The sequence below is a fragment of the Notechis scutatus genome, chromosome 2, assembly GCF_049901735.1.
Source record: "Notechis scutatus isolate UNSWTSFEM ecotype Mainland chromosome 2, rNotScu1.2, whole genome shotgun sequence".
NCBI lineage: Eukaryota > Metazoa > Chordata > Lepidosauria > Squamata > Elapidae > Notechis > Notechis scutatus.
In genome coordinates this window covers 23559723-23805045 of record NC_142010.1, presented here as the reverse complement: position 1 = coordinate 23805045, position 245323 = coordinate 23559723, and the positions used below count along the sequence as shown (strand labels likewise).

At 43.5% G+C, this 245323-nt stretch overlaps 5 protein-coding genes across 24 annotated transcripts; all 5 read left to right on the top strand.

The window, feature by feature from the left end:
* The first annotated feature begins 4673 nt into the window (after positions 1 to 4673).
* MTMR14 (myotubularin related protein 14) lies at positions 4674 to 116072 on the top strand. 4 transcript variants are annotated; one of them, XM_087954489.1, is made up of 19 exons: positions 4692 to 5033; positions 6892 to 7040; positions 17559 to 17667; positions 21029 to 21104; positions 22291 to 22351; positions 24949 to 25071; positions 26788 to 26861; positions 32657 to 32727; positions 34695 to 34769; positions 45832 to 45898; positions 48030 to 48115; positions 48905 to 48981; positions 49854 to 49890; positions 52908 to 52978; positions 55075 to 55124; positions 58559 to 58691; positions 64157 to 64333; positions 98297 to 98440; positions 115589 to 116072. In XM_087954489.1, the coding sequence occupies exons 1-19, from the start codon at positions 4773 to 4775 to the stop codon at positions 115764 to 115766; spliced, it is 2019 nt and encodes a 672-aa protein (XP_087810615.1). In that variant the 5' UTR covers positions 4692 to 4772; the 3' UTR covers positions 115767 to 116072. The 4 variants fall into 4 exon arrangements, with proteins under 4 accessions (XP_087810616.1, XP_087810618.1, XP_087810615.1 ...); XM_087954490.1 differs by lacking the exon at positions 98297 to 98440 and having other exon boundaries at positions 4674 to 5033; XM_087954491.1 differs by lacking the exons at positions 55075 to 55124; positions 58559 to 58691 and having other exon boundaries at positions 4758 to 5033.
* Positions 116073 to 118203: 2131 nt separating this feature from the next.
* On the top strand, positions 118204 to 152771 carry LOC148131923 (copine-9-like). The gene is made up of 10 exons (XM_087954488.1): positions 118204 to 118587; positions 125052 to 125092; positions 135450 to 135496; positions 136581 to 136684; positions 136881 to 136920; positions 140215 to 140291; positions 145147 to 145210; positions 148507 to 148606; positions 150642 to 150746; positions 152730 to 152771. The coding sequence occupies exons 1-9, from the start codon at positions 118511 to 118513 to the stop codon at positions 150671 to 150673; spliced, it is 582 nt and encodes a 193-aa protein (XP_087810614.1). The 5' UTR covers positions 118204 to 118510; the 3' UTR covers positions 150674 to 150746; positions 152730 to 152771.
* A 4287-nt stretch (positions 152772 to 157058) lies between these two features.
* CPNE9 (copine family member 9) lies at positions 157059 to 180330 on the top strand. 3 transcript variants are annotated; one of them, XM_087954485.1, is made up of 9 exons: positions 157059 to 157134; positions 169384 to 169437; positions 170244 to 170290; positions 171376 to 171557; positions 174903 to 175030; positions 175827 to 175929; positions 176951 to 177008; positions 178314 to 178387; positions 179757 to 180330. In XM_087954485.1, exons 1-9 carry the CDS (start codon positions 157061 to 157063, stop codon positions 179907 to 179909), a joined length of 873 nt encoding a protein of 290 aa, XP_087810611.1. In that variant the 5' UTR covers positions 157059 to 157060; the 3' UTR covers positions 179910 to 180330. The 3 variants fall into 3 exon arrangements, with proteins under 3 accessions (XP_087810611.1, XP_087810613.1, XP_087810612.1); XM_087954487.1 differs by lacking the exons at positions 157059 to 157134; positions 169384 to 169437 and adding an exon at positions 169879 to 169923; XM_087954486.1 differs by lacking the exons at positions 157059 to 157134; positions 169384 to 169437 and adding an exon at positions 169941 to 170040.
* Positions 180331 to 193547: 13217 nt separating this feature from the next.
* BRPF1 (bromodomain and PHD finger containing 1) lies at positions 193548 to 226127 on the top strand. 14 transcript variants are annotated; one of them, XM_087954471.1, is made up of 15 exons: positions 193671 to 193807; positions 197234 to 197852; positions 197995 to 198035; positions 199238 to 200197; positions 204267 to 204465; positions 205338 to 205472; positions 206924 to 207070; positions 212493 to 212799; positions 214839 to 215144; positions 218225 to 218479; positions 220481 to 220628; positions 221568 to 221704; positions 221814 to 221932; positions 224855 to 225009; positions 225247 to 226127. In XM_087954471.1, exons 4-15 carry the CDS (start codon positions 199287 to 199289, stop codon positions 225428 to 225430), a joined length of 3003 nt encoding a protein of 1000 aa, XP_087810597.1. In that variant the 5' UTR covers positions 193671 to 193807; positions 197234 to 197852; positions 197995 to 198035; positions 199238 to 199286; the 3' UTR covers positions 225431 to 226127. The 14 variants fall into 14 exon arrangements, with proteins under 14 accessions (XP_087810589.1, XP_087810588.1, XP_087810596.1 ...); XM_087954463.1 differs by lacking the exon at positions 197995 to 198035 and having other exon boundaries at positions 193548 to 193807; positions 206924 to 207052; positions 218195 to 218479; XM_087954462.1 differs by lacking the exon at positions 197995 to 198035 and having other exon boundaries at positions 193626 to 193807; positions 218195 to 218479; positions 221568 to 221689.
* A 3439-nt stretch (positions 226128 to 229566) lies between these two features.
* OGG1 (8-oxoguanine DNA glycosylase) lies at positions 229567 to 244698 on the top strand. Of its 2 annotated transcripts, XM_026682658.2 has the most exons (7): positions 229567 to 229962; positions 234078 to 234451; positions 235147 to 235326; positions 238246 to 238427; positions 239605 to 239752; positions 241000 to 241049; positions 241570 to 244698. In XM_026682658.2, exons 1-7 carry the CDS (start codon positions 229742 to 229744, stop codon positions 241672 to 241674), a joined length of 1260 nt encoding a protein of 419 aa, XP_026538443.1. In that variant the 5' UTR covers positions 229567 to 229741; the 3' UTR covers positions 241675 to 244698. The 2 variants fall into 2 exon arrangements, with proteins under 2 accessions (XP_026538443.1, XP_087810598.1); XM_087954472.1 differs by lacking the exon at positions 235147 to 235326 and having other exon boundaries at positions 229667 to 229962.
* Positions 244699 to 245323: the final 625 nt, after the last annotated feature.

The window sequence follows — 245323 nt, the reverse complement described above, 5'->3', positions numbered from 1 at the left end:
GGCTTTATTTTACTATGTACAACTTATTTACAAGTAGGAGCTTCTATGTACAAAGACGTCACTTTCTCCGAGCCTCTTTTTCAGGGCTATTCACAAATAACCACCCCTCTGTTGCTAAACTACCATCTCCCCCCAACCTCCTTTCCGCTTTTCGCCAAGAGAGATAGAAAGGGAATTGGCTGTGTTACTGCAGAGCATGCTGAGCATGTCTTGTCTTCCTGGATCTCGTCAGTCAACCCTCTGCATCGTGACTGCATGACGCACCTTCCTCTGGGTTTTCTGCCCAGCCATTCCTGGTCTGGGGCTTCCCCAAAGATTCCAAGCCTCAGCCTGCAACCAGCTGTCTCCCCCCTCCGGATTCAGGTGTAGTTCATCCTTCTGCCTGAGATTTTATTTCTCTTTTGCCAAGGAGAAGCCTCAGTCTCGTCCCATTTCTTCATCCTCGTTACCCTTCCAGGGCCAGGAAATTGCAACTACGCGCACACACACTGACTAGGATGTTTCTCTCTAGCCAAAACATCTAAGAGAGTCACTAGAGCTATGTTCTACATTTGGTAAAATGTGGTGTTGGAAATTAAAGCCCACCCCTTACCTAGGAAAATTAAACATTTTAGGATATACTAAAAAAAAAAAAAAAAAAAAAGACAGAATATTTCCCCTAAAAGAGAAGTCGAAACTCAGAGAGGCGGAAAATCAGCCCCCCCCCCCCAACCTTTGTTAATAGGCCTGGGCCAGTCTATTCTACATAACAAAGATCTGCCTCCTTCAGGAAGAACCATTGAATTGCCCTTCATTGCACCACCCACCAAGTTTCAACCAAACTTAGCACACAACTTACAAAGCAAGCTATGACCTCTGATAGCAACCAATCAGATAACAGATCATCAGAGTTGGAAGGGACCTTGTAGGTCATCTACTCCAACCCCCTGCCCAAGTGGGAGACCCTACACCATTTCTGACAAATAGCAGTCCAATCTCTTCTTGAAAGTCTCAAGTGATGGCGCTCCCACAACTTCCAAGGGCAAGCTGTTCCATTGGTTAATTGTTCTCACTGTCAGAAAGTTTCTCCTTATTTCCAGGTTAAATCTCTCCTTGTTCAGTTTCCATCCATTATTCTTTGTCTGGCCTACAGGCGCTTTAGAAAATAGCTTAACCACCCCTCCTCTCTGTGGCAGCCCCTCAAATATTGGAAGACCGCTATCATGTCTCCCCTGGTCCCTCTCTTCATTAGACTAGTCATGCCCAGTTCCTGCAACTGTTCTTCATATGTTTTAGCCTCCAGTCCCCTAATCATCCTGGTTGCTCTTCTCTGTACTTTTTCTAGAGTCTCAACATCTTTTTTATAATGTGGTGACCAAAACTGGATGCAGTACTCTAGGTGTGATCTTACTAAGGCTTTATAGAGTGGTATTAGTACCTCCCTTGATCTCGATTGTGTCCCTCTGTTAATGCAATTTAGGATTGCATTAGCTTTTTTGGCTTCTGCTGCTGCACACTGCTGGCTCCTATTTAGCTGGCTGTCCACTAAGACTCCAAGATCCCTCTCACAGTTACTGCTATTGAGCCTGGTTTCACCCAGTCTACATGTGTACTTTTGGTCAGGATACTCTTCCTGTGCCCGAGGAAGTTCAAAGCCAGAGAGAGTATAAAACTCAGGGACTCTCAACATCTCTTCTCTTTTTCTGCCCAAGAACCTATCCTGTTCATCAGTAAACCTTCTTTCCAAGCAACTTCAATGATTCCAGTGTCTTTTTCCCCACTCGAAACTGAACCCAGAAGGATATTTCTTCCAACAATGGCAACAGCTCTTTCTCCTTCACAGGCCAACCCATGACCATCTCCCATAGCAACTAAGACACAGACAGTTCCCACCTCCCAAACACCTATATACAAGGCCTGACCAATAGAAATGCTGCCTTCCTACCATATACTATATTATTTTTCTTTCGATCAGATTCCACAGATAAAAGTGATTATATTATTATTAGAATTGTACAATTTGTTAAATGAAAATAGGATGGAAATTATGATGTGTGTGCATTATAATGAGATTAGAAAGGGACTTTGTTTTTAAAACATAAAGGTGGCACAACTAAAAACTAAAAAGGGGGGTAAATAATGGATAATATAAACCAATATGAATGTATGAATGATTATTTGAATTATATTGTAATTTGTTAAACACTGCAAATATGACTATTAATGTAATATCTATAATAAAAGACATAATGTTAAGAATATAGAAATTGATATAAAATAACATATGGAAATGTTATTGACAATATGCATTAATACCAAACTAGATAAGAAAGTTAATAGTACCAATATGCAACTATTGTCATGTTTGTTTTAAAATGTAACAATCTGGAACCACACTGTTCACATAATGATGTGTTTATAGAAATAAAAAATAAAAAATGTATTTAAAAAAAGGGAAGAAATGCTGCCTGCCTCTGCCCCATAATTGACCGGGTTAGCACTCCTCCAAGACTACACCTGAGCTTCTGGTCTCTTTTTCTTTCCTACTGACTTATGGCGGCACCACAGCAGCCAAGCCAGGCCACTAAAACTCATATGACACACTATCATTTTCTTGGCAATTGTATTTTTACATGTTCATTTTCAGCTGCAGAGTATCACGGCGTTATTCAGGTCACTGAGTATGATCTATGATATGGGCATGCTGAGAGTGCCTCTTTCATATCTCGCAGCGTGCAGATAATGAGAGGACGTAACATTTTTCAATTTGCAATGCAGTTTTAGATCATTACCATTTTAGCATTTAGATCACAAGCGCTCAGGTCACTTGAAGTAGGTCATTCCATGAGTCCTTGCAAATGATGCTTTCTGGATGGTAAACCAAGAATCTAGACAATTAACAGCAGTACCCTGGCATTACTGGTTATATAGGATTTTCCAGCTTACAAGGTAAGCTGTATCAGCTCTCCTGTGGACGGGTAGCAGAGACTAGAGGGCTGTTCAAGATTCAAGGAATGGAAAGACCACATCACCTAGCTGGCACCTAGCAGTGCTTGGCCGCCATCTAGTGGTTGCAATGCAAGCAGGCCAAATAGAATGTTCATCAAGGTTTTTTCTAGCTGGTTTGCAGGTAGAGCCAGTTTGGTCTAGTAGTAGTTAAAGCACCAGGCTAAAAACTCAGGAGATAGCGAGTTCTAAATCTCACCTTACGTGCAATGCCAGCTAGGTGATGTGGGTCAGTACCTCTCTCTCAGCTCAAGGAAGGAGACAATGGCAAATGTTGCCAGGAAAACTACAGGGCAGGCAGTTGATAAGGAGTTAAAAGTGACTTGAAGGCACACCCACAAAGTTAGCAATAGCAAAGCAAGCCAAGCTAATCTTCCAATCATTCCTCTCCATTAATATAACACCGTTATTCTGCTGTAATCTACTACATATGCATTATCAAACAGCCTTGGAATCGGGTACCTCTGCTATCGTAGTCAGCAACTGAAGTAACAGAATGAAGTAACAGTAACAGATGAAGAAATGGCTCTGAAGAATGCAGAGCCATCTATGACCTTCCACACATTGCTGAATTTCACCTCTCCGTATTTTGCATCATTGGTCACACTGACTGTGAACCTATTAAGAGAGATGTTTGGACAGTGACATCTCAAGAGTTATAGCTTTCCCCTCCCTGCATTAAAATAACCTGCATCCAATTTCCTTGCATCTCTCTTTTTAAAAAGTCCTCTATTTGACTTCTCTCTGGCTGGGAGGATAAACAAACCATGTTAGATTAAGCTACAATGGGGCAACTAAGATTAGGCATCAAGTCATGATAGAAACTCTTCCAGAGACTTTTTGTTTGGGCTTAATTTTTTTGGAAAAAAATATGGAACTTTGATTTTATATATGTTGACCGCAGCAAGACTTATTGTATGAACAAAAATGGAAGGACATTTCAAGTCCCACCATGGACGAATGGCCACAGAAGCTGATGGAGCTGGCTAAATTGACTATTTTGGTCAAAGGAAATAACAGAATTGGAAGGGACCTTGTAAGTTGTCTAGTCCAACCCCACCCCACCCAAGTAGGGGACCCTACACCATTTCTGACAGATGACACTCCAGTCTCTTTCTTGAAAGCTTCCAGTGATGAAGCTCCCATAACTGCTAAATGCAAGCTGTTCCATTGGATAGAAGTACTTTTGTTTCTACATGGAGACTGTTTCTGGACTTTGTGCTTGTGGTGGGGGAAAAAAACCAAAACTTTGACTTTGAGTTTCACTGATTAGATTGGTTTTTTTTTTTTTAATAGAAATGGCTTGTTTTTTACTACTACGGAAAAGTAAAAGAAATGAGGTTCGATGGTAATGCTTTATTCTACTGCAACAGAGATAGTTGGAAATCAATGCTTTTGCTTTTTCCCCTCCGTGCCCTACTATTTGCTTTTGTATTCTCTAAAAACATAATTTTTTTTAAAAAATCAGTTTTCAGGATAAAATGATGTATAAGCTAGCTGGACCATGGCATCAGTGCTCCTCAACTTTGGAGGCTTTAAAATGTGTGGATATCCCAGAATTCCCCGGCCCAGCAAGAGAGTCTTAGGTTCTGCTACAACACAGTCCCAGGCTCACCCACCACCCTCACGTTTCGGGAGGATTCCAAACATCCACCTACGCCCACCAGAGATCAAGCCACGCCCTCCCCCCCCCCTCAATCATCTGAAAGACGCCGGCAGGCCTCTTTCGAGTCCCCCTCCTGGCGGGCTCGCGGGGAAGGGGGGGGGGGAGATTCCGTCGCCTTTCAATGACGTCACCATCGCCTTTCCGGAAGCGGAAGGAGCTTGGGGATGGCGAAGGCGCTGGGGAAGAGAGCCCGGGGCTTGAGCCCGTGAGTGGGGGGGTGCGGATGGCAAGTGCCCGGAGCGGCTCCGCCTGTCTGCAGGCCGCTGGCTCCGGAGAGCGAGCCTTGGGCGAGCTGCTGCTGGAGTTTTCGAGGGCGCAATACCGGGCCCGGGAAAGCGGGGGAGCAGCTGGAGGCAGCGCTGGGAGCAGCGGCAATAATAAGGTGAGGGCTTTCATGGGACTTTGCTGCATGGCACCCGCCTTCCCAGCATGGCCATGCATTGGCCTCTTTTAAGATGGAGGAGGCTCCGGGTGACCCCACGCCTGCAGGCAGACCCACCTGGGAAGCCTCTTGCGCGGGACTTTTAACGGCTCTACTGGAGACGGGTGTGCTGCTTTCCTGCAGCAGGAAACCTGGAGCTGTGAAACAGTCTTCAGGACGAAGAAATATATATCCACCGTTTTAAGATTGAACATTTAAGCATGGTTTGCACACTGTGATGCCTACCCTGGACGGGGTCTGCACGTTGCATACCTATTAAAGAAGTGGTGCTTTGTTTGTTGCCATTTTTTTTATCACTTGCATGTTTCTGATACAGGTAGTCCTGGAATTACAACCATAACTGAGCCCAACATTTATGGTGCTAAGTGAAACATTAAGTGAATTTTGCCCCATTAAAGATTTTTCTTGTGACAATTGTTTAAATGAATCCTTGCAGTTGTCAAGTTAGTAACACAGTTGCATTAATCTTCTCATCACTCCTTATCACCCACTCATCCCCTCCCACTTGTAACTTTGTTGCTTGTATCCTAACATTTTTATTGATTGTTTCCTAGTATGAGTTGATTGCTTATTGTACCCTATGACTATTATTAAGTGTTGTACCTTATGATTCTTGATGAGTGTATCTTTTATGTACACTGAGAACATTTGTACCAAGACAAATTCCTTGTGTGTCCAATCACACCTGGCCAATAAAGAATTCTATATCTACCCTGTTTCTCCAAACAATATGGCCTCCCCCAATAGGAAGTCCCAGCATGTTTTACAGGCATGAAATGAAAACCCCTCCCCCAAATGGCCTAAAAAACACAAGGGGAATGGGGGGGCCCATAGAAGTACTTTTGTTCACACCGGAAGGTGCTGCCTGTGTTGCTGAAGTGCCCGCCACCCGAGGTCAACATCAGTCACACCGCCCCCCGAGCAAATGTCCCCAGATGGCCCTTTGGGGCTCAAAACCGCCTTAAAAAGTGAATCTGGCTTCCCTGTTGGCTTTGCGTGACAGAAGATTGCAAAAGGTGATTACATGACCCTGGGACACTGCAACTGTCATATATGCATGCCAATTGACAAGCATCTGAATTTTGATTATGTGACGTGGGGATGCTTGCAATGGTCTTAAGTGTGAAAAATGGTCAGAAGTCAGCTTTTTCAGTGCCACTGTAACTTTGAAAAGTCACTAAACGAACTGTTGTAAGTTGAGGACCAACTGCAGAAAGTTGCTCTCTTGTTTTGATGTTCCTTTTTTTAAAGGAGTTTTTGCATGAAATTTATGTTTCTTTTTTGATGCTTCCTGAAAAAAATTAGAGAACTAAAAAGCAGCTGGGTGGGAAATTTTGTGTTGTATGAAGTAACACGGACATTGTTCCCTAATTTGGTAGAAACTGTTCAGTGCAGACATCCTAACTCTGTACAGATTCCAGCTTCATCTCATGAACCCTGATATTTCTAGGAAAATTATTCTAGTTTTTGCACAATGACCATTTCTATTTAAAAGTTTCCTTGCCAAACCTACCAATAAAGATTAGTCTTTTGAATGATAAGCATTTCAAATGAATGCTACTCCATGAACAAATATGGCTACTACCTTGCAAATCCATGCGATAAATACTAACTGCTTAGAATATTTCTTGCTTGAATTTTTTGTATTTTAAATTATATTAAGTATCAGTGTTACTTCTTTTTTTTTTGGGGGGGGGGGTATTAAGCTTCTAAAATTAAGGCTATTGTCCTTGAATGTATAATACTTTTGTGAGGTGTGCGACATTACATTTGTAATAACTGCTTCTTACCCATACAGGTAGAGCACATTGAAAAATGCTGCCTTGAATTGTTCAGTAAGGATTATTGCTACAGCCTGATCCACAATGTGAATGGTGAAATCTGCAGTCATTACCCACGTCTGATGGTCATTTTGGAATATGAAAGCAGTGACCGAGAAAGACACACGTAAGTTGGGAAGACTCAACTTCCTGGGAAGACTCTGTATATCGTTGTGGAAAATGTATTTGCCAATCACCAAGTAGAAATAAATTCGTGGACATAAATCCGAACAGTGTTAAGAGTTGTATTGATTGACTGTGGTCAAGATTATTTTGTGCTGTTAGTATATTATGAGGGTGCTTTCCTTGACTCAGCTTCACCAACTTAGAATTAGAATTCTTTAATTGGCCAAGTGTGATTGGACACACAAGGAATTTGTCTTGGTGCAAATGCTCTCTGTATACATAAAAGAAAAGATACATTGGTCAAGAGTCAAGAATCATAAGGTATAACACTTAATAATAGTCATAGGATACCATAATCAATCAAATCATACTAGGAAACAGTCCATATAAATCGTAAGGAACTTCTGAGGAAATTTTCTGCATAGCTATTGTACTTCTTCCTGTGATTAGAATCCCTTTGATTTGGTGACTAAATAGTTCACTTGGATAGCAGAATAAACTGAGAATGTTCAGACAGCACTGATAAAGAGGCTGGTGTACCAGAACCAATCCTGATCTTAGTAGGACTAATTTTTATTAATCAGCTAAACAGAGTTAATATTGTGGCTCTCTTGAAGAGTCACTTTGCACATACCTAAAATCCTACATAGTAATGCTGCTTTCCTGTTGGCAACTGCAAATCTTGAATCATACGAAATAAAAATGCTTTGTATTGTATCTTGTCAGAAATACCAGGGAATGTGTGTCAGAAAGAATTGGATAATCCCATACAAATAGACCATAAATCTTACTAGCAAACTGTTCATGCAAACTTTTACACACTAAAAAAGAATGCATTTTATTTAATCAAAAAGTTTTTGTGTGGCTGATTACATTCAAGTTGTGTATGATGTTATTTTGAAAATCTCTTGAAACTCAATAGCGGGTACTGAAGTGTCATGGTGAGTATGGGACTTCTGTTTTATTGCTGTTCCATGCATAGGTCACAAGTCATAAAGTGCATGACATTTCATATGACAGCGACAGCTATGTAGAAAATCTGTTAGATGATTTATGTCCAGAGTTGAGGGCTAGAAAGAGTAGGCCTGATTCTATTCCACCCAGCTCTCCTTTCTGATAACTTCACTCTACTCTGAAACTCATCAGCTTTATGCATACTTGCTTTTCTTTGTGTAATTAATTTCTGTACTTATGAACATTCCTAACCCTGGCTACTAGAGAATGGAGGTTCCGTGCTGGAATTGTTAATATAATTGTGCATTCTGTGATGATGTAAGTGGACAGGGGTCAGGGGAGATTTGTGTAGTGCCAGTTCTCAACAACTGGGGTTGAGAAATGCTGCACACACGAGGCTGCGGACAGCATCGAACCTGGAGGTTTAAGTAGTCAACAGACCTCCAAAGGACAAAACAAGATTGAATCTGATTAAAGGAAATTCCGAACACTTTTTTTTTTGAGATCGAACAATTTTAGGCATAACCTTATGTGTAACCTTAAAACTGTTATTTAGGTTGCTGTCCGTGTGAGATGGGTGGTTTCAACATTTGATATAGAAAATAAAAATAAGTAAGATGGCTTTGTTTGGGCGAAACATTCCTGCATTTGATGTTGGTTTGTTTTCTATATACCATGACTTTTGTCCTTCCAGATTTCAATGATTTTTTTTAATTGGCAACCTACTCAGCCTTCCAGTCATTAAAATTTGAGAACGTTTAAATGAGGGTAGGTTAATGATGTTCAGAGATCACTGGATCTCCTGCTTTGATTCTGGTTTATGCCTAGCAAGATCAATCTTTTTCTTGCCATGAATTCCCAGGGCACAATGCACCTTTGGGACAAAATCTGAGGATATTGCTCAGCAATATGGGAAGATTTGGATTATTTATTGTAAACCATGTTGGGTTATAGAATAAATAGGAAAGGGATGTAGACATTCAATACATGAATAGGTTTCTTGTAAAAAAAAAAAAAGCTTCACAGCCTTTCTGCCCATTGTTATCATAAGAATGAACCCATTTTCTTCTTGCAAGATGTTCCTCGTGTGGTTGAGAAGAACAAAAACAGAATATTGAGTCAGATTAGAGATGGGGGAGAACTGTAATGGGTTCCGTCTATGCACCATCTTCATAATCAGTACGAGGATTAGGAGACGACAAAGCTACTTTAGGACTGACTCCTCAGTGTGCTTTGCTTTCTTTGCAATGTCTCTGGCAGTTTCCATGAAGGGAAAGCAGGTTTTTCAGAAGCAAATTTTATGTGTTTAATAGTGCATAGTGATGGGATATGCTGCAGAGTTTGACCTTTTGCTGGGAATGGGGTACAGATAGTCCTTGACTTACAACAGACCACCCAAAAAGGTTGGTTGACCCAGTTCTGAAGTTCTGACAGCCACTTCCCTTCCTCCCATGGTCACATGACCACCATTAGTGTGCTCGATAACCAGTCCGCGCTTAACGGGCATTTGTAGCATCCTGCGGTCATGTGGTTGCAATTTATTACTGTTTTTGTTGAAAACCGGCATTTACTTTTGAGTTTTTGGCAAAAAAAAAAAAACCCATAGTGAGCAGTGGTTTCGCTTAACGACCATGATGACTGCTTAACAACTGAAGCCAAAAAGGTTATAAAAACGGGCCCAGTTATATGGTGACCTGCTTCATGAATGTCACGACTTATGCTTGTGATGGGCAGGCTCCATTATGGTCATAAGTTGAGGACTGCCTGTTTAGATTAGCTCTGCTTTGCAGATAGAAGTGTGGGTACCATAGAAGCTTATTGCTTTTGCCAAAGTGACAAAATCAGCACTTTGTCATAAGCTCCTTCCTTTTCGCACACACGCAAATGCAATTTAATGATATATTAAAAGGGGGCGGGGCTTGTTTTACAACAGTGCAATGTTGCTTTCCTCATTCTGCCTTCCTTGAAACCATCTCCCTCCCTCTCTCCCTCCCCCCCCCCTCTCTCTCTCATATACTGTACATACATACATATACACACTGCAGATATTTCTGGCTAAAGGCAAGAATGAGAGAAGGATTTCATATTCAGACGTTACCTAAATTAATATTTTAAAAAACCTTCCATAGTGGACCAGTTGATAATGTGGTCTCCCATGTCTTTACCACTTGGAAACAACAGCTATATTTTCCTTAAAGTGAGAACTCAACAACCACATCACTTACTAACGTAACTTGCAGTCCCAATTGTGCCCTACCTGTTGCTGCAACCCAATGCTGTGCCAATTAAAGTCCATGATTATCCTTCCTTGTATGTTGACTTCTGCGCCAACCTACATTTATTGGTTTGTTTATTTGAACAATTGGAAATGAGGAATTTCCTGACAGAGAGAACAATCGAACAGCTTGCTTCCTTGAGTTGTAGGGGCTACATCACTGAAGGTCTTCAAGAAAAGATTGGGCAACTATTTTTCTGGGAAAGTATAAAGAACTCCTGCCTTGGGTGGGAGGTTGGACTAGAAGATCTTCAAGGTCCTTTCCAGCCCTAGGATTCTGTGAAATATAGTATTGTCTCACACTATGCTGCATCCCATTCTATTTGCATGTATCTGAATAAGAGAATTGGATTGTCCCAGCTGAGATGACATCTGGCTGATAAACGCCTGAACAGGACATAGGAGATCGTATAAGACATCAGAATATTGCTGTTTTCTGAAGCACCATCCATCATGCTTGGTCACTCAACAGTGAGACACTAATGAAGTGGACACAGCAGCACCTGCATTTTCTGCGTCACATAAGAAAAGTACATCTCCCTTCTCCTGTCCTGACCACTTTCTATCGAGGGATGATTGAGAGCATCCTGTCCTATTGCATTACTGTCTGGTTTGAAAGCGTTACTGCTTCAGACAGGAAGGCGGTGCAGAGAGTGGTGCGGACGGCAGGAAAGATCATTGGCAGTCCTATATAGCATCAACCTTGTGATCTTCCAAGTTATCTTTTTCCACTTCATATTCAAAATGGACAATGATTAATTGTGTGTGTGTGTGTGTGTGCACTGGCACGAAGCTGAAAGCACCAGCCTGAGGATGGCGAGTGGGACCTCGCCGAAACGTGGCCAAGATACTCTTAATCTTACACGGGAAAAGACCCAAACACACCTAGACCTACACATATAAGTTATCTTAAGTTTTTGGTACTTACATGTATGGTATTCAGCTTTGTTCGGGTATTTTCTCCGTCATTAGTTGTGCTTTTAAAGTTGTAGCACGTTTCAGCAGAATCTCATCTGCCATCATCAGGCTTCTGTATTGCGTTCGACAAACACAATACAGAAGCCTGATGATGGCAGATGAGATTCTGCTGAAACGTTGCTACAACTTTAAAAGCACAACTACAATGACGTGGGAAAATACCCGAACAAAGCTGAATACCATACATATATACATACATAAAATGTGTATATGTGTGTTATGTATTGTATGTGTACACTTTTGAGAGCAGGCAACAGAATTTAATTTTTAATGTGTTCCAGTGTGCCCATAGTAAAAAATACAATAAAGGTTATCCATCAGTAATGGCTGGGCTCCTGGAAATGATAGAAGTTGTAATCCAGCATACCTGGACTTCATCAGGTTGGAGGAGGTTGTTCTCTGCCTTGATTTTTAGTGTGTTGGCTTCAGAATTCTGGTAACTCTTTCACGACAGCTGAGCTAGGACTATTAACCATCTTGATATATTAATTGAACACAGGGTTATAGGTTGAGAGAGCAAGCTTAATCATTTTCTTCTGTGTTTTTAAATTGTCATCCTTCCCCCTCCCCAACCCTTTGCAGAGGCTGGCAACGGAGCAGTTGTGTGTCCATATGACATGACTTTTATCACACAACTTTACTGCTGGTTGGATGGATATATGAACTGTACAGAGTCATAGAATATTCTCAGGGATATTCAAACTTAGCTGGCAATGCTTGCTCTACGCTCATGCTTTTTAATATTGTAATACTATAATTTATGTGTCTTTCGTTATCAAAGGCTTGGATCATCATAGCAATGTCATGGCTTATAGAGGCTTTTAAAATTGACTGAGAAGCTTAATGAAGTTGCCATTAAATCATAAAACCCTAAGAATAACTTTGGATCACCTCAAAGTTCAGTGTAGTTTAGAATTCTCTTCTGTAGCCAACCAGAAACTTACAAGCAAGTCAGAAGTCACTTCAGTTCATGTTCCCAAGCAACTAGGATCAGGAGGCATATTACCTCCAACACTAGAAAAACTGTAGAACTATCGTAACAAAAGGTCTTGAGAGATAAATAAATGTAAAACCTTCATTCTCTTTGAAAACCATCCAAAACAATAACCATATCTTGTGGCAGTAAATTCCAGAGTGGGATGGTGCACCTGGTCAGAAACACCTTTCTATGGAATTCTTAATGCTTCCTGAGCTTGGTGGTTTTCTTGCAGATGTTTCATTACCAACATTAGTGCACTGATGTCACAAGTGCTAATGTTATCTAATTTGGTAACAAAATGTCTTCAAGAACACCACCAAGCTCAGAGGGCACCAAGGACCCCAAAGTTCAACCCTGAGCTACAGATACCGTCTTCCGTCAGTAAACCACTTCCTTTCTGTCCCAAACCTCTACCTAATCTCATCAGATGAATCCTACATCTCAGTATTTTGAGGAAAGAGGGAAAATTTATTCTTGTCTTTAACACCTCTATCATATTCTACCTTACTTTAACAAAAAACTAAGCTGTCAATGTGATTTTTCTCAGAAAGGCCTTAATATAATATTTGCCGTACAGTGACTAGAAAAACGCACAGCACTCTAAATGCTATGAGGTTCATTTTTCACTTCTTTCCTAATAATTTGCGGTGCAAAAATGCATCCTTTTTCAGAGTTGACTCTTACAAGTAAAAACAAACTGTGTTAGAGGACCGGTCCATGAGAGGCCAGTATTTCTCAATTTTAGCAACTTGAAGATGTATGGACTTCAAATCCCAGAAGTCACCAGTCAGAATGCTGGCGGAGGAATTCTGGGAGTTGATCCACTTAACTTCAAATGGCCAAGGCTGAGAAACGCCACTCTAGGCTGAAAAATGGTGGACTTCTTTGTGTCTTTAGAAACAGCAAATTCAAAAGGATTGGTATTCCCAGCATCTCTAGGCCTTCGCAGGTGCCTTGTCTGCCTCTTTTACCACAGCAGGGTGAAAAATTGCAGCTGTACTCTGTGAAACTCTCCAGGACTAATATTTTTTTCAAATGTTTGTTAGTTTTTGCAGGAAAACACTAGATCTGCACACATATTTCAGGGTTGAAGGTTGAACGTCACCTAACAAGATGTTGATTTATACATACATATACTGCTTTTCAGTGAAGGCACCCAAGACAATATATAGTTTAAAAAAAAATTTTTTTTTTAAATATCCATGTTGCTCAATGAAGAGGGGAGAAAAACCATATGGTAATAGCTAATCCTTTTTCTTAGGGCCTATCCAATATTTCACAAAAGAGGAGGCAAGTTTTTGAAATTTTAAATCATGCAGAAATAGCTGAAACATTATGTAAAAAAAAAAACCCCAACAACTTACCAAATTTTCTCACTTCCTCAATTGCTGTTTGTTCTTTTCCGTGAAGCTAAACTTGTATTTGGCCCCAAGAGAAGTGAAAGAGGAACTGGCCAAATATTTCTCTGAAGTCACAGTATTGTCCCTCCAGGAATGGCTGGTGCATTTCCAAGGGTAATTTAGAGTGCTAAGTTGCAACTTTTTGTAAACCTAATGGCTTGGCACTGGAATGAATTGCGAGGCTGCCTCCAGGGACTAGAACAGTGTTTCCTATACTTTTTAAAGAGTGTGGATTTTAACTCCCAGGTTCCCACCCTGGGAGTTGAAATCCACACATTTCAAAGTTGCTGAGGTTAAGAAACCACTGTTCTAGAATGTACTTCAATTTTTTTTAACAATTCCAGAGACCAAACTACCTCCGTCGTGGGCTAAAGAAGAGGGTTTTTCCTTAAAGGAACAAAATATTTTCCTCTGCCAGGATTAGCAGTGCAGATACTTAGTCTTTTTTAAGTTGGACTTTTCTTCCTCTGCCATTTATATACTCAACTGTTGTAGGTGTATTTTATAGCAGAGGAAGAAGATTGTGACTAACCACTTCAATAAAAACTGGCAACGAAATTGCATTGGATGCAATCAGTGGGAGCCAAGCTGGACTCAAGGGCACCTTTATTTTTTATTTGTTTTTACATTCTGAGGGAATGTGTAATTATTTTAAATTTTAAGGATGTCAACTGCATAGAATAGAACCAGAATTTTTCCAGACAGTATCTCAAAGATGATTTGTACCTAGCAGTTTGGATAGCAAACCAATGGAGTAAGAGGACTGGATAGAATGAAAGATAAGAAAGAAGACAAGAGATGGATGGCCGGTTGACCATGATCTAATATGAATCATCGGTGCTAGACACACTGTTGTTGACAGTGTACACATTGAAGATTCTTTTCAAACTTTCTGGGAAAACCATACAAGGCAGTACCCTATATTGGCCCATGTATTCAACGCTACACAAGTGCACAAGAAACCAAGTAGCAATAACAATAGCATTTTAGGCTTATATACCGCCCCATAGTGCTTTATAGCACTTTCTGGGTGGTTTACAAGGTAAGTATTATTTGCATATTGCCTCCAACAATCTGGGTCCTCATTTTACTGACCATGAAAGACTGAATCAATCTTGAGCTTGTCAGAATTGAACTCCAGGCTGTGGGCAGAGTTTGCCTGCCATACTGCATTTTAACTACTGCACCATCAGGTCTCCTGGGTTTCCAAATGGGAGACAGGCCAGCTGTTCCGAATGGGAGAAAGTTTTCCCTTTTTTCACCTATGTCCCTTGGCTCAGCATTTCACAGAAAGGGGGAATTGCTTCTTTTCTAGCCTCAATGCCTGAATGGGGCAGTGGGCAGATTTAGGTGGGTTTTTTTTGATCCAGCTACGTGAAATATGTTTGAAGTGAGCAGGTGTTGACTGGCACCAGTTTAGGAATATCTTGCCATTCTTTCTGGTCCTCTCTCTCTGGCCCTTCTGATACGCCTTTCCATCCAGCCACCTGCTTCATGGTTCTTCCTGATGCAATGGATTGTAATCCAGAGAAGATTGGGTTGGTGTGTCTCTTTAAGTTTTATGATGCCAGGAAAACCATTTTTCCTGGGACAGAACAGCCTTTTCCTCCTTCTGTTCATTTTGTTTCTTTGTAGTTTCGAAGTTAAGTATACTCTTATGTCCAAATCATTATTTAAGATAAGGGCTTGCTTCAAACTTGACATGTAAAAACATGGGAGATAGCTACCTCACTAGTATATTTCTCTTTGCAGTCTGCTGTTCTGTTTGCTTGCTTGATTTTAAATTTACATTCCAATTTTCTTCTGCAGCTTCAGGGCAGGGGCCTAGTGCTCCATTTTCTTACTTTCCTCCCCCACAACAACAAGCCTGTGAGGTAGGCTGGACTAAGGCAAAATTACTGACCTAAATCATAGCAACATGTGGCATATAAACACTAATCACCCAGCAAGCTGAGATAGTCAATCTGAACTTTGCTTCAGTATCTTATCTAAAACAGAAAAAGGGTGAATGTGAGTTTAATGCATTGCTGACTGCCCAGAGTCACATCCATAAAATGGGTGGCCCTGTAAATTGATTCCATAAATTGAATAAAATATAAAAATATTTATTTCCCTTGAATAAGAATAAATGATTGAGTACATTCTTATTATAACCCCTGGGCAGCACTCAATCAATTCATTGGTCTTTTCTAACAGTTGCACAAATGTCTGCTTCTGTGTGGTCAGTAGAAGGAAACTTTCATTTCAGCCAGTTGTTTTAAGCCAATTTCAAGACAAAAGGTTGGATTCAAAATTCTGATGATGGTAAATTGTCTGTTGGTGGATCAAGTTCCCTCATCCAGGTATGTGTTTAGGAGAATTGAAGGTACTTTAGGAGCAGATCTTGGAGACAGCAAAAAAAGGTGACAGAGGAAAAGGGAAATTTTCATTTCTGAGTTGAATTTAGTCCAGAATCAGATTGGGGTCTCCAAACTTGGCAACGTTAAGATTTGTGGACTTCAACTCCCAGAATTCCTCAGGTAGTCATGCTGGCTGGGCAATTCTGGGAGTTGAAGTCCACAAATTGCCAAGTTTGGAGACTCCTGGATTAGAATATAGCATACAGTTATTGCACAGTCTTAAATCTGATTTCACTGAGAGTTTGTCAGGTGTCCAGGTTTCCCTCTGTGTTGTCCAGAGTAAATAACATCCTTATTTATTCTAAGGTTTTGGCTGTTTCGGAGCTATTTGTGAGATTAACCGTATTGTGTGGCTTTCCTCTGGTTTCATTTCTGTGTCAGGCTTTCACTTTGAAGAATCACTGATAATTTTGAAGAGAAATGCCAGTTTTCCTAGTTAGATATGCACCCTTTTGAACATGCAAAGAGAAATCCTTTAAAAGCCGATCCATTAGGAAACGTGAATGTCTATGTATACTGTGCCACTGTGTGGCAGTGATAGACTCAGATATGGTCTTGTGCTTTTTTATTTTAATGTAGAAGAGAAGAACAGCTGCTAATTTCCTAACCAGCAGCTGGAAAGAGTTGAGTTGTGTCCCTTTTACTGCATGGGCAGAATTCTGTAAATCAGTACCTTTGTTACACCAATTTCTTTTCAAGAATAGTTCTGAAACCACACCTGACCTCTCAGAGGTCAAAACAGCAAGAACGTATTTCACAAGAACCTCTGTCTATATATTATTTTGTCTTGGCATTTGAAGCACCATCTTTTATTTCTGAAACATGGAAGGGAAACTGACACCAGGTCACTCATTCCTGCATCACGTTTCCTTAATTAAACTTCCATGCTGAAGGTACAAATGTTTTCTTCAGTGACAGCCTTTGCGGGCTCCCAATTCTTTGTGTAGGGAAAAGAACGTGATTTCAAAAGCCATCATGGTATGGTTTAAAAGTGGTTAAAAGGGATTTGGGAGCCCTGATGCCTTGTCCTGCTCAGCCGTGAACGCTGAACATTCGGCCTGCTCTGTTGAACCCGCTGAGCAGAATTATTTATGTCGTTTTCCATTTTCATCCTGCCCTCTCAGAAGACCCGGAGAAGTGTAAAAGCAACACACTTGTATCGCCAAATCTACTTTCCTCCGATTTTTGTAATGTGGTTTGCAGTTCCAAAAATAGCCTGTGTAAAAAGGGCATCTTTTCAGATGCACACGTTTTCATTTTTTTTTTTAAAAAAGAGCTAATTTTGAATGGATTTAAACTGGGGGGGGGGAAATAAAGATAAAACTAGGGGTGCCATATCTCTTATAGCCACAAAGTTTGCCAAAGCAGGAGGTTGTTTCGCAAAGCGAGTCCTCTCCTCCTCCCTTCTCTCAAACTATTGGCCTCAGAAGGGACAAACCGAAGCAGCTAAGCTATTGAAGGCTGATGCCAGATGCCCAGGTAGGAATTTGCGTGCCTCTGCATGACAGCTAATGAACGGCTTTGCTCCCCACAGGTTTGAAAGCACCGTCCAGATTGGCAAGCTGCAAGACCTGATCCACCGCAGTAAAATGGCCCGATGTAGAGGCCGGTTTGTCTGCCCTGTCATCCTCTACAAAGGAAAGGTAAAGCTGTGCGTATCCTGTACACCAGGGGTCCCCAAGCACCGGGCCGCAGACCGGTACCGGTCCATGGAACATTTCCTACCGGGCCGCCGGTTTGCTGGGCGCCGCCATCTTGTTTGACGAGAAAGTGCTTCCGGTGAGCTTTTCCGGTTGGAAAGCAGCGTTTGGGTCCTGAAGGAATCCTCGCGCCTTAGTTTCATCGAAGGGGGGGTGGCTTTGAACGAAACTAAGGCGCGAGGATTCTTTCAGCACCCAAGGCAAGGCGAGCCGAGCGACCGTCCCGAAGCCGTCCCGAAGCGAAGCCCATCGACAAAGGTACAAAGGAGGAGTTGAAGGTGGCGGGGACGGCTGGCTGGCTGGCCGGTCGCTCGGCTCGCCTTGCCTTGTCATGCGTGCTGATGCCGGTACCGGGCTGCAGATCATTTTGTGATGCCGGTACTGGGCCGCGGCACAAAAAAGGTTGGGGGCCACTGCTGTACACCTTTCGTAGATCGCTTCCAGGGTTTTTAAAAAAAATCATTAAAAAAAAATCAAAATCAAAAAATGGATTTTTAAAAATGTAAATCTTATTTTTTTTTAATTTTTATCCAATTTATTTTAATAAAATGCTTTTGGAGTAAAAAATCTTATCTAGTTTTCTATTGAAGATACATTAATAATTTAGTTTATTCAGCGTGAAACGGAGCTTAGTTATGTAGCGTGAGGCTGCATATTCTGCAATATTGGGACTGTCGGGGAGCCAACAGAAGGTCAGAGGAGGAACTGCTTGCAGGACGCAGATGGCAGTTGCTCTTTAAAAATTATGATTTAAATCGAGTTGATTTAAATCAATCCTTTTGACTAGCGATTTAAATCGTGATTTCAATAGACTTGATTTGAATCCAATCCACCCTGATCGCTTCTGTCTGTGGGGAGATGGGTCGTAGTAGCCTTTGCTGGACTGAATCCTAGAAGGCCCGAAAATAAGCCAGGACCTTCTGCTTGTGAGCCTCCTCCTGCTTCTCACCATCTGAAGCTGCCCTCAGAGAGGCAGAAGAGGAAACAGGCCCATCAAGAGCCTCGGTGGCGCAATGATTAGAGTGCTGTCCTGCAGGCCACTTCTGCTGGCTGCCTGCAGTTTGGCAGTTCGAATCCCACCAGGCTCAGGGTTGACTCAGCCTTCCATCCTTCCGAGGTGGGTAAAATGAGGACCCAGATTGTTGGGGGCCTCTGTAAAACCGCTTAGAGAGGGCTGTAAAGCACTATAAAAGCGGTATATAAGTCTAAGTGCTATTGCTATTGCTTCTCTCACTTCCAGCCTTCAGCTTGTCACAATTTTGTGGTGGGACACGTGGAGGGGTTTTATTGGGGATGGATGGGTCAGGGTGTGGTGTTTTTTTTTTTTTAGATCTACATCAGGTGTCTCAAATTTTTTCCTTACCCGTTAACATTTGCTGCCTTTACTGAATAGCTGGTTCTCTCTCTCTTTTTTTTTCTTTGGATGTTTGTCAAGAAGCCTTTTAATATTTATTCATAATTTCCTTAATTAACCTCAGCTCATTCTGAGCTTGGGCCTTTCCCTGGCACTCTCCCTGCAGTTCTGGGCTTCCGCTATATACTCTCCAGAGGTGGGATTCAAATTTTTAACAACCGGTTCTGTGGGTGTGGCTTAGGTAGTAGGTGTGGCTTGGTGGTCATGTGACTGGGTGGACATGGCTTGGTGGTCATGTTATTGGCTGGGTGTGGCCAACTCACAATATCACTCACATCGAGGCACGCATCTCCTTGTCTGGCCTCTCCTGACTGTGGGGATGCTGTAACAGTCGTAAGTGTGAAAAACGGTCATACGTCACTTTTTTCAGTGCCATTGTAACTTTGAATGGTCACTCCACACAAGCAAAGTACCAGCAAAGGAGGGGGAAAAATACTCCAGAGAAGTTCCTGAGACAGGAAGTCTAGTCCTGCCAAGAATGTAATAAGGGTTAACAGAGAGGCAGTTTCTGTAAGCAACACCAGAATGTTTCCTTCCTGCCTTCCTTACAGGATTAGGCCAGTAATTTCTTCTAACAACCGGTTCTCCGAACTGCTTAGAATGTTAACAACCGGTTCTAGCGAATAGGTGCAAACTGGTAGAATCCCACCCCTGATACTCTCCCCTTGCGGCCTGGCCTGTTTCCCATTTCTCCTGCATGCATCTTCTTTTCTGCTCTCAAATTTTAAATATAAGCTTTTTGTGTAGCCACATTGGGGCTCCCACCCCCACCCCTGTAGTGTTCCATTTTGTTCCTTGCTACAATTGTTTGCGTGTATACTTACAGTGAAGGTAGTCCTTAGGATCAGAAACATGGTTATAACTTATTATGGTTGAGGCACCCACATGTGGTCATGTGACCAAGAGGGAACAGTGCAATGTGACCATTTAAAATAGCCAGGGGGTGCTTTATAGGCTGCAAAGCACCAGTTCTGTGGCCGTTGTAAATGTGAACAATCCTTAAGCAACTGACCATAAGCTGAGGATCACCTGTTAGAAACTTCCACTCAGCTTGCACTCCTTTTCCCATTAGCAATAGCACTTAGACTTATATACCACTTTATAGTGCTTTACAGCCCTCTCTAAGCGGTTTTACAGAGTCAGCCTATTGCCCCAAACAATCTGGCTCCTCATTTTACCCACCTCGGAAGGATGGAAGGCTGAGTCAACCCTGAGCCTGGTGGGATTTGAACTGCCCAATTGCAGGCAGCCGGTAGTCAACAGAAGTGGCCTGCAGTACTGCACTCTAACCACTGCACCACATTAGCTATGGATACCTTGATATCTTATCCTACAGGTGCTTTTTTCAAGAGGCAACTGGACTGTCTGGTTTTTCTTTGAAGTTTTCTTCAAAGAAAAACCAGAAAGTCCAGTTGCCTTATGGAAAAAGCACCTTTGGGACAACCATGGCCTGGATGAATCTCCACAGACTTGAAATCTTATCATTGCTTTAGAGTTGGTTAAAATCCTTCTAAAGTGCAAGAGACTTGTTTGAGTATAGTTAGTTATTAGGGTAGCTTCTTCTTATAAAATTAAGAACTTTAGTATTACTTTTTCTCAAATGTTCCTGCTGTTTCTTAAATGAGATCATCTTCATTAAAGATAATGAGTTGATAAACATTAAAAGAGCACCGCTAAGCGCGATTGCGTGAGTGAATGGGAAAGGAAGTGCAGGAACTTGGCACTGGGATTACTGTGGTAAGGAATGAAATTTGTGTTGCAAGCTGTGCAACCATCTTGCTAGAATGCTTCAGAGCAAAACCATTTTGATTTGGGGTAGTGCAATAAGCCTGAAAGAGAATAGAATCCATTGCTGTATCTTTGTACTGTTATTGGTCTTTGTCTCCTCAGCATATATGCCGATCAGCCACACTGGCAGGGTGGGGAGAACTTTATGGGCGAACAGGATACAATTACATTTTCTCAGGTAAGGGAAAGGAGGTTTGTGGGAGGCGTAGTTTTACTGTTCATAATGCTATTGAAGAGAAATGGAGCATCTGTGGAAATTAGTAGGTGGTTGCTCTTTTAAGCTAGAAGAAACAAGTAATAATAATATGGGTTGCTAGGTTTGAGTTAGTGCTGTGTATAAATCCAGGCCCTGTGGCTTGTAAAATGCAGTTTACTGTTGTGTATGCATTACGTTAAAACAAATCACAAGTTAATGCACGCAATGTTTATATGTAAATAGCTGTTAGTTATTTCAAGATGAAGTTCCTGTGATGTACAAAGAAACTTTTGTGGCTAGATTTAGCCACCAGGGGCAAACTTGTTGATCTTTTGCATCAAAAACAAAACCTAACCCAGTTTATTTCGTTGGCTTCATGGGATGGCTCAGTAAGAATCCTCTGAGGAATTCTGGGAGTTGAAGTCCACAAGTCTTAAAGTTGCCAAGTTTGGAGACCACGACTCTACGGCAATGTTTTTCAGCCTTGACCAACTTTAAGAGGTCTGGACTTCAACTCCTAGAATTCCCTTGCTAGCAATGTTGGCTACAGAATTTGGGAGTTGAAGTCCAGACATTTTAAAGTCGCTAAGGTTGACAAAAGCCCTGATGATCTCACTTGACTCATTCACAATAGCAAGTCCACTTGGATTGTTTAATATGCTGAACTGATGGGAAGTCTGAAATTACCTGGGAGGCAGGGGTGGGATTCCACCGGTTCTGTCCGGCTCTACAGAACTGGTAGCTCTGAAAAGCAGCAGACACAGAACCGGTTCTGTATCAGCTGCTGTTTTGGCCCACCTGCCCGCCTGGGCTCTTACCTGTCCTTTATTTCCTGCTTTTTCAACCGCAGCTGCTTTGCGCGGCACAGCTGCGGTTGAAAAAGCAGGGAAAAAGGGGCTTTTCCAACCTCTGCGCACCTGCACGCAGCGCTGCTCAGCTGTCCGGGCAGCTCAGCAGGTCGTAAATTGCACTCACGCGACTCGCGCATGCGCACACGACACAGAGCAACAAAACTGGTAGTTATACCGGTCGGATCCCATCCCTGCCTGGGAGAATTATTGGACCATAAAAAGAGCTTTCTTAGTCCCAAACCACAGTTGCTATAATTCATCGCAATATGTGACTGCTAACTTGCTTTTCTGTTCCCTTTTTAAATGACTATTTATAGGTGGTTCAGATGATGCCTGGGCAGATACGGAAGACTTGTCAGAAGAGGACTCTGCTTTAAGGTCTGTTTGTTTTCTGTGCTGATGTGTTGTATATCAGATTCTGACTTCTTTCCTCAGCTTGCCTGGCCTCCCTCCCCCTCTCCCTTTCTCTCCCTCTCCCTCTTCCTCCCTCTCTCTCTCCCCCCCTCTTTCTCCCTCTCTCCTCCCTCCCTCTTTCTCTCTCTCTCTCCCTCTTTCTCCCTCCTCCCTTTCTCTCCCTCTCCAACCCTCCCTTCCCCTCCCCCCTCTCCTCTCTTTCTCCTCCTTCTTCTCCCTCCCCCTCTTTCTCCCTCCCTCCCTCCCTCCTCTCTCTCTCCTCCTCTCCCTCCCTCCCTCCCTTCCCTTTCTTCCTCTCTCCTCCCCTCCCTTTCTCTCCTCTTCCTCCCTCTCTCTCCCCTCTTTCTCCCTCACTCCTCACTCTTTCTCTCTCTCTCCTCCCTCTCCCACTCTCCCTCTCTCCCTCCCTCCTCTTTCTCTCCCTCTCCATCCCTCCCTCTCTCTCCCTCTCCTTTCTCTCCCTCTTCTTCTTCTCCTCCCTCTCCCCTCTTCTCCCTCACTCCTCACTCTTTCTCTCTCTCTCATCCCTCTCTCTCCACTCTCCTCTTTCTCCCTCCCTCCTTTCTCTCCCTCTTTCTCTCCTCTCCAACCCTCCCTCTCCCCCTCTCCTTCTCTCCCTCTTCTTCCCTCCCTCCCTCTCTCCCCTCTTTCTCCCTCCCTCCCTCTTTCTCTCTCTCTCCCTCCCCCTCCCTCTTTCTCCCTCCCTTCCTCTTTCTCTTCCTCTCTCCCTCCCCTCCCTTTCTCTCCCTCTTTCCTCCCTCTCTCTCTCCCTCTTTCTCCCTCCTCCCTCACTCTTTCTCTCTCTCTCCATCCCTCTCTCTCCCACTCTCCCTCTTTCTCCCTCCCTCCCTTTCTCTCCTCTCTTCTCTCTCCCTCTCCAACCCTCCCTCTCTCCCCCCTCCCCTTTCTCTCCCTCTTCTTCTTCCTCCCTCCCTCTCTCCCTCTTTCTCCCTCCCTTCCTCTTTCTCTTCCTCTCTCCCCCTCCCTCCCTCCCTCCCTCTTTCTCTCCCTCTCCAACCCTCCCTCTCTTTCCCCCTCCCCCTCTCTCCCCCCTCCCCCCCCTCTCTCTCTCTCTCTCTCTCTCTCTCTCTCTGTCACCAACACAAACCTCATCAAAAAGTTTCTTTCACTAACCTGAAATTACAGGGGCAATAATTAATGGTTATGTTTCCTGAATCTCTGTTGTGCCAGTGCAAAACAATTATAAACATCCCTGGAACTTCAGAAGTTGGTAGCTGAAGCAATAGCCATTGTCCTGCTATAAAAGTTATATAACTGGTTACATAAGTATTTTATTGGGCCTCCCTCTGTGAGGGGGATGAGCAGTTCAAAAAATGTGATAAATAAATAAAATTAAGGGCTATCAGGAGAGATAGGTAGAGCCAAGACTTGTGTAGGCCATAGGATGAAAGTCTTACAGCATTGCTGTGAATTTTATTTAATATCTATTTTAACTTCGAGAAATATGCTTGAAGTTGCTCAAAGTAGTTTATGGCAGATTTTTTTATTCTATTTTATTTTAACTTCAAAAGAAGTTCTTCTTCTTTTGAAGTTAAAATAAAATAGAATTTTAAAAAAATTCTTGTAGATAGTCAAGGTAGTTTATAGCAGATTTTTTTTAAAAAAATGATAAATTTGAAATTGCACTGAAATCTCACAAAAGCTAAAATTTCTCAGGCAAGAATAATGTGTTTTGCACACTCCATAAAGTATCACAATGTTAGATCATAAATGCAGATTAAGCACTTAAAATTCTTCTCTATAGAGCAGGGGCATCCAACCTTGGCAACTTCAAGACTTGTGGACTTCAACTCACAAAATTAACAACACTTAACAGTTTATCTAGTTTGACTTTGCTTCCAATCGAGAGAGATTCTGGAGAATGTGATTTGGGGGAGGTGAGAGGTGAGAGATGAATTGGGAGCTGTTGTATCCAAACCAATCAAATTGTCAGAGTTATTGTGTTTATTAGCAATGTCTTTCTCCCTAGTTCTTCACCCCTTATTTTGACCCATTTACATAGAGGACTTCAAACGCTTGAGTCCTGAGCTGGATGCTATCTCTTGGAGGCACCTCCCTTGCAAAAAACAAATATATATATATATATATATATATATATATATATATATATATATATATATATATATATATATATATATATATATGTTTTCTTAAGTTTTCGCGGTAGATAGATACGATTTAGTTGTCTTTAAGTAGATAGCAGAATCTCATCTGCCAATACAGAAGCCTGATGATGGCAGATGAGATTCTGCTAAAGAAAGAACAACTAATGACGGAAAACAACCATATCATATATAGATAGATAGATAGATAGATAGATAGATAGATAGATATAGATATAGATATAGATATAGATATAGATATAGATATAGATATAGATATAGATAGATAGATAGATAGATAGATATATCTTGAAATGAATGGGTCTTTCAGGATCTTTGCCCCCACAAAGCATTCTGGCTGTTCTGGCACGCACGGCTTCCTAAACCCTTTTGATTTCCCCTAATGGATTGCTAAGCCTTGTTTTTCCTTCATTTCAGAAATGCAGACTCGCAACTCTTTGACAAAGTCCGAGGTCACGACATCAAGCTCTTGCGATATCTGTCAGTTGCATACATCTGTGACCTGATGGTGGAGAACAAGAAAGTGAAGTTTGGATTGAAGTAAGCACCTGTTCTGACCCAAGCCTCGTTCAAATCAAACAAACGCAAAACATAAGATAAAAGCAAAACCTTTTTAATGCGTTTCTGTGAATTCTATTCATTCACAGCAAAGCGCTATTAAAACTAATTTTCCCAGATAAGAGCAAGCCCTGTCAAGGTTGTGCAAGGCTGCCAAGAACCACAAGATTAAGTGCAAGGAAATATTCAAAGCCAAAAGTCTCCGAAAACAAACCAGGATAGACCGAATGTCCACGAGGACTTGAAGTGCAAGAACTTCTTTGCTTCCTGCAAAGAATCCCACCTCTGAGGGCTGGCTTTTATCCCTTAAGGGAGGGGCTATCACTTTGCATCACCTCCAGAGTCACCCGTGCTGCTGCAGCTGCTCTTTCCTTCGAGCAGCCCTGCACGCACGCCCACTGGGCACAGGCTCCTCAGGAACCTCTTCATCACTGCTGCCAGCCTCCACAATCTCCAAAGGCAGCCTCCCACTCTCTGATAGTCCTGGCCCCATCCCTGCATCACACGCAAGCCCTCATCTCAGTCCTCACTCTCCGAGGCCTCAGCCGTCCGCACCTGCTACCGGCAAACCACAACAGCACCTGTGCGTGATGTAGTCCAGATGCAGCAGGGGGATTTTGAGCCACATTCCAGCTGAGGAATGCTAAGAGAGAGTTGGAAGGGACCTTGGAGGTCTTCTAGTTCAACCCCATGCTCAAGCAGGAAACCTTTCTACCATTTCGGACAGATGGTTGTCCAATCTCTTCACCCACAACTTAGAGCTGGGCTTCAGCCTCAGGGATAACTAGATTCAAAGAGGTTGGACAGCCATTTGTCTGAAACGGTACCGTACAGGGTTTCCTGGGGTTGGACTAGGAAGATCTCCAGGGTCGCCTCCAATTCTATTATTCTGTGAAATTCTTATTCTACCACAAATGTATTCAAGAGTTTTGCAGCATTCATTCAGCACCAGAAAAAATAAATGGCTGGTGCTTCATTTAACATCTTTATAAACATAATAAGTAGATTTTACAAACCAGTTGTAGATTTCTCCAACATGGAGCCAACTCAGACAGAAACATGTTGCGCGTAACTTCAGTAGCACACAGAAACAGAGATCAGTTTCGCTTTAGTTCAGCAGGCAAGCAGAGGAGAGAAGCAGTTTCATCTTCAACAGTCTCAGAGCTTAATGGAGCTGCAGAGCTTAACATAGCTGCCACACCTAAGGTACTTTTAGTTTCAGTTTCCTCACTGGCTGACTTAGTTGCTACGCCTATTCATTGGCTGACCTTGTTTTCCAGTTCATGAATATACTCTGACAAAATTGTCCTCATTTGATGACTGCGGGCAAAGTGCTGTTGCCCATCTCATTTGTGAGGATAAAAAGCAGGAAGTCATCCTGATTGCTATAGAGGGGGGGTGGGGAATCTAAAATTCCTGGATGATGACATCTTCTTCTTGTTGTTGTGGTTATCCACATCTCCCAGAAATAAAAGCTCCATTTGTTCAAAGGTTTTAAGAGTGAGAACTGACCACAGCACTGTCTTACAGCCTTAATTGTTGAGAGCCAGAAAATGTAGTTACGTTTCTTTCGCAAATGTGAAAGAAAATAGACCCAGACTTTCTAGGTGTAGTGAAGTGGCTTCATAATATTGGATAGTTGCTAAATATTGCCAAAGAATTTCACCCCCACGCGGTGCATTTGCTTGTCTCTTTCAGTGTGACGTCTTCTGAGAAAGTGGATAAAGCACAGCGCTATGCTGACTTCACTCTCCTTTCCATCCCTTACCCAGGTAGGTTGGAGCAATGGATTAAAACTTGGGCAGTAGCAAAATACTTGATACTATTATAGATGAATTGGGAATAGAAGATATTTCAGAGACTCGAGGTGAAAGACTACAGGATGCCAAGTACTGTACAGGTAGTCCTTGACTTACGACCACAGTTGAGCCCAAAATGTCTGTTGTTAAGTGAGACCTCTGTTAAGTGAGTTTTGCCCCCATTTTACGACCTTTCTTGCCACAGTTGTGAAGTGGATCACTGCAGTTGATGAGTTAGTCATCCGGTAGTTAAGTAAATCTGGCTTCCCCATTGGCTTTGCTTGTCAGAAAGCCATAACCGCATGACCTTGGGACACAGCCACGGTTGTAAGTATGAACCAGTTGCCAAGCCTCTGAATTTTGATCACATGATTGGGATACTGCAAATCTCGTAATTCTGAAAAACTATCATAAGTCACTTTTTTCAGTGCTGCTGTAACTTTGAGTGGTCACTAAGTGAACTGTTGTAAGTCGAGGACTACCTGTATAGTTTTTAATCTTCACGAGAAACTATATTTCAGGCTCTTTTTTAAAGTTTTTTTTAGTCCCACCTTTATTATATAACCCCTGGTCCGTGGACTGCCACAGTCCGTAGCATGCCAGAAACTGGGGCATGCAAACAATTGAAGCCCCATCTGTGGGATGCAGGCAGCACACACACAAAACTACACCCCCTCAGGTCTGCAGAAACACCTTTTCCCACAGATCCTGGTGCCCAAAAGTTTGGGGGCTACTGCCTTCTATTTTGGAACACTGCTGTTAGGAATAACATGGTTACCTAACTTAGTTTGAGTAAAATAATATATATATAGACTATGATTGTGTGTATCACTTTAAATGCAGACCATGTATTTTGGGTGCGGTTGTAAAATCACCCTAAGAGGGAGCAAGAGAGCTCACTGTTTGCTGGCTTTTACTGGATTGCTGACAATGATGGATTGATGGTGATAACTGCTTGTTTTCCCTGCTATTGCTGAACGAAGAAAAGAGGTTTGATTTTCTTCATATCTCTACTGCAAAAAGAGATATATTACTGGACTGATTATTTGTAAGTTTACTGACCTCTTTTTCGACACTGGACTTTGCTAATGGATAATCCCCGGACGGACTGAACTTAGTGTATGATATATGGACTGTTTGACTATGCTAACAATCTTACTGGAATAAACTATTTAACTAGCACATTGTATCTGTTTTACTGAGTGTAAACTACAACAACGTTTATCTCACATATCTGCCTGCCTGCCTGACTACCGTTGCACGTTCTGCTAGGGTGTACATCCCTAACACTGGTTATGGGCCCAGGTGCACAGTCAGACTAACCAGGATATAACAGGCTTGAAAGTGAGAGTTTGTGTAGTTACACAATACTGCAAACAGACATCTGTGTTTTATTAATTATAGTTTAATATCCAGAAAAAGATGGCACAAGTCAATTTACAAAGTTTGTCTCTAATATCCAAACTGGATGGAACAAACTATGTTTCATGGTCTATGAAATGCAGCCTACTTCTACGAAGAGAAGGTTTGTGGAGTATAATTCAAAACCCACCAGAGGTAGATGCATGGGATCCGGAGGATGAGGATGATGCCCAGAAAATACAAGAATATAAACTGAAGAATGAGCAAGCTCTCTGTATAATAGGACTGACACTCTCTGACCAGCAGCTTGTCCATATTCGTGGAGAAGAAACAGCTGCGAAATGTTGGGAGAATTTAAAGAAGATTTATGTTCGAGACAGTGTAGGAGCACGTATAAATCTTACACGAAAGCTGTTTAGAACACATCTTCAAAAGAATGGAGACATGCTGAGTCATATAAACACTATGAAGAGAATTTTTCAGGAACTGCATGAAAAAGAACTTATCTTCACAGAACTACATCAAGTTTATATAATTTTGTCTTCGTTAGATGAGAGCTACGACGACTATGTAACTTCACTTGAAGTTCTGCCAAAAGATAATCTTACATTAACTGATATTACTGGCAGATTAATTGAAGAAGCCAGGAGAAGGCTTGAAAGGGATCAACTCAGAAGGGAAAAACAACCCACAATGTGAAGAAGAGAAAATATCTTCGTCAGCCTATACAATTAAAAAATGTTTTAATTGTGGAGGAAAAGGACATTTGGCTAGATTCTGCAAGAAAGCAAAAAGCCAAAATGCCAGCCAGAATGCTAAAAGGCATCAAAAGGATAAAAAAATGCATAGAGTTAGCCATGTATAGCAACGAAACTGTGAATAATAATTTATGGGTTGTAGATAGTGGAGCATCGCACTGCATAACGAATGATAAGAAAAGATTTGTTAAGATGTCCACAAGTTCACAGCAGATATCGTTAGCTAATGGCTGGAAACTGAAAGCTAAAGGTGAAGGTATAGCATATTGTTCTTGCATAAAAGAAAATGTAAAAATGTTATATGTACCACAACTTAAGTTTAATTTGCTTTCAGTTAGAGTTTTGGTTAAACTAGGTTATGTAGTTACCTTTAGGGGAGAAAGTTGCATAATAGAAAAGGAAGGTAAAAAAGTGACTGCAACTTTAAAAGGTGAATTGTATGTGTTAAATGATAATTCATTAGAGGTAGCTAACACAGTGTATAATAACGTTAAACCTCATGATGAATGCATACATTTGTTACACAGACGTTTAGGGCATATAAATTTTAAAATGCTTAAACAAACGGTAGAACTATCTAAAGGTATAAAACTAAAGCCTTGCAGTAAGTATTTGCACTGCAATGCTTGTAATCAAGAAAAAAGCAGAGTAATACCAGCAAATAGATTAAATGGATTTAAGACAAAGGAGCCTCTAGAGGTCGTATTTGCTGATATTATAGGTCCTAAAAAACCAAGTGTGGGAGTTGCTCGTTATATACTAAGTATAATGGACCATTATTCCAGATATGGTTTCTGTTATCTAATGAAGAGCAAAACGGAAACATATCAAAATTTCTTTAATTGGCTTAAATTTGCAGAAAGAAAAACTAAAAGGAAATTAGTAACTCTTATAACTGATAATGGTACGGAATTTATAAACAATAAATTCCAAAACAGACTGAAGATGGCAGGTGTTGAACATAAAAAGTCTGCACCATATAGGCCACAACATAATGCCTTTATAGAAAGACGAGGCCAAACAATACAAGCAGTGGCTCATACTATGCTGTCAGATTCAGGATTATCTGAAACTTTGTGGGGAGGAGCAATAATGTGTGGTAATCATATATTGAATAATGTTGTTAATTCAACAACAGGTGAATTACCATTCACACGGTGGCATGGCAGAAAACCTGACCTAAGCTACATGCACACATTTGGAGCACCAGCATGGGTGCATATCCCTACACAACTGAGACAAAAGGGGCAGCATAGGGCTATCCCTCTGTTAATGCAGCCTAGGGTTGTATTGGCTTTTTGGGCTGCTGCCGTACACTGCTGGTTCATATTTAAGTGATCGTCCACTAGGACACCCAAGATCCTTCTTGCAGTTATTACAGTTGAGCAAGATGCCACCTAGACCAGGGTGCCAGAAACTGGTCACACAAACAAGAGAGCCCCCTCTCATGTATGCAGGCAGCACGCGAAACCATGCTTCCTCCAGTCCACGGAAAAACGTCTCTTCGTGGAACCCTTCCCTAGTGCCCAAGAAGTTGAAGGCCACTGGTTTAACACAAGGCAGCAAGCATGCTCTTTCTTTCTCCTATTTTCTCCGCAACAACCCTGAGAAGTTAGATGGACTGTGATAGAGTGACCAGCCAAAAGGCTCCCAGCCAACCGCAGCTTATCCACTGTTCATTGGGAACGTTAGCTGCAACTTTTCACCTGGTCAAAGAACTCTTTTTTTTAATCATTTCTGAAAGCGGCTCTCCCCCAAATGAAAGATTCCCCCATCAAAAGATCAGGTGGTTCATTGTGTCTGAACAATATTTATTTAAGATGTGGGGTGTGGTTTGCCTTTTCCGCCCCCTTGGTTTTGGAAGCCTGTTCAACATCTCATTAGAATTAATGAGGTTGAAAATCGGTGCAGCAGGCAAGGATAATATACAACCAGAGGATTTAGATTGGCTTCTCAACACGATGCTGAAAATGGGTTTCCCCCTTTCCTCTTGGCTCTTCCTGAATCTGATCTCTCTTCCGTGAATCACAGACCAAGGAGCTAAGCACTGCCAGGAAATTCTGGCTAAGAAATACTGACCTGGAAAGTCCTTGTGCATTATGAGGTGTTCCTTGGGAGTGTGTCACATGGGAAACATGAGCACATAAACACTCGTTGTCTTTTAATGGATGAGAGCCCGCAGAGGGAATATTCCAATTAAAGTTACATCAAGCCATGGATGAAGTTTCCTTCTAGAGCGTGGTTTTGAAAATTACCAAGAAACTAGGTTGGAGGTTTTTTTTTTTTTTAAAAAAACATACTTTTTCCCCCGTCTCTGAATCCATTTAGGCACTACCTGAGTCTTTGCATGTATGAGAGAGAATCAGAATGGGACAGTTCTGTAAACTTTTGCATTTTATATCATCCAAACCTGTTCCTTCCTAGGTCCACCTATCCGTTGTCATGGCTGACTTCATATCTCTCTTCTGTATTGCAATGTAACATAACACTTGCTCAGCATTGGGGCAGAAAACCAAGACACACACACACACACACACACACACACACAGCTTATGCTTCTCAGTTCAGAAGCATTACAGATAGTCCTCAGCTTATATTCATAACGGGGTCTAGAATTTCCATTGTAAGTCATGATGGTTGTAAGTTGAGGCACCCATGTGACTAGACCTGATTTTATGACATTCATTAAGCAAATACCATGGTTGTTAAACAAATCCATATATTAATTTTACTGGAAACTTGTCGAAAAAGTGGAAACTCTGGAAAAGAAGGTCATAGCCTATGGGTCATGTGACTGGAATGGTGCAGCCAGCTACAACAAGTGCCCGAAATGCGGTCACATGATCATAGGGGTGTGTGCAAATGTTGAAACTTTGGAACCAGATTTGAGGGGGGGAGGGGTCATAAGTTGAGGACTACCTATATTGTACCTTGGATCCTATCTGGCAGTTTAATAAAACAGTCCGGGAGCATATGGTTTAGAGCAGGGGTACCGAATCTGCCATATCCCCAGAACTTCTGTACCTTCCTAGCCAAGTGGTCGTCTTCTGCTATTGGCTGTAGCCACAATCCTTAGCTTGTTGAGTGTCGAGGATTCCCCCAGAATGTCTCTCTGGGCAATCAACTCTATGTCAGATTTCCAAGGTACCAACTTCAGGGGGGATTAATAGCTGGAGAACTGCTAGTTGATCTCTGACATAAGCTATGGAGGCAGAGCTGAAAATAAGCTCCTGAAGCTTTTAGCTAGCTCAGGCTTTTGCTTACCAGCTATGTTGGATTCCAGCTGAGAATTGTTCATCCTGGTTTGCTTGCCTGTCTTGCTGCAAGAGGTTGGGCTGATTGTTGTTCTAACACAGTGCCTTTCAAAAACTTGGCAGCTTTAATTTATGTGGATTCCAACTCCCAGAATCCCACAGTCAGCATGCTTGCAGAGAAATTCTGGGAGTTGCAGTCCACACATCTTAAAGTTGCCAAGTTTGAAAAGCACTGCTCTAAACACCTAATGAGGGTCAAGCTGTGGCTCTAACACTGCTTACTCTGGGATCTGTGATTCCTTAGGAGGAGCTCCTTTACCTCCGCTTACAAGGAGTGCTTACATTCCTTCCATTTTTTCTTTCTCCCCATCCCCTTTTTTTTCTTCTTGCACAGGCTGCGAATTTTTCAAGGAGTACAAGGAACGAGATTACGCAGCAGAAGGACTGGTTTTCAACTGGAAGCAGGTATGGGCCAGGCAGCAAAACAGACTCGCCCAAATGCTGTTTGAATGGGAGGTATCTTAACTAGGTCTCTGTAAGAACACTTTGGCTTGTCTCAGCTTGTAATCAACATCCCTGACTTGTTGGAAGAAAACAACCAGCCCAGAAACCGTGATCAGGCCAGTGACATGTAGATGTTAGCTTAGGTGGATAGGAAAACTTTGCATTTGTCACCTGAATTGAGCCAGTTGCTCTGTCTAATGTAAAGTTAGCCCCAAGTGAACCCAAGAGGCCTCTAGAAGGCTTTTACCTGTACCTATGGGCCACGTCTGGACCTCTCTTCTAAGATGTTGCTGGACCTCTCTACTGAGATGTTGGCTGTTTTTGATACAACTGCTGAAAATAACATCCGTTCCCACAGTTTTGAAATATACTGTATAGTAAGAACTGAAGGGAATCTTTAGAACAGACTTGAGGGGTTTAAACCCAATCTCTCCCAAGCAGGAAATAGCCCTGAAATCTCACCCTTAATCACCATAGAGCTGGAAGGGACCTTGGAGGTCTTCTAATCCATCCCCCCTGCGCAAGCAGGAGACCCTATACCATTTCGGACAAGTGACTGTCCAGTCTGTCATGCGGCACCACTAGTTTTGCATCATCACCCCTCCCATACAATCCTCAGCCTCTCAAAAAAATACACAAAATGCAACTCGGTTTAGCCTCATTGCTAAAAAAGTGCCTATCAGGCTGCTCCCCACCCCACTCCTGTGTTTGCTGCCAGTAGAAGACTAGATGCTTTCAGCCTTTTCCTGCTGCTTCGTTCTCCTCCTCCTCCATCATCATCATCATCATGCCTTCCCCATTGAGAAACACTTTTGAAACCATAATCACCAATAGGATTTCTCCTCCTTGCCTGTGAAGGAGACAAGTGGGCAATACCATTGCTTGCAAGTAAGAATCGTAGCACAGGCAAAGCATTATTTCTGTGATGACCCAGGGCGTGGCACAAAGCCAACACAGTCACATAAGTAAGAAAAGTCCCTTTAATACCTCCAACTTTGCTCCCAATGTCCAGTTACCTTCGGCTGGAGAAAAAACTCTCACCAGAACAGTCTTTAAGTGGAGGAGATTCAGTCTGAAAACAATGTACTTATAAACTGTAAATAAAAATCCACACAAACCACGCTGCAGCAGTTAACTGGACAGGGCAGGATAAGGAATTGCAGACTTGAAAGGCCAACAAACACACACAGTTGGGAAGACGCCAGGAATCCAGATAAGCCTCGACAATAAAAGATAACTCACAATTTGCTTCCAACAACTTGCTGTGTGCAACCTCCCTTTTTAAACACTGTGTTCCCAGCTGCAGCTAATGAAGGGAATCAGGGCCCTTTCCTCCTCCGTAAGCCGCACTACTCAAGTTGCTCCCTTCTCCGTTCTTCCCTCGTGCCCTAGGATGAAGAGTAGGTGGACCTGGATCTTCCTCTGAATTCCCTCTGCCTTGCACTACCTCTCTCCTGCTCTGCCTAGAGGGACTTTGCCCTTCCCCAGTTTCTTCCACAGCCAACGGAGACACACTCCCACTCCCTGTCAGCTGCTCGGCCTCCCCCTCAGAATCAGATTCTGACAGGGGCATGACAATTTCTGTCAAATTCAGGCATGTAAGACGTTGGATGGCCATCCAATCAGTGCCCTGGGAAGAATGGAAGCCACTGAGGAACATGGGCATACCAAGACAATCATCGTTCTGCTGTGCTAAGGCAGAATTAAGATTCCAAGGACTTGGGAGGGAGTTTTCGTAGCAATATGTTTGCCGTAAAATATGCATAGATCTTGACTGAAAGAGTTGGATTTCCCTGACTGGTATATAATTTGGTATTGCAAGAATAATACAAAAGCAAATGATACTTTCCTGTTTCTGATATTTTTTAAACCTAGTTTTGTCACACCACCTGATTATTGAAAGAATGAATATTCCCATTTATTTGCAGGATTATGTAGACGCTCCCTTAAGTATCCCAATCTCCCTTACCAAGCCTTTGAACATCGATTGGAGTGAATATCAGGTAAGGAGGACAAGGGAGCGTCTTTGTGAAACTCGCTTTCTTGCAGTGACAAACTGTAGAACTGTTTCTTGGGTTGGGGTTTGCCGTGGCTTCTGCCTTGCACTCATTTGATCCAGGATTCGTCGTACATGAAAGTATTGGAAGGGACTGCCTGGATTAATGCTCAAGTCACATTGTCCGAAATTTGAGTCGCTCTAGATAGCAACATGGGTGGCATATAAGTGTAATAAACATATAAAATGCATGAGTTCATCTTTTATCCTCTGCTTCTTAGCGTTTCCAGACAGCTTTGTAAAGCCTTATCCATTAGTTTTGTTATAACTTTCTTGTTTTTTCTGAACCTGAGAACAATTTATTTTTGCAGGTTGTCCAGGAGTTTCTTAGTTGAGAATACGTTCGCTCTTTCCAGTTATTTGCTCTGCCAGCCAGCATATTGGGCAAAAAGAGTGATTTGTTAAATTTCCAAGTGACTCCACATAAGGTTCTTGGTGGATCTCAGCAACCAGTTCGGCAGTGGTCGGCTGAATGCTTATATCTGAAGATTTTCCTCCATCTCACTGTTCCAGACAAGTCGAGTCCATAATCTTGAGGGGCCTCCTGATCTTACAACTCATGTATGAGGAACAGCAGGCGGCAGTTATAGCCAGGAGGGCTTTTGCATAGCTTCATCTTACGTGCCCTTCCCTAGATTGGGGAGGCCTTGCTCTGTTGCAATGTGGGCTACATGGAGCTGCCCTTGAAGACTGCATGGAGTCTGCAGTTGGTCCAGAATGTGATGGCATGGGTAGTTTATGAGAAAACCTTAGTACATGCATGCTACATCGCGGCTCCATGAGCCGCATTGGCTGCTTGCGGGCTTCCAGGTGTAATTCTGGGTGCTGATTGATTGATTGAGAAAATATGTATGGTTGCCCACTTAACTCTCAGTTACTCTGGACAGCTTACAAAAGCCCTTAATGACATGGGGCTATGTTATTTGCAAGACTGTCCTTGACTCATTGTTTCAGCCTGACCCATTAGATCCAGCAGGGTAGGCATGTTTCAGGTCCGATCTGTGAACCGGTGTGATCTGCTGGGACCTAGGAAATGAACCTTCTGTTTTGTGACACCTGTCATTTGGAACAATATACAACTCCCCGCTTTCCTGGGATTCTTTTCGCCCCAGCTCTGCTGGCATTTCATGAGTCCTTGAAAACCTAGATGTTTCCTTAGGGGTGGGGCCTGTAGATTGGATGAAGCCATCGTTGCATAAGTCAAGGACAGGTAGACCTTGACTTACGACTACAGTCAGTCTTTATGGTCATAAGTTGAGATGCCACATGATCGGAAGTTATTTTATGACAAATTTTGTGGTAAGTGAATAGTGCGGCCATTAGGTGAATTCCCAGTTGTTAAGTGAATGTGAGAGTCATAAGTACAACTTCATTCAAGTGGGTCTTTTTTGCCAGAGACCAGCAAAAAAAATCATTTCAGAATCATAGTCATGTGACCACAGAATGCCATGACTGGTCATAAAGATGACCGGTTGCTAAGCACCTGAGGTTTGGTCATGTGATTGAGGGGCCACCATAATTTTAGGATGACCAGGGGTTCTTTACAGGCTGTTGTAAATCTGAACAGTCATTAAGTGACCAGCTGTAGGCCGAGGACTACCTGTATAACGAGGGTTGCAGAGATGTATAGTTAATCCATATTTGGAAGAAGAGCAGTTCTCCATCCTTTATCTTCTCCCTAGAAATGGGACACAAAACTTTGGACCAGGTCATACTTTTGACTTTTCTGGACTATATTCAGAAAGCCTTGCTCAGTGTTGAAGCTACAATGGTAAAGTCATGGCTTAAAAAGAAGAATCTATCCTTCTGTTCTGACCAAGGCTTCCTGAGACATTAGGAAGGCATTGGGAGGTTAGTCCCAAAAGCCTTTTATTTTATTTCAACGGCTGTGAATTATAGTCATTCACAACCCATAATGAGTCTCAAACAGTTTGTAAATAGTCCCACAGAAGTCTGCCAAAGTCCTTCAGGATAAGTCTTGATAAGCACGCACCTTTTATCTTTCTTGAAATGCTGCCAACAACTAAATTGCCAATTAGCTGTACAAGGCCAAATGGAGCACAAATTCAACACGGTGCTTCAGGTTTCAAACTGACCAGTGTGAACAAAGTTGCTTCCTGCAAAGGTTCATGTCCCTTTGCTCCTCCTTTATGTCTTATGGGAGGGCCAATCACCTCCAAGCCTTACTGCCAAGTTGGCCCTTTTGTCTTAACTGTTCTTGCCTTCTGGCAGCTCTGCCCAACCATGCACTGGTAACAGGCTCCCCCTGTTCCTCTGCCTCACTGCTGTCAGATTCTGGAGGCTCCGGAGTCAGCACATAACTCCCAGATGGCCCTGGCCCCATCTCTGTATCGGACGCAGATCCCTCGTCCAAGTCCTCCCCAGGCTCCCAGACTGGCCCATGTTCCTCCCCACTGTCCAACTCAGGCTGCCGACAGACTACAACACCTTCCTTGCAAATTCGTATGATTTTTTTTTCCCCTAGCCATCTGAGGAATTAGAATTCCTCTTTGAGTTCTAATCTCTCTTTCTGTGCATTTCAACTAAAATAACAATTCTTTTCATTCTCTCTTAATTCCCTCTCATCTTCGGTAGAACTTCTCATTCTACATTTTCTCTTACAATTTTCCATGCCTCCGTCCAAAAATGAGGGTGGTTTTTTTTTTAACCATCCTTCCCCCTGCCATCTCCCTAAACGCATAAAGCTTCACAGCTAGAGCTCTCCAAGCGACGCAAAGCTTTATTTATATCCTAGTTTCTTCCTATTGTCACCATGTCAAAAAAAAAATGCTAACTTGGCTTGAAAAGTGAGATAATCGTGCTTATAGATAACTTCCAGACTTTGTGGGCAGTGCGTAGCGATGGGGGAAAAAAAAAAAGCCAACCTTAGAGGGAAAGCCCTTCCCCTTAAAGTTATATAACTTGTCACATGAGTCATCAGGGCCTGTTGGGTCCAATTCTAGAGACAGCAGCAGTTGGGCTGTAGCAGCAGATGCTGCATTATTGATTTGTAGACCGAAGGATCCCATATCAGTGTATCTTTCTCATGTCCTGAAAATTACAATAGGAATCTACTTTCAGCTCCAACTGGGTACTGGAGTATCTCGCTAATAAATCACTCTACTCACAATTGGTATGGCGAAGTTTATTACAGCAGCTCCAGCCCCGATAAGCAAAAATGGTATTTCCCAAATAAAGTCAGCATTGAGAGCGTCTGCTCTCAGTGCCTTTTATGCTCTGCTGTAGTCCCTCCCAGCTGACATCCGCTGCTGCATTATCTACTCCCGTGCCTCCTCCCCGTGCCTATTTGTCACCCCTCATCTTTATTTACATTCCTTTCTCTCCCTATGCTATCTATTCCTTCTGTATCCCTACCTACCTCCCACCCCCCCAATCTATCTGAATCGGGATCATAACCCCCCACCCACCTGATATCCCCAGATCCCCACATGGTGGTTTACATCAACGCACGACCCAGAAATGAGCCTGATGACTGATCAGTGTCCATGTGCCTCTCAGCTGCCTAGCGAGGCTAGCGTCCATGGCATTACAACGAACACGGTTCCGGTCGGCTCCCGTGCCTCTCCTCTCCCGTCTCAACAATTCCACACGACCATCAATCCCGCAGCCCCAGCGATGCGTCCGACATGAGTAAATTCCCAGAGTCCGACATCTACTACATCGCGGGTCCCCACCCGTGACATGCCAGAAACCGGTCTGCACAAACAAGCGAAGCCCCATCTACGGGATGCAGGCATGACATGAAACCATGCTCCCTCTGGTCCATGGAAAAAAACCTCTCTCCATGGAACTGGTCTCTGGTGTCCAAAACGTTGGGGGGGCCCTGTACTACAGTGTCAGTGCAGGAAAGTCAGAGGGGGAAGTGGTGACTAGCTAAGTTTTTTAACACTTAGGTGTTGCCTTTCGGATGGAGTAGCAACCTTGTGCTATGCAAAACTGGTGGGTTTGCCGTACTTCTGCTATTAAGGAGGCAGTTGTTAGGTTCATGGGCTTTTCTGAAAATTATTTTACCAGTTTCCAACCAGGCTCTACTGACTTTATATCGCCTAAAAAGAGCAAGAGCTCTACATGGGGCTGCCCCTGATGAGTAGAACAGGGGTGTCAAACAGGCGGCATCATGGTGGCGTCATGTGACATATTGCAACCTTTTTTCCCCTTCACTAAATTGGGTGTGACCAGGGCGTGATGCATCCGGCCCACGAATTTGACAGGCCTGAAAATTTATGTTCCCTAGTGAAACATTGGTTAAGTGAGTCTGCCCCATTTTACGACTTTTCTTGCCCCAGAAAGTGAATAATTTATTTTGTTCAGTTACATGGTCGTTAAGTGAATCCGGCCCCCCGTTGGCTTTGCTTGACGGAAGGTCGCAAAAGCTGAAACACGTGACCCCAGGACACTGCGACTGTGATAAATATGAGGCAAAAGCCGAGCATCTGGGTTTTGATCAGGTGCTCCTGGGGATGCTGTAAGTGTGGAAAAACGGCCTTAAGTCACTTTTTTCCACTGCTGTTGTCACTAAATGAACTGTTGTAAGTCGAGGACTACCTGTATTTTAAAAATTACTTAAGCTATAACGCCCAACGTCTGTAGGTTGCTCTCTGTTGTAGCACTGAGAATGCTGAGAGGACAAAGCCCATAGTCTTTAACATTATGCTGATGCCCTGCAGTTTCATCTCCATTTTGCTAAGCATATAGCTTGCCATTGTGTGTGTGTGTCTGTGTCTGTGTCTGTGTTTTAATTCATCCTTGCCAGTGAGAATGTTGTGGTAGCATGTCAGTCATTTTCTTTCAATTCCCTCAGCAGCCAGGTGGTGCTAACACAGTTGTAGGAAGAGGAGTGGGGAGGGAGAGAGTTAATCTGCCTGGGATAGATTTGTTCTGAAAACCAACTAATAGCTGCGGTTGGGGCAAAATTGGGATGAAATATTCTTTACTTAAACGTACAGCTATTTCACTTGAATTGTGGAAGTGGGGGTAGGATAGAATTGATGGGAAATTAAAGGCCCAGAAGCAAACTTGGGTTTAGTCCAGAGCATTCTTGCAGAGAGGTTTGCATCCCAACTCTGATCATGCCCCTAAAAAAACAAAATAAAACTGCTAGTATTCTAGTCAGTGGCGAGCAGTTGCCAGACCTCATATTTTCCAACCCTGTAGGGCCCTTTGAGGGCAGTTTGGTGAATTTTAAATAACTATCGTAACAGTAGAAGCTTTGCCTAATGCTGGCCAGAGTACTACTAACTGACAGGATTATGAGGGGAGGACAGCAAGGTACAAAGACCCCAACAAAAATTGAAGCTAGCCCTGAAAAAGAGCATTGATGCCCAAGGAAAATATGTAGCCAAATTATTTCAGGACTGGGGATTACATTGGAATAAAGGTTCTCTCCAGTCCAAACAAGAGCGGCTTTTGCAATCTGTTCTGGGAAAGGATACTGGAAACCATCCAATGTTGCTGAACTACAATTCCCAGCACTCTTGGTCACTATGATTAATGGTACTGGAAAGATACAGATAGTCCTCACCTTACGATCACAATTGAGCCCAGAGCTTATGTAGCTAAGTGAATTTGGCCCCATTTTATGACCTTTCCACAGTTGTTAAGTGAATCGGGGGAGGGGGGGGAAGGAAAATTGGTTTTCCTTAGTCATTTCTTTATTTAAATCTGTTAGAGCCACCCAATTCCATTGGACTCTAGGAGGTGTATAAAACCGAACAATCCATTAAAGCATGTAAAACGGTCACTGTGTGAGATCGGGCGGCTCTACAAATGCAAATAAATAAAACCATATTTACATCCTAGATCGGGGTCTCCAAACATGGCCACTTTAAGACTTGTCGACTTCAACTCCCAGAATTCCCCAGCCAGCCAAGCTGACTGGAGAATTCTGGGAATTGAAGTCCACAAGTCTTAAAGTGGCCATGTTTGGAGACCCCTGGCCTAGATGAAGACAACTTTAAAAGCAACACAGAACAAGGTGCCCCCCCTTCCCAATATTGGAGGTCCTCAATTTATGGCCACAACGGAGACCAGAATTTCCATTGCTGAGCAAGATGGTTGTTAAGTGAGCCACACCCAATTTTTACGACCTCCTCTCCATGCTTTTTAAATGAATGACTGTTGTTGTTAAGTGAATCCAGCTTCCCCCAATGCCTTTCTTTTTCGGTCCCAAATGGCGATCACATAACCTGGGACTCTGCAACTGTCATTAACCCATGCCAGTTGCCAACTACCTGAATTTTGGTCATGTGTCGATCGTAAGCGCAAGAACCAGTCACAAGTCACATTGCCGTTCTAACTTTGAATGGCTACTAAATTAATGGTTGTAAGTTAAGGACTGCCTGTGCAATACAGCCAGTCCTCGATTTACAACAGTACACTTGTAAATGTACTATTCGAAGTTACAAAGGCACTGAAAACAATGGCTAATTGCCATTTTTCACACTTAATGACCATTGCAGCATTCCCAAGGTCACAACGATTTATACTCAGATGCTTGACAACTGGTTCATATTTATGATGGTTCCAGTGTCCCGAGGTCATACAATCCCTTTTTGCAACCTTCTGACAAGCAAAGCCAAGGGGGAAGCTATATATAGTTATAGATATATATATATCTTTTCCTGTGTAAGATTGAGAGTATCTTGGCAACATTTCGACGAGGTCCCACTCGCCAGCATTGGCTGGTGCTTTCGGCTTCGTGCTTGTGCAAGCAAAGCATGATTGAAGCTGCCGTCTCCCTATATATACTGGTGGGGAGATTGGCTGTGTTGTCATTTCTTGATTGGTTGATGGAGTTGATGTTTGCAGATTGGCTGGCTTTTTTGTAAGAACATGTGTGGCTGAGGTATTGGCTGTGTGTCTATCAGCCTCCTGTGTTGTAACGACCTGGGTAATGGGCTGTGTGATGACCTTCTGAGTTCTATTGTTTTGACATTCTGGGTCTTCTGCTGTAATCTCCTGGGTCGTTGGCTGTGTTGTGACATCCTGAGGTTTTGTGGTGTAACCTCCTGAGTTCCGTGATGTGATATCCTGAGTGGGTGGCTGTGATGTGATGTTCCGGGTTTTGGTTTGGCTCTGAGTTTGAGGCCTGGCTATGTGTTCATGGCATGTGTCAGCTTGCTTGGTTTGGGGGTCGGGGTGTATGGCAGCTGGTGATGCATCCGTGGTCTGGTTTCTGGATAGTGGTTGCCTTTCGTCTATGGGGTGGGTTTGGGTTTGGGTCTGGTGAGGGAGATTGGTGGTGGCATCATGTGTTGTTTTGGGTCCGGTGTTGGTTTTCGTGGCTGGGACTCGTTTGTTGATAAGGGCTAGTTTCCAGATGTCTGGTAGGCGGGAGGTATTGTCCCGTTTATTCATGTTATATGTTTCTCTATTTCGATGGCTTCCCTGATTATTCTCTTGTTGAAGTGTTCAGTATTGGAGATTAATTTGGTTCCCTCAAAATTAATTTCATGTCCTGTGGCTTTAAGGTGCTGGAAAAGGGAGGAAATATTTTCTTCTTTTCTGATTGCGTTCTTGTGTTCTGCGATGTGTGCATTTATTCTCCTGTTGGTTTGTCCAATGTATGTGGCTGGGCAATTGTTGCATGGTATTTCATAAACTCCTTGGTTTTCTAGCTGGATCTTGTCTTTGGGGTTTCTTAGGATGTTGGCTATTTTTTGGTCAGTGCCAAAGGCTGTCCTGATATTGTGCCTATGGAGAATTTTGCTGATTTTATCTGTGGTGCCTCTGATGTAGGGGAGGAGGGCGATACCATTGTCCTGTTCTGTGTCTCGGTTTCTGGGGGGTGTCTCCTTTAGGATTAGATTGGTAATTGTGTTTCTTTGGAATCCGTTGGAAATTAATACGTCAGTGAGGGTGTGTAATTCTGTTCTCAGGTGGTCTTTGTCAGCTAGGCGTTTGGTTCTGGAGATGATGGTCTTGGCTGTGGAGTTGATCTGTACAGGGTGGTAATGGGATTGTGTGTTTAAGTAGCGGTTGGTGTGTGTTTTCTTCCGGTTGATGGTGTGTCCTAGGAAGCTATTGGTTTTTTTGTAAAGTAGAGCGTCCAGGAAGGCAAGTTGGTTGTTGGCTTCTGTTTCCATGGTAAATTGAATTTTGGGGTGTAGGCTGTTGAGGTGTTTGAGGAAGTTATCCAGTTTTTCTTTCCCGTGTGGCCAAATTACGAAAGTGTCATGTACATATCTAAGCCAGAGTTTGGGTTTGTGTTCGGATTTGTCTAGAGCATTGGTTTCAAAGTGTTCCATGTATAGGTTAGCGATAACGAGTAAGACGGGTGCTCCTTCTATCTGTTTGTATCTTTGTCCATTGTGGATGAAGTATGTGTTGGTTAGGCAGTGGTTGGTCAGATCTAGGATGTGCTTGGGGAGGTGGGTGTTGTATTTGTTTTGGATGGCTGTCAAGGCTTCTTTAATAGGTACTTGGGTGAAGAGGGAGCACCTATGGGATCACCACATATATATGATGCCTGTAGACCTGATGATCTTTTCTTGCTATCTCCAACTTTGTGGCGCTAGAATTGTGAGTGGGTAGTAGCAGGGAAAGGGCGAGGACTTGGGGTCATTCCAAAATAAAACCTTTGTGTAATAAAAAACTTGTCTTCCTTTACCGAGCCCCCTCTTTACTAACATACATGTCCTATTTTTGTCATGCAGCTTCCCCATTTTGGGGGTTTTGCTGAAGTGGGTCAGGACCCAGTAGGGATATTCACAGACTCTAATCAATCTTTCAGAAAGTGCTTTGTTATTGAGCCATGGAGTGATTTTTCTCAGCTTTAGGAGTCTTGCATGTGCTCTATAATTCTCTGGGACCTAATTCTCCTGAACAATTGAGTAATGACTCAGATATGGGAACTCTGCTCCCTTTCTCCTCTTCTCCATTTTTTTCTGCAGTTTTTTTGCTTCATTTTTGGAAGATTCTGTGCTCGCCCCAAATAACCCAGACCCAATAAATTGCAGTTCAGATATTCTCTTTAGAATAAAGAGCTATAGCACAGAATGAAATTGGAGTGAAGAGATTTGAATTTGGGTCCTGCTGAGATATAAAAGAAATTGCTTGGTATTTTGACAACTGTTAATATAACAAGTGTCTATTATATATTTCAACCTATCCTCCATTATCTCAACAGTAATTTTAGGAATTATATTTATTTGTCGTATTTATATAACTGTCCATCTCACAGATGTGACTCCGGGTGGCATACAACAAAAAATAACCATAAAGAAACAGCCATGAAAACATTCCACAGCAAAAATACCCATATTGTTAAGCATGACTAAAAGAGAGTGTTGCATATCCCACTGGAACAATTTTCCATATCCTTGAAATCCCCAAGTCTGTTGACACAGCCATGTTTTGAGGTACTTCAGTACTCATTGTTAATTGGTTCCGAGAGTGATGAATACCAAAAACAATGAGTTACCAAACCCATTTTTCTCATAAGGACTAATATAGTGAACCACAGGACAGCTGATACTGACAAATTCTAGTTTGTGCATTGAGTAGCAAACAAATGATGTGTACTGGGACAAAAATTTTGTGTCAAAATGCAATGGGTACCACATTTGATGAGTTTCAAAGCATTTGAGTACCAAGGGACCAAGGATGGGGCCAATCTTACCTCAGAAGGAATGATGTTTCCACAACAGAAAAAGCCCAAATCTTGGGTCCCTCTAACTGACACACAACACCCTCTTCTGATGGACCTGCAATACATTCACCTTTGCTTTTTTCCTTTTGTTTGTTTGTTTATTACCCCACCTTCATTATTTTTACAAATGTCTTGTGGCATTGAACTTATCTAACACACCTTCCTCCTCCTGTTTTCCTCACAACAACAATGACCCCGTGAGTCTGCAAGGGAGGGACTGGCTCAAAATCACCCAGTTGGCTATATTGGGAAGTGAGTGATAGGAGAAGGACCATGCACAAGTGACAGGTATTTAAGTTGCAAACATGACAGACATATTCAAGGTCAGCGTCTAGATCAAGGCTGCCAAACTTGTGGCCCACGGGCCAGATGTGTCACGCGCTGGCCACATCCATGCCCTGTTTAACAAAGGGGGAAAAAGTTGTGATACGTCACGTGACGACGCGAGTTTGACATCCCTGGTCTAGATTATCTTAAAATAAGGAAAAGACTAGGCCAAAAACTCCTAAAGAGAGGGGGATTGATGAAAAAAGGGTATTGGAAAGACTAGGAAGACATGAAGATCATTTATGGCCAGCAGATCCTCCCCAAATCTATTTCAGTTTCTAAGAATTCAGTAAAAGTGGGCTTTCTTTATGCTACAGAGTATTGTTTGAGATGTTTTCAAGAAGCAGAACTGATGCCTTTTCAACTTTAACTCTTGTGGATAATTAAATCCACACAGATCCTGCTATACTTCATCAGGAAGCAGCTTTTCTCTCATAATTTGCATTAGGACCTAATGAGTGGGCAGTCCTTGTTGATTATGGACGTGGTTTTTGGCAAATCTGTTCTGGATTTTCACAAAGAGAAAGGATGCCCTTAAATCTAGAACACGGGAGCAAGGAAGCCAGCGTGGTTTTGTGGTAAAGGGGTTGGACTAGAAGTCCTTCCTTGAAGACTTCGAGCTACTCACTCTCTGTCAAAGGGCTAATCACTCTCTCTCATATCAATCTACCTTTCAGAGATGCCGTTGAGAAAAACAGGTCTTGCACTTAGATAGGAACGCATGCCAAGCGAAAAGATTAAATGTCACTAAAGACTAGAACCTCTGAAAAGGAAAAGATAGAATCGGTGAAAGTTGCTCTTGGGAATTTGGTTTTGTGGAAGTTGAGATGTTGCTACCGAAGCCAAGATGTTCAAAGAAACAAATCGGGTTAGCAGGTGATAGGTTTAGATTAAATGTTTTTTTGAAACCAAATCTTGAACAGGGTTGGATGCATCTCCCAATGGACTCCTATTGCTTCATGTTTTCTGTTTTCTTTCTCTCTCCCTCTCCCATTCTCCCCTCCCCGCCCAGAACTGGGACCTTGTACAGCAGACACAGAACTACCTGAAGCTTCTGATCTCCATTATCAATAGTGATGGTGAGGTTTTCTTTTTTCTTTTTTTTTCCCCCTTCTGGTGAATTTGTGATTTGGGGGATTTTCGTAACTAACTTGTAATTTTTAGCGATCGTTAAAAAATAATAATAATTAAGGAGATATAATTAGGCAAAAATTGGGAAACCAACTGTGAAACCAATAGATTTGATTTAATAGAGGATATCTTTGCCATATTTGACCAGTGTATTGGTACCTGGGGGAGATGGCCCCTTCTCTTTGTTTCTGTCAAAAAACTCTTTATTACCTTGATCGCTTTTCTACAGTCCTAGGATTCTTCATGGCTAACTGAACCGCCAGGAAAACTCTGATTTTGTTTTTGTTTGAGTTCTCTATCCTTTACTTACAATCTACGCCACACAGATCAGGGCAGTATTTATTCTATTTTTTAAAAAAAAAAACCAGTAACAACAGCAACAACAATAACAACATTTGGCTTATAGGAAGTCCTTGGGACCAGAATTCGCATTGCTAAGCAATGTGGTCATTAAGTGAGTCGTGCCTGATTTTATGCCCTTTTTTGGCCACCATCATTAAGTGAATCACCATGGCCATTAAGGGAATCCAGCCTCTCCCACTGACTTTGCTTATTGGAAGGTGGGTGGGAAGATCGCAAATGGAGATCATGCGACTTCAGGATGCTGCCACCGTTGTAAGTACATGACAGGTGTCAAAAGCCTGAATCTTGATTACGTGACACTACCATGGTCATGAGTGTGAAGATCAGATGTAAGTAACTTTTTTTCAGCGCCCTTACAACTTTGGTCACTAAATGAGTGGTTGTAAGTAGAGAACTGTGTGTGCAAGTAAGAGATATTTGGCTGACTGAGGAATTCTGGGAGTTGAAGTCCACAAGTCTTAAGCTTGCCAAGGATGGAGACCCCTACATCGGCCACTTCATTCTGTGATTGATTCAGTCAGTCCTTGGGTCTCAAGAATTGATTGACTGATAAGCTCATTTCCAAAAACAAAACAGGAAGGAAGGAAGGAATATGGCACTTGGGCATAGTATCTTAAAATCTTTAAAACAATATCTTAAAATGCTTGCGTAGTGTATTGAAATGCAGAAAAGTTTAATTCTTTGGGAGAATCTGATAGATTTGGGTTTTGATAGAAGAGAAGGGTAGAAAGGAATTCCGAAAAACTATAGGAGTGTTACAGCTGAACCTAAGGGGAAGGACATGCGGCAGTGGGTTTGGATGTGACAAAATGGAAGATCCATTGTAGGCCTTTGCTATTCCTTATTCACTTCCATATGGGAAGAAGACATGAAAACACCCCTTATAATGCCTTGAGTAAGACCACACTTGGAATACTGCATCCAGTTTTGGTCGCCACGATGTAAAGAAGATGTCAGTGCAGAGAAGAGCAACAAAGATGTTTTAGGGGACTGGAGGCTAAAACATGTAAAGAACGGTTGCTGGAATTGGGTATGTCTAGTTTAATGAAAAGAAGGAGCAGTGTTCCAATATCTCAGGGGCTGCCACAAAGAAGAGGGAGTCAAGCTATTCTCCAAAGCACCTGAAGGCAGGACAAGAAGGAATGGATGGAAACTAATGGATGGAGAGAAGCAACCTAGAACTAAGGAGAAATTTCCTGACAGAACAATTAATCAGTGGAGCAGCTTGCCTCCAGAAGTTGTGAATGCTCCAACACTGGAAGTTTTTAAGAAGAGATTGGGCAGCCATTTGTCTGAAGTGGTATAGGGTTTCCTGCCTAAGCAGGGGGTTGGGCTAGAAGACCCCCAAGGTCCCTTCCAACTCTGTTATTCTATTCTATGCTATGCTATGCTATGCCACGCCACGCCATTTTATGCTATTCTGCTTAAATGAACCCCTCTTTGCAATTGATACCGCAGCTAGCCTTCCCCCTGGGTGATTTCTAATATCCCCCTTATCTGTTGTCCTCCGGCCTGCTGTTGCTCTTACCTCCCCTGTCTGGCAGGGTGTGGAGAAGGCTCTGTCTTCTGCAGCTGGCCTAGCATATGCCACGTTATCCCCCGGAGACCGCTGGAGGCCCAGGGACAGTGGGAGGCTTTTCATCCAGAATGCCATACAAGTAACTCAGTTTTTTCCCCCCTCCGCTGTTGCTTTCCCTTCCTGCCGGCTTTGCACAGATGACGGTGGGCTCCTGGTTCATTGTATATCCGGATGGGACAGGACGCCGCTTTTCATCTCTCTCCTGCGTCTCTCCCTGTGGGCTGTGAGTACCAATAAGCACATTCCTGTATCTGTAGCCGGCATGAATGGTGTAGCCAAGATTTGGCAGAGTAGTGATGCTGGTGAAAGTGAACATTTATATGGTTGGTGAGCGCAAGGCCCCTACGGTTTTGTGGTCTGCCTTTTAAAAGTGCCCGACTCTGCTGGAAGGAAACACAAGGTTGTTATATAAAAGATAGGGGTTTTATGGTCACTTGGGGGTTAATTTGGGAACTCAGACCGTTCAAATTTTATCCCTGTCCATCACAATTTCTCCGAGGAGAAGTTGCTATTTTATTTGCATTCTGCAATACCAGCGAACCAATTGGGCTCACGTAAATGAAATTTTCACGGATCTTTTCCATTTGTATAATTTAACTTTTGTGTGGTGGTGGTGGGGAAACAACCCAAAGAAGACTGAAATGTTGAGTCAAGAGGCCATCCTGAGGAAGGAAAAGGCAGAAAAGATGTAGGGAAAGGGCTTCTTAATGCTACCACTCTGAATCTATAACAAACTTCGAGCTTCTTTTTGAAATAAAACATTAAGCTCGGGAAATCCCAGGGTTGAGACTGTGTGCTGCTGTGCAGGTTCTTGCAGAAGGCACAGCACTAGAGAGAATCTTGAAGGAGGGATGGCTTCTTAAATGGGGTTTCTTGGTCTGTTTGTGTAAGAAACTTTCCTAGTACACAAAGATCCTAAGTCATTTTGGTGTTTTGATGTATACAAAGGAGGGAAGCACAGAGCAGGGAATCGTTATAATGTTTACTGTATTCTCAGTCTTTCTTTTCTTAGGATGGGCTGATCCACACATCCCTGGAACCTGCAGAGATTCTTTACCTGACCGTGGCTTATGATTGGTTCCTCTTCGGGTAGGCATGGCTGGGCTTAGGCAGTCATGGTGATGGGGAATAGCATAGGCTTTGATAAGCCTGATTTATGTAGCATTTTTAGTTGGTTTAAACTGGATGCTCCCCTGTTGCTTTCTCCATTCCTCTTGATTAATCCCTGGGGTGGGATTCTATCAGTTCACACCTATTTGCTAGAACTGGTTGTTAACATTCTAAGCAGTTCGGAGAACCGGTTGATAGAAGAAATTACTGGCCTAATCCTGTAAGGAAGGCAGGAAGGAAACATTCTGGTGTTGCTTACAGAAACTGCCTCTCCGTTAACTCTTATTACATTCTTGGCAGGACTAGACTTCCCGTCTCTGGAACGTCTCTGGAGTTTTTTTTCCCCTCCTTTGCTGGTACTTTGCTTGTGTGGAGTGACCATTCAAAGTTACAATGGCACTGAAAAAGGTGACTTATGACCATTTTTTGCACACTTACGACTATTGCAGCATCCCCACAGTCATGAGAGGCCAGGCGAGGAGATGCGTGCCTCGATGTGAGTGATATTGAGTTGGCCACGCCCAGCCAATAACATGACCACCAAGCCATGTCCACCCAGTCACATGACCACCAAGCCACGCCCACCACCTAAGCCACTCCCACAGAACTGGTTGTTAAAAAATTTGAATCCCACCCCTGATTAATTCTTTTCAAAATCTCTGTCCCCCAGGGGTTTTCTGCACCTGTCCTGCAGTCCTTTGGGGTGGGAGCTTGACTCACAGTCCTTGGGGTTGATCTAGATTTCTACCTGAATTCCAGACATCCTGGTTAGTTTGCATAGATGTGGATTTGTCTTCACAACCGTTTGGAACATGCTTAGTCAATACCAAACTCTCTTCTTCCTCCTACAGGCACATGTTAGTGGATCGGCTCAGCAAAGGAGAGGAAGTAAGTGTCTCTAGAAATTGTGCCATGTAACGGCAGTGTCCATGTCACACTGAAGATGCTTTTTTAAAGCATTTCCTACTCAGCTAAACAGGGAGAAGCTCAAATATATAAGCTTCACCGGAACTGGAACTGGAACTGGGTCTGTCTAGTCTAATGAAAAGAAAGACTAGGGGTGACATGATAGCATGTTCCAATATCTAAGGAGTTGCCACGGAGAAGGGGGGGGGTCAACCTATTCTCCAAAACAGCCAAAGGCTGGACAAGAAGTAACAGATGGAAACTTATCAAGGAGAGATCCTGCCTAGAACTAAAGAGAAATTTCCTGCCAGTGAGAACAATTAATCAGTGGAACAGCTTGCCTTCAAAAGGTATGGGTGCTCCATCATTGAAGGTTTTTTAAGAGATTGGACAGCCATTTTGTCTGAAGTGGTGTAGGATCTCCTGCTTGAGCGGACGGCTGGATTTGAAGACCTCCAAGGTCCCTTCCAACTCTGTTATTCTGAATCTGAAATCTGCACCTGAAGTTAACAGGAGTACACAATATTTAAATTCTGGACTGAGAAAGTTGAATCTAAGAACCTCATTAGATCTTAACCAAAAATCTACCAATCGTGCCCAACCTTTAGGAAGTTCCCAAGCAGATCTCAGCAGCAGTAGCTCTCCTCCCATTCAGGAAGGATTTAGACAGCCATGTGTTTAAAATGTTTTGCTTTGGATTCCTGAAGTTGAGCAAACCATTGGTCTTGAGGGCCTAAAGCAGGGGACTTCAAACTTGACAGCTTTTAAGACTTGTGGACTTCAACTCCCAGAATTCCTCCTCCAGTCATGTTAGCTGGGGAATTCTGGGAGTTGAAGTCCACAAGTCTTAAACTTGCCATGTTTGAAGACCCTTGGCCTAAAGGGCCACTCTGAACCTCTGGGCTTTGATGCACCCATAATGTTAACGATCTCCAGCAAGCAATATCTCATGTTATATCATGCTTATGTACATCCCAAACCAGATTATCCGCCTCCACACACCCCTGCCCTTCTCCTTGCGTGTGAGCATATCTCAGCTTACTAAACAGGGCGCACACCGAGTGTCTGTGTGATTTCATGCCACAGCCAGGCTTGTGGTCCCTTCTGTTCCAGTCTTGCAAGTAGGATTAGGGGGCAGAGAGAAAAAAAAACAAACTGCCTCTGGCACAAGTGTCACAGTAGGCTTGGCTTGTCCATCTGTGCCCTCTCTAATTTTGCCTTCTGCTACAGTCACGCTGGGTTTTTTTATTTTTATGAGACAATTTAACACTTCCCTCCCTGCTCACTCCTTTGCTGCGATTATACTGAGATACACAAGATTGAGCAAGTGAATGTTCCAAAGCAGCCTCCTCTGACCTCGTGACCTCCGGGTACATTTACAATATGGCCCTCATAAGTACCAGCTAGGGTGCCCCAGGCCGTTCATAGCTTAATTTAGAAGGGCACCAAGTTCAGGAAAGTGGCTTAATCTTGCTCCCTAGAAATTGTAAATTGTGAAATCCTGGAAGAATTCTATTTCTATAAATCTATATTTTTCATAGGTCAGAACTTGGCCACCTACTATCAGCAAGGAATTCAGTGGATACCCTGAGCCAATGTAACGTTCAGCCATATAGGGATTTGGGGATGATTTAATCATGAGTTTTCGTAACACACCTTGCCTCATCCTCATAACTTTTAGCCAATGATTTGGGCACTCATAAAATTAGAGAGCCGGAAAGAGCAATTTCCGCACGTCCATCAAATGGCAGTCTGCCATCTTCTTAAATAATCAGTTCCTCTGTTGATCCATCTTTTGTGCAGTACCAAGGGCAGGGCAGTAGAAGACTAAGATCTTTAAAAGGGATGAATAGCGAGCCACTTGCATTGGGATTGGTGGGAGTGGCTGCCAGATCCCCAGATCACTGCTCTGCCAAAATTCAGGAAGCCCTCGTTTGACTACAGGTTGTCCTTGACTTACAGCGGTTCGTGTTAGTGTTTGGGGATAAACCCCTAGCAGAGTATGCAGCAGCAGTCAAGCCAGGCAGCCAAATGAGAGAGGAAGGGTTTTAGAGTATACACACACTGAACACAAACACTGTTTGTAGTTTAAATAGTTTTTAATCCAGTTAGAGTTTAAGCATTGTCAATCAGTCCGTATGTCATTCACAATATATCCATTCAGTAAGACTCACTAACTCAGTCCAGATAATAGTCCTTACTATATCTTTATCAGCCGATAAAGATATCTTCTCCTCCTCCGATGCCTTTCTCCAGAGGATAATGCTGGATATTCAGTAGAACGATCAAACAGTAGACAGTCGCAGTAAAACAGTAGTAAACAGTTGTATCCAGCAGTAAACAGCAGTAAACAGTAAATAGCAAACGGTAAACAGTAAAACAGTAGGCAGTAGGCAATAGGCAGTAAGCAGTAAGCTTTCTCCTGCTTCCTCTTATTGCAGTTTCTAACCGCACCCTTAATTGGCTAATTACATGCAGTGTGGTGCTTAAAGTTACAAACACTTAAACTATGATACCTTAGTTTATATATTTATCCACCCAAACCTTGTTGGGTATCAATGTTATACCTAACAGTTCGTTTAGTGACCGTTCGCTAAAGTTAGAAAGGATACTGAAAAAAAAGTGACTTGCGATAGTTTTTTCACACTTATGACCATTGCAGCATCCCCATGGTCACCTGATCAAACTCCAGATGCGTGGCCACTGGCATGTATCTATGACGGTTGCAGTGTCCCGGGGTCCTGTCACCCCCTTTTGTGCCCTTCTGACAAGCCAAAGCAATGGGGAAGCCAAATTCACTTCACAACAATATTATTAACATAACAACTGCAATGATTCACTTACTAACTGTGGCAGGAAAGGTTGTAAAATGGAAGAAAACACATTTAACATCTGTGTCGCTTAGCAACGGAAATTTTGGGCTCAGTTGTGGTCATAAGTCGAGGACCACCTGCTTATGGAAATTGACCTCTCTTTTGTTCCTCTTGTTTTGCCTCTAGATTTTCTTTTTCTGCTTCGATTTTCTGAAGCACATAACCTCTGAGGAGTTTTCTGCCGCGAAGCAGCTGAGGTAAGAACTTGTGTTTGCAAACTGCCACCCTCGGAGGTAGGAAAGAAGAACAGAGAATGTTATCATTGCGCACGTTTCCTTTCTGCTGGAAAAATAGAAACCCTGGTGTCCTGGCCCAGTTAATTTTAATTGATTTTGCATTCAGAAACCCACAAAAATGGGGCCATACCGTTTGCTCTAGAACTATTCCTGGAAGTCCTACATTGGGGGGGGGGGAGGATGGGGAGCATGACTTGAGTTCAGTTAATCTATCGGCTGAGTTTAGTATAGCAATCCCTGTTCAGTGACCCTGCCTGCAGTTAGGCAGTCTGGTCTCAAAGCTTTAGAATTACTCAGACGGATCACACCAAGGGCCTATTTAATTCAGGATTTCATCCTTCAGATAGCTCATAAGCAAGATACCCTCTCGTGTCCAGAACCTAGTCGTGGCCCTTGACCCCTGAGGTTCCATTTTGGGCTGATATGGGTTTTATGCTATTGGCCTACAATGCAAGAGGAGGCACACATTTTAGACTATGCATGGCATAATCCCCAGCTAGCACATCATTGCTTGGAAACTGGGGGAGTTATAGTTGAAAGTGTTTCAAAATAGTAGGTTGCGTGGCCTAGTTTGGTCTAATGGTTAAGCACTAGGCTAGAAACCAGAAGACTGTGAGTTCTAATCCCCACCTTAGACGTAAAAGGCAGCTGGGTGACTTTGGGCCACTCATTGTCTGTTAGCCCAACTCGCCTCACAGGGTTGTTGCGGGGGGAGGGGGGGGAGGGAATAGGAGGAGAAAGAGTTATTAATATGTTCACTGCTCTAAGTTATTTATAAAAATACTAAAGGCAGAATTTTTAAAAAAATCTAAAAATAATGTTAGCCATTTCAAAAGATGAATTGGACTTAGTTTGGGATAAAAGTTACCTCATTTTTGTCAGGGTATGTGAGAATGGCCTTGGGAGATGAGAAAGTGCTACAGCCCGCAAGGTATAAAAGGCAGCTTGGCCTGGATTGTGGGGATGGCAAAAGTCTCAGAAATGACCTGCTTAGTTTCTTAGGCTCTAAAGGCGATGGGGGAGAGGTGTTCTTTCAGACTTGTAAGATCCTGTTAATGTAACCTGACAGTAAAGTAAGAATTAGTTCATCTGGGTGTGTTTCCAGTGTAAATTACCTCTCAAAGTATGTTTCTCCCCCATCACCTTTAATGCCCAAGAAACTAGGGTGAGTCCTTCATCTTTTGCCACCCCCCTCATTCCTCTGTGGACCAAGCTGCTTTTTATACCTCAGTTCCCCTGGCTGTGGCACACAGCCCCGCACTCCCTTCCAAGGTCATCCCTCCATACACATTACACATTGACTGTTGTCTCTTTAAAATTTGAAGAACCGAAAAAGAACCCATCATTCATATGCGCTCTCTCTCTCTCTTCACTTCTTTCTGTGCTAATTGGCTTAGCCAAATCATTTTTTCATCACCTTGTGCTTAATCAAAATAGGAAGTAAAGCATTGCTTCTATCTGCAATAGACTAAGTTAAAGTGGGGTTAGGTAGTTTGTGGTTCTTGTGTGTCTTGTGGAAATCCGGTTTTGTTTTAATGCACTGGGTAAACTGGCTCATCCTATTAAACCATAACATGGTTGCTTGCTCGTTTGTTAGGATAGAACACAGAAATCCAAATTTGGCATGTGGTGTAAACCCATCCATGAAATTATTTGTGTGACGGAGAGAAAGTTGGTTCCTCATCCTCTGAGCCATAGTTCAGAAGATCATGTGACTGCAACTGTTCTGAGCTGGATTTGTTCTGTTATTTCAGGATATGGATCTGGTGGGTTCTTGGTGCTTTCTGAGCTTGGTTGTTTTTTAATTGCAAATGCTTCGTTACTCAACTAACTAACAACATCAGTGCAACCTTCATAACCCAGCAAAGCCCCCATCTTCCTTACACTGATGCTACTTAGCTGAGTAATAAAAAAAATATCTGTAAGATATAAAGCAAGCTCTGAGAGCCCCGGGAAGCCAACGGTTCAACCCTGCACAGCATATGTTATCTGCTGTAGTATGTGGAACTGTTTGAGTATGCCCTTCCCATTTCCTAACATTTTTCTTTCTGTCCCAGAAGGAAGAGTCTGCCCCCTGGATTCACTCTGGAAGAAATCTGTATGCTAAGTGAGTCTCTCTTTCTATCTTTACACAAGGCTTTTAATCTGAGCTAGGGCTCTCGTTTTCTCAGCTTTTGAGATGGTAACTCTTGACCCTTCTGAAGGATTTAGGAAAGCCATGAAGGACACATGGAATTGGTAAAGTCAGCTGGGCACATTTTGGTCCATCAAAATCTAGAGAAGGTGGCTGCTAGCAGATAGTACAGAATAGAAAGATAAAAAGCAGAACCTACCACACAATATCCCAGTAGGGAAAGGCACCTCTTTGGTTTCCCCACAGACCTCCCCTCCTGTATCCTCCCAGATATTTGTGTCCTTCCAGATGATCCTCTCAACAGCCAGTTTCCTGTGGCCTCTGAGCATACTCAGCCTGAAGTGTGCTCTATGGGGTATAGTTTTGTGGAGACTTCTATTGTTGATTTTTCTGTACATGGGTGTGAGATTTTGGCTAGATAACACTGATACGTTTCTGTGAACTTCCAAAAAATTTAAGAAAGATAACATAGTCACATTTTCAATAGGGATCTCAATGATAGTCTGTTTCAGCGTAGCGTCATCTTTACACCTTGAAGGATTAACATGTTTGTTGATTCTCTGAGGAATAGTGAGCTTTTAAATCCCCAGTCTCTTATTATTTTGTCTGGAATGTGTTGTGCTGCTACAAAATGTGACAACCACCTAGTCTGAGTTCCCAAAGACTACCATAGTCTGTAGAGATTCTCCGTCATCCCAGGTCATGGTTGTCCCAAAGGTGCTTTTTCAGGAGGCAACTGGGCCTCCTTTCTTTTTCTTTTGAAGGCTATTCGCTTCTCATCCAAGAAGCTTCTTCAGCTCCGACAGGATAGATATTTCTTGCAGACAGCTGGTAATTTGCATCCATTTTTTAGAGGGTCATTGAGGCACTTGGAGGTTTATCTGTGTCCTCAGGGTCACCTGAGTAGTGCTCCTGGTTCCTCTGGTCTGCAATTTTTCCTCTGGAAATCCATTCCTACTGCCACACCATTCAAAGGGTGCTCATCCCAAATTGTATAGCTAAAAGTCTGTGGAGATTCTTAGTCATCCAGGTCATGGTTGTCCCAAAGGTGCTTTTTCAGGAGGCAACTGGGCTTTCTGGTTTTTTTTCTTTTGAAGACTACCATAGTTCCCCACACACACCATTGTCCCATATCTGTCCCTTTGAAGACACGTGAAGATAATGACTCTGGAAAACTGCAGAAGCCAGACCGGTGACTTCCAATGAGAGGGGAATGGGATAATAAGTCAGGGTGCCTTCCAGTATCTCAGAAACATTGATACAAAATAAGAGCAATAATGTCAATGTGCCTCTTCTGTCCAGAATGTATTTCTTGAACAGTTTTTGTTGTGCAGGATGGAGAGTTGTGACTGCCTTCTGGCCGCTAGCTTTTTCAACTCATGCTTCTATTTCTAGCTGTCTCTGGAAGGGGAAGAAGAAGGATAAAGAGGCAGAAGGCTGCTGGTCTTAGCATAGACTCTTCCCAACCAGCCACCTTGGTCTTGCCATCTCCAGCCAGCACCAGTTGGCAAATCCTGTCCCGCTGAACATGACACGATCTCTTCTCTGGAGAAGCTCAGTTCCGCAGATGGCACTGCTCAATTTTGAAACACATCACTTAGCTATCATCTTGACTATCTCCCAACCAGCAATTAAAATAAATAGCGTAGGAGTCCTTTTAATTCTGCTTTCTTTCTCTAAAAAAGAGTCTATTTCTGGACAATCCAAATTTAGGATATTGTATACTCTGACAAGAAAAGCCAATTGCTATACACACAAAATAGCCATAACTTGGTCATGAATATTCTAATAGATACAGGGACATGAATTATGCAAAACACATTAAGTTTCCATTTATGCTGTTGAAATCTTACATTTACCTTCCCCCCCCTTGCCAAAAACCCCTACAACTGATATTTTTTTTTAGGATAATTGCCCACCTACCCTTCAAGCTTCTGAAGTTTAAATCCAGGTTTGTTTTTTTGTTTTTTTAAATATACAGTGGAGGATTAAGGTGTTTTTTTAAAAAAAAAACACCTTAATCTCCATTGTACATTTTTGTACTCACTTATGTACTTTCATGTGAAATACAGTGAAATAACTGTTGTATAGAGGGGATAGAACAGGCTCGGTTACAGCCAATCATAGATGTACTGTGTGTAAAAAAAAAATGCACTTAACACTTGGTATCTGGTGAAATACAGGTAGTCCTTGCTTAACAACCACTTGTTCAGGCACCATTCAAAGTGATGATGGTATTAAATGAGTGGGATTTAATAACTGCTTGGGTTTTTTTTTTTTATTTAGCAGGTTGTATGACTCCAGCAAGTTTCGTTTTATTCCAGTAAACTTCCTTAAACAAGACATGATTTACTGTGATCTGTGATCTTGTAAAAGCATTTTGTTGCTGCTGTTGGTGTTGAGCCAGAATACAGTCCTCGACTTACAACAGTTCATTTAGTGACCATTCAAAGTTACAATGTCACTGAAGAAAAAGTGACTTATGACCAGCTTTCACACTTACGACCCTTGCAGCATTCTCATGGTCATGTGATTTAATTTCGGACGCTTGGCAGCTGGTTCACATGTCAGCATTCCAGAAAACCTCCAAATTCCGAGACAGACATCCTCTCCAAGGCTCCTTTTATTAGAGTAGTAAACCGGCACATGTGGGAAACCCCGAATCTGAAAGTTCCGGGTTTCCTTGCAATAAGTAAAAAATTACAAATCCACCCCCTGCGCCCCTCATGGCATCACATGTCATCACCCTCATGGCATCACATGCCCACTATCCATCTCAACTTGAGAGTCCCCTCAACCAGGTGCAGAAATAACATGACCTTGACTTGGAAAAAGAATGCTATTATGTCTAACCACATACTCACAAAGAAATTCCCCCCTCCCATTTTCTCAGGCTCAAGAACGTGTCAGTTTGGAAGCATCTGGTGCTAATATGGCTTCCAAAGCTGATACCACATTTATGTCATTTGCAGTGTCCCAAGGTCATGTGATCTTCCGTGACCCTTCTGAAAGACGAAAGACCATGGGGAAGCCAGATTCACTTAACAACCGGGTTACTAATTTAACGACTGCAGTGATTCGCTTAACAAATGTGGCAAGCAAAGTCGTAAAATGGGGCAAAACTCAATTAACAAATTTCTCATCTGGCAACATACATTTTGGGCTCATTTGTGATCGTAAGTCGAGGACTACCTGTATTTTGGCGATCTATTTCCAGATATCCACCTGCAGAACTTGAACCATCTCTAGTCTGCAGTATGAACAGTTTCTGTGTGTGGTCTGTGAATCCGTGCCTGGCTTTTCTCTTTGGAAATGTGTTTAATGAGGGCCTTAGGGCACCACCATTCTCCAGGAGGGTGTGGAAAGGATCAGTTCATTCCTACTCCGGATGCTTTTGTGTGTTACAGAGCAGAGGGACCGGGGCAGCACCACCAGTCTGAGCAGTGACTTTTCTCTTATGATGGAGAATTCACCTGGAGCTGCAGGGAGTTTCACTTACGACGCTGTGGAGTTGATGCTAACAGGACCTCAAGCTTCTTGGTCAGCACCTATATACAAACTTTCTACTGGGGGAAATCTGTATGTTCTGAAGACGAACGGCTCTATACTTTGACCAGGAAAGCAGAATGACTAACATCTGGGAAGCTTTTCAGCAACCTAATTTAGGAAAAGGAAGTGGAAAGAGAGAACACTTTCAGTTGCTTCCCCCGTGTGGGTGTTGCTGCTAAAAAAACAACATTGTACAAATCTCTACATTATTACATATCTTTATAATGAGCACTTTTCATTATGTGTAGGTGAATTATTAATTTAGTGGCATAATCCCTGGTGGCGCAGTGGTTAGGATGCAGTATTGCAGGTTAACTCTGCCCATAGTTTGGAGTTCGATCCTGACGGGCTCGTGGTTGACTCCGCCTTCCATCCTTCTGAGGTCAGTAAAATAGGACCCAGATTGTTGGGGGCAACAACGTGTTGACACTGTGAAGCGTTCAAAGAGTGATGTAAATACTAAGGGGTAGTGTATAAGTCTAAGTGCTATGGTTAAGTTGCTTCCACACAGTGAAGGGCAGGCCAGATATGGCTCTGAAGCATCTCTTCCTACAGTCTGATCCAGGCATAATAGATGAAAATTGCTAGCATGGGTTTGTGCTATTTTGTGAGAGCAAATCATTGAAAGTGTTGCGTTAAGTTGGTGAAATAATCTTTCCATATGAGGAAAGAGATTCCGAATCTCTTTCCAAAACCATCTTCAGGCTTGGCTCATTTTGCATCATTGCTTGGTTTATTGGGCTCTTCCAAAATGTTAAGAATGGCTGCCGGCCACCCAAAAAGAAGTCCATTCACAATCTAATCAATCCTTCGATGCTCGGAGGCACCCTTCTGTTTTCACCAAGAAGGCTCCTGTTTACATGATCCCAATCCTTCCTTCAAGGCAGGGGAGACCTTTGGGGCTGAAAATGGTTTTCCCCTCACCCCCCTCCAAAGTTCATTTGATAGTCTTGCAGTCAAGTCTGTGGCATGGCCAGGCGCAGAGGCTCCCCGCTGTCCTTGGCGAATGGATGCCAGGGAAGGTAATCGGTGCTGAGCTTGAAGTTCTCACAGCCACAGTGAAGCAGCTTCCCAATGTTTCTGGGCCAGAAGTACTTCTTCCATCTGCCAATATTTGCCTAGGCCTAATGTCCAGGACAACTGCACAATGTTGCGTCGTATACCTGGCTGAAATACATGTCTTTTGCCGGTTCCATTGGAGGGTTCTGTTCTCTCCCCTTCCTTTGGCTTGACTTTGGAAACCTTAGAGAAGATCCGAGGAGCCTGCTAGTCCTCTCCCACGTGACAGGCAGGAGCAGAGAGGCTGGGGATTCCAGAACCTTGCTGCAGGCTTTCCCTGTTCCCTGTTTTAATTTTTCTTTCTTCTCCCCAAGCATGTGTGCTAATGATATTTTACCGTGCAATTATTCTGAGCTAAATCTGGGCTTCACTGAGAAGCCAGTGGAAGTCCTCCGGGTAGCCGTAAATTCTCAGCTTGCTGTGGTCACGCTTTGCCTCTTGAAGCGCATAAAGTATGTGTCTGTGGGGGAGAAATCTAAATCTGTTCCTGGCAGGGGCGTTCTAGAAAGGGCTGCCCTTGCTACCAGCCTGTCCCTGTACCCTATAGATGCTATAGGCAGATAGAAGTAAGAGCTGATGGTGAAAACCGAACCAACAGGAAGGCAGGCAGGCAGGCAAACCATTCAAAGCTGAACATGGCTGTTCTGTGGTGGGCTGCAGGACTGAGCAAAAGAATGGATATTCCATAACCAGAACAACAAATTATTTTACCAAAGTACATAATGAGATGAGCTTGTCTAAAGTGGCTGCTTTAAGCCTTTGAATCTTGGGAAACCTGGTTCAGATAAGCAGGTCAACACAGAAACCCTTATTTTAGACTGTCTTTCAAATACTGTCTGAATTACTTCAGAGAGGACATCTGCAATACTCTTCAGTGGCATGCCTTATTTTTCCATAGATTCCTTGTTTATTTCACCCTATTTCTAGCATATGCAGAGTGTCCCGTAAAGGAAGGATTTGCTGGTGAGAAGCTGAAATAAGTCAATTTTCTAAGAATATCGAAGAAACAAGTTTAAAATGAGGAAAAGTTTAGGGATTATCATGAGATAGGCCTGAGGTTTAAAATTGATTTAAAAAAAACATCCTTATTTGTCAACCGAAAAGGGCATTTTTGAATAGAGTTATTTTTATTTTGTATGTTTCCCCCACCTTTAAAATAAGAGCGCTGGAATCAAATTCTTAAAACGAAATCAGAGCAGTTTTTTTGAGGGTGGAAACTGAGGTAAAGGTCACCGTCTTCAATTCAAAATGAAGCCGTCACTTCACAATGATTTAAGTACTTGCGCTGTCTGTCTTGTGTTGCGAGTTGTCATGAAATTAAGGGGGGAAATATCTTAAAGTTGGGCTCGAGCGACGATGTCGGCTTGAGTGAGGTGACACAAACTGTTGGGAAGAAAAAGGAAACCACCTGTATGCAAAGAGGCCCATTTTTAAAAGGTATTCCGGGTCTTTCTCCCTCAGCGTCCCTTCTAACCAGAACTGGGATGGCTGCCCAAATCGGAAGAGGGGGGGAAACTGTTCAGTTTGGAACAGACTTTCCTTTTAATAGCATCCCATCTCTGGCGGCTTGCTTAAGTGCCAGTAGCTGAGCTACTAAGCACTTCATTAAATCTCAGCCTTGTACCTGCCACAGTCACAAGGAAGATGGGGAGGTGAGGGAGCAAGAGTTTTTTGAACACTTGGGGCTGCTGTCGTGTGTTAGAGAAAGAATGGCTGAGGGTTTTCCGAGGAAATCCTGGGGATTGGGGAGAGTCCTTATTAACATACACAGCCACTGGTAATAAATAAGCCAGGCTTCTGATAATTACTTAGCAAGCATTGGGGAACTCAGAGATGGCTGGATGGGGAGCGGAGGAGAAAGGAAGGCAAACAAATGTGGACCTTGTTAAGGAGGCTGTGGCAGGTTCACATCCCTTGAGCATCAAAAGCTGATTAGTACAGTTGAAAAACCACAGCACTTCCTTGGTTGCAAGGCTAGTTGAATTGTGTGTGGCTTTGCTAGTCCCGAAATGGAGAGAAATCCCTGAAGTTGTTTCAGTAATTAGAACCTCTGGAAGGAAGCTGACCCTGTGGAATGGATACAGCCCATTCCCAGGTCGGTCTAAGCCAGGGTTATCAAACTCGCATCGTCACGTGATGTATTGGGACTTTTTCCCCCTTTCCTAAACTAGGTGTGGGCATGGCCAAGCATGTGACACATCTGGCCCATGGGCCAGGAGTTTGACAGCCCTGGTCTAAGCCATTGTTGTGGTTCGCTGGCAACCTGTGCAGACAGTAGCGGAATCGGACAGTGGGGAAGTATGGGGACCAGTCCGGGAGTCTGGGGAGGACTCGGACGAGGGTCCTGCGCCCAATGCAGAGATGGGGCCAGCACCATCTGGGAGTTACGTACTGACTCTGGAGCCTCCAAGTCTGGCAGCAGCGAGGCAGAGGAACCAGGGGAGCCTGTTCCCAGTGCGTGTGTGTGCAGAGCTGCTAGAAGGCAAGAGCAGCCTGAGACAAAAGGGGTGACTCGCGGGAGTAAGGCTTGGAGGTGATTGCCCCTCCCCTAAGGGTTAAAGGAGGTGCAAAGGTAGAGAAACCTTTGCAGGAAGCAAAGTCGTTCGTTCTGTTCAGATTAAACCTTGAAGTTCTTTGTGGACTTTGTACTTCGGTTGAGTTTTTTTTTCAGTTAATTTGGCACTTTAGTTGTTGGCAGCAATTCAAAGGAGATGAAGGTGGGTGCTTATCTCAAGGGACTGTTTGGGACTTATTACGGGCTGGGAATGCAGATAATTCCCAGTGTTGAAATAAAAGGAGTTATTTTGACTAAGCGTGTGCTTAATTACGGTCTCAGGAAGCCTTGGTCAGAACAGCCATATAAAGGTTGTTCCCTTTTATCTGTCTCTCATGCTAATGAATAACTAATCAGGTCTTTCTAAAAACACGTACAGGTAGTCCTCGACTTACAAGAATTCACTTAGGGACCGTTCAAAGTTACAACAGCACTGAAACAAGTGACTTATGTTCATAAGTTCACACTTATGACCCTTGTAGCATCCCCGTGGCCACATGATTTACATTTGGATATTTGACAACTGACTCACCTTTATGACAGTTGCAATATCCTGGGGTCATGTGATATCCTTTTACAACCTTCTGACAGGCAAAGTCAATGGGGAAACCAGATTCACTTAACAACCACATTATCAGTTTAACAACTGCAGTGATTCACTTAACGAATGTGGCAAGAAAAGTCATAAAACAAAGCGAACCTCATTTAACAAATTTCTCACTGAGCAATGTAAATTTTGGACTCAACTGTGGTCGTAAATTGGGGACTACCTGTGTTGATTTATCAAATTTGTTCACGTACTCTTACCTCTTTCCAAAATTGGAGATTTTTTGAAGGACCTTCCATCAGTTTGTGTAATAGAGAGGAAAGACAGGCAGAAAGAAACTTCTGGATACAGCACTGAGGAGTTTAAATCACAAAGGTGACAAATTACAGAAGAGGCCATGCAGATGTAGAGGGTATGGAGATGTTTCCTGTGGATATTCAGGAAACTCAACTCTGTCAAATGCTGGGTTAGTGAATCAACTTGCATGACTTGCTAGACTTTGCCAGGAAGTATGAACTATGAATTCCAATAATGGAAGAAGCTAGTTCTCTTGGGAGCCTGTTAAGTGTGCAAGTGTTTGAAAACTTATGCAGGTCTCTAAACCGTTGGTGGAACATCAAAGGTAATACTGTGAATGACAAAATCTGCTGTTGCCCCATTTGTGAGGTAACTTAGAGAAATGTGTACCTGAGGCTTGACTTTCCCAGTTGTAATATGGAGACTGTCCTAATATGAAACCTGAATATTGAACCAAAGCATGGTAGGAATACTGCGTCAGACAGTTACATCTTTATTTTGGAGGCCTTTGGAAGCTATGAATCCGTGGTGGTGTTCTACCGGTTTGGCCCGGTTCTGCCGAGCCAGTACAGCGATGAGCAGCGGAGACCGAACCAGTAAAAATATTTGAATCCCACCGCTGTTATGAATAATTTTTTAGTTCCTAATTGCGATTTGTATGTTAAGATCCTCCTTTGAGTTATTCTATTGCTGGCAGATCTTTAATTATTAGATTGGCTGACTGTTTTTCTATGCTGGATGTTTAAATCAGGTTAGCAACTTTAACTTCATGGCTTCTAGTCTATTACTAAATTTCAGGGGCAAAAATTCCCTTAACATTGATTCATTTGGAAATAATTCCGAAGTCCGGAGAAATAACACCTTAACCTTATAAGTTTATAAAACGGATAAGGCGCGCCTAGGAACTCCACTGGTTATAAAGGCAAGAGTCAGTACCCATCTGAGTAAAAGTTCCCCCGATGGATTAGACATCAAATAAATAACATTGTGCCTTCGCAGGAGGAAAAACTGTGCATCGTCCCCTCAGGCGGTCCTGTGGAATCGGACACCACAACCCGAAGACAGGTTGCCCATCCAGAGCACGCTTGACGCAAGATCCTCCAGCTCCTCTTCTTCCAATCATTCAGAGAACTTCTCAAGACTAGGCAGCAGTCCGCTTGAAGTCCCTAAGACCAGGTGAGAGGCCGTTCATTCCTGCCGGTTATTGGGAAAGGGAGGGTGATGCTTGGGCGTTGCTAGCAAGCACAGGTTTGAGCAGGGCTCCTCCTGGGAGCAGAGGAAATCCCTGATCCCTATTGAAAATGTTTTTTTTTCCCTGTGTTTGGAAGAAATCCAGTCAGGTACACGCATACAAACGGTTTGCAGAGAATCTTCTGGAAGCGCCTAACTTTCTAGAAAAAGCAGCATGAGCTTTTTTTTTGCCTCCCGCAATAGAAAAGTATAATTGCAGTAGCAATTTGCTGCTTTTCAGCTACACTTGGCTTCTGCCACCTGAGAGGCTTGTTTTTGCTGCCATAAATAGGGACTTGGCTGACACAGGGAAAGCGAAGGTAAGGCTCTAAATTTAATGGTTGGCATCCAGAGTCTGGAGATTTGGAGAGTGTCGCCATATCAGAGGAACAAAGAGCCGTAATGAACTGAATCTGGGACAGCTAGAAGATTCAGCTCGGTTCTTTCCTGGTTCTGATGATTTCATGTCTGCAATTTATAGGCTTGTGTCCATGGCTTTCTAGTTGAAAAAAATAGTCATCACAATGAAACAACGCTGAGATTTTTAGGATGCAGTGTTCCATATCCAGATTTCAAGGACCATGGGGGAAATGGACATGGAGCCTTACTGTAAATACAGAGCCTGTAGAAAGGTAGCGTGTGTGTATATGAGGTCCTTCTTAGACCCTTAAGAAGGATGCACTTAGTGAATTTATATAACTGGGAGAAGACACGTACAAGTGGAAATGACTCGCTAGAATTGCAATTGAAAGCCTGATAGGAAGGGAAAGAATGCCCCACTCATCTAGGCGGATGCAGTTCAACAGCACAAGCCTAGTTTGACTATAACACGGGTAAAATTGAAATGAAAATTTGACGAGGATTTTGCCTTTTTGGACAGGTAAGTCTTCTGCTGCAATTCACACAGTCTTCAACCTATCAAAGATGCATTTAAAATACTGAAGCTGAGTCCAGTTTTGTCAAGGGAGAAGCCAAAATTACAGGATTTGCTGTATTTGTAATAGACTTCGATCATAGGCAAAAATGACAGTGGGGCAAGCCAAAATGAAAAGCTGCTCAGGTTGTTTTCATTTGAAAAGAAAGATTTTGCGGGACATCCTAAGCAGGATTTTCTTCTTAAAACTAACTCCATATCTAGGGGCCTATTGAACTACAGAAATGTGTCCCAGACTCCCCACCACCACCACCACCAAAAAAAAATTAGATATGCATTTGGCTGGTTTGGATTCAAATGTTCAAACGTTGTGTCCTGTTTTATGCGTCACAGTTTGGTATTAAGGTTTTTACTTTAGCTTGGCTTGTTTATTTGCCTAGAAGCCTGGTGTAATATTAAGTGTAATAAATATTTAAATAAACACTGAATGCTCTCAGATCCTTTATTAAAAAAAACAAACTTTCTTCTGCTTTCCAAGAGGAAAACCTATGCCTGGATGTTTGTATTCCACTAGTTACTGTTGAATAGGATGCCGGCTTGAGAGACAAGCCTGTTTCTAAAGTATAAATCAATGTTCCTAGACCATGGCCACTTGAAGATGTGTGGACTTCCAACTCCCAGAATTCTGGGAGGCTGGGGAATTTGGGGAGTTGAAGTCAGCTGTGAAAAAGGAGGAAAGAAAAACCTGTCTGGCTTTGATACCATCTCCCACCAGGAGGTCTCTTCCCGTTCCACGGGCAGAGTGGCGGATTAGGCATGGCTGTCAGTTTCTGAAGGCTGGAGTGATGTTTAATTGAAGCCAAAGAACCATATTGGTCGTTAAGCTGGCAGGCATATGCATTCCTGCGCTCCGGTTGCCCGAAGCCATGAACGAGTGAAATTAAAAGGCATCACTCAGTACTGCCCTGTTTGGGAGTTGTCTGCTTTCCCACAGGAATTGCAGCAAAGGATGGAAGGAATTGAAGACTGGGAAGGCTGATGGGTCCTTCCTATTTGGGTCTTCCGTTCAAAACTGCAGTGAGAAAAGAAATGCTTAAAAATAAATAAATAAATGCAGACTGTCCTCAACTTGCCATCATAATTGAGCCTGTCAGTTAAAGTTGTGCCTTGACGGTCATAAAGTAGGTCACTCATGTGACCCATCCGATTTCATCACCTTTGGGTGGTGTTTGTTAAGTAAAGTAAATGCTTTTTGCAAAAACAAAATAAAATAAGTCGTGGGATCACAGGACGCTGCAAACAGCCATAAATGTAGACTGATTGCCAAGAATTTGAAATGCAACCACGCGATTGCTGGTGGTGGTGGGTGGACGGGGTGTCATAACTACAGAACCAGTTCATAAGTACCTTTGTGGGGGGGGGGCAGGTAGGGGAGAACATCATAACTTCCGGTGGTCATTAAGTGACCAGTTGTAAATGGAGGACTGCCTGTAACAACTAGCCTGCTACCCTACCTAATCAATGTGGCCCATGGTAGAAAAATAAAATGAGGCGTAATAGCTTACGTATCCACAAATATACGGCTGATTTAATGTGTGTCTTGGCGGCATGAAGACTTTTTGTACTGTGTGGAGCTGTCCGTGGTATTTTTTTCCCCTCCTGCATTGCGATGTAACTTTGTGGATTATTATTTTTTTAATTTTTTTTTAGAAGTAAGATCTAAAGCAGGGGTGTCAAACTATTTCATTGAGGGCTGCATCAGGGTTGTGTTTGACCTCGGGGGGGGCAGGGGGAGGTGTGGCCAGCTTGACATCACTTGCGTAGGGGGCCCCTGTGGTGGCATGAGTACTCTGCCAGCGAAAACGGGCTCCCGGGCTCCGTTTTTGGCTGCGACGGCAACCCTCTGTTGGAGGACATGGAAAACACGGCCCTCCCGAGCTCCATTTTCGCTGGGAGAGCCAACATGGGCCTGTCCTTCGCTGTTTTCAAGACGGCCCCGCAGGCCAGATTTAAGCACCCTGCAGGCCACATCCACCCTGGCCTCGAGTTTGACACCCCGATCTAAAGTGACCTTGCACTTTTTGTGGCCAATCTGGATGGTTTTTTTAAATTTTATTTTGCGTGTTTGTTCGCCATGCTGTACAAGCTGCTTGACTCTAAAGCCAGCTTAAATTCTGTACTAGTAATATTCTTCAAAGAGCAAAGAGGATGCCCAGGAGGGGGTTTGCAATCAGCAGGATTAATGATGTTTAAGACTCACACAAGTGGTTAGCAAATTGTTCATGCTGCATCCCCCCCAAAAAGGGGGGGGAAATCCACTGGCAGTTTTGTGATAATTTTGAGAATACAGACCACAGTTGAGCCCAACATTTCTATTACTAAACGAGACAGTTAAATGAGTTTTGCCTTTGCCCCATTTTACAACCTTCCCACCACCCCCCCCCCGCAGTTAAGTGACTCACTGCAGTTGTTAAGTTAATAAAACAGTTGTAAAGTGAAGTGAATCTGGCTTCCCCATTGACTTTGCTTGTCAGCCGATCGTAAAAGGACACTGCCCCTGTCATAAATATGAACCAGTTGCCAAGCACCCGAATTTTGATCATGGGACCATTGGGGTTGCTGCAAACAGTCATAATTGTGAAAAATGACCACTTTTTTCAGTGCTGTTGTAATGTCAAGCGGTCACTAAATGAACTGTTGTAAGTCGAGGACTATCTGTACTGTTCCAGAAGTTGGATAGAGTGCTGGTGTCTTCCTCAGAACCTCACAGTGTTGTATTTCATGCTTCTTATATTCATCTGTTCTTTAAATGAATTCATTCCAATCTGGAAGAAACCAAACGTTAGCTTGGTAAAAAAGAATTACAACTCTGTAATTACATAAGTCACTGTGTTTCAGAACTGTTGTAACTTCAAGCAATCACTAAATGAACTTGTGGTGACCCAGGGTGGGATGCATTAGCAACAGAGTCACAAAAACAAGTGAAGTTCCTTTAATTCCTTCAACTTGGCTTCAAAGCTCCAATTATCATTGACTGGAGAAAAAAACTCGCCCACAAACAGTTGCGAAAAGGAAGAAATGCCGTTCAAACTCAAAATACATATAAATTATAAATAGAAAAAACAACACAAACCACACTGAAGCAATTAATGAGTCAAGGCAGGATAAGGGCTTGAAGACGTCCACAGATATCGAAATACTCACACTGGGAAGGACGCCAGGACTCAGATAAGAACTGACAAATTAGAATTATTTCATGCTTGCTTCCAGCCCTGTGCCATGCGCAGTTTGTCCTTTTAAACAGTCCTCACAGCTGCAACCCATGAAGGGGATCAGGGCCCTTTCCTCCCTCATAAACCACGCCATTCATGTTTCTCCCTTATCCGCTCCTCCCTGCATGCCCTAGGATGAAGAGGGGATGGGCCTGGGTCTTCCTCTGAATGCCCAGCTGGCCTGTGCCCCTTCCCCAGTTTCCTCCACAACCTCCAGAGCCATACTCCTCACTCCCTGTCAGCTGTTCCTCCTCTCCCTCAGAGTCAGATTCTAACAGGGGCATAAGAACTGTTGTAAGTCCTATATGAGCTTATTTTCAGTTTTCCGCCCTGGTTGTAAAAAATGTTTTCATCACCATTATAATTGTGAATGGTGACTAAGTGAGGCAGTCACTAACACAATCTACCTGTATACTTACTTCTTGCCCATCTCAAACCTGTAGCTGGAATGTTTAAGCTTCTGGACACTGAGTGCAAAGTCTGGGGCCTATGTTTACCTGCAGCCATTCTGAAGATGCCCAGTGTTTTTATATATTGCATTTACACCTTGCTCGAGGATTTCCTCTGATTTTGTCTCTACTTCAGCCTATGAGTTAGGCTGGGCTGAGGGAGAGTGAATGACTTATTATAGCACCCAGTTAAAATCCACAAATCAATGTGCATTTGAATCTGGGTCTTTCTGGAGTCGACATCTTAATCAATCTACTGTCAGGACTCCAACAAATCCACCCCCATTCAAATCATAAGTCTCTAGCTACATCTCAGAGAAAATAAAATTGATTTATTAGAAGTGGCCATGTTGGTGTTAGCTGGATGCAGCCGATACTAAAATACGTCATTCATTTCCCCTTTGACCCTGGTCTTCCCTGCCTCTGCTTGGATGTGTATTCTCCAATGGGACACATCCATCCCCAAGAGTCATCAATCATGCTCTCCAGTAATATCCTTCCACTCCGACAACTTTGGGCTGCCAAAGTGATTATCTAGGCACTTAAGGAATGCACTGTTTTCCCCCCACTCTCTTTTTCTGGCAGCTGAAAAGACCAAAGGAGTATCTTTTGAGTTGACATCTAGCTGTCAAGTTGGGTTTGTCAGTTGGAACGTTGACACTACAGCTAGACTAGCTAAAAGTTTAGAGTATCTAGGAATTAACCTGGGGAAATCTATTATATCTCTGAGATAAGCTAATGGCTATTGCTGTAGGTGAGACCTTCTTGTTTGGGGTTTGGGGTGCAAGATTCTTGGATCTGAGCCTGTTGTGAGTTGCAGTTATGACCCGAGTCAGGTAATACATGCTGTAACATGTCAGCGAAGTAATTTGCTTGAAAATTTCTACTGACTACCCCAAGTGGTGTTTGATTGCAGGTTGTATTTTTAGGGTCTGTACAAAGATCTGTCTGCCATTCAGTCACTGTTAATAGAGTAATTATTAGGTCTCTGCTGTTTCTAGTTAAATATTTGCACACAGGGAGCCCTTAGCATGTCTGTTGGTTACCATATTCCTACTTACATCAGGCAGATATGGACAACTATTGGTTTCAGGCACCAGGCACTGATGTAGAATTTAATCATTAATAATAAACTAAAATCCAAATTGTGACAGACAGGCACTCAAAGCTCCCAAGACAGGCTGAATCTTGCTGCATGTATAACTAATGGAGATGAACAAAGGTACGGAGAGGGGAGTTCCTTTTCAAATATGTTCATAGAGTTTATTTCAGCTTTTCTGCTCTGATAGAAAACCTGGCAAGCACCCCTAGCACAAATGCTAAAATTCCGATTGATTTCTCTCCACAGTGTTAAGAAATGTATTAAGAGGTTGCTTGTGTAGATCTGTAGATATAAGCATTTTTTTTTTTTTTGGAAGGCTGAGAATCCTAGTAGGAAATTGTATTTTTGTTCCCAAAGTGCACTTTTTACCATTTCCACCTTTGGGCAGAAGTTCAGCATATTTAATATGGGCCCACAAATGAGACTGCTGGATATGTTGGCTGGCTGACTGGGGAATTCTGGGAGTTGAAGTCCATACATCTTAAAGCTGCCATGTTTGAAAAACACGGATTTGGGCCATCCAAGTCTAGCCTCCCACTTGGTTTAGGAATCCAAATTGAAATAGCCATCTAGCCTCTACTTGAGCATTTTCAGGGAAGAGAATTCTATCATTTCTCTGACTAATTGGTTCAGTTGTTGAACCGCTTTTAATGTTAGGATAGTAACATTTGGAATTTGCCTTTCCTTATCTTAAATTAAATCTTTTCAACGGTTCTTCCATTTTTAGTTCTTTAATCATAACCATGGCCCTTCTTTCAAATTATATTCATTACTCTGAATTTTTCATAAACGGTGCTACCTAGATTCAGTTCCTGAGGTTTGAGCTAATGAATGCAAAATAAAGTATGATTATATCTTCTCATAGATTGGAAACTGCAGTTCCATTGATATCATCTCAGGCTACCAACAAAGGAGAGTATTTGTAGCTCGGGATTGACATGAAGGATCCTTGGTATTCCCTCAATTTGGTTGTTTTTATGCAGATGTTTCATTGCTCAAACTAGGTAAAACATCATCAGTGCAGTAAGGAATGGCGTTTGCTCTCAGTTTATATTCTAGTGGCCTGCCTTGTCAGAGTTAGTCAAGGCAAGCCACTAGAATATACATTGAGAGCAAACTCTACTCCTTACTACTCCTTACTCACTATTGATGATGTTACCTAGTTTGAGTAATGAAACATCTGCATAAAAACAACCAAGCTCAGAGAGCACTGTGGAATGCCCCATGATCTAAGGATGCATTTAATTTTGTTTGGGGCATGTACTATATTTTTGTCTGTTTGTTTGAGCTGTGGTGGCGCGGTGGTAAGAATGCAGTATTGCAGGCTACTTCTGCTGACTGCCGTCTGCCTGAAGTTTGGCAGTTCGAATCTCACCAGGCTCAAGGTTGACTCAGCCTTCCATCCTTCCAAGGTCCATAAAATGAGGACCCAGATTGTTGGGGGCCATAGGCTGACTCTGTAAACCACGTACAGAGTACAGAAGCACTGTGAAGCGGTATAAAAGTCTTAAGTGCTATTTATTAGATTTCTTTGTCGCCCATCTCGCCTTGAGGCGATTGTCTATGCGTGGTCCTAATTTTATTCTTTATTTGTATTTCAAAAGTGGGCTTCATAACGTGGCTGTAGTCTGCTACATTGTATCAATGTCCAGCTTTTATTTCAAGGAACTCATTGCAGCGAGGATTCCTTTTTCTTATCATATTGTACTCTTGCACCTGTTCAAAAACAGTAAACAGCCAAGCTCAGACACTACCAAGGGTTACCTGATGGATTTTCTTCACGTGTTAAGAAGGAAAGATTTGTCTGACCTCCTCCACAACTCCTACGGTCTCTGATACTTTTGAAATCTTTGGTTTTAAGACTTAATATCTGAAATAGGATATTAAATGAAAGGACACACTTTCTGTGTCCTCTTATGATGATGATGTTATCCATTCCATCACCAGTTGTGTTTGACTCTTGGTGATTCTGTGGGCCAGATCTCTCCACATCTTCTAATTTTGCACTACTTGTGTCCTCTTAACAAACTCCCAAATTAAAACCCTTTGTAACTAAAGCCAATAAGTAGAAGAAGAAAAATAGCACGTGGAGGACTACAATTCAAACCCAGTACCTGGAATTGGAAGGAGCCAATAACGAGTGATATAAAATATTTTCCTTGGGATCTGGATTTTACTGCAAAGATTGCAATAAAATCAGGCTATGGGGTCCTTGATGCTTTCCCCTCTTAGCACTGATGACATTAGCTAGTTGGGTAATGAAACATCTGCAAGAAAACAGCCAAGTTCAGCAGCAAGGGTCCCACGGTTCAACCCTGAGCTACAAATGTTTTATTGCGATCAGGCTATGTGAGGGAACAAAGGCCCTGTAAGGCATGCTGAAGCAGGTGTCTATCCACCTGCAGAGATTGCTTCCAAAGTGGAACCTCCTATCAGACTAAATCCTTGAACTCTCTCCTTCCTGCTCCGCTCCCAAGTTTAGCATTTGTTAAAAGTTTCTCTTTTCCTTACTAGCTTGTCTTGTCTAATCAGGCAATGGGAGGAATGAAAAAGCAGTTCTCAGAAACACACACACACACACACACACACCGGTATTTCTTCTTGGCAGAGAAAGTTGGTGCAGTGGAAAGATATGACCCAATTAAACGAAGCTTTTTCTCCGGGACTACAAGCTTAAACCTGATCTGCTTGAAAACCCAGAAGATCTTAATGGTTTACTTGCTAGAGGAGAGGACAGCCTTACCACAGCCTGTCTTACCCTCATTAGCCGGTTTTCCTTTCAGAGGGGCTGGCTGGCTGGCTGGCTGCTCTGTAGGATGTACAGAGTTTCTGCTTTCCCTTCATTTTGAGTCAGCTTAATGATCAGAGGAGAAGGCTGTCCTGTTATGAACTGCTAGCTGCTTCAGAAGCAGGAAGCTAAGAATAAGGATGCATTTTTCTCAATGGAAGGAAATAAGAAAAGCCCCTCACGGGTTCCGTGTGGAGACCAGTGTTCACTAATTATCTTGACGGATGGGAAAGCTGTGTGACCTGGCCAGATTTGTGAATTATATCGAACTATTGAGACTGCTGAATAGAAAAAGGAGGACTTTGGAAAGGACTCTTTTAACCTGGGTGAAAGTGGGCCAAGTGGGGACTGTGACTTAAATTAAACACAGTGAAAAGGCTACCTAATGGATCCTTAGTGGGCAGGAGGTATTTGTTCTTCCCCAGTGTGTTAATGTCTTCAGGCAAATGATTTAAACTCTGCAAATAATGTCAACTGAATAGGGTTTTTAAATTTTTTTAGATGAAAAGGACAGGTCCACTATCTGGCTGGATATCCAGAAAAGTGTCACTTTCTGAAGCCTACTAAATAAGGGCCTGTTAAATTGTGGTTTATTGTAACTGAATATATTAGGACAGAAAAATTAATTTCAGATATATAGTGATACAGGGTCCAAGCTGTCTGTAAATAAACAGGAAAAATACTTGGGATCGTAATTATCAATAAAAATACCATCTGGTTTTTTTAAAAAAGCAAGTTTTCTGTGCCATGAGTAATTAGGGAAAGTATTGGAAAATCAAGCTGCGAAGATTGTAATGATAGCATACAAATCTGTAGCATGTCCATATCCAGAATCTTGTATATAGTTCTGGTATTCGTGTTTGAGAAAAGGATATAATAGACCTGAAAATGTGTAGCGCATAGAACACATTTCTAGGTTCTCATAAGGCTGGAAAGGATCTTGGACTTCAAGGCAGAAGACCTTATACTATCCTGGTCAAATAGTGGTCCAGTATATCCTTGAAAACCTCCAGCGATAAGAGCACCCACAACCTCAGGAGCTAGATTTACGATCAAGCTATTCCACTGATTAGTTGTTTTCACTGTCAAGAATTTTCTCCTTAGTTTTAAGCTGCATCTCTCTTTGGCAAGCTTCCGCCCATTGCTTCTTGTCCTGCCCTCTGGTGCTTTGGAGAATAAGTTGATCTCCTCTTCTCTGTAAGAGCCCCTCAAGTGACCATATTAGCCCTAATCTTTCTCTTTGATAGGCGAGACATACCTAGCTTTCTCAACCGTTCATTGTAGTAGGGTTTAGCCTCCAGATCCGTTATCATCTTTGTTGCTCTTCTCTGCACTCTTTCTTGGGTCTCAGCTCCTTTTTTTTATATCTATGTGACCAGAACTGGATTCAGTATTCTAAATGTGGCCTCACTAGTGCGTTAAAAAACGGTCTTATCGGGGGGAGGGGGAGCTTTGATCTTATTTATTTATTTATTTATTTTGTCAAGCGATTATTAGATAACAAGTATAAGTATAAACATGGTTATGAATACATGAAATGGGTACGTATAAGAAAAATAAAAGAAACAATAGGACAGGGATGGTAGGCACGTTGGTGCGCTTATGCACGCCCCCTACAGACCACTTAGGAAAGGGGTGAGGTCAATAGTAGACAGTCTAAGGTTAAAGTTTTTGGGGTTTGGGGAAGAAACCACAGAGTCAGGTAGAGTATTCCAGACATTGACCACTCTGGTGCTGAAGTCGTATTTCCTGCAATCAAGTTTGGTGTGGTTTACCTTGAGTTTGTATCTACCGTGTTACTCATATAATAAGGCCAGGTCTTATTTTTTTTTTGAGCCCCGAAAAAATGGCTAGGCCGTCTTTTTGGGGGTGACTTAATTCCCCCCCCTTGCATCTTTGGGCGGGCGGCGATGGCTTGGATGTTGACCTCGGCGTTGGTGGGGCACTTCGTATCGGGGTCAATGCAGGCAGCACTATATCCGGGTGTACAACAAAAGTACTTCCTAATGGCAAGCCCCCCCGACCATTCCCCCCCATTTTGCATGTTTTAATATAGGCCTTAATTTGGGGGGGAGGGGCTTAATTTCATTTCATGCCTATAAAACATGTTGGGACTTCCTATTGGGGGAGGCCGTATTGTTGGAGAAACAGGGTATTGTGTGCTCTTGTATTATTATGGTTGAAGCTGAAGTATTCATTGACAGGTAGGACATTGCAGTAGATAATTTTATATACTATACTTAGATCAGACTGAAGGTGGCGTAGTTCTAGGTTGTCTAGGTCTAAAATTTCAAGTCTGGTGGCATAAGGTATTCTGCTACGAGTAGAGGAGTGGAGAACTCTTCTCGTGAAATATTTCTGGACTTTCTCGACTGTATTAATATCTGATATGTAATGCGGATTCCAGACAGATGAGCTGTATTCAAATATTGGTCTAGCAAATGTTTTGTATGCTCTAGTTAGAAGTGTGATATAACCGGGGGAAAAGCTACGTAGGATTAGATTAACAACTCTTAATGTCTTTTTGGCTATGTAGTTACAGTGGGCTCTAGCACTTAGATCATTAGAGATGAGTACTCCAAGGTTCTTGACAGAGTTTGGACCATCAACAAGGTCTTGACTATTCAGCTTGATGCTATCTCTCTGTCGATGCAGCCTAGGATTGCATAGAAGCAGGCAACCAAAAATTATCGGGGAGTTCAAATGATTTTGTTATGAGAAATGGCTAGAATGTTTGGGATTCTTTAGTTTAGAAAAAGACAAGTGACTGAGATGCATAAAAGACGCATAGTATGAAGAAAGTGGAAAGGGAATTTTTTTTCTTTCTTATGACACTACAATCATACGCAGTGCAATGATGCTGATTGGAACAGACCAAAGAAAGTACTTCTTCAAACAGGGAATAATTAATGTGGGGTTCATTACTGCATAATGATGAGCTTTACTTTTAATGCTTTTTTTTTTTTTAAAGAATTGGGGAGTTGGATGGTTCAGTCAGGTTCTATTAATCTTAAGCCTTAATGTCAACCTACAGCATCATTCCAAATATGAGCTGCAGGGAAACAGAAAGCAAAAGAGACATATGTTTCCATCTTCTACTTGTGAACACCTGGGGAAAAGGTTACCCCAGAGTAAGAAATAAGTTGTGATGGGGCTTGGACTGATCCAGTGGGCTCTACTTTATGTTCTTGTATCTTGATGGAGAATTAGGACAGTGGCAACAGGATGGCACTCTTTAAGAAGCTAGGGTCTGAGAAAGTAGGCTCATCTCTAAAAGCAACAGTTGCAAAGCTGGAATTTTTTCTCTTGTTTGTGTGTAGCTGAGATTGCCAAAATATTTGTTGAAAAAGGGATTGCCAAAATATTTGTTGGAAACAAACTGCCGAGCATGATTCTTCCACAAAATTCATGTCTTGTAGTCAACTTTCTTCTTCAGAGGGTTGACAGAGGAGTACCAATTATCTTGGGCTTGATGCTAATCAACATGGGAGACTCAGTTGTAAAACTGGAAATAGAAAAGACATCAGGGAATGTGAATGTGTGGTGCTGGAGATCTTGATTTTAAAGAAAATTAAAACTGACTGTGACCGTGTATATTAGACTTAAAGAAAGTAGCATCTAATTAACTTGGGACATTTCTAAATAGGACACCAAGATAGAAGAAGCTAATGAGAAAAGTTGCTCAAGTTAGATGGGAATTCCTATAGAGTAAATTATTAAAAAATAGACTTGCGAACAATTTCACTAAGGGAAGACAGGATGGCTACACAAAAAGCTTAGGGAAAAAGACACTACAAAGAATAGAAAGGGCCAGGGCTAGGTCAGAGTAGACCCAAGTAGCCTATAACTTTAGATTTGGAGGTCAGAAAAGTGAAACCTTAGAAGGAGTTGAGTGCAGGAGGCTAAAAATAAAGAATCGGTATATCTGCTGCTCATTGAAAAAAGGCAAAATACTAAGAGAAAGCAGAATTATCACTGATAGATTTAGTCTTCTCTAAGAGGAAATCATTTTTTCCCCACCAGGCAGTTGTGAAGAACAAGATTAAAGAACACAACTGAAGCTTGAAATGAAAAGAAGCATATCAGAGAACACCTCTTGACTTTAAATGACTTTAAATCTCTGGGACTAGCTTAATTGGATTCTAGTTACAGAAGGAACTATCTGATAATATGGCCAAACCCTGTTGATTACTTTTCATGCCAGATGAACTAACTCAAGGCCTGTGGGCCAGATGCAGCTAGAGGGGTGCTTAGATCTGTCCCACAGGGCCACCCTGGAAACAAAGAATAGAATAGAACAAAGAATAGAATACTTTATCGGTGTCCAAGTGTGATTGGACACACAAGGAATTTGTCTTGGTGTAAATACTCTCAGTATACATAAAGAAAAAGTACATTCATTAAGAATCAAGAATCATCACGTACAACACTTAATGATAGTCATAGGGTACAATCAACAATCAAATCATACTAGGAAACAGTCACAAGTGGGAGGGGAGGGGTGATAAGGAGTGGTGAGAAGATTAACAGTACTAGTAGTGTACACTTTGTAAATAGTTGAACAGTGTTGAGGGAATTATTTGTTTAGCAGAGTGATGGCTTTCGGGGAAAAACCTGTCCTTGTGTCTAGTTGTTCTGGTGCGCAGTGCTCTATAGCGTCGTTTTGAGGGAAGGAGTTGAAACAGTTTGTGTCCGGGATGTGAGGGGTCTGTAAATATTTTCACAGCCCTCTTTTTGACTCGTGCAGTGTACAGGTCCTCAACAGCGAAGGATAGGCCACAGGTGCCTCTAGCCAGCAAAAATGGAGCTCCATTTTCACTGGCAGAGGGCTGCAGGAGAGGGACAGGAAGGCTTCTCTGGAAGACAAGGGTTTGGCACTCTCTTTGGTCTCGCCTTCCTTTGCTGGAGACAATGGATTCCCCCCCCCCCTCCCAGCCCTGCTTGGGCCACAGGTGCCCCTGACACAAGTGCCCTTGAGCTGGCCATGCCCACATCTGACCCCCCCCTTCCCCAAGGTCAAACACAACCCTGATGTTGCCCTCAGTGAAATCGAGTTTGACACCCCTGAGCTAACTGGAAGAGAGCAAACATTGTCCCTGTTTTCAAAAAGGGACAAAAGGAAGATCCAACAAATGACAAATCTGTCTGTTTGACATCGGCAGCTAGGAAGATTCTAAAAATGATCACGAAGAGATCAGTAAACATCTTGAACAGCAGTTTGGTGGTTATCAGAAGTGAGCATGGATTTGTTAACAGCAAATCTTGCCGATTTATCTTCATTTTTGATCAAGCAGCTTCCTTAATAGGATGTGGGAATACTGTAATAGCTTTTAACTTTTTCCAAACATCTAATTAAGTACCCCATTTCATGCAGATTAGCACGTTAGCTAAGTGTGGGCTAAATGGCATAACAATTAAATAGAAATATATCTGGCTCAAAAATTATGCTCAAGGACTGCTAATTAGTGACTCCTCATCAAATTGGAGAGAATTATCAAGTGGGATGCTGCAAGGATCACGGCTGGATCTTCCCTTGTCTTTTAATAGTTTTGTTAATAATTTGGATGAAGAGATGGAAGGAATGCTTTTAAAAAAAAATAAGTTGTGTTGCATTTAAAATAGCAACAGAAAAAGACATGGAAAAAGGAAAAAGAACACAAAAATATATACATTATCAAAAATACAAGTGCTTAAATAAGTGAAAATAAGATACAAAGTATATGTTGTTAAAACAATACTTAGCATTTGGTATACTGTTATCTAATACAAACTTTATTCAAATTTATTTCCATTACACTTATATGATTATCATGTTTTTTTAAACCTACTGTACTTTGTATAAACAAGTTCCATATTTCCTTATATTTAGCCTACAAAATCTATGTCTTTAGGCCAGGGGTCCCCAACCACCGGTCCGCGGAACAAGTTCTACCGGGCCACTGGCTTGCTGGGCGCCGCCATCTTTTTTTGATGAAAAAGTGCTTCCGGTGAGCTTTTCCTGGTAGAAAGCTCACCGAAGCACTTTTTCATCAAAAGATGGCGGCGCCAGCGCTTCGGTGAGCTTTTCCGGGTAGAAAGCCATTTCTACCGGAAAAGCTCACGAGCGCGGCCGCCATCTTTTTGATGAAAAGTGCTTCGGTGAGGTCACGGGCACTTTTCATCAAGATGGCGGCGCCCAGCTAATGCCGGTACCGGGCCGCGCCATAAAAAAGGTTGGGGATACCGGGCCACGGCGTAAAAAAGGTTGGGGATCACTGCTTTAGGCCATCCGCTCATAGGTAGCAATTGTAGTTTAGTCTTTAACCCATAGAGTAAATGGGACCATATATTTATGTTTCCAGTGTTAAGAGTATCAGTACAGGTAGTCCTCAACTTAGGATCACACAATTGAGCCCAAAATTTATGTTGTTGTGAAAAATTCGTTAAGTGAGTTTTGCCCTATTTTATGACTTTTCTTGCCTCATGTCAATCCCTGCAGTTGTGACTCGGTTGTTAAGTGAACCTGGCTTCCCCATTGACTTTGCTTGTCAGAAGGTTGCAAAAGATGATCCCATTAACCCGGGCACACTGCAACCATCATAAATATGAACCAGTTGTCCAGCATCCAAATAAAAACCATATGACCGTGGGGATGCTGCCACGGTCATAAGTGTGAAAAATGATCATAAGTTACTTTTTTCAGTGCCATTGTAACTTTGAACGGCCACTAAACAAACTGTTGTTAAGTCAAACCAGCCAAAAAATAGCCTCTTACTAGCTATAATAAGTGCACAAAGAATCTATTTACGTTATCCAGTTGTTAGTTTCCATTACTAGGTATGAAATTCAAGATAATATTACAGATGGAAGGAATATTGTGTAATGAAATTTGTGGATGACACCAAGTTGGATGGGGGTAACTAAGATCTTAGAATACAAGATTGAAATCCAAATAATATTAATAGGTTATTGGCCGCTTCCAAATATATGATTCTATTATATTTGGGACAAAGATGATTAGAATAATTAGATCAAATCACAGGAGATGGATAGGGATCTGACAGCACTATGTGGAAATCTGAAGTCTGTCTTTTCATTAGTGGCTAATTGTATAAACAGTCCTTTAGTCCTACAGCAATCTATCACTGATGATGGATTAGCAGCAGCTCTAAATAAGTGCCCATGGTATAAGCTGTCTTATGTGTTAATTATCAAGGTCAATTTTGACCAAGTTAGCAAATTTTAGTACCTTGTTTTTTATTGCAGGATATTGCACTGTTTGGGCTAACCTGAGGGTACAAATAGATAAGCACAATGAGAATCTTAGTAATGTATATAGATGGTAAGACTACTAAAATGTTTTTGCTTAAACTGCTACAGTATTTAGCCATGTTGTAAGAGTACATAAGCATTACTTGTTGTATTTATGGATTTTATGTTTTCATGGTTTGACTTCTAAAAGTCAGTTGTTTGCTTATATAGCACAAAGATGCATACTTAGATCACATAGAGTTATACAAAAAGTGGATTGTAACAAAGGAAGATTAACAATTTAAAAACACCAATGAAACACTGTATCCTCTTTCCTATTGTCGATAGAATTGAATCTAGGGCAGGAAGGGACTTTGGAGGTCTTCTAGTCCACCTCCCTACCCATAGCCAGAGGCCTTATACCATCCCAGACAGATAGTTTGTCCAATATTTTTCTTGAAAACCTACAATTCCTGGAGGCAAGGTGTTCCATTGATTGTTCTGTCAGGAAATTTCTTCTTAGTTCCTGATTGGATCTCTCTTGGATGAGCTTCCACCCATTGCTTCTTGTCCTACCCTGCTTTGGGGACTAAGTCAGCCCTCTCCTTTTTATGAGAGCCCCTCAAGTTCCAAGAAAACAGCTATCATGTCACCCCGATCCTTCACTCCGTTAGACTAGACCCGTGATGGTGAACCTATGGCATGCGTGCCACAAGTGGCACGCAGAGCCATTTGTGCCAGCTCGCAAGCCTCAGGCAAACTTACCTCACTGTGCATGCACACACCTCACAGCTGATTTTTTGGCTGGTTTGAGGCCTTTTTCGGCCTCCCAGAGGCTTGAAAATAGCCTCTGCAAGGCTTTTTAGGACGAGTAATAGGCCTGTTTCATCACTTCCTGTAATACCGGACTAGACCCTATACCATTTCAGACAAATGGTTGTCCAATCTCTTCTTAAAAGCTTCCAGTGTTGGATCATTCACAATTTCTGCAGGCAAGTTGTTCCTCTGATTCTAACTGTCAGGAAATTTCTCCTTAGCTCTAGGTTGCTTCTCTCCTTGATTAGTTTCCACCCATTGCTTCTTGTCCTGCCCTCAGGTGCTTTGGAGAATAGCTTGACTCCCTCTTCTTTGTGGCAGCCCCTGAGATATTGGAACACTGCTGTCATGTCTCCCCTATTCCTTCTTTTCATTAGACTAGACATAACCAGTCCCTGCAACCGTTCTTTATCTGTTTTATCCTGTAGTCCCCTAAATCTAATTATCTATATCTAGATCATTTAGAACAGGGGTCCCCAACCGCCGGTCCGCGGACCGGACCGGGCCGCGGAACAAGCCTTACCGGGCCGCTGGTTGCTGGCGCCGCCATCTTTTTGGTAAAAAAGCAATTTTTCGTCAAAAAGATGGCGGCGCAGCGCCCGGTGAGCTTTTCTGGGTAGAAAGCCATTTCTACCCGAAAAAGCTCACCGGAAGCGCTAGCCGCTTATTTGACGAAAAATCACTTCCGTGACATCACCGGAAGTGATTTTTCGTCAAAAAGATGGCGGCGCCCAGCTGACGCCGAACCGGGCCGCGCGGCGAAAAGGTTGGGGATCCCTGAGAATATGTTGAAGAGTATTGGCCCCAGTACAGTACCTTGGAGTACCCCAGTGCTTGCTTCCCCCCATGTAGATATAGTTCCACTGAGGACTATATGTTGAGTGTGATTGGTCAGCCAACTGCGAATCCGTCTGATTGTGTTGTTTTCTATCTGTCCTTTTTCTGTCTTATCAAGAAGTAGGCTGTGGTCTACTTTGTCAAATGCCTTAATGAAGTCCAAGTATACTATGTCACCGCGTTTTCCTGATGCACTAATTTAGTCACTCTTTTTTTGCACAACCTTGGTACAAATACCATTAATTTTTTTCCACAGATCTGAGTTTTGAAATACAGTACCAGCAATATGTGCAGCTAGATTTACCATCAATAGAAATGTAGCATGCAGCCAAGCTGTTTAATTTTTCATCTGAAAGTAAAGGCTTTTTTTTTTTTTTGGATGCTCATTCAACTGTTTTGGCAAATCACTGCAGCAGAATCTTACCTATTGCTCGTTCTGAAATTCCCTTTCATCCAAGCTGGATATCTGTTTTAAGCATCTGTAGGGAGATTGGTCATGTATGAAAGTATGAAAGGAATGTGAATATATTTTCTGAGATGCTGGCTATTAACATGTTTTATCTCCTTTTTTTGTGCTTGACTTTCACTGTCTCAAGTCAGAAGTTTTTCTCCAGTCTGGGTTTTTCTCCAGTCTGAAGAAAAGATTCAAACTCCCAAGGCATTTGGGTGCAAATAATATTGAGCATAGGGTAATGTAAGTTGCTGGCACAGTTAATTTCTGAAACTTGAACACCCCAGAAAAGGAGAACTGGATTTGCTTTGAAAATATATATATATATAGTTGGTGATTCACTGCTATAAGGAGCTGAAATAAAGCTGAACAGGTCCATCAAATCATGAAATGTAAGGTGTGCCTGTGACTGAAGATACGTTGTCAGATATGTCTTCGACTTGGGCAGGAGGCAAGCTTTCTCAAAACCCTAAGCTGCAGCAATATCAGGGAAATAAGTAAAAGTATGGTACTACATTTAGGCAAGAAAAATCAAATGCACAGGGTACACAGGTGGTACCTCGCTCAATGGTAGTAACCGTGAGGGGGATCTTGAAGTCCTATTGGATAACCATTTAAATATGAGCCAGCAGTGTGCTGCAGCTGCCAAAAAAGCCAACACAGTTCTAGGCTGCACAAACAGAGGGATAGAATCAAGATCACATGAAGTGTTAATACTACTTTATAATGCCTTTGGTAAGGCCACACTTGGAATACAGCATCCAGTTTTGGTCGCCACAATGTAAAAAAAAAGATGTTGAAGTTCTTTAGGAAAAGTGCAGAGAAGAGCAACAAAGGTGATTGGGGGACTGGAGGCTAAAACACTGCTGGAATTGGGTATGTCTAATTTAATGAAAAGAAGGATTAGAGGTAACATGATAGCAGGGTACCAATAACTCGGGGGCTGCCACAAGGGAGAAGGGAGTCAAGCTATTCTCCAAAGCACCTGAGGCAGGACAACGAAGCAATGGATGGAAACTAATCAAGGAGAGAAGCAACATAGAACTAAGGAGGAATTTCCTGACAGTTAGAACAATGAATCAGTGAAACAATTTGCCTCCAGAAGTTGTGAATGCTCCAACACTGGAAGTTTTTTAAAAGATGTTGGATAACCATTTGTCTGAAATGGGATTTCCTGCCTGAGCAGGTGGTTGGACTAGAAGACCTCCAAAGTCCCTTCCAACTCTGTTATTCTATTTTAAGTCCTGCCTTGCCAGAGACTTGGGATTCTTCAGTCAGATAAAGTAACTGTGATTCTGATCTGAAAATTGGACTATCCAACTAACTGCACAGTCCAAAACTGTCACGCTGGCTCAGAAGAGGACCATAAATTTTGGCAGGGAAGCAGTTGAGCTGCTCCAGGAAAACTGATGATTCATAGTTATGTGCTGGTAGTAGATTACGGAGAAGTATTTCAGTCTTTCTTTACAAGGGGCCAGTTGTTTGAAATACCTCTTCTACAGTATCTGCTGCTAACTACTGTGCTCTTGTTAGACCTTCCTTTGGTCTGTTGTTTCACTCTGCTCCCTAACTGCTCTTTAGTTTTGTTCAGCTGGCTGAGGCTTCGGGGGCAGCATATGATTGCCTGAGGTGCCTTAACACAAGCTTGATTGCCTTTACTGTAGGACTGAAAGGTATTTACAGTACTGTAATTAACTTTAATGGACAAGCTTCAGGAGAGATGGAAAACAGAGAGCAAGGCTCAGCATTGGTCCAAAACACCTCCCAAGGCTGAAAAAAATCCTCTGACAATGTACCCTTCTCATTAATCCACGTGGGGACAAATGACACTGCAAAGACAAACAACACCTTATTGTTACTGACTTACAAAGATCGTGGTCTCCATTGTCTAGGTCAGGGGTCTCAACAGCTTTAAGACTTGTGGACTTCAACTCCCAGAATTCCTCCTCCAGTCATGTTAGCTCAGGAATCCTGGGAGTTGAAGCCCACAAGTCTTAAACTTGCCAAGTTTGAAGACGCTTGGTCTAGGTCAATCTTTCTCAACATTGGTAACTTTAAGCTGTGTGGACTTCAACTCCCAGAATTCCCCAGCCAGCATGCTGGGGAAGGTTGAGAAAGATTGGTCTATGACCTAACACTCAAAATTTGGGAAACAAAATGAGCATTAGGCAAAGGCAAAGTTTAGTTTGAACTAAATTTGACTTCTTGTGCCTTCTTGGGACTTCTTCCGTGTACCACAGTTGCCTAGGAAGAACGTAATGGCAAACCGCTTCCAAAACAAACTTGCAAAGTGAAATGCAGGGATCAGTCCAGGCAGTCGCCAGTAACCAACACTCTATGGCTCGCGCACACGTGCGCAAAGTCTAAGGTACAGCCCCGATTCTCCCTCGTGGCATTCCGTCTCAATACTCAGCAGGCCTAAACAAGCTTAGTTGTTTGTCTTCCAAGCATTGTTGATTTCACAGTATAAAAGAGCCTTGGAGAGCTGTCCACCATGATGGAAACATAGCAGTGAAAGGATATCATTGGTTCAAAAAGAATAGAAGCAAAAGAAAGGGAGGAATGGTGTTTTGTGCCAAAATGATTGACATCTGCTTAGAAATCCAAGTGAATTAATTAGGCAATAATGTTGAGTGCATCTTGGTTAAATGAAGAAAATGAATTAAAGCAATATTTGTGGTCTTACGGTTTTCTCGCCAGCCACCAGGCCCAAATCCAAACATAACACAACGAGGTTTATTCAAACCCAATTCTTTATTTACCTACACCTAGTGGAAAAAAATCCCGTGAAACTAACCCTATAACCTTCTAACCTAACAATATACAGATAGACCTAGACTTACAACTTATGATTTACAATTGTGCCCAAAATTTATGTTGCTAAGTGGGATGTTTGTTAAGTGAGTTTTGCTCCATTTTACGACCATTCACAGTTGTTAAGTGAATCACTGCAGTAGTTAAGTTAGTAACCCGGTTGTTAAATGAATCTGGCTTCCCCTTTGACTTTGCTTGTCAGAAGGTTGACCCCAGGAGACTGCAACCGTCATAAATATGAATCAGTGCCCGAATTTTGATCATGAGACCATGGGGATGCTGCAACATAAGTGTGAAAAACGGTTCTAAGTCACTTTTTTCAGGGCTGTTGTAATTCCGAACGGTCACTAAATGAACTGTCGGTAAGTCGAGGACTACTTGTAACCTGAATGGAATTCTTTATTGAATATAGCAGAAGCATTGGAGGAAAGGGTTCATATAATGCTAGAGATCCTGATTTTAAAGGAAACACACACCGGATGTGACTTGTGGACTTGTTTAAAAAAAAAAAAGATATTCATAAACCTGGGGCAATTTATAAGTTGGATTCTGTGATAGGAGAAATAGATGGAAAAAGAATGCTCAAAATGGGTGGGACATCCTCAAAAAAGGATATAGCTGAAAGCAAACTTGCAAGGAATTTCAATGAGGGGGAAAAAAACTAGAGAACAACGGAAGAAATGTAGTTACACAATAAGCTTAGTTAGGATCTGAAAGCAAAAGAAAAAAGAAAAAGAAAGAAACAAACCTAGGAAATGGAAAGTGGACCAGCTCCCAAAGGAAAAATGCTGAGAGCATGAAATTGGGAAAGAGGTCTGGGAATGTTTCTTGCATCCAAAGTGGATTCGTTGTAGGGAAGGCAGTCTAGGACTAAGCTGTCATAACAAGGACGTTCGTTTTTCTGTTTTTTTTTTAATAATTTTTGTGGTTTTATTTTGGTTCTGAGCTGCCCAGGGCTACGCTCTAAAGATGGCCAGCCATCTTTTTAAATAAAAAAATAAAATAAATCAGTGCTTCTGTTTTGTTCTTTAAAATGTATTGAGAGTAGAAATAGTCTTCTTGGTTAAAAAAAAAAAAAAGAAGTTCAGTCTTGCTGGGATTGTTGCAACGCTGTGTTCAAAGAAAGCATCTCCAGCACTTATGTAAATATGATTTAACTACGTAGCTTTCTGCAACATCTCAGAGCGGGTCCTCCTTTCCAAGGGATTACAGGGCTGCCTTCTGCAGTTGCTGCGTGATCTCAAGGTGAGACCCAGCCCCTTGAAGGTGTTCCAGAGAAGGGCTGCTGCGTTCATCTCCCCACGCCCTCAGAGGCATCTTCTGCATATGGAATCCAAAGCGTTGCGCAATCCTACAACTAATATGGGAGGTCTGTTGATGGTTGACTGTTCAAGTTGAAATCTCAAGATAAAGTGTTGTAATAGGTGATTTCAGTCGTTGTTCTACAGACTGGTAAAGTACCCTTTTTCCATCCAAGAAGCCATGGATGGCAGCTAATCAAGGAGAGAAGCAACCTACAACTAAGGAGAAATGACAGTTAGAACCATTAATCAGTGATGATCCAACACTGGAGGTTTTAAGAAGAGATTGGACAAGCATTTGCTGGAAATGGTACAGGGTCTCCTGGCTCAGGAGTGGGTTGGACTAGAAGACCTCCAAGGTCCCTTCCAACTCAGTTAGTCTGTTATTCTGGTCATATCAAGGGGGTATTAATATCAGATAGGTAGATAGGTAGGTAGATTATATCATACTATATCATATATCATTAGTATTTTTTTTAGATATCCACAACAGTTAACAGTGAACCTGGAGAGATGCCTAGAACATGGCGTGAGAGAAATAAATAGCACCGATCTCCTTTTCAGTAGTGAGCGCTATATTGACATACATAATTCAAGCTAGAAAGCTTGAAGAATTCCAACACATTTTTTTTATTTATTTTGGAGAGGCAACCTGATTTAAAAAGAAAGGACTGTCAAAAAGAAAAGGAAAGGAGTACACCACAGCATCATATCTCAGCAAGAACGTAAGTCCTTTGCAGCTGTAGGAAAGAAGCTGTAAATCAAGGGTCTTCAAACTTGGCAAAGTTTAAGACTTGTGGACTTCAACTCCCAGAATTCCTGAGCTAACATGACTGGAGGAGGAATTTTGGGAGTTGAAGTCCCAAGTTTGAAGACCCCTGCTGTCAATTGAGATGATCCCCAGTTCAGGAAGAATCTTGGTAGATCAACCTAAAGGGTTTCCAGTGTAACATTCTCTACTGCAGACTGACTTGCTAAGCACTTCTCAGAAGCTCACAGGTCAGGTCAAGAAAATAAGAGCTCACCTCCAGAATTGTTCCATGGCAATGTTTCTTTAGATCTATGGACTTCAACTCCCAGAATTCTCAGCCAGCATGGGGAATTCTGGGAATTGAAGTCTACATATCTTGAAGTTACTGAATTTTTTTTTGGCAGTGGGGGATTGCTGTATAGCAAGTGGCCTTTATGGCATGCTCAAAGGACAAGAAGAACAAGGAGCACAAGCTTATACAAAAGAAATGCCACTTTCTTTAATAATAAATAAATAAGGGTTACAGAGAGATTTTATAAAGGAACATATTGCTAATGAAGCTAAATCCAGCACGCAAAATCCTTAAATCAGAGCAGGGAGATGGTTGAGCATGGGAATACTAATGGAAGGCAGTAGAAAACTGAGTTAATCCTTTGATTAATCAGACAACAGATGTCTTCGTTATAGAAGATGTAGGTCAGCTACCTGTGCTTGAGCTGATACAGAAAGCTAGGGAAGGAGTCTGAGGAGAGGAAGCAACTAAGATGGAAAAAGCTTATTCTAAGATTTATTAACAATTTAATGCCTTCAAGTTCAGATGAAAATGCTTTGAAGATAACCAATGAATTTTGCCTGGTATCATACACATACCTGCTGCTAAAAGATGGCCCTAACTTTTTATTAACGAATTGAAAACCCTTCAGATCATTCAAGTGACATTTGTCTCGTCTTTCATCTACTTCCTACAAATATGCAGTGCTTTGGATCAGGTATCACAGAGCAAGTGTGAGCACCTTTCAATACTTCCTTTAAAAAGCCTTTTCCTGATATTTTATGGTGGGGTCCTTGGTTTTTTTTGAGCTTGGTTTTTTTTTTCCTTGCAGACATTTCATTACCTAACTGCTTAACATCATCAGTGCTAGGGCAGAATGGGATTTGCTCTCTTGTTTATATACATTAAGATGTTGATTAGTTGGGCAATGAAATATCTACAAGTAAGCTTATAGAGCACCAAGGACCCCACAGTTCAACCCTGTGCTACAGATACTCTCTTCTATCAGTATTTTATAGTAGCTGTGTGAGGCAGGAAAACATGCTTTTAAATTAAGGAGGTGCCCACAGGGTGTAACCAGGTGTTTTAGAATGGGAGTGGACGTGTTTTTCTACACCCTTGCTGTACCACCTTCAATCATCACGTCATGCAAATTGTCTTTGTTCTTTTGGAGCATCTCATCACCAACCAACCAACCATTATATTCACAAATTTCCACTTTCTATTGACCCAGCCATTTAAAAAATAAACTCACCACTTGTTCATTCTCAAAAAAATTACCCACCCACCTTATAGTAACTCCTTTTATATCGGCCACTTATTTTTAAATTGGATCTGTGTTAATTCAGCAAACTCTGCATTCTTGAATCCGTCTCTTCTTGTTTTACAGCATTCTCTTCTCAGATGCCGCATTATTAGTGCATTCAGTGTACTAGTGTATTTCTCCTACTGTTCTCTCACTTCCAAATAGCATAGTGGGCAGGAATAGGCTCTTACGCACAGCCAGTTTCTATTTTTCGAAGAAGCATTTCTTCATTAGATAGACCACAATCTTTACAATTGCATTTGCAAGTTTTTTTGTCTTTTTTTAATGGTTTGATTAAAATTTATAAATACAGACAATAAAAAGGCAAACTGAAAAAATAGAATAAAAAGAGTCACCACCACAGCAAGTATAAACAATTTTAGTAACTTACTACCTCCTCTTAAAATGCAACAAACAATCTTTTTTTTTCCTGTAGCCCATCTCTTCTTATCTATAAACAAATCCATAAAGCAATATCATTTCAGTCCTGGTGTCAGTAAGAATCTGTTAAGAGTTGCCAGAGATAACATGTCTGTTTTAACCTTGATCAAACGCTATATTTCTTCCTTTTACTTCTAGCAATCATAATTTTTAATCCCTTCAAATATTGTTATAGAAAATTGATTCCTTTTCATTTTTTCTTTGTCCCTTCTCACCACATTTTTCAAAACTTTAACAAGCCTTTAACAAGTAAACCCAATATAGGGAAGTTATCCAAGTCACTCTTTCAGCTTGTTATTTGTATATCCTTTTTCATTAGTAAGACCTATGCTTTCATTTGTATATCCAATGTATCATCTTTTTCCATGTTCCATTTTGTGGCCTGTCATTTTTAAATCCACTTTTCAAATCAGCGGTAGACTTGTCTGGTAAAACTTATTCCTCTTCCATAAAAAAATTAGACAGTTTATCAATAAGCATAAACCCTATTCAAGTTAATTTCCCAGTTCATTATTCAAAAAATATTCTTTACAGATAACAGATAATCAGAGTTGGAAGGGACCTTGTATGTCATCTAGTCCAACCCCCCGCCCCAAAGGGAGACCCTACACCATTTCTGACAAATGGCAGTCCAATCTCTTCTTGAAAGTCTCAAGTGATGGCGCTCCCACAACTTCCTAGGACAAGCTGTTCCATTGGTTGATTGTTCTCACTGTCAGAAAGTTTCTCCTTATTTCCAGGTTAAATCTCTCCTTGTTCAGTTTCCATCCATTATTCCTTGTCTGGCCTTCAGGTGCTTTAGAAAATAGGTTGACCCCTTCCTCCCTGTGGCAGCCCCTCAAATACTGGAACGCTGATATCCTGTCTCCCCTGGTCCTTCTCTTTACTAGACTAGCCAAGCCCAGTTCCTGTAACCATTCTTCATATGTTTTAGTCTCCAGTCCCCTAATCATCCTGGTTGCTCGTCTCTGTACTTTTTCTAGAATCTCAACATCTTTTTTGTAATGTGGTGACTAAAACTGGATGCAGTACTCTAGGTGTGGTCTTACTAAGGCTTTATAGAATGGTATTAGTACCTCCCTTGAACTTGATTGTATCCCTCTGTTAATACAATTTAGGATTGCATTAGCTTTTTTGGCTTCTGCTGCACACTGCTGGCTCATATTTAGCTGGTTGTCCACTAAGACTCCAAGATCCCTTTAGTGTGCCCGATATTAAAATACACTGCTCAAAAAAAATAAAGGGAACACTTAAACAACACAATGTAACTCCAAGTCAATCACACTTCTATGAAATCAAACTGTCCACTTAGGTAGCAACACTGATTGACAATCAATTTCACATGCTGTTGTGCAAATGGAATAGGCAACAGGTGGAAAGCATAGGCAGTTAGCAAGACATCCCCAATAAAGGCGTGGTTCTGCAGGTGGTGACCACAGACCAGTTCTCAGTTCCTATGATTTCTGGCTGATGGTTTGGTCACTTTTGAATGCTGGCGGTGCTTTCACTCTAGTGGTAGCATGAGACGAAATCTACAACCCACACAAGTGGCTCAGATACTGCAGCTCATCCAGGATGGCACATCAATGTGAGCTCTGGCAAGAAGGTTTGCTGTGTCTGTCAGCGTAGTGTCCAGAGCATGGAGGTGCTACCAGGAGACAGGCCAGTACCTCAGGAGACATGAAGGAGGCCATAGGAGGGCAACAACCCAGCATCAGGACCGCTACCTCCGCCTTTGTGCAAGGAGGGACAGGAGGAGCACTGCCAGAGCCCTGCAAAATGACCTCCAGCAGGCCACAAATGTGCATGTGGCTGCTCAAATGGTCAGAAACAGACTCCATGAGGGGTGGTATGAGGGCCCAACGTCCACAGGTGGGGGTTGTGCTTCCAACCCAACACTGTGCAGGACGTTTGGCATTTGCCAGAGAGCACCAAGATTGGCAAATTCGCCACTGGCGCCCTGTGCTCTTCACAGATGAAAGCAGGTTCACAATGAGCACATGTGACAGACGTGACAGGGTCTGGAGGCGCCGTGGAGAGCATTCTGCTACCTGCAACATCCTCCAGCATGACCGGTTTGGCAGTGGGTCAGTAATGGTGTGGGGTGGCATTTCTTTAGGGGGCCGCACAGCCCTCCATGTGCTCGCCAGAGGTAGCCTGACTGCCATTAGGTACCAAGATGAGATCCTCAGACCCCTTGTGAGACCATATGCTGGTGCGGTTGGCCCTGGGTTCCTCCTAATGCAAGACAATGCTAGACCTCATGTGGCTGGAGTGTGTCAGCAGTTCCTGCAAGACGAAGGCATTGATGCTATGGACTGGCCCGCCCGTTCCCCAGACCTGAATCCAATTGAGCACATCTGGGACATCATGTCTCGCTCCATCCACCACCGCCATGTTGCACCACAGACTGTCCAGGAGTTGGGGGATGCTTTAGTTCAAGTGTGGGAGGATATTCCTCAGGAGACCATCCACCTCATCAGGAGCATGCCCAGGCATTGTAGGGAGGTCATACAGGCACGTGGAGGCCACACACACTACTGAGCCTCATTTTGACTTGTTTTAAGGACATTACATCAAATTTGGATCAGCCTGTAGTGTTTTTTTCCACTTTAATTTTGAGTGTAACTCCAAATCCAGACCTCCATGGGTTGCGAAATTTGATTTCCATTGATAATTTTTGTGTGATTTTGTTGTCAGCACATTCAACTATGTAATGAACAAAGTATTTAATAAGAATATTTCATTCATTCAGATCTAGGGTGTATTATTTTTGTGTTCCCTTTATGTTTTTGAGCAGGTAATCGTTGCACAGATAAGACACTTTTGCCCTGAAAAGATGCTTCCAATTGGGGGTCAGTTCTTATATGCCGGGTCGCCTTATACGCCAGCAAATAGTAATTGGGAAGCACTGCGGCTGCCCGCGGCTGAGGCACTTTAGCGCACCGTGGAAGCGAATCCGTGAAGCCGAAAGGAGCAGCCAGCCTTTCTCCCAGCTCCCAAGGAAGCGAGGCTCGCACGCCCAAGCTCCGCTGAGGTATCCGGCTGGGGCTGTCAGGAGTTGTTACCGCTGGCGCGGCTCCGCGCGGCTCCAGTCCCAGCGTTGCCTCGGGAAGGGAAAGGTAAAAGCCGCGGCTCTTCCTTTTGCCTTTCCCTTCCCGAGGCAACGCGGGACTGGAGCCGCGAGCCGCGCCAGTGATAACAACTCCTGACAGCCCCAGCCGGATACCTCAGCGGAGCCCGGGCGGTCTCGAGCCTCTTTTCCTTGGGAGCTGGGAGAAGGCTGGCTGCCCTTTCAGCTTCACGGGATTCGTTTCCATGGTAGACAAAAGTGCCTCAAAAAAAAAAAAAAAAGTGCAAAAGTGGAAGGTGTGCGGAAGAGGGGGCGAGTATATAACAAACTATATTTTGAGTGGAAATGTTGGGGGTCGTCTTATACGCTGGTCGTCTTATACGCCGGCATATACGGTAGTTTTCTTCATTTTATAATTGCAGGTTGGATTTATGTGGTCTTTAGTTTAATCTTTAGTTCCCTCTGGTATCCAAATTTTAAAATCTAATTTAAAAAATCAAAATAAAGCATTTTCCCATAGGAAAGTGATTTCTGTTGGCTTTCTCTCCCGTGCCTGACCTAATCCCCCCCACCCCCCAGCAACAGAATTGCCAATCTCAGTTATGGTCATTAAATGAGGACTACCTGTAATGCTCCTGTAGTTTTTGTATGAATTATGTGATCTTTGCACCACATTTTTCCAATCATCAGGCATAAATGCAGTTCTCTAACCCTAATCCCCTCCTCTCACTCCCCCTCCCTCCCTTTCTCTCACACACAGTAAGTCTTACAGTGGCTCCATACGCAAACCAGATCCATATTTAAATATTTCCACCAATTACATTCTCTATTTCTATGGCTTTATCATTTCCTTCCATTTCCCCAGGATTTGAGATTTCCTTTTCATCAACTTTTATTTCAGTTCCACTCTGACATATCACTCTCAATCCCATTACTACAGATTTGCTGCTCTCCATTATTATAGTTTGAGTCAACTTGGATAGCTTGAAAAGGAAAGTTAGACAAAATGTACTGTGTATTATTAGTGGCTGCTAGTCATTAAGAATACTTATTATCTCTTAATGCCCGTTGTTGTGGTACATGAACGGAAGGTGCTGTTGCTCACACATATTATATGTGGCTTCCCATAAGTATTTGAACAGCTATTCTGAGAATGCTAATTTATTATATCTTCAAGCTGAGCCCTTACAGTAATTTGTACTTAGGCAAGAGAACAACGAGTATCTAATTCTGTTCTGACCCAACCCTGTTACCAGGAAGAAAATCTCAAACAAACATAGCAACTCAAACCTTCACAGCTTTAATCTACAAATAAACTTCTTTGTAAATAAAAGATGGCTTGCAACCAATTAGTCCAACCAGAAAAACCTTGACAGAATTCTTCAAATAAGCCGGAGTTTCTACACATAGTGCTGGGTCCTTAGAGCGTTTTTGCCTTCTTGCAAAGGCAAAAACCTTTTGAAACCAGGCTTATATTCCCTGGAGGGAGGGGCCATTACGTTGCATCCTTACTCCTGAGTCGCCTGTGCTGCTCCAGCTGTTCTCTTCTACAAATCATCCTGCGCTCATGCGCGCTTGGCATAGGCTCCTCGGGAACCTCCTCATCACTGCTGCCAGCCCCCACCATCTCTGAAGGCAGCAGTCCGCTCCTTGATGATCTTGGCCCATCATCAGAGTCCTTGGTCTCCTCAACCATCTGCACCTGCTGCCAGCTAACCACAACAAATTCTAGGAAGATGAACTGGACTCATCAAGCTTGTCTCATGGACGATCTTCTCAATTTCTCCTTTTCTCAATGTTATTTCTTCAATTCTTCTCTAAAATCTTACGGACTAGAAACTTGTTGTAATCTTCCTTTTTCATGCAAGTAGAACATTCTAGGACACTGGCATTTATTTCTTTTTCTTTTGATTTTGCTGATGAAGAAACCCGCAGTATCTCCTTTGCTTCTTGCATTCCACTGGCTTTCCAAATTATAGTTCTTAATTGGACTGCTTGATTGCAAACCTCTCTGGTGTGAATGTATGAATGTAAAAAAAGGGGAAGCCCTAGATTTTTTGGAAAGTTTGATTATGTCTGGAGCAATATATATGTACGATGAAGTCTTATCTATAGCTCTTCAGTCCCATTCTGTCCCTTTATTCCTACCCCATTATTTTGTTCTTTTGCTATAAGGGTTCAGTCTAGATTAACGTTTCCTAACCATGCCTACTTTTAAGATGTGTGGACTTCATCTCCCATAATTCCTCAGCCATTATATATGCCATGTTGGCTGAGGAATTCTGGGAGTGGAAGTCCACACATCTTAAAATAGTCAAGGTTGGGAAACACTGATCTGGACCTCTGACAATCAAGAGAACTATACCTGTTGCTAACTTCTTCTGAGGTAAATGTCTATGGAGGTAATTCCTCCATAGAGAATTTCTTCTGAGGTAATTCCTCTTAGATGAAGCAGTCTTTTCTACCATTCCTATTGCAGAAGACCTCTTGGCTGCCCTGCAACCTTCTTAACTAAGTAGTTAATCCTTAACTAATCTGGACCTCTATTTCTCTTACCTCAGTCCCAGGACACAACTGCTGTTCCAGTCACTGAATAATTCTTCTCTATTCTGGGTTCAGCCATTTGCCGCCACTCTTTCTTCTACTCCCAAAACGATCTTGTTGTAACAATTGCAAGGCCCTCTCTACCCTTGCACAAGGAGGAGACGGTTGCTATGACTTCAATGAAAGAAACCCTGTGCTGGTGTGTTGGTTACATCAGGGAGCCATTAACGCCTGACCCCTTCTGGTCCATCAATTTCCCCCAACACGCAGGTTTCCTTGTTCAGCCAATTCTCCCACAATGCTGCCCCGCTGTCAACCATTTGAGGTGGGCGAGGTCAGGAAACGGGGATCCATGGGAGTCTTGCAATGTCCTTTAATGCAGCTGGGGCACTAATAGACTCTTGAAAGCCTGTCAGAGCCCCCACCCCGCTTTCGTTTCATACTCAACACAATCTAGGTGGAGTTGTGTTTTAAGTTTCTTCCTCAAGCTTTCTGTTTTCCCAAGATGCAGACATCCTTTTTATAGACTCTTAACATTTCCCTCCACTTTCTCTCAGTCAAACCCATGTTCCTTTACATACTTTTCAGTTCTGTTAAGTAGCTCCTTGTAAGCAAGATTTTGCCGGCTTTCCTTCTCTTCAAGGGAAGTGCAGATTTCAGATCTCTTCAAAGCAGAGGGAAGTGGCCTTCTAGATTTATTTATTTATTTGCTTGTTTATTTATTTCTTTGTCAAGCAAGTATTAGATAACAGGTATAAGTAAAAGCATGATGATGAATACATTTAATGGATACGAATAAGAAAGAAACAATAGGACAGGGACGGTAGGCACGTTGGTGCGCTTATGCACGCTCCCTAAAGAGACCTCTTAGGAAAGGGGTGAGGTCAATAGTAGACAGTCTAAGGTTAAAGTTTTTGGGGTTTGGGGAAGAAACTACAGAGTCGGGTAGAGTATTTCAGACATTAACCACTCTGTTGCTGAAGTCGTATTTCCTGCAATCAAGTTTGGTGCGGTTTACCTTGAGTTTGTATCTATTGTGTGCTCTTGTATTGTTATGGTTGTTATGGTTGAAGCTGAAGTATTCATTGACAGGTAGGACATTGCAGTAGATAATTTTATGTACTATACTTAGATTGGACCAAAGGCAGCGGAGTTCTAGGTTGTCTAGGTCTAGAATTTCGAGTCTGGTGGCATAAGGTATTCTGCAACGAGTAGAGGAGTGGAGAACTCTTCTCGTGAAATATTTCTGGACTTTCTCGACTGTATCCAATATGTAATGCGGATTCCAGACAGATGAGCTGTATTCAAGTATTGGTCTAGCAAATGTTTTGTATGCTCTAGTTAGTAGTGTGATATTACCGGAGAAAAAGCTTTGCAGGATTAGGTTAAAGCGGTAGCGAACGTGTGTGTGCACGGATCATTCTCTTCTAAGTTAGCTGAAGTTGACTGTGAAGGTCCCTCTTCATTCCTGGCATGGATTTTTTTTCTTTATAGACAAATTCACATCTCCTCCAGAATTATCCTAGGAAAAAGGCTGCCAACAGATTCCTGGTCTTGGCATGTGGGAAGTCAGAATGGATGTCCTCTGATAACTAACATCAGTTACTATTAGTCACAGTGCCTATGTGGAGATTCAACGTTCAGGATTCAGGAGAGCAGGGATGGAGAATTTCAGGGGAATATCCCATTAGCCATTATGACCAATTGCAGGCGATCCGTTACCTAAGCCCTGTCAGTTATGTTTTTGGATAAACCATTGGACAAAAAATTAAAAAGCTTTTTATTCTCATTTGTATGTTATAACCTTGAAAAGTCCAGGAGTCAATAAATACAAAGCTACTTCAGGTAGTCCTTGACTTAACCACTGTTAACAGACTGAGTTGGAAGAGACCTTGGAGGTCTTCTAGCCCAACCCCCCTACACCACTTCAGACAAAGGGTTATCCAACCTCTTCTTAAAATCTTCCAGTGTTGGAGCATTCACAACTTCTGGAGGCAAGTTGTGTCACTGATTAATTGATCTAAATGTCAGGAAATTTCTCCTTAGTTCTAAGTTCACTTAGTGACCTTTCAAAGTTACAGCGGCACTGGAAAAAAGTGACTTACGATCGTTTTTCACACTTTTACGACCATTGCAACATTTCCCCCATGGTCACATGATCAAAATTTGGATGCTTGACAACTGGTTCATAAATTTATGACAGTTGCGGTATCCCGGGGCCAAGTGAACAGTTTTTGTGACCTTCTGACAAGCAAAGTCAATGGGGGAGCCAGATTCACTTAACAACCTTGTTACTAACTTAAACACTGCAATGATTCATTTAACAACTGTGGCAAGAAAGTTGTAAAATGGGGAAAACTCACCTAACAAAAAACTCACCCAACACTTAGCAACATAAATGTTGGGCTCAGTTGTGGTCGTAAGTCGAGGACTAACTGTACTTGCATCTTAAATCACTGAATCACCATGACCAGATTATCCAGGCAGTGGTCTGGACTCAATAAAAAATTTGAAAGCACATCGCTTTCCTGCTTTTGTCAGAAATGGCAATATTGTAGGATAGCAAGGGGAGGTGTGTGAAGGTGGCACCTGCTAAAAATGGAAGACCATTGATTTATCTGTACTATAGTTGCCTTTTCAAATTAATAATCTGGATTGTTCCTTGTTACATACAAATGACCCTTCAGGTAAGGCATCCAGTATTACCATAAATCAGGTTTGTCACCTCCAATTGAAATAAATATTCTGAAGGATCGTGTTTTGTTTTGTTTTTTAAATGCTCTCCTTGTGAGCTTGCTATTGCACAATCGACGCTTCTGGGTTTCTTTTGGCTTTCCTTCATCCAAATTGCCCGGCTTGTATTATGATTTAATACTAACACAGTCTACCAACCGGCTCTGCCTCCTGGAACAGCAGGAAGAATGTAGATGACAGATTTTGAAAAGTATCTTGTTGGAAGATTTAAGATCCGCACCCTCTGAAGAGTTCTCCACTTTACTGCCACCAAATCACCTTCTTTCCTTAAATTCTGTGTTTGTTTGTTTTTTGCCTTCCACCTACTCAGATGCCTGCTTTTACAATCCAAGCCCTGTCTGGAAAGGGCTGTTGTTTCCCAGAAAATGGGGGATATTGCTTCAGGTTGGGAGCTCTCCTCTGGCTGGGAAGGGCCAGAAAGCTCAGCTTGTGCCCTACAGAACATGAGCAATTGGGGGAGGGGCTTGTAGGACACAGCGTGGGTATGCACTTGTAGGGACACAGCATCCATTTCTTGGGCTCTTAAGCATGATGGCTATTGGATCTTGCAGCTCCAAAATGACCACTGCCTGGTTTGGCTCAATTCACCTGCTTTGAACTAGAGTACTTTTCTTTGGCATGTCTTTCACTCTTACAGGGAAGCTTCATGGGCTCTGTGGTCCTCCATCTCTCTCTCTCTCTCTCTCTCTCTTTTTTTTAAATGCCCCCCTGCCTGACAGTTTGCATTGCCGTGTAACTTTTTTAAGGTGCTAAAACCGCCAGTGAACCTTTTTTTTTTAGCAGAAGACCTGAACGAAGCCACTGATTTGCATCATCTCCTCTCTCTCTGCTTCAGATCAACTGACCTTTCTCTTCCCGGATCCTCCATCTCCACCGACTTTGGCAGCTGGCAGATGGTAACAGGGAGCGGCAGTATACAGGAGCAGACTGACTCCTCTTCTCTTTGCAGCTTCCCAGATGAGCTCCCTAACAGTTCCTTGTAAGTGCTTGAGATCTGTGAATGGAAGGACCCTGCTTTGCATGTTGGAGGTCTCTGGTTCAGTCCCAGGCATCCTAGAATTAAAAGAACCGGTCCAGACAAATGCATCTTCCTAAGATCCTCAGGAGCCACTTACCCGGTCAAGTCTGATATAATCAATCTAGGCTTGCTGGCTCATTGGTCATAGGTTAAGGGTTTCTTACAAATCCCTGCCTGGGAAAACCATGGCTTGGCTGGCAACCCGATTGGCTTTTCCTCAAGTCCTGGGGCCAGATATACGTAGCTCATGTGATCCTCAGATACCTGTGGACTTTTTTACATCCATCAAAATACTTTTTTTTTTTTTTTTTTGCAAAGCGTTGCGTACCGTAAGTAGACCTTGGAGGCTTGGATCCTACCTGTCAAATTCAAATTCTGTCCCTCCAAGCCCCACTAGGGGCACACCCACCAACTGCTGTGCACTTCTTACCCATTTATTTTCCAGCGTGGGCTTTTTATTAACTTAGCCTTCCTCATTATTAACGTCTTCCATGGAGCCCTTGAGATCGCGAGCCTCCTTTCAAGGATTTAATTTGTTGAAGCTGCATTCTTTGAGCTAAAGTATTCCCTTGGATTATTTTCTAAGGTGATCTCTTCTTAGGCGTAGGGATTCTCTTTTCTTTTCTTTTTTCCTTCCTTTCTTTCCAGTGTCCTTCACAAAGTCAGCAAAAGGATAAGCAGACAGTTAAAATCTTGTTTCCTTTCTATTCTTACAATCCAATCCTATGTATTTCGGCCAAGAACTGTTGTAGCCACTGTGCTCCAAAAGGAGAGATATCCCCCACATTATCTGTTAATAAATGTATCTCATTTTGAAAGATAATGTTCTAAGTGCCAGGCCAGGACGAGTGTTGTGAGATGGCCAACTGTTCTTGCCTCTTTAGAGGGCAACTTGGCCACTCATTCCCCCTTTGCAAATAGCCATCTGCGTGCTAAAAGACGCTCGGGAAGTACATTTGAGAAAAAGCATCTATCACACCAACACAGGCTAGGCTTTGTTCTTTACCAGCCCATCATCACAAAGCCTCTCTTGACCGTTGCTCACCATCTACCTTTGGAGCATCTCACCAGCGTTAGTTAAATCGCGCTCCTTTGTCAGAGTAGATTCATGAACTGGAATAGGGCATGGTAACAAGGTCAGCCAATGAATGGGCATAGCAACTAAAGTCAGCCAATGAGAAGTGCTTGGAAACTGAAACTAGAAGTAGCCTAGGCGGGGCTCTATATTAAGCTCGGAGTCTGTCTATTGAAGATGAAACTAACTTGCTTGCCTGCCTGCCTGCCTGCCTGCCTGCTGAACTAAAGTGAAACTGATGTCTGTTTCTTAACTCCTGAGTAGCTCCTGAAGTTACTTGCAACATGTTTCTGTCTGAGTTTGCTCCATGTTGGAGAAATCTACAGCTGGTTTGTAAAATCTACTTATTATGTTTATAAAGATGTTAAATGAAGCATCAGCCATCCGTGTTTATTTTTCTGGCGCTGAATCAATGCTGCAAAACCCTGAATATCCTTTTTTTTTTTCTCATACTGCAATTTCTGTCCCCTCCACGGGAAGGAATTGTGCGAAGGTAATGAGTTGGAACTGCCTGCAGAACCTCTAGTGCCCTATCGTCCATGGTTCTTCATTCTACAACCGCACACAAAAAAATTGGGGCCTCTTTCTCAAATGTTGATCTTTCAATCACAGGTAGTCCTCCACTTAGGACCACAATTGAGCCTGAATTTTCTTTTACTGAGCAAGGCAGTTGTTAAGTGAGCTTTGCCCCCATTTTACGGCCTTTCTTGCCACCGTTGTTGCTAAGTGTATCTTTGCAGTTGCTAAGTCAGTAACACGGTTAAGTGAATCTGCCTTTCCCATTGGCTTTGCTTGTCAGAAGGTCGCTAACGGTGATTGCGTGACTCTGGGACAAAGCAACGGTCATAAATATGAGCCAGTTGCCAAGCATCTGAATTTTGATCACCTGACCATGGGGTTGTAAGTGTGAAAGTCACTTTTTTCAGTGCCGTTGTAATTTCTGACAATCACTAAATGGATGGTTGTAAGTTGAGGAACACCCCCCACACACACCCCGAAATCCCTAGGTAAGTAGAAGCTAACATAATCTATAGGCGGTACAAAGAAAAAACACCTCATCTTTCTGCAAATCTGAATGCATGCTCACTGTTTGTGTGCCGTATACAGATTCAGAGTAAGAAAATAGCAGTAGTACTTAGACTTATATACCGCTTCACAGTGCTTTACAGCCCCCTCTAAGTGGTTTACAGAGTCAGCCTATTGCCCCCAGCAATCTGGCTCCTCGTTTACTGACTTCGGAAGGATGGAAGGCTGAGTCCGGTGAGATTCGAAATGCCAAATTGCTGTCATTTGGCAGAAGTAGCCCACAGTACTGCATTCTAACCACTGCGACACCCTTCCAGTTGATTCAGTGGTACGTTTTAAACTGTTACTGAGAAAGCCCAAATACGTGACTGATTCATGAAGCCTATTATTAGCCAAAAACAATGATAGTTCCATAAGCGAGCCAAATTCTCCGAAACTTCTGTCCCCTCAGTTTGCAATTGCTGCTCTGTCTACTGTCTGCTACTATGAGTTTCCTTAAGTAGCTGTTTGAGCATTTGAAAATGAAGGAACTCACCCTTACAAAATAGGGGCTGGTTATAAGAAAAACATCTAAATGCTTCAGCTGGCAGTTTCAATGAGAGAAGTGTGTTTAGGAAACGGGAGTTAGGTGGAACTGCAGAAATCAAGGCAATATATAGAACATCAAGAAAGATATCTGCTAGAAGTGCTCCCAAACTGGCCATATCTGCAAAGCTGAACCAACAAGTGACTGCAAAAAAAACCACTGACGCTGGGATAGATGTCAACAAGTCCACATTTTACAGCATTACCTATACAGTGCAATGATCTACGCAGGAGAGTTTTGAGAAGGAAACTTTCTCTCCAACTTCATCATAAATAGAATTGTCTAAAGCACGCAGAAGGCAATCTTGATAAAACCTTGTACCCATGAAGTTACCATCAATCAGAATAGATCTGGAAGGGACTTTGGAGGTCTTCTAGTCCAACCCACTGCTCAAGCAGGAGACCCTATACCAGTGATGGCTAACCTATGACACACGTGTCACTCGTGACACGCCGAGGCACTTTGACTGACACACCTGTTGGTGTGGGGAAAACCTGCACATTTAGAGGCTCAGCTCCAATCCCTGCTCCCTGCTTGTTGCGTGGAGGCGTGGTGTCACCGCTGCCACAAGATCTTTGCAGCAGAGAACCAGTTTTAACCGCCATAAACTGAGGTTTGTCAGTTTCATTACCTCAGGAATGCTACAGGAGGAAAAGAGATCCATGAGGTTCACAGCCCTGTAAGGTGGCCTTCCGATCCCCACATCCTGCACCTGCAGCCCTGAGACCAGGGAGACGAGTTTCACAGCCCTGTGTGATCACCCCAGCCCAGTCCATCATAAACCAAATTATTGATATTTCTTGAAGTGACACACGACCCGAGGAAGGCTATACTTTTTCCCGATTTTCGACACACCAAGCTGAAAAGGTTAGCCATCACTGCCCTATACCATTCCAGACAAATGGTTATCCAATCTCTTCTTAAAAACCTCCAATGATGAAACACCCACAACTTCTGAAGGTAAGCCATTCCACTGGTTAATGGTCCTTACTGTTAGGAAGTTTTTAATTCCAGGTTGCTTCTCTCCTTGATTAGCTTCCATCCATTCTTTCTTGTCCTGCCCTCTGGTGCTTTGGAAAATAAATTAATAAAATAAATAAATTAATCAAATTGTGATAGCCTCTCAAATACTGCCGTCATGTCCCTTCATTACCCTTTTGATAATGAAATGTCTGCAGCAACCAACCAAGCTCAGAAAGCAGCACGGACCCCACAAGCCAACCCTGACCCACAATTAACCTTCTCTATATCCAAACCTTGATAAGCCTGAAATGTTTTAGAATAAAATGATTGGATTGATGAAACAATAATATGCCCATAGCCATACCCAATATTCTTGCAGGAAAAAAGGATGAAGAATTTGTCAGTTGTTGGGCTTGGGGCTGTATGCCCAACAACTTTGAGGTGGCACAAGAAACACCATGTGGGTGGAAGGATGAATAGACTCATCTAAATGTCAGCATATCTATCCTAAGAAACTACTATCTTATGGCCAGTGTAGAAATTAAAGATGTTGGGTACTTCAGCAAAGGAATGATCTGAAACGTATCTACAAAGGTGTTTGAATGGTCTTCACAGTCCCCAGACCTGAACAGGGCTGAAAGTCTGTGGAGACGTCCCAAACATGCATTGAACGCAAAGTGACCTAGGAAAATGTCCTTTTTTTTTGGAAGAATTCTGCAAGGAAGAGTAAAAGGGAAAATTCCCAAAACAAGAACAGAAGGATTCTTAGATGGCAACAGGAAATGCTTTGAACTTATTTGTTCTGAAGGAAGTGTCTTAATGTAGGTTAACTATTGCACATAAATAATAGTAAGTATATATTCAAATTTGCAGGAAGATATTACTTTTAATTAACAGAGATAACAAATAACAGGTAATCAGAATTGGAAGGGACCTTGTAGGTCATAATTTTTACCATATAGATACTATTCCAGTTTCTGTTCACCTAGGGCAGAGCTGTCAAATGTCACACACTGGCCACGCCCATGCCCAGTTTAGCGAAGGGGAAAAGTCGCAATACCTCATATGACACCGCCATGAGTTTGACACCCCTGGCCTTGGGGATTCATTAAAACATATGACCGGGGGCGGGATCAAAACCTGTGCATGCCGTGGTAGTTTTGGTACACAAGCCATATTGTACCCTACTAATTGAACGGATGGTCTGGGCAATAATAGATAGTTCCACTTGAGTCCGAGAGGCTTGCTGTGCTGAAAGTGCTTCCTTGTAATGAAGAATGGATGAATCTTGAGTTAGGAAAGTCTTTCGAGAAGAAATTAACAGACCATAATAATCTTACTCTTGAAACTAACACCTCCCCCCCCCCCAAAAAAAAAGTGGCTCGGTATATAATGCAAGCAGAAGATACACTAACTTCAGTACAGCTGGGATAAGCGGAGTTGTATCTTCAATATCTATCTGGGTGGCATTGACCTCTCTCAGCTGCGTCTTACAAATTTGAGAGATGGGAAGAGTGGCATTGTTCTTGCTTCAGATAATTGCATCTCTCTCTCTTCTCGCTGCCTCCTCGAAGGGCTTCAGGTTTTGATGCTCGTGTTTCTGTTGTAAAATTGGAATTGATTAAATTCCAAGGCTACTTCGTTATTCTGTCATTCTGAAGAGGTGGCCTTAGGATAATGACTTCTAGGATATTTGATTTATGGGAAGGCAGCGTTCATATTAAAACAATGAAGCTCTGGATTACCAATAGAGATCTCCGGCATGTCATTAACCCAACAATTTAGCTGAGAAGAAGGTGATGGTAGAGGAGTACAGGATTTTGCTTCAGCATCTTTCTCCTAGTCAGGTTGAACCCTATTTAGACTCTTGTTAATTATCCTGCTTTAGCATTGACAGAGGATTTAGTTTGGTTTCCATTTTTTAATGTGCATGTCCCCAATTCACACCTCTGAATCTGTATGCAAACTTATAGACCCAAACCCACCCTTTGGAGTATTTTTATGCTGTTTTCACAATTTTTTAAAAAGATATGCACCAAAAAAAAAATGTGTTGAGGAAAATGTGTATAAACATACAGGAGAAAAAAAAATACTTGTGAAAAAAATTACATCCTGTGAAATATGCACTAAAAAGGGTATAAGCTGGGAAAAAATGCACACAAATTTCATGTGTTGAGGGAATATTAGTTGCTTGGATTAAAGCAGTCCACAAACTCAAGGAAATAGGAAGAAAGGAAATAATGTGCAGATTAACATAGAAACAGGCTAAGGATGTGAATGATATTGCAAAACATGGTTTTTGTTGGAGCACAGAACAAAACGCAACTCAGAACCTTCTGCTGGTTGAGTTTGCTGAGTTCCATTAAAACAAAGCTTAAAATGGGTTCTGTGTTTTGTTCCAAAACTTAACATCAGGCAGAGTATTCAAAACGGCACATGTTGAGCTTGGAATCCTCTTTTAAAATCTGTTTTCTACAACATCACTTGAAATACCACCACTCAAAACATCTACCTTTTGCTCCAAGGTGAAATAAAAAATAATGTTAGGTTCTCAGCACAAACTCTTGGAATCCATGAGTTATGTTTGGGGTTCAGAATATTTCTACCAGATATGCTAGGCATACCCCTAGAACAGATTACAGTGAGCCAGATGTTAGGATAGGAGAAAAAACTGGAGTGAAATAAATACTTTTGTCATCTTTAATTTTCTGAATAGAGGACCAAATACAGTAATACTTCCTATGGAATTTATGAACCCTACAAGGTTCCAAAAAAGCCCCTTTGAAGCTTTCAGTTTGACAGGTTTGGCATTGCTGTTGATGTTCTGATCACTCTGTAAAGCAGCGGTCGCCAACCGGTGGGCCGTGAGAAAATTTTGGTGGGCCGCAGAGAAATCTCACCCCCAGAGCACCCCCCCCCAAAGCAATTAATCCAGGCTGTGCAGAAACACAAGGACTGTGCCACCCACATGGCCTGCGGGAACTCTCCCCTCCCACTCACTCCTTACCCAGCAAACTTGTCAGCTAAGTTGCTATTTTTCCTTTTTCTGACCATCATCTGTTCTGCTGTGCTAAGAGATTTAGATTAGCTAGGAAGCAGGAAATGGTTGGATTTCTTGTTTTCTAGCTAAGCACAGCCGAACCTCCCTTAGGACTGAAGGTTTGCTTGAAAGCAAATTCAGTGGAGACTCACGTCAAGCAAATTTGAGAGACTGAGCTAGCCGATGGCAGCTAGATAGATCACTGAATGATTCTGTGAGCGACTCAATCTGCTTGCTTTGCCTGATTTTGGATAAAAGTTGCTTTTTTTAATAAAAAGATCAATATTTACATCCATGGTGTGTTGTGAGTTAATTTTGTGAGTTTGCTTGCAAGCAAATTTTATGGGACAGACTGAGCTAGCCAATGGCTGATAGATAAATTTCTGAATGAATCTGTGATTCTGTGAGCAACTCAATCTGCCTGCCTGCTTTGCCTGATTTTGGGTAAAAGTTGTTCTTTTTTATAAAAAAAATCAATATTTATATAAATATTTATAATATTTACATACAAGCCATGCCCAGCCAGTCACATGACCACCAAGCCACACCAACAAATTAAGCCACGCCCGCAGAACCAGTTAGTGGTCCCTGGGATCTAAAATTATGAGTTTGGTGGTCCCTGAGGTCCAAAAGGTTGGCGACCCCTGCTGTAGAGCACAGATATGATTCGAGTAGCTGATCCCAGAGAACTAATGAAATGTCGCTTTAGTTAAAGTATGAGCCTTGAAGTCCTTAATCCTAGCTTAAGTCCACCCACATCTATAGATGACTAGATTAGTCTACTTATTTGTTTATTTGATTTGTCAATCGCTTACAAGATAACAGGTATAAGTATAAACATAGTTATGAATACATGAAATGGATACATATGAGAAAAATAAAAGAAACAATAGGGCAGGGATGGTAGGCACCTTGGTGCGCTTATGCACGCCCCCTACAGACCTCTTAGGAAAGGGGTGAGGTCAATAGTCTGTCTTCCTATCTAACCAATCTCACTGACAGTTGTGAAAGGAAAATGTTAAGAGTGCATGTTATATGTCCATCACCCTTGGCTCCTGAAGAAAAGTATAAATCTACTGAATCTACATACAGAAGGTCCTCTTTCAGTCCTTTGAAATTCTGGAAAGATTGTGAAAACTCCTAGGGGTCAGGAGCCTGTGTGCAGTTTCCAATGTCCTACATAAATAGGCAAGCAAACTGAAGATTTGGACAGAGCTGCTAAGCGAGCCTGCTTCTATTTATTGATTAAGATGTCAAACAAACTTATTATTTTCATTGCATTCTGAGACAGCTGTTGATGGAAATCAGCTAAGGTAGGAGGATCTTAGAATTCCCAAGAGACTCTTGGGGCAAACAGCAATCAAAGAGGATAGTTATAACCCTTCATCCAATCGCAATAGAGCTGGAAGGGACCTGAAGGTCTTCTAGTCCAGAGGTCTCCAACCTTGGCAACTTTACGACTTGTGGACTTCAACTCCCAGAATTCCTCAGCCTTTCTGGGAGTTGAAGTCCACAAGTCGTAAAGTTGCCAAGGTTGGAGACCCCTGTTCTAATCCAATCCCCTGCTCAAGCAGAAGACCCTAGACAATTTGAGACAAGCGGCTGTCCGGTCTTTTTTTACAACCTCCTTTAAAACCCCCGAAGTGCCTACAACTTCTAAGGCAAGCTGTTCCACTGATTAATCGTCCCCACTGTTAGGAAATTTCTCCTTAATTCCATGTTGCTTCTCTCTTGATTACTTTCCATCCATCGTTTCTTATTTTGCCTTCTGGTGCTTTAGGAAATAAGTTGACCCCTTCCTCTTTGTGGCAGCCCCTCAAATACTGGAATACTGCTGTCATGTTATCCCCACTCCCCACAGTCCTTCTATTGTCTAGATTAGCCATATCCAGTTCCTGCAACGATTCTGCATCTGTTTTAGTTTCCAGGCCTTTAATTATCCTAGTTGCTATTCTCTGGCACTTTTTCCAAAATCTTTTTGTTTTGTTTTTTTGTAATGTGGTGACCAAAACTGGATCAGTATGATCTTATTAAGGTTTTATAAAACCTAAAGGTTTTCGTGCCTGCAGGACTCTCCCCTTAAATATTCTGCAGGCTACGTTAATCTGGAATGGATGGGAAATGTTTAAGTCCATTAAAGGGTCCATTAGTCCCTCTTGGTACTTCCAGGTTGGAGAGCATGTGCGCACCCAGAATGTAGTTGGCGCTCCTTTCTTTTTAGCCTCTGTTTTCAAGAGAAGAGATGCCTCTGGTGTAAACAAAACGCTATCAGGACATGGTGTCCTCATTCGGAACTATATTCTGAAGTCCCACACAGCTGATTCATAAGCCACTTTATGTCTTTCCATTAAAAAGAAAGGGTGCCGAAAGGCATCGTTCTGCCTTTTCTCTCTCTTTCTCTCCCTCTTTTTAAACTATTCCTCCCCTCCCCATCTTGCTATGCTGGCAGTATTGTAATTTTCTTACAATACTAGTCCTTGCGTGGAGGGAAGCAGCTGTTGTGTTCTGAATGGCAAAGTCTTTTTCAAGGAGCCAGTGCTGGGAAGACAGATGTGGAAAATGCTACAGTAACAGCTCAGTTGTCCTTAAACTGACAACATGGAGCCTGGAAAAAGCGTTCCATTTCTGGAAGGCCTTTTAACTGAAATGATGCAGGTCAGTTTGTGCCAAGGTTGAAATCAAGAGAACCTGCGGAGACCCTCCTTGAAGAAGGGTTGATAAAGGTTCATTGTCCGTCTTCCTGAACTGGTGCCTTTTAGCTGAGCTAGAACTAAACTCCTAGACTTCTTATCGCCTGCAATCCCAACCCAGGAAGATATGGTAGGTCAGTGATGGCGAACCTATGACACACGTGTCAAAGGTGACGTGATGTTTTGGGTGACCCGTGGCAGTGTTCGCCAACACTCGACATCTATTCTTGAAAGCATGGCCTGTTCTCGCATGATAATCAGAAGCCACAAAGAGAATGGCGTGTGCTGTCATGCAGCCTCCGGACTCTCCTAAAATACATTTATTTTGCTCATATTTCATTTTTTGCAAATATTTTATATTTCTTTCTATAACCCATAGCATCACACATGATTTGACTTTTTTTGTTTTTTAAAGTAAATGAATATGTAAAGAGTTTTTCTCTTCAGTTGGGGCGGTGACACAACCAGAGAGTCAAGTTAGGTATTTTGTGAATTTTGGACACCCTGAGCCCAAAAGGCTCGCCATTACTGGGGCAGTGTAATCTGTTGCTCCAAATGCAGATAGTCCTTGTCTTAACAACCATTGGTTTAGTGATTGTTCAAAGTTACAGTGGCGCTGAAAAAAAGTGACTTGTGACTATTTTTCAGTTATGATGGTTGCAGCATCCCCACAGTTACTGTCATGCCCCTGTTGGAATCTGATTCTGAGGGGGAGGCCGAGCAGCTTGACAGGGAGTGGGAGTGTGCCTCCATTGGTTGTGGAAAAAACTGGGGAAGGGCAAAGTCCGGCTTGGCAGACCAGGGGAGAGGTAGAGCAAGGCAGAGGGAATTCGGAGGAAGACCCAGGTCCACCCCCTCTTCATCCTAGGGCATGCAGGGAGGAACGGAGAAGGGAGCAACATGAGTTGCGTGGCTTACGGGGGAGGAAAGGGCCCTGATTCCCTTCATGGGAACACAGTGTTTAAAAAGGTGAGCTACGCACAGCAAAGTTCTTGGCAGCAAATTGTGAGTTATCTGTTATTGTCAAGGCTTATCTGTGTTCCTGGTGTCTTCCCAACTGTGTGAGTTTTGCTGGGCTTTCAAGTCTGCAATTCCTTCTCCTGCCCTATCCAGTTAATTGCTGTAGCGTGGTTTGTGTGGATTTTTATTTTCCGTTTGTGTGTACTTTGTTTTCGGACTGAATTTCCTCCACTTAAAGGCTGTTCCTAGGAGAGTTTTTTCTCCAGCCGAAGGTAACCTGGACATTGGGAGCAAAATTGGAAGTATTAAAGGGACTCTTCTTACTTATGTGACTGTGTTGCCTTTGGGCCACGCCCCGGGTCATCACAGTTACGTGTTCAAAATTCAGACGCTTGGCAACTGACTCTTAGTTTACTTTACTTTACTTTACTTTATTGTCATTGCACCTCGTACAACAAAATTAAATGCCATCTTCAGTGTACATTATAATTATAAAAAGAAAACACAAACACTCATCCACATTCAATACAATTGAATTGAAAACCTGACATTGCATTAATATTGCAGTACTATACAATAGAATTCAATATAGTTACTGCCCTGGGATAGAAGCTGTTTTTCAGCCTGTTTGTATTTATGATGGTTACAGTATCTTGGGGTCATGTGACTGCCTTTTGAGACCTTCTGACAAGCAAAGTCAACATGGAAGCCAGATTCACCTAACCTACTAATTAACAACTGCAGTGATTCACTTAACAGCTGTGGCAAGGAAGGTCATCAAATGGAGCAAAGCTCATTTAACAATTGCTTAGCAATGGAGATTTGGGGCTCAATTGTGGTCATAAGTCAAGGATTGCCTGTAAATTTACCTCCTTGGGATTTTTGGTTTTACTCCCATATCTGCTCCATTAGTGCTTTAATTACCTTACCTGTAGGCCAGCACCTATCTGGAGTGATGAATTCAGTACAGGAATTTGAGGTGTAGTTTTGCCTGGGAGAAAAACCATCTTGTGACCCCTAAGGAGACCATTTTGACACAGGTTTTTAGAACCCACCATCCTATGGTTAATCATTTTGGTCAGTTGGTAGATAGGTGTATCTTCAGGTGCATCTTGAAAGGAAAAGATGGACGCTTAGGACAGCTAAGCAGTGAAAAAGAAAAGCAAATTCTGTAGCATTTGAAGTTTGGTGTGAATGTCCCATTACAAATCAGTTTCATTAGAGGTTTTGAGAACCCCACACGGAAGAAAAGTGCTTGGAAAACAGATGCTGTATTTAGTGTGAATAAGTGAAATGGTTTTCTTCTGTGGTGAGGGGAAGAAAAACTTCTGAAGGTGGGTAGATCTTTATTTCTGTTGATTTATTAAATTGATACCCTGCCTCTATCTGATTGGATTCTTGACAGTTTACAATTTATAGTAATATACAATAATATTACTGTGTATGTGCGTGTGTTGGAGGTGTTATTATATGATACGTTATATGTGTGTTACGTATTTTATGATGTGTTATAAAGTTGAGACTTTGGGGAAAGTGCAGAGAAGAGCAACTAGGATGATTAAAGGTCTGGAGACTAAAATGCACGAAGAATGGTTGCAGGAACTGGGTACAGCTAATGCAGAGAAAAGTAGGACTAGCGGTGACAGGATAGCAGTACTCCAGTATTTGTGGGGCTACCACAAAGAAGAGGGGGCCAAATTATTCTCCAAAACGCCAGAGAACAGGACAAGAAAAAATGAATGGAAATTAATCAAGGAGAGAAGCAACCTGAAATTAAAGAGAAACTCCCTAACAGCAATGACAATTAAACAAAAACCGTCGTCTCAGAAGACCTTTAAATTTTCTAGAAAGCCCTAAGAGCAGGCCGTTCTCAGCTTGGGGGAGATAGGCTATTCCTTAGGAAGGAAATCTCTACCGGGATCTCCTCCTGTTCCATCATATTCCTTTGAAAGAGGGAGACCTTGAGTAAGCACTCTCTGGTCGTCTAGGGTTGGTTGGATGGGCAGCATTTATTTGGTCAAGGTGGTGTATCTAACTCAAAGCCATATAGCAACCAAGCATGCGTATTCCATACTGGTTGCCAATGCAGCAGTGATGTTATTTTGAGATTGGCCATTAAGCATGTGGGCCACACTATTTTGGACCAGCTGAAATTTCCAAGGGTTTTCAAGGGTAGCTGCGTGTAGCTAGAAGATGACAAGGTCAGGAATGATTGTCTTCCATTCCATCCTGTTTACCAGTGGGGTATTGAGCTGAAACTGGATCAGGGTTTTCCTGGCCACTAACAGCATCCCCCCAACAGAGGCTATGAATCCAGAAAATCCTCTTTAAGTGTTTGGGACAGGCATAGGAGGTATTATTTATGGACATTGACATCTGGTTTTAGTGGAAGACAATGCAAAGAATGTGGACTTCTTGGTTGTACCGGCTGAGTAGGCCCTTGAATTAGAATTGTGGATTTTGTGACATGAGGTACTCAGATATACCAACTCGCTCTGTTTTGAAATGTTTCATCTTGTAATAGGGAGTTCCATCTGCTAATCCTGCAGTCACGATGGAGAAGCTGGAGGATAAATTCCTCATCTCGTACTCTGTCTGTCTGTTTCTCTCTCTCTCTCTCTCTATCCTGACTCCTGTGTTTGTGAAGCTGACAAGATAAATAGCAAACCCAGTTGGCTGCCATTCTGTTTGGACTTCTGTTTTTGTTTTTAATCCAAGCCTTCCACCCGTATCCTCTCGCTGCGCTTTCCGGACTCGAAGCTGGTGGCAGTGGGTGGTTTTCTGCTGCTTCCATTCAAATTAACAGTGCCGGTTTCTAGCCTGCGAAACACTGGGGAGATGAAAGGGAATGTTTGATGGGCAGGTTGGTGCCATACCCTTGGGATGACCTCTTGGGAGGGAGGCCTGATTCTCTCTTGAGAGAAAGAAGGAAGAGCTGCATCTTCAAACACGGTAAAGATGTTTTTCTCCCACTTCTTCTTAAGATATTTAGAACAGATGCCTTTGAACTATAATCTCCCTTAGCGTTTCTCTCATCTGGAATGAGTTGCTTGCTTTACTTCCTCCCCCTTCCCACCTCCTCCCTCCCCCCCCATTAGTACAAAGATCAGATGGAGAGGAGGCAGGCCACTGAGAGGAAACGGTGGCCTTAACTGCACACAAAGCACCCCTCCTGGGGTTCCTGGCTTTTCACAGAATGGCAGGGAGGTGGGGAGGAGGGAATAGATTTATGCTCTGAGGTGCAGTTGGAAACCCTTGGGCTTTCCTCCTCTCCTTCTCCTCCCACTCTGGGGAAGGATGCTCTCAACTTGAGCCTGGGATAAGGAAGAGTTGTGCATGGCTAATATTGGAGCTATGGCCAGCCGGTTTCATCCAGGGGTGGGATTCTACCAGTTCGCACCTATTCACTACAACCGGTTGTTAACATTCTAAGCAGTTCGGAGAACCGGTTGTTAGAAGAAATTACTGGCCTAATCCTGTAAGGAAGGCAGGAAGGAAACATTCTGGTGTTGCTTACTGAAACTCTCTCTCCATTAACCCTTATTACATTCTTGGCAGGACTAGACTTCCTGTCTCTGGAACTTCTCTGGAGGCTTTTTTCCCCTCCTTTGCTGGTACTTTGCTTGTGTGGAGTGACCATTCAAAGTTACAGTGGCACTGAAAAAAGTGACTTATGACCATTTTTCACACTTACGACTGTTGCAGCATCCCCACAATCATGAGAGGCCAGGCGAGAAGATGCGTGCCTCGATGTGAGTGATATTGAGTTGGCCACATCCACCAAGTCACATGACCACCAAGCCACGCCCACCACCTAAGCCACGCTTAGGTCAAAAATGTTAAAATTTTTGAATCCCATCCCTGGTTTCATCCGAAAGTACTTGGATGGGAGCTCAGCCAGCAGGACAGAGCACGAGTCGCGCTCTTCCTGTCTCTTCGACAGCGTTTTCCTTAGAATCCATGATGGCGAACCTATGGCACGTGTGCCGGAAGTGGCATGCAGAGCCATTTCTGCTGGCATGTGAGAGGGTCACCCAGAAGAGCCACACTGCACTTGCGCGCGTGCCCCCCCCCGCCAACCAGCTGGTTGTCAGGTAGTTGCTGTGCATGTGCAGCAGGTGTTCAGTGCCACGCACAGAGGTTTGCATGCACAAGGGTGTTGGAGGGGGTCGCGCACGCATTGCATCATGGGTGCAGGCACGCGAGAGAGAGAGAGCGCACTATCGCCACGCGACGCGGAAAAGGGTAGCCATCACTGCCTTAGATGGTGGAGGAAGAGGCAACAGATTTGTTGGGGGGGGCACTGCCTTTCCCCACCCCCAGGGCTGAGTTTCCTCTTTTAATTCAGCAGCAGGAGAAGGCAGGTGGAATGGGAATCCTGTGGGGCTGGCATGGCAAATGGCAAGCAAGAGGAAAGGTTGGGGGAAGGAGGCTTTTCCTACTGAGCAGTAATTGGTCAAGGGCATGTAATTTCTGGGTTCAACTTGCTGGCTGTCACCTTCTCCTGGGCTCCTCGTGTATCTGCGCTTTTCTCTCTTCCTTCCTTCCTTCCTTCCTTCCTTCCTTCCTTCCTTCCTTCCTTTTTTCTCTTTTCTTTTCTTTTTTTTTCTCTCTTTCTCTTCTTCCCTTCTTTCTTCCTTCCTTCCTTTTTCTCTTTCTTATTCTCTTTTTCCTCTCTTTCTCTTCCTTCTTCCCTCCTTCCCTTCTTTCTTCTTTCCTTCTTTCCTTTTTCTCTTTCTTTTTCTCTTTTTCCTCTCTTTCTCTTCCTTCTTCCCTCCTTCCCTTCTTTCTTCCTTCCTTCCTTCCTTTTTCTCTTTCTTTTTCTCTTTTTCCTCTCTTTCTCTTCCTTCTTCCCCCTTCCCTTCTTTCTTCCTTCCTTCCTTTTTTTCTCTTTCTTTTTCTCTTTTTCCTCTCTTTCTCTTTCTTCTTCCCTCCTTCCCTTCTTTCTTTCTTCCTTTCTTCCTTCCTTCCTTCCTTTTTCTCTTTCTTTTTCTCTTTTTTCCTCTTTCTCTTCCTTCTTCCCTCCTTCCCTTCTTTCTTCCCTCCTTCCTCTTTCTCGTTCTTTTTCTCTTTTTCTTCTCTTTTTCTCTTCCTCCTTCCCTTCTTCCTTCCTTCCTTCCTTTTTTCTCTTTCTTTTTCTCTTTTTCCTCTTTCTCTTCCTTCTTCCCCCTTCCCTTCTTTCTTCCTTCCTTCCTTCCTTTTTCTCTTTCTTTTTCTCTTTTTCCTCTCTCTCTCTTCCTTCTTCCCTCCTTCCTTCTTTCTTCCTTCCTTCCTTCCTTTTTCTCTTTCTTTTTCTCTTTTTTCCTCTTTCTCTTCCTTCTTCCCTCCTTCCCTTCTTTCTTCCTTCCTTCCTCTTTCTCGTTCTTTTTCTCTTTTTTCCTCTCTTTCCTCCTTCCCTCCTTTCTTTCTTCCTTCCTTCATTTTTTCTCTTTCTTTTTCTCTCTTTCTTTTCTTTCTTTCTTTCTTTCTTTCTTTCTTTCTTTCTTTCTTTCTTTCTTTCTTTTTCCTTTTTTTTCTTTCCTTTTTCTTTCTTTCTTTTTCTTCCTTTTTTCTCTTTCTTTTTCTCTTTTTTTCTTCTCTTTCTCTTCCTTCTTCCTTCCTTCCTTTCTTTCTTTTTTAAAAAAGGACTTTTCCAGAACAAGCTTAACCCAGGCCCACCTGGAGAAGCTTTCATTTTCCACTTCCTGTGTCGCCTTTTGCTTGCAGCTTCTTCCTAATCCAAGCTGTAAAATCCAGCAGTGTTTGAGAGGGTGGGTGGGATAGCTCAAGTCATAGGCAAGGAATTCCAATGCATCTGAGCACAATGCGGATTCTCTTCCTCTTTGAACCCCTCTCAATTGTAGGGGTGGCATCGCAGGCAAAACCAACCAACCAATCAACCAACCAACCCACAAACAGGACAGTTTTCCTGGGGAATTTCAGCTTCTGCTTCTGGACCATCTCCTGATCATAAACTCCATTTCATTATGCATCAAAGTGCATAAAACAAAAGATGGAGAAACCACCTGCATCATGACAATTCTGTGCCTCTTCTTCCCCATAAGAGGTCTAGGAAATAACTATGAATAGTTAATCATCTTCTAAGCTATATCAGTGTCTCTATATTGCAGCTGTATTTTGTAAACTCATGCTTAAGACGGAGCTGTGAACCAAAACCCACCTACCCACATTTCAGGGGTTGAGACCTCATTAGGCAGTTTTAGAAAGCCAATATGTCTCAGTCCGTCCCATCCACCTGTCCCGTGAAATAATATATGTGTCAACTCATAAAACATTTCTATGTCCATTTTATAGTTGCCAACAGAAAGGGGGGGAGGAGTTTGAAAGAGCAGTGCAGGAGTTTGGAATCAAAAGTACATTCCATTCATATTTTTCAGAGATTGTAACTAGGCGACTGAAGTTTCTGCCCCGCAAATCTCTAATTGGAGAACATGATTGATGACTCTTGGCTATGGACATGTTTCGTTGGAGAATATGAATTATGATACACCCAGAGGGGTGGGGGAAAACCAGGGTCAAGGGTGACAGTGAATTACACGTCTCAGAGTCAGCTACATCCAGGTCATGCCGACACGTTAACTCCCAATAAATCCTTTGTAGTTTTGGAAGTTTGGCTCGAGACTCATGATTTAATTGGGGTAACTGCCGGAATCCTGACAATATGGTAGTGGCGCAGTGGTGTATGGTCAGCGTATAGATTTTATGTGAAGTTCTTTTCGACCCTCCTAAAATTGCCTTGTGTAAACAGCATTTCTTGATATTTTTACAGGTTGGTGACTCTGACAGAGAGGGAATCCCGGCTTCAGGAAGTGCGCTCAACGTTCTTGTCTACCTACAACAGCACCGTGGGGCTGAAATTGGTGTCGCCCAGCTCTTCGGGAGCCATCGGGGGCCTTCTGGAGCAATTTGTTCGGGGTGTAGGACTCAGAGGAAGCAGTGTCCTTTGACATTTCTTCTGCCCGCCTACCTCCCACGCTGAATGGGTTATGGTCTCATCCCACAAGTGACGGAACCTCAAAGCCATGTGACCCCAAGTGCCAGGTCCTGGTCTGTGTCAGAGCCCTTGGCTGCCAGATCATCTTCTAGACAGCTGCCAGACATCCAGCTATTCTGGGTCCATCTGACTGACTGTGGTTGCAGTCGGGGTTATTTCAAGCTGGGCTGATTTCCCCTGGAAACTAGGGGCCCCTCTCCTCAGTCTTTTAGGACTTGGCAAGCACTGACAAATCACCAGTAAAATGTGTCAAAACTTCCTCGTTCTGACTCTTGTGTGTATGTTTACCTTTACCTACTTCCTGTACTGAGTTTTGGCCTGGAATGGCTCTGAAGATTAAAAAAAGAATGCCACTTAGAATGTGAGTTCTTTGGGGTGAACCCGAGAGGCTGCTGGTGGAGGTTCAGGGGTTCATTTGGGCTCTTCTTCAGATCAACTGCAGGATTCTCTCCAATTCTAGGCAACCTATGAGTTCTGGCCCCCAAAAATCTAGATCACATCACCCCCCCACCCCACCCCCCAAAAAAACATTATTTTGATAATTCATAGTTCTGTACCTGTGAGTCAAGCTTGCCTATTTTGTTTAATTGTACAATTTCATTATTTGTCATCCCACTCACTGAAAAATCTGATTTAGCTGTTATTGCAGCTGCCGACATCTCGGCAGGCAATACCCATTTGCTTTTAAATAATGCTTTTTTTTTGTTTTGAGATTTTTTTCAGGAAGCATGTTCTCTAGTGCCTTTTCTGTACCACTGAAGAAATCAATTATATTTTAATGCTAGCCTAGACAACAGTGCTTCCCCCCCGCCTTGTCTCACATTTAAAAGGGGAAAAGTAAAATGTAAATGCTCTTTTTTTTTTTTTTTTCTTTTTGCTTCTGAGCATTGAACTGCCCTGGCATTTGATTGGAACTTTGGAGAAAAAGCTTGCTATAACAGTAGGATGTATCAATGTGTAAAGCAGCACTTTTTGATTGGAATAGTTCTCTGTATTTGCTATTTTTCAGAAGTTGCGGGATTGCAGTTTTCTTGCCTGTGCTGGCAGGAAATTATGGAGTTTGAAGTCCAACACATCTGAGATAGCTGGAGTAGATGACTTATAGGTATCTCTATCCATAGGGCCCTCAAGAGGTTTTAGACTGCAATTCCCAAAGTCACTTGCTATAGATCACGCAGAATGAGATTCATGGGAGAGCACCAGGTGGAGGCTGACAAAGCTACTGCCCGTGTTCTTCTTCTTCATACGTTGGAGCCACTGATGAAATCAGGTCACATTCTTTACTGATGACCCAATCAGTCTTTCCTTCCTCTGATTTAAATAGCATCGGTAATGAAGCCTATTAATGGCAGGAATTTTCTATGCTATATTTCCCCCTAAACTTTGATGTGAGATGATTGAGCAAAATCAGCGTGATGTTAAGCTGTTAAAAGAAAGGAAGAAAAAAAATCAAACATCACGCTGAAGCTGGAATTTGCTTCCTTGTACTCTTGATTTGCCGAAGAATTGCCATGCGTTTTATTGCAGGAGAAATTGGGTGCGTTTTCCCCACCTCTTAAGGGCGGGTAATTACCCACAGCAGAATTGGGACCTTGGAAAAGGAAAGGAAAGAAGAAAAGCTTGGCAGGGGTTCATAAAAAGGGGCTGCTGCAAAACGCTCTGTATCAAGCGTGTTATTTTTCATTTGTTGATGTACTGCTGTGACACTGAGATTTGGAATCCAGGACCAACATTCAATTCACGATTAGAACATGTTGGTATAAAACTGCACTTCTGTCTTTGAGCCAGCCCAGAGCCTTGCACGCATGCTATGGTGTTCAAGGGTGCACTCCTCAGCATAATTGAGAATGAGCTCCCTTGCCCTCGTGGCCTCAGACGAATTGCAATAAATCAGACAGTAATCCTAATGTGTTCCAGCATCCTGGCTGAGCAGGCAGCCTGCCCTTCCGAATAAACGAGAATTGCAGTTACCAAGGCAGAGCCTCCGTTTCCAAAACTCAGCCGCTCTCTGCTTCGGAGACACAGGAGGAGGAGCAGCTACAAAGTCTCTTCCCCAAGTTTATCGCAGTCGCCCAAGTGCAAGCTAGCTTGAATCCCTCGGCTAGGGTGAGACTTCCGATCCCCCAATCCCTTCTCCTACTCTCAACCTCCCGCTTTGATGGCTTTGGCCGAGTGTTCAGAGCCAGCGCTGCGCTGGGCTACTCTGATGAACAACGGCGGACCTTTCAGATTGGAAGTAGGGGGGAAACCAAGAAAGAAAGGGCAAGGAAGGCGAGCCTCGATCTCCTGCCCCTGCCACCTCCCCCACACCCCACTCTCCGTTCTCGTGGAGGCGGAGCTGCAAGGGCTTTGAGGAGGGAGGGGCCGCCCTTCTTCCTCCAGGCAAGAAGGACTTTCCGGCAAGCGGCAGCCGCCGATTTGGGTTCAGCACCTCGGACAGTTCCTTGGCGCGGCGGTGGGCGGGGTCGAGGCGGAAAGAAAGGGCGGGAGAGCCGTGGCCCTGCCCGGCTCTGGGTCCTCCTCCTCTTCCTCCTCCTCCCCCGATACGCAACACGTGCTGCCACCTGGCGCGGGAGCGGACGCGCCTAGACGGAGCAAGAAGCCGGAGCCGGCGATCGAAGGAGCCTCCTGCGCCTTCCCCACCCCATGGAGAGCGCCCCGCGTTCCCCCTAGCGCTTCTGGAGGCTGGCGGCGGAGATGGCGTCTCCGGGAGCCCTGGAGTCCGCTCCCTCCCGAGTGCCAGCCACCAAGGTGGAGCTCAGCGTATCCTGCAGGTGAGTGCGGAAGTGGCCGGAAGGAAAGCGAGTCCTCACCCCCACCCCCGACGACCCCCTGATCTGCTAGCTAGCCCCATCGCGGGAGGCTTGGCTAGATCTCTAGATTTCAACTCCCCTTCCTTGGGGGGGCGAATGGGATGGAGAGCTAAGCCTCTTCGCTGAGAAACCTGCATGAAGACTGTGCAAACTGCGGTCAGGAGCAACCCGGGGTGTTTTTTGTACAAAAGTGTATCCCGCTGGGTGTGTGGGATGTGGAACAGAGTGTGCAAGTAGGTCGTTAAACACTCGATACATTTCGTGATTGGGGAATGCGTCCAGTTGGGGTGTGACACTATTATATAGGTTGCTTTCTGTCCATTGGGGATATACAACCAGGGTTGTGAGTGCTGCACATCAACCAGAGTTTCTTTTATGTATATATGTATAATGCTTGGCGTCTTTTACGCTTGGCATTTCTGTGTGCATGTACAACATTTACTGTCACTCTCTTTTGCACTTATTCAGCCTTTTGTTCAGTTCCATGTACTTTTTCAATCCAGTGTTCATCTTCCATTTATACAGTAGTATGGGCAGCTACCCATTTTGCCTTTGTTTTTGGCCAGTTTGTGCGTATTTATGTTCGCTCGGTATTTAGGATTTAGATGTTTTCTTTCCACTAGTTGCCTTTCATGAATATCATTGCAGGCACTCATGTTTTTCATTTTGTATGGCTGCTTTATACAGATAAAATGTCATGCACTTGAATGATAGAGCTGGGATAAATTAATATTACAGTTTCCATCTTGTCCCTAACAAGAAGAATTGTTCTTTACTCACGAAGATCAAACCACAATCAGGGCTTCTTTGCTTTCTTACAAATTTCAAGCCTATTTTGTTTAAGTTCAGTCTGATATATTAATATATACAGGGTTTCTTTAAAAAAAGAATGTATCCTATACAGGGTTCCTTGTAAAGTTCTAAACTTGGTTCTTGAAGGCATGTCCAATAAGTTTGGCAAAATCCTGAAATTCCTTCACAGAAAAAAAAAAATTATGTTTCTACCCCTTCTGATTAAAAGTTTTAAAACATATGTTAGCTTTTGTGAGAAGCCCAGAAATTGGAAAAAAAAATAGAATTTCCAATAGTCAACACTTCAAAACATCAATATAGTGTTGCTTTTCATCTTTTTCTTTTTTGCTTTATGTGTAAACGCTGTTGCCTCCCAATATTCATGCTTAAATGCTGTTGCCTTTGAATCCATGTTTCAGTACCCATGAATAGAACCTATGAATGCCAGCTTGCACATTTGTTAGAAATTAAGCATGGAAATTATCTCTGGCGTTTATGGTTTCTTCATTTGGCCGACCCACCCAGCTCGGACTAGTTATCCCAGTAGCTCGATAGAGAGTTTTATTTGGGTAGCAAAAATCGATCTACTATCCCAAAGTCTCACCAGTTGGATTCACATAGTGCAACAAGGTCGCATAGCGTAATAAGGGACTGGGTTAGGGACTTCTATCCTCACTGTGAGTTGTGTTGGAGCGGGTGCACGAAGGGAGGCTCAGCCAATCTCATTGTACACATGTTGTACTCTGACAATAAAGTTAATAATGACATAATACGTCGGGGAGTTGTGACCGTGGGGTGTTGCGACACATATTTGAGGAGAAGACGGGCGAGAGTTGTGCCTTTTATTGGCCCTTGTGGGCTCCGAATGGTTAGGGAGCCGGGTATATAAGAAGATTGGGAAGGCTGATGGGGGAGCCTTAGCTGCAGGGAGTGAAGGCCTGTACCGCAGCAGTGCTGTAAGTGAATAGTTTCTGGCCCCTGGAGGCTGGGTTTAAAAATAGATCTGAATGGATAGAGAACAGAAGCCTTCAGCCAGGGAGGGGAGAGTAGGTCCCACCAACGATAAGCATCGTCCGTTTTGGTAGGGCAAGAGCAGGAACCTTTGTCCCCGTGAGGAGCAGAAAGCGTGTGTGGCTCTCGGTGCCACAAGGCCAAGGGGTGTCATTGTCACCTATGGCATGTCTGCCAGGGAGGAAGCATAAAGCAGAGAATACGGTGCCAGGGAAGTTAAGGGCACAGGACGTCTTATTAGTCAAGGGAGGTAAAAGTTAGCTTTGTATTTGGGAGCTGGGGATGGGTGACGGGCACTTGTCCTTCTGCTCTTGACTATCCCAAAGGCATTTTGTTTCGCCCTTCCCACTGCAGGCTGAATTCTAAGGGATCAATTCAGGCGCAACTATATTTTGTGTGTTTCAGCTGCAATGTTTTGGGGTTCCTGGGTTTCTCAAGGGGGGGAAAAAGGGGGTGCTTTCAGGAAAATGCAGCTAGTCCTCGACTTACACCAGTTCGTTTAGTGACTGTTCAAAGTCGCAACGGCACTGAAAAAAAGCGACTTATGCTTTTCACACTTATGACCGTTGTAGCACCCCATGGTCAGCTGATCAAAATCCAGACGCTGGGCAACTGGTTCATATTTATGACGGTTGCAGTCTCCCAAGATTATGGGATTTCCCCCTTTTGTGAGCCTCTGACAAGCAAAAGTCAACAGAGGAGCCAGATTCATTGAACAACCGAGTTACTAATTTAACAATTGCAGTAATTTACTTCACTGTGGCAAGAAAAAAATGGGGCAAAATTCACTTAACCAATGTCTCACCTAACAACATAAATGTTGGGCTCAATTGTGGTCGTAAGTCAAGGACTGCCTGGAATATGCATCACGGTGGGCAGCGGTTAGAGTGCAGTACTGCAGGCTGCTTCTGCCGACTGCCGGCTGACTGCAATTTGGCAGTTCAAATCTCGTCAGGTTCAAGGTTGACTCGGCCTTCCGTTCTTCTGAGGTGGGTAAAATGAAGATCCGGGATTGTTTGGGGGCCACAGGCTGACTCTGTAAATCACTTAGGGCTGTAAAAGCACTGTGAAGCAGTCTAAGTGCTATTGCTATTTGGACCAACCAAGTGGCAAAGGGAGATCTAAGGATGGCAAACAGAGAGAAGAAAACTTACCAAGGAGTCAGGTGAACCTGACCCCAAAGGTGGGTCTACTGTGCAATAGTACAGATAGTCAATTTACAACCATTTGTTTAATGCAGGGGTGTCCAACCTTGGCAACTTTAAGACTTGTGGACTTCAACTCCCAGAATTCCTCAGCCAGCATTGCTGGCTGAGGAATTCTGGGAGTTGAAGTCCACAAGTCTTAAAGTTGCCAAGGTTACCCTGGTTTAATGTCTATGGGGATTCTCAGTCATCCAGGTCATGGTTTCCCCAAAGGTACTTTTTTCAAAGAGGCAACTGGACTTCCTGTTTTTTCTTCGAAAATGTTTCTCTTCTCATCCAAGATGCTTCTTTAGCTCTGGATTCCGAACCCTTCCATTCCCCACCATCCAGTTGGAACTGAAGAAGCTTCTCGGATGAGAAGAGAAACGCCTTTCAAGAAAAAAAAAACCAAGAAAGTATAGTTATCTCTTGAAAAAAAAAAAAAGTATCTTTGGGGCAACCATTCCTTTAGCAACGGTTTGAGGTTTCGATGGCACTGAAAAAGTGACTTACGACAGGCTCACCAACTTGCAGCTGCCGCACATTCCCAGCGTCATGTCATCAAAATTCAGGTGCTTGGCAATTGGGATGCATTTATGACGGTGCAGCATTCTGGGGTCATGTCCTTCCTAGCCAGCTCCTGACATGTTAAAAGTCAACAGGGGAAGTTGGATTCACTGAACAACAACTGTAGTGATTTCCTCAACAACAATGGCAAGGAAAAAAAGTCGCGAAATCAGGCACGCCTCGCTTAACAACTTCCTTGCTTGGCACCGGAAATTCTGTTCCCCATTGTGGTCATAAGGTGTGGGCTACCTCTTCTGTACAATAGACCCATCCGTGAAGTCATATTCAAGTTCATGTTTAAATTTAGCTAAGTTTAGGTTAGTCTTCTCTAAAGGGGTGTCCTTTAGACAAGTTAATCCACGATTCCTGTTGTAGCAGCAGAGTCAGTGACCCTCAAACAAGCCCTAACAGCAGAAGAGAGACAAATTAAGCTGGAAGGCAGGGAAAATTCAGAAATCCTCCTTAACTATGAATCTTTATGGCAATCTTGCAGTGGTGGGATTCAAAAAGTTTTGCTACCGGTTCTGTAGGTGTGGCTTGGTGAGCGTGGCAGGGGAAGGATACTGCAAAATCCCCATTCCCTCCCCACCCCACTAACCTGCTTTCCAGCTCTGTTCTCCTGTGCCGGGCAACCAAAGAAGGCCCATCCGATCAGCTGGGACTCGGGAGGCGGAGCATAGATGGGGGCGGGGCTAGTCAGAGGTGGTATTTGCCAATTCTCTGAACTACTCAAAATGTCCGCTAGCAGTTCTCCAGAACTGGTCAGAACCTGCTGAATACCACCTCTGGTCCAGTCCAGTCCAGTTGCTACCTCTGGAGTGAAGATCAAAATGAATAGGCCACAGTTCCTGTCCTGACAAGAAAAGAGTCCTCTGAATGTTGTAATTTGGGGGAAAGGAACTCCCAGCACAGAAACTAAGATGAGACGAGCTGTTTTGCCCCCTTAGGAAGATAGCTTGGGAAGAAATGATGAAATTCACCTTTCCCTTTTTATTTTTATTTATTTATTATTAAATTTATTGCCTGCCCATCTTACCCCAGGGTAACCCTTCCCTGACTTTTAACATTCTCCCGTCATTGTGATTCCTCCCCAATCCTTGTTTGTTACTTTGGGGTCTTTTTCTTTTACATAATTTGCACATGAAATGCAAAGAAGCCTTTAAGTTTATTTTACATTCTGAGTTAGATACTTTTGGCCTGGAAGACTGAACTTTCATGTACATGTTGGCTTTTCATTTTGGGAAGACCCAGCTGATCAGCTGGGACTCGGGAGGCGGAGGAGGAGGAGGAGGAGGGCCCAGTCAGAGGTGGGATTGGCCGGTTCTCCAAACTACTCAAAATGTCCACTAGCGGTTCTCCAGAACTCGTCAGAACCTGCTGAACACCACCTCTGGTTTCACCACATTAGCTACAAGTTAAGAAGGATCCCTAAATTAGGTACAAGGTCTGTTTGGAGAAATGTTACTTTATCCCGAGTCCCAAGGTGTCCTTTCTCCTGACTCTGGAAAGGCCACGGCCACAACCACTCCTAGGCTTGAAATCCCCATCCAGGCCCTTCCAGCCTCCAGGCCCTGAGCCAGCATCGGAACAGCATCTCTTATTTGTTGCACTGTGTATATATAGCCAGAGCTGCTGTTTTTTTATTTTATTTTTCAATAAAATATGGAGAAATGGAGAAATGACAGGTAAGAACCTAGTGTTAGATTTTTAGGAGATATGTTCTAGAATCTAGATTACATTACTAATTTTTTAAAAAGAAGCTCAGAGGTAACCAGATACAGGTGTGTGTGTGTGTGTGTGTGTGTGTGTGTGTGTGTGTGTGTGTGTGTGTGTAAAAGGAACGTGAGCCACATTTTAGTGCTGATGCTCAAAGTAAATTCCTGAGCTCAACTTAATTACACACACACACACACACTCTTTTGCATTAGGCTCTGACCGGGGGAGCTCCAGTTAATGGTTTAAAAAAGAACAAATATTCTTACACTTTTGGCCTAGATATCATGAGGCCTAGCAACTTGTGCATGAAAATAATATCTTGCCTTTTGTTGGACCTCTAGTTCTAAGCAGCAATAAATAAAGGTCTACTTATTGGGCTTCTCCGTTTGTGTTGCCACTTGCATTGAAAAAAAAAGAAAGACGTTCCTAGTTGCTCATTATTTTATTTATGTATTATTTTATTTATATCCAGTCTTCGTTATTTTTGTTAAACAATTCAAGACGGCAAAAATATCTAATATTTCTTCCTCCTCCTATTTTCCCCACAACAACAACCCTGTGAGGTGAGTTGGGCTGCGAGAGAATGACTGGCCAAAGGTCACCCAGCCAGTTTTCATCCCTTAAGTCAGGACTGGAACTCACGCTCGCCCGGTTTCTAGCCTGGTGCTTTAACTACTAGAGCAAAATTGCCGTCTTATGGTCAGGCCAGGGAAGGTAGAAGTGATCTTCAAAATAAATAGAGCTTTGTTTGGGGAGCCCAGGGCTAGAAACAAAGATCAGGTGGAAGCTGCCACTAAGTGGTAACCCAGAATAGATGTGAGCATTTCACCAGCACTTACATCGCTGGCAGTTTAAAAGCTCCAACATGGTGGATTGGCTCTGTTCTCTTTTCTCCAGTACAAAGCTGCCACCGGCTGTAGATTTGATTACCTCCTTTAATGGCCTCTTAATCTAGACATGTTATAATCCTAACAGAAGGAATGTTTTGGCCAGAGAACAGAAGTAACTCAGAAGGATTAGGGCGGTTTTACTCTAGGGAAATTGATTGGAAGCAAGCAAATCCTGTGCTTCTTACACACGTATCCTTTCTGTTATTTGCACGCTGGTAATCTCTGCTTTCTTTCTTTCTACTCTTTGGCACCTTCACCTTCCCAGGAATCTGTTGGATATGGACACTTTCTCCAAGTCTGATCCTGGTAAGTAGGCTCTGAGATGGTAAATCTAGGAACAATAGTGGCATTGGCACAAAATGGTGGATATATAGTGGGAGCCCCACCCACCCAAGAATCAAAGGCTGGCAATCCTTTGACAGAGCCTTGACATTGTCCAGCTACCATTAAGAGACGAGAATAGAGTTCAGCCATATTGATTCCTATCAGCCCTTTGAGATAGGCCAGAAAATGGACTCCCCGAGTTTGACTGGGACTATATTTTACTGATATAAGCCACAAGAACAGAATCGTGAAAGTCTGCATTCTCCCTTCCCTCCCTATTACAGGTAGTCCTTGACTTATGACCACAATTGAGCCCAAAATCTCTGTTGCTTAGTGAGATAGTTGTTAGGAGAATTTTGCCTCGTTTTACGACCTTTCTTGCCACAGTTGTTAAACGAATCACTGCAGTTGTAATGCGATTGTTAAGTGACTTGACTTTGCTTTCCAGGAAGTTGAAAAAAGTGATCACGTGAGCCTAAGACACTGCAACTGTCATAAGTATGAGTCAGTTGGCAAGTGTCCGCATTTTGATCACCTGACCATGGCGAAACTCAATAGTCATAAGTATGAAAAACAGTCATAAAGTCACTTTTTTCAGTGCTCTTGTAACTTCGAACAGTCATTAAATGAATGGTTGTAAGTCAAGGACTACCTACATACCCCTGGCTGTTAGGTGAAGCTAATGTGAATTTTTTCCTAATGTTTTCTTTGTTTCCTGAGCTTAAAACATGTTTCTTGTAACCATCTCTGCAAAGTTTCCCCAAGATCCGTTTTTGTGGCTCCCTACATTTCCAAGACAGCCTTCCCAAACCCAACGCCCTTGAGATATGTTGGGATTCCAACTCCCATCATTTGGGGTAATTGGAATTTGAATTCAATGCTCTCAGAAAACTCCTGGTTGAAGAAAACTGACCTGGGGGGGGGTTGTTCTGTCAAGAGTTTGAAATTAACCAAGTTACCTCAGGAGTGTCAAAATTTGATTTCATTCAGGGCCGCATCAGATTTGTGTTTCATCTCAGGGGGACACGGTGGGTGTGGCTGGGATGGGTGTGACCAGCTCGGCTTCACTCATGTCAGGGGCGCCTTTGGTGGCCTGAGTGCTCTGCCCGTTAAAACGGGCTCCCGAACTCCGTTTCTGGCTGCAGCGGCACGTGGCCCTCCCAACCTCTGTTTTTGCTGACAGAAGCAGGAGGCTGTCACAGTCAAAAACGGAGCTCGGGAGCCTGTTTTCACTGGCAGAGGCACCGCGGGTCGGTCCTTTGCTGCTTCCAGGGCAGCCCTGGGGGCCAGATCTAAGCACCCACAGGCTGGATCTGGCCCCTGGGCCTTGAGTTTGACACCCCTGCCCTACACAATTGGTAGAATATTGGTAGCATCTCAGTCCCATCACAGGCAGCTGAAGGTGACACATTCGCTGAATTTTAGCCGTTTATTTTGGCTGTCTACTTGGAGGGTTGTCTATCGAACTGATCGTCTCTGGTCATCATCTCTTCTCAAATCCTGCAGAAGTATGATGATATATGTTGTGGCAAGGGAGGAAGAAAATTACAAGCTAAATTAAATGTATAATCACAGGGTTAGAAAGAAAGCAAAGCTGTTGGCAGATCTTTGGCGGGGAATAAATCATAGTGAATATTGAGAGGGCAGATTGTGTGTCTGAGAGGGAATAAATGGCTGAATGAATGAATAAATGAATGAGGATTATAGTGTTGCTGTGACTCAATATCAGAGCATATGCTTTGCATACAAAAGACCCCAAATTCAATGTTCCAAATGCATAATTACTGGAAATCCAGAAGAGCTGCTGTCAGTCAGTTTGGAATAGAAAATATTTTGAGTCTTGAAAGATGTGGTGGATGTGCTCACAATGGCTGTCTAGAGTAGAGTAGAGTAGAGTAGAATAGAATAGAGTAGAGTAGAATAGAATTAGAATAGAATAGAATAGAATAGAATAGAATAGAATAGAATAGAATAGAATAGAATAGAATAGAATAGAATAGAATAGAATAGGGAAAGAATAGAATTAGAATAGAATAGAATAGAATAGAATTCTTTATTTGGCCAAGTTTGATTAGATACACAAGGAATTGGTCTCCAGTGTAGAAGCTCTCAGTGTACATGCAAAGCATCAGAATACTAACCATCATCATCACAATAATACCAATAAGAGAGAGTAGTAAAAAAAAAAGAATTCAAATAACAATACTACTGCCATGCTACATGGGTAAATATACATGGACATTAGACAATACTGCATATTCGCAAAAGTGTGTTGGCTGCCTATATAAGGTTCAATTCAGTTGGGCAAACATTCTTCTGGGTATCTCACAGTCCAAGGTGACTCTGAGCATTTCAAACTTACAGCCTCACCTGTAGTGCGTAAGACTCTTGAGCGATACTTTGTGAAAATATTTTATTGGATTCCCCCTGTTTTATTCATGGATTTTTGAGGGGTCCAAGCATTACTGCCCATCTAACTGACCTTGACTTGTAGATTGTCACCACCCTATGGACATTTTAGCACCAAATTTAGTTTAATTTGGAAGTTTTACAGAAGCTCATTGCCAAAGCTTTAAGTTACTATAAGCCAAATTCCGCTCCAAGGGCTTTTCACCTTTACCCAGGCAACTAACTCCGCAGTCAGCAATTTTCTTGTCTTTGCCCGTCATTTTTCTTTTCATTAAAAATATATGTTCAGGAAGCAAGAAATAAAGAGCTGCACAATGGCAGGTGATTGCTAGCAAGAGAAGCAGAAAAATGGCCAGGCAGGTGCTTGACAAAGGCAATCACTTTTAGAAAATGAAGGTAATTCAAACGATCTGAATAGAGGAGTTAGCTGAAAATGCCTTCCTACAAATGGCAAAGCAACTAACAGTGCCATCATTGTTATGATCAGAGGGCAATCACGGTGCCCCAGGGCAATGAATTTATATCCTAGACCCAGGGTCTTCAAACTTGGCAAGTTTAAGACTTCTGGACTTCCACTCCCAGAATTCCTGAGCTAACATGACTGGAGGACGAATTCTGGGAGTTGAAGTTCCACAAGTCTTAAAGCGGTCAGGTTTGAAGACCCCTGTCCTAGACCCAGAGCCTCCGAGAGATGATTTTGGAATGAATCCCCTGAAGGTGGAAAGTTTGGAGAAATTTATGAGTGCATTGTTGGCATGCCAGTGGAGTGGTGCAGGTGGCGTAGAGGTAGAGCTCTCGCCTCCTAATCAGGAGGCTGTGAGTTCGATCCTAGGTAGAAGCAGATATTTCTCTCTCTGGGCACACTGAGAATATATCTGCTGAACAAAACTCCGCATTGGCAACAGGAAAGGCATCTGGCCATTAAAACACTCTGCCACCACCATTCAATTGCCCAGACTCCACCCCACAAGGGATTATGGGGTCGTTAAATAAAGATGACGATGCCAGTGGAAATTGTATTCAGAATTAACATTTTTAAGCTTGACTGAATATGAGACTCCATTGACTCATCCATCTTACAGAACATACGTAGAATAACAGTACTGGAAGGGGATTTTGAGGTCATCTAGTCCAGCCTCCTGCTTGAGCAGGAGACTCTAGACTATATTATTTCAGCCAAATAGCTGTCCAAGTCTCTTCTTGAAAGCCTCCAGTGATGGCGCACCCTCAACTTTTGAAGGCAAGACATTCCACTGGTTGATTATTGTCATTGTTACATAATTTGTCCTTAGTTCTAGGTTGCTTCTCTCCTAGTTTCCATCCATTATTGCTTGCATTGCTTTGGAAAATAGTTTGCCCCCCCCCCCCCAACTAATCTTTGTGACAACCCTTCAAATATCTCCTCAATTTTTTAAAAAAAAATCAGTTCCTCAAAAACCTTGGAGTCAAATGATAGAGGTGGCAGCTCTAGGAGCAAGTTATTATTATTTTTATTTATTTACCAACAGCATTCATGTGAACAGATGTTACATGCAACAAGGGTGAGCTTTGTCTCATAAGGACGCAATTATTCTCACATCTTGCTTATTCTCTTCGAATCCTTGGCATCCTCTACACGTCAGCTGTCCTTCTGAATGGATCAGCGCTGCCTCCAGATTGGATTTTGGGGGAACGAGGAAAAGGGCATTCCAGTCAGTGAGCCAGGCCATCCCATTCCCATCTCCAGGTTCTCACTTTCCTGCTCGGTTTTTCAGTAAGAAAAGAACAAATGGCAATTGCGTGGGACTAAGGAGATTACCTTGGCTCCAGGAGGGGAAAGAGGGAATATGGGGGCAGGAATTGTCAATCTTCTCAGATAGACCAGACAGGAAAAAACGATTGGGCTAGCTAATTCTACTCTACTTTAAGCCTACCTTAACAGAACAAGTAGAAACTTCTCGCCACCCTCTTTTACAGCCTGAGAAACTAGGTGGTGTCTCTGTTTGAGCTTCTTTTCCCATCTTTTATGCAGCTGCAGACTATGCCCCCTCTTATCTGACCGTTCCCTAGGCAGCATCTCTTCACCCAATCTCTCAAGGTCTTGCTCATAAACTTTTACAGGAACTCCCACGAATGCAGAACTATCAATTCTGCACCTGCTTTACAGCAGGTAGCAAATATCTTGCAACAGTTCAGTAGCTTCCTCTTGTAAAAGCCGCTGCTGTTTAAGATGTTGCAGCCACTGGCAGCTGGGCACATTTTGGAGATCAAACACAAAGGCTGTATGACTCTGAAAAAGTGTATCTGCAGCATTTCCTGGGAAGAACAGTTGAGATGGAACTCAAATTGGACGAAGATCACCAGGGTCATGGAAAGCGAAATGTCAGGATTCCGGGGATTGCCCTAATTAAATCATGAGCCTCAAGCCAAGCTTCAAAAGAATCCAGAAGATGTATTAGGAGCAACATGTCCAGCGTGTTGCAACTGTGCAACTCTGGCATGCATAATTTACAGTCAACTGTGACCCTCTTTCCCCCCTCCCCCCTGAGTGTATCTTAAATCAGATTGTCCAATAAAACACGTTCACAGGCTGGGTGTCATCAATCACATTCTCCAATTAAGGATTTTCACGGGCAGAAGATCCAGTAGCTTAGTTACAATCTTTGTAAAATAAGTGTGGAATGTACTTCTGGTTTTAAACTGCCGCCCTGCACCTTCAGATTTCCTCCCCTCCCTCATTTATGGCAACTCTAAAACAGGCATAGGGATGCTTTACGAGTTGACACTAAAGTTATAACATAGATTCCAAATCAGGGCAATGCGAAAGGGCACAGAAGAGTCCTTTATGATCGCGAAGCAGCTTTTCCCCACAAAGAGCCTTTCAGATGTGTGAGGCTACAATGACCAAGGTGCATACCATCTCTGAAGGATGCCCAGCTGAAGGAGGCTGTTCTAGGGTGGAAGATCTAACTCTAATGTTGAAGTCTTCCCTTCTTTCCAAAAGCTGTTCTTTCAGGTTTGTTGGTAGCCACCTTAACAAAACAACAAAAATGAAACATGCTCCATGCATGGAGGAAAGTTGCTATCACCAGGGTGAAAACCCCCATTAAAATGAAGGACTAGTTCAAATGTGAGCACCATCGTTGGATTACACGCGCCTTTAGCCTCTTCTCTTTCCATTACATTGAGGATCCTGAGTCTCTGCTGCATCGCTTTGACTCCTGATTTACTCTGGGATAGGAAAACGTGGTGAAGTCCTGGATCTCTTCCATATTATATGCTGTTAAAACATAGACCATAGAATACCAAAGTTGGAAGAGACCTTAGAGGCCTTCTAATCCAACCCGCTACTCAAGCAGGAGATCCTATATCATTTATTTCAAATGACTGTCCAATCTCTTCTTTAAAAACTCCAATGATGGAGCACCGACAACTTCTAGAGGCAAGTGGTTCCACTGATTAATTGTTCTCACTGTCAGGAAATCCCTGCTCAGTTCCAGGTTCGATCTCTCTTTCATGATCTTCCACTCATTCCTTCTTGACCTGCCCTCTGCCCTCAGGGCTCTAGGGCTCTAGCACTTTACCGAAAAGCTCACCCCCCCCCCTCGGGCCGCCGCATCTTTTGAAAGTCCCCGGAGCCCGAAAAGCACGCCTTACAAAAGGGGCGCCAGCCCAGCGGCCCGGTAAGGCGTTCCCCACGGCGGACTTGAACCCAACTCCAACCTTGGCCACTTTAAGACTTGGGGACTTCAACTCCCAAAATTCCTCAGCCAGCAAAGCTCTAGAGAAGTTGATCTTCTCTTTTCTGTGACAGATCCTCAAAGACTAGAAGACTGAGGTCGTACCACCCCTAGTCCTTCTCTTCATTAGACTACACATACCTATCGATAGTTCCTGCTATCTGACCAAATCATCTGCCTTTAGGGATGTTTTCTTAACCCCAAGTGAAGAGAATGCCCTAGGCTCACCCACACAAGTTGCTATTGGCCACATTTTTGGCTTCTTCCAATTGCCCATTGGGGTCCAGAGAGGTCTGTTAACTTAATTGCGGGGCATTGTGGAAGGTCCTGGGGAGCACAGCAAAGATGAAGACTTGATTTCCCCCCCCCCCTTCCCAGACTATAATATAGTCAAATCTGTTCCAAACAAGTTTACTGCTACACCCAGAGAGATATGCCAGAACCAGCTTCTTGGATGAGAAGCAAAACTACTACTACTACTATTACTACTACTACTACCACTACTACTTCTTCTTCCTCCTCCTCCTCTTCTTCCTCTTCCCCTTCCCCTTCCCCTTCTTCTCCTTCTCCTTCTCCTTCTTCTTCCCAGTTGCCTTTTGAAAAAGCATGATGGCTGAGAACTTCCACAGACATTTTGCCAAGAATAGTACATTTGCTGTCTCCCATCTTATCGCCAAATCTCCCAGCCTTTTCACATTTTACAAAAGGGCTCAATTGTGCTGTAAAACTCCCCGAGGCAAGCAAATGTGCGCAAGAAACAGCTTCACTCATTTTTTTTTAAATTCACATCTGGTTAATGTTCCTTGGAAAGGGTCTTTTTGCTGTGTTTTCATCCATATTTTAATTTTCAGTTATTGGATTGCATTTGGTTTTTTTTTGGTGTTAAGACACTTGACACATTTTTTTTGTAATGGTATAGGACAGGGGTGTCAAACTCATGTCGTCGTTGTTACATGACCTATCGATAGGGGTGGGATTCAAATTTTTTAACAACCGGTTCTGTGGGCGTGGCTTAGGTGGTGGGCATGGCTTGGTGGTCATGTGACTGGCTGGGCACGTATCTCCTTGCCTGGCCTCTCATTACTATGGGGATGCTGCAACAGTCGTAAGTGTGAAAAACGGTCATAAGTCACTTTTTTCAGTGCCATTGTAACTTTGAATGGTCATTCCACACAAGCAAAGTACCAGCAAAGGAGGGGAAAAAAGCCTCCAGAGACGTTCCTGAGACAGGAAGTCTAGTCCTGCCAAGAATGTAACAAGGGTTAAAGGAGAGGCAGTTTCTGTAAGCAACACCAGAATGTTTCCTTCCTGCCTTCCTTACAGGATTAGGCCAGTAATTTCTTCTAACAATCGGTTCTCCAAACTGCTTAGAATGTTAACAACCGGTTCTAGCGAATAGGTGCGAACTGGTAGAATCCCACCCCTGCCTATCGAAACTTTCCCCCCCTTCGCTAAACCAGGGGTGGGCGTGGCCAGCACATGATGCATCCGGCCCTCGGGCCTTGAGTTTGACACCACACACACACACACACACACACACACACACACACACACACACACACTGGTGTAGGAAGTTTAATATTAAGGGTAGCTTTATACCTCCTTACCTGGAAATCATGGGGCTTATTCAGAGTTCTGCCTATTAGAGAAGGATTTAAAGAGTTACAAGCAAGTGAAACACAGTGTTAAGGGTTTTGGTTTTGTTTTGTTTTTTGCATACTGGCAACTGGTGCCATGAAAGCTTGAGAATATCTTTGTCAATGAAACTTTTAGTTGTTATTTGACCAATATATGGGATCTTTGGTGCTCTCTGAGCTTGTTGGTTTTCTCGCAGATGTTTCATTACCAAACCAGGTAACGTTATCCATACTGCAAGGAGTGGAGTTTGTTCTTGTTTTTATCTACTAGCGACTTGCTCCATTAGTGTTGGCGAGGGTGTTCGTTGATTAGGGTGTTGTTCAAGGAACCACCAAGAACACTCCTACCAACACTGACAGGCCAAGTCACTATAATATAAAAAGAGCAAACCCCTCTCCCTTCTAGCACTCATGATGTTACCTAGTTTGGTAATGAAATGTCTGAGTGTAAAACCACCAAGCTTTGAGAGCCCCAAGGACCCCACAGTTCAACCCTGAACTCCAAATATTGCCTTTCTTGGGACCTGGTATTTATAGAGCGGGTGTGTGTGTGTGTGTAATACCCAGGGATGCTGATTAAAGCTATCAGCGTAGTTGTCGTTCTGCTGGACTCTATGACAGACCATTTTTAAAAGGTGAATTTAGGTCAGGGAAGTTTAATGCATTTGCTCTCTGTTAGAATCCTGAATAGTAATGCCGGAGGAGGGAGAATCTGATATAACATAAATGAGTTGTGAAATGAAATGATGCCAGGATTTTTTTTTTTTTTTTTTTCAGAAAAAGCAAAACTATCGCTTTAGGGGAAATAGGTCTGAGAAATCCCTTTCAAGTAGAAATGTTATTTTTCCAAGAATAATTGGTTTGATCTGCTGAAATACTGAGTCAAGTTACAAATTTCTTGACACGCCTAAGAAAGCGTTGGATGAAATATTCGGTTTTGCTTTGATATGAATCACAATTGATGTACAAATCCAGGCTACGTTTAGTATCTTTTAGATCAGGGAGGCACATTGCTGGATTGTATCTAGACACATTCCTAATAAAACATCTTGGCAGACAACAGTGGAATAGAGTTGGAACTGACTATGTCATGGCTTGAAATGTGTGTTCTGCTAAAGCAAGCACAAGTTTAAATCAGGATCGAGCTGGAAGGGCCTTTAGAGGTCTTCTAGTCCAGCCCCCTGATCAAGCAGGAGATCTTATACCATTTCAGACAAGTGGCTATCCAGTCTCTTCTTTAAAAATTCCAGTAATGAAGCACCCACAACTTTGGAAGGCAAGCTGTTCCACTGGTTAACTTAAAGAAACTTCTCTTTTCTTTAAGAAACCCCTGTGATGAAGATGCAAGTAACTATGGACAATTGATTAACAATCCTTGCATTGGTTAATAATCAGTGGGATTGCACCTATTATAAAATAATAGAAGAGTAGAAGAGGCACCTATTAAGTTTGCTTCCTTTTGCCACAGCTGTTCTATTTCTGTTATTACTATTATTCGTGCAAGACTATTCCTTCAACCAGCATAACAGGATCTGTCCAATAAGAGTAATTTGGGGGAAACTTTTGGTCGTCCCCCACTACCAAGAGATTATAGAATTACGGCTAGAGGATGCCTCTCCATTATGGCCCCTTGTTATAAAATACTTTTATCACCAGAAATCATATTTGTTCCAACCTTCTTGGTCTTTCAGAAGCAAGACGAATCCGAGCTTTTCCAGTAATTCTTTTCAATGTTTAAGATAACACTATAGAACTGTTTATGTGCTCTCATTTTAAGATAATTTTAAACATCTGTTAGATGGTTATAACCAATTCTATAATTATGGGATAATTATTTCTATTCCACTATATCTATTGCACATTATTATGAATGTTTCCCCTTGTAAATAGCCAAGAGTCATAAGATTGTGGTAGTGGATATATCTAATAAGTAAAATAAATCTCACGAGTGCTAGCCAATCAGTACCATGTACTTAGGGAACATTTAACACTGCTTATTACTGAATTAAATCATTGGTTTTTGGCTCGATGTTATCTAAGCTGACTGGCAGCAGCTCATTTGCTTTTAAAAATAGGTTTCTCCAGCCTTAGAAATGTTTCAGTCTGGAATCTTTTCATGTTGTTTACTACTAAATAGCACTCTTTTCCCGTCTATATGATGCAAACTTACAGAGATCTTGACTCAGAGTGGAAAACATTATGTGTGAACTTAATTAATGTTAAACGCTGGAGAGAAACAGCACATGTTTTGACTATTACAAAAGAAAAAAAGAAATAACAGACTGGATGGTGTTTTACAGCAAGAATCACAGAAAACTGAGAGGGAAAAAAAATTAAACTTTTCTTCCTCCTTTTTCCACTCCAAATTCCCTTCTCCAAAATGGCACTTTTAATAGAACTAGCAGGCTGCATCAGCGAAGGCGGGGTATTGAGGCACCCAAAGGTGCATATTGTGAGTGTGATGTGAAAGGAATGGGTTTATTTGCATGTGTAAAATTAAAAACGTGTAGCAACAGGGACCACGTCAAGCAAGGCATATACAACTTCCACTGAATGTTCTCCTTGTTTTTACAGTGGTGATTGTTTACATCCAGGAAACTGCAGACAAAGAATGGCGAGAGGTGAGCTGTTGCATTCCCCGCACCCATCTGACATGGTTGCATGTGTTTTATCCAGCTGTTGTTGACCAAAACCTTTCTGGCATATCTTATTGATAAGACTCCCGAGTTCTGATTGGGTGGATCATTGCCAGGACCTCTCTACCCAGGACCTTTCTATGGTCTACTAATCTTCCTTCCAGCCCACCTAGCAATTCTAGCCCATCGCCCGCCATATTTAGGAGGTTCTGAGGTTAAAACCTGGAGATCTGGTTTCATTATTTAAAAAAAAAAGAAACAAAAACCACGAATTCAGTGTCAGGACATTTTTCCATCCTATCAGTCCCTGCAATCTAAATGAGCAAGTCAAGAACAAAATGTCAGGTACCTACTGACAAAGCTGGGTGGGAAAATATATAACTTATAAAACACAACATCCGAAAGCAGTCTGACAGAACTGCTGGTTTTAAATTGCCTGCTGAACTGGGAGATGAGACCAACGTGTGCCTTCTTCGCCATCGAGCAGATAATTCTTTTTTTACAGCTTTGCCTAGCAGATGATTTCCTTGGCTCCTAGCGGATAAATACTGCTCCCGGGACAGGAGCAGCTATCGCTTCTGCAAATCACAGCCTTGGCTCCCTGTGGGCCACGTGGCCACAGTCTCGTCAAAAGCCTTATCATCCCTGTCTGTGTTATACAGAGCCTTCCAGGACATATGTCCTCTTCCTCTCTCTCTCTTCCTCTTCTCTGGTGATTAATGTTTTGGGGCCTTAATCCTTGGATTAGGAGGATGGGGAAGGAAACCGGTCCACCCTTCATGCAACCAGAAATGAGAAAAGGCCCCTTGCGTGAGAAAAAGGAAGCCAACTGAATCCTATTTGAGCACGGGAGATGGGATAGGATGCTCCACTGCAACTGAAGAGGATGGGCAAGTTGAAGGCCAGCATCTAGCTGTCCCTCTCCATTTCCCAGCCTCTTCTGACTATGGCGGCCGATTGTCTTAACTGTGGGGTTTACCTAGCCTGTAATTGGGGGGGCGGGGGGGTGGGTATGGATAAAGAGCTGTTTCCTTATTAACCACCTGCCCTTTGCCTTTCTGCTCCCCAGTTTGGCCGCACAGAGGTGATCGATAACACACTGAACCCTGATTTTGTTCGCAAGTTTGTACTTGACTATTATTTTGAGGAAAAGCAGAACCTGCGATTTGATGTGTGAGTTGCTTCTACTCCATTTCTCCATCCTCCCATCCTCCCCACCTCCTTGTTTTCTTTTTATTTATTTTTCTTGGATTGTCTCCTGCACAGATTACTAGACCTTGTTGCTCCTATCTCTGGCAGCAGCTAAATTTTGGGAAGCACCAAAAAGGCCAAAGGATAATGCTTTTTTTTTTTTCTTATATTTTTCCAGTTACAATGTGGATTCCAAGACGTGCAACCTGCCCAAGAGTGTAAGTATAATGATTGCTTGTCCTACACTTCAAACTGGACGTTCACGGGGGAATTTCCTATACTGTACATCTATGTGGGGTTGTTTTTTTCAGTTGGGATCTATGTTAACTAATTAGTGGAAATTAGGGAAGAAAGTCAACAGCAGTTGTAGGAAGGAAGAAAAGAATTGTGTTGTCTTTTTAAAACATATTCATTAAACAGACAACTGGTATGTGCTTCTAGAACAGTGATTACAAATCTATCACACACACACACACACACACACACACATGCAAACACATCTTCTAACTCACCAACTGGTAGGCACAAGCAAAGAGTTCCAGACATGAAAGCTACAAGTTAGCTACTTTATTGCACTCCACCTATAGTACAAGAATCTCCCTCAGTCTGCTTGCCTTCCCATGGGAAGAAACAGATAACATTCTATGTAACTTAAGGGTGCTCAGCCCTAAGTCTCTTGAGTCTGCACAAAGACTCAAGGTTAGCTCCCTGTTTGACCTCCTTGTCTAAGATGGCTGTTTCCCAACACCCAGAAAGTTCAGTCATTTTGATGTCAAATTTCAACCATGTACATTCTGATCCGCCTTTTTTTAAAAAGAGTTGGGTGTGGTTTTAAGGATAAACACGCAGTTCTTCATCACTGGGATTAAACATGGAGCAGTTCTTCATCCACATCCCTTCTGCTCCCGGGCCTACCCTTAATATTTCTAAACGAAATATTTCTAATATGAAATATAAATGAAAAACTGTGCCATCAGTTTTTGGCCATGCCCTTTCTGGTAATGCCAGGCCCCTTCTGCCACTTCTCCGGAAGATTCAGAACCTGCGGTGACAAAGGACAAAGAAATACAAAGAATACATGGAGAAGAATCAGACCAGGGGTTGTAGTAGTGAAATTAATTTTTGAATTTATATTTTTAATCTCACAACTGGGCAAGCATGAGAACCTTAACCCCAGGCTTGGGAGTTGCAAATTAAAAGGACAGGATTTCACATAGTACATTTCAGCTTCTCTTTCTAAACTCCATCCTTTTCCAGTTACTTCTTATGGTTGTCTCCACTGACAGTTTCTTAAACCACTTTTTTCATGACCCTCAAATCTTGCACTGTTCTCTTTTTTCTAAGAAAATTCGTAGTCCTTAGTATCAAGCTATAACTTACCTAAAATGAATGGAATGAATGAATGAATCTCACATTTTCCTCCTCTTGACCTCCTGCCTCTCCCTCCCCTCTGTTGTTTCCCTTTAGACCTAAGCCCACGGGGAAGGCCCCTCTTCCTTTGTGCACGTCACATACCTAGATAAATAATGAACACCATTGATGGATCTTTGCTCTGCTGTAGGACATTATACTGACCTGTTAAACCAGAAGAGAGCTTTCTCAGCTGAGGTGGGATGAGAAGCCACTAACTCCACTGTCCTTTTTTTTACATGCTGCTTTATCCAACCCGACCTATAGAAGGTAAGTTGTGTCTAGCCCTCTAGGGATCAAGTGGCGCTCGCTTGTTTGGACCAGACCCAACTGTAGAGCAAAGGGGAGAAGATTAAACCATTCTAAGGGGGTATGGGGGTCTGTTCAAAGGTTAGATTTTCACAGCCCATTTAGCCAGGTCAAATCGTGGTAGATGCATGATAGGCTTGGTCCACATGGAACTGGGGTTCGGATTTTTCTTGCGACTTAATGTGCTGCACTAACCCAGAAGATGGCAGGCTTGCATATGTAGTCTGAATTCGGACAAATAGTACATGACAGAGGTCGTCAACCAGTGGGTCGCGGCCGTGGCCCACTGGTGGGCTGTGAGAAAATTTTGGTGGGCCGCAGAGAAATCTCACTTCCAGAGCACACACCCCCCCAAAGCAATTAATCCAGGCTGCGCAGAAACACAAGGCTGCGCCACCCACATGGCCTCCGGGAACCCTCCCCACCCACTCACTCCTTATCCGGCAAACTTGCCTGCTAAATTGCTATTTTTCCTTTTTCCGACCATCAGCTGTTTTGCTGTGCTGGGAGATTTAGATTATCTAGGAAGCAGGAAATGATTGGATTTCTTGCTTTCTAGCTAGTCTTTAGATCTTCAGCTCCACTTTTAAGCACAGCCGATCCTCCCTTAGGACTGATGGTTCTATTATTCAGTGCAGACTCACGGTAAGCAAATTTGAGAGACTGAGCTAGCCGATGGCAGATAGAATGATTCTGTGAGCAACTAAATCTGCCTGCTTTGCCTGATTTTGGGTAAAAGTTGTTCTCTTTTTAAATAAAAATTCAATATTTACATACATGGAGTGTTGTGAGTTAATTTTGTGAGTTTGCTTGCAAGCAAATTTTATGTGACAGACTGAGCTAGCCAATGGCAGATAGATAGATTTCTGAATGAATCTGTGATTCTGTGAGCAACTCAACATGCCTGCCTGCTTTGCCTGATTTGGGGTAAAAGTTGCTCTTTTTTGTAAAAAAATCAATATTTATATAAATATTTATAATGTTTACATACAAGCCATGTCCAGCCAGTCACATGACCACCAAGCCACACCCACAAATTAGGCCATGCCCACAGGACCAGTTAGTGGTCCCTGGGATTTAAAATTATGAGTTTGGTGGTCCTTGAGGTCCAAAAGGTTGGCGACCCCTGGTACATGAAGCCATTCCAAGCAAGCCCCCATTGAAATGGAAAGAGGCAGAGTGTCACTTTTGATTTGGCTTCCTAAATATTGGATGACCTCCTCCCTGCTATCTTGGAGGTATGCTCAGTTTGGGCGGGTAACGCCACGTCTTCAGCCAATGCTGTCTCTGCTCATCCTGAAGCTTTTGGAGAACCTAAACCCCATCCAGGACAATCATATTGCAGTCAATGCAGCACGCCGGAGATATCACCATGCCCAGCTGAACAATGGATGACCAAATCTTTGACTTGGTGGAAAGCTACCCTTTCCTTTCCTTTCCTTTCCTTTCCTTTCCTTTCCTTTCCTTTCCTTTCCTTTCCTTTCCTTCTTTCCTTTTCCTCCCCAACCCTTCTCTCTCTCACATCCCCTCTCCCCCTCCTCTCCTTCCCCCTCTTCTTTCCCTTCCCTTCCCCTCACCTCTCTCCTCCTTTCCCTCCTTTTCTGCTTCTCTCTCCTCTTCCCCTCCCCCTCTCCCCTCCTTTCCCTCCCCCTCCTCTCCTGCTCCCCGCTCCCCTTTCCTCCCCCCTCCTCTCCTTTCTCTCCTCTCCCCTTCCCCCCCTCTCCCTCTCCTCTCCTTTCCCCCTGCTAATTCATGTCTCAGGATTCACCTCTCCTCCTTGGTCTCATCCACAGGACTTCTTAGGACAGGCCTTTGTAGCCTTGGGGGAGATCATCGGTTCCCAAAGAGGTCGCCTGGAACGGAACCTGACGTAAGTCATGGGAAGGGGGTATCTAGCAAGTTTTTTGGGGGGAAACCTGGATGGTGGTGATCTGGAGGCATTTCTGTTCCAATACTGTGTGAATGCATTAGGGCCAGGAAGTTAAAATTAAAATTATGAGTTTGGGAAGAAGAGCTTTGGAGGACAAAAATCATAAGGCCATTGACCCGCTGTCTCACAAATTATCACCAACCTAATATTTGGCCTTGTGATTTGTTCTGGCACTCTGCTATCAATAGACACTTAGCCATAAATAACATCTACATACTGTTGAAAAGAGATAACCAATAAGCCAAAAAGGCAGCAAAAAAACCAAACATCTCTCCATCAGCAATCAAACACCCAGATGAGCATTGATTAACACCAAGATTAACATTAGAGTAATAATCGAGAAGTAAACAATACCCCAATCAAAGTACTGCCAAACAAGCCAACAGTAAAGAGATCATCCAAAAAAATCACCAAGACCACTCCCACTAACACTGACAGAGTATCCCTCTAGGTCTAGAATATCAATTGAGTGCAAACCCCACTCCCTACTAGCACTGATGATGTTACCTAGTTCGGGAAATGAAACGTCGTCAAGAAAACAACCAATCTCAGAGAAAACGAAGGATCACTTGGGAAACTAGAGCAGCAACTGGTGATATTGTCACCATAACAGCTTTCAGTGACACCGTGTCCACTGAGCAAGGGGTTGTGCTGGGTGGCTGCTGTCCTTCCCAATTGTGATTCTATAAGTCATAGTACTACAAGTAATCCTCAACGTGGAACCGGTTGAAGTTATGATGGACTTCAGAAATGATACCTAGGAGCCAGATTCAGATTCAAAGTTCTGATGGCTGGGCTTTGTCTCAATAAATGGCCCACTTTATGGCCATTTGAAGTGGCCCATAGTCACATGACTCTGATTTACAATGGGTTTGTTTTTCTTGCCGGAAACTGGAGTTTATTTCCAGTTTCCAGCAAAAAAAAAAAAAAGTCCACTGTGGACAATAGGTTCACTTAATGACCACCATAAAAAAAGATGTAAAATCAAGTCAGTCATCTGATGACCTGCTTAACAAACTGCATGACTTACAACAATAATCCCAGTTTCATTTATGGTCATAAATTGAGGAAGACCTGAATTAGGATTTGAACAGTTTGTATGTCCTTTTGTCTCTGATGATTTAATACAGTTAAACAGCCTTTTTCTCCAAAGGAGAGAGAGAGAGAGAGAGAGAGAGAGAAAGGAAGGAAGGAAGGAAGGAAGGAAAGAAAGAAAGAAAGAAAGAAAGAAAGAAAGAAAGAAAGAAAGGAAGGAAGGAAGGAAAGAAAGAAAGAAAGAAAGAAAGAAAGGAAGGAAGGAAGGAAGGAAGGAAGGAAAGAAAGAAAGAAAGAAAGAAAGAAAGAAAGAAAGAAAGAAGGAAGGAAGGAAGGAAGGAAGGAAGGAAGGAAGGAAGGAAGGAAGGAAGAAAGAAAGAAAGAAAGAAAGAAAGAAAGAAAGAAAGAAAGAAAGAAAGAAAGAAAGAAAGAAAGAAAGAAAGAAAGAAAGAAAGAAAGAAAGATGAAGCAGTGTCTTCATCTTTCCAGGATGTTGGAACCGCCTCAAAATTCTGGGATTTGGCTAAGATTTCTCAGAACCTCAACAGATTTGGAAATCTGCAAGTTGTAGAAACCAGAAACAAGCAATTTCCAGTCCCCGAAGGTCACTGGCTCCGCTCTTATTTGTTCCATCCAGGTTACAGCAAAGATCTGAGGACCTCAGGAAGAGAAACACTTTAAAAAACAACAGCCATGTAATTGCTTAATCAGTTCAGCTCTTCTGATTAAAATATCTCATTAGTTGGCAGCCTGAATAAAAAGGAACTCAGCTCTCGGGTGTGGGAGGGCAGCCAAGTGTGCGGGGGTGAGGGGAGGAGGGGAAGACTTTGCAGAAATAGTCCAGCTTTGATACAGATGCATTAGCAAAACGGAAGGAGCAGGGTGGTCTGGCCATTCTGAGCCCTGCGTGCGAAGGATTGTGTTTGGAGCTGTTTCAGAACAGATGTTATTGGTTGAAGGCCCTCAGTCCTTCAGCTTTGGTGGGGGGGGAACTTGTAGGAACTTCTGGGGTTTTCCAGCTGGCAGCAAGGACAAAACTGGAGGTCCTGGGGACCTGCTTCTCTGTCAGAGACTAATTCCTTCTGACAGAGTCTGCTGCTGCCCCCTTAAAATGGTTGTGATGCACAGCAGCCGCCTTGTGTGGTGGAATGGAGTCTGGATTCCCAGGAGGGCAAAGAAGCAGCAAGCTTGGAAAGTTTGGTTGGCAGGAAGCGGGGTTGAAAGTAGCAGTTCCCATCTCAGGGTTCCAAGTAATACACCCATAGCAAACAGAACTCCGAGGCAAGCGGTTTCCTCAAAGAGCAAGTTTATTGGATATATCATATTGGCACAAGCTGGTGAAAAACGACTCTAAAGGTTCCCGCGGTTTTCCCCTAATTAAAAGTAAACATTTCCCCCCTTTTCCCAAATTATCAGTCACATGGTCCAATCAAGGTGCTGTCCGGTTGCTTGGAAACTTCACTCCTCCTCTTCTCAGCCACCTGCGGGAATGTCCTTGGTTCACATGAGAAACCATTTTGTTTTGGCTACAAAACCCCAGCTATCTCTATTCCCCCCTCCCTGCCCCTCAGCACCATTGTGGCAGCACTGAAGCCTCCAAGATGGCCTCTGTCAGGCTAGCTTCAGAGCTGACATCCCAGAGTGCATCTACAGCTCTGCAAATAGTTGCTTTAGTCTGGCAAGATTCTGTCTGTAGGGGAAGAACAATCAAAGCAACTGAGGTAATTCCACCTGCCATTTTTGGGACCTGACACCTTGCTATGGTGGGAATTAGGAAGCAGGCCCCCTGATTGCTCCTTCACTCTGATCTCCAGTACATCACTTCCAACTGAGGGGAATCTATTCCTATGCTGTTTAGTTGGCATTTATGTTTTCTAGCTGAAGGAAGCTATTCAGGGTAACCATCTGTGCCAGACAAATAAGAATCACATCGCTGTAATATAATGGGGGGAGGGGAGTGCAATTCCCTTCAATATTATTATCCCACCCAATGGCCTCTTGCACTTTAGGTATTTAATTTTTGTTTATTGCTAGTCTTCTCTGCTCAGCTAACTTTGGATTCAGGGCCCAGTAATTTCTGATAGCCATACTATAAAGCAAGGGAGCTGCTATATGGCTGTTATCGTTATTAGCACATCATTCTAACAAGAAAATGGGGAATATAAAAGACGATGGTGACGTTGATGGATAACCACAGGCTTTTCTTCCTTTTCTTACGTTTTACACAGAGAAGGAAGCCTGCTGGTGGCTTCACATAACTCTTTTGTTTTATTTTCCAATAGAAGGTGATAGGAAGTCTATTGTTTGCCACCTAATCTAAGCAGCAGAATTTTAGGGTCCTGTGGAGGCTGCAGAATTTTAGGGTCCTGTGGAGGCTGCCACCTAATCTAAGCAGCAGAATTTTAGGGTCCTGTGGAGGCTGCAGAAAAGAGGCCGCAGGTTACCCACCCACCCCTCTTATAAAGCAATGCCCGCAATACATTATTGGGTAGTTGAAGTCACAAATTTTTTTTCCCCATCATTACTGTTAATCTTGCTTTTAATCATTCTCAAGCTTTGTTTATGTGGATTACGGTTAATCTATAATATACTCGATCATCTGTCTATCTATCTATCTATCTATGTGCCTTTCTATATCTGGCTATTTGGCTATCATCTATCTATATATCTATCTGTCTATCATCTATCTATATCTGTATATCTTTCTATCTATATCTGTCTGTCTAGCTATATATCTATCTATCTCTATCTCTATCATCTGTCTATCTCAATATATATCTGTCTATCTATCATCTATCTATCTATCTATCTATCTATCTATCTATCTATCTATCTATCATCTATGTGCCTTTCTATATCTGGCTATTTGGCTATCATCTATCTATCTGTCTATCTGTCTATCATCTATCATCTATCTATATCTGTATATCTTTCTATCTATATCTGTCTGTCTAACTATATATCTATCTATCTCTATCTCTATCATCTGTCTATCTCAATATATATCTGTCTATCTATCATCCATCTATCTATCCATCTATCTATCTATCTATCTATCTATCTATCTATCTATCTATCTATCTATCTATCTATCTATCTATCTGGCTAGCTGTCTCTATCTATCCCTAGCTCTGGCTCTGGCTGTAGTTCTGTCTCTGTCTCTATCTCTGTCTCTATCTATCTTCTATCTATATCTATATCTGGCTGGCTATCTGCCTGCCTGCCTATCATCTATTTATCATCTATCTGTCACCTATCTATCTCTCTATGTCTGTCTGTCTAGCTAGCTAGCTTAGCTATCTATCTCTATCATCTGTCTATCTATCTATCTATCTATCTATCTATCTATCTATCTATCTATCTATCTATCATCTATCTATCTATCTACCTACCTATCTATCTATCTACCTATCTACGGTATCTAGCTAGCTAGCTATCTCTCTTGGGTGCCACCATAATCCTCAGCTGCACGGCACATGAAATTATTTGGAGCTAAAGCTCAACACATATGAGAGGATCAGGTTTGGGGACATAGTTTCACTATGAAACCTTAACTTGGTGCCTGTGCATGGCTGCCAACTTCCTCCCGAACACGTATTGGTGATAGCATTTCACCTTTCTCATTTGTGTCCCTGCCCCCACATCTATCCTACGTTGCCATACTGCTTCCATTACTGCCAGCACGAGCAGCTCCTTTGCAGCAGCAAGAAAGGACTGCTCCCACCCTAACCTTGAGTTTGGATCTCTCCATCACCTTTAGGGGAGTTCCAGGAAAGAAATGTGGTGCCATAGTGCTGTCTGCCGAAGAGCTCAGCAATTGTCGGGTGAGTGGCTTGTTCTCTCCCTCTCATCTTGGGGGGGAAAGTGGGAACCCCTTTCCTTCCTCCACTTCATGCGTAGTGGGACATGAGCAAAATGAGTGGGGCAGCCTCTCTAGGATGAGCTACTAATAAAGGAGAATATTTGTAGCTCAGGCTTGAACTGAGGAGTCCTTGGTGCTCTCTGAGCTTGGTTGCTTCCTTGCAGATGTTTCATTTCCCAGACGAGGTAATAGAATAGAATAGAATAGAATAGAATAGAATAGAATAGAATAGAATAGAATAGAATAGGGAAAGAATAGGATAGAATAGAATAGAATAGGGAAAGAATAGAATAGAATAGAATAGAATAGAATAGAATAGAATAGAATAGAATAGAATAGAATAGAATAGGGGAAAAGAATGGAATAGAATGGAATGGCATAGAATAAGGGAATAGAATAGAATAGAATAGAATAGAATAGAATAGAATAGAATAGAGAAAGAATAGAATAGAATAGAATAGAATAGAATAGAATAGAATAGAATAGAATAGAATAGGGAAAGAATAGAATAGGGAAAGAATGGAATGGAATAGAATAGAATAGAATAGAATAGAATAGAATAGAATAGGGAAAGAATGGAATGGAATAGAATAGAATAGAATAGAATAGAATAGAATAGAATAGAATAGAGAAAGAATGGAATGGAATAGAATGGAATGGAATAGAATAGAATAGAATAGAATAGAATAGGGAAAGAATGGACTGGACTGGACTGGACTGGACTGGACTAGAATAGAATGGAATGGAATGGAATGGAATAGAATAGAATAGAATAGAATAGAATAGAATAGAATAGAATAGAATAGAATAGAATAGAATTCTTTTATTGCCCAAGTGTGATTGGATACACAAAGAATTTGTCTTGGTGCAAATGCTCTCGGTGTACATAAAAGAAAAGATACATTCATCAAGAGTCAAGAGTCATCAGGTACAACACTTAATAGTAGTCATAGGGTACAATAAGCAATCAAATCATACTAGGAAACAGTCAATATAAATCGTAAGGATACAAGCGACAAAGTTACAGTCCTACAGTCACAAGTGGGAGGGGATGGGCGATAAGGAGTGATGAGAAGATTAACAGTAATAGCAGTGCAGACTTTGTAAATAGCTGAACAGTGTTGAGGGAATTATTTGTTTAGCAGAGTGATGGCTTTCGGGGGAAAAACTGTTCTTGTGTCTATTTGTTCTGGTGTGCAGTGCTCTATAGCGTCGTTTTGAGGGAAGGAGTTGAAACAGTTTATGTCCGGGATGTGTGGGGTCTGTAAACATTTTCACAGCCTTCTTTATCCCTGCTAGCACTGATGATGTTACCTAGTATTGAGTAATGAAATGTCTTTAATGTCTTCATGAAAATATCCAGGTTAGAGAGCAACCAAGGTGAACTCCTTTACACCAATATCCAATTAGAACAGATACAAACAACCTTTGCCGAATCTAAGGCCACACTTGACTTTTGAATGGCATGCTGTGAATTGCCAGAAAAGAGTGGAGGAAAGTATCCAACCATAACTCTCACTATTCATGTAACTCAGTCATCCGATAGTCTAGGTATCTAAAATAAAAGGGCCAATTTTTAAAATGGCCAGATTTTGGTGTTCTCTCTTCAAATCTCATGACATTTCAACATTCTTAGCCAAAATCTTTCAGGGAAAAGCCGCAATCTTAATAAGGCTTAGCAATTTTTAAAGCATTTAAATTAAACTTGAACGAATTGTGCCATGTACTTGTACCATGATGCAGAATGGCAGAATAATGGAAGGGATCAGTGAGGTCTTCTAGACCAACCCCCTCTGCTCAAGCAGGAGACTCTATACTAGGGGTCTTCAAACTTGACAGCTTTAAGACTTGTGGACTTCAACTCCCAGAATTCCTCCTCCGGTCATGTTAGCTCAGGAATTCTGGGAGTTGAAGTCCACAAGTCTTAAACTTGCCAAGTTTGAAGACCCTTGCCCTATACCATTTCAGATAAATGGCTGTCCAGTCTCTTAAAAACTTCCAGTGTTGGACCATTTACAACTTCTGGAGGCAAATCATTCCACTGATTAATTGTTCTCACTGTCAGGAAATATCTCCTTAGTTCTCTCTCGTTGATTAATTTCCATCCATTGCTTCTTGTCCCACCTTCAAAGTGTTTTGGAGAATAGGTTGACACCCCTCTTCTTTGTGGCAGCCCCAGAATAACAAAACCTTTGTTTAATATGTCCTGTATGCCTCAAATTACATTGCCACCTTTTGACAGCAAGCCCATCAGAGGCTATAGCAGGGGTGGGCAAACTTTTTGGCTCGGGGCCTCATTGACTTTTAAAATTTGACAGACGGGCCACCACCTGGTGTCGAAATGCCTGTCATTACAAGTCAAAATCAAATGAATGCAATCATTCAATCATTCACATCAAACCTTAATTCTGTACCAATCTTGGCGGGCGATTAAAAAGACCAACGGGCCGGATGTGGCCAGCGGCCGTAGTTTGCCCACCCTGGGCTATAGTATAGGTTCAAGATAGAGATCAAATGTGGGGACAGTTAATTTTATGCCATTGTGGTAAGGTATATATTTCCCTGCCCTCAGTTCTGCTATGCTTCCTGCTGCCTCAATATGACTGTGTGTGAGGGAGAGAGGGGGGGGAAGAGAGAGAGAGAGAGAGAGAGAGGGAGGGAGGGAGGGAGGGAGGGAGGGAGAAAGAGAGAGAGAGAGAGAGAGAGAGAGAGAGAAAGAGAGAGAGAGATGGATGGATGGATGAGTGGAGAACACGCTCTTCAAGTACAGAAAAGTATGGAAGAGCTCATCTGTGGATGAGAATGTTTTCAATTCATCCATTCCTGACAAATGTCAGCACTGGAAATCAGCCACTTGAACTACTTATCTTAAAAGGGCCATTAAGAGATTTTGCCAGTAGCAGTTTTGAATGGAAGTTGATTCTCAGAGGTATAATAGCCCCCAGAAAACCCTGGACTGACTCTAAAAACAGCCAAGGCCAGAGATCCTGGAAACCATCTGTAAGCTATTCATGTTCCTTGGGGAAGAACATGAACAAATCATACATGAGGACAGTTTTTTAGAAAATGGAATCAAATCAGAAATGGCTCTTTTGTGTTTATATTTTTGACTGTCCGTCGGTAAAAAAAAAAAAAAAAAGTTTGAAGCAGTGGGCCTATTATGTTTCTTATGAGTAGTTTTCTACTCCCATAGTTGATTATTTCTGATGACCTCTTCCTTGCTCTGCTTCCCTTTCTGATGTAGCCTTTTCCTTCCAGGACATTATCACCATGCAATTGTGTGCCAACAAGCTGGACAAGAAGGATTTCTTTGGCAAATCAGATCCCTTCCTTGTTTTCTACCGCAGCAACGAAGACGGCACGTACGCAAGAGAACTCCCTTTCGAGGCAACCAACTTCCCAGGCCCAATTCTGGGCTGTTACTTTAATGGCATGTAGCTGCCTTGATAGTGTCATTAGGCCCTGAATTGTTCACACACACACACACATACACACACCTGCTTCCAAGAGACACTAGGCTTGCTTTTCTACTCCTCTTTTCTCTAGCCATTCTTTTTGCTAGTTAAAAAGAGATGAGAAGGATGAGTGGACATTGATTCTCAGGTGTGATCCCAACCCACATCAATAACCTCAATTTTTTTCCACACCAGTTTTCACCAGGGGTGAAAATTGCCCGGCTCTATAAAACCGGTAGCTCTGAAGAGTAGCAGACACCGAACCAGTTCTGTGTTTGCTCCTGTTTGGCCCACCCGCCCACCTGGCCTCTTACCTGAGCTTTATTTCCTGCTTTTTCAACCTCAGCTGTTTTGCGCAGCACAGCTGAGGTTGAAAAAGCAGGAAAGAAGAGGATTTTCAAACACTGCGCACCTGCGTGCTGTGCTTTTCAGCTGTCACAGGCAGCACAGCTTAAGGTTTTTTTACATGCGTGCGCGCACAAAACGTAGTCACCGAACTAGTAGTAAGACCAGTTGAATCCCACCCCTGGTTTTCACTCACCTTTTTTATTCTGAGATGGGAGAATTAAGATTTGAGAAAAGGTACTATTTATTTTACACGCCCCTAGCATGAAGGAATATAATGACTATTCCCTGTCGTCATATGAGCAGAAAATAATGGCGTGTGTAGGGGGTAGCTTAAGCCGAGCTAATATGGCTCCCTTGATCAGCAGCTGAGGTATATTTTTTGCCCTTTACCCCCCTCCCTGATACTCTATAGCAGGGCTGTCCAACCTTGGCCCCTTGAAGCCTGGCGGACTTCAACTCCCAGAATTCCCCAGCCAGCTTTGCTGGCTGGGGAATTCTGGGAGTTGAAGTCCGCCAGGCTTCAAGGGGCCAAGGTTGGACAGCCCTGCTCTATAGGATGCCATCTCAGTTTTCTTTCTTGTCCTTTCTAAACGTCAGCTTGTATATTCATGGTCCCCAAAAGAAGATTTCTTTATTTTATCCCCCCAACCCATTTTAACCTTCCCCCCCCTCCCCCGCCACTGTATTTGGGGTGGAGGAAGAGATACTGAGGGAAGAAAGGGATTTGCTTTTCAGTGCATGTGTTCTGGGGCTGTGCAGGATGGTTACACGAGTGATTGCAGCGGGTGAGTCCTTTTCCTCAGCGTGCTTAGAGTGGAAGAATCAGAGTTTTCCATATGTGGTGAAAATCAGCTACATTATGGCCTTGCTTCAGTCCTTCAGTGGTAGAGCCAGAGAAGGCTACCCTGGTTGCTTAGCAACGGTAGCACTCAATGTCCATTTCTAGCTTGGCTCAGAAGTGGTTGGAGAGCACATTCCACATTTTGTTCTCCGTCACATCGAGCTGATCTCCATCCTTCCCCAACGAGTGGATGTTCCAATAAAGGATGTTGGGGAAGAAGGCCAACAGGCACGGTGTGCGGTGCCTGGGTTTGGGAGGCACAGATGGAAGGGGGAAATTGAGATGCTGCGGCTCAAGAGCTTCTGCTGAAATTCCCTCTCCAATTTTTGTGGCTTCGGAAACCCAAAGGAGCCTGTGCCAGAGGGCTCTTCTTGCGGATGGACAGCACACCTGGTTTCTGGATGGATCAGCTTTCTTTAATCTGGCGGCCTGTGGATGTTCTAGGCCAGGGGCCTCCAACCTTGGCAACTTTAAAACTCCTGGACTTCAATTCCCAGAATTCCTCAGCCAGTGGTCTTATGGAATTCTGGGAATTGAAGTCCAGGAGTTTTAAAGTTGCCAAGTGTGGCGACCCCGTTCAAGACTACAATTTTCATCCTCTTGAGCATGATGAACTGTATTCTCAACTGCATTGCAATCCAACACCTCTGGAGGCTGTATTATGTTACTCCACACCACCTCAAAGCCCATTAGCCCTCCTTTCGTGTTTGCTCTTTCCCTCTTTTGCCATGACTCCTCTCTGGTTCCAGGTTCACCATCTGCCACAAGACAGAGGTGGTGAAGAACAATCTGAATCCCGTGTGGCAACCGTTTTCAATTCCTGTCCGCTCTTTGTGCAATGGAGACTATGACAGGTTAGGGTTTATATCTATACTTTGGGCCTAAAGGCTGGCAAAGGACAGAGCACCCAAAATATTAAGAGGAGGAGAAATTTGATTTCTATTTTTTATGCTGTTTCCAGGTCAAAAAGGTTCAAGGCTGTTTAAAAACCATTGAAGTACAGGTAGTCCTCAATGAGCCCTAGATTTATGTTGTTAAGTGAGAAATTTATTGTGAGCTTTGACCCGTTTTGCGACTTTTTGGGGGGGCCATGTTAAGTGAATTGCTGCAGTTGCTAAATTAGTCGCACGGTTGTTAAATGAATCTGGCTTCCCCATTGACTTTGCTTGTCAGAAGGTCGCAAAAGGGGATCACGTGAGCCCCTGGGACACTGCAACCGTCATAAATATGAACCAGCTGCCAAGCATCTCAATTTTGATCAGGTGATCATGGGGATGCTACAAAAGTCGTAAGTGTGAAAAATGGTCGTATAAGTCAGTTTTTTCAGTGATGTTGCAACTTCGAACCATCACTAAACGAAGTGTCGAGGACTACCTGTACCTCAGCTGGGAAAAGGGTATCCAGGTTCCCATAGGTATCTATCAAAAGCAAGCAGTATAAAGGACTACATAGTTCAGGGGTGTCAAACTCAAGGCTTGCAGGCCGGATGTGGCCCACTATTAGTGGTGGGATTCAAAAAATTTTACTACCGGTTCTGCGGGCGTGGCTTGGTGGGTGTGGCAGGGGAAGGATACTGTAAAATCCCCATTCCCTCCCCACCCCATGAACCTGCTTTCCAGCTCCATTCTCCTGTGCAGGGCAACCAAAGAAGACCCAGCCAATCAGCTGGGACTCGGGAGGCAGAGCATAGATGAGGGTGGGGCCAGTCAGAAGTGGTCTTTGCCGGTTCTCCGAACTACTCAAAGTTTCCGCCGGTTCTCCAGAACTGGTCAGAACCTCTTGAATACCACCTCTGCCATGATGTGATCGGATCCAGCCTGCAGGGCCATCCTGGTCTAGCCAATGCAAAAAGCAAAGATCAGGCAGGCCAGCCTGGATTCAGCCCGGTCTACCCAATGCAAAGAGGAAACATGCCAGCGGCTTGGGGAGTGGTGTCAAACTAGCCACGCCCACCCTGTCGGCCACGCCCGCCCACTCACCCACCCACTCTCAAAGTCAACCACAGCCCTGATGCAGCCCTCAATGAAATTGAGTTTAACACCCACCCCTGATATAGGTGAAAAACATATACATTTTTAGTGGCATAAGGAAGAACTGATATTGCCTGGCCTATTTCCCAGGAGTGAAGGAATGATCCAGATTCTAGAAGATATTATTTGTTTGTTTGTTTGTTTATTTACTTACATACATTTATTTATTTATTTACATTTATTTATATATCAAACTTCTTAACCCCTCATGGGGGGTGTGTGTCTCTGGGCGTTGTATAGGTAGTCCTCGACTTACGACCACAATGGAGGCCAAAATTTCTGTTGCTAAAGCAAAACACATGTTCAATGAGTTTTGTCCTATTCTATGACCTTTATCACTTTCTTGTCACAGTTGTTAAGTGAACCTTGGGGACGCTGCACCAATTGTAAGTGTGAAAAATGGTCCTAAATAAGTCATTTTTTTCAGTGCCACTGTAATTTTGAACCATCACTCAACAAACTATTGTAAGTCGAGAATTATCTATATAGATGGAACATACATACATTTTTAATGGTATCAGGAAGATGTATATTTCCTGGCATGTTTTTCAGGAGTGAAAAGAAAGTTCTACATATTATGGACTGGCACTTAAAGGAATTTAACGAGTATGGACATAAACTCTACAGCAGAGGTCTCCAAACTTGGCAACTTTAAGACTTGTAGATTTCAACTCCCAGAATTCTCCTGGGGACCCCTGCTCTACAGCATATGCCCTATCCCCTTTTTCATTTGGTCTCTTGCTTTCCTAAGCTGAAACCCTCGTTTGGGAACTCACCTTCTCTTGTTACTTGTTACCTCCGTTCTAGGACTGTGAAAATCGACGTCTATGACTGGGACCAGGATGGCAGGTGAGAATACAGACCAGTTTTTATAAACCACCTTCCCCAACCTGGATTCCCCAGAAGTATTAATTTAGGGGGTCTTTGGTGCTCTCTGAGCTTGGTTGTTTTCTTGCAGACGTTGCATTACCCAAACTAGGTAATATCATCTGTGCAAGTCTAGTCTAGCCCTGATGATGTTACCTAGTTGGGTAAGGAAACGTCTGCAAGAAAACAACCAAGCTCAGACAGTACCAAGGAACCCACATTTCAGCCCAGAGCTACAAATATTCTCCTTTAGTGTGAAATTACAATTCTTATCAATTCATCCAACATGAAATTGTAGCCCAATTCTTTTGAGGGCATCATGATGGGGGAAAGTTGTTATAATCCTTTCTCTTATTCCAGAGATTCAAGAAACAATTATCTGGGTATTGTATGCTAATCACAGATGGCATTACAGCTAAAAATGAGTGAGGGCCTCTTACTTTCTGATGCTCCCTTTCTCTTTTTATCCTTTTCACTCTGCACACAACCAGCTGCCAGCAAAAGGACAATTAATGTTTTTGTAGATATTATTTGCCAATATTATTTGAAGTGGAGCCAAAAGTCAAATTTCTTGTGACTTGTCTTACTTTAATTGAATAGCGCAATTCCATTTGTGCTTATTTAGATGTAAATCTAAATAAGTGTTTGTATAGGATTGAACCCTTGGCTTGAACAGAACAAATTTAAAGCATTATTTCCTTTCTTTTCAAAATTATTTGTTCCTAATCCGAAGCTAAGATTGGCAGAAAGAATTGCCAGGATTTTCTGAAGCCTTCTTAGCTAGAACAGAGCTCATAGCAAACTTCGGCTAATTTTATGAGGCTGATTTGGTAATTTTGTGAATGGGAGATTATCAAGAGCCTGTATGTAGATTAGGAAGTTAAAATAAAAGATGACAATTGGAAAAGGATTTTCTTTCTGTTGACAAGAAAATTACATGCGATTAGAAAAAAGTGGATCAGATTTGGACAGGACTTGGGTGGGATATTTTGAGTAGTTCAGAGAACTGGCAAATACCACCTCTGACTGGAGATTTTACAGTATCCTTCCCCTGCCATGCCCACAGTGGTGGGTTCAATTTTTTTTACTACCGTGGCAGGGGAAGGATACTGTAAAATCGCCAGTCAGAGGTGGTATTTGCTGGTTCTCCGAACTACTCAAAATGTCCACTACCGGTTCTCCCGAACTGGTCAGAACCTGTTGAATACCACCTCTGCATGCCCACCAAACCATGCCCACAGAACCAGTAGTACAAAAAAATTGAATCCCACCACTGTCAACATGGCTGTAGAAAGTCAAAATAACATGCCAAAAGAAGGTACAGGTAGTCTTCACTTACCAACTGCCTCATTTAATGGCTGAAGTTGCAAATATAGAAATAAAACAGCTTTGCAACCAGTCATTGCATTTATGGCTGTTGCAGCATCCCTTGGTCAAATGATCATCACTCTGGCACTTTTCAACTGGCAGACATTTACAGTTGTGTGGCCATTCATTTTTAGTATTTATTTGATTTGTCAATCGCTTACAAGATGCAGGTATAAGAATAAATATAGTTTTGAATACATGAGAAAAATAAAAAAACAATAGGACAGGGACGGTAGGCACGATTGGTGTGCTTATGCACGCCCCCTACAGGCCTCTTAGGAAGGGGGTGAGGTCAAAAGGAGACAGTCTAAGTTTAAAGTTTTTGGGGTTTGGGGAAGAAACCACAGAGTCAGGTAGAGTATTCCAAACATTGACCACTCTGTTGCTGAAGTTGTATTTTCTGCAATCAAGTTTGGTGTGGTTAGCCTTGAGTTTGTATCTATTGTGTGCTCTTGTGTTGTTATGGTTGAAGCTGAAGGATTCATTGACAGGTAGGACATTACAATGTATGATTTTATATACTATATTTAGATCTGACTGGAGGTGGCGTAGTTCTAGGTTTTCTATGTCTAGAGTTTCAAGTCTGGTGGCATAAGGTATTCTACAACGAGTAGAGGAGCGGAGAACTCTTCTTGTGAAATATTTCTGGACTTTTTCAATTGTGTTAATATCAGATACATGATATGGGTTCCAGACTGATGAGCTGTATTCAAGTATAGGTCTAGCAAATGTTTTGTATGCCCTAGTTAGTAGTGTGATATTACCAGAGAAGAAGCTATGTAGGATTAGATTAACAACTCTTAATGCCTTTTTGGCTATATAGTTACCGTGGGCTCTAGCACTTAGATCATTTGAGATGAGTACTCCAAGGTCCTTGACAAAGTTTGGATCCTCAACAAGGTCTTGACTATTTAACTTGTATTTTATTTTCTGATTTTTTTCTGCCAATATGTAAGACAAAGCATTTATTTGTTGAGATTTGGCAACTTCGCCATTTGATTGACCGTTGGCCATTCTGATACATAGTCAAGATCTTTTTGAAGAGTAGCAGTGTTGTCTGTGGTGTTCAATAGCTTTACATCATCAGCAAAGAGAACGCAGTTGCTCTTAATATGATCACAGAGGTCATTTATGTAGAGTATGAAAAGAGTTGGTCCTAAAACACTGCCTTGGGGGACACCACTGTTGACAGGTACAGAATTTGATAGGACGCTCCCAATTTTGACCATTTGTTGTCTGTTTGACAGGAATGCTTCTATCCAGTTATATAGATGTCCAGAGATACCATAAGATTTTAGTTTTAGTAGTAGTTTGTCGTGTACCACTGAATCAAAGGCTTTACAGAAGTCTATGTAGATTGCGTCTATTGTTTTGCCCTGATCGAGTTGTGTAGTCCATATGTTTTTGCAGTGTAAGAGTTGCAGATTGCAGGATAGTTTTTTTCTGAAACCAAATTGTTTATTAGAGGGTAGGTTGTTTGTCTCTAAGTGGAAGATAATGGATTGGTTAATAATTGATTCCATGACTTTACAGGTGACGCAGCATAAAGAGATTGGTCTGTAATTTTCAACTAGGCTGGGGTCTCCCTTTTTGAAGATGGGGATGACCGTGGCTTGTGACCATAGTTTTGGCAAGGAGCTGGTCCTGAAAGATTTTTCAAAGATTATGCTTAGAGGTTTGGCTATGGCAGCGGATAGCTTTTTTAAGAAGTAGGCACATATTCTGTCCGGTCCAATAGATAGGGATGGTTTTAGATTGCGCAGTGCTTTTTCAACAATGTCTTCTGTAAAATCGATATGTATTAGATCATTGTAATTGTCTGTGGTTCGACTAGGAACTTCACCATTGGTGGGTGCTTCACCATTGGCTTCTGGCAAGCAGAGTTAATGAAATACGTGTAAGTAAAATCTCAAGGCACCGGTCACGTGATCGCTCACTTAATGACCAAATGGGAAATATTGGAAGCCCATTTTGATCATGTGATTTTCCACTTAGCAACCAAGAGAGTTGTTGATCCTAATTGTGGTTGCCAGGTGAAGACTAGCTATAATGGGAACTGATCCTGTATTGTTATAAAAAAAAATTGAATAGCCGTGGCCCTGAAGTTACCTCAGAGGTCGCACCGTACGCTTCAGACAATCCATATTTATCTCTTGTCCTCCCTCTCACAATCCCTGGTTTGAGCAACCCCTGTTTGTTTGATGCTGGGATCAGTGAATGCTTGATTACAGATGATGATGATGATGATTACAGGTTATCAGAGTTGGAAGGGACCTTGTAGGTCATCTAGTCCAACCCCCGCCCAAGCGGGAGACCCTACACCATTTCTGACAGATGGGAGTCCAATCTCTTCTTGAAAGTCTCAAGTGATGAAGCTCCCACAACTGCCAACTGTTCCATTGGTTGATTGATTCATTCATTCATTGAATGCTGCATGATAAGGTGGTAACACGAGTGATGGTCCTATGGGCAGCCGATGGGAGAGGCCCTTTTTCAGTGCTGTACAAAGAAAAATCAGTTATGGATGAAATCTGAAGAGAGCAGAGAAAGAGAAAGCAGGCTTTTGCTCTGCAAACTCTGTGCTTTGGTTATTTCCTTCTTACCGAATTTGGGCTTTTGGACTCAAATGCAAAGCCCTCAAAATCCACTCCCACCCTTTCCCCCCACACCTGAAGTTTAAGCAGTACAAGTCCCTCTACCATCTCCATCTGCTCCATTACCCACTGTGGGGCAAAGAGGATTAAGAGAATTGGGTGGGTGGAGTCATTAAATATCCTCGGTTCTTCACAGCAAGAGGTGGGATATTCAAAAGACCCGGTTATTCATACACTCACTCAATCCAGGTTTAAGCTACCTCAACGGCGAAGCGTTAATGCGACTTCTTTCTTATTGTCTCGGCAGCCATGATTTCATCGGAGAATTTGCCACAAGCTATCGGGAACTCTCTCGCGCCCAAAACCAGTTCACAGTCTATGAGGTAAGACTTTCTCCTGGCACAAAACACAGATTGTTTTGAACAATATCCGTGGGTTTTTTTGTTTTGTTTTGCAGTGCTTGTACTTCTCGGAGCCAACAAATTACATTTCTGCTGAGAAATCTGGACACCTGAGGACAATGGGCTTAAAAACAATGCACACAAACATGTTTCTAGTCCTCAATGAGGTAGAGCAGTGGCGGCTAACCTTTTGGGGCTCCTGTGCCAAAAATTGTGCGGGCGCTTGCATGCTTGCACTCGCGTGCCAGCAGCACCCAGAAAGCAATGCACAAAACAACGGAAGTGATGAAACAGGGCTAGATTTTGGCCTACAAAGCTTGTGGAAGCCTGACAGAGGCCTTCCTCAAGCCTTTGGGAGGACGAAATACGCCTCAAACACACCGAAAATCAGCTGTGAGGCGCGCACATGCGCAGTGAGGTAAGTTTGCCTGCAGCTCACATGCTGGCACAAATGGCTTTGCGTGCCACCTGTGGCACGTGCCATAGGTTCGCCATCCCGGGGGTAGAGCAACCCAGTGACATCAGTTAACAATTGGTGAAAGATCTGGATCCAGAAGGGGATTGTTTTGGGTTTCTGCTTCTTGGACCCTCTTGTGCTTGGGCTCTAATGAATTTTGCTAGCATTAGTCCTGTCTCAACATCACAATCCAGCAGCCTTTTGATTTTGTTTGTTTGTTAACTTATATCCCATGCAGGTAGCCCTTGACTTAAAACTGTTCATTTAGCATCTGTTCCAACAGCACTGAAAAAAGTGACTCAGGACTGTTTTTCACACTTATGACCATTGCAGTATCCCCACGGTCACATGATTAACACTCGGATGCCTGACAAAGGACTCCTATTTATGATGGCTCTAAGGGTCCCGGGGTCATCTTTTTGTGACTTTCTGACAAGCAAAATCAAGGGAGAAGCCAGATTCACTTTAACAACCAGGGTTCCTAATTTTTACAATTGCAGTGATGCGTTTAACAAATGTGGCAAGAAAAATTGTTAAATGGGGGCAAAACTCACTTAGCAAATGTTTCACTTAGCATAAATGCTGGGCTAAGTCGAGGGCTACCTATTGTGGTTCGCCAGCAGCAGGTGTGGATGACTGAGGTCTCGGAGAGCGAGGACTCAGATGAGGGGCCTGCATGTGATGTAGGGATGGGGCCAGGACCATCAGGGAGTGGTTCGCCAGCAGCAATCAGGTGGATGTTCCCGAGAAGCCTGTGCTGGGTGTGAGTGAGAGTAAGATGATTCATGGAAGAGCAGCACAGGTGACTCGGGAGTAAGAATTGTAATTAATGGCCCCTCCCTCTAGGGAATATAAGTCTGGTTTCAGATGGCTTTTTGCCTTTGCAAAAGGCAAAAGTTCAAAGGAGTTAGTGTGATGATTACAGACTCTGATTTATTGGACTAGTTGGCTGCAAACCATCTGTTATCTACAAAGAGGGTTATTTGTGGAATAAAGCCGTGAACATTTCAGTTTTGGAGTTTATCTGTGTTTGCTTTCGGAAACTTCGGCTGGGACAGAATACATCAGGGAATGGAGTGCTGCCTTCGGAGATTGTGGAGGCTGGCAGCAGTGATGAAGAGGACACTGAGGAGCCTGTGCCCAGGCTTTCAAAGGAAAGAGCAGCTGCAGCAGCACGGGTGACTCGGGAGTAAGGCTGCAAGGTAATGGCCCCTCCCTTAAGAGATAAAAGCCAGCCTGAGAGACCGGTATTCTTTGCAGGAAGCAAAGAAGTTCTTGCACTTCAAGCCTTGCGGAAGTTCGGACTATCTGGGTTTGCGTTTGAAGACTTTTTGTTTGGAATATTTCTTGACAACTTATCTAGTGCTTTTGGCAGCCTTGCACAACCTTGGCAAGGCTCATTCTTATCAGAGACAATTCGTTTTAATAGCCTTTTAACCGTGAATTAACAGAATACGCAGAGAAGCATTGAAAGGTTTTGCTTTTATCTCTGTTTGGTGTTTGTTTACTTGGAACAAGATTTGGGTCTGAACACTTACCTGTATTTCCTTCAGAGGTCCAAGGCAGCATTGTCAGCTGCAATTGTCCAAATGCTGAGATGATAATATTCTGATGGCAGGTTACCCATTTCTAGTGCAACCCGGACGTATGAAGTACAATTCTTTCAATGTTTAACTCCTGATGTTTGGTGACCGGGGCTTGTGGGTTTTGTAGTGCAGAGGAAGGTAGGTTATCCAATGCAGTTATTTCCATGACACGGGCTTCATTTGTGATCCAGCTTCTGCTGTGATGAGGGAGTGTTCAAAGACAGTGATTAAACACAATGTATCTACTACAGAGGAACCCTGGTTGAGACCAGCATTGCCATATTAAAAGGATGGGAGAGAAGGTGGAAAAGATCCTTAAGGAAGAACAGGAGCTGTTGCTATCAGAGTGCTGTGGCCCGCCAGCTGGCAGACTCAGACAGTGAGGAGGTTGGGGAGGAACATGGGCCAGTCCTGGAGTCTGGGGAAGGCTCTGACGAGGGCTCTGTGTCCGAGACAGAGATGGGGCCAGGGCTGTCTGACAGTTATCAGCTGCCTTCGGAGTCGGACATCAATGAGGCAGAAGAACAGCTGGAGCCTGTTCCCAGTGTGCACATGCACAGAGCTGCCAGGAGAAGGGAACAGTTAAGGAACAAGGGTCGACTCGGGAAGACTGAGGTGGACAGTAAATGGCCCCTCCCACAGGGGATAAAGAGGAGTGAAAGGGGAGTGGTGTTTGCAGGAGACAATTAGTTCAATTCATTAGAGTGAAGATCTGCTCCTGACTCCTTGCCAAGTAATTGCTGCTACAGTGTGGCGTTTGGAAGATATCGGCCTGGCAACTCTCCAAGCCTGATGAAGGTCTGTAGTTGTAAAATCTCTTGAAAGTCTGTTGGCCAGGACTTTGCTGGATGTGAATGAGCGGAGTTCACTTTAGCCTAAATAAAAGGGACGAGGAGTCTGCTTCATGATTTTGGGAAGCCTAGGTCAGAACACAGACGAGATGTATACAGGTCCTTGACTTACGACCTCAATGGAGCCCAACATTTCTATTGCTAAGCAAAGCAGTTGCTAAATGAGTTTTGCCCCATTTTATCTTTCTTGCCACCCCACCGTTGTTAAGTGAATCACTGCAGTTGTTAAGTTAGCAAGACGGTTGTGAAGTGAATCTGGCCTCCCCGTTGACTTTGCTTGTCAGAAGGTCACAAAAGGTGGTCACACGACCCCAGGACACTGCAAATGTCATAAATAATTTTCCATTCCAAATTAGAAGATCTTTTTATTAATGGAATATATGGGAGAGGAAAGTGTAGAAATCAGCGTGACACATAGTGAAGAAAATAACAATGCTTAGGTCCTACTTCATTATTCAGGACTTACATATAGGAATCAGGTGGACAACTGACATAACTGGTGGATTAGGTATGGGTATGTCCAGTATCTTAGATAATGATGATGTTGGAAATAAAGCCAACAAAAAAAAAACCTTGGATTGTTGAAAACAAAGAGGATTTATTAAAAAGAAATAACAAGACAGTTTGCTAAGTGTCGGTGGTCTTTAGAACCTCAACAAGCAGGTTCAGAATCAAAAGCCACATCTTTAGAACCTCAAATCATACTTTATATACAGTTTTATCTTGTCACCCAAGTTTCCTCCTTCTTGAGACTTATTCCCTCCCAAGTTCAAGTTCATTGGATTTGCCCTCAGGTGTTGCAACTAATCCCAGAATGTCTCCAGGGAGAATTCTCCTTCTGTTAAGTTCTCATCCGTACCCCTCTGTACCTCACACTTTGGCTGCCCACGTGGCATCTTTCCTTAGTGTTAAGGAATGTAGCATCCCCTCATCAGAGCCTCTTTCTAATTTCCGAAGATACAATTTTAAAGATTGATCTTATACTACCATTTTTCCTGCAGGTCATCCAGTCCAACCCCTATTTTGTGAAACCTTTAAGCACCTTATATACCATTTTATTTTTGAATTTACTTATTTCTTACAATGATAAACCAAATTACAAAACTAAAAAGACATATATTGAATTTATGATATACAAGCTGACGTGAACCTCCAATCACTTTTGAGGTCTCTTTTACAGGAAGATATTTCTTGTCAGATGGGTACTAGGAGCTAGTCTGCCTAAACCAGAGGTTTGCGAGACAATAGTAATTGTATCTGATGGGGTATTAGCTATCTCTCATTGTCCACCTGCACCAAAAGACTCTTGATCTGGTAGTCTGGGAGCTGTGACCAATAATTGTCTTTCTTCAAAGAAAGTTGGTATACAATATTCTCCAAATGTTGTATATAAACTGGGGCGGCAGCCCAAAAAGCTAGTGCAATCCTTGGTTATATAAACAGAGGCATAGAATCAAGATTGCATGAACTATAAGTATAGCTTTATAAAACCTTAGTAAGGCCACACCTGGATTCCTCCTCCAGTCATGTTAGCTCAGGAATTCTGGGAGTTGAAGTCCACAAGTCTTAAACTTGCCAAGTTTGAAGACCCTAGGGGTAGAGTCTCCTGCTTGAATCGGAGGCTGGACTAGAAGACCTCCAAGGTCCCTTTCAGTTCTGTTCTGATAGATTCTGATTGAAATGTTCAGGGAAGATGTAAAAAAAAATCTGATTAAAACGATCAGTTGAGTGCTATAAAGACGAAGCCTAGTCATACATTAACAGTTATATTTTTTATTATGGGCACGAGCAATTTCATACATATTTTAGCATGTACATCAGTGCTATGTGCTTAAAGTACATCTTTTCAAGTTCTGCAATATGCATATGCTGTTCAGAGCCATAAGTGGAAAATTTCCCCCATCCCAAGGGTTTTCCTCTGAGGGCATCTAAAACTATTGCTGCCACGTATTTGCAGAGTGTTATTTCTTTGCTTACGGAAGATTATGATGTAATGTAGTGCAAAACTAAGAAAGCTGGTTCTGTATCTTTGGGGACCAATACCGTGTTTCTCATATAATAAGGCCGGGTCTTATTTTTTTTTTGAGCCCCGAAAAAATGGCTAGGCCGTCTTTTCGGGGGTGACTTAATTTCCCCCCCCCTTGCATCTTTGGGCAGGCGGGCGGCGATGGCTTGGATGTTGACCTTGGCGTTGGTGGGGCACTTCGTATCGGGGTCAACGCAGGCAGCACCATATCCGGATGTGCAACAAGAGTACTTCCTAACGGCAAGCCCCCCCCCACCATTCCCCCCCATTTCGCATGTTTTAATATAGGCCTTAATTTGGGGGGAGGGGCTTAATTTCATTTCATGCCTATATGCGCTCATTCTCCTAATGGGGAATTACCTCAACAATAACTACGGGTTAACACAAGTGGACTCCATTGGGAAACCAACTTCATTTAGGATCACCCTATATGCTGCAATTTGAAGAGTTGTGGTGGCGCAGTGGATAGAATGCAATATTGCAGGCTAAGAGTTGGCAAGAGTTCGATCCTGACCGGCTCAAGGTTAACTTAGCTTCCATCCTTCCAATCTGAGGACCCAGATTGTTGGGGGCAATAGCCTGACTCTGTATACCCCTTAGAGAGGGCTGTAAAGCACTATGAAGCAATACATAATAAGTCTAAGTGCTATTGCTATTTGATAAACAAAGCTGGAAAATTTCTCCATCAAAGTCTCATCTGGAAACACCCAACTTTCAGAATATCTTTTATCAATTGGAAACGTCTTTGCTTCTCCTTGGGTGGATGAATCTGTGGTCCATTTTTGCATCTTCCCACACTAACTTGCATGGGCTGCTATTTGGCAGTGCCTAGCCTAAATTAAAAAATAGATGCCCCTGCCTTTCAGAGAGGAGCTGGGGAAGGAGGCTTCTGTGCCTTATAGCTCCATGAACCTGTATCTCTGGGCTATAGAAGCCCCAAAGGGAGAAGCAGCATTTGCATACGTGGAACTTTGATGCTAGAGTTATTTGTTTATTTATTCTTATCCTACCTTTATTATTTTTTATGACTAATGCCAGAATATACCCAAAATTCCTTCCTCCTCTTATTTTCCCTACATGGGTTGGACTGAGAGATTGACTGGTCCAAAGTCACCTACTCGAGTTTCATGCCTAAGGTGCAGTGGTTGGTTTACAAATTTTCTCCTAGTGGTTCTATGTGCGCGTGCTTTGCGCGCGCACACAGGGCTCAAAGACTGACTTCTGTCCAAATGCTAGTGAGTGAGCTGAGCTGTTTTTTAGCTCAGCTGAAGCGGCAATCCGCTCTGCCACGCAAATCAGCTGAGCTAAAAAACCAAGGGAATATAGGCAGGGGTGGGATTCAATTTTTTTTAACAACCTGTTCTGTGGGCATGGCTTAGTTGGTGGGCCTGGCTTGGTGGGTCATGTTTTTGGATGGGCGTGGCCAACTCAATATCACTCACATTGAGGCACGCATCTTATTGAGGTAATTCCCCGTTAGGAGAATGAGTGCACACAGGGAGACGTAGTGAGAGTGGTGAAGAATAACACACAACCAGCACACAGATACACTGTATAGTAAAATGTAGGTTTTTACTTCCAGTAAAACGTTAAGCAAAGTTCAACAAACAGTCCAAGTTATTCACAGTTAAAGCAGTCAGTTTTCAGTCCAGGGATAATCCAATAACAAAGTCCAGTATCAAAAACAGTTCAGTAAATAGACTCACATCAAATCCAAGAATAACAATGATCAGCAACAGTCAATAGGGAAATGCAGGAACGGCAACACTCTCAGCAACAACAGAACAGAACAACCCAGGTTTCTAGCTCCATCTTATGGCCGTTTGAGAAACCACACCCAATTACAATTTTAGCATTCCCTTAAAGAGACAGTATTAAAATGTCTATCCTGGTTTATATATTTTCCAACCCAACTGTTAGGTGACTTACATTCCTAACATTCTCCCCTTTGGGTAGGACAATATATACAACCTTACATTCTAAGTCCATAATCCTCACAGCAAGCCTTATGCTTTACAGAGCCTTGGGCTTTTGTAAAATGATCTACGATGTTATTTTCTGACATCCAGTATTCCAGCTTAATCATCTTACTTTGCACACATTGTCTCACATTTAAATATCTTAAATCTGTGTGTTTTGATCTTGTCTTTAAAGCAAGATTTGAAGCCATCTGTATTGCTGATTGGTTGTCTTCATAAACAACAATAGAATCTGTTACATCAATTCCTATGTCAATCAATAATTGCTTATAACAAACTAAATCTGTACATAACAAAGACAAACATGAGAATTCAGCCTCCATTGTTGACAAACTTAAATGTTTCTGTCGAATAGACCAATCAACACCTTTCCCAATAATACTACAGTACCCGATGTAGATTAACGTGTATTTATGTCTGTAGCAAAACTTACATCAGCATATGCAGTTAAACTTAGTTCATCCTTAGGCTCCAAATATAATGCATAATGCATCGTTTGTTTCAGATATCTTAACACACGCTTAGCAGCTTGCCAGTGCCTTTCAGTTGGCTCAGCGTTAAATCTAGCTAATTGGTTAACACTGTATGCTATATCTGGCCTTGACCAATTACTGAGATATGATAAGCTACCAATCAAAGACTGATAAATGTTCTTATCAAAAACAGGACTTTGAACATCACTGTGGCTAAACTCCTGGCTCATTGGTGTTTTAGCCAGTTTACAAAGTTCCATTTTAAAAAATTTTAGTAATTGGTTAATTTTATCTGCCTGTGAGATTTTGTATCCTCCCCTAGTTCTATCTATCTTTAAGTCAAGATATTGTTTAATTTCCCCGAACTGTTTCATCTTAAATTTCTTCTCTAACAGTGATATTATTTTAGTAGCTTCTTGTTCAGTTTTGGTGATTAATGCTATGTCATCAGTGAACAATAAGCAACAATGACACTACACCATCACTTACCTTTTTAAATAAACATGGATCAGCCATGCCAGCTACAAAAACTATCTTTGTTAATTCCTTAACTATACACTGGTTCCACTCGTATCCTGATTGCTTTAAGCCATAAAGTCTCTTTTTCAATCTCCAGCAATCAGTTGTATTATCATTTTTGATACCTAAAGGTTTCTTTAAATAAATAGTGTGTTGCAATGGTGCATGCAGATATGCCGTCTGTACATCTAAATGATTTACAATGTATTCCTCCTTAGCTGCCCACACTAAAGCTGCCCATAATATAGTAGCTTTCAGACTAGGTGCAAACACCTCACCATAGTCATTTGCTGTCTGATTGAACCCTTGTGCTACTAACCTGGCTTTATGGGTAACAGTCCCATCTACACCTGTCTTTAGCTTATAAATCCATTTATATCCTATGACATGTTTACCTGGTGGTAACTTGACATTTTCATATACATCCAACCTTTGTAAGGATTTCAGTTCCTTATCCATTGCTTCCTGCCAAGCAGCCTGATCCTTAGCAGGATACAGTTTTAGTTCATTATAGTTATTTGGAACTGTATTTGCTTGGCATACAACACTGATATCTATCAGGTGGTCGTGTTACTCGGGTTGAACGTCTTGGTAATACAGGGCTTACTGGTGGACTCACCTGTTCCACCTGCTCCTGTTCTTCTATCTCCTCCTGTGCCTGTTCTCCTATTTCTTCCTGTGCCTGTTCTTCCTCTTTAATGGCTATTTGTGGTTTACTTAATTCATCTTTAGGGACTATTTGGGTGTCAATAATAATACCATTGCTGGATTCCTGTTCCAGTTTATTCCACCCAATGTGCTCAAGAAATTTAGCACTATCGCTACAATAAACATGAGCTGTGCCTTGATCCCAGAATCTAAATGATCTATGGTTGGCCTTGTAACCTACAAAAAATAATTTCTTAGCTCTATTTTGCCCTTTCAGTCTTACTTGTGAGGGAATGTGCACCTATGCTGGAGCTCCAAATGTGTGTAGGTAACTTAAATTTGGTTTTCTGCCATGTCAACAAGTGAATAGCAATTCACCAGCTGTTGTGTTTACTACATTGTTTAACACATGGTTACTACACATTATGGCTTCACCCCACAGTGTTTCAGGCAAACCTGAATCAGATAACATAGTACGAGCCATGGCTTGTAATGTTTGCCCTCTTGGTTCTACAAACAAGTTATGTTATGGCCTGTAAGGTGCAGAATGTTTATGCTTGACACCAGCCAATTTCAGCATTGTTTGGAATCTATTTTTAACAAACTCAGTCCCATTATCAGTAACTAAAGTAATTACTTTACTCCTCATTTTTCTCTCTGCAAACCTTAGCCAATTAAAAAAATGTTGGAATGTTTCTGTTTTGTTTTTCATGAGATAGCAGAAACCGTACTGTGAGTAATGGTCCATTATACTCAAAACGTAGCAGGCACCTCCCAAACTGGGTTTTTTAGGACCAATTATGTTAGTAAACACAACCTCTAAAGGTTCTTTGGTCTTAAACCCATTAAGTCTGTTTGCTGGAGTAACCTTGCTTTTCTCCTGGCTACAAGCATTACAGTTTAAATACTTACTACATAGTTTTAATTTTATTCCCTCTGACAAAGTAACAGTTTGTTTGAGCATTTTGAAATTAATGTGCCCCAGACGTCTATGCAGTAAATGTATACATTCATCATGTGGCTTAACATTGTTATAAACAGAGTTAGCCATCTGCAACTGGTCATCATGTATCACATATAAATCATTCTCTAAATTAGCAGTAACACTTTTACCCTCTTTCTCTATTGTACAATTATCTTCCCTAAAGGTTACTACATAACCAATATTAACTAAAGCCCTTACTGATAACAAATTAAATTTCAGTTTAGGTACATATAACATAGTTAAATGCTCGTTTATACATGAACAATATGCAGTACCTTCACCAGACGCTTTCATCTTCCATCCATTTGCCAATGATACATGTTGTTTACGTGGACATCTTTACAAACCTCTCTCTATTTTTAGTAATGCACTGCAATGCTCCACTATCAACAACCCACAAATCATGGTTTACAGTTGAATTGCTAGACATAGCTAAATTAACATTCTTCTTAGCCTTCTGGTGATTACTAGTATTCTGTCGTTTTCCCTTCTTACAGAATCTAGCTATATGTCCCCTAGTCCCATAAGAAAAACATTTCCTAACAGTATAGGCAGTTGAACACAAATCCTCTTCTTGTAGTTGTTCCTTTCTCAGTTGGTCCCTATCCAGCTGTCTTCTTGCCTCTTCTCACAATCTTTCGGTTATGTCAGTCAATGTCAGTTCATCTTTGGTCAGGACTTCCAGTGAAGATACGTAATCATCATAACTTTCATCCAATGAGGAAAGAATGATGTAAACTTGATGCAGCTCTGAAAATATAAGTTCCTTTTCATGTAGCTCTTGAAAAGTTCTTTTCATAAAGTTCAAATGAGCTAGCATATCTCCACCTTTCAGAAGACGTGCTCTAAACAGTTTACATGTAAGATGTATGTGTGCACCTACACTGTCACAAACATAAATCCTCTTCAAATTCTCCCAACACCTAGCAGCAGACTCTTCTCCACAAATATGGACTAACTGCTGGTCACTCAGTGTTAGTCCAATTATACAAAGAGCTCGTTTGTTGTTCCATTTAAAGTCAGCTAACTTCTTGGCATCGTCCTCATCATCTGGATCCCAAGCATTTACATCCGGTGAATCTAGAACTGCAGCCCATAACCCTTCTCTATGCAGAAGTAGACTGCACTTCATAGACCAGGAAACATAGTTTGTTCCATCCAACAGGGTTATCAGTGATAGACTTGTTTACGGGTCTTGTGCCATCTTTACCAGGATAGTAACCCACAATTAAACAGTAAACAGCTGTCTGTATACGGTACTGTGTATTCACACCAACTCTCAGTTATCTGAGCCTGGTATGGCCTGGGCCCATAACCAGTGTTGAGGTAATTCCCCGTTAGGAGAATGAGCGCAGACAGGGAGGCGTAGTGAGAGTGGTGAAGAATAACACACAACCAGCACACAGATACACTGTATAGTAAAATGTAGGTTTTTACTTCCAGTAAAACCGTTAAGCAAAGTTCAACAAACAGTCCAAGTTATTCACAGTTAAAGCAGTCAGTTTTCAGTCCAGGAATAATCCAATAACAAAGTCCAGTATCAAAAACAGTTCAGTAAATCGACTCACATCAAATCCAAGAATAACGATGATCAGCAACAGTCAATAGGGAAATGCAGGAACGGCAACACTCTCAGCAACAACAGAACAGAACAACCCAGGTTTCTAGCTCCATCTTATGGCCGTTTGAGAAACCACACCCAATTACAATTTTAGCATTCCCTTAAAGAGACAGTATTAAAATGTCTTTCCTGGTTTTTATATTTTCCAACCCAACTGTTAGGTGACTTACATTCCTAACACATCTCCTCGACTGGCCTCTCATGACTGTGGGGATGCTGCAACAGTCGTAAGTGTGAAAAATGGTCATAAGTCACTTTTTCAGTGCCATTTTAACTTTGAATGGTCATTTCACACAAGCAAAGTACCAGCAAAGGAGGGGGAAAAAACTCCAGAGAAGTTCCAGAGACAGGAAGTCTAGTCCTACCAAGAATGTAATAAGGGTTAACGGAGAGGCAGTTTCTGTGAGCAACATCAGAATGTTTCCTTCCTGCCTTCCTTACAGGATTAGGCCAGTAATTTCTTCTAACAACCGGTTCTCCAAACTGCTTAGAATGTTAACAACCGGTTGTAGCGAATAGCTGCGAACTGGTAGAATCCCACCCCTGAATATAGGAGAGCTAACGGCAGGGGTGGGTAGGTGGGGCCAGTCAGAGGTGGTATTTGCTGGTTCTCCGAACTAGTCAAAATTTCCGTTACTGGTACGCCAAAACCAGTCCGAACCGGCTGAATACCACCTCTGCTAAGGCTGAATACCACCTCTGGTGATTGGTTTAAATCAAGGGGTATCAAACTGGTGGCTAGCAGGCCAGATGTGTCCTGTGCTGGCCACACCTCACCCCAGCTCCACAAAGGGGACAAAGTCACATGACAGCAACGTGACGCTGTGAGTTTGACACCCATGGTCTAAATTATCCAACTGGTTTTCATGACTAAGGCGGGACTAGAACTCACAGTTTCCTAACGATTGGTCCAAAATCACCCAGCCAGGTTTCATGTCTAAGGTGGGATTAGAACTCACGGTCTCCTAGTTTCTAGTCTGGTGCCTTAACTACTTGACCAAATTGGCTCTCTAATTTATTAATTAAAGGAAAAAAAGTGCTTCTCTCTCATTCATTCATTCATTCACTCTTTTCTTCCCTCTCCAGGTTTCGAACCCTAGGAAGAAGTGCAAGAAAAAGAAGTACACTAACTCGGGGACTGTAAGTGTAGGACAGTTTTTTTCGCCCCTCTTAGCCCACATCCCCTTAGCCCCACATCCCTTACAGATCAGGGCATCGAGTCATGTGAAGCTGATGGGAATCTTTTCACTGGGGCACAATTCAGATTTTTTCCAGTCAAACGATTTAGCTGCTCTATTAAAAAAAAAAAAAAAAAAGGAACCACTTGCTTGCGTTATGGAAGCCAATCACATTTCCCTTCTCTTCCCGATTCACTTCTCTTGAGGGCAATCCAGAAACAGACATCCCCTCCCCCAAATCTATCTTTCTGCCCAGGTGACTGCACCCTCCGGAATATCTCATGCTTTTTCTTCTTTCTTTCTTTCTTTCTTTCTTTCCTTCTCTTTTGTTTGTTTTTCTCTGTTCCTGGTAGGTAACCCTTCTGTCATTCACAGTGCAGTCAGAATTCACCTTTGTTGATTACATTCGAGGCGGGTGCGTCGGTTGAAACTCCTGGATGCCTCTCAGGTCCCTGGTTTCTGAGGGTTTCATGAGCCCTCAGCCCCTCTTCCTATCCACTGCCTCTGAGGCATTGCGGGGGAGCTATAAGAGGGCCTCAGGGGCAGAGCACAATGACTTTTTAAGGTGATAAGGAAGTAGGTGCCTCAGGAGGGGCACGTTGGGGAAGGCAGGGATGCTCCGGTCTCTTCAAGAGGGAGACTTGCTGGTGCTGGTGAGAAGATCAATTGCCTAGCACCCAAAAAAGGGAGCGCCCTTGGGACATTGGAAGGCATCCCCAAGGATGGCAGCATCCATTTCTCTCTCTCTCTTTTCTGCACCATCCTTAGGACGCAGCTGAATTTCACGGTTGCCATTGACTTCACGGCCTCCAATGGTGAGTGAGGCACGCTTGCGTTGTCGCTATGGGAACTAAGTGCAGCTCTGCTGCTGGTAACAAAGTGGTCAGGTTGACCCCGATGCTTGCTGAGGGTTTCATGAGCCCTCAGCCCTCTTCCTATCCACTGCCTGGCTTCCTATCCCTTCGTTTTGAGGGGGCCACGTCTGGGCACTCTCTCTGCTCCCGTTATTTGGGGAGATAGGACGAGAATTCAGGTGGGCCCACTGAATAGGGATGGCTAAGGAGGAAGATGTAGGACTTATTTGTATTGTGACTCCAAGAAACCTTTTGTGATGACCTTGGACAAGATACGAAGGTCACACAGCCAGCGGAGAGTTCAAACTCCCCTTTACTGCTCCAAATTTCCCCTCAAACGCTCCTACGTTCTTGGCAAGTCCCAGAGCAAAGCACACACACACGCGTATACACACACACACAGCAGCCTCTGGCTGCACCCAGTCCAGCAAAGCAAAAGAACAGGGAAATGAGTCCACGAACCAAGGAACAAACAATGGGTTCACCAAGTCAGGAAGAAGGCACTAAGTCCACAAGTAAGGAAGAAGCAAAAGCAGTCCTGCAAACTCCAACTGTCTATATCGGCACACCAAACTCTACCACTTCAGTGTTTGTTCCCGACAAACGCCCCTCCCCACAGCGTCTCCTTAAATCTCAGTCCCCAGGTGTGCCTTGTGAAGAGGGGCGGGGTGCTCTCCTCCCGAGTCGTCAGGTCGGCCTGCGCTGTTCCCACCTTCTCTCCACTCTCCTTGCTCACGGATCAGGAGGGGGCAGTCCTTGCTCATCGCCTGAGCTCTGTTGCTCCTCCTATCCACTGCTTGCCCTCTCTTGGTCATCCTGCCCCCGTTCCTCCCTGCTAACAAGCCATTCCAATCCTGAGGGGCCCTGGGCCTGCTCCTCCCCACATTCCTCCAAAGCCAATGAAGCCACCCCCTTGATCTCCCTCGGCTCTGGCTCCAGCCCATCCTCCTCCACAGATTCAGACTCTGATGGGGGCATGACACCTTTGGACTGGGGGAAAAGGGGGAATGCAGAATTTTTGAGACTGACAAAATGCCTTTTCACAGGGAACCCTTCGCAACCCACTTCTCTTCATTACATGAGCCCTTATCAACTCAGCTCCTATGCCATGGCACTGAAAGCAGTTGGCGAAATCATCCAGGATTATGACAGCGACAAACTTTTCCCTGCTTATGGCTTTGGCGCCAAAGTCCCACCAGACGGCAAAGTGTCTCATCAGTTCCCTTTGGTAAGAAAGAACTTCCTGAGTGAAGACGGGAGGGACCATGATAAGAGAATGCCTGCCAATACACATGCAATTCCCAAGTCCCATACCTGGCATCTTAGCAGGAGTAGCAGGGGTGGCATGATGGCTCAATGTTAAGACGCTGAGCTTGTCATCTGGAAAGCCAACAACCCAAGTTTTGAGGCCCAAGTAGTGCAAAACAGGGTGAGCTCCTGTTCTTAGCTCCAGCTCCTGCCCACGTAGCAGTTTGAAAGCATGCAAATGCAAATAGATAAATAGGCACCACTTTGGTGGGGAAATTACTGCATCCCCTATTTTCATGCTGGCCACAGGATGACAGAAACATCTCTCAGACCAGGGGTCCCCAACCACCGGTCCGCGGATTGGTACCGGTCCGTGGAACAAGTCCTACGGCGCTGGTTTGCTGGCAGACCGCCATCTTTTGATGAAAGCTTCCGGTGAGCTTTTCCTGGTAGAAAGCTCACCGGAAGCACTTCTTCAAAATGGCGGCAGCTAATGCCGTACTGGGCCGCCCATAAAAAGGTTGGGGATCACTGTCTCAGACCACTCAGGTTTCTCGGCTGAGAATCAGAGATGAGCACCACCCCCATTGAGTTGGTCACACCTGGACAGGGGAAACCTTTGAACCTTTTAGAAATAGTCTGTCGATTGGGGAGTTCTACTATATTCAAGATGGGGTGTGTGAGAAAGCTTCTTACGCTCTTAGAGAAAAAGGACTTCGGTCCGATTTAAGTATAGTAAATAAAATCATACATTGCAATGTCCTACCTGTCAATGAATCCTTCAGCTTCAACCATAACAACACAAGAGCACACAATAGATACAAACTCAAGGTTAATCGCATCAAAATTGATTGCAGGAAATACGACTTCAGCAACAGAGTGGTCAATGTCTGGAATACTCAACCTGATTCTGTGGTTTCTTCCCCAAACCCCAGAAACTTTAACCTTAGACTTTCTACCATTGACCTCACCCCTTTCCTAAGAGGTCTGTAGGGGGCGTGCATAAGTGCACCAATTGTGCCTACCGTCCCTGTCCTATTGTTTCTTTTTTATTTTTCTTATATGTATCCATGTATTCATAACTATGTTTTTACTTATACCTATTATCTTGTAAGCAGTTGACAAACCAAATAAAATAAATAAATAGTTCCATATTCCTAAACAGACACTTGAAAGTTAGATTGAGGTAGTCCTCAATTTATGACCGGTCACTTAGCACCTGCCCAAAGTTACAACTGACTCAAAAAAGGGGATTTATGACTTGGATTTGAAGTTCTAATGGTTGAGCTCCCTCTGCAGCCACGTGACCAAACTTCAGGCAGTCAGCAATACAGATGCATTAATGGCCATTTGCAGCATCTCACAGTCACCATTTCATGACGGCTTCGCCAAAACCGCACCTTAGCAAATTTGCTTACATGCAGCCATAATGGGCAGAATTGGTAACACAGTGATGATTGTAAACATGGGCTGGTTGCCAAGCCCGAAAATTTTAATCCATGATTGTGGGGACACTGCAACAGCCGAAACTTCCAAGATTGGTTGTAATTTTTTTTCAGCACCATCATAACTTTCAGTGGCTACTGAAAGAACGCTCATAACCCAGAGACTACCTGTATTCTGCGTAGGTTTTGAGGTCATTTCGCTATCTATGCCTCCAGTTATCTTCTTAACCAATTATTTAAAAATTATTCTGTGGATAAGGATAATTTGTAAAGAAAGAAAAGCACAGCTGCACAATGGCATATAATTCTATGCTGCTGTTTTGAGGATTACGATTTAATAATTCTTTAGATCGTGCTAATTTATAACCTTAGGATCATGCTAATTTTAAGAAGTTATTTTAGAGAATCTCTGAGGTCATCATCATTAACGAAATTGATGGTGGTACACAGAAATAATTTATTTAAAATTCTATTATAATATTAAATTATATTACCTCTTTACGGTGATGTTAGAAATTGCATTAGAGCTAGAAAGGGTTTTTGAACATGTCTTTACCACTGAATAAATTATCATAGCCATACATCATTGATTAGAAGTGAATAAGAAAGGTTTCCAATTCAGAGAACGGGGTTTTCGAAGTCCTATATCTTTTAATATTTCTTTTCTAAAATTTTATTGTGAGGGATACATCAGGGTCAGTTCCACTCAAGGGCATCTGCAGGTTGGGTAAAAAAAAAGATCATGTTGGTGGACATGATCCAGGGCAGGGCAACCCAAGACCTGCCTCTTTTTTACTTGTGTGATACACACAGCACATGTTAAAAAGGGATGGACGCTTGACTGTGCAATCACTGCTGATCTCGACTTTTGCACGTGCACTACACCCACACCCACACCCACTCACACATATGGATATTCCCACTCACTTGCCCTTTACTGTTTCTGAATTAGATTATACAATCAATTGTGGTCTACAAACCCATAGCTGCACCAACATTTAGTTGGTGCTTCATCTTATGCCGACCAGCCAAATTAATCAAAAGCACTCCTCAGTTAAAAACTTCTATGAGTCTTTCACTAGGAAAAGCCAAAGTTCTAATTCTCCTGCGTCGAAGAATATCACTCTATAAATCCTTACTAAGACCACACCTAGAGTACTGCATCCAGTTTTGGTCACTACATTATAAAAAAGATGTTGAGACTCTACAAAAAATATAGAGAAGAGCAACCAGGATGATTAGGGGACTGGAGACTAAAACATAAGAAGAACGGTTACAGGAACTGGGCTTGGCTAGTATAGTGAAGAGAAGGACCAGGGGGAGACATGATAGCAGTCTGCCAATATTTGAGGGGCTGCCACAGAGAGGAAGGGGTCAAGCTATTTTCTAAAGCACCTGTAGGCCAGACAAGGAATAATGGATGGAAACTGAACAAAGAGAGATTTAACCTGGAAATAAGGAGAAACTTTCTGACAGTGAGAACAATCAACCAATGGAACAGCTTGCCCTCGGAAGTTGTGGGAGCGCCATCACTTGAGACCTTCAAGGAGAGGTTGGACTGCCATTTGTCAGAATTGGTGTAGGGTCTTCTGCTTGGGCAGGGGGTTGGACTAGATGACCTACAAGGTCCCTTCCAGCTCTGATTATCTGAAAAGAAGTGTGATCCTTTGCTGGCTCTCTGAGCTTGGTAGTTTTTTTTTGGAGATGTTTCGTTCCCAAACAAGGTAACACCAACAGTGCTTAAGGATTGACTCCTCCAACACAGGGCTCTTCCTCCCTCCCAGAATTCCCAGCTCTAGAGCCCTTTGAGTGAGTGTTCAGTGAAGAGTCTCTCATGCCTGCCCTGTCCAGATTGCTGAGTCATGCCATTGTCTCCCTAGAACAATAACCTGGACAATCCCAACTGCGAGGGCATCGAAGGGGTGCTGGAATCCTATTTCCAAAGCCTACGTACCGTGCAGCTCTATGGACCCACCAACTTTGCACCTGTCATCAACCTGGTGGCCTGGTAAGCAGGGAGGAGACAAGGAAGCCACTTGTTAGTCCTCTTGTCTCCCAAGAGACCTTGAAGAGTGATTTGGCCTAGTGGTTATAAGGCACCAAGCTTGAAAGTGGAGACTGTGAGTTCAAGTTCTGCCTTAACCATGAAAGCCAGCCCAGGTGAACCTTGGGCCAGTCCCCCTCTCTCTCAGCCCACAGGGGTTGTTGTTTTGGGGAAAATGGGAGGAGGAAGGTGTGTTGGATGTGTTTGTCACCTGGAGTTATTGGTAAAAATAATAGAGGTGGGATATAAATAAATACATAAATAAAAATGAAAGAGTCAAGTAGGCCACTCTCAGCCAAGGCTTCTGGGAGCCAAAATAATCCAGTGTGTCTCGGGCAACTGCAATCTCCATTGCTTGACCTATTAAGACAGCAGCCCATGCAAGATTTGTGCAGCGGTAAAGAAGGTGAAAGAAAGAGGAAGGGAAGGGAAAGGAAGGAAGGGAGGGAGGGTAGCCTAGCAGGAAGAACTTATGCCTTACCTGCAGAATAACCCAGATCCAACCTGCAAAAGAAGAGCTGAAAGGCGTCCAAATGCAGAGAGCTGATGTCAGTTGGGATTGACAGGCATCAAATTTGATTCCGAATAAAGCTTAAGTCAGCTTCTCGCTTTTTCAGCTTACTCACAAGGCAGAATGTTGTAATTTTTTTTTTATTTTTTTTTGACAAGGGAAGTGTGGACAGGATTTTTGAAGGAGGCTGTGGGACACAAAGTGCCTGAAATCAGTGCTCTCCATCACTCTCCTCTCTCTGTTTCCCAGTTTGGCTGCCCAGGTCACTGATGGCTCCCAGTATTACGTTCTTCTCATCATCACTGATGGAGTGATTTCCGACATGCTGCAGACTAAAGAAGCAATTGTCAGTGTGAGTCAGCCTTGGTGTAGCTCATCGGGTAAAAAGGAAAGGAACCAGGGTCAAGGCCTGGGGCATAAAAACACCATCACCAGCTCCAAATGCCTAAATCCTCATTAAATAGTCCACGTGAGCCACCCACACACAGAAAAAATATCTAAGGGACAGTGCACTGTCATCAATTGTGTGTTTGTGGGTGAGTGTGGGTGTATCAAGAAAGGGGCACGCTTAAAGTACAAGTAGTCCTCGACTTACAACCATTTTCACACTTATGCCCATTGCAGCATCACTGTGGCCATGGCATCAAAATGTGGATATTTGGCAACTGGCTCATATTTATGACGATTGCAGTGTTCCGTGGTTGTGTAATCGATCCCCGTTTGTGACCTTTTGAAAAGCAAAGCCAATGGGGAAGCTGGATTCACTTAATAACAGGGGTGGGATTCTATCGTTTCGGGCCGGTTTGGGGAACCGGTAGCTTTGAAGATCAGCTGTGAGCGAATCAGTTCGCTATGACGATCAGCTGTTGGGCCTGCCCGCCCCGGCTCTAGTCTGTGCTGTATTTCCGGGTTTTCCAGCTCAGCGGATTTGCGCGGCACAGCAGATTGCCGCGCATCAGCTGTTTTACACACAGAGCTTGCGGCAAAAAGGTGAGTTGCAAATGCTGCTCGGGCGCGCTCACCGAACCAGTTGTTACACCGGTTGAATCCCACCCCTGCTTAACAATCATGTCACTAACTTAGTGATTCACTTAACAACGGTGGCAAGAAAAGCTGTAAAATGGAGCTGAACACGGTTAACAACTGTCTCGCTTAACAACAGAAGTTTTGGGGTTCAGCTGTGGTCGTAAGTCGAGGACTGCCAGTAGAGTTTTCCCCCTACCTCGATTTGACCAGCCATCCATGGCATTTGGCACATGAGAATGGGGAATACAAGTTCCAAAACTTGGAAAGGCTGTGGTTTGTTTCCTGTGCTGTAAACGGATGAGCACTGCGTCAAATGGCAGTTGAGAGAGTAACCTTCTCCTCTGCAGGCTTCTTCCTTGCCCATGTCTGTCATCATTGTGGGAGTGGGCCCTGCTGAGTTTGGGGGTAAGTGCTCTTCACATTCAGATGAATTTTGGTTGATTAGGGAATTGAGTCCGAAGAACCCAAAAAGCGGATGGGATGTTTCGGGGAGAGTGCAGGTTGGCAAGACACTGGAGGACTCATACAGGAGAGAAACCGTATGAGTGTCCGGATTGTGGGAAAGATTTCAGTAGCAGGTCTAGTTTTATAAATCATGTAAGGTTACACATAGGGGAGAAACCATTTAAATGCCCAGATTGCGGAAAGTGTTTCACACGGAATTCCTCACTTATCAAACATCAAGGCTGGCCTCCCAGTCCTTGGCTGGTTGCACCCATAAGCAAAACCTCATAGCAGAACAATTAATCAGTGGAACTACTTGCCTCCAGAAGTTGTGAATATTCCAACACTGGAAGTTTTTAAGAAGAGGTTGAACAACCATTTGGCTAAAATGGTATAAGATCTCCTGCCTTAACAGGGGGTTGGAATAGGAGACCTCCAAGGTCCCTTCCAACTCTGCTGTTATTCTATTCTATTCTATTCTATTCTATTCTATTCTATTCTATTCTTTCCCTACTCTATTCTTTCCCTATTCTATTCTATTCTATTCTATTCTATTCTTTCCCTATTCTGTTCTATTCTATTCTATTCTATTTCTATTTTATTCTTATTCTGTTCTATTCTATTTCTATTCTATTCTTTCCCTATTCTATTCTGTTCTGTTCTATTCTATTCTTTCTCTATTCTGTTCTGTTCTATTCTGTTCTATTCTATTTCTATTTCTATTTCTATTTTATTCTTATTCTATTCTATTCTATTTCTATTCTATTCTTGTTCTATTCTATTCTCTTCTATTCTATTCTATTCGTTCCCTATTCTATACTATTCTATTCCTAATCTACTGTTCTGTTCTGTTCTGTTCTATCCTACCCTACCCTATCCTATTCCTTGCTGTCGGTTGCTGAAATTATTACTGGAGAGCATGATTGATGACACTTGGCTATGGATGTGTCTCATTGGAGAATATACATCCAGGGGGTGGGGGGAAGACCAGGGTCAAGGGTGAAGTGAATGATGTGTCAGAGTCAGCTGCAACTGGGAAACGCCAACATGTCAACTCCTAATCAATCAATCTTTTTTACTCTGAGAGATGCGGCTAGAGACTTATGATTTGAATGGGGGTGCATGTCCTGACAATTTTTTTGCCAAGCTAGAGCAAAATGCAGAAATAAGGACCTTAAGATTTATTCTGGGTGTCAGTGTAGAGTAATAGTCCTCCTGGAAAATGGCAACGAATGTTATGATCTTGTGTTTGGTTGTTATCTTCAGCCATGGAAGAGCTGGATGGAGATGAAGTACGGGTCTCCTCCAGGGGGCGATATGCCGAGAGAGACATTGTACAGGTAACCCTTCTTTGAGAATCTGGCTGGTTACAATGGGCCAAAGGAAGGTTTCTGTGGTGAATTGTCTTCTTCTTCCAGATTTGTTTCCTTTAACAGCGTCAAACAAGGCCACGTCAAGAGTTTTGCAAGAATTATCCCTTAAGAGAGCCTTCCCCATGCTCCTCATGGAGCCTTGTGTTAGGAACAGAGGATCTTCGCTCTGATTTGCTTCTGTAGGAGAAAAAAATTTACCCCAAAATTGTTTAAAACAGCACACCATTCTGGTGAAATAGGGATGGTTTCATAAGGTACCAGAAGCAGTGAAAGCAAAATGAAAGAAGAAGGCAGAGACGCAGCTCTTCTTTAAACACCTCTATAAATTAAAATACATATTTGGATATAGCAAGATACGTGACTAGTCGTAGGATATGGAGGGGGGCAGATTCTTATGAGGTAATGGCCGCTTCTCCATTGCAGTGGAGTGCCCAGGATCCATTTTGATAGGGGGGGTGTGTGTCAACGATTTAACAACCAGTTTGCCTGAACTGGTGCGAACCGGCTGAATCCCACCACTGAAAGTACCCCTTCATGACCCAGAGGACTGGGCATCAACCCTTACTTTATCATCCAGATCAGAGTTTCACCCTGAAAATATGGCATTTATTTTGTTATAATTTTACAATATTTTACTTAATCTTGCAGCACAAAGGATAACGTGCTTTGCGGTTCCCTGTCCAAGAGAAATATCAGGATTTTTGTTGCTATTCGTGGCTGGGATTTGGGAATTCAAGAAGAATTGAGTCTGGAAGATAGTTATTTGAGCATCTTAACTTCTTGCAAAACTTATAAACCTACAGATGAGCTATGATCAATCTCAGTGTTTGTTTGATGGACTTGAATTGCCAGTGGGCATAAGAAAACAAAATTAAAATATTGGCAATATGGTAGATAGAGTGGATCTACATATTTCTAGGGCAACAGAAATGGGTTCTGGTGGCGCAGTGGTTCAAGTGCAGTATTGCAGGCAAACTCTGCCCACAGTCTAGTGTTCGATCCTGACAGGGCTCAAGGTTGACTCACCCTTCCATCCTTCCAAGGTCGGTAAAATGAGGACCCAGATTGTTAGGGGCAATATGTAAATAATGCTCCTACGTTACAAACTGCTCAGAGAGTGCTATAAAGTGGTATGGGGTGATATTGTAAGCCTAAATGCTATTGCTATGTGGTGTGGGTTGGGTATTCAGCCCTTATATCTTTGCTCATGTAAACTGAGCTGGGAAATATAAAATTGTCTTTGTTCTGCTGCTGTTGATAAGCCAAGAAGATCGTAACGGACTTGGGGATCTAATTCAGTACCCGCTGCCTTTTTGTCTCTTTCCTGCTGTTGCAGTTTGTGCCCTTCCGAGACTACGTAGACCATTCCGGCAACCACATTTTAAGCATGGCACGCCTGGCGAAAGATGTCCTGGCTGAAATCCCAGAGCAGCTGCTTTCATATATGAAGACCCGAGACATCAAGCCCCTTTCTGCTAGACCACAGTAAACTCTGTCTTCTCCACAGCCTGAAGCCATTCAGATAATTTTGCTCCAGCTGGGACTGGGGAGATGCTTTCCACCTAAGCGAGAGGGGCCCTTTCCTCTCTTCCATTCAGAACTGGCTAGTTTAGTGGGCGGGGGGGACACAGCAAGTTCACTACCGGGAAGCGGGCAGGATATGAAGGCCATGCTTCTCACAGCAGATGAGACATCAGCACAAAAGCGTGGCTCCACCCAGGATCTCAAGGAGACGGTTCCAATTTCATGACACAGCCCTGGCAAGAGCCTCAAAAGAGGAAGTTCAGAAGAGGCAGCGGTGTCCCGGGGATCCTGGAGCTGTGTTTACTTCAAGGCCAGTTTGTTTAGTAAGGTGCCGTGGAGCCCTCTTTCTGCCTGGTTATTGACAATAAAGTATCCTTGGTCCCAGGTTCTCATGTGGCTGTTTTATTCTCGTCTTATTGTATTCTATGCTCATAGGGCTAATTTTATTCTATTTTGCTCTGGAAAGAGTGCCGAAAAAGAGCAACAAAAATTATTAGGGGGCTGGAGGCTAAAACCTACGAAGAATGGTTTGCAGGAATTGGATACGTCTAGTCTATTGAAAAGAAGGACAAGGGGTGACATGTTAGCAGTGTTCCAATAGTTTGACACAAGGAAGGGTGTATGTGTGTCAAGCTATTCTCCAAAGCACCTGAGGGCAGGACAAGAAACAATGGATGGTAACTAATCAAGGAGAGAAGCAACCTGGAATTAAGGAGAAATTTATCCTAACAGTGAGAACAATTAACCAGTAGAACCTTGCATGCAGCAAATGTGGGTGCTCCCCACATTGGGTGGAGGTTTTTAAGAAGAGATTGGGTAGCCATTTGTCTGGAATGGTAGAGAGTCTCCTGCTTGAACAGGGGGTTGGACTAGAAGACCTCCGAGGTCACCTTCCAACTCTTGTTATTCGGTTCTGTTTTGTCAGTGTTGAGTTCCTGTCACTATCTCTAGGCTTCCCAAACAAAGTGGGAGGATCTGTTCAGATACAGATTTCAGATCATCAGAGTTGGAAGGGACCTTATAGGTCATCTAGTCTAACCCCCCCACCCAAGCGGGAGACCCTACACCATTTCTGACAAGTGGCAGCCCAACCTCTTCTTGAAAGTCTCAAGTGATGACGCTCCCACAACTTCTGAAGGCAAAGCTGTTCCCTTGGTTGATTGTTCTCACTGCCAGAAAGTTTCTCCTTATTTCCAAGTTGAATCTCTCCTTGTTCAGTTTCCATCCATTATTCCTTGTCTGGCCTTCAGGTGCTTTAGAAAATAGCTTGACCCACCAATCCTCTCTGTGGCAGCCCCTAAAATACCGGAAGGCTGCTATCCTGTCTCCCCTGGTCCCTCTCTTCATTAGACTAGTCATGCCCAGTTCCTGTTCTTCATATGTTTTAGTCTCCAGTCCCCTAATCATCCTGGTTGTTCTTCTCTGTACTTTTTCTAGAGTTTCAACATCTTGTTCAAGAGAGAGGATCTCTCTCTCCAACCCTACTTAACACAGCTGTAGTTTTCAGACATATTTTATTCATTGCAAATTGCCAGTCTGCTGCAGTCACATGCATTATGAATCTGAGAAAATATGGGATGTGGATACTTCAACATGGAATTAAAACAAGGGAAAGCTAACATAAATTTACACTAGTATCATATTTTTTTTTGCTTTTTCCCTTACCAATTCTAACTCAGTTTGATGCTTTCCTTTTTCTTTTTTTTTAAGAAGAATGTGTGGGCTTTTTCCATCATTGGGTACATTTCCTCAGAGAGAAGATCCAACCTCAACATATTAGAAAAAGGACCTGAAGTATGTTTGGATATGATGCAAGGGAGGATGTGGAGGAGAAATTCTTCAAAAGGTTGAAAAGAGAGGAAACGTTTCGGATTTCCCAACAAGCACAGTTAATAGGAATTGGGTGAATGAGGTCCAATGAGGTAATAAATTCTTGGGTTAGCAAAAGGCTCAGGAAAGGAACAATTGAAAGTGCTCATCAAAATCCATAAACAGAATTATACAGACCTGACATTCTGACCCCCTTGTATCTAGCGGTTATAATTCAGTCTGTGTCCTCATTTGGCTTCTACTTCTACCCTAATATGAAATAGCCAACTTAGCGAGACCGAGATCAGAATTGTGGACAAGGGGATAAAGGTAGTCCTCAACTTGCAACTGTTAACGCCCATCACGATGATCAGTTGTAGCGATTGTAAAACAGGTCACCCAAATGACCGACTGGATTTTATAACCTTTGCTGCAGCAATCATTAAGCAAAAACCACGGTTGTAAAGCAAGCACCTGGTCATTAAGCAAATTCCATAGTTGTTAAATGAACCAATGGTTCCCTCTGAGCCGTTTTAAAGGCCAGTTTTTGGCAAAACTCTCGTAAAACATCACATGACTGCAGTTCACTGCAAATGGCCATAAATGCTGAAGCCCAATATATCGTCACGTGACGAGAGGAAGCAATTCAGCCATCATAACTTCAGAACTGGTTTGTAAGCATCCTGGAAGAGATCCATTGCAACGTCAATCATGAGGACTACTGTTTTTTTCTCTATTCTCTGTCACCCCCATTCCTCCTACATATTTTCTTTTTGTCTGTCCAGAGATTGTTCCAGAATCAGAGATGGGGATCCAGTGGTGGGATTCAATTTTTTTTAACTACCAGTTCTGTGGGAGTGGCTTTATGGGCATGGTGTGGCTTGGTGGGCGTGGCAGGGGAAGGATATACTGCAAAATCCCCATTCCCTCCCCACCCCACTAACCTGCTTTCCAGCTCCGTTCTCCTGTGCAGGGCAACAAAAGAAGACCCAGCCAATCAGCTGGTACTCAGGAGGCAGAGAATAGATGGGGGGCAGGGCCAGTCAGAGATAGTATTTGCCGGTTCTCTGAACTACTCAAAATTTCCGCTACCGGTTTTCCAGGACTGGTCAGAACCTGCTGAATCCCACCTCTGTGGGGAACCATGGTCTTTTTATGACTTGTGGACTTCAACTCTCAGAATTCCTGAGCCAGCCATGCTGTTGAAGTCCACAAGGCATAAAAAGGGCTCCCTATTCCCTGTTCCAGGAGGACTCGTTGTTCTTAAAAGAACCAAAAATGGCCTGGCTAAAGTCCACTGCTTTTTCAGTCCTCTGTGTTTGTTTGTGTGTGTGTGTTTGTCTGTGTATCTGTGCGTACTGTATGCGTACACCTTCTTTTACTGCTCAGGTCTAGAACGGCCATTTCAGCTGGCCAAATGCTTGGGGAAACTGTGATGTTTGGGACATACAAGCTGCTTTTTTTTTTTTTAACCCATGATACGTTTTGTCCCCCCCCTCCCCCGTCCTTAGGACACTGCACTAGGAATAACTATTTATCACATGGCCTGTGAGGTTCAACTGCTTGAAACTAGCAAGCAGATGGGGAGAGACAATTCCCGCTTCTGCGGGTTGGGTGGCCTACTTTAGTTCTTCTTTTTATGAAAGGAGAGGGCAGAGCTTTCCTGCCCCTGCAACAGAAGCAGCTGGCAGGGGGTTTATCTCGGCTGGCTCCTTCGCTAGAGGCAGGAGGACTAACTAAGCTGTGCTGCTGTCTCAACCTTGACTTGGTGCTACTTCCTCGTTTTTCTTCAAAGAGGTCCAGTTAATGTCGAGGAAGGGCCTCACTCAGTTCCTGGGTTACCTTAGAGCAGGTAAACCATTGCTGTTTTGGGGGCAGTAATAGGGGCCCACACAGCTGATGGCCACACAGGACATCTGGAGAATTAAGTCTCTTATTTGCCTTCTTATTTATGCTCTTCCATCTTTTGTCCCTGTTTCTCAAATCTTCCCTGGCATACTTCCCTGGCCTTCCAATCCATCAACTGTAGGATTAATAATTTGCTGTTCTATTTCACGTGACAGTTGGAGGTAAGTTGGAGGTGGGAGATGGAATTAAAGTCGTGACAGTTAATTCCTATTTAGTGAGGTGAGAGTCAAAACCAGTACAGTTAGTCCTTGAATTACAAAAGTTCATGTAGTGACCATTCAAAATTACAACGGCACTAAAAAAAAAAAGGTGGTTGGAGCAGAGGCGTCAAGACTGTGCATCAGCAAACTGAAATGGACTGAAATGGGTCATTTCACATCTGAGAAACATTAGATTGTCAACTGAAGACAACATTATACTATAGGAGAAATAAGAGTAGCAATTGTTAAGACACAAATACCAAAATCAGGGCTTGGATGAAACCCTACAAATGATGCCATCATCTCAGTTCAGAAGTAACCTGCTCAGTACTACAAAGGTCTAACCTACGTTTCAATCACAGATGCGGAGGAAGGAGAAAACCCCCCATTTGTATGGCAAATTGTTACATCTTGACAACACAAGAGTTCCCCAAAAGATGTATTATTTTTTCCCCCTGCCTTCAAGTCAGTATTGACTCCTGGCAATTGCCCGGACAGGTAAGTCCCTGCAGTTTTATTGCCAGGGGGGTTCTTGGAAGTGATTTGTCCTGCCTCTTAGGGCAGAGAGAGAGGGCAGAGCTTTACTAGGCAAAGTTCACCCCTGCTGGTTTCAAGTCTAAAGTGGAACTAGGGCTCCAGACCTCCTGGCCTGGTGCCCTAACCACTACGCCAAACAGGCTCTCCAAAGGCCTAACACCAGTTGATTAAAAACCAGAATGCAAAGAGTAGAACAAACGAACAACATTCTTGGCGAAAGGCAGGAAGATGTGGGGATCCTTAAGGATGTGTGCTGGGATTGGTGCCTTTTAACTGGTTCAAAAATGTCTTGGACTGGCCAGTGTCATGTTATTCACAGTGGTAAAAACAATGCGATTGTGAAGAGCTGAGGAAAGACCTCTTTGGAGTGAATGGCCAACCAAATGGCAAACGTGGTTCAGTTCAAGTAAAAGTAAACTGATGCATGTTGTGGGGGTCAGTGGTGTATTAACCATTAAACAGACTAAGCTCATGCTTAGGACACCAGGCCCAAAGGGGGCACCACAAAGTTAAGAATATGGCTTCGTTTTTACACCATGTACAAAGGAGGGAGTGGGGCACCAAGATTCATCAGTGCTGAGGGCACCAGTGAGCCTTAATCCGCCACTGTGGTGGTGGGGGGCTGGATAGAGGGAGGCTACCATCACCTGGATTTTTTTTCTCCTTGAGGAAAATGTTTCACTTCTCACTCAAGAAGCTTCTGTGTTCTCCAATTCTGGGATTTTTTCCCCTTTGTTTTCTTAACAACTTGTTTCCTTATTATTTACTTCCCCGAAGAGATCTTTTAGACCAGTGATCCCCAACCGTTCTTATGCCGCGCCCGGTATCCCACCTTTGGCGTAGCTGGGCGCCGCCATCTTTTGATGAAAAGTGCTTCCGGTGAGCTTTCTACCGGAAAAGCTCACCGGGCACTTTTTCATCAAAAAGATGGCGGCGCCTAGCAAACCAGCGCCCGGTAGGACTTGTTCCACGGACCGGTCCCAGTCCGCGGACCGGTGGTTGGGGACCCCTGTTTTAGACAAGATTCCTGGGTTTTTGTCCTCTATGCATATGAATTTGCTTCATCTTTAGTTATGGCCAGGGCTGGGATTCAAAATTTTAACAACCGGTTCTATGGGCATGGCTTAGTTGGTGGGCGTGGCTTCGTGGTCATGTGACTGGGTGGGCGTGGCTTGGTTGTCATGTTATTGGCTGGGCATGGCCAACTCAATATCACTCACATTGAGGCACGCATCTCCTCGCCTGGCCTCTCGTGACTGTGGGGATGCTGCAACAGTCGTAAGTATGAAAAATGGTCATAAGTCACTTTTTTCAGTGCCATTGTAACCTTGAATGGTCACTCCACACAAGCAAAGTACCAGCAAAGGAGGGAAAAAAACTCCAGAGAAGTTCCAGAGACAGGAAATCTAGTCCTACCAAGAATGTAATAAGGGTTAATGGAGAGGCAGTTTCGGTAAGCAACACCAGAATGTTTCCTTCCTGCCTTCCTTACAGGATTAGGCCAGTGATTTCTTCTAACAACCGGTTCTCCGAACTGCTTAGAATGTTAACAACCGGTTCTAGTGAATAGGTATGAACTGGTAGAATCCCACCCCTGGTTATGGCAGTTTCAGCCTAATTTCACAGCACAACTCCATTGCCTACTTGCAATCACCCTAAAGCAGGAGTGGGAAACTATGGCAACTTTATGAACTATGGACTTCAATTCCCAGAATTCCTGAGCCAGCATGGCTCAGATGGTAGCACTGATGAGATTACCTACTTTGGGTAATGAAACTTCTGCAAGAAAACAACCAAATTCAGAGCACTAAGCCTGAGCTACAAATATTCTTTTTTTGGTACCTTCCATTCACACAACAACTTCACAGTGGAAATGATTCTGTAGTCCTACCAAGTTTCATTCCTTGCACTGCTTATGGAAGAGAGAGGTTTCCTTTGTAGCTGTTCCATTAAATCTCCGGTAAGTAATGACTTTTGCTTGAAAATTCTCCAAAGATGTCATGTTAATTAAAAGCCAGCAGCAACAACAACAACAAAAACCAGGTGCAATTGCCCTGTTCTTGCTTTGGGGAGCCCTCCCGCGTAAGATTGGAAGTATCTAGGCAACGTTTCGATGAAGTCTCATTCATCATCTTCAGGCTTCTGTCTTCAACTCTGTGCTTCTCAGAGTGATGTGAGCTTGCAGCTGCTTCTTCCTTTTAACTGCTAGTGGGGGTGTGACTTGATTGGGTGGGGCTTGGCTGTGTTCTGATTGGGTGGGGGTGTGTTCTCATTGGTTGGGGTTTTGGCTGTGTTCCGATTGGTTGGGGGTTGGCCATGTTCTGATTGGCTGGAGGTGTGTTCTGTTCAGGTGGGGCTTGGTTGTGCTCAGGTTGGTCTTAGTTACTGGGGATTTGAGTTGGTGAGCTGTGATCTTGCTGTTTGGCTTCGAGTTCGTGGTCGTGCTGCATCTTCATGGTGGGGGTCAGTTCGCTTCATGTATGGCTCAGAGGGGTTTGAAGTGGGTAGTGATGCAGCTGCAGTGCGGCTTCTGGTCTGTGGTCGTGTCTCATCTTCTGTGTGGGTGTGAGTCTGCTTTTTACGTGGAAGTGTGGTGGTGGCATCTCGTGTGGCCCTCGTGGGTGTGGGTCTGGTGTCATTCATCATGTTAGGTACTTGTCTGTTCATGAGGGCGGGTTTCCAAATGGCTGGTAAGCGGGAGGTGTCATCTCTTTTATTCATGCTGTGTGGGCGTTTTTCTATCTCTATGGCTTCTCTGATTATTCTGTTGTTGAAGTGTTCGGTTTTTAGCGATAGTTCTGGTATTTTTAAAGTCAATCTCGTGTCCTGTGGCTTTGAGGTGTTGGACCAGGGAAGAGGTCGGGTTCTTCTTTTTTGATTGAGTTCTTATGTTCTTCAACGCGTGCACTTATTCTTCTGTTAGTTTGTCCAATGTATGTGGTGGGGCAGGCAGTGCAAGGGATTTCGTATACTCCTTGGCTTTCTAACTCGATTTTGTCTTTAGTTTAGGATGGTGGATATTTTTCTGTTTGTGCATGCTGTTTTAATGTTGTGTTTTTGGAGGATCTTGCTGATTTTGTCTGTAGTGCCTTTTTATATATGGGAGGAGGGCTTTGCCGTTCTCTTGTTCTCTGTCTTGGATTTTGGTTGGGGTTTCTTTTTGGATTAGGTGGGTAATCTTCTTTCTTTGGAATCCATTGGCTGTTATTTTTATATTCTATTCCATATCTTATTACTATTTTACATTTTCTGCATAGCTTCTCCTGCATCTTTTAATTTTCTCAATTTTATTTTAATTATCTCATCTCAATTCAAAATCATTATATTTGTATTTTTTGTCTGTCCTGTTTCAATTATCTATTATCTTTTCTCATTAAACAACATTTCTGCTGTAGTTACTGATTGGAGTATGACGCCTTTATATCTTTTAAGTTTATCCATTTAACTCTTATTTAGGCTTCAATATATACCCTAAAGTTATAACATTCAATATAATACATAACTTCCATTCGGATTCTGCTTGGTACATTCTTAAAATACACACTATATTCTTAAAAAAAGAAAAAATTATAAATGTATGTAATTAAAACAACACATTCCATTCCAATTCAATTCTATCATTAATATTAATATTCATTAAAGTCTTAACTTCTTTAACATTACTTTTCAATTAAATATCATACTTCTATGGGAACAATTATAAGCTTTCCATAATTAATTCCCCCCTTCACTTATATTTTATAAAACATTAACTAATTAAAATGTTCCCGTTCCTTCCTAATTCAATTTTCTCATTCATTTTATTTCACTTATTTTATTCACAAACATTTCACTAAATTACACTATTTTATCCCTCATTTTAATCATACATTGTTTCCAATTCTCTAAAGTTATTTCTATTACTAATATAACAATACAATCTTATGCACCTTTACAGAATCCCTTTTTCAGTTAGATTTTCACCCATTATCTCTAAATAGGTCCTGTTTCACTATATCATGCTCCGGTCCTTTGTAACTTCTTTTCCTTTCCTTCTTCCCTCTCCTCTTCTCTCTCCCCTTTTTACCCCCTTGTCTCTCTACCTCTATTTCTCTCTTCTGTATTCCCCTTTTCTGTTGCTTTCCAGTATTATACTTATTTTTCGAATTATTTTTCTTTTCTTTGGTTGTTTTTTTAATCTTAAATTCTCCATTCTCTTTCCCCCTCTTTCCTTTTTCTTCCCCACATAAAATTACTTGTTCATTAAACATGGCTTCTTCTTTGTCCCAGTCTTCTTGTTTTGCAGACATTTCTTGTTGTTTCTCATAGTTCCAAATCTCCATTTCTAAGAATTGAAAAACGAAGCCAAAAGAACCCTTCCCTTCTTGTGCATCTTCTTTGTACTTTTTAAGTTCCATTTTCAATTCATCCAGAAGTGGTGCCATTGTATAAATTTTTAAACAACCACCCGATTAATTTTAGTCATTCAAATGTAATAACCAAGAATCCAAAGATCACCAAATAATCCAAATACATGCAAGCTGTTTCTTTTTGCTCTTTTTTTTTCACTTTCTCTTCTTGGGGTTACTTTTTAGTTACAAAGTTTCAGTTAAAATGTATCTTTTAGAAGTCTTGTTAAAGTTTTACTGCAGATTCTTTTTAATTCCAGGCAGTCTCCTCCCTCTTCCAGATCCTACCCTTATTCTTTTTCTCTCCCTTCCTGCTTATGAAAAAAAAATTTAGTGTCCAGAAATCTTTATTATACCTTTGGCATTTTATTTTATTTTCAGCTTAATTGCCTGTTGATGTCAAAGCGGATTTTTCCAATTTCTTATTTAAGACTCTTAGTTGTCAGTATTGGGAAGGAGAGAGAAGAAGAAAAAAGCCAAACCTTTCCCTTTTCACTTTCCTTCGCTGCTTCCGACTCTTCTTTGGGAGCGATGTTTTTTTTTGTAAGTTTAAATTCCAGGGTACCTTAGTTGTTGCTTTCACAATTTAACCCAGTCAGCCAAAACTTTCACTTCTTATCTTCCTCCTGCACATTCTTTTCTGGTTGAGTTCTTCTTTGTGGTGGCCATTTCTGACCACCGCTGCAACCGCCTTCGGGAAACGGAGTAATGGCCAGCTGAGGAGATGTGGCTCTCCTCAACCCTGCTGGCGATCTCCCCCCTCTTCACCACCTCTACGGGGTGGCTTAGCCCCAAAACCAGCCGGCTCGGGGCGCTCCAGCACCGAGCCCAGACCGAAACCACGCACGATCGCGGATTTCTGTCTGTCGCCAAAGAGACTTCAAACCGGAAGCCAGTAGCTGCAAATGTTGACAGGGATGGCTAAAGTCACAGTGCCATCTTTTGGAAGCTTTGTTTCCAATACATTGAAAACTGGATTTTAAAGAGATTATAGTTACTGCCTTTTTTTAATGGGACTACAACTGGGTAACATAATAAATTACACTTACCCCTAGAAAGATCTTCAATGTCATGCCATATTCCTGTCAAGGCAATCATCCACGGGTACGCTGAGTATATATCATGGAATTAAACTGTGACAATTGGTACAGAATAATAACTATAAGCTACAAATGTGATGCTCCATGTGTGACAGACTCAGCGTTCGCATTTGTGTCAGAAGTGGAGCAAATGACTGGAGCTTGCTCCATCACGCAGCATCACTCGGGTCTTGAACATGGGCTTGTTGCTTGTCAACCCAGAGTTGTAACCATGTGAACCATCATGCTCTTAAACTTCATCACGAGAGATCAAAACTACCCAACTGTTACTATCCATTTCAGAATCACAGAAACAATTTGGTTCATGCCAAATCGTAACAACATCAAAACCATGTGTTTCTCCAAACCCAGAATTAATCTTGTAAGTCTAACAAAGGCACAAAGGGATATCTATGTATCTATTTGACAAGGTCTGAATGCACAGAAGATTTCAGACTCTTACAATCCTTCATTTAGTGACCATTTGAAGTTATAACGGTGCTGAAAAAAGTTACTCATGATCAGTTTTTGTGCTTCCATCACAGCATCCCTACAGCCATGTGACAAAAATTCTCACAATAGAAGGTCATTATCATTCATGCTGTATTTATGTTTTAAATATCCAACGTATTGTAAGCCAAAATTTAATTTAAAAAAATAATTCTGGAAAACCTGAAATATCCCAGATTTCTTCAAATAACAGGATTCGTGCGTGATTTTGATTTTTCTTGGCACTCGTTCTTCTAATTAATTTATAATTTAAAAAGGACAATACAAAAATTAAGTGATATGCATTAGCGACTGATTTAATAAAATAAAATATGCAAATTAAAAGCCAGTTAGTATTACAATTTCAAGTGTATCATTATAACACCTGGATAGTTTTCATTCTTGCAGAATAATTGGAACTAAAATAGTTTGATCTGCCCTTTTTGTCTTTCAGCTTTTAAAAGGCTTTCATTAGGACTGCTACTCTACAAACAGCTACCATTGAGAAAGCAGCATCTTGCTGCCCAATGAGAGTATACTTCAACCTTGGCAGCTTGAAGACATATGGACTTCACACGCAGTCATGCTGGCTGGGGAATTCTGCAAAGTGAAGTCCACATATCTTCAAGTTGCCAAGGTTGAGAGGCACTGCTTTGGAGGGACTAAAACGAAGAGATTTAATCTTGGCAGTAAATATAAGGCAGTCTTTGAAGCATGAGCAAGATAACTTTCCGTCCATTCTTTTCCACCACTACCTGCAAGTGTGTTACAAGCCATGGACCAGATTTCATGTGCTTACTGTGCCTTATATATAGATCAACAACTGTTTTCAAAAAGCTATCCTTATGGCATTACATTGTAGTGCCAACATGGAAAACCACTGTTATTTCAACGAGTTTATATTTTGATTTCACTTTCATATTAAGAAAAGTATAGAAGTTTCTACTTCATTCTGGGCTAGCTAGCCTGCTTGCTTTTCACTCTAGCTTGCTGAACAAAGGAGAAGGGTGGGTGGGAAGATTATTTCCATATATCTTCAAAGCTCCCCCCCCCCCAATGCGAAAGTCTGACTTTCAATCCCCATCCAGAGAATGGGAATCCAGGTGCCATCTAGTTAAATTCACGTCTTGCAGTCTCCTTAGCAGGATCATGAAGTCACGGTATCAAATTTTGATAAAAACTGCGGGCTTGTTATTAATGAGGAACTTATGCAGGGAACCAACATTAGGTACTGTGAAAATTGGCTGCCATCGGGGTACCTCTGCTATTGTTATTAAGGACCTCCTGGAAGCCTGTAAGATAGTGATCCCCAACCTTTCTTATGCCAGCGCGCCCGGTATCCCTTACCTTTTTTATGGCGCGGCCCGGTACCGGCATTAGCTGGGCGCCGCCATCTTTTTGATGAAAAGTGCTTCCGGTGAGCTTTCTACCCGAAAAGCTCACCGAGCGCTGGCCGCCATTTTTTGATGAAAAAGTGCTTCCGGTGAGCTTTCTACCCGAAAAGCTCACCGGAAGCACTTTTTCATCAAAAAGATGGCGGCGCCAGCATACCAGCGGCCCGGTAGGACTTGTTCCATCGGACCGGTACCGGTCCGCGGACCGGTGGTTGGGGACCCCTGCTGTAAGAGATTTAACTGTTATCTTGCTTAGTATGTATGCTTTCTGTTATGCTTTTAAATCTGTTTGCTTGATTTAACAATAAAGCTTAAAATCCCTTTATTTACAGGAGTGTTCATTGTCTCTAGATCCAAAAGAAGTAACTGCCTAGGCACCTAATCACTTGGCAAAACATACCTATTAAACTAGAAACCAACATAGACTATCATCTGGTTCTCACTATTCTCTCTTTTGATTTTTGTGAAGTTCACAATATTTTGCAACCTACTATTGACAGGTATTAACTGAATGCACTCAAGCCATGCATCAAAGTAGGTTTTCTTTTTTTCTTCTTTCACCGGAAGTCTAATTGCCGGCTGCCGGCAAGTTCGAATCCCACCAGATTCAAGGCTGACTCTGCCTCCCATCCCTCCGAGGTGGGTAAAATGAGGACCCAGATTGTTGGGGGGAGGCAATACTATTGACAGGTATTAATTATGCTTTTAAGTCAGGCCTTCCTTAAAAGTTGGACATTGTGGTTAAAGGTCATCTTGGTTTTCTGCCAGCTAAACACCAATTCAGATAGAAACATCTCTAAACTGGAGAACCAGTGATGCATGTAACTCTAGTTTATTTAATGTATCATTCTGCAAAAAAAAATAATCATTATTATATTGTACTGTGCTCAACAGAACCAGCTTGGGTAAACCCACCCGAGTTCGGCGCAATTCTCTAAACCTCCAAGTTTTGACTCAGGAAATCTCATATTTTTGTGCATGAACTACATGACGCTGGATGGATACAAAATGCTTTGAAGCACTTGAGCAGGTTTTCTTTTTTTCTTCTTTCTCTGGAAGTCTGACTGTCAGTTGCCAGCAGTTCGGCAGTTCGAATCCCACCAGGCTCAAGGTTGACTCTGCCTCCCCATCCTTCCAAGGTCAGTAAAATGAGGACCCAGATAGTTGGGGGCAATAGGCTGACTCTGTAAACCGCTTAGAGAGGGGCTGTAAAACACCGTGAAGCGGTATATAAGTCAAAGTGCTATTGCTAAGTGCTATTAGCAGGGCGGTCAAAAATAAAGGGAAGTTAGTTTCCTATCTCTCGTGGAGATTTTTTTCTACCTGGCTCCTTTTCTGCGTCGGAGCCCAGTTTCCTCTTGTGGGGGACTGGCAGCCCACTTACACACACGCACCCCTACACACCTAAACACACACACAACTGGCAATCGACCTACACACAAAAACACACACACACGGCTTCTCCAGAGAGAAGCTCCCCCGCCACGCTGTAACCCAATTACCACCCGCCTCCTCCTCCTCCTCCTCCCCCGTCAAGCCTTCCACTCCAGCAACTTGACTCCCGGCACCGGGCAGAGCTCCAGCCCGCGAGGAAGCGCCCCTTTCCCGGCACCCGAGGCAGCGCGCAAAAAAGCCTGGCGATCCGCGGCGGCAGATTCGCGCCTGACGGCCGGGGCGCTTTGCTTTCGCGGGCCGCTTCCTCGCCCGAGGGGGCGGGAGCTTCCAAGGCGGATCGGTGCGGCCTTTGTCGAAGCGAGCCCTCCAAATCGGGGCCGGGATTAGGGAGGGGAAGGGGGTGAAGGTTTGACGAGGCGGCCGTCGGGCCCAGCCGCCTCTCGTGGCGAAAGTGCGGTTGCCAGGGCGCCGCTTTACCCAGCGGCCTCCCCGCGCAGGAGCCGCCGCCGCCGCCGCCGCTGTCGCTTCTCCTACCGCCGCCGCCGCCGCCGGAGCTTTCACCTCCATTGTCCGGGCCGGGTTGGGCCCATGGGCCCTTCCGCCGCGGGAATCGCCCTGCAGCCGCCGCCGCCCTTCAACCGGCCCGGGGCTTGAGCCGAGCTCGGTGAGAGATCCGCGCGGAGAGGCTGGGAGGTTTTAATGGGGAAGGCGGACGTCGGGCGGCAGGAATCGCGCCCTGACGGCCTGGGGGTGGAGGGCGGACGAAAGCAGCTTCCCTTCTTCCCGGAAAGGACGTGCGCCCTGCCGCCCTGTCCGGAGGCTGCGCGGGAGCGGCGGGGCGGGTGGGAGTCCATAAGCCGCCCGTTAAGAGAAGAAGGTCGGGGCGTCGGCAGGTGGCCGGGGAGGCTGGCACGGGGGGGGGGGGCTTCCCCACCCCCACGTGCAGGCGGGGCTGGTTGGGGTCGAAGGCGGCGGGCCGCTTCGGGCTTAGCCTTGACAGCCCTCCCTCCCTCCCCTCCCCGGTCCCCAAATCCGGAGCCTCCTTCCTGGCTTCACAATGTGGGGCGAGCGAGGGTTGGTGGGGAGGCAGCCTGCGGTGTGGGGGGACCCTCTGCGCCCCCTCCCCTCTGCAGGGCGGTGGGAGTGGAGGGGGTGGCAGGTGAGAAGGGGGTAGCATCTCGGGGGCGGGGAGGGGACGATGGCCAGGATCCCCCGCCCGTTCGGAGGGTGCGCGATGCCGTCCGCCAAACTGCTCAGTGGCCCCCACCTTGCCTTGCTTGAGATGGGCCGGACCTCAAAAACTTTGATGCTGTTCTTCTTCTCCCCACTTCTGGGGGGAGTCACGGGACCCGCGTGCCGGTACGTGGGAAAGGCCGCCGCCGGTTGGGGGAAAGTCTGCTGTAGAATCCCACTTCACACACCACCACCACCACCCAACTTATTAGCACGGGGGTGCAACATGGGTGCTGGTCCCAAGTTGCAAAAGAGGGATGGTCTCTCTTGTTGCTGTCTTCCCCACCTCCCCTTGTGCTTTCTCCCCCCCCTGCATGATTTCTCTTGAAATGGGGGGAAAAAAACCAAAACAAAACCTAAAAACATGGGCCTCAGTTTTGACAGCTCACTTTTCCGTTAGTTGTCATTTCCCCCCCTTTAAAGCTGCAGATACAATTATGGGATGGGAAGTAGAGTGGAAGGTATTTCTTCAACCTCAACTCATGGGTGCCAAAAGAAAGAGAGGTGCCGAGGGCATTAGGAAGGCGGTGTGTGAATCTCGGCATAGGCAGTGGATAATCGTCCTTTGCACTCTCTTTAATATTTTCTCCTGCTTATCCCAGCTGCCAGGAGGATTGCCTGACATCCTCTGCCTTAACTATCATTCCCCCCCACCTTTGCTGGTAGCCAGATTGTGGAGAAAGAGTGAACTGTCAGAAGTAGTACCAACTGTTGGCATTCCTTCACTTCACCTTTTCATTTCCTCCTCTCCCCACTTCTCCCTCTCTTTCTACCTTGTGCATAGCTGTGGTTAACCATGCACTGGGCCAGCCATTTCCACTACAGTTAGAGGCAGGGGGGGAAACATTAGTAAGATTAGTAAGAAGTGTCAGTAAAGGGGAATCCTCCTTAGCATGGTGACAGGTTGTCTTCAGTCAGTTCCCTTCCTTGTACTGTGGAGGGACCAGGGACAGAAGGGGAATCAGCATGATGAGATTAGTGGGATTTCTCCTCAAAGTAGTGGGATGGCATGGCAAGGGTGCTAAATTACCATCAGGATAACACTAGTACTACCCTCCCCTTTTAAGTGCTCATTGAGTTTGCTTCAGGTTGGGTACAACAGAATTATGAAGCGATTGATTCATCTTCCCACCATCCTTCCATGCATCCTCCTTAATTCCCGTTCCTTGCCTAGCCAAATGTCTCCCTGCAGGATGAAGAAAGCAGTGTGAGAGAGCAAGGTATGCTTGGGACTGGGCCGAGAGCCTCTTTTCTTCCTCCTCCCTTGTGAACACGAGTGTCCCACAGGCTTGGAATTAAAAAGGACGGAGTACATCGTTAATAATATAAGAGTGTTAGCTTCAGCAGTCTCAATAGAGCCAGTAAAGCCCCAGCATAAAAACACATAGAAGAATTTACTTTTGAAAAGAAAGGCAAATGAAATACTTCCTCTAAAACAGGTCAGCACTGGGGGAATCTTTCTTGGAATCATTTCCCATAATGCAATTTAATCCAGTACAAATAGCATGATGATAACCATGGCTACTTTCTTCCTTATGCAACTGAGAATGGGATTAGTTTCAAACTTGTATCCTTTTCACATCTTTGATAGATGGTTAAAAGTAAAATCTCCTTTCAGTAGAGTTTAACTCCTGCTGACCTCTTAAATATGTCCAGATAGGAGGGGTTGTTTTTTTGGGGTGGGCAACAACAACGCAACTGTTTTACAGTTGCCTACTTAAATGTTTCTTGACTTCCCACCCCAATCTGTGATCTTCTGTGGTCTCCCATACAAATACTGACCAAGTCCAGACCTGCTTAGTTTTTTTTTTTGCAATCAACCAAGTTTAGCAAAGTGCTGCCATTGATACTAAATGTTTAGAACAGATTTCTACACAGTGGTGTTTTCAAGACATGCTGAATTCCATAGCTCCTAGAATTTCTTTCCAGGATAAACCGTAATGTAGTGACAGCAACCTTCCAGGCTTAGAAATTAGCATCGTTATCTGAAGAGGAAAGAAAACACAGGAATTGGTGTTTAAAACAATCCCTCCAAGTATCCACAAGTGCACTGATAAGTGTGATAGCCGCTCAAAACAATATGACCCATCCACAGTCACTGGTAGTTGGGCAGCTGTATAAATTTTCTTAATAAAGTAGATGAGGGCAAGATGCATCAACTCTCATCTTGGAAATTTGACAGACTTTAGCAGGATATTTCTGTTTGGATGTGAGAGATTGTTGCAATTCTTTTGCGTGTCTTAGGATCACAGTTGTGTGTTGACCACAATTATTAAACATGTCTACACTGTGTTGTGTAAATTGACACTGAGACTGGTGTACAGTAGGATATGCAAGCATTCAGATAAGGCTAGAAGATACAAGGGGAGCTTTGTTGAAAATGTAGATTGTTTTAAAAGAGAAAGAAAGGTTGGCAGGTGGGCTCTTCTGATCCCTGCGTCCTGAGGACAACAAATGTTGTTGGCAAACATACTACAGGTGGTAAGGATTGATTGTAATTGCAGATGTCTCCTGATAGTGCTGCTATCAATCCGCATAATTTAGCAATACGTTGGAAGAAATAGGATGAAAAATAGTAACTGTTTTAAAAGACATGCAAAGTCATACCAGTCCTATTTACAGCATGGCTGCAATACTTGTCCTGGTCCAGTTGTTTTGCCCAGTTGATCTTCTGGATCCTCCAGGCCTCCATTTGCCTCTCTGGTTTCAACTGTGCTTAATCCATTGGGGTTAAACAGATCCTGTCCTAGGAATCCAGGAGGGTTGCTAAAGCCTGTGTCCTTTGGACCTGGGTGTTGGTTGATGACCGCTGTGGTAAAACTTAACCATTCCTGCTCTTCGTTCTCCTTCCCTGCAGAGCCGAGGAACGCCATGGGGGTGGACTTTGACGTGAAGACTTTCTGCCACAATCTGCGGGCCACCAAGCCACCCTACGAGTGTCCCGTGGACACCTGCCGCAAAATCTACAAGAGCTACAGCGGCATCGAGTACCACCTCTACCACTACGACCATGACAATCCACCGCCCCCGCAGAACACCCCGCTGCGCAAGCACAAGAAGAAGGGCCGTCACGGACGCGCAAGCAACAAGCAGTCGCCCAGCCCCTCCGAGACTTCGCAGTCCCCGGGGCGGGACGTCATGACTTACGCGCAAGCCCAGCGCATGGTCGAGGTGGACCTGCACGGCCGCGTGCACCGCATCAGCATCTTTGATAACTTGGACGTGGTGTCCGAGGACGACGAGACTCCCGAAGAGGCCCCGGAGAACAATAGCAACAAGGAGAACACAGAAACGCCCTCGGTCGCCCCCAAAGCCGGAAAGCACAAGAACAAGGAGAAACGCAAGGATTCCAACCACCACCACCACCACCACCACAGTGCCTCAGCCGGCAACACGCCTAAGCTCCCCGAGGCTGTGTACCGAGAGCTGGACCAGGATACCCCCGATGCCCCGCCTCGCCCCACCTCTTATTACAGGTACCGGTCGCCGCGGGCCACAAGTCCCGACGTAGGAGCGCGTGGGCTCAGAGAGCTTAAGCGGGAGGGGCGGAGGATCCTTTAACCTGGAGCCTCAGCTAGAGAGAGGAGGGCTCCTTAAGAATGTGTTTCCCTCTCATAGGGTGGCTTCTGACGACACCTTGTTCCGGTTTGGAGACCAAGGTAATATGTGTTCAGAGCGGGTGGGCAGTAGGCAGGCAGACAGACTGGGGGGGACAGAAAGAAAAGGTCTTTCTGTTTGGGAAGGGATACTCCATTGGGATACAGGTAGTGAGGTGGTGGTTCAGTTGAGTTTTGCCCCCATTTCACGGTCTTTCTTATGCCACAGTGGTTAAGCGAATCACTGCAAGCGGTTAAGTTAGTAACACGGCGGTTCAGTGGATTTGATTTCCCCCCAAAGTTGACTTGGTGGTCAGAAAAAGTCAGGAAAGGCAGATTCTCACTCGTTCCCTTTGCCCTCTTTGCTTTGACTTAGGAAAGTATCTTCTTGTACTGAATGAAACATGGTACATTGTGTTTTTTTTAACCCCCCAGTTGTAACAACACCGCTCAGCCTGTTCCATTCAGCTTCAATAGCAGTTGTTCTTAGATTTAAAAGTTTCCTATTATGACATGGTGTTTGTTCTCTTTCTAAGCAAAGGGGGAAAAGGTGGGGGGACTTGGGTATACACACATACACCACACACATTATGACTTCATTGGCATAAATAAGGTGAAAGGCACATTGTTTGGCATTTGCACCATGACATACCTAGCACAAATTACACGATTTGCACCATTTGTGTTTTGTTAAATCACTGTGACTTCTAATGGCTATGTATAGATTGATTGATTGATTGTCATCAAGTTGGGGTTGACTCTTGGTGGCCACATCAATAAATTTTTCTCCTCATGATAACCTGAACCTAGCTTGGTCCTTCCACCTATTGCCACTGAGTCCCTCCACGTTGCTGTTGGTTTTCTTCTCCTTTTCTCTCCTTCCCAGCATTAGAAGCTTCTCCAGGTAGATGCGTGTGGGGCAGAAATAAAGTGGCAACTAGATGAGGGATTCTTCATTATGGTTCTGCAATCAGAGGAAGCAATAACTGCCACTTGGCCACTTGACTGGAGACTCTCTGGCTCCATTATTGGACTTTAACTATCAGGATTCTGGGAAATGAAATCTAAAAAAATCTGAAGGGAACCAGGCTGAGTTAGAATTTACTGTAGCAGAGCAGTGAAGTGACGATGACACTTTCAGACCACTTAAAGTAGGTATAAGGATGCTGAAGGGTAGATAGCGGCTCCGTAGGCCTCCTAGACTTCCATTTTCCTCAGCCTTGCACTTTCTCTCTCTCTCTCTCTCTCTCTCTCTCTTCTTTTAGATACATTGAGAAGTCAGCAGAAGAGTTGGATGAGGAGGTTGAGTACGACATGGATGAGGAAGATTACATCTGGTTGGACATTATGAACGAACGCCGGAAGACGGAAGGTGTCAGCCCTATTCCTCAGGAGATCTTTGAATATCTAATGGACCGGCTAGAGAAGGAATCCTATTTTGAGAGCCACAACAAAGGGGACCCAAATGCCTTGGTGGACGAGGATGCCGTCTGCTGCATTTGCAACGACGGGGAATGTCAGAATAGCAACGTCATCCTTTTTTGTGACATGTGTAACTTGGCTGTGCACCAGGAATGCTATGGGGTCCCTTATATCCCGGAAGGCCAGTGGCTGTGCCGCCGCTGCTTGCAGTCGCCTTCCAGGGCCGTGGACTGCGCCCTGTGTCCAAACAAAGGCGGCGCCTTCAAACAGACAGACGATGGCCGTTGGGCCCACGTGGTGTGTGCCCTCTGGATCCCCGAGGTCTGTTTTGCGAACACGGTGTTCCTGGAGCCCATAGACAGCATAGAACACATCCCACCAGCCCGCTGGAAGCTGACCTGTTACATCTGCAAGCAGCGAGGCTCCGGGGCCTGCATACAGTGTCACAAAGCGAACTGCTACACAGCCTTCCACGTTACTTGCGCTCAGCAGGCTGGGCTCTATATGAAAATGGAGCCTGTCCGAGAAACGGGGGCCAATGGCACTTCGTTTAGCGTCCGTAAGACAGCTTACTGTGACATCCACACGCCGCCCGGCTCAATGCGACGCTTGCCTGCCCTCTCCCACAGCGAAGGGGAGGAAGAAGAAGAAGAGGAAGAGGAGGACGGGAAAAGCTGGAGTTCAGAGAAAGTGAAAAGGGCCAAGGCTAAATCCCGGATCAAAATGAAGAAGGCAAGGAAAATTCTGGCTGAAAAGAGAGCAGCTGCCCCCGTGGTGTCCGTGCCATGCATACCTCCCCACAGGTATGGCAGCCTTCATTCTCAGCTTCTTTATTTGATACATTCTCAGCTTCTTATTTACATTGATGTCCCCATGTAAACAGACACATCGGGGTGCTGGCTTGTTTGCGACAATGAGAGTACCATTGGGCATTTTCTGAGTGGTTAGCCTAAACTGAGAAAGAACTAGCTTCATATATAGATCCTGCGTTTTGGTCATATCATCAGAAATGCACGTAGGAACTGCCTTTGGCTGCAGTTGCTTTACAGCAGCAGTGTTCCTCGTAGTAAAGTAAGATGCCTATTTTATGAACAGATAAAATAACCCCTTCCAAGTACAGGTACATTTAGTAGCATTTTAAAGGGCAATAACACTTGTACGTAGTTAGTTACAATGAGAGAGGTTGTCCAGCATCGCTCAGAAAGTGTGGCAGCTAAGCATGAATTTGAACTGTTCCTTCCTCCCCTTATAATCTATGAATACACCTGTATATCCACGTGCAGGTGCAGCACCTGCGCTCCTTAGGGGTTCGGTGTTTGGTGAAATTCATTGAGTAGAATATTTCGGATTTCTTCTCCGCTCGGCTTTCCAATAAGATCACGTATTTTTGTTTTTGTTAGTGTGGGATAGCCTTTGGAAGGGTTTGTTCATTCTTCTAAGCAATCATTTCGGATGCAAGAAATAACACAGGTAGTCCTTGACTTACAACCACAATTGGGATTGGAATCTCCATCGTTGAGTGAGGTAGTGACTAAATGCCTGATTTTGCAAGCTTTTTTTGCTCTTGTTAAGTGAATCATATGCAAGTGGTCCTCGACTTACAGGTAGTCCTCGTTTTACGACTTATGACAATTGAGCTCCAAATGTCTGTTGCTAAGTGAAACAGTTGTTAAGTGAGCTTTGTTCCATTTAATGACCATTCTTGCCACAGCTGTTAAGTGCATCACTGAGCCTGGCTTCCCCGTTGACTTTGCTCCTCAGAAGGTCGCAAAAAGGGATCCCATGATCCTGGGACACTGCTAACCGTCATAAGTGTGAGTCTGTTGCCAACCGTCTGAATTTCGATCACATGACCGTTGGGATTGTTGCAGTAGTTGTGAGTGTGAAAAACGGTCACGTTACTTTTTTTTCAGTGCCGTTGTAACTGTGAGTGGCCACTAAATGAACTGTTATAAGTCGAGGACTACCTGCACTCGTTAAGTGAATCCGGCTTCCTCATGGACTGCGTTGCCAGAAAAGACAGTTTGGAAAGTCGGAAATGGCAATTAGGTGACTCTGGGATGGCTGCAAACTCTGTGAACGGGTTGCCAAGCCACCTGAAGTTTGATCCTGTGACTGTAGGGGACACGGCAGCGGTCATAAGTAGTGAGGGCCAATTAAAAGACCGCCCTGTTGTAGCTTTAAACGGTCATTAAGCAAATGGTAAGTTGAGGACTCCATGCATCCGCCGTCTCCTTTAAAGCAGAATTGGAGTTGCTTTCAGATCTCTTGAAAAAATGTTATCAGTGGACTGAGAACCCCGGAGCAACCCGCTTGCATAATCGATTTGGCAGCAGCGCCAAACGGAGTTGCTTTCTGGACTTTGACCTTATTCTTTAATTGGTCTCCTCTCTCCCCATGAATGAAATTCCTCTACCAAAGCAGCTGAGAGGCGTCTGGTTTGGCCTCTCCTGCTGTCGATGTGCTTTCCTCCCGCTGTGATCGTCCTGACTGGGGCTGGGGAGAAGGACGGAAAGTGAGGTGAACGGGTATTATAGCCTGTTATCAGTGCCGTCAAGGCATTTCCCCTCCCTCGTAGAGCTGGTTGTGCGTAGATTGAGAATGCTGTGAGCTGGACATTTTGGGGGGGGTTACTTCTTATACAGGTAGTCCTCAACTTACAGCAGTTCGCGTAGTGACCGTTCAAAGTTACGACAGCGCTGAAAAAGGTGACTCGTGACCATTTTTCACAGTTACCATCTTCGCAGCGTCCCCCCGTGATCAAAACTCACCCGCTCGACAACGGGTTCATCCTTATGACCGTTGCTGTCTCCCGGGGGTGTCACATGATCTCCTTTGCGACCCTCTGTCAAGCAAAGTCAATGGGGAAAGCCAGATAACGACTGGGTTGCTAACTTAACAACAACTGCAATCATTCACTTAACTGCGACAAGCAAGGTCGTAAAATGGGGCAAAACTCACTTAGCAGCTGTCTCCCTTAGCAACAGAAACGTTGGGCTAGTTATGATTGTAAGTTGAGGACTAACTATACTTTAAATTCCTGGCTGTCCCGTAGCTCTTCAGTGTTTGTGGCTGTGCTTTCAAAGTGCTTTGAAATAGGGCTTACTGGAGCTAAGTTGTAAAAACCCAAATGGGCACTAGGTGGCAGCAAATGGTTCCCATTTCTGCTCCTCTTTTGTTTTGGTCATTGATTGACTTTGGTCATTGACCTTTGCGTGTGAATTCTTTTTCCGCGGTATTCTTCACCACCCATATACTGCTGCCCTGTTTCAACCAGTCCCTCCAGGGTTAATAAAAACCAGGTTTTCACTTTCATCTGCAGCTTAAAGGTTAGGCAATCAACACATAAAGCATTTCATAGTGCTATAATGCTTTTTCTTGGGCAAATGGCTGTGCTGCTGTGACTAGCAGCTGTTGGCATTGTTAATGGGAAGGGATCTGGGGCTTGTTCCAGGAGAGGAAGGAAGCAGCAGCAGCTGCAAGTGGAATTAATCTGGGAGCTGGTAACTTGCTGAAATGAAAACGAGGAGATATTTGAAACCATGTCAAATTGACTGTTAGTTGACTCTTTGTAGCTGCCACGATCAGCACCCAATTATTTTATTTTCCTCTCACCCTTCTTAGCCTCTGCAACCAAATTTTACTGTTGGAACCTTGGATGGGATAGTTATATTTTACTTAGGAAAATTGCGTGTGAGATAAAACTCGTTGGACAGGTTTTATCCTGTCTTCTAATTCCAGATGAACCCTTATTAAGAAGATAGATTTATTTATTTATTATTTATTGTATCTGCGTGCCATCCCATTTCACTATTAAATGACTCTGGGGGTCTTATCTTAAATTATATATATATATATATATATATATATATATATATATATATATATATATATATATATATATATATATATATACATACATACATACATACATACATACATACATACATACATACATATATATATATAACAATTAAAAATTTACACTTGCTTTCACTGAAATCGTCAGTAGATTTTTGACTCTGATACTACCTAAGAGGGTGATTGTAAAGCAGGACACGTGAAAGTTTAGCAGAAATTATATTTTAAGCCCTTGCTTAGATGTGTTATTGTGCAATCTTTCCCAATCTGTTGTGATCCAGGATATGATGTAGTTGACAACCATTCCTTCAGTCTTCACCCAACAGAGTCTGGAATTCCACATTAGTTTTTTGTTCTGGTTTGGTCCATCAAGCTGAGTGCTGAAAGTTGCCTTTGTAGCAACTTTGCCTGCAACAAAGGCAACTTTCAAGTGTCAGGCTTGTCCCGACTTGAAATTTAGGAAAGAAAGACCCTAGAGTCCTTTTTTTTTTTTTTTGTAGTTAAAGGTTAACTTTTACTAAAGATCGAGCAGTTACAGCACAAGCAAATCTGGATCTGAATATTCCCGCGGAAAGCCTGCATTTACCCCTCTTCCCTGGTCCTCCCCCCCCTTGACCAATCCCTTCAGGGTCCAGGGAAATGTGAATCAGGTATTTTGGGAATGGCTTTGAGGTTTGGAAACTTCTTTGGTGGAGCTCTCACAGCTTCGTCCTTGATCAGCCAGTCTGTTCCGGATTGGCAGCTCTGCTTCCTGTCAACCCTATCATTCCCCCTCTCCTACCTCTACCCCCTTCCCGCGTTTCATGGCAGGACGCCAGCGAAGCGAAGATTGTTGAAGATGGCAGACCTGACACTGAAGATTATTCTGGTTGAACGCAGAATTTGAATCCTTCTGTTTTATCTACTGCCTCTGACCAGCGGCGCTGCAGCATCCTTTCTAACAGTCTGGGGGGGGGGGAGGGGGTTTCTGACCCCTCTGGCACTTGTGACCCCACTCTTCTTCCCCTGCAGGCTTAGTAAGATCACCAACCGCTTGACCCTTCAGCGAAAGAGTCAGTTCATGCAGAGGTTGCACAGTTATTGGACTCTCAAGAGGCAATCACGCAATGGAGTCCCTTTGTTGCGGCGGCTCCAAACGCACTTGCAATCCCATAGGAATTGCGAACAAGGAAGGCCAGCTCCTCCTCCTCCCGTGGCCAAGACTGAGCAGGTATGGCTTTCCCTTGAGTTTTCGGGCAAGGGTGGACGAAAAGGGCCTGGGTGTCCCCGCTGCGGAAGAGCCCTTGCTACCCACTGGGGTGCACCTAGCCCAAAAGCAAGGGCTTTGTCTGTTTGTTTAACCAATTGGTACGGCTCCCCCAACTCAAAGTTGCAGCTTAAAAACGTAACCGCAAAGCCAACAGTCACACAGAAAGAGCATAGCGTGACCGAGGCCCAACTCGCCGCCAGGTTTTCCAGCCATTCCCAAGCGGCGCCTCCAGCCAGCCTTGCCCAACGGCTCAGTTTATCCATCGGTTTCTCCGGGCTGGATGGGTTGCAGCCACGTGGGCTGGCTTGGGAACCGTTAGTCAAGAGGTTCTCTTGTTCGACAAGGCCTCATAATGGAGCGGGGGGGGAAATTTAATTCAGCTTTCAAAGCCAGGTGAGCTGGAGGATTAGCTGCCAAGGACTTGTATTTTGCAGGTAGGAATCCCCATGTTCAGTCCTGGCAACTCCTCCTAGAGAATCATGGAACGGGAGGCCCACTTCCTCTGAGATCCTGAATACTGTACGGTAGTTACTGCTCAATGGTAGATAGTGAACCAGCAGAGTTAACTTGATGTCAAGTTGTTAGTGCCTCGCACTTTCCTTCCTTCCTCTGCGACAAAGGGAGGGAGGGAGAAAGCAAAACAAGCTTCCCCGAAAAGTGGGCCTGCCACATTCTGCCCGACACGGCTGTGGCTTTTGCCGTGCTCCACTTCCTTTTGGGCTCCTGGCCGCGATTTTGGCAGGAGCTTGGATTTGCTGCTGTTCTATAAGCAACGGCAGCCTGGCCTTTGGCAGGGATGCCCCTTCCTCTCATAGACTCTGATGTTCCTGCAGCGAGATAACACAGAGGATAAGAACTGGGCCCTGAAAGAGCAGCTGAAGTCCTGGCAGCGCCTCCGCCACGACCTGGAACGAGCGCGCTTGCTGGTGGAGTTAATTCGCAAGAGGGAGAAGCTCAAGAGAGAGACGGTAACTGTGCCAGGGAAGGGAGTTGGGAGGGGGAGGGGAAGCCATGGGTGTTCTCCTCTGAATAACTTTGGGGACGGGGGGGTGGGGGGGGAGAAACGGGAGTAGGATGCTCCCAGAATACCTGCAATTGGGGGCTTTTTAGGGAAAGGAGATGGCGGCGTTTTGCACTCTAGGCCTTATTAAATTGGAGAACGACACTGAAAGAGGAAGGCATGACGTTTCCCTGGGAGAATAAAGGAAACAGCAGAAGGCAAGGAATTCAACCACAAAGAAGGGTTTGCTTTGTTTTGGGAGGGGAGGGTAAAAAAAAGGGGGGTTCCATTCGATTTGCATTTAGAGCCGTGGTGGCGCAGTGTTTCCAATGCGGCATTGCAGGCAAACTCTGCCCACAGCCAGGAGCTCAATCCTGACCGGCTCAAGGTTGACTCAGCCTTCCCTCCTTCCAAGGTCAGTCAAACGAGGACCAAGGTTGTTGGGGGCAACAGGACGACTCTGTAAACGGCTTAGAGGGGGGCTGGAAGGTCCTGCGGGGTGGTATACAAGTCTTGAGCGCTCTCGATTTTTAGGAGGTGTTTGTTTTCGTAGATTGCCCTCTACCTGCTCCCAGGCTGTTTTCCATGATGCGAACAAAGCCTGCTCTGGGCTGTGCATACTACAACTTGGCCTCTCCTTGGGGAGTAGCTTTCAGCCCAGTGTCCCTGGGGGCTGAGTGCAGGTTCACTTGGGGTTTCACGAAAACAAGTTCAGTCGTATCAGGCAAGCTGCCCAAAAGGCAGCTTGTTTATTAGACTGACAATGTTCTTGCAGCGCATCATTTCAGGCGTCGTGAGCACTTCTGAGGTAAGCGCTCAGCTCATGAGGGGCGGCGAGAAGGCTTTGGGGGGGGGGGCGTGTTACCTCCCTATATAAATAGAGAGCAGCCAGTTGATATATAAAAACACTCCCTGGGGTTAGAAAGTTTGAACTTGGTTTTGTATTGGGTTAGAGATTGCACTCTTGTACCGTGTTTCCCTGAAAATAAGACCCAACCGGAAAAGAAACCCCAGCGTGATTTTTCGGGATGCTCGTAATATAAGCCCTACCCCCCAAAATAAGCCCCGGTTAAGATTGTCAGCCAGACGGACGCATTTAGTAACGCATTTCCCTGAAAATAAGATATCACCTGAAAACAAGCCCTATAATATACGGCTTTTGGAGCAAAAATTAATATAAGACCCAGTCTTATTTTGGGGGGAAACACGGGTATTTATCAGGTTTGTGGGCACAGATCTCAGAGAAACCGATACGGATTTGCTAACGTAAGACAAGATGCTGTTTGTGCCCTTTGAGTTCGGCCTCCATTTTGGGCCCTCCTGCTTTCTAACCCCCCAGGGTGATTCAGAGGCCCCAAGGTCACAATGGCAGAGTGTTTGGCCACCGCGTGCTCAGTAGCACCTTCCCTTCCCTTCCAGATTAAAATCCAGCAAGTGGCCCTGGAGGTGCAGCTGACTCCCTTCCTCATCCTCCTGCGCCGGACCCTCGAGCAGCTCCAGGAAAAGGACACGGGCAACATCTTCAGCCAGCCGGTCCCGCTGTCTGAGGTAACAGAACTCTACGAAGTAAGAACCCCTCCACCCCCAATTTATCTTTTGCTCTGTTCCCATCCAGCCAAGGGGTTGGTCTTGCGGCTTGCCGGTCCTATCCTCTGCCCAAGATACTGCACACACACACACACACACACACACACATCCTCACGGCTAGGCCCAAGCAGATACATGTGCCAGGCCGGCTAGTAGCGTCCTGGTCATAATCCTGAATGTGAGAAACCTTAGAAAATCAGGCCCGTTGGCATAAACATACAATGCTGCTCCTTGTTCGGTGTGCAATAATAATGTGGATTTTCTCATGGTCTTGGAAGAGAAGGCTTGGGCTCAAGTGTTTTTTTTAAGTATGCATTCCTATCCCAAGTCGTATATTTAGCCCCAGAATCTATACCATGGCATGGACATGACCTGTGCATCCCTGCAAGTGCTCTTCCTGTGACTCTTTAGCCCCTGTTTTCAAGCCTGGTATCAGTGGATGACCATTCCTTTCTAGTTTGGGCCCTCTTTTCAAAACGAAAGCACCATTAGGAGGTCCCTGTCTTGGTTCCTTTATCTATCTATCTATCTATCTATCTATCTATCTATCTATCTATCTATCTATCTATCTATCATCTATCTATCTATCTATCATCTATCCATCATCTATCTATCATCTACCTATCATCTATCTATCTATCTATCTATCTATCTATCTATCTATCTATCTATCTATCATCTCTATCTATCTATCTATCTATCTATCATCTATCTATCATCTATCTATCTATCTATATCTATCTATCTATCTATCTATCTATCTATCTATCATCTATCTATCTATCTATCTATCATCTATCTATCTATCTATCTATCTATCTATCTATCTATCTATCTATCTATCTATCTATCTATCTATCTATCTATCTGTCATCTATCTATCTATCTATCTATCTATCTATCTATCTATCTATCTATCTATCTATCTATCTATCTATCTATCTATCATCTATCTATCATCTATCATCTATCTATCTATCTATCTATCTATCTATCTATCTATGCCTATCTACCTACCTATCTATCTATCAATCATCTATCTATGTATGTATCTATCTATCATCTATCTATCTATCTATCTATCTATCTATCTATCTATCTATCATCTATCTATCTATCTATCTATCATCTATCTATCTATCTATCTATCTATCTATCTATCATCTATCTATCTATCATCTATCTATCTATCTATCTATCTATATCTATCTATCTATCTCTATCTATCTATCTATCTATCTATCTATCTATCTATCTATCTATCTATCTATCATCATCTATCTATCTATCTATCTATCTATCTATCTATCTCATCTATCTATCTATCTATCTATCTATCTATCTATCTATCTATCTATCATCTATCTATCTATCTACCTATATCTATCTATCTATCTATCTATCTATCTATCTATCTATCTATCTATCTATCTATCTATCTATCATCTATCTATCTATCTATCTATCTATCTATCTATCTATCTATCTATCTATCTATCTATCTATCTATCTATCTATCTATCATCTATCTATCTATCTATCTATCATCTATCTATCATCTATCTATCATCTATCTATCTATCTATCTATCTATCTATCTATCTATCTATCTATCTATCTATCTATCTATCTATCTATCTATCTATCTATCTATCATCTATCTATCTATCTATCTATCTATCTATCTATCTATCTATCTATCATCATCTATCATCTATCTATCTATCTATCTATCTATCTATCTATCTATCTATCTATCTATCTATCTATCTATCTATCTATCTATCTATCTATCTATCTCATCTATCTATCTATCTATCTATCTATCTATCTATCTATCTATCTATCTATCTATCTATCTATCTATCTATCTATCTATCTATCTATCTATCTATCTATCTATCTATCTATCTATCTATCATCTATCTATCTATCATCTATCATCTATCTATCTATCATCTATCTATCTATCTATCTATCTATCTATCTATCTATCTATCTATCTATCTATCTATCTATCTATCATCTATCTATCTATCTATCTATCTATCTATCTATCTATCTATCTATCATCTATCTATCTATCTATCATCTCTATCTATCTATCTATCTATCTATCTATCATTCTATCATATCATCTATCTATCTATCTATCTATCTATCTATCTATCTATCTATCTATCTATCATCTATCTATCTATCTATCTATCTATCATCTATCTATCTATCTATCTATCTATCTATCTCTATCATCTATCTATCTATCTATCTATCTATCTATCTATCTATCTATCTATCTATCTATCTATCATCTATCTATCTATCTATCTATCATCTATCATCTATCTATCATCTATCTATCTATCTATCTATCTATCTATCATCTATCTATCAATCATCTATCATCTATCTATCATCTATCTATCTATCTATCTATCTATCATCTATCTATCTATCTATCTATCTATCTATCTATCTATCTATCTATCTATCTATCATCTATCTATCAATCATCTATCATCTATCTATCATCTATCTATCTATCTATCTATCTATCATCTATCTATCTATCTATCTATCTATCTATCATCTATCTATCTATCTATCTATCTATCTATCATCTATCTATCTATCTATCATCTATCATCTATCTATCTATCATCTATCTATCATCTATCTATCATCTATCTATCTATCTATCTATCTATCTATCTATCTATCTATCTATCTATCTATCTATCTATCTATCTATCTATCATTCATCTATCTATCTATCTATCTATCTATCTATCTATCACTTTTCTCCAGGAGCGCAAAGCAGTGTAGACAATGTTCCCTTGTCCATGATTTTGCCCTTCAAGAACATCCCCGTTAGGCAGCCTGGGCCAGGAGTCAGTGACTGGCCTGAAGTCTACCTCAGAACTAAGGATGGGTTTTTTTAAACCTAAATCTCTTTGATCCATTTCCAGCACATCCATCGCCATGCCACATACAGACACTCGTTTGGGTATCGCTTCAGTTCTGGTTGTGGCTGAAGCTGGTATTTCAGTTGGAGTTCAGGTCCAAGGTGAAGTTTCTGGGGTCATCAGTAATCGCAGTGGAAGGCTCAGGATGGAGATATGAGGCTCTGTTGAAGGAGCATAACTACTGTGGCTTCTCCTCCCGTATCCCGATATTCATGCCCCCCTAGATTGGGCGACACTGGGTAGACTGACATTGGCGGTCCCAAGCCTTCTTCACCTCCAAGTGGTTCTAGAAACCAGTCTTCCTTGTGGGCAGGGTAGATCTGCTAATCCGTGCTGCATAGTCCAGGCAGAAAAGGCCGTTTTCTTCTACTTTCCTAATTTCTCTCAGGTGGAATTTATATATGACCTAGTAAGATTATTAGTTTTTTCTCTTCCGCTTCCTTTTCTGACCCTGCTAAAAGCCAAAGTTTCCCCAAGTTAACTTCAGCTCCTGCTGATCATATGGTCCCATCCATACAGGTTTCTTGACAACAGCTTAAAAGTGGCTTCCAGATGAAAGGCAAATGTATGTGTCCCAGGATAATGTTGCAATAATGATCCAATCTGGGTCATGTCACCGGGACCAGAGGTTTAGTCTTTTGTGCTTTTAAAAGATAACAGATAATCAGAGTTGGAAGGGACCTTATAGGTCATCTAGTCCAACCCCCCCCCATCCAAGCAGGAAGACCCTACACCATTTCTGACAGATGGCAGTCCAATCTCTTCTTGAAGGTCTCAAGGGATGGCGCTCCCACAACTTCCGAGGGCAAAGCTGTGTTCACATTGGTTGATTGTTCTCACTTTTGGACTCGTGCTGGGGAATTTCTCTCTACCAGAATATGCCTGACCTTTGATTTCTTTCGAGATGTGACTTCCCAGTCTAGCCTGTAGCCTGGAGATTTCCTGCTAATCTCCCATCCAAGGGATAGCCAGTTCTGTTCCTGTTTAGGTTTGGGGGATCAGCCAATAGCCTCCCAGCTACTACTGTAGGCAATAACCAATGAATGGCTGCCTAATTCACTAATAAACGATTGACACACACACAACGCACACACACCCCCCTTGCAGGAATGCCACCAGCTCTCAGAACATCCCCAGTTACATCCCCAGTTCACGGGCCTTCGGTCCCTGCCATTCCTAACCATCGCAACCACTGTTTAATGGGAGTTGGAGGTGGCTGCTTAGTTCAAGCAGCAGGCTTTCCACAGCTATTCCCCAGGCCCAGTTAAGCAAGCTCCTCCTTAAGCGTGGCTGGTGATGGTAGCCTAATCATCAAATGGCTTTAGGTGGATCAATTATCTCTCTCTTTTTTTTTAATTGCCGGGTCATATTTACAAGTGATGAAGTCAAGGGGATTGGCTTTTCCCATGGCTGGGAATCTCTGAGCATCTCGTGGCAATAAGCCTGTACGGTATTAACTTTTAGCTGATACCAGCTTTTCTTTTCCACTGTAATACCACTGCAATATCTGAGAATCTAATGACAGCCCGCGGATTTGGTAATAATAACCACCTTCACCTCCTTTATTTAGGAGGCTTTTTTATTTAAAGATCATTTTGCTATTTACAGTAAATAACTCAAAAGACTCTTCCCCCCCCCCACTTAGCCTAAAAATACAGTGACTAAAGCGATTCCCCCCCCCCCATTTCTATATATTAAAAAAACGCAAATCAAAGTTTCAAGAGACCCACCATCTCTTGACAGAATCGGTCAAAATGAACCCTTGGTTTGGAGTTAAATCATTCCTTCTGTTGGTCGGAGTGAGGAAACGCAGTGTAACATCGTGTGTTTTTTTAAAAAAAGAGCATGGTCCTCCCTCCTGCAGCCACCATTGATTTTAAAATGCCCAGTTGATCTCTCTGTCCTTTCGCTGGGGAAAAAAGTCAGTACGGTGCATAAGATTTGGAGAGCACCCAGTGATTGAATAAGCTGTGGGTTGAGGCTGAGAGATCAGAGCCAGGAGAACAGATGGGCCTCTAGACAGAACGGGGGGAGAATGGAAAACTTCTGTTTCCAGGTAGATGAAGGATGGAGAACCCTGACTAGCTAGTTTTTAGACACATCCAAAACAAGTCTGCTTATTTCTGGCTGAAAAGCAAGAAGTCCATTTCAGTTTGTTTTTGCTTTAAATGATTTTTGCGGGTACTTCCTTAGCAGACCAAGGGAGGTCTTGCTCTTTGGGTGTGTTTCTTGACTGCCTGTTTGCATAGTGTCTTTTGTGCCCACAGGAAATGGCAGTACCCCTTCTAAGTGGGGACATTGCTCCAAATTGGGCAAGAGCTTTAAAGCCGTTTTTCAAGGCTGCTCTAACCTCTTTTTTTTTTGTCTCGGAGCAGGACTGCCCCGGAAGTGGGATCCCAGCCTCTTAGCCTCCCCGCTCTTTTTGCCCACTGCAGGTCCCGGACTACCTGGACCACATCAAGAAACCGATGGACTTCTACACGATGAAGCAGAAGCTGGAGGCCTACCGCTACCTGAACCTGGACGAGTTTGAGGAGGACTTCAACCTGATAGTCAGCAACTGCTTGAAGTACAACGCCAAAGACACCATCTTCTATCGGGCGGCCGTTCGGTTACGGGAGCAAGGGGGCGCGGTGCTGCGACAAGCACGCCGGCAAGCAGAGAAGATGGGCATTGACTTTGAGACTGGCATGCACTTCCCCATGGCCGGGGAGGAGGCTCCTCTGCGAAGCACCGAAAATGGTTAGTATTCCTTCTCAGGGTGGGCAGGGCCATTCTGGAGCAACGGCAGGGCCAAACTCTTTATCCTGCTCCGGCGTATTGGGGCAGAAGAGCATGTCGACGTAGTCCGCCCATGCACCGGAGTAAGGGATACATGAAAGGGAAGCTCACAACTCTTCTGCCTGAAATTCAGTTCCAGTAAAATGGCAAGGGGGAAAAAAACATTTAGGGATGAAAGAGCAGAAAATATTGGGAGAGAGAATTAGCCAAGGTAAAAAAAATAGTGTGGCAGTTTATTGTCCCTTGTGGGGAGCATACACGGTAAGCCAAGCTTAAACCAATGCTTCTTTATCTGCCTTGGCCAATCGATGCAAAAGATGGAGAACGTCATCATGTTCTTCTTAACTGATGTTTTTCTGGGCTTGTTCATTTGCTTGCTTGCTAGGATGCTGATCGTTCCAATCATCCCGATCCAAACTCAGTAGAGTAAATCCAGGCTTGTTTTGAATTCTGAATCAAGAGATGGCCACGCTGCTTTACTTTAGCGTAGATTATCAAGGATCTCATCCTCCCCTTTGCATATTTATATAAAAATCTTTTAAAAAAAGAGAGAAAAAGAGGAACATTAACCAAAAAAAGTGGTTTGGAAGCTGCTTTTTGCAACGAGAGAAAAGAAAGCCACAGCCTTTTGATACTCAAATCTTTCAGGTCAGAATGGGAGATGCTATCCTCTTCCACATGTGGTTGAATTACAATTCCAGGATTCTTCACCACTGGACCTGTTAGCGGAGACTGCTGGTAATTGTGATTTAGCAATCTCTGGACAGCCACGGTCGTTCTGCACCTTAGCTGTGCCTCCAGAGTGGAGGTTTCAAAGAAGCCGCTTTGTAAGGCCCAAACTCTCTCCCCTTCAGATGATAAGAATTAACTTTTGAAAACTGGGTATTTCAAGAGGAACTCTTTATTGAAAAGATAATCCAGGTGATGTTCAAAGCAGGGTCTAATATGCCTCCAGGCATGCAGCCTAGATAAGGAGGGAGTTAGAACCCCTACCCTTAGTCCGGTGTGAATTTCGCCAATACAAAGACACAACATGTTAATTCCCCCCCCCCCCTTTTTTTTTCTTCGTTCTGGGACCATAGTTGAAAAGAGCTTCCCAGGAAGTTTCATTTGGAGCTGGAATTTTTATGGCCCCTTCTCCTCTTGCTGCCTCTCCAAGAGGTGACAGGTTTCCAGGCATCTGGGCTCCAGTCCCCAGTTGTATGTGTGCAAGTTATGCAGATTCAGTACAAGAATTAAGATATTCAGGTTACATCAAAAAGAATTACTTGTATCAACCAAACACCTCCCCCCGCCCACTTCTTCTTCCATTGAAGAATGGCAGATACACAGACCTGACACGCTTCATCATAAGAAAAGACCAGGAGAAGCAATGATTTCTCCTTTAGCTGAGCTCAGGATCTTTTAAGCGTACAGGTAGTCCTTGATTTACGACTGTGATTGAGACCAAAATTTCTGTTGTTGAGCAAAACAGTTGTTAAGTGAATTTTGCCCCATTTTACGACCTTCCTCGCCCCAGTTGTTAAGGGAATCACGGCAGTTGTTAAGTTAGTAACAGGTTTTCTAAATGAATCTGGCTTGTCTTGTCAGGAGGTTGCAAAAGGGGATCCTGTGATCCTAGGGCACTGCAGCTGTCATAAATTTGAGCCAGTGGCCAAGTGTCTGAATTTGGATGCTGCAATGTCTGTCAGTGTGAGAGACGGTCGTAAGTCACTTTTTTCAGTGCCGTTGTAACTTTGAACGGTCACTAAAAGAAAAGATTGTAGAGTCGAGGGCTACCTGTATGAAAAACCTAAAAGCCACCCACGTGTGAGTTGGGTGGTCTCTACACTTTTAATACCTTTAAAGAAAAACATTCGTTGAATTCACACAACGCGTTCAATTTATATGCTGCCCATTTCACGGCCAAGTGACTTTTGGGCGCCTTGAAGACCAAAAAAAAAAAAAAAAGGAAAGGAAAGGAAAGAGTTTCGCAAAAGCAGATGTTTCCTTTTTCCCAGACGAGGAGCGGCTGCTGCTGTCGGAAAACCAAAAGCACCTGCCCCTGGAAGACCAGCTGAACCTCCTGCTCAAGCGTCTGGCCGAGGTGAGCGCCGGGAAGCAAAGCGTGAGCCGCTGCCGGCAAACCAAGATGATCAAGAAGGAGATCACCGCCTTGCGGCGCAAGCTGGCACACCAGCGGGAGACAGGGAGGGATGGGCACGGCCCCTTGGCCCGCATCATTCTGCCGACCCATAACACCTGCGAGAAGGACCCTCAAACCGACAGCGCCGCTGAGGAGAGCAGCAGCCAAGAAACCAGCAAAGGTTGGTGGTGAGGCTAGCAAGCCTGGAGCTGCTTGTCCCTGTGAGGAACGTGGGGGCGTTCCTTCTCTCTGGAAGCTTTGCAGGGGCATCTCTTGGGAAGGCTAGAGTCACGCCACGTTAGCCTAGCTTCTCCCGGAGGTGCTTTTTCAAAGGGCAACATGGACTTCCTTTGTTGTTGTTTTCCCCTTGAAGGCGTTTCGCTTCTTATCCCAAGAAGCTTCTTCAGATCTGCTGAAACAGGGGTGTCAGATTCAAGAACTGGCCCGTGGCGTTGCCCTGGAAACAGCGAAGGACCGGCCCGCAGTGCCCCTGCCAGTGAAAATGGGAGTTCGTGAGGGTCTCGTGCAGCCCTCCCAGCCCCCGTTTTCGGCCACGAAGGCCTCCTGCAGCCCCTCTGCCAGCAAAAACAAAGCTCGGGGGGGGGTGCGCACGTGGCTCCTCCCCTGGCTCTGTTTTCTCTAGCAGAGAGCTGCAGAAGGCTGTCGTGGCTGAAACGGGGGCTGGGGGCATGTGCACGTGCCTCCCCCGGGCTCCGTTTTCCCTGACAGAGCTGCAGGAGGCCATTTTAGCTGGCAGAACACTTGGGCCGCCACAGGCGTCCCCGACATGAGTGATGTCGAGCTGGCCACGCCTACCGTGGGCCACGCTCACCCCGGTCCCCCGTGGTCAAACACGGCCCCGATGCGGCACCCAATGAAATCGAGTTTGACACCCCTGTGCTGAAGAAACTTCTCGGTTGAGAAGCGAAACGTCTTCAAGGGAAAAAAAAAAACCCAAAGAAAGTCCAAGTTTGCCTTTTGAAGAAGCACCTTCGCGAGCAACCGTGCCCTGGATGACTGAGAATCTCCATATGGGTCCTTAGCCTAGCTGGGTTTTCTCCAGCTTGCCCATCTTTCATAGGCGAAGTCCTTGGAGCTCTCTGAGCTTGGTTGTTCGTCTCCAGACATTTCGTTAACCCAACTGCGTAACCTCATCAGCGTATTGACACCGCTAGCTAGCCAGGTAATGAAATGTCTGCAAGCAAACAATCGAAATCAGGGAGCTCCGCAGTTCGGCCCTGAGCTACAGATACTCTCTTCTTAAGTGTGACGAACTACATTTCCCATCACGCCCCCCCCAGATAACAATGGAAGGGAAAGGTTAGAAGATCCTGAGATTCCTTTTCTTCAGAGGAATCAGTGTCGCTCCTGCCTTTGGCCTTAGCTTCTCACTGTCCTCGGGGCCCGTATATCCTGAACTTATACAGATGTTCCTCTCATCTAGCCCTTACGACTCTGCTGAGTTACACATGGGAAGACAGCGGTCCCTAAAGCTTGCACAATTTTTGAAAGATGATTTTTTTTGGAATCGGCAACCTTATCTTCACAAAGGCAACCGATTTATGAAAGTTATTTTTTAAAAAAAACAACGCCTAAAATGTTGTTTTCCTGGATGCAGAGAAGGCTTTCTGCCACTTCCAGTAGATGGGACAATATTCCTAGGCTAGGCAAGGGCCGCTGAACCAATTTTTGCCAAAGACTGCCTCAGCAATTGCAGACAGTTTTCCTTCTGCAAACTACTTCAGCAGAAGCTGGTCCCCCAGGCTTGTCTAATGCTGGAATGGCATCTTCAAGGTGTCTTCCCAATTCTGCCTCTCGGTTCTTTGCTGGTTTTTAAAGAAAACCAGAGCAGCACGAAGTCCATTTGTACTTAGCCCAATCTTCTCATCTGAAAGATGACGCTGAGCCCCCAATGGTAAGCAAGGAGAATCAAGCTATGTGGAGATTTCCCTAGACCAGGGGCGCTTTGATCTGGCCTGCAGGGCTGCCCTGGAAACAGCGAAGGACTGGCCTGCAGGGTCTCTGCCAACGAAAATGGAGCCCGGGAGGGGTGCACACGCCTCTCCCGAGTTCCGTGTTTGCTGGCAGAGGGCTAGCAACACCAACAACTAGTAAAAGTGGCATTTGATCACACAAGTGATGTTGAGCTGGCCACACCCAGCCTGACCACGCCCCTCCTCCCCCAAGGTCAAACACAACCCTGATGTGGCCCTCAGTAAAATTGAGTTTGAAACCCCTGCCCTAGACCAGGTCTATTCATTATATCACAGTGTTGTTTAAGAAGGGCACTTGATGGATCTAGAAAATTATGGCGGGTGGAACTTTTTTTAAAAAAAAAAAAGTGCTGAAGCCTAGATAGCAAACAGCACTTAGAGTTATATACCGCTTTATAGTGCTTTTACAGCCCTCTCTAAGCGGTTTACAGAGTCAGCCTATTGCCCCCAACAATTCGGGTCCTCATTTTACCCACCTCGGAAGGATGGAAGGCTGAGTCAACCTTGAGCCTGGTGGGATTTGAACTGCCAAATTGCATTCAGCCGGCAGTCAGCAGAAGTAGCCTGCAGTACAGCACTCTAACCACTGAGCCACAGAGGCTCCTTGACTTGGAGTTGGGAAGTTGTGTAAAGCAGTTCTGAAGCCTGCCTTGCATATTGCGTTGAGTTTGGCTCAGGATTCCTTTGTTCGCAGATAGATTTTTTTCCCCCGCACATTATGTGGTGGATGTGTTTGAAAAGGCGCGTTTGAAAGAAAATAGTAAGCACTGCCCTGTTTGAGGTTCATTCCAATTGCAGTGGGGAGAAGGCCTTAGCAGAAAGGTTGAACACCCTCTTAAAAATCAGCTGTTCAACTTACAGGTGTCCTTGGTTAATGATTACTCATTCCGTGATGATTTGCACTTACAGCAGCACTGAATGAGTGGTACTTATGACCAGTCCTGTCCTGAGAGTTCTGGTTCTGGTAGCATATCACAGTCATATGGTCACCATTTGCAACTTTCTTTCCTGGGCTTCCAACAGGCCAAGTCACTGGGAAAGCCGGCAGGGGGTTGCAATTGGTGACCACGTGATGTTCCCCGCTTAATGACCCTTGTTGATTCACGTAACCACAACAGTTCTGGTCCCAATTGCTACGGTTAACCAAGGCCCACCTGCCCTTGTCTCTGGAAGACAGGATCCTGGCCCCAAAGTGCCCAAGTTGTTCCTCTAAACCAAAGCCTCCGCCTCATTCCAGGCCTTGGCCCCAATTCCTCCTCCACCCCAGCACACGAAGTCGGCAGGAGAACATCGGTGCTCTTCTCCAAGAAGAATCCCAAAACCGCTGTGCCCCCAAAGCGTCCTGGGCGCCCCCCCAAGAACCGTGACAGTCAGCTGGCTCCTGGTCATGGGAACAGCCCCGTGGGGCCCCCTCAGCTCCCGATCATGGGATCCCAGCGGCAGCGCAAGCGGGTGAGGAGCCCACGCCCCACCTCCAGCTCTGACAGCGACAGCGACAAATCGGCTGAGGACGCTCCGATTGGTGAGTGAAGCTGCAGGGAAACCTTGAGCACCGGACCTTGGTTCTACTTTATGTGCCTTATAGCAATAGCACTTAGACTTACATGCCGCTTTACAGTGCTTTGCAGCTCTCTCTACAGAGTCAGCCTATGGCCCCCAACAATCAGGGTCCTCCATCTGGGCCTCAGAAGTATGGAAAGCTGAGTCAACTTTGAGCCTGGTGAGATTCGGACTGCCAAATTGCAGTCAGCCAGCAGTCAGCAGAAGTAGCCTGCAGTACTGCACTCTCACCACTGTGCCACCGTGGCTCTTATGAAAGAAGAGGAGTTTGGTTTCCTGTAAAATCTTCCCTAAGGCTTCCCTGGGAATGTAGTGGCTCTTAATGAGAGTAAATCTGCAAAGGATCTGACTTTAAAGGTGCAGTACTGATAAAGGCTCTTGGATAAATATTTATTGTTTTAATTCAAAACGTCACTGTGAAGGAAAAGGGCCATTATATAAATGAGCTCAGTACACGACCGATAGATAAATGCTTACTTTTTGTATCATATTAAGGCATGGTTTATTGAATCATGTTTTACTGAATGTGTTTATACAACTTGTTAAGTCTAAAGCAAACTAAATCAAACTGATGGCTTGGCATGATTTGTGAACCCTGCCACAGTTCAACTTCTTTCTTTAATTAAAAAAATCCATATTGGGAACCAAGGAGAAGCATGGATAATAAATTCTATATTCTTATACAGTCTAAGCCTTTCCCCTAGCCTGACAACCCTCCACACATGATGGCCTACAGCTCTCTTAGTCTCAGCCAGAGCTCTCAATGGGACTAATTAAATGGTGCCTTTTTTCTTGCCTCTTGTTATAAAATTAACCAGATAATGCTGGCAATAAATTAGAGATGAATTTAACAAACCAATGAATATCTTCCCTAGTTATGTGATGATGCCAACCAATAATAGTTAGGATATATATTTGTAGACAAACATTCTGATGTAAGGCTGTAGCCCAGTTGCCTTTTTATGGCACTCATGCTTGGGTTTTTTTTATTTAAAAAAATGTACATGCAGTGTTGAAACACACCTAAAAATGCAAAGTCTTGCCTCCCCGATTTGGGAGTCAGGCTGCAGAGGTTCAATATTGAGCCCACTATGGAAGTCCAGTGTTTGGGACTGGGAGCCGACCGTCCGGAAGCAGCTTGTGCAAGTTATTCGGGGAGTGATGATGGCTTGGGGAGGAAAAAAAATTTGCTTTTTCCTTATTAATTATATACCCTGCTTTTCAGCTTATATATGCGCTCAACAGAGTCGAAAGGGAGTGCCTATATAAGCAGGAAGCAAGGTACATATTTAATAAGGAAATAAAAGCATTTCAAAAAAGAAATTATTAAACAGAGTTGAGGATAATTGACAGACAAGAGTGTTGGCCTCTTAAACCAGCTCAGCCTCTTTCTCCTCAAGATTTTTACTTTTACAGTACAGTTAGTCCTCGACTTACAACCGTCCATGTAGCGATCATTTTATATTAACAACGGCCCTGAAAAATGTGACATGACAGTTTTTCACAGGACCACTGCAGGCGAATGACTCCTATTTATGAGGGTTGCAGTCTTCTGTGGTCATGCGATCCCCTTTTGGGATTTTTTCTGACAAGCCAAGTCAAACGGGGAAGCCAGATTCCACTTAACCACCGTGCTGCTGACTTTTAACAACTGCAGCGGTCCACTTAACAACGGTGGCAAGAAAGGTCGTTAAAAAGGGAGGCAAAACTCACTTAGTGACTCCCTTGTTCAGCCACAGAGATTTTGGCCTCGGTTGCGGTTGTATGTTGAGGACTACCCGCAGAAGCCAGGCGCAGACAGATGCCTCCATACCCAGATGCCTTTGCTTCTTGAACCGTGACCTCAATTTTTGTCCATTGTTGCCCGACAGTAGCCCTGGGAGGAAGGTTTTGTCCCTGGTGAGCTTTACTGCAGCCATTAGACCCCCGGGCTTTTCTCTGATGGCTTCGTCTCTCCCTCCAGATCTGCCAGCTAACGGTTTCAGCAGCGGCAGCCAGCCGGTCAAGAAGAGCTTCCTTGTCTACCGCAGCGGCTACAACCTCCCACGCAGCAGCTCCGATTCCGAGTCAAGCAGCACCAGCACTAGCAGCGCAGCCTCAGATCGCACCAGGTACCAGAAGGCCCAGCCTGCCACGGAAACCCCGCTTTTGCGGCAGCCCCGTAACTCTTGAGGGCGTTGCTCTTCAAGCCTGTCAGGTTTTCTTTTCATCAGCGCCTTAAAGGTGCACTGCCACAAGGGCATTCGGCAATAGCAGTAGCATTTAAGACTTATATGCCACTTTACAGTGCTTTTACAGACCTCTCTCAGCGGTTTACAGAGTCAGCCTATTGCCCCCAACAATCTGGGTCCTCGTTTTACCTACCTCGGAAGGGTGGAAGGTTGGGTCAACCTTGAGCCTGGTGGGATTTGAACTGCCAAATTGCAGGCAGCCACAGAAGTAGCCTGCAGTGCTGCACTCTAACCACTGCGCCATCCTCTATCTACTCTGGTAGGGAGTGCTCTTTGAACCTCATAGGTTGTATGGATCTGAGTATAGAACAGGCACAACTGGCACTTACTAGCAAGGAAAGCCAAAGGAAAGGTACTGGGCAGATTGCTGACACTCTGTAACGGTTGCATCTTTCCAGTGAGATGTGCCTTGAGAGGAAAATTAGACAAGACTCAGTGGCTTTGAGCCTTGATAGCTATGTATGATTTCTAGTATCTACAGGCAAGACATCTCAAAATTGTTGAGCGAAAGCATGCAGCGGGCCGTGGCTCTTAGCTTCTGCCTTTTGCATATAAACGATTCATTTGCACAACCAACCTGGGAAACAAGGTACTGGATTAAAGGTTATTTGGACTCGCCCTGTTGGTCTGGCTTCCTCGGGTTCTCCTGCCAGTTGCTTGGGAGGCCTCGTTGTTCCTAGGCCAAGTTCATGAAAGGCCTTCTGGGCTCCCTTATCCTCAGCTTCCACTCCTCCCAGTGCCGCTCTTCCTTTCAGCCCCTTTGTTGTGGTTAGCGCCTCTCCGGGCCCCACCCCTGAGACCGTTATTTCTCCCTTACAGCACGACGCCTTCCAAGCAAGGCCGAGGGAAGCCTTCTTTCTCCCGAGTCAACTTCCCAGAGGACAGCAGCGAAGACACGTCAGGGACAGAAAACGAGTCCTATTCGGTGGGAACCGGCCGAGGTGTGGGCCATGGCAGTGAGTATAGGAGAGCCGATTTCTTCCGGTTTCCCCGTCAGGGCTGGGTTGGCAAAAGGGATGGCAAAGAACCCCCTCCTTTTTTTCCTTCTTCTTCTGCTGTGTGCAGTGGTCCGGAAGAGTATCAGCCGATCAGCCGGATGGCTCTCTGAAGATGAAGATTCTCCTTTGGATGCCTTGGACTTAGTGTGGGCCAAATGCCGGGGTTACCCATCTTATCCAGCTTTGGTAGGTTTTGAATATGTACCCGGTGTTAGATATTTGTATGTATCTCTTGTGTGTGTGAGAGAGAGAGAGAGAAATTATCAGAAGAATAGAATAACAGAGTTGGAAGGGACCCTGGAGGTCGTCTAGTCCCACCCCCTCTTCAAGCAGGAGACTCTATTTCAGACAAATGGCTGTCCAATCTCTTCTGGTGATGGAGCACCCATCGCTAAGTATTCATTTGACCAGAAAATAGAAAGAAATACATTATAGTTTGATCCAAGGAGTGAACTTATCTGGCTTTGTAAAGCCGGCTAGTCTTCACAATCCTGCAGCCTTCCTGCCGTTCTAAATGCTAGTCGGCATCTGGGTTTGAATGTAAACTTCTGCTGGCCTGGGATACCCTCAAAGGATACCCTCCCTTCTAGATGGACAAAAAGAGTTGTTTTGTTGAAATTCAAAGGCAGAACCCTGGGGAAACAGGGACCGGAATTGCTGCACCTGAGCTGGGGTGTCCCGTCTCCTGGAAAGTCCTAATAAATGGCTGGGATTGTTTCCAGAGACGATTCAGGCAAAAGAAATAGTTTTGCCTTGAGAAACCAGTTATCTTTAAGAACTAGATAAATATTTTAGGCAGAATCTGCATTGAAGTTTAATTTATTTTGACTCTGTGTGCTTAAATCCAGTAGTCTTTTTTTATTTCTGCACATACTCGGTGACTGTGCATCTTTCAAATGTGTTGAGACCATAGGGGTTGGGTTTTTTTTTGAGCTCAGTAAAACTCAGGGCCTTGTGTAATTACATCAGACCACTGCCTATTTTGGGAGGGGGGCAGAGCGGGGGGGTCAGTTTCATACATTTTTCTGCTGCTGTTTTAACTTGTCTGTCCCCGTAGGCAGGCGTGGGCTTCAGAAATTTTAGCAAAGAGTTCTCTGCTCGGTTGCTGGATGGGCATGGCCATGATGGGTGTGTCCTAGTCCAGCGGTCACCAACTGGTAGGCTGCGAGAAAATTTTGGTGGTCCACAGAGAAATCTCACCCCCAGAGCACCCCCCCCCCCAAAGCAATTAATCCAGGCTGCGCAGAAACACAAGGCTGCACTGCCCACATGACCCATGGGAACCTTCCCCGCCCCCTCACTCCTTACCTGGCAAACTTGCCTGCTAAGTTGCTATTTTTCCTTTTTTTTCCCCGACCATCAGCTGTTCTGCTGTGCTGGGAGATTTAGATTAGCTAGGAAGCATGAAATGGTTGGATTTCTTGCTTTCTAGCTAGTCTTTAGATCTTCAGCTCTGCTTTTAAGCACAGCTGAACCTCCCTTAGGACTGAAGGTTCTATTATTTGGTGCAGACTCACAGCAAGCAAATTTTATGTGACAGACTGAGCTAGCCGATGGCAGATAGATAGATCTCTGGATGAATCTGTGATTTTGTGAGCAACTCAATCTGCCTGCCTGCTTTGCCTGATTTTGGGTAAAAGTTGCTCTTTTTTTAAATAAAAAAAATCAATATTTACATACATGGTGTGTTGTGAGTTAATTTTGTGAGTTTGCTTGCAAGCAAATTTTATGTGACAGACTGAGCTAGCCGATGGCAGATAGATAGATCTCTGAATGAATCTGTGATTTTGTGAGCAACTCAATCTGCCTGCCTGCTTTGCCTGATTTTGGGTGAAAGTTGCTCTTTTTTTAAATAAAAAAATCAATATTTATATAAATATTTATAATGTTTACATACAAGCCATGCCCAGCCAGTCACATGACCACCAAGCCACACCCACAAATTAGGCCACATCCACAGAACCAGTTAGTGTTCCCTGGGATTTAAAATGATGAGTTTGGTGGTCCCTGAGGTCCAAAAGGTTGGTGACCCCTGGCCTAGTCCGCCTCCTGCACCACAGCAGGGGGAGGCGTTTTTGCCCTCCCTGGCCTCCAGAGGCTTCCCTTGAGCCTCTGGGAGGGCAAAAATGGCCTCCCTGGGCTCCGGAGGCTCTCTGGAAACGGGCTCATTTCCGGCCTTTCTGAACTTCCGGAAGGCTCGTTTTTCGCCCTCCCTGAGCCTCTGCGCAAGACGTTTCGCTTCTCATCTTTTGAAGACATTTCGCTTTTCAAAAAAAAAAAAACAGAAAGTCCAGTTGCCTCCTGAAAAAGCTCCTTTGGGACAACCACGACCTGGATGGCTGAGAATCTCTGCAGACATTTATGGCAGGGGGTTTCTCAAACTTGGCAAACCTAACTGGGGAATTCTGGGAGTTGAAGTCTACACACCTTCAAGTTGCCATGGTTGAGAAGCATTATTGTTTTGGGCCTGCTGATACCATTCCATCCCTTTCTTACCGAACAGTGTGTTTGCCATGTTATAAACGATACAACTTGCATAGTCAGAACCTCCTAGCCCAAGGACAATCCTAATAGAAACAGCAGGGTGGCAATTATTTTTTCCTACACACAACATCTCAGGTTTTGTCACTGCAGTATTGCAGAATTCTTGGCACGTTTCCACACACAGCAGAGAGTCTTAAAGATTTGATTTTTTTTCCCCCTTCTGCAATTGCAATTCCCATCATTACTGACTTGACAGTTGGATATGTCAGCTGGAGACTATGAGGACTAGTGTATCTGAAGAGATTAGACTGGGGAAAGGTGATAAGAAATGAGAAACAGGTGCTATGAAAGCATGGAAGAAGAAATCTCTGAAAGTTAAGGTTTTAGGAGACCCGTGTTCTATAACTAACAGCAAAAGACTATTTGGTGAACTCTGGCCAAATTGGAGTTTACAGCTGAGTGTTCCCACTGTGACTTTGTATCCAAGATGCTACATTCATTCTCAATCCTTTGCCGCAGGTGCACATAATCTGGGCCTGTTCCCTTTTTAATCTGCTTTTCTGCAAACCTCTCCTCATCACACATCATATAGATGGCTGATCTTTTCCCTTCTGTTCGTGGCAGATCATTGATCCGAAGATGCCCCGGGAAGGGATGTTCCACCACGGTGTCCCCATTCCTGTGCCCCCCTTGGAGGTATTGAAGCTGGGAGAGCAAATGACTCAGGAAGCACGGGAGCATCTCTACCTGGTCCTCTTCTTCGACAACAAGCGCACCTGGTAAGGGCTGCAGCTCTTTCCCTTTCCCAGGTCCCAAAAACTACAAAGAAAGGGCAAGAGCTCCATCAATCGATCAGAATAGAGCCGGAAGGAACCCTGGAGGTCTTCTAGTCCAACCCCCTGCTCAAGCAAGAGATACAGGGCTGGGGGAGTTAATTGAGAGGAAGAGTGGGGAACAGGGGGGACGGAATAGCCCTCTTGTTTTGGGAGTGACTTTCGCACATTCCTTTCCTGCAGGCAGTGGCTGCCCCGCACCAAACTCGTGCCCCTCGGCGTAAACCAGGACCTGGATAAGGAGAAGATGCTGGAAGGCCGCAAGTCCAACATCCGGAAGTCTGTCCAGATTGCCTATCACCGAGCCATGCAGCACCGGAACAAGGTGCAAGGAGAGCAGACCAGCGACTCCAGCGAGAGCGACTGACCCTCCCGAGGGGCTCCCGCCCTGGGTGCTCATTCAGTGCAGCTGGACTGTACGGGAGAAGAGAGCAGGGAGCTCCAGCCTTGGGAAGCCTGGCTGCAGGGACCTGCACAGAGCACCCAACAGCTCCTCCAGTGTGCTGGGCACACCCACAGAGCACTGTGCCCTTCACGTGGGCAAAGCCTACCTCTTGTGCCAGCCTGCCCTTCCTTTGTTCCATGCCTGGAATCGCCCTGACCAGCTGCACGAGCAATACCCAGCTGCCTGCCTAGCTCCTATGGGCAGTACCCTAACTCTCTGGGTCTTTTAAGGCTCTAGACTTTTGTAAGATAACTGTATAATAGTGGGAGAATGTAAATTATTTGGGCTGCTCCATACACCTACCCCTCCCAACATACAGAGTCTGGCCCCGTTTCCCTGCATCATAGCACCTGTCCAGATCCATCAGCCTTTCCTCGGCCCAGCCCTACCGACACTCTGCAGAGCAGGGCCACCATCTTCTCACTTGCACATTTTGATACTATAGCTTTTTGGAATCTGACTCAGCCCGATCCCCTTCCTCTTCCCCCCCCCACCTCCCCCCACCTTGTAGAAACATGGCTCTTTCTGCTGCAGCCGGGTGGGCATTTGTACTTGTATTTATTTTGGAGAAAGAAGATCTCTATTGATTCTTAGAAAATAAAATGGCTCTTTTGGAACCAAGTGGGCTCGTTGCCTTTTTAAAATTCTCTTTGCAGAAAGGACAAGGGTATCTATGGTCATGAGAAGATGTGCTGACTCTTTGTTGTCTGTTTTCTTGGCTTCGATTAATCAGTTGCCCAACCATTCAAGCTATCTTTAGTATCCTGTCATCAGGATTAGCCTAGCCATCACCATTATTTATTGGGCATTAGCAACACACGTAAGATTTCATATCTAGAAATGGTGAGGATTGACTTTGTAGAAAAATTGGGTAAGGAATTGTTTTCATCATTCCTTGTATTTTAGTTTACTGCATTGAAACTTCATTTTTCCTTCAAAGGGCTCAGAGCATCAACAAATTATTCTCAAAGCTTTTCCCATCCAGATGACAAAGATCTTGCAAATTTTAGCACTATAACTTGTTTTCAGGTTATACATAACGACACATTTTGGACCAATAGTGCTAAATATGCATATGGTATTTTTTTTTTTAAAAAAAAGCTTCTAATTACTTATTTTAGAGAGATTGTTGTCAAATCTATTCATTTCATCCAATGTTTATAGATAGTGCATCTACCTTTCCTTCTACTGCAGTCACTTCATTTGTTGTATTTTAAAAGAAAGCTTTAATTTCCTTTTCCCCCCCTAAAGAGCCTTTTTAGAAGATCTAAACTGTGTGAGAATCATTCCATGTAATTATAAATAAAAAATATATCCTAACATTGTGGGAGTATGAAGCTGGGATTGTTGTCTGCATTTGAAAAAAACCAACAACAGCAAAGCAGAAACACTTCCCACCCCACCATCTCTAATTCACCAGGGCTAAACTCATGCTTTCTCTCCCAAAGGCAGTAAAAGTTTACTGCCCCAAAAACCTAAGGGAATGAGCTTATTAATTCCTCTCTGAAGTTTACTTGCAAGCATACACACTGATATTGCAGGTGTCCAGCTAACTGAACCATATCTTGGCATTTTTAGCACCCTGCTAACATCCATAGGTAGCCTCACCCCACCCAGGCTCTTCACCTACAAAACAGTGGATGTGTGGAGAAATGGTGGAGGATAAGACAACAAGCAGACAATGAAGCAGGAAGTGATGTTCGGAAATGTACAGTTACTACAGGAGGTAAGCAAAAGGGCAACTACCAGAATTACAAATGATTGTAAGCAACCCACTGTACTCCAGTTGTCTTTTTTAAAAAAAAACCCTTTGGGATAACCATGACCTGGAAGATTCAGAATCTCCAGAGACATTTAACCCATTGTGGTGTGATTCCTATTTGGAGTTTGGCTTAGACTTTGGGCTGCAGTTTGGGAGCAGCCAGAAAGACCAACTACATCAAGGCAGCATCTAATCCCAAGACACAAGAACTTTTGGAGGAAGGCAAAAATTGTATGCCACTATAAAATTTTTTAAGACTGTTGCTATAAGGAATAACTATCATTATTTACATGGCTACATCAACTTACAAAACCTAGGAGGATGGCGTTAACCCAGGGCAAGTATTATTAGGAAAAGCATGGACCACAATAAAGCAGTTTATACAGTTACCGTATTTGCCGGCGTATAAGACGACTTTTTTGCCCTGAAAAACATGCCTCCAAGTGGGGGTCGTCTTATACGCGGGTCGTCTTATACGCCGGCAAATAGTAATTGGGAAGCACTGCGGCTGCCCGCGGCGAGGCACTTTGCGCACCGTGGAAACAAATTCCGTGAAGCTGAAAGGAGGAGCCAGCCTTCAGGCCGATGTAGGCAGGCCTCCTTCTCCCAGCTCCCAAGGAAACAAGGCGCTCAGCGGCCTCCGCTCGCACCGCCCGGCCTCCGCCCGCACCGCCCGGCCTTTCCCTTCCCGAGGCAACACGGGACTGGAGCGCGAGCCGCGCCAGCGGTAACAACTCCTGACAGCCCCAGCCGGATACCTGAGCGGGAGCCGGGCGGTGCGGCGGAGGCCGCTGAGCGCCTGCTTCCTTGGGAGCTGGGAGAAGGAGGCCCGCCACATCGGTCTGAAGGCTGGCTGCTCCTTTCGGCTTCACGGGATTCGTTTCCACGGTGCACAAAAGTGCCTCAAAAAAATATATATGCAAAAGTGGAAGGTGTGCGGAAGAGGGGGTAGTCTTATACGGCGAGTATATAACAAACTCTATATTTTGAGTGGAAATGTTGGGGTCGTCTTATACGCCCAGTCGTCTTATACGCCGGCAAATACGGTATCTTCTATGCTATGATGTCTCCAGTCTGAAAAACAAAGAATCCTCACAAGCATAAAAAGGGTTAAAAAAAACTTGTTTGAGTAAGAGCTCTGATTTCACACAACTTGCATACTATTTTAGTATAAAATAGTATAGAGCTGGCCTTTGAGATGGTTAATTAATTATAGTATCCAAAGATCAAATGTATACCTCATTTAAATTATTGTAATTTTTAATGAAATGTGTATTTGGACGATTGATGATGATGAAAACAATGGTTTAAAATTAAATATGCATTATATACCCACTAATTTTATCAATTTGGGTAATTTTAAAAAATGCATTACTTAGAAGAAGAATCTGGGATTCAAATGTTATGAGGCAGATAGCATATACTATTTATAATTCCAGCTTCTGCTTCAATGATCAGCATATTTATCTGGTGTGATCCTATTATTCTTAATGTGAGTTTTAGCAAGTAAACAGCTAAAAGAAGTGGAAATCTAGCTTTTTTGTTGCTGTTAAGACCAAACCATGGAGTGTTTGAGGATCAAGTGTTTAATTCAAGTGCCTTCCAGCACTTTTTTCAGGAAAGATTAAGGACTTATCACCTTGAAATGTCAGCAGTTAAGTGTTCCCCTATACAGTACTAAATGTCCTTTATCAATAGTGTACATTTTGAAAGTAAAATACCACTGCATGTTAATTTATATGGCATGTCAAGGCGAATCTGGGTGGGGAAGAGAATTTATCTCTTCTTTTATGTATCTTTTCTTTTATGTACACTGAGAGCATTTGCACCAAGACAAATTCCTTGTGTGTTCAATCACATTTAGCCAATAAAGAATTCTATCTATCTATCTATCTATCTATCTATCTATCTATCTATCTATCTATCTATCTATCTATCTATCCTATCTAAAACAATATAAATAACTTTAAACCAAACGAACAAAAAAGGCTGCCAAGAATTAAAAAAACCTCAGAATAACGATGCCCCTAATCCGGGCATGACTAACTTTCCAACTCCCATGCCTGACAAGGAAAAAAAAGGATAATAGAAAGGATGCTTGCATTGTTTTCTGCCTGGAACTCTTGCTAGATATTTAAACTGCGATTATAGCAAAGAGTATCCAGTTCAAGGAACATTGTGCTACCATCTACTGGCTATCCTGATTTTGACATTCCAGGTAATGGTAGACCCATTTCCGTTTTCCCCTGAAAGGGCCACTTCCTTTCCCATCCGTCTTGTAACGTACAAGAGACCCTTTTCACGCCTATCAAGCCTTAAACCCGCGGACAGGAAGAATTCGCCCTGTGCCCAAAGACCCGGGCTTCCGCCCAAGCAGACCACAAAGACCTCCTCTCGCAGCCTAGAGCGGAGAGCGGTTGCCCCGCTCTACCCCTGCGCGGCCCCTCCTCTAAATTCAGGGGCCGTTCTCTATGGTGATCTTACGGACACGGAGGTACGGGTTTTGCGCCAAACTGGTGCAGCGAGAGCTGCGCGCTCCTCCCTGCCTCCTCCCTAAGGACAGCGACAGCAGAAGGTACAACATGAACGCCCGGCCCATCCAGCTGCCTCGAGCGACTCCCTGGCGCTCCCTGCCTTGCCCGCGCACCGAACTCCGCCTCGACCTGGTACTCTGTGGCGGGCAGACCTTCCGGTTAGTGCGCCCCCTGGCGGCTCCCAGCCAGGAATTGCAATCTTTTTCAAAAGCATCCCCCTTGAATTTGCCCCTTTGGCCCTTTTCTTTCTTTCTTTGTATCGCCGTCGCCCTTGGGCGGCTTTTCCTCAGTAGTCATGTTTAGCTTGTCCCTCTCTGGGATTGCTGCCTTGCTTCCCCTTGGCTGCGCCCCAAGGTTGTGCAGGTTTTGGGGTGCATAGAGGCCCAGTGCATGCATAAAAGCCCCGACAGGGTCGCGCGCGAGAGAGAATAGACGGGGGGGGGGAGAGCGAGAGATACTGGCGATAACGTTCTGCTTGTGCAAGCAATGCTTTTGCAGGCTTTTCCCATCATTCGCAATCACCAATCTTTTTTTTAAAATTATTATTATTATTATTTTGATTCATCTCCCATTTGTAAGAGAAACGAAGATGAGCACCGCCCCCTATCAGTTGGTAAGGGCTGGCGAATCCGCAGGGATTCTTTTCCCTTTACCACTTGTAAGAAGGATCTTTCTTTTTGCAAAGAGAGAACGGCACTCCTTAGGTTTTTTGGGGGGGAAGGAAGGTTACCATTTGCATTTTGCTAATGGTGCTAGCCCTTTTCTCCCTCCTTCCAAAGCCACAGTATCATTAGATGTTTTTTTTTAAAAAAACCTTCTAATTCTTCTAAGCATGATTGATCAGTAGATTCTATCCAGTCCTTTTAAACTCCTTTGTTTTCTGCATATAATCTTGGGCTCCAAACCGTTCCCTCTGGGCACAGCCATTGGCTCTCTGATTTCTCTCATGCTGCTATTGTATTGTCAGAGAACCTGAGAGATCACTGCAATAAAAGAAGATATAGGTAGCTTGGGGGTGAAGGGGGGGGGAGTCTTTATTACTCTCTGAGCTCTGAGTTGTTTGCTTGCAGATGCTTCATTGTCCAACTTGCACCAAGGATTTTATAGATCACTTACAGACCTATGAAAAATATCCTGGATCAGGTGAAATCTGCAAGTAAACAGGACAGGTACAACAGATTGTTAGGACTACAAAAAAAACAACAACAATTGTAACCAGCCTGCCTTCCGTTGAGGACCTGTATACTTCACAAGCTAGAAAGAGGGCTGAGACAATATGATATTTATAGACCTCTCATCCTAGACATAAACCGTTTCAATTTCTCCCCTCAGGATGCCGCTATAGGGCATTGCATGCCAAAATAATTAGGCACAAAGCTAGTTTTTCCCCCATGCCATCATTCTGCTAAACACACAACTCCCGCAGCACTTATGCCTAAAGATATTTACCAGTGTAGTAGGGCTGTATTACTATTATATTTCTCATCTTCTTAAAAAGGCAACTAGACTTTGTTTTTCCTTGCAGATGTTTCACTTCTCATCCAAGATGCTTCTTCAGTTCTGACTGACTGGTTTAAATCCTTCCATCCTCCACCATTCAGTCAGAAGCGAAGAAGCTTCTTAGACGAGAAGCAAAACGTCTTCAAGGAAAAAACCAAGTCCAGTTGCCTTTTGAAAAAGCACCTTTGAGACTGTTTCTCTAAAGTGACAAATTGCATTACATCCACAATCTGAAATTCTTTAGAGACTGTAACAAAATTTAGTCTGAATATCAAGTTTTATTTTATTTGTATATTGTGTGGCTATAATCAGAATAGAGCTGGAAGGGACCTTGGAGGTCCTCTAGTCCAACACCCTGCTCAAGCAGGAAACCCTAAACCAGTCTTAAAAACCTCCAGTGATGAAGCACCCACAACTTCTAAAGGCAAAGCTGCTCCACTGGTTAATTGTCCTCACTGTTAGTAAGTTTCTCCTTAGTTCCAGATTGCTTCTCTCCTTGATTCATTTCCTGCCTTCTGGTGCTTTGGAAAATAAACTGACCCCCGCTCCTCTTTGTGACAGCCCCTCAAATACTAGAATACTGCTATCATGTCACCCCTAGTCCTTCTTTTCTCTAGATTGGCCATACCCAATTCCTGCAACCATTCTTCATGTTTTTGTCTTTAGGCCTTTAATCATCTTAATTGCTCTTTGCACTTTGTCCAAAGTCTCAACATCTCTTTTGTAATGTGACCAAAACTAGATGCAGTATACTGCGGTATTGCAGTATTCAAGGCTTTAAAGCAAGAAATACCATTAAATGACCCGGATGACTGAGAATCTCTTTCAAATACCATTAACGTTGCCTGTACTCTCAGAGGCCCAATTGTGAGATATATGAGAAAGGAGCTTCTCCTTGGTCAGTTGCAAGCAACGGAGTGCCTTTCTTCCAGAAATAAATTTATTTCTCCTTCCATTTTCAATAAAGGAATTAAGCCTGTACTTCCCAACCATCTTTTTTTTTTTAATTGCATCACTAATAAAGATAATTGCATGTTAGCCAATAACAATTTAGATTGTTTACCTTTGAGTGCTATGTAGATAAAAGGCAGGAAATAATAAGAGCTTTTATAACTTTAGAAGGGATGTTTGGGGAAAGGGAGTAGCTGAACGGTAGAACATAGGCCCAGCTTCTGTCACTGGTTGTGCTGTCCCAGCCAAATAGTTCAGATAGTTCAGTGATCCCCAACCTTTTTTACGCCGCGGCCCGGTATCCCCAACCTTTTTTATGGCGCGGCCCGGTACTGACATCAGCTGGCGCCGCCATCTTGTTTTGATGAAAAAGTGCTTCCGGTGAGCTTTCATCACCCGGAAAAGCTCACCGGAAGCCCTTTTTCATCAAAACAAGATGGCGGCACCCAGCAAGCCAGCGGCCCGGTAGGACCTGTTCCACGGACCGGTACCGGTCCGCGGACCGGTGGTTGGGGACCCCTGAGATAGTTGATCAGAGTTGATTGGAGAGCAGCTGTCAGAGACGCTATCAAGTTAGTTGAAAAACAAGCTCACTACTGTAGCTATAAGAAGCTTCCATTTTTTTTCTTTTCCCATTTTGCATGCTTAAAAGTTACTAGGTGTACTGTTTTCTTTTCATTATCTTGGCTCCTAAGATCAGTTAGCATTCTCATCATGCAATTTTAATATAATTATTAATACTTAAAGTGAGGATACTTTCCAAGAACTGGACATACCACACCATAACAAATCTGTATATAGTGTTTTAGCACACCCCAATTCCATGCACACCAACCAGCAGTTGGAAGACACAATGAAAACTCCTTAATTTCACAACACCTGGATAGACTTAAATCATAGTTTCAACTGGGAAACTGTGACCATCCTAGAACAAGCCAAGTTCAGGGACACTAGAGGATACCTAGAAGCCTGACACCCTGACAAATCAGCCATCAATTGACAAAAACAATATCTACATACAGGTAGTCCTTGACTTACAACTACAATTGAGCCCAACATCACTGTTTCTAAGTGTGACAGTTGTTAAGTGAAGTTTGTCCCATTTTACGACCATTCTTGTCACAGTTGTTAAGTGAATCACTGAAGTTAACATTAGTCACATGGTTGTTAGGTGAATCTGGCTTCCCCATTGATTTTGCTTGTCAGAAAATTGCAAAACGTGATCCCATGACCCCCGGGACACTGCAACCGTCATAAATATGACTCCGTTGCCAAGCATCTGAATTTTGATTACGTAACCACAGGGGACACAGTGGCTCAGTGGCTAAGACGCTGAGCTTGTCGATCAGAAAGGCCGGTCAGTTCGGTGGTTCGAATCCCTAGCACCACGTAACGGAGTCAGCTCCTGTTACTTGTCCCAGCTTCTGCCAACCTAGCAGTTCGAAAGCATGTAAAAAATGCAAGTAGAAAAATAGGGACCCCTTTGGTGGGAAGAGAACAGCGTTCCATGCACCTTCGGCGTTTAGCCATGCCGGTCACATAACCACGGAGACGTCTTCGGACAGCGCTGGCTCCTCGGCTTTGTAGGGGAGATGAGCACCGCCCCCTAGAGCCGGAAACGACTAGCATGGATGTGCGAGAGGAACCTTTACCTTTAACCACAGGGGATGCTACAATGGTCGTAAGTGTGAAAACGGCCATAATTCACTTTTTCATGCAGTTGTATGTTGAGGATTACCTGTCTTGACTGAGAATCTGGGTAGCCTTTGTAGGTGACCCTTGGCTGTTTCTGATGCTAAACCAAGCCTGCGATTTTTCTCAGGTGGTCTGAAACCAGCCCTGGCTACTGGACTGGTGTGCTGGCTGGACGAGTCTGGACTCTCACTCAGTCTGAGGAACATCTCTGGTACACCTTACATGAGGAGGAAAAGGAGGACGGTGGCAGAGATGAAGAAGGCCTCTCCGAACCTCCCCTGAAGAAGAGCAGGAAGCAAACACAGCCAGAACCTAACCGTCCTGGGACAAGCGAACGTTCGGGCAGCCATTTGTCTGGAGAGCTGGCTCGGGCAATAGATGGGCTGACTCCTTCTCAGATCCTCCATGACTATTTCCAGCTGCATGTAAATGTATCTGGGCTATACCAGGGTTGGTCTTATGTTGACTCGCATTTCCGGGAAGTAGGTGTTAAATTCCCAGGTAGGCAAACTTAAAGAACTAGCGCTGCAGAGTGATGTACTGCTACAGTAAAAAATATATGGATGTTTTTTTACAGGATTAAGAGATAGTACAATATCCTAATTTGTGTGTGAACACTTGTTTTCAGCGATGTTTTATTTAGTTGAGAGTAACTGACAAGTGGCAAATCTGTGTCTTATATCAAGAGCACAGAATTGAATTCTTAAATGTCTTTATTTGTATGCATCTTAGGGAACAAACATTGTCCTTGTCCGGCAGAGGGGGAGATTTGAAAACGAACAGACAAGTGACCCCCAAAACGAGGCTTTCTTGAGGGGTCCTTGGTGCTCTCTGAGCTTGGTTGTTTTTTTACAGACATTTTATTATTACCTGCACTGCAGATAATAAAATGCTGCACTGATGATGTTACCTAGCTGGGTAATGAAATGTCTGCAAGAAAACAACCAAGCTCAGAGAGCACCCTCATGTCAACCTTGAGCTACAAATACTTTCCTTTTTTTGGTGAGGCTTTCTTGCTCAGGGTTCTCTCTCTCCTTACTGCTGGTACCACGAAAACCCAGAAATCAGAAACCACTGTATAATTCAGCAGCGAAGAAAACTGAACTCCTTAGATTAAACATAAAGTACGTGACTAGTGATAGGAAACATAGCAAACGGATGGCAGGAAAAGACCTAGTGACTCTTTCTTCCCTCAGGCGTCCGGGTGCTGCGGCAGGACCCGGTGGAGTGCCTCTTCTCCTTTATCTGCACCTCCAACAATCACCTGTCCCGCATCACCAACATGATTCAACACCTGTGCCAGGCCTTTGGGCGCCGCCTCTGCCAGCTGGACACCAAGACCTATCACGCCTTCCCCTCACTGCAGGCAATGGCAGGTAAAACCTTAGGCCTCAAAGTTGCTTTGCGGCCTTTCCCTCCTCAAACCATCCCGCTACGTCCCTGACTCCTTCTCCGCTTCCTGTTCTATCCCCAAAAGGGCACATCAATGTCGGTAACAGTGCTGGAAGGGACCTTCGAGGTCATCTAGTCCAACCCCCATTCTCGCAGGGGACATGTACAATATCTGGTAAATGGCTGTCCAGTCTCTTCTTAAAGGCCTCCAGACTACATCAAAAAGAAATGCTCTTCTTCCCCCGCCCTCCATATTAAAAGACATATGTGCTACATTCATATTCCTGCTTCAGGGAAATCTGCCCTTTATCCATCTATTCCCTTGGTTGTGTGTCTTTCCCCCATCTTCCAAGATCATTCCCACATACCATTATTCATGCTGACTTGCATGTAACAGCCCAGGCAATGAGTTGAGTCTCGACCACGCAGCACAGAAGGATAGAGGAGTTTACTAAGACAGGCCTCATCAGGTAATCCAGTAGGCCAGGGGTGTCCAACCTCGGCAACTTTAAGGTTTGTGGACTTCGACTCCCAGAATTCCTCATGCTGGCTGGGGAATTCTGGGAGTTGAAGTCCACAAGTCTTGTCAAGGTTGAGCATTCAGGTAGCAGACACGATCTCTGAAGGCTTCTCCTTGTCATCCTCTGGCATCTGCCATCTCCCTCATCCTTCTCCTCCAATCCTCACACCTGTTTCTTTCTTCCAAGCAACCTTTATGTTTAACGAGCACTGAGTCTGAAGAACTGGCACTTCCTCACATAGATGCTTTCTCTTCACCACACATAGGGAAGTTCTTAGTTGACGTCAAAGATCTTTTGGAGTGTTTGCAGAATGCCAGAGGGGAGAGTGTGGGAACACTCTTTTTAACCTTCCTGTTTCAGATGGCCCTGGTCATAATTTCCTCTTTCCCCATTATCCGTTTAACTCAGAGGTCTCCAAACTTGGCAACGTTAAGACTAGTGAACTTCAACTCCTAGAATGCTGGCTGGAGAATTCTGGGAGTTGAAGTTCACAAGTCTTAAAGGTGCCAAGGTTGGGGACCCCTGGTTTAACTCTGGAAGGACCGTTGGTCTGATTTCTGATATCTGTCTCCACTTTAGGGTCATAGTGCTGGCTGATTCAATGTGAAACTTTCCTACAGTTCTGCTTTAAATTGCAAAGTAGCCCTTTCTGAAATGATAAAGAGCATAGATAATTAAATAAATGTCCATGTACCTTAGTTGTGGTCATAATTCCTATCAGAACAGGACTTTTCACTTACTATGCTTTGTATACCACCGGTATCAAAATCTCTCAGCAATCTGCAGCGAGGAAAACTCTTGAGAGCCATGTGTTTTGTAGGCTCTCTCAATATGGCTCTCTGAAGACCAATTCAACAGTTATTTAAGATCTCTTAATTTATTGTAGGTCATATAGCTGAAGAAATGTTCTAAGTGCTTGGGAACATGATTCAGAAAGGATAAGGAATCCATTGGCAATTCAGGCTTGTAAAAGATGAATACACCCAAGTGGACAATGATCTGAAGGAAAAATCAACGTAAGATTGCACATGGAAGTGCTGGAAGTTTAATTTAAATAGGGAATTGACAATTGTTGGGAATGTAGACATCCACAGTTGGTTTCGGGCCTGCCTAGTCTTCTCACCATCAATCAATAGAACAGAAAGAATGAATGGAAGGAACTGGGAGAAGATACACAGGCTCATAAACTAAACTTTGCCAAATCTTCCTTGAAAGATCCTTTGAATCTTTCCTTGGGCAAGGATACAGTTTTGTTAGATGTGTAAAGACATGCCAGTGAAGGGTTGACTTGATGCACTTCCCATTTGCACCTTCGCTTAATAGTTATTGCTCATTGCTAGAATGGAGCCAAGTAACTGGTAGCTTAGGTAACTGAAACAAGTTAAAAGAGAATAAAATACGTCCCACAGATGAGCTACTAAGATCCATCCTGTAGCAGAAATTCTATTTGTTTGCCAAAGGAAAATTCTGGGTTTTTTTTTTAACAAAGAGCTGGTTAACAGTTTTTTGAAAGATTTGGCGAGAACAGTAGCAAATGTACGGTTGGGACTAAAATGAACAAAACTAATCCTTCTCTGATTAAAATCTTATTTTGGAGTAGGTAACTCCTGTTGTAAGAAATAGCCTTCTGGGTTCAGTTCCAAGTGGGGAAAAAGATACTGGAAACATGGAGGCTGTTTGGAAAGATGGTTTAATGGTAGACAGGCTCAAAGCTCCAAAGAAGGATGATCACATGCTCCAAGGTGAAGGAAAGGAGAAAAAGGGGCCAGCCAAGATGCTGAGAGACCCTTATATACCCTCTGTCGGGTCCTACCTTAGTGTTTCCTGTTCCTGTGCAAGAAATTTATCCCATTGGCTCTCAGACTCCCAGGGTCGGGGGTCTTAGCTAACTTTGTAGGCTTTCCTGAGTTCCAGGCTTGGTTGAGCCTTGCTGGGTGATGCTGCTGCACTGAAAGGGCTCTTGGGCAATTGCTATACCTTTACCTAGAGATCTTTGTTATGTAAAGTATTCTGGCCCAAGCCTTAATCGCCCACCCATTAACAAAGGTGGGGGGGGGGCTGAGTTTCTGCCTCTGAGTTTCTACTTTACTCTTTTTAGGGGAAATACTCTGCCTTTTTAATATTTCCTAGGATATTTCCATTGTCTAGGAGAGGAGTGGGTGCTAACTTCCTACACTCCGTTAAAATGATGGTGTCATTCTATTGTTCCTTCAGTTGGCTGGTTGCAAGCTGTCAATTTCTCATTGTTAGGCAGTTGATTGATGTTTCGCTGCTTGTTTATTTATTAAATTTACATGCCACCCATCACTCCCAAGAGGCAGCTCTGTTTCTTCTTGAAAATATAATTATTTCTGGATTTGGTTTCATTTCTCCACCTTGCAGGAGCAGATACAGAGGCTCGGCTGAGGGACCTTGGATTCGGTTATCGGGCACGGTTTATTAGCGAGAGCGCCCGGGCTGTCCTGAAGACTCTTGGAGGGGCCGCTGGCCTCCAGCAGTTGCGCACTGTCCCTTATGAGCAGGCCCGTCATGCTTTGTGCACCCTTCCAGGAGTGGGAGTCAAGGTGAGCATGAACTTGGCTCCCTCCCTCCCTGTTTTGCTTCTTTAGCCAAAGCATGTGGGTTCAGTTGTGCCTGTGTGTAGTTGCGGCTTGTGAAAAAGGGTTTGAGGTAGCTTTGTTTTTGCTATGGGAGATGATCAAGCCACCCCCCCTCCCCAAGATCCAGACACACCTAGCCCAATTCCAACTTTTGAGGCCTCAGATAACAGAAAGAAAAATGACAATTTAGGCAACAAAACAGTGGATTATAACTTTTTGAAGTAAAAACACAGCAAAGGCCTGAGTCTGAGGCCCCAACTAAACACTGGACTGTTGTTTTCACTGTATTTTAAAATAAAAACCTAGCTGAGGCCCAAATTTGCGGCCCCAGTTGGCTTAAGGCAAAAGCCAAACGCCCCCCCTTTCCTTGCCCCGATTTCTGATTATCTCTGATAGCCAAACAGTAACAGTGGTATTTTCCAACTAGAATAATTAAACTTGATTTGTTCATCCTAGGGAAAACTATTTGGTGGTTTCCCATTTCATGAGGCAAGGGAAACTGAAGAAGCCTGCAATCATTATAATGGCCCCTATTTTGAGGATCAGCCTCCCACTAGAGCAGGGAAATTTGGCAACATTAAGACTTGTGGATTTTAACTCCCAGAATTCTGAGAGCGAAGTCCACAAGTCTTAAAAGACCCCTGTTCTAGAAGCTAGACTGGCTTCCCCTTTGTAACATCTGAAGAGAATTTGGGGTTATGTTGGGACGTTGATGCTATCTGCATTTATTTGTTACGTTTATTGTTTGTTGCTGTGGTTAGATGGACTTCAATTGCTTTAACATGCCATATGGTATTGGAATTCTTATTTATGGTTGATATTGGTATATCAACAATATAGAGCAGAGTTTCCCAATCTTTCTGGCTTTGCAGCTCAGCCCGGTGGGTGGAGGGAGTGGGGAATGGCTCCACACGCAAGCAGTGGGTATGTGTGCCCGCTGTTCGTGCAAATGGAGCACATACACCCGTGCTTACCCACTGTGCAACGGGGACACAATGCTCCTGTGAGCTCTTGCCAGTCACTTCAGTGGCCTGGTTCCGAAGGGCTCGGTAGTGGGCAGCAGCCCAGCGGGGTTGGGGACCCAGGATACAGAGAATATGGTTAAATTTGTTATGGTGCAACTGTTTCCTTTCCCTCGCAGGTGGCTGACTGTGTGTGCCTCATGGCACTGGACAAGACTGAGGCTGTACCAGTGGACACCCACATATGGCAGGTTGCCAAACGTTACTATGGCCAAGAGTTGGGGATGGGGGCCCGCAGTGTGACGGAGCGAGTCCATCGAGAGATTGGTGAGGGTGCTTTGGAACAGGTTCTGCTTGCTGGCAGCCATCTTAAATAGCAACATTTAGCAGCAGCAACAGCACTTATATACTGCCCCATAGTGCTTTACAGCACTCTCTGGGCAGTTTAGAACATCAGCACGTTGTCCTCAACAATCTAGGTCCTCATTTTACCAACTTAAGAAAGATGGAAGGCTGAGTCAAGCTTGAGCCCGTCAGGATTGAACTTCTGACAGTGAGCATTGAGTTTGCCTGCAATACTACATTCTGACCACTGTGCCACCAGGGCTCTTGTGGGAGCGGAATTGGAGCATGGGAGTCTACCAGTTCGCACCTATTCACTAGAACATCTTATTTCCTATAGTGGCCAATTATAAACTCTGATAAAACGGGAGGGCATTAGCCTTACAGGAAGCATTGCAGGAAGCAACCAGAGGGCATTAGCCTTTACAGGAAGCAGGGAGGAATTATCAATAGCAGTTCCTTAAGCAAACTTTATTTCCACGAGGTTCCCTTTTTTATCAGGTAGTGTTACAAAGGATAGTCTTGGTAGAAGGAAGGATAACTAAACTAGATAGGTCAGCTTACCTGGTCTTCCACTGCATTGCCTCTAGTTGTAGTCCAGTCTTGGGACACCTTGAGGTCTCTGGAAGACAGTTCCTAAAAGCGTAGACTGAATGAGCTTCAGGGGAGTAAAGTTAAGCAAAGGGCCTAGTTGAGCTCCATAAAGAAAATGTACTTTCCAACAGATGAAGGGCTTCAAGTATGGATCGATGGATGAAAAGCCAAATATTTTTATGCTTGGAATGTTGCCATCCTAAATTGTAATTAACATGGGTAGAATGTTTATTTTTCTTTCTCTATTTTTAAACCTCTTAAATCATAGAATGATAATAAACCCTAATCATATTATATAACCATTACTGCAACGAAACAATATTAAGATTTATGGCAATGTAAGAAAATGGCAAAATACTCTGTAAAAGCCTCTTTTAGTTTGAAAAAAGAACCCCTTAAAATAGAAGTGATTGTTTTCTGCATATTTTGGAACAGGAGGCCTCTGTTACATAGATATTTGAAGCTTGATGCAAGTTCTGTTAAATGTTTCATTTCTCCTCCAGCAACCCCCTAGAACTGAAATACAATTGTATGGGAAGGGATGTGAACTAATTTGAGAAATCAACCCTTATTCTGCTGTTCAGGCTCTGTGGGCTTGTTCTCTGCCACATTCTAATTTAAGTTTGTTTTGCCTTCAGGAAATTTCTTCCGTAGCCTTTGGGGACCGTATTCTGGATGGGCACAAGCGGTAAGTATGAAATTGCTTTCCTGTTCTCCCATTTACTGCTCAGTGCTCGCTGTTCGCTGTTGCCAGAGGAGGGTAAGATGCCAGACTAGGAGAATCTTCCTCTGTGTATGCTGCATAAACTTTCTGTCTTCCTTATATTAGCAAACTACAGGACCGATTTAGAAGACACAGCTCAACAACCCTAGAATCTGAATTCTTAAAGCTGTCTATCTTACCTTTTCTAGCGAGTCCTCTGTTCTCATTTGGTGGCCAAAGTATTTGAGCTTAGCTTCAGTATCTGCCCTTCCAAAGAACACTCCGGGTGGATTTCCCTTAGGATTGACTGATTTGATCTGTATACATGTGAGTTTCAAAAATTTGAATAACCACTAGGTGGAAGCACTGAGACAGGAAAAAAATTATCCTCCTGACTGCCATCCACAGGTGACCTGGATATTTGCAGCCGTATCTGATAGGTCCCATTTTCTTTTTGAATAACTGTAACCCTTTGTGCCATCCAGATTTTTCCCTCTCTTGCCAGGTCCTGTTTTGTGCCGACCTAAGGAAGAACCAGGAGTCCCCAGATCCGAATGCCAAACACCGTTGCATCAAAGTGGCCCAGAGCAGCCACTCCACCTTGACATAGTAACTTCTCTTGCAGCTCCGCCTTATTTATGGGACTGATACGGGCAAGGAAGAAGAGCTTCCCTGCTAATGGCTGGAGCCAGAGAGAAATCACCCATGCTAAGAATAAGGATTCTGTGAGCCGCTGAGGAAGGCTGAGGTTGCTAGGGGATCCTCAGTTGCTCCTTTTGTTTTTTTAAATTTAATTGTTTTTTTTTTTTTCCCACCAGAGGTTGCTTGTAGCCTAAGCATCTCATGGAGCTGCCATGTGTTTTAAACAGTAGAACGTTTCCCACTTCTTCCTTGTGACTTTTGTAATCGCAATAGGCTTGCTGTGCATTGGTAACTGGGTATAAGGCAGTTTTTTCAAGCAGGCCATGGGAGAATCATTATCTCTGAACCTGGGGGCCATCGATTTAGTTGTTTGGAAAGAGGTGAAAAACATCAGCCAGGGAGCAATCTGGACTCCCATTAAATACCCGTTAAATAGTGAGGTTGATAACAGTTGCCTGAGGGAAGGGATACATTGAATGGGTTTTCCCCAGAGGAACTTGAGCTATTGAGTCTGTTAAATATCACCAGTAACTTAATGGTACCACATAAAATTAAGGTAAAGGTTTTCCCTGTCTCGTTGTAAGCGGGCGGTGTTCATCTCAATTTCTTAGCTGAGGGAGCCATCGCTGTCTGAACTCACTTCCACGGTCAGGTGGCCAGCACGATTAATACAACGAGGCACACAGAATACAGTTACCTTACGATAGCTGTTTATCGACTTGCTTTCGAACTGCTAGGTTGGCAGGAGCTGGGGCAAGGAACAGGAGCTCATCCTGTCGTGTGGCACCTGGGATCTCAAACCCAGGCTGACAGCTTTCCAACTTGCTGAGCCATCCCGCCTCTCATAAAAATAAGACTAGTCCTTTTTTTTAGAAGGGACAAAATGTATGGCCAAGTTCGTGTGCTCTCTCATTCATAAAACCGTGTATGTACTGGGCTGCAGGCACTCTGTTAATGCTGAATCAATTCAGAGGCTGCTTGCGATAGGCTGACTTTGGGTGGTGGATCTATTCTCACCTAGGGGAGAATTTGGGGGGACATGTAGCAGTATTCCAATATTTGAGAGGCTGCCACAAAGAGGAGGGGGTCAATTTATTTTCCAAAGCACCAGAGGGCAGGACAAGAAACAGTGGATGGAAACTAACCAAAGAGAGAAGCAACCTGGAACTTCCTAACAGTGCGAACAATTAACCAGTGGAACAGCTTGCCTTCAGAAGTCGTGAGTGCTTCATCACTGGAGGTTTTTAAGAAGAGACTGGACAGTCACTTCTCTGAAATGGTATAGGGCAGTGGCGGCTAACCTATTTGGGCTCCTGTGCCAAAAATTGTGCACGCTCGCGCTCATGTGCCAGCACCCAGAAGGCAATGCATGCCCCCCATGCCCCCTACGCATGTGTGCGCAATCCCCACCCCTACCCCTGCCGCCCCCTTAACTGTACTGTGCCTCACAGCTGATTTTTGGCTGGTTTGAGGCCTTTTTCAGCCTCCTAGAGGCTTGAGAAAGGCTTCTGCAGGCCAAAAACTAGGCCCCTTTCGTCACTTCCGGTATTTCCAGAAAAACAGGAAGTGATGAAATGGGCCTAGTTTTCAGCCTGCAAAGCCTTCCTTAAGCCTCTGGGAGGCCAGAAAAGGCCTCAAACCTGAAAATCAGTTGTGAGGAGCGTGCATGCGCAGTGAGGTAAATTTGCCTGCAGCTTACTTTCCGGCACAAATGGCTCTGCATGCCACTTGTGGCATGTGTGCCATAGGTTCGCTTGAGCAGGGGGTGGACTAGAAGACCTCCAAATCTCTTCCAGCTCTATTTTTATTAATTGACCATTGGCGTATTAGCTAAGAGAAGAGGGATCCCTACCATTCAAAGTTGGCTGAGGGTGCTAGTGGTTTTTTTTTTTACAATATTGTCAGTCTTGCCACAATATTGTCTTGCCACACAGTTGTGTCCCATGCAGTAAGTTAATCTTACCTAACTCTAACTCAGATCCTTCAGTCTTTTGCCCACTTACCTGGAGAAGAGCCTTCTTGAATTCAGAACAGGTTACACACCCGAGTAAATGAAGTGGGTTGCACTATAAGTGAAGACCATCTCCAGCTGATGTGTGTTTTGCTGATGATGATATTGTAAAGCAGAGGTCCCCAAACTTGGCCACTTTAAGACTTGTGGACTTCAACTCCCAGAATTCCTCAGCCAGCTTTGCTGGCTGAGGAATTTTGGGAGTTGAAGTCCACAAGTCTTAAAGTGGCCAAGTTTGGAGACCTCTGTTCTAAAGTATGACTGAGGAATTCTGGAAATTGAAGTCCACAACTCTTAAAGTCACCAAGTTTGGAGACCCTTGTTCTAAAAGAAGCACTGGTCATTGGACATAAGGCTGATTTCCAGGTGGTTTAACCGAAGTGGCAACAGTATTTGTGGTGCTAGAATCCAGCGTTAATAGGAATGTGTTTTAAAAGGTACTTTGTTTCATTTATGGTAGGATGTTTTGATGCTCATCCAGATGTTGAGCCGATTCCTTTTTCTTTTTGTATTTGCTTACGTATATGTGTCACAACAGTTCCAATTCTCTTTTGCTGCCTCATGTATTTAGAACGCTACCCCCTAATATTCAATCCCTTGTAATATCTACCTTTTCTCGCTTTCATGAATTTTCTTTGTTTCTATAAAGAAGTTGTACATTAGATTCCTAAACCTAAACGATAAGTGTGCTGCAGCCTAACTGAGCATTTTTCTGATTTCAAGCAACATTTACATTTCCTTGAATCTCACTAACAGATCTGGTCTGGCTGTGGCCCGTTTTTTTATTGTGTACTGTTTTAGAAAACTGTTATATATACATATGTATTCTCTCTTGCCCAAGTCCATTTCTTCCTTTTGTCTTTGACCATTTCTAGTGGTTTTGGGCAAAGATCTACTTATTTTTATCCTTTTATAAAGTGCTTCTAAGTTATTTCTAAGTGATGTATCAATCATAATAAAACAATCCTGGTTTGTCCCTTAGGCCTCTTCTAGCATGGTTTGTCTGTTCACGTTAGTTCCCTCAATGACGGTTTCCTCTTTTGGGGCCGGCCTTAGGCAAACCTGGAGGCTCGGCTTGGGTGCTTCCCTTTTAATACACGAACAAGCAGCAGCTTAGAAACTTCAGAGTTATGAAGTTCCTCTTGAACTGAGAGGGTGGAAGAAAATGAAAAGCTATAAGCTAGAAGACAAAATGAAAAGCTATAAGCTTTCAGATCAGTCAGGAGAAGAGACTGAAGCATGGGGAAAGCCCAAGTTATATCAGATAAATGGCTCCAGGTCTGCCATGGAGGAAGACGGGTAAAACATTTTAAGAATGGAATCTTCACTAGAAAGTTTCTCAGCTACTTTCAAAGAAAGAATTGCCGAATTCAGTCTCCCACTTCTATTTCATGCAACTAAGAAGCCGAAGAGAAATACATGAATTTTATCAGTCTGTTCTTACTTTTAAATTCCACCCTCCCTCTCCTTCTAGCCAAAAAATATTAAAGATAATTTTACAACTGTTAGGGAGTATTGAAAACATGGGATCCCAGCTGCCTTTCCCCCACTTTGTACTGTGACCACCTGCAAAACTCTTACATTTTTCTCTCTCGTTTGGGTAACT

Bases quoted from the DNA above. Each gene is read 5' to 3' on its own strand.
- MTMR14 (XM_087954489.1), top strand. From the start codon at position 4,773: ATGACGTCACCATCGCCTTTCCGGAAGCGGAAGGAGCTTGGGGATGGC. The intron at 7,041-17,558 runs GTAAGTTGGGAA...TGCTCCCCACAG, and splicing joins AGTGACCGAGAAAGACACAC to GTTTGAAAGCACCGTCCAGA. The intron at 45,899-48,029 runs GTGAGGTTTTCT...GGCTTTGCACAG, and splicing joins CTCCATTATCAATAGTGATG to ATGACGGTGGGCTCCTGGTT.
- LOC148131923 (XM_087954488.1), top strand. From the start codon at position 118,511: ATGGCGTCTCCGGGAGCCCTGGAGTCCGCTCCCTCCCGAGTGCCAGCC. The intron at 118,588-125,051 runs GTGAGTGCGGAA...TCACCTTCCCAG, and splicing joins GAGCTCAGCGTATCCTGCAG to GAATCTGTTGGATATGGACA. The intron at 145,211-148,506 runs GTGAGTGGCTTG...TTTTCCTTCCAG, and splicing joins AAGAGCTCAGCAATTGTCGG to GACATTATCACCATGCAATT.
- CPNE9 (XM_087954485.1), top strand. From the start codon at position 157,061: ATGATTTCATCGGAGAATTTGCCACAAGCTATCGGGAACTCTCTCGCG. The intron at 169,438-170,243 runs GTAAGTGTAGGA...CACCATCCTTAG, and splicing joins AGTACACTAACTCGGGGACT to GACGCAGCTGAATTTCACGG. The intron at 175,031-175,826 runs GTAAGCAGGGAG...TCTGTTTCCCAG, and splicing joins GTCATCAACCTGGTGGCCTG to TTTGGCTGCCCAGGTCACTG.
- BRPF1 (XM_087954457.1), top strand. From the start codon at position 197,248: ATGGGGGTGGACTTTGACGTGAAGACTTTCTGCCACAATCTGCGGGCC. The intron at 221,705-221,813 runs GTGAGTATAGGA...TGCTGTGTGCAG, and splicing joins CCGAGGTGTGGGCCATGGCA to TGGTCCGGAAGAGTATCAGC. The intron at 225,010-225,246 runs GTAAGGGCTGCA...CCTTTCCTGCAG, and splicing joins TTCGACAACAAGCGCACCTG to GCAGTGGCTGCCCCGCACCA.
- OGG1 (XM_026682658.2), top strand. From the start codon at position 229,742: ATGGTGATCTTACGGACACGGAGGTACGGGTTTTGCGCCAAACTGGTG. The intron at 238,428-239,604 runs GTGAGCATGAAC...TTTCCCTCGCAG, and splicing joins TTCCAGGAGTGGGAGTCAAG to GTGGCTGACTGTGTGTGCCT. The intron at 241,050-241,569 runs GTAAGTATGAAA...CTCTCTTGCCAG, and splicing joins ATTCTGGATGGGCACAAGCG to GTCCTGTTTTGTGCCGACCT.